Genomic DNA, 258,302 nt, shown 5'->3' with positions numbered 1-258,302 from the left:
TGATGTAAACAGCTGATGACTGTTAAAATAGACACCAAACCGGAAATTAACGTAGATGAGGCTTATTAATGCTTTAAAGAGAATGAAGTTCCATCTGTGTAATACATCATTACTCTAATATTTTGAAGATTAAAAATCTACTGTTATCAAAGCATGCTAACACAGAACTCCAAGAGCAACATTTGCAATTTTGTCACATCCACTCTCACTCAGTTTAATTTCCTCAACAAATACTGGCAACATAAAAATATGATTTGGATTGACATCTGACATTATTTCAAAGCTAGCTCTACATTTTATAAAGAAAATTGCTGCTGATAGCTATTCGACAACATCCAACTCTATTATAAAACTGAAGCTGCAAGCTATTTTTCTAGTCTACGTTTTAGCTAGAATGACAGGACATCCATACCGCCTCTTTAAGTAATTTTTCATTTTATCTATTCATTATTTTGAAACCCTGACAAAATATGGCCAAGTTAATTATACACCATCACTATTTTAACCCTCACCTCATGAGAAGCTGTCAAAGCCTACCTCGATGCAAGACGAATGAAAGCTCTATATGTCTGAACGGACAGGCATTCATCTCAAAGTAAAAACAAATGTTTACCAAGGACACAGATGTTTTATTTTTTCCCTGGAAAGGACGAGGCCCTGTCGGATGTTAAATAATTTTCATCTTTGCTCTAGCTTTCCAAGGTTAATCGTGGCGCTAAGTCCGTCCACCGTTGAGCCGACCCCATCAAGTTATTCTGCCCTGTGCTCGTGTGCGCCTTCCTGTTGTGATCTTATCTGGAAATGGCTCTATGCAGATGCATATATTGCGCACCCCGCCAGAAGCTCAACAAACAAACACACACTGAGGGGAAAAAAGCAAAGCAAGAAGCAATCTGGACTGAAGGGCAAACAAATGCCTAATATAGCCTTTCACAAGCTTCAAAAACATGCAAGGGAATCTACAATGTATTCTTGTACAAGAGAAAAAAGTACTTTATTCTTATTCAGTATGTTAATGTATTCCTGAAATCACATTGTTCTCGGCTATGCTCAGATTCCCAGTAATTTCTCTAAGGAGATTCATGGGTTGTGAGCTGTGATGTTCGATTGGGCCCATCGCCTATTCACTGTTCCATTTGTTTGAGCACCATTCTGTGAAGCCTAAAATAACAAAACCAAATAAAAGCCCTCAAAGACAATAAATCCATGTCTTTTCATTTTAAACATGTATATTAATATTCAGGCATGGCTTGCTGTGGGGTACTTTTGAACACCGTCACAGGATCATAAGCTGGCTTTTCTGGATACTCAATACAGCAGATAATCAGATCTTTCAGTATTTTTCTGTTTTTTATATATATATTTGATTTAACCGAAGATTCAACAACAACAACAAAACATTATTCACCTACATGTCATTCTGAAATCATTGGAAAACAGTTTTGAAGAATATTCACACATTCACACATTCACACAACAACAGTACCCTGTTAATCATCTGAGTCAGAAATAATAGAAAAACGCCACAACACACAACTTTTCAACATAAGTCTTAAAGGGGTCATCGGATTTAAGTTGATATGATTCTTTAGGGTCTTAATGAAAAGTCTCTAATTTACTTTGATTAAAAATTCTCAATGGTTTTGTAAAACAACACCCTTTTTACCTTGTCAAAATGAGCTCAGCAAAAATCATCTCATTCTAAGGGGTTGTTCCTTTAAATGCAAATGAGCTCTGCTCACCCCGCCCTTCTCTTCTCTCTGTGGAATGACGATCTTTTTTACTTTAGCCGCATTTAGCAGCGTTTTGCCACTAAACTTCCTAACTACCACATTATAAGGAAAGGCTTATACTCACTTCTGCTGTAAGTGAAGCTGGATCATGAATGATTTACGCGAACATAGATGGATATATGTAGATCGGGAGGCGCATTCCATTCACAAACAAATGTAATCTACTGCATCTCAGATGTCGGGAGTAAATGACGACCACTATGTTCATTATTACATCCAGTAACACAACACCTCATTCGGAGATATTCTTTCTAACTTACATCCCTGCTTCGGCATCGAAACAAGAAAAGTTACTGGACTGTGACAGCTGGTCTGAGGTAAGAGCTCATGTCAATCAACCATCGTGGGAGCGGCCTCTGTCAGTGTGACGGCACACTGAGAACGGCTCGATTTAAAAAAGGGGATATTATTTTTTACAGATTAATTAAAAACGACTGCATGGATTGTTATCATTATGGGGTAGATTTGTACATACACTGCCAACACACATTAATGTTCAAACAACATGAAAAAGTGAACTTAACATCCAATGACCCCTTTAAGTCATTCAATAGCTTCATGTGACAAACAGATAAAAAAATGCTATTGTACAATGCTATTGTATGATTTAGTATAGTGCATGATTCATGAGATTCACATTTTTAACCTTGTCAGACAATGAATAGTTGTACAGAAAACTACTTCATGAAGGTTATTAAATTCTCCTTTTGTGTGAAATGACATGAGAGTGAGTTAATGACAGAAGTTTCATTTTTGGTTTTAACAAAACGACCCCAACGAAATATACTCTTCACTGCTGTGTTTTTACATATGGTAAATTGTATGCAAGATCACAGCACAGATCACAGACACAATTGCTCTTTCATCAGTCTGAGATGATGAAACGTTTTATCATTTGTCCTCATAGGAAACAATGAGAAAAATAGCAAGAGCTCACAGGCATGGGCTGCTGTTGACTGTGCATGTTTGATTGTTTCTTCTCAAGGACGGACAGAAAGCCTTGCTGCTATAAATATGCAATACTTCCTTAGGCTGGAGAGATACAGAGAGAGGAGAGAGAGCTTTTTGATATTCATGGACATTCAAGTCCTCTTGAAGGATATGCATCTGTGCAGGAATCAAAATGATCCACTCAACGAGGTAAAATTATACCCCTCACATGCCATTTGGCTTCCTCAAATTACTGAGAGAAACATACCTCCACTCATGCTAAAAGGCTGGGCAGGGACATATAATTGCAGAAGTAGAGGCTTTCCAGACAAGTGTTTATCTTAGTATTTGTCAAACAGTTGGTGATTTCAGGCCAAAACTTGAAATTCAGGGGGCAGAATGTGAAGCATCTTTTAAAAACGCCCCGAAATCATTTGACGAGAACAGGAATAGCTAAAAGACTTGATTCATCACAAACATGAACCATCATTTGCTACTTGCTAGTCAGATGCAGAGGGAGAAACTTTCTAATTCTAGGCACCACTTTTTGGAAACAAACAATCTGCAGACTGCAAATGTTAAATGCATATATATTTCCACTAAAACAGGGGTTCCTTTGTCAGCCAAACCTCTCATATGTAATATATTATTTGAGATTCTAAGTTAATAATTTAACTGTTAACATTAACGTTTAATATTTTTTATAACAACACAACAGGGTGGGAAATTAACATGGGCTTGTTGCAAAAAATGCCCCATAAATTCAAGACAAAGGGGCAAAAAAATGCCCCTGCACAATTGATGCATAACAGCTCTCACGATTAAAATGAAATGTGAAAATGATTCGTTCACACTGCATTGCTTTTGCAGCAGGGACTCATATGCAACTATTCCAGAAGGTTCAAGTGCTCACTGATGTTTCAGAAAGAAAAAAAAACACGCATTAAGAGCCAGAGGGTGAAAACTTTTAGAATTTGAAGATCAGGGTAAATTCAACTTATTTTGTCCTCTGGGAAACATGTAACTATTTTCTGTAGCCTCTGAAGGGCAATACTAAACGAAAAAATATGATATTTAGGCAAAATAAGAAAAATGTACACATCACCATTCTGTTCAAAAGTTTTCACCCCCCGGATCTTAATGCATGGTTTTTCCCTCTGGAGCATCAGTAAGCGTTTGAACCTTCTGTAATAGTTGCACGAGTCCCTCAGCTGTCCTCAGTGTGAAAAGATGGATCTCAAAATCATACAGTCGTTGGAAAAGTTCAAATACACAAAAACCCTGGAAAACCAAAGAATTTGTGGGACCTGAAAGACTTTTCTGAAGAACAGTGGGAAGTTTAACTGTTCAGGACAAACAAGGAACTCATGAACAACTATCATTAAACAAAACAAAACCAGGTAAGAACACAGTATTAAGAATCAAGGGGGTGTAAACTTTTGAACTGAAAACTATTCTTTTCTCTTGTGGACTATATGTAAACATCTTTTATGTGAAATATCTTATTCAGGTCTTTACTAAATAAACAATAAAATGCATTTTGTATGATCCCTCTTATTGCGGTAAAATAGTTAACATTTTGCAAATTCTGAAAGGGGGGTGTTAACTTTTGACCTCAACTGTACAGTACTTGCTTGATTCAGTCGTACCTTTTAATATGATAATCACACTAACTTATATCGCAATTTTAGTTGTATTTTGATCAATTGTGCACGACTGACGATTAATTTCTGTATTTTAATTTTACTTTCAATTTAATTAATTACTAGTTTTTCAACTCATGAAACCCTGTTTGGGAAATGTCATTCTGAAATCATTGGAACACAGTTTTGAAGAATATTCACACATTCACACAACAACAAAACACAACTTTTCAACATAAGTCCTAAGTTGTACAATAGCTTCATGTGACAAACAGATAAAAAATGCTATTGTACAATGCTATTGTATGATTTAGTATAGTGCGTAATTCATACGATTCACATTTTTAACCTTGTCAGACAATGAATCGTTGTACAGAAAATTACTTCATGAAGGTTATTAAATTCTCCTTTTGAGTGAAATGACATGAGAGCTAATGATGACAGAAGTGTCATTATTGGTTTTAACAAAACAACCCCAACGAAATTGATCATATGCTCTTCACTGCTGTGTTTTTACATATGGTAAATTGTATGCAAGATCACAGCATCTGCAGCAGACACAATTGCTCTTTCATCAGTCATGAACCCCTGTTTGGGAAACCTGATCAGTTTATACTAACAGAAACTTATCCACAAACCTCAGATGCTGATTTCATGGGGTGTTTATGCTATTAATTAGATCACTGCTAACCCTGATTTTACTTTTCATTACTTTAAATTACTTACAAATATATTTTCAGTTTGAAAAGACAGATGGAGAAAGAAAGAAAAGGATAGACAGAAAGAGACCGTTTGGCTTTGATTCAAGTTCGTAGAGGCGACCAAACCATATCTCAAGACAAGTAATTACATTATCTTTGTAAATGTTGCATTTTTCATTTGGCAGCGAGAATAATTTATTCCCACAGTAGGTCACCGTTTTTTTTTTTTTTTGTTTTTTTTTTTCCTTCTTCTTTTAGGAAAATTTGCTAAAATGATACATGAGCTTTCTTTGGTGTAATCTTCTTAATGTTTCCTTTCCTCTGCCTTTTTTTCCCCAAGTCGGAGAAACCATCTCCATTAAATTCCACTGACATTTCGGACATCAATCATCTGCAGCAGGGACTTGTTTACCATCAGTGTGAATGAATGGCTGGGTTTCAGAGAGATGAACATTGTCTAGACCAAAGCGGGGCACTGGAGGAAGAAAAAAAAAAAAAAAAAAAAAAGAGGCCAAATGAACACATCTGTTCATACAGCGCTCATTGTGTCCAATTATTCAGCCACTGCGGTTCTTTAGAAATATGGGTAGAAAAGAACCGAATCTCTCCTCCATACATATTTTTTGCACACCGCATTTTTTTTTTTTTTTTTAGATTAATTAGTATTTGCTCTCTTCCTTCCTCCCGAATCCTCTGCCAAGGGAGGATTAATTAGTTTTATGTTTTATAATGTTACAGCACTGTCAAAACTAAATCCATGTGTGGTTCTACACAACAATAATCAATCTACAGGTTGGAAACCAACTCACCCGTCTAAACCCAACGTAATCCATTATAAACCGATTGTGAAGATGACTATTCACCAAAAGATTCTTAGTGACTAACGAACACTAATGTTCACGCAAAACCAATGATAATGTCATTCACTCATGGATCGAGAAGAGCTTTACAGTTCCTGTTAACTGACAGCAAAACACCTGAAAAGAAACAGCGAGCAGGCCGACAAATGACTCCTCTTTAATAGGATTTCATCAATGATCATTTTCCCCCCGACAGCATAATGCCAAAACAATTTCCGAAGTGAGGGAAACGGTAATGGAGAACATGTTTGAGTATTAAAAACAGATACAGATAGTCAAACAGGAAAACAACATGTTAATCTGATGTCTTTCTTTCTACAAGCCTCGCTCAATGTGTTTCTTTTCCTCCTGCGCTGTTCTTATTTCTCTAACTCAATTCCCAATGACGAAATCGAATTAAAAGCCATTCAGCTCGTCAAAAGATGGATTTTGGCTCTCTGTTTCTTTCCAAGTGCAAAATAACAAAATCAAACAAATGTTTTGATGGATGATTCAGACATCTTGGTGATGTGGAGGGCAGGGAATTGTGGGTAGCATTATACATGCACACCGTTTGGGAATTATTACCTTATTTTCCTGCTGCACTGCAGATGCAGACTACTGTGGGACTTAATTTCACTCACATCATAAAATCCGATTTTAATGCAGCATGGGATTAAAACAGCTCATCAATTCACTTCTCATTCCTCGAGACCTGTGGTAGATATGGCCAGAGGGCAAATCTGGAGCCAATTTGGGTCTCACCTGCATGATCAGCATATTACGAAGAGAACGTGCAACCACTTTCTGTCATGTGTATATAATATATATATATATATATATATATATAAATAATACTACACAGCACACCTGTTAAACTAGTTGGATTATTCAGGTTTACCATAAGAACAAATGTCTATGTACACACACACGCACACACGCACACAAATAGTATATGCATGTTTGAGCATTATACATGCCCACACACTCCACTATTCAAAAGTTTGATGTTTTTTTAATGTATAAGTCTCTTATGCCCAGCAAAGGTACATTGATCTAATCAAAAATACAGTAAAAACAGGAACATTGTGAAATATTTTAAATAACAGTTTTCTAATTTAAAATGTATGTTATTCCTGTGTTGGCAAAGCTGAATTTTCAGCAGCCATTTTTCCAAGTCTTCAGTGTCACATGATACTGCAGAAAGTATTCTAATATGCTGATTTAGTGCTTAAGAAACTTCTTGAAAAGAGTTATACTGGTTAAAATATTTGAGGAAAGAGTGAAAAGAATCTAAATAAAAATATAAATTCTTAAATTCTTTAAAAAAATAAAGAAATAAAGGTAAGGACCTCAAACTTTTGAACGTTGGTGTATACAAAAAAAACATTATATATATTATATAATTTATAATCAGGGCCCGGTGATTTCCGCAATTTGGAAAATGCAGACAGAATCACGGAATTCAGTCATAAAAAAAATGAAATGTACCGTATAATGCAAAATGTTGCTTAATTTCCAATTTTTGGACGAATAAATCAAAAGTAGGTCAATACATTTAAATCAAAATGCAATATGGACTAGTGTCTGTGAATAATAAGCTGCAAAAATGCTATATAAACATGAATCATTCATGTTCTGTGCATCTCTGTGTGAACAAACATGTTGAACACACATATTGAAGCGCACTGACACTCGTGGTGTTTTGCGCTTCAATATGTACATGAATACATGAACAATCTCTAGAACTGCTCTAAGAGTCACTTTATGGGCATTTTACTATTACTATCTTTTGAGAAAAACTATTGTCATATCATATAAGAAACTAAAGGTCTTCACAGCAACCCATCAAAATAAAAGTTTGGTTTAACTTGAAGAAACTGTGACAGAAATATATTGCTTAATGTAATGATAGTACTACTACTAAAAATAAAATTATTATTAAAACAATATTTTAAAGGAATTTAGTTATACAGTATTTCTCGGAGGTGGGGGGGGGATAGGCAAGATGTGGGATGAATAAAATAATAATGAATGAAAAAATAATAAATACATTTTTATAATTAATTAATTAATTAGAAATGCTTTTGATAATTTAAATTTATTTAAAATGGAATCCAGAAAATGCATGGAAAACACAGAATTTGGGGAAAAAAATTAAAACTGTAATTTTTGATTAAACATTTAATAAACTGCTGTTAAATTATGTGTCAGAGTTTCATGATTTCAAATATTTAGACATGCTTTTTGAATAATAGTCTTTAATTTAATCATTAAAACAGTTTAAATGGAAAAAACAGAATTCAGAAAAATGTAATTGGAAGAAACAGAATTTGGGGGGGGTGATTTCAAATGGCCCTATATTATGTTTTTGTTTTTGTTTTTTTTTAGCATTTTTTAAGTTTATTTGTAAGTCTATAAGTCTATATTTTTTAAGTTTATAAGTCAAAAAAATTATATTGTACATATAGTGTGTTTTACACAAGGGTTGACAGACAGTTTTGTTCACACTCCCCCCCTCCCCCCCTTAAAAAGGAATTTATGGTTCCTCAAAATCCATTTATCTTGACCATGAAAAATAAGCGCAAAACAAATGGAAAAGTGCATCAAGAAACAATGTAGCGCACGTATCTGTCCTCCTTTCTTATGCACACCAATGGAAGACAAAGGAAAGCTAGTGAACATTTCAAAGTAAAACATATTGTGTTCTATTTCCTTTATTTGGCGAGATGATTTCTAGATGGAGGTCGGATAAGAAGGTTGTGCAGCCTCTCGTCTGAAAACAAAGCCAGTGTACATCTGAATGGATGAGCGGCGATGGGCGCTCGAGCAGAGCGTAATAGGACGCATATGAATTATCAGGCTTTGGTCATCACATTATTATTTTGTCTCATTGCAATGTATTAGTTACGTGATGAGTCTGAAAAGAAGAAAAGAACGGCAGCAAACACTTGTGTGGGGTAATCAGCGTCAAAATAATATAAAAATACAATTCCAGAGTATGTGTTCTGGCTTCTGAGAACAAGCATAGGCTCGTAATGACTTTGGTGAAAAGATGTCTCAAGGCATAGGACATTGTGTCTGTGATAGCCTCACATACTCCCCCAGCCACTTCCCAACCTTAGCAATTTCCAAAGGCAACTTTGTGTAATATGCTGCTGGAAATCGACAAGTTGAACTTACAGCGCAGAGCACACAACCCAAATATCTTGCGGTGACATATAGAGATGTGGCCCTGAGGCTATGGACTCTTTAATAAGGCTAGTAGGTGCAGACGAGTTCCCCAAGGCAGCGAGCTGTGTGGCAGTTTTCATAATTCGCTGGCCTTGCCATCCATCTTAAAGCATGTTTGTCAGAGATCGTAAAGAAATTAATGAATCCGATTCAGAAAGCTCTTAACAATTCTGGTTCAATGTAATATTTAAAGGGGTCATCAGATGCAAAATTCACTTTTACATGGTATTTGAACATAAATGCATGTTGCCAATGTGTGTACACAACCACCCTATAATGATCACCCAGTAATTTTTTAAAATCTCTATAAATAATATCCGCTTTTTCAAATCAAGCCATTCTCTGATTTTTGGCTGTGTGACGTCACACACACCAAGGCCGCTCCCACGACAGTTGATTGACATGGCCGTCTAACCTTAGACCGCCCCTTAGTGAGCTGTCAACACTCCGCCATTGATTTGATGCCGGAGCAGGGACGTAGACAAGAATGTCTCCTAAGCAATTGAGGCGTTCTGATGTTCGATGTAATGAACGTAGCAGTCGTCATTTACTCCTGACATTTGAGCTGCTGAAGATGCAGAGGATTACTTTGGAAGGGAGGGAATGCACCTCCCGATCTACCTAAATGCGTCTATGTTTGCGCGAATCCTTCATGATCCAGCTTCACCTACAGCTGAAGTAATAATAAGGGTTTTTTATGCATCTCAGCAAATAGCCTTTCTTAATAATGTGCTAGTTAGCAAGTTTTGCAGCTAAATTTGGCTAAACATAGTAAACAGAATGACTTGTCACCCCACAGAAGAGAGCGGCGGGGTGAGCAGAGCTCATTAGCATTTAAAGGGACATGCAACAAAACAGGTTGATTTTGACTAGGTAAAAAGGTTGTTGTTTTACACTACCATTGAGAAATTTTAACCAAAGTATGTTATAGACTTTTCATTAAGACCCTAAAGAATCACATCAACTTGTGGAAAACGGGCATCCGATGACCCCTTTAAGCATTAGCTAACTAACAATGAGCAATTTTTAATTTCAATTATTGTTCATTAGTACACTACTTTCCAAATGTTTTAATAATTAATTCTCATTTTTAATCAGCAAGTATGCATTCAACTAATTAAAAGTGACAGTGAAGACATTTATAATGTTACTAACTTAAAAAAAAAAAAAAACTACTGCTAAAAAGTCAGCTTTGTCACAGGAATAAATTACATTTTAAAATACATTAAAACTAAAAACAGTTATTTTAAATTGTATTAATATTTCACAATATTACTGTTGTTTGTTTTTGAACAAATAAGTGCAGCTGTACTAAGCATAAGTAAAATATAAAAATTACAAAACTTACCAACACCAAACGTTTGACCAGTAGTGTATGATTCAAGAAGTTAATGTTAACAAATGGAACCTTACAGCGAAGTATTTATATGGCTTAATGTAATGTAATTGATTATCTCTTACTGAAATATGCAGTAGAAAACTACATGAAAGATTTATTTTATTTCAAAAATCCATATAGTTTTATACATATTTTGGACAACAGGGGGCGCCATTATTTTTGATAAAGTAAAATGGTTGCATTTGTTGAGCTACTGTTGCTATTTTTACCGCTACACAACTCAGAATAGACAACTCAAAAAATAAAATATTGATACGATAACCACAGCTACTGAAGAGCCTACAGGTGGAGATAGATGTAAGAATATGCTTTAAAAAAATGCCGTTCCATTGATTCTCCTCACAGTCTAAACGCCCCCAGATATCGAGTGAAATCGATATAAACATCGGCATGTTTACATCCTGCCAGAATGGCATCTCTCGTCTAGCGTTTCTTGTCTCTGCCGTTTATAAGCTCTTTCACTAGCTGTGGTCTACTAAAGGCCTCAAAGGCATCTGTGCTAAAGGATAGAACAAAGACGCAGGCATCTTTATTTTATTTGTCCACAGGCATCTTCCCATTCTTTTCTCCTCTTCTTATCGCTAGGAAAAGCAGTCAGTACTTACATTGCTTCTCTTGTTGCCCTTTGGCTAAAAGTTACAACCAAACGTCGCACAATGTGGCAACTTATCAACAATTTATTTTCCGAGTTGTGTATACAGAGTTGTGTTGCGGTAAAATAGCAAAAGGTAGTGGCAGTAGCTAACCAAGTGCAACCATTTCACGTCGTTAAAATAATGGCGCCCCCTATAGTCCGAAATGTGTATAAAATTATGTGGATTTTTTAAACAACCTAAATCTTTAATGGGTTTTCTACTACATATTTCAGTAAGAGAAGCCTACAAGTCTTAATACCCAGGGATCCCATTTAAAAAAAAAAGTTGTAACATGTTTCATTTCTTTTGTTTTTATAAAACAGCCTACCATCACAATGTGTATTACACATTGTCACTATCAGTCGGCAACTACACGCGCCTCAGGCATAACGAAATGAATGACTTGCGGCTCTACAACTCCAAATGATTCTCGACACAAAAGGCTCCTAAGAGTCTTTACTCTGGAATCTGGCTTCACTGGGTGTGCTGTGTATTTCTAATTCACTAACAAAAATAAAAAAAGAACACCCTATTGACCTTACTATTAGTACACTAAAACAACCTGTTGGACAACAGGGCCTAGAGAGGTAGAAGTGACATGCAACAGGTATGCACGCGAATGTGTGTATCCACAGTTGCTAATGCGGTTAGGGGTTGAGGGAACTCAAACGTGAGCTGGTCACCGTCTCTGTACTGTCTCTGCCTGTCAGGACTGTTGACACTTTAATCACCTGTCGTCTGTGCAGCAGGTTTGGCCACGTCAAGAAGAAAGACAGGCTGACAAGACCGTGGCGGATGCCGAGAGCAGGCTTTTGGAAAGCTTCTCTGCGTCAGTGACAAAATGACGCCAGGCACGTTGACGTCCAGGACAGGGCCTTCATGTCAGCTGTCAAGCCACTCTCATCTCACCTTCCTTTGGGTTTGCGCATGACCTTGATACCTTCAGCGTCTCCTAAAAGCTCCCACAAACATCAGAGCACAATTAGAAGCAGCTCTTGTGAAGATGTGCCAACTCTTGCTAAGATCTTAAAGGAAACCGACACGTGGCAATACGCTATAATCATTGATTTACGGTTGAGCGGTGTCATCTCCGAAAGATGACAGCCATTTCCGCGCTTGTATTCCGACCAAGGCGCATTTTATAGTCGTGCGTGGAACTGAAATGATGGGAGAGATGGATTCTGACACCGTTGCCTTCAGGCTACAATGCTCAAATTAACCTCACCCGAACCCCTCTGCTCTGAGACGAACCTTCAAGCTTTCGAAAGCAATGAAAAATGACAAAAATCGCACTTCAAGTTTAAAGCGCGCTCATTCCAGTTATCAGTACTGTATCAGAAACTTGCCTCTAGCGACACTTTTGGTAGCTTTTTGTGTGAGCGTTGAGAAAAAAAAAAAAAAACATACGCAATTTAGCGTTCAAACATAATAAAAGTGGCAGGGATGATTCCAGGTGGATCCGTGCCTTCCGGTGTAGCTCCTGACCCACTGTGTGACCTTCGCCAAATTGGCCTTGATCCATTTTAAGTCAATTTGCTCCAGCTATAAGGACTAATGCTGCAATAGACACTGGCTCGTAACACAGGGCTATTTAGTTATTTCCCTCCCGTCCCGCCTTTAAAGAGATAAAAAAGAATTCAATTTGCGCGTGGCCCTGGCGGCTATCCCCGACTGTGTTTGCAAAGTTAATGCAGGAAGCGCTCTCCCCAGGGTCAGTGAGAGGAATATGGCACTCGCTGGAAAAACAGAGGGGGAACAATGGCTTTGAAGATGGCCGTAGAGCTCTGGGGACTAAAGCAAATGGAAAAATAAAATTAAACTATAACATCCTTTCTTCCATGCTCTGCGTCCAGCAGTCCCAGTCTCTGTCCTCTCTCTTTTCTTCCCCTCAAGTAACCTGCCAACAATCTTTCCTCAAGAAACATTCCAAGTACATAAATGAATAAATTCAGGGAGAGCGGGTTAAGATGTGTCGCTAAGCTGAGTCACATCCTTTATCTATATAATGCGACCATATAAAGCTGTACAACGGAAAATGAAAGCCATTTTTCATAAAAAAAGCTGTGTGATAAAATAATATATATATATATAAGGGCTGGGTTTTGACACTAATTTCATAATTCTATTAAGTTCTGATTCACAAGCTTGCGATTCAATTCAATATAGATTATTTTGGATACATATCAGGTACAGTACATGCCAAATTTTCTCTAGGAAAAAAAAAAAAACCCGGTCACACTTTATTTTAAGGTCCAATTCCCACTATTTACAAACCATTAACTATGACTTTTGCCTCAATAAACTCCTAATTTGCTGCTTATTAATAGTTAGTACAGTAGTTAAGTTTAGGCATTGGGTAGGATTAGGAATGTAGAATATGGTCATGCAGAATATTTGCTTTATAAGTACTAATAAACAGCCAATATGCTAGTAATATGCATGCTAATAATTAACTAGTTAGTGTGAATTGGTTCCTATACTAAAGTGTCACCAAAATCTCTTAACTAATGCTGTAAAATATACATGAGTGTCAGATGGTACTACAGTAATATTGAAGGCTAAAAAAATAAACTGATTTGTACACAAACATTTAAATGACACTCAGTGAAGGTTTTTTTTTTTTTTTTTTTTTTTTAAATGTGGCCCTGGACCACAAAACCAGTCATAAGTAGCATGGGTATATTTGTAGCAATAACCAAAAATACATTGTATGAGTCAAAATTATTGATTTTTCACCAAAAATCATTAGGATATTAAGTAAAGATGATGTTCCATGAAGATATTTTGTAAATTTACTACCGTAAATATACCAAAACTAAATTTTTGATTAGTAATATGCATTGCTAAGAACTTAATTTGGACAACTTTAAAGGCGATTTTCTCAATATTTAGATTTTTTTGCACTGTCAGATTGCAGATTTTTAAAATTCTAAATGTTGTATCTCAGCCAAATATTGTCCTATCCTAACAAACCATACATCAATGGAAAGCGTATTTATTCAGTATTCATATGATATATACATTTAATTTTTTTTTTTTTAAATGACCCTTATGACTGGCTTTGTGGTCCAGAATCACAAATATAAACACTTAAATTGGGGCCGTTAATAAAAACCTGACGAATTTATTTAAACTTAACTGAAACAGTGCCAAAACTGGATTTATTGTTTTAAATGGTTAGTTCGCCCAAAAATAAAAATTAGTCCATTATTTACTTATATTCAAGGCATCCTAGGTGTATATGACTTACTTCTTTCAGGCAAATGCTATCAGAGTTATATTAAAAATTGTTCTGGCTCTTTCCAGCTTTATAATGCAATGGGCGAGTGTTTCTCTTCATCAGTCCAAAACAAGTCCAATAAAGCACATCCATCCATAAAAAGTGCCTCACACGGCTCCAATAAAGGCCTCCTGTAGAGAATTGATGCGTTTTTGTAAGAAAAATATCCATATTTAAAACATAATAATCAGTTTAATCTTGTTTGCTCTAACAGTTGTACACAGAAGCAGCTCTGGGTGGATGACGTATGACGTTGCTCAGAAGTGACAAACACAGACGTGCAGTGGAGAGATTAAAACAAAACAACGGTCATGAATTAGAAGAACAATACAAGGGTTTGTAAAGAAATATGTTGGAGGATTTCGATATAAGCCAAGAGGAGATTTGCTATTTTTTATTTGCTATTTTTATCCAAGTCAGGAAACTTTGCTTCCTTTGCTCCTGTAAACAAACTCACAGGCACATGTACATGCAGACATCCTGCGTCAGCCACCCAGAGCAGTTTTTGTGTACAACAGTAAGCACAAGCTAGATTAAAGTGATTATTACGCTTTCAATATGGATATTAAAAAAAAAAAAAAAAACGCATTGATTCACTATAGGAGGCCTTTATTCATTCCCCAGAGCCGTGTGAGGCACTTTTTATTGTGGATGATACACTTTATTGGACTTGTTTTGGACTGATGAAGAGAAACAGCCAGCGTTGCCAAGTCCGCGGTTTTCCCATGGTTTTCTTCTTTTAAGCTGTTGCCGCAAATTCTTTTTGAGGTCCGCGGCTCGAAGTGACCCCAATAACATCATATTTATTCCCTGAAATACAAATTTAACAGGGGAACCATGGAAAAAATTAAAAATTTTATCCCCCTGAACATGATTTTTAATGGGATACCCCTCTCGAAATGCAATTGGGCTAGTTTTGAGTAGCAATTGGGCAGGTTTTGTTGTGAAAACCTGGCAATTCTGATTGCATTCGTCTGAAAGAAGGAAGTCATATACACCTAGGATGCATTGAGGGTGAGTAAATAATAGGTTAATTTTCATTTTTGGGTGAACTAACCATTAAATACTTTAACAAAATGGACAGAATTTGACTTATGAGACTTGGTTTCATATAACACTAAGGTTTTTTTTGCAATTTATTGTATGGGAGGTGCTACAACATTCCTTTTATTAACCAGAAACAGGCTAGACCAATCAAATCTTGGAATTCAAAAATTTTTATTGGTTTGTAAAAATAAGAATCGATTAAAACCGAGAGATCAATATTTTTACCCAGCCCTAATATGCGTGTATATAGTGAAAGCAGAACTAAATATCATGGTTGTGAAATTGCAGGTGTATATATGTATTTTATTCCCAGCATAAATATGTAAATATGAAGTAAAAATTTCTTCAACTTCTGTGAGAAAAATTCTTAATTATTTTTACATAATATTGTATATACTACAGTTCAAAAGTTTGTGGTTAAAGATTTATTGCTTTTGAAAGAAGTCTCTTATTACCACCAATGCAGCATTAATTTGTTCAAAATAGAGTAAAACAGTAATTTAAACTAATTTGATTAAACTAATAAAACAGTATTTATAACAGGGTTTTTTTGTAACACTGTAAAAGTCTTTAGTCACTTTTAATTAGTTTAATGCATCCTTGCTAAATCAAAAAAAAACTTCCCCAAACCTTTGAATATAGTGTATATACTGTATGTAAGATAATGTGTATATAAAAGTGCAAACACACACATTTTCTCTGATCCAAAATAGTGGTAGTATTATATAATTTTGACTATAACGCCTAGTCAATATGTACCTTGTTGCCTTTTTGATACTCAATCCTTCACCTCTTCAGCGCAAGACTCATTTTAGTCCCATCTGCCACAGTCACCGGAGAGGGAAGCATGCCGTTATATTGATGCACTGATTGCACAGTCTCTCGTCTCTAGATTGCTCTCAGCGTCTATCCGTCTAAGAGTTTGAACCCTGTTATGCGACCACACACGCAGAGGGGGGCTCGACATTAGCAAATGGCCCTCATTCTTAAATTAACAGCCACCAGCCTCCTGCTAAGTGCCTACCTACAGTATCACCAATCTTTCCTCAAGACTCCGTGTCCATACAGATGCAGGCAGAACGGGGGAAAGCAAAGGGAGGGAGCGGAAACGATAGAGAGGAGCCGGCGCAGGTGAAGGAGTGAGTGAGAGAGCGATAACAAGCTATTTATCTGAAAGCTGTCTCCTGCCTTCACCTCAGTTTAAAGTAAACAGGTTTCCATTAATGGCTCTGTCACACAAATGCACTGATAGAACATTGTTGGGAAAATGATGGCTATCACAATAATCACCATCCAATTCACACAGGCTTTTAGCGTTCAAAAACTCACACAGTAAATTGACTATTACCAAATTTCTGTGAAATGATCCACTAGATGCATGAAGAAAATGCATGATGTGAGAGAAATGATTATCTCTGTAATGGTTATTGCATCTACGTTATGCTATCTCACATTATTACTAAAAAACAACAAACAAAAATGGATGGAAATGCAAGCTGTTAAAGTACACCATGCTTCATTTGTACTTTATGGCTTGTTTTAAGGGTTTTGATGTTACCATGTGGTTTGCACATCCGATTTGAAGCCCGGCGGTAAGGACGCAGAGAAAAGAGATAAAACCTGTGATGAAAAACCATTTTAGCTATTTACTTTGCTTCCTGTCATCAGAACATTAAGCACCAGCCTGCATTTTTTCCCCTCACGCTGCATTTCCAATGGAAATTGAATGACAGGCCACTGTTTATATTTCTATTTGATGCTTCAGTTAACTGTAGATTTTGATCAAGCGCACTTTTGAAGCTTGAAGGATAAAAAGGTGAGCGTTTGAGGAATGGTGCATTACGATAAAGCAACTGTCCCAGTGTCACATAAAAATACCATTTAACGTGTGCGTCAATGCGTTCGCAATTATATGAAAAGAAATAAGGAATAAGAATGACATTCTGACATTGCGAGTTCCGTGATGCTTCAAAGGGACAAATTATTCATCCGCTGTGTTTCTTTTCCCCATTGTGCCAATCAAATGTTATATTGCCATTCAGAACTGCAGACTCTTTCACTCACTCAAAGTGTCATGAATAAAGTCATGGATGTATATAACACTTGTTAACGCCTTTTATATTGCACCAATTGTTAAGTTTCAAACTAGTGTGAAAAAGCAAGGATTTTGGAAAAGAGGAAAACCTAAAATGTGATAATGAAATAGGCAAGATGGATGTATATCAACCATTTTGCATTTCATTCCACTATTTACTTGGAATGCACTGTGAGTGTGGGAACAGAGAACAGCTGTAGGCAAAATATGACACTTCTACTGTAGTCTTCACTAGTAGGAAGCATAAAGCATATGTAATAACATTATCTGATATAGAAGGCTTACTAAACAGACACTTAATGTGTCAACTGTATCAGACTAAAACTGAAAATGAAATGATCTGACAAACAAACAGCCAACTGTGTCTTGTTTGATTTAAACATGTCACAATTCCATTGTAGATCACAATGTCTAATGTAACCCTTGTCCAAAAGCTAAATGTTATGATTCTTTAATAGAGGTGGTGTGAAACATCTGGGCTGGTATAATCTGAAGGGTTGCAGGTTCAAAGGCCAGACAGGTTGATCCATGAATCTACCACTACAGTGCCCTTGAGCAAGACACTTAACCCAGTTTGTTCCAAGGGGATTTTCTGTCATAAGGGTACTGTAGTTCTGGCAGAATGACAAATTTCATATCACAGTATGAGTAATGGTACATATCAACAATATAAACAGCCTTTGTTGTTGTTGCTTTTTCCCAAAATACTTTTTACTTTATCTCCAATGATAGCTAAAGTGATTGAAATTGGTATGTTTTACTATTTTTTTTTTTTTTTACATATATTTGTAACCCTTGACCACAAAACCAGTCATAAGTAGCATGGGTATATTTGCAGCAATAGCCAACAATACATTGTATGGGTCAAAATTATGCCAAACATCATTAGGATATTAAGTAAAGATCATGTTCCATGAAGATACTTCGTAAATTTTCTACCGTAAATATATTAAAACATATTTTTTTAATTAGTAATATGCATTGCTAAGAACTTCATTTGGACAACTTTAAGGCAATTTTCTCAATATTTAGATTTTTTTGCACTCTCAGATTCCAGATTTTCACATAGTTGTATCTTGGCCAAATATTGTCCTATTCTAACAAACCATACATTAATGGGAAGCTTATTTATTCAGCTTTCACGTGATTAATAAATCTTAATTGAGAAAAAAAAAAATAATAAAAATACACTTTTGACTGGTTTTGTGGTCCAAGGTCACATTTTATTCCATTATTATTTGAAACTTGGGTGCAAATTATTAAAAGACTATTATTAAAAAGTCATTCATCAAAAAATAAATAAATCATAACAGAATAAGTCTAATACGTGACCCTGAAACACAAAACCAGTCTTAAGTAGCACGGGTATATTTGTAGCAAAAAAAAAAAAAAAAAAAAAAAAAAAAAAATACATTGTTTGGGTCAAAATTATAGATTTTTCTTTTATGCCAAATGTATATATTTTGTAAATTTCCTACCGTAAATATATTAAAGCTATTAAATTTTCTTTTCGTAGTTAGTTCACCCAAAAATGATAATTCTGTCATAAAGTTCTGATTCAAAAATATCAGAGGAGCCACATGGAAATTCCTTGAAACTGAAAACAGCATATATATATCATTTTGAATGCAAAACATCAGTTAAGTGCAAATAAATTTAGTCAGAACATCATCATAAATGCTTCAATATGATGTAGTTGTCTTCACAGGCTGCTTAGCACTATAATAAATGGTTAGATAATCTGAAAACAATTCATAATGGGTTAAGTGGTGACTATCTATGCCCACCCAAAGCACAGCACTTTGTAGGTAATGAGCTGCTTCAGATGTTTTAAATGGGCATTTGACCCAGCTAGGAGAGCGAACCGAATGGCTCTGTTTATCTCGGCGTGCGTGTGTCCTTTGTCTAAGTGCTGATGCGAACGTTGATTGCGGCACGGGCCACATAATTAATGGTCCCGGCAGCCAAGGTCAAGGGAAGGTGCGAGCGGCGTAGGACAAATATCTTCTGGAGAGGCAGGGTCAAGCGGAGATAAACACATTCACAGATCAGCTCCAGTCCAGTTGCAGGGAGCTGCCAAAACAGATTGGGATCCAAACGAGATCGTGGCGAGGAGGAGGGGGGGGGGTGTTGAAACACGGACCACACCATAATGATGTCCTGCTCTGTTTGCTAAGTACTTTCCCTGACAGAGCAAAGAGTCCCGGGCAGAGACAAATGAACAGCGGTCTCTCCGCTTGGGCTTCGTTCACGAGCCGCTGAGGAGCGGATCTGAATTCTCGCAGGGGAGGAAGTAACTGTCACTCTGCCATAAATATTAATATTAATTAATTTCCCCTTCCCGTCAGGGCCAAAGGCTAGGATAGATTTATAGCAGGCGGAGGCTTTTCAAGTGGTCATATGTTACGCTATCAGAACAGGAATCGGAGGGGGGAAAATACACGCCAGCCGACACAATCCATATTTATAAGACAACCTTCCTTCCCTCGGCCGTCCCTTGGAGAGCCAGACGTGTGGAAAGACTACAAATTTAAGAACACATTATCAAAAAGCCGCGAAATCACAAAGGATGATGAACCAGCACAAACATGGAAAATGCAGAGAGAAAGATGACAAAGGAAGTATATTAATGCACGCTCACACCGCACTCTCACAAATTCATGTGGAAACACAATCTCTGTCTCGCTGTCTGTTTCTTTTATATGCATACGCACACGTACATGTGTACTAAAGGCCCGAAGCATCATCCTTGGCCTGGCTCTGCCCTGTTTTGCCTCTCTAGTTAATGACTAGCTGGATTTGTGCTTTTAAAAGGATCTTGTATGCAATATTCAGCATGCTGGCCAGGTTTTATTCAGGGTATCTACACTTGGGCACCCAGACCTTCATCAAACTTTCAAAGGCATTCCACTTTCTTCTGCACACCTTACATAGAGTAACATAAAATACACACACATACACAAAAGTCCAAATCACAACATATGAAAATGCATGTTACACAAACTTGCTTCAAAATAAGCAATCTTCAACAAAGTTCAATAATTACAATAAAACAGCACGTAATACTTTGTTTTACAGTTTTTTGTTTATTTATATATATATATATATATATATATATATATATATATATTTACATACATACATATATATATATATACATACATATACATATATATATATATATATATATATATGTATGTATATATATATGTATGTATGTGTATATATATATATATATATATATATATATATATACACATACATACATATATATATACATACATACATACATACATACATATATATATATATATATATATATATATATATATATATATATATACACATACATACATATACACACACATACACACATACATACATATACACACATACACTACCGTTCAAAAGTTTGGGGTCAGTACATTTTTGTTGTTACTTTTCTTTCTTTTTTTTTTTTTTTTTTTAAGAAATTAATACTTTTATTCACCAAGGATGTATTGAGTTAATAATTAAAAGTTTATTAAAAGTTAATAATAAATAATTTACATTGTTATAAAATATTTATATTTTGAATAAACACTGTACTTTTTAAACTAAAAAACCAACATTGATCATTCTAATAATAAATCCGCATATTAGAATGATTTCTGAAGGATCATGTGACACTTAAGACTGGAGTAACAGCTGATAAAAATTCAGCTTTTCATCACAGGAATAAATTCTATTTTAAAGTATGTTAAAATAAAAAACATTATTTTATATTGTAAAAACATTTTGCAATATTACTGTTTTTTTTCTATATTTTTAATCAAATAAATGCAGCCTTGATGAGCATAAGAGACTTCTTTAAAGACTATTACAAGTCTTACTGACCCCAAACTTTTGAACGGTAGTGTATATGTATGTATGTATGTATGTACTTGTTTTTGCTACATTGTGGGGACCAAATGTCCCCACAAGGATAGTAAAACCTGAAATTTTTGATATTGTGATTTGTGACATTTTCACAATGTCAAAAATTTCAGGTTAGGTTTAGGGTTTCTAAATGAAAATTGTTCCACCACCAATTTATTTTCAGTAAAGATTGATGTTGATGAATTAAACTTGATCTACAACTTTGAAGATCAAACACTGAAGCAAAAATAAACAAATCAAATAAACATAATTAATTCATACATCTATCAATCTTCACTGAAAATAAATTGGTGGTGGAACAATTTTTATTTAGAAACCTCAATTTAATTTCAGTAATTTCAATGAAACAGCAAGTAACATTAAATACATACTTTGCAATTTTATTTTTATTGAAATAGAAAGACTAAAAAGTATTTTGTAAAACATATTCCAATAATCCTTGTTTTATTTAAAATTTCAAAATTATTTTACAGCGTTTATCTATCTATCCATCTATCTATCTATCGATCTATCTATCTATCTATCTATCTATACAAAACAAAAAAGTGAAAATGTCAAAACTACAGCCACCAGTATCTAACCTAAATCCATAATTCATCATAAACAAAACCCTATCCATATCCAAACCCAAGAGCCTTCTGATAGCAATGATGGAATGAGTTGTCGTCCTCCCGCTCGTTTTGTCCCCAGCAGGGGCGACGTTTCCGCTGGGCTGCTTGTACCACTGGCAGGGCTCATTTTCAGGGACATTGTTTGCATCATGGGGTCATTTAACTGTAACTGTCACCTGCAGGTAGAACCCTCTCGTCCTCTCGTTCTCTCGTTCTGCATCCCCCTCCCTCTCCATCTATCTATTTGTCTCTCCCTCTCTTTGATCCATCCCTCGATCCCTCTGTCCTGAAGCTGTCACCATGCAGAATGTGTGCCTGGCCTGGAGAGGGATGGCTGCTGCCAAGCACAGGGCACCGGCTGCAGGAGCGGCTCCATAAATAGCCCCGGTCCAGCCTGTGACATTACCTGCCTACGACAAGATAATCATGATGAATCGCTCCAGAGCAAACTGCACACCAAGGAACAAAGAGCAGCATCAACACAACCCAATTGTGATTCTCTTTTATCCTCAGCCTTTTTTTTCCCTTTTTTCTTCTTCTGTCTTTACATCAAGAGAAAAGGCGTAAAACAGTGACTAAGAGAGAGAGACAAATGCTCTGTTCCAAAACCTAGTGAGATGCCTAAGGAGGCAGCGTTTAAGACAGCGTAGGCACGCTTCCGAAGCAAAGGCTGTTCTAAAACATAGGTACTTAATTATACTGCCTCATTTTAGCCTAAGGCAACAACACATTTAGCTTTCACAGAAATGGCAATCTCAAAATTGCACTGTGATGAGAACAGTAAATCCAAGATGGCGGACAAGACAAGGAAACCCTGGATATATATACCAGGGGCATTTCCTCTGAGGAGGCAAGGGAGCCTCCTGAACAAATTCAATGAGGAAAAAAAAAAAATGAACAGTACAAAAACAAAGCAATGCAAATATTACAAAATATGACTTAAAGTGTATAAATAACTTGTTTTTCTACAGAAACATTGTTCAAATGCAACACCAGCAGGTAAAGTTACAGCGGGAGTTTTAACAGACTTCCCAAAGCAAATAAGGGAAAGTCATGTGAGAGGAGGCAACGCCTCCACTGCGATATGATTGGATACGACCAGTCATAAATGGCTGTGACTGGTCATAGGATAAATCCCGCCTGTTATGTTTGTGTGTTCCGCATTCGCAAATCAGTCTGAATGAACAATATAATGGCGTTAATGGGAAGACTAATAAAAAAGTAAGTAAACAACTCGCACACTTAGATATAACCACTTTGTCAAGTCAAAAAATCTACATTTACATTTAATTAAAAAAAATTAAAACTGAAAAATAATAAAATAAAATAAAATAAAATAAAATAAAATAAAATAAAATAAAATAAAATAAAATAAAATAAAATAAAATAAAATAAAATAAAATAAAATAAAATAAAATAAAAAATAAAATTATTAGCTGTAAAGCATTCCCTGTCACTTCTCCATGTTTTCCATATGGATATAGCGAAAATATTGTTCGCCAAAAAAAAAAAAAATGTTTTAAATAGTATATATGTTGCCTTGAAGTAAGTAGATGAAAAATTATGATAACTGAAGCATTTTAAAATAAAATAAAATAACAAAATAAATAAAATAAAATAAAGATTAAGTGAGAAATTGACCAAAATTATTAGCTGTAAATCATTCCCCGTCACTTCTACGTTTTCCGTAGATATAGTGAAAATATAGTTTAGAAAAATAACTATAAAACTTTAATAATTAGATTATAATTGATAATTATTTACTTAAATATTTTATTATTTTAATAACAATTTATTAAAAAAAAAATTATTGGTTACTAAAACTTTTAAAAATAATATAAAGCTAACATTAATCAATTTGAAATGAATTAAAACAGTAAATTTATAAACTGAAAAGTAAGTAAATTGAAATTAGATGAAGATTAACTGTAACTGCCTTGAGTTATTATTTTGGAATAAATGCTTAAAAACACTAAACTGATGTGATTCATACTTGGCTTTAATAAACAGGTAAACACACTGTTAATGTAAAAATACAATACAGATTTTTACTCTGGTACTGTAATGTTTATTTAAAGAAAATGTCCCCTACATCCCCTACATACATATATTTTCAACTGGATATAAAATATTCAAGTATATTTTATTGTAATAATAACATTAAATTATTTGTACCTAAAATGTTTAAAAAGATTAAAATAGATCATAATACATAGAGTAGATGAAAACCTTATAAATATACAAAAAAGACGAAAAGAAAATGTGGCCTTGACAGGTGAATTAAATAAGATGAAATTAGATTAATTAAAATAGTTATAAATAAAACTGAAATAAATGTGTTAAATCTAATAATACTACTTTTGAATTAAAATGCACTTTAACACTTTAAATATTAAAAAAGTGCATTAAGAATTTTAATAAATACTGGACATACTAAAATAACACTGTTGCCTAGGTTGACTCACAAGACAGCTCATTAATTTTCGGAACCGGGAAGAAAAACAAAAACAAAAAAAGGAGGTATTGTGTGAGTAGCAGGAGAGAAATGTGCAAAGCGAACGGGTCATGGATGTGGTATTCCGGGTTCTTGGAGGGGATGGGGTCAGTCTAGACTCGGAGGAGTTGGCAGGATGTTGGCAGGCGCTGACGGATGTGCGCTCTGACTGATAACACTGCGGTAAACTCATTTCTGCCTGCATCCCTGGACAAACACACAAAAACACAAACACATCCACAGCTAGCGGCCAGCCTCGGAGAATTCACCGGTGCTCCGTTTAAACGGGCCATTTCAAGCCTCGCCTGTGGGTGTGATTTACATCAATGAATGTTTCTGATCAATAAACGCTTCCTTCAATAAACAGTTTGTGACTAATTACCAATGAAGTCACCACAGCCTCCAATTAAACGGACAGATCAATACAGTAGAATTGAAATGTACTGTACAAAAAGAACCAAAAGGATAATCAGGTAAGAGACAAAGAGCTTTAAAATCCCATTTAACCAGAGACAATGACACAACAGGGCCGCACAATTAATTGTTTAAAAAAAATGAGATAATGATTACAGCCGCTGCAGGTAACTAATAATGAAAATGTTGACTATAGCATTTAATTGAGGTCTCATCCATAACAGCATGTAACTTAAGCAGTCTTATCACAAATGAGTTTTACATTTTACTTGTTTTCGGACACAACACATAAGCTTTAGAATTAAAGCAAAAAGTGTGAGTTATGATTCTTATAATCATGCAACTCTATAACAATCAAATCAGAATCACAGTGTTTTATGTAACCACCTTGTCATTTTGTGATTATGACATTGTGTTTATCTTTAAGCATGACAGGACAGTCACAGACTCAATTAACCAATCTCACTAGTGTTATGTCAGACTGCCTGACTACAGAACAGTGTTTTACAGAGGGATCTGGTCGTATTTTATGAAGTGGATGACGTCCTTTTATCAAGAGGCGATGGAAGGCAGTAAATTCTGATGCAGCGCTGCATAAGTGCAGTTGTGCCTCTGAGGGGAAAGCACTTGACTTAAAATCTGGTAAAAGTACACTTACGATTGACACGCCAGCACTGTGGATTATAGGTGAAGAACAAGACAATGGGTAGGAGGAATATAGTCAGTTGTGTTTGTCTAAAAGGCCAACTTACTCAGAAAGGTCAACATGTCAAAAACAGGCTTTTGTACCATTCCTGCATGACTGATTGATAAGAGATTCCAGCAAGAGAAATGTTCTGGTTTGTTCTAGTTTCACTGATCTGAGATGAGCAGCTGCTAATGCAATGCTTTAGGGATAGTTCACCCAAAAATGAAAGTTCTGTCATTTACTCACCCTTAATTATTCAAAACCCATTTAACTTTCATTCTTCTGTGGATCACATATGGAGATGGTTAGCAGAACTGTTCTTTGTCATACGATGAAAGTAAGTGGCGACAAGCACTGTAAGACTCAAAAATGATATATAAAAGGCACATTTTTTTTCTAATGCAGATTTTTAGCTGAAAACAATTCCCTCTGTCACTAGATATGCTCCATATATACTGAAAATACTGTGTACCAAAAAGCTATAAAACTTTAATAATTAGATATAAAATAATTAGTTATAAAATTATAATTAATATAAAATTATTTTTAGAAAAATGTATATACTGAAAATGCAGCTAAATTAAATGAGTTGAAAATAACTACAAGCTTTAAATAAAATAAATTATAAATATATATAATATTATATAACTATAAAACTTTAACAATTACTTATTTAGGTAAATATTTCATTATTGTAAAAATAGCTAATAATAATTAGTAATATAATTAATATTAAATTATTTGTTACTAAAACTGAAATAGTTCAAAGCTGATAAATGAAAGCTGAAACAGATCAAAACATAAATTAGTAAATTTATAAACTAAAAATTTGGCCTTGACAGCTAAATTAAATAAGCTGAAAGTAGATGAACTAAAATTATTATAACTAAACTAAACTAAACTACAGATATAGTGAAAATACTGTTTACAAAAATAACTATAAAACTTTACTTAGATAAAATATAAAATTAAATGTATATAAAATAAAAATATAAAATAAAATTTATATAAAATTATTTGTTACTAAAACTTTAAATAATAATAATAATAATAATAATAATAATAATAATAATAATAATAATATAAAGCTGAAATTGATCAAAACATAAATAGTAAATTTATAAACTTTAACTGTTGCCTTGACAGCTAAATTAAGTAAATTGAAATTATATGATATTAGATTTAAAAAAATAAATAAATAAATAAATAAAAAAATTCTAAAAAATAAAAATGTGTTAAAGCCAAACAGAAATATTTTTTTTAATAAATAAAAATAAAATATTACTTTAACTAAATTTAATATAAAAAAAACTCTAAAACTAACATTTACTGCCCCTCAATTATTCAAAAGCCATTTGACTTTCAAAAATGTTACATTTTATTTATTTATTTATTTTTTTTAAAGAAATCTCTTTTGTTTGTCAAGGCTGCACCTATCTGGTCAAAAATACAATAAAACCAGTATATTATTGTAAAATATTACTACAATTTAAAATAACTTTTCTATCTTAACATGTATACTGCAAAATGCACTGTATACTGCAGGGGTCACCAAACTTGTTCCTGGAAGGCCGGTGTCCTGCAGAGTTTACCTCCAACTTTCCTCGACACCTGCCTGGAAGTTTCAAGTATGCCTAGTAAGACCTTGATTAGCTGGTTTAGGTGTGTTTGATTTGGGTTAAAGCTAAACTCTGCAGGGACACCGACCCCTGGTATACTGAATATACATAAACACAAATGAGATTTTCAGTAAATAACGACACAAATAAAACTAATTTCCTCACACATATTGGGTGGCTTCATAATACTTAAATATAACAAAGGAGTCATACAGACTTCTTTTATGCTGCTTCTTATTTGTCCTTTTTGAAGTTTATTGTTTTAAATTGTATCCATTTGCACTGTATGGAAAAGATCCACCTGGAAAATCTGCCAAATTTGCATTCCACAATAAAAGCTATCAAACAGGTTTGCGGCAACATGAATAATTAATGACAATTTTCATGTGTGGATGAACTACCACTTAAAAGTTCATTAAAAGCAGCAGTGGGCTTTGCAACAGAGAGCTGAGCTCTAGCATCAGTACAGAGAGATACGCACAAATCAATACGTGTTGCTTATACTGGCCCCCCCTGTTGGGCCAATCTTTTCTTATAGTACAAAAGTCGATGTCTCGGGGTCGACCGCCGGGCTGCAGCCGTGGGCCATTACTGCTTGCGGTGCTCCGGGTCCATCATCCTCTAGATGCCCAGAGGGAGAGCGCAATATAAACAGATGGAGATTTAGGAACCATCAGGTCTCATTTTCTAGGAAGCCCTTTTGGCAATTCTTCAAAACAGTTATGAAATAAAATACACAAGACCACACACACACACACATACACACACAAGGGTAATGACATTTTAGAAAGCATCTGTTATCCGTTAAAAAAAAAAAGCCATGGTGCACTAACAAGGGCAGTGGGGCTGCAACATATTCCGGTGTAAGACAGAGACCAGTTCGTGTCCAATTACGTCTAAACACCGGACCGCTACTGAATCCCGCCGTGCGGCCATTATGATGCACACTTTTCCTTTGTAGACAGATAATTGGAGTAATAAGTGACAGTGGCTAACAGTTTAAAAGCACCTGGGATGTCTGTGAATTGTAAGGCAACTGATCACCTCTTTCTTCACGACTGTTAAAAAAAAAAGGGATGGGGAGAGAGAGGAGCCTGAAGATTTACTGTCTTATGAGAAAAAGCGACGGGATGCGTGAAAGCATTATAGGAAGTTATGAAATATCCAGTGACTGTTATTCAAACATTGCACCCCAAATCAAAGCAGTATATTCTAGTCCATGACATAATTGTGTCCGTGCAGCTTCAGCGAGGTACATCGCTCACCGTTTTATACACTACCTGTGAATGATGAGCTCCACTGACACATCATCACCACCCCAGCCTATCAACGCAGCATATGAGAATTTATAACTTAATAAGTGTAAGTATTAAAGAATAAGTAGGCTGTTTTCACACACACATTTCTTTTCATGCTTAAGTGAGGAATGCAGGAACAAATTGGTTGGGAGCTTTACAAACTTACTGTGGCCTAAGCTCGTAAACAACACTGAGCAAAACATTTATATTGTGTTATGCGATGTTATGCTTTAAAATTAGGTTATTTTGTACCTTAGTGGCTTGTAAACAAAGGTGTAAAACAAGTTAAACCTGGTAATTTTATACAAAGCTGGTACATATTGCACATTTATTTTTAATTTGGTTGGTTGTGTCTGCATTCAGCCTACGTGATCTGCTGCCGGACAGTGGCATTAATAAATCGGAGGTGTTTGAGGACATTAAGACATGCGGGAAATTTGTTAGATGAGAGTAATTGTCAGTTTATTATTGACAACGCGAGCGTCTAATATTAGGAAACAAACAATGAAGCGGGCCAGTGAATGCCTGAGGTTTAGGGGGAATTGGCAGCGGTGACATTTCAAAGAATATGAATCATCCTCAGGCAGGGTGATAACAAAAAATGGATGCGCTTCTGAAAGGCGTCTGAGCGTTGGTTGAACAGGAACATTGCATTCCACTGAGTTTCTGTCTCACTCCATTATTAAAGTCTATTGTTTATTGATTCCAAGATCTGAAACTTTTACTGAATCCAATTTTGCTGGGATTTTTTCATAGATCTGTGACTTTTTTGTGATTTATTGTAACTGTGATTCCACAAAAGCAGCTAAAGTAACTGCCAAGTCGGAAACGCACAAAACCTGTGAATTCATTATTTCAGGATGCCTACATGTTTTGATCAATCAGCTTCTATGACTTCCACAGTCATTTTTCCTGGGTAATTTCAATAAAAATGCAAAAAGCTTATTTCTAAACTATGTCATTAGACTAAAACTGCCATCCAAGAACATAAAAAAAGTGATCTAATTATAAAATTATTTATTAAAATTCTTTTTAAAAAATTCAGCTGTGGGTTTTTGGATTTTTGTAATAAATCATTGCATAATTCACATTTTATATATTTAAAACATTTTTAATATAACATAACATTTTTAAATGATTTTCAGACTGAATTTTCAGCAGCCATTACTCCAGTCTTCAGTGTCATTCTAATATGCTGATTTGGTGGTCAAAAAACAATGTCACCACTAAAAATAATTCTATAGTTCTTCTTAATATTTTCCCATTCTTTTATGAACAAAAAGTGTGTGTGTGTGTACTTGTTTTTGCTACATTGTGGGGACCCCACAAGGATAGTAAAACCTGAAATTTTTGACATTGTGGGGACCGGCTTGAGGTCCCCATGGGTACAAAAGCTTATAAATCATACAGAATGAGAAAGTAAAAATGCAGAAAGTTTTCTGTAAGGGTTAGGTTTAGGGGTAGGGTTAGGGTAAGGGGATAGAAAAAACAGTGTGGAGAGTATAAAAACCATTGCACCTATGGAGAGTCCCCACAAAGATAATAAACCAGACGTGTGTGTGTGTGTGTGTGTGTGTGTGTGTGTACACCTGGTATTTATCACATTATGCACACAAAGAGTGAGGGAGTAAGTGAATGAGTGAGTGAGAGATTTTTAAAATTATATTTAAAATATAATATACTATCTAACACATCATAACGCAACTTAACAATGCAACATAACGCAATGCAACAACGCAGTGTAACGCAAGCAGTGCAACGCAACGTAGCATACCGTAACGTAACAAAACAACATAACGCAACGTAACGCAATGCAGCGTAACAACTCAACGTAAAGTAACAACATAACACAACACAACACTGCAACATAACGCAACGTAACGTAACGCAATGCAGCGTAACAACTCAACGTAACGTAACAACATAACACAACACAACACTGCAACATAACGCAACGTAACGTAACGCAATGCAGCGTAACAACTCAACGTAACGTAACAACATAACACAACACAACACTGCAACATAACGCAACGTAACAATGCAATGTAACATAACGCAACGCAAAGTAACATAACATAACACAGCGCAGCATGACGTAACAACGCAACGTAACATACCACAACGTAACATATCGCAACGTAACAATGCAATGCAGCATAATGTAACATTACGCAACGTAACATAGCTCAACATAGTGCAACATTTTTTTTCCTTCCTTAAATATGGGAACTCTTGGGAGTGCATGCGAGTAGGGATGTGCCCAAACCCGAATACAGTGTTTGGAAAGAAATGACGTTTACTACAGAACCACTAAAGAGAATAAATATGACATGGAAGGAAAAAATATATTTCAATGCTTTCTCTCGCAATCATATCGTTGGGGAATTTTAATGTATATAAACTGCTGGCATGAGGGAGCCACTATTAATATGTGGGACATTGAAATCACTTTTGAATGCATGCTCGCTTTTTACTTTTACTTTTGAAAATCACGAGCACACATACTCTGTTTATACTATGAAGTGGCAGTACTTACATTTTACAAGATTAGATGTTTGTCAGTGGTGCTTAGGATCTACAAATCATTCACCATCATCCTATCAGTCATCTCTCCTTACTCTTTTTAAGTGGTAAGTGAAATTTTATGTACTATAACAGGCTACTGCTAGCAAGCAGCTAACCATGTCCCTTTAGTGGCTCTGTAGAATACATTATTCGTTTTCCATGCCTTTCCGAATACAGGCACATCCCTACATGTGAGTGATTCAGTGCCCAAACAGCAGGGGAGATGCCCATACAGTCTTTCCATGTAATATTGTGGGGGAGAAATATGACCAATTCTGCATTCCTGCCCGGAAAGGTAAGGGGAGGGATCTAGCACTTGGAATTTGTGATGAAAGGAGGGAGCATTGCTCGCTCTCTCTCTCCCTCCCTCTCTCGTCCACTCTCTCTGCTTGTATGCCACCGGAGTGCTGCTGGCTCTGACTGGCATCAGCTCAAGGTCATTGAGCGCATCTGAAAGAGCGGGCTGCAGACAGGACTCGGCCTGGGCTAAAGCTGGCATGCTAAATGACTAGAGATTCAGAGCTATGCGCCGTGAGCCGTGCATCTCGCTTACTTGCAGACGGGCTCAGCTGAGGCCACTGCTGCGAGCTATCAGTCTTGAGATTCCCCCTGAAGAGGATGGATATTGATATTTCAAATTCTCCTCTGTGTTGTCAGCAGCCTTGCATTAAGAGTTATCTCTGACAACAGTGAGGGCACAGCACAACAGACGCAGGGTGCTAAGAGCCACAACTAAAAGAGGAGAGACCACTGCAGTCTCTTAATAGTGTGAGTTAGAGAGAGAGAGATAGAAGAATGAAGAAAAAAAAAAAAAGTACCAAAATATATCTCTGTGCATGGGTAGCTTTTGAATATGGTAAATAGCATTGACTTAAACCTTTGATTATAATCCCATCTTTAAATAATTTCTCATTCATATTCATCAGACTTGGTTTAAAAGAAATTATTGGAATGGGCACTGATCTAATGCCAAATTAAAAAAAAAGAAAAAATAAATAAAAAAAATAATCAAATTTATCATTGTCAGTCCTATAAAAAAATAAATAAATATAGAATATAGAATCTTTTTAGTAAGCTTTAGTCATTTATATTTACACCATTTATATTGGCCAAAAGTTTGGAATAAAAATACTACATAAATATAAGTCTCTTATGCTCACAAAGTAAACGATCTTGTATATTGTAATAGCATTTCACAATATTACAGTACATTTAATCAAACAAAAATAAACTTACTTTAAAAAACAAAACGTATAACATATCATAACATAATATATTCAGTACTATGTCTCATCAGACCATGGTATTGCCATCCAGTATTATAACTATACCTTGGTAGCACTACAGTACTTGTTAGTAGAGTAAGAAACAGAGTTTTAGAAAACAGAAGAGGCAGAGAGAGAAGAGGGAGACAGAATAAAATAGGATGGTGCATAGAATGTGGTCTGGCTGTCAGCACTTGTTTTGAGCCTTGCTCAGATTTGTATTTGGACTGGGTCCTTTTCTGCCAAAGGAAGTGCTTATCATCCTCTGTTCTGAAAAAAACAGTCCTCAAGCGCCGAGTGCCGGCTTTGAAAGTCTGTCTGAATAGCTACCTGACAGGAGGCTGAGAAAATGCATGCACCAAACTTGCAACAAAACTCAGGAACCTCATGTTCTTTGACCGTTGATAACATTTGGACAGGATGTTTTGCTGCCGGTGGTGGCAAAATCTTGGCCATGACAACCAAAACTCTCCAGAAACTTTGACAACATTTGTTACCTGCAGTGGATTTCAAATTTTCATATATTAAGAGGCTATATTGCATTTTCTTTCATCAGTATACTGCGGTTCTCAGTTATTCTTCACTGAGCTATGAACTTTGCCTTAGACCACATTTTTCAACCAGAAAAATCCTCCAAATACACTGTTTTCAAAAAGCTTTTTGTCCACACAGAAAGTTGTAAAAATAATCTGTGGTTCACAGTGGTCAAGAGCAAGACTTTCAAAACAGGATTTGTTTGACATTTTGAATTTGCAGTTATGCCATTTCATGGTGATAAATCAGTATCATCATCTGTATCTGTATCACGTTTTTTTTTTTTTTTTTTTTTTAGGATTATGGCGGTTTGATGGTTTTACGTTTTTCCCTGACTGTGCCTTTATATCAAGGGTGCCCAAACTCGGTCCTGGAGAGTCTGTGTCCTGCAGAGTTTAGCTCCAACCCCAATTAGACACACCTGAACTAGCTAATCAAGTTCTTACTAGGCATGCTAGAAACTTCCAGGCAGGTGTGTCAGGGCAAGCTGGAGCTAAACTCTGCAGGACACCGGCCCTCCAGGGCCGAGTTTGGACACCCCTGCTTTATATTAATCAGAATGCATGAAACAGTTGCAGAACCACTGCAAAATCCAAATAAAAATGCTGCATATAGCATTAGTAGTTTTTAATGTAAATTAGATTGTAAAATTTCAAAATTGAAAGCAAAAACAGAATGTTCTGACCATAGCTTTGTGATATTATGCTACATAAAAAACATTTCTGAATGAAACGAAAACATCAGACGGGATGAGTGATAACACAAATTACTGGAACAGCAGCAATATAATTTCCTTGGCTACTGCTGTAAACAAAGCAGCACAGCACTTTTAAATACTACATTAATATGCATTATACAGAGGTAAGATGAAAGAAAATACCATCAAAACTCTTCTGAAAACAGTCAGTTCCCCTCAGAGACACATTTATATAAACCCCTCACCGCCAGTTCAGTCCCTGATAGCACACGTACATCACAGAGACGTCTATTTGATGTCTGCATTTACATCTGGAAGACATATTTTTTTTTAGAGCGTTTGTTCATCTGCAAAACGTCTATAGGATGTTTCCTATCACGAGTCAAATAGACGTCTATTTGAGAACGTCCTATAGATGTATTGCAGATGAGCAAACAGTCTTTAAAAAAAAAAAAAAAAAAAAAAAAAAAACATCTTCCAGATGTAAATACAGATGTCAAATAGACATCTCCGTGATGTATGTGTATCATCAGGGATCAGGGATACTTAAAGCACCGTAAACTGTGAGCTAGATCTGCCTGCTACAGTATTTTCTCCTCTTTACGCTCGTCTTCAGCATCTCTGGCCTCTGTTAACGGCTGTTAACGTCCTATAGATGTATTGCAGATGAGCAAACAATCTAAAAAAATACGTCTTGCAGATGTAAATGCAGACGTCAAATAGACGTCTCAGATGTATGTGTGCTATCAGGGATCAGGGATATTTCAAGCACTGTAAACTGTGAGCTAGATCTGCCTGCTACAGTATTTTCTCCTCTTTACGTTCCTCTTCAGCATCTCTGGCCTCTGTTAACGGCTGTTTACAGTTGATTTATTTGACCAGTAAAAGAAATAGTTGTGTGCTGTTAATGGTTCTACAAGTTCTCTAACATTTAGTCAGAACTGTAAGATCTCCTCTCAATTAATGAAGCTCTGTAGGTTGCTTAGGCACTTGTACCAGGACTAAAGAACGTTTTAGAAAGTTTTTGTTTTTGGTGATGGAAAACAAAGCGTAAACCTAAAATCTGTGCATTTTCAAACAAAAATGTCCTAGTGTGGACGTGGACTGAGATGCTGAGGAAATCTCTTCTGAAAAGAGGAGATGTGAGATTATCGAAGTGGTTTTCCTCAGGCGAAGCTACAGACTTAAGTGAAAGTCTTGGTTTGGTCTCCATTTTATCTCTTGCTGTCTGGAAGAAATAACTGTAATACCTTGGAAGAGCTGCACAAGCGCACACACAGTCCTCAAACAAAACTTGCCTCAGCAGAGCAGCTGTCAGTGAAGCATGTCTCAAACCGGCGTTTATCCGCCGTTCTGAAATCCAGAGTAGCGGTTTTTAAAAGTGATGTGAGCAGGGCAGCCAGACAAACAGCAAAAATAAACACACACAAATTGAGCTGACCCTGCAGAATTCTCTTTTTCGCTGATAGGGGGTAAAAATAATGCTAGCAAAAATGGAACAAACGAAATGTCAATGAGACCACTAAATTTTTTCCTCAGATGCCTCGCCCACTCAGTTTCATCTGTTTGTGCGATGGATGTTGGTAAAAATGAAGCCGAATGCAAATGATCTGATGCAATCAATTACTCATCCCATGTAAAACAACCGCAAAAATCATTTATTAGAGACGAAGTTGCTCTTCCATGGGGGGGATGCTCTCTTGGTGCAGGAAAGATGCACTGCCGTGGCGAGGCGAGGAGGAGAGGCATACGGTTGGAAAGGCAGGGGGTAAGACAGCGAGATATGGCAACAGGACGACTAAGGAGAAGGAAGTCGACTTCGCAACCCAGCGTGTGGTTGAGGGGGCGTGGGGCTTCGATGGCATTGTGGTTACGCTTGAGTGCGGCCCACAGCAGGAAATGCTCGCTGGAGAGCCCAGCAAGACATCAAAACAGACTGAAGTATGCTGGAGAGGACGCCCAAACGCTACTGTCGCAGAGAGATAACACGGACATATGCATACACCAACCGAGTCACTCTCTTTCAGACAAAACAAACACACATCAGTCAGTCTGAGAGATTTCTTTTGCAAGTCACAATTTTAAAAACCTAGAGGAAAAGGTTTTTGCTCAGAAGTTGCTGTCATTTGCCGTTTTAGATGCTCTTTCATTAAATTCCTTAGAAGCAATACAGACAAAAGCAAATAACACATATTGCTTCTCAAAAGCAAGAGTACGCTCTTAAAAAGAAAGGTTATTTATTGGCATCAATGGTTCTACAAAGAACCTTGAACATCCATGGAACCTTCAAATGCAGATAAGGTTCCTTATAGTCGAAAACGTTTTAAAATGTTCTTGAAAATGGTTCTTTTAAGAACTTTCACTGAAAGGTTCTTTGGGGAACCAAAAATGGTTCTTCTGTGGCATCACTGCAAAAACACCCTTTTGGAACCTTTATTTTTTAAAAGCGTATGGAGCTTTATGAGGATAGCGTGAGTCAGATAATTTGCTTTGGGATGAATTTGATGAGAACTGCTTGCATTCCTATTGAAATATGAACTTTTGATTGCCTAATTTAGCATCTTTATAAATTTCACTACACTTTGAGATCACTTTTGAAACTCTAAATGAGACACATGAGGTCATGGGATCTAATTTTCAGGAAAAAGGCTGAAAAACACTTGAACAAAATTGGACAATTTTGTTGAAAATCTCAGCATTTTCAAAAATGAGACATTAAAGATATCTGGGAAAATGTTACTTCTGTGTGCCACGAATACACCAGAGATGAACTGTGAAAATAGGTCAGATAGTTCCTGTTCTCCAGAACCAGGCTGAATTAGGAAAAGGAGGAAGAGAGGAGGGTGAAATGACCAGAGATAGAAAGTAACATGATAAAGCAAAAGAGAGTAAGAGAGAGAGAGAAAGTTTTGGACAGAACAGGAAAGTAAGTAAGACAGAAGTAAAGAAGAAAAGAAAAGGAGTGAAAAAACAAAAGGAAACAAGAAAGAGAAGGTGAAAGATAAGAAGAGAACGTCAAGAAAATACGCAAGACGAGAAGATGCAAAAAGAGATGCAAGAAGAGAAGATGCGAGAAGGTGCTAAAAGAGAAAAGGTGCAAGAAGATGCGAGAAGAGAAGGGGTGCAACATTGTGTGAGAAGAGATGTAAAAATATTACAAAAAACCAAAAAAAAAAAAAGATGTGAAAAGTAAGAGATGCAAGAAGATGTGAGAAGAAGCAAGAAGATAAGGAGAATATACAAGAAAAGACAAGGACAACAGGATGCAAACAGAAAGAGACGACATGAGACAAAAGACATGAAAATGAGAAGATGTGAAGAGAATGAGACAATAACAGTAAAGCAGAGACTAGATGAGACTTGTTTTTGGACACCATCACAATGGTAATAACATAGGTTTTACCAGGTATATTAAACGATAATCAAACAGTACCAAAGTATCCTGATATCACTTTCTGATACCATCACTTCACCATAGTACCACCACAACAACACTTATTCGAAAGTAGAAGAGAGGAGAGGAGGAGACTGGACTGCCTCACTTGCATTCATCTGGGAGCCTCGAGCGCACTGGCACAGGTGTTCAGACAGGGACAATTCAGCTCCAAACATGAGTAATGAGCACTCAGGGGGAGTGTGTGCAGGTACACAACACACACACACAAGCGCTGAGACGGCAACACACATTTGTGTTGTTTTCATACTTCTGTTCTCTTGGTGCGGTGCTGGCAAGAGTCACTGCAGATCCCTGCAGGTTCACCCTGAGCAAAAGCAGCCCTTGTATATTTACCAAAACAGCAAGACTGAGTCAGAATCAGTCAGATTAGAAAGGCAAAAACATTTCTAAAACTTTCATGAAACCGCTAGTAACCACGGCCTTGTTCCAAGGTTGTCCTGCCCAGCTCTTTTTTAGTGTAAATGGCAAAAAAGATGAACAAGACGAGCAGGCCAACACAAAAACATTGCGGTTCCGTAGACAGCGGTGAGGAAATAAAGGGCACCTGCGATTGTCTGTGTGATTCGAAAGAGAAAGGCGAGGCGACAGATTGCTCCCAAATCCAATTAGGCCTGTGCTCCTTTTCCCCGCGAGCCTAGCGCACAGCGCTCTCGCTGAGAGGGTAGAGAGAAGGCGGAGGAAAGGGGGTTTTGGAGAGATAATGACTCAGACTGGAGAAAGACAGGAGGAGTTAGAGAGAGGCTCTGTGTCAGCAACGAAAACCTTCACGCCTAGCAGCCCTGAAAACCCTCTTCAACGCCTGCAAGAGGAGCAGCTGGCTTCAAGTTCGGTCAGCACAAAAGCCGGGATCAGTCTGGCTTTTAAACAGACAAAGTGAGAGCTAGAAGGAGCAAAGCACAAGTCAGGCACCTATCAAAGCCCTTCACAACATATCTGCGATAGCTAAGGTAGAGCATGTTTGGATACAGATGGTCATGCAACAGCTAAGCGGGTGCAATTGACGTGAACGGGAAAGCTAATGCTAATGGATATTCTGCAAATACTAAGATCACATTAAGCGTTGGCTCTCCAATAGATAACAAAGAGTTACAAATTATTGGTGCACTTTTTGATGGCTAATGTTATAGCATTCTGATGGCAATTATTTCTCAAAGATAAAGAAATGGTTAAAACATGACTAAAAATGAAGTTGACACTGTAACCAACAGTGCACTGACCTAACTGTGTGCACTGGGGATAATATTTTCTCAAATCGAGTGCTTCTGGTGGCACTGGTGTTTGCAGTGCTTTCAAAATAAAAGTCCTTTCAAAATTTATTAGCCAATGCCTCTATATATATAAAAAAATAAATAAAAAAAATAAATAGCAGCCGATATAATCGGCATATCAGTCGACAACTAGTTTACATCTGGGTTGCAATGTTTTCTAATCCTGTCTTCTCCCCATTTTTTTTTCTCTCCACATTTGCCCTGTCCCTGCTGAAGAATCCAACATAAACCAGCATGGATTCCAAGCTGGTCCAGGCTGATTTATGCCGATTAGTGCTGATCTAGGCTGGTTTATGCTGGTATATTGCTGGTATAGTACTAGTCAAGGCTGGTCTATGCTAGTAAAGTGCTGGTTACTGCTGGTATAGTGCTGGTCCAGGCTGGTTTATGCTGGTATAGTGCTTTTCCAGGCTGGTTTATGCTGGTATAGTGCTGGTCCAGGCTAGTTTATGCTGGTATAGTGCTGGTATAGTGCTGGTCCAAGCTAGTTTATGCTGGTATAGGGCTGGTATATTGCTGGTCTAGGCTGGTTTATGCTGGTTTATGCTGGTATAGTGCTGATTTTACGGTGTAAATATGTAACCAGCAACATGTGTTTTTCTTTATTAAATAATTCATTAAAATTAATTTGGAAAATTGTCTTGGTTTTTAACTACAAACACAAACCAATTTTAAAAGAAACATGATATGCAACACACACACACACATACACATGTTTTTGTGAATTGTGGGGACTTTCCATAGACTTCTATAGATTTTTTACTGACCAAACGATATTGTCTATCCCCTAACCCAACCCTAACCCTAAACCTAGCCCTCACAGAAAACATGTTTGCATCGTTACACTTTCAGATAAACATCATTTACTATTTTTAATCATTTTTTAACATTGTGGGGACCGCAAAAATTTCAGGTTTTACTATCCTTGTGGGGACATTTGGTCAACACTCAACAATGTTCCGGCCAGAGCAATGTGTTTTTGTTGTTGCTCACTCTTTATTTATTTTATTGTATTATTTTTGTTTCTTTATCCTGGCTGAAGCAGTTTGTTTGTTGTTTCAATTTATATGAATATTCAGCCTGTTCTAGTTTAAATGGAAATATATTATTGTTAATAAGCGGAGTCTGAGAGTTTTATTTATTTGATAGTTTATTTCACATTTCTTGTTTGTAAAGGCTAAATACAAATAAAATGTGAACCTTATTTTTTTTGTCCTGTTTTTATTTAAAAAAAAAAAAATTATATAATTTTAATAGGAGGAGCCTGGAGGTATTATAGACTTTGCAAATTCAGTTTGCAGACATTTTTAGGTACAGACATCCATTGTGTGTGTCCTCGGCAGTTTTTTCCTGAGGCTTTTTAATATTATCCGTATCGATATCGGAATTATATCGTATCGACCGAAATTAAGAAATATATCGTGATATAAATTTTTGCCATATCGTCCAGCCCTACAACCCATGCTGGGATCCAGCAAACCAGCAACCAGCATCCCATGCTGGAATCCATCAACCAGCATCCCATGCTGGGATTCAGCAAACCAGCAACCAGCATCCCATGCTGGAATCCAGCAAACCAGCAACCAGCATCCCATGCTGGGATCCAGCAAACCAGCAACCAGCATCCCATGCTGAAATCCATCAACCAGCATCCCATGCTGGGATTCAGCAAACCAGCAACCAGCATCCCATGCTGGAATCCAGCAAACCAGCAACCAGCATCCCATGCTGGAATCCAGCAAACCAGCAACCAGCATCTCATGCTGGGATCCAGCAAACCAGCAACCAGCATCCCATGCTGAAATCCATCAACCAGCATCCCATGCTGGGATTCAGCAAACCAGCAACCAGCATCCCATGCTGGAATCCAGCAAACCAGCAAACCAGCAACCAGCATCCCATGCTGGAATCCAGCAACCAGCATCCCATGCTGGGATCCAGCAAACCAGCATGTTGGACTTTTCAGCAGAGGCATTGTTAAATAAAAGTGTATTGTTTATTTGATCTTATTTGTTTACATGCGCAACTCACACTCCAAAGTTATTTGCTCATGCCTCGTTGAGTCGTAAACAGAATACTGTTGCTCATTAAATTTCTTTAATGTCCCAGCATGAATATTAATGTCTATCTGTCTTCTCAGTGCAGATAGGTAATAAGTCCAAATAAGTCCAAATAAATGGTCAGTGTCTCGCTTCAACACAGTGTGAAAAACCCCTGTAAGGTTAGCAATAACTCAAGCCTGGCATCTGTGAGGGGTCCAGAGGATTCATGGAGCCCCTCTCCATATTTCACTAACAGATCATTGGCTTCTGTTAGGATGTCATTCTGAGTGACTTACAACCCTTTGGCCAAGCCCTGGGCTTCACTCAAATGGTTTAGATCCTTCCCCCCTCTCAATTTTATTCCTCGTGTTCAACAAGGACACTGAGAATTTGTTGGTGTGGTCAGAAAAGCAGTGATAGATAGATTCTATTTCAGAGAACTAGTAATCAGCAATGTTTGAGTCTCTTTTGGAATGGTTCTGTAAAAGAATCTGTTTAAAAGACTCATTCGTTCTTAAATCAGGCAACACTGTTCACAAAATGATCATTTTAGGGCACAACCTGTTTAGACTTGAACTCAATACGAAGATGTGTTTTCCTACCATTATTTTGCAGCACACTGCTTTCACTGTCATCTCATTCAAAACTTTATTTCTTCTGCCATGGCACTGGTGATTCAGCAGCGTAGAAAAGCAGTGCAGCAAACACTGTGTGTGTGTGTGTATATATATATATATATATATATATATATTCCCATCCCCATGACAAAGGAATCATTCATTGTAGCGGTTTCTCCCTTGCCTATTTGCATCAAACAGCACAAGCCATTTATCACTCACAGCATCATACACTAGCCAGTCTCTCGGTCTTGCTCTGTCATCAGTAAAATGTCACATCTCACAAAAACATCAAAAACTATTTCGCTTTTGATCATAATTTCATTGAGTTACAAAGTAAAACCGGTTAGAAAACATTCTTAAGCAGTTGATTTGCTCACACTGATGTCAGATAAGACAAACATTCTCTCATTGAAAATTAAATCAAAAGGTTTATTCAATAACTAAAAACAACCATCCAGCTGAACAGTAACTTGTCTTATTTACTTCTCAAATAAGACTTTAACAAGTCAATTTTACTTGCATTTGGCACTTATTTTAAACGTTGTCTGAGATCTTTCTACAAATTCCCTTATTACTCAAAAACTGCCACACAGTAAATACATCAAAACACACTCACACACAAAAGAAAAAGAACAAAGAGCATGATGGTGAAAGGGAATGAGGCTGAGGTTGTTAGTGGAAGTTCTAAGGCCAGGTGACTGATAGAGCCATTTTCGTCTCAGATGCTGAGAATCTTCCCAATTTTTCCCTTTTATCTTCTCCATCCCCATCTTCCTCTTTTTCCTTCCATCTTACGAAGGAGAGCATATTTTAACGGACATACTTAAAGCGAATCAAGTGCATCACTGCAGGCGAAAAGGAAAGATAATGCCTTTGACTGCAGGACGCACCATGAAAATTAATAACTGCTTTCATGAGGACAAGCTTCCACTTCCTCTGTTCTCGCAGGGCGGCACGTCCGCCACCGAAGTGGGACGGCTCGCAGCCAGCCTCCGACTCCACAGGAAATCAAGCACTGAGGAAAGAGACGTATCATCGACAACCTACAAACACACCCCAAAAACACCCATTCGCTCTCTGCTTGTGCCTTTGTAGCATTTCCATTCCTGCAGCGGTGGCGAGAGGCCCGTGGCATGCACTATTGATTTCAGCTTCAGTCAGCACAGTCATATGACAGGCGCCACACGTATGAAAACGTTCAGACGGATAGTGGCTGTCTCTTTTTCATCTCTCTTTGTGCCAGTGTGCACTCTCTCTCTCAAACAACTCACACTCATCTATTGAAACACAGAGAGATGTCGCACCTGCATTAATATTTTACGCTGATGTGTGCAGATCCTGGCTGTAATTAAAACTACCCAGCAAAGTGAATTCACATTATCTCTGTTTGAGTCCCAACAGTCACCGCGTGTGTGTTTGCGCAAGCGAGAGAAAAGATCAGGAGCCGCGCGCCCCGACGCTGCGCTTTTCCACCTGGGAGGAAGGAGGGGGCGGTACCGCAGCTGCTCCTATCTAAAACAAACACCTGCAGTTTGACAGCCTGGGTGTCTTCTGCACCCGTGGAACATTAACATCCTCCTAACTCATTTATGAGCCAAAGATAAAACTCCAAGCCTTCTCGGAGCATCCAAACAACACAAAGGGCAGCACCTGCGTCTTGCATTCCCTCAGCGTGTTACAAGAATATCCACCAACCGCTCAATTAAAATAGGCTCTGCTTGTATCAGATCGGCACGGCGTTCGATCCTACCGAGGACGAGCGGCGGGGATCAAATGCCCACGAGTTACGCAAGAATTAGTCTGCAAGGTACAAATGGCTGTTTTTCCTTCCACTGACAGCTGGAAGAAATAGAAAAGGCAATATCTGTAAAAGCATCAAATTTAGCCATATCCTCCACTGCGGCATAACCATGCAAACAGTGACATAAGTTCTAAGAAAAAGCTTTGGAGGAAAGTGGAGAGCTGCAGTTTCATGGAATTGTTCCAGGTTTAGCAATAGCAACTGAGCATGGGGACCATGTGTTTAAATAGTTATACACTACCAGTCAAAAGTTTTTTGATGTTTTTTTTTTTAAGAATTCTCTTCTGCTCTCCAAGCCTGCATTTACTTAATCCAAAAAATACAGCAAAAGTTGAAATATTTCTATCATTTAAAATAACTGCTTTCTATTTGAATACATTTTAAAATGTAATTTATATGTAATTTATTTACTTGTGATCAAAGGTAAATTTTTAGCATCTTTACTCCAGTCTTCAGTGTCACATGATCCTTCAGAAATAATTCTATGCTGATTAGCTGTTCAAGAAACATTTGTTACTATTATTATCATCATCATCATCATCATCATCATTAGAATTATCATTATCATTATTATTATTATTATTGTCACCATCATCATCATTATTATTATTATCATTTTTATTATTATCATTATTATTATTATTATTATTATTATTATTATAATTATAATCACCATCATCATCATCAATAATTTAAACAGTTGAGTACATTTTTTTAGGTTTATTTAATGAATAGAAAGGTTTATTTTTTGAGGGGCAGGGAATTAAAGAAATTAACACTTATTTAGCATGGATGCTTTAAATTGATCAAAAGTGATGATACAGACATTTATGATGTTACAAAAGCCTTCTATTTCAGATAAATGCTGTCTATTTAAAGAAAAAATCTACTCAGCTGTTTTCAACATATTATCATTATTATTATTAATATTAATATTAATAATAGCAATAATAATAAATGCCTTTTAGCCGCAAATTTAGAATATTAGAATGATTTCTGAAAGATCATGTGACTGAAGTAATGATGCTAAAAATTCAGCTTTGGAAAAAAAAAAAAAAAAAAAAATCAGAAATAAATTACATTTTAAAATATATTAAATAGAAAACAGCTATTTTAAATAGCAAAATTTGTACTTGCACTTGGCACTTATTTTAAACGCTGTCTGAGATCTTTCTACAAATTCCCTTATTACTCCTACAAAAACTGCCACACTGTAAATACAACAAAACACACACAAAAGAAACGGAACAAAGAGCATGATGGTGAAAGGGAATGAGGCAAATTTAGAATATTAGAATGTTTTCTGAAAGATCATGTGACTGGAGTAATGATGCTAAAAATTCAGCTTTGAAAAAAAATATATAAATCACAGAAATAAATTACATTTTAAAATATATTAAACAGAAAACAGCTATTTTAAATAGCAAAAATATTTCTTCATTTTACAGTTTTTGCTGTGCTTTAGATCAAATAAATGCAAGCTTGCTTGAGCAAAACAGACTTCTTTAAAAACATTAAAACCTTTTGACTGGTAGTGTAAACATTGTGCAAAGGTTCGGACAAGAATTACAGAGCGACTATGATGTAAATGTACTTCAAATGGTTTATAAGTTGCATTTTTTATGGGGCTTGACCACAGACCTAAACTCCACGGTACACCGTCAAAGAGAAAAACACTACTTGGTATGCTAAAAGTCACATTTAGTTTGGTAAGGTGCCTCTCTGTAATAATAGTAAAAATCTAAAATCTGTTTAGTCATTTTCGTGCAGCCCAGTCCAACAATCATCTGAGCCAATTTTTGTAAGAATTGGACAAAAGTAGGAACAGCAGTTGGGGGGGGGGACTATTATATTCCTAGTCAGCCAATAAACAGAAAAAAAAGAATTTTGTTTATAGACAAAATGGTTGAAAAGTTACAAAAAGAAGAAGAATTATGAAAAATTAAACTATTAAATTGTGGCATGTTTGGTTAGGCTTAGATATCAATTGAATAGATCATTCCAGCTGTAGAGTTATGAGGGTGGACAACTTTGTCTCTCAAGGTCCACTGTCCTGCAGAGCTTTGCTCTAACCCTAATCAAACACACCTGGAAAATCAAACCAAAACCTTTTAGAATTACAGACAGGTGTGTTTGATTAGAACTGGAGCTAAACTCTGCAGGACAGAGCTGCCTACCTCTGTTTCCAATCAATGCTTGTTCCCTAAAAACACAATGGCGTAAAAAAAAATAAAAGAAGCTTGCCACAAACATGTCTGCTGCAAGTATCAGACCAGATTCTCCAAGACTCATCTAAGCGTAGCCTTGCTGATCTAGACCTTCGCAGTGTGGTCTTGGTAGTTCTCTGGGTTCTATTAAAGCTACTGATTGGCTCTCTCTTTCGGCCATCCTGTCACCACAGAAGGTCATAGAGAGTATTTCCACATATCAAGCCGGGAAGATGAGATGTACGCTGCTTCTTTCCAAGACGTAGAGCGAACTGCCAGCAGCTTGCGGCGTGATCCAATCATCGCAGGTCATCAGACAATGTCTTTACTCCAAGTTGTACAAATGGGAAGCTGACTGGGACGAGGTTTAGAGTCCACTTCAATGAAACATGGAGTATGGCATTGCCCTACAACGGCAAAAGGTCAGAGCAGCATATACTGGGGAGATGCTGCCCTTAAAAAGGTGCTATAGTAAGGTGTACCTAAAGGAGGACAGGAATGAGTTATGTTTGCTGCTTCCATGCGGTTAGCTTCTTTTCAGCACAGCGAGTTCAGTGCAGCACAAAAGCCGAGGTCAGTGAGTGACAGTGCTGCAAGGCCTAGACAATAAGTCTTGTTTAATAATAACATGGCATGGATGTTTCAGAGACTTCTCTGGGTTTTCAAAAGAATGTTTGGAAAGATGCAGGACGGGATTCCAACACGATGCTTTTTGACTACGCTACATTCAATCTCTCGGCCAGAGAGGCGGGTTCTGTCTCTCGGTCTACTTGAAGTAATCCATCTTGTAGCGCGCCATTGTAAACACAGTGATTACATCCATTCGCTCGCATTCACTTCTAAAGAAAGACATGCATCATACAAAGGAACAGTCACGATCCATCGCTCGGTAACATACGGCAATGCATACGCCTACACACGCTCGTACCCAATCACCATGAGCTCCCTGTTCACCCAATAGCCAGTTGTCAGCTCACCGGCACCCAGCGCAGGCAATTAGAAGGAAAGCTGGAGGACAACGTCCCAGAATCCCTCTCTCTCTAGAGCTGGAGCAATTTAATTGAGACTGAATCTCAGGGACTAGCCCACTTCTCGCAGACGGTCAGCAAACATGAACAGGGTCCCAAAGCTCCAGCACCAGCCTCACAACACCAAGCAATCAGCCGCACTGAAGTGAAAATACACTATTTGTGGGCGGAAGCGTGCAAGTGCAACTATGACTTTGCATGTATAAGTTAAACTGATACTTTACACTGCTATCATTTACTCTGCCGTTCCAAACCTGCTTAAATTTGTCTTCCGTGGAACACAAAAGAAGATACTAAAGGCTGTTTTGGCCCTAAATATAGACACTGGGGCATTTTTCAAAAAATCTACTTTTGTGTTCCACAAAAGAAAGACAGTTCTGTATGTTTGGAATGACATTAGGAAGCAAATTAAGACAAAATCTTAATTTTGGGGGGGTTACCTATTCACTTGAAAGGATAGTTCACCCAAAAATGAAAATTCTGTCATTAATTACTCACCCTCATGTCGTTGCATGCAAATTAAGATATTTTTGATGAAATTCAAGAGTTTTCTGACCTTAGACAGCAACACAACTACCACGTTCAAGGCCCAGAAACGTAGTAAGAACCAGTGATGGGAAAAACAGCGTTATAAATAAATGGCGTTACTAACGACATTACTTTTTTCAGTAAAGAGTAATCAAACAAATTACTGTTTCCCCCATTACCATTACTGACAATAAAATGTGGTGTTACTATAATTGAGCTCACTGAAGCGGTTTTTATTTGGGTAGGCTCTCTTTCAGCCATAGGACCTGCAAAGCTGCACATTGTGTTGCGTTGCATTGCGTTGCATTCTTCTTCTGAGGTAAATTCTGGCTTATTCCTCTCAGCGCATCTCTCAGCGAAAAGCAGCCATGATTAACTTGAATTTTCACATTTGTTTATGGAGGTGATGTGGGTGTTGACCTCCATGTCCGTGCGTCTCACGTGGATGTTTAAAATTTGAAAAGCGTAGCCACTCGTGGGCGTGATTACATTCAGAAGGGAAAAACCGGAGCTCACGTTGGTATCATACGGATTACTTTATCAGAGAATATTTGTTTTCGACGTTTTCATCATTTAAAAGTATGCAATTTTCAAGCTTTCTACACATATTTCTCATGTTTATGAGGCAGGTATTTGCTGAGAGTCAGGTTGTTTTATTTACACATTTATTTACCCTGTTTATTTTCTTTACAAAAGCACGTTGTTTTGTTGATATTATGACTATACACAAATAAAAGTAGACATTGCCGTTTCAAATGATATAACATGATATTTAGCCCCTAGAAGGTGTCTCTCACATTGTCCCACAGCAACATTAAAATAGTGTAGATCAGTGTAATGTTTTATTCATTTAACATATTTAATATTGAGGGCATCCAAGTTATTTGGCATATTTGAACAATTTTTAAAGCAGTAACACAATAGTTACATTCCCTGGTAATTAGCTACTTTTATATTGATGTAACTCAGTTACTTTTTGTGAGAAGTAACTAGTAACTATAACTAATTACTTTTTTAAAGTAACATGGCTAACACTGGTGAGGACATCGTTAAAATTGTCCATGTGACATTAGTGGTTCAACCGTGATGTTATAAAGCTACGAGAATACTTTTTGTGCGCAAAGACGATTTCTTCTGTTCCAGGTCATTCTCACCACCATGTGTTAAGGTACTCCAGTGAATGGCAGCGGAGACTGACACGGAAGAGAAGAAATCATTGAATAAAGTCATTATTACTATGCTTACATTACTATGTTTATGGGCCTTGAATGTGGGTTGCCATCTACGGAGGGTCAGAAAGCGCTTGGATTTGTCTTAAAGATGAACGAAGGTCTTACAGGTTTGGAACAACAGGGTGAGTAATTAATAACAGAATTTTCATTTTTGGGAGAGCTCTCTCTTTAATGTCTTCATACTTGTTCAGAACTTCATGATTCAGAAATGCATCCAAGCAGAACTACAGCTGTGCGGGTGTGTGCGCACGACGAAGAGCATCCAGTGTTATTCCTGTGCAGATTGGCCAGAGCTGACCCCTGGGAGAGACTGGTGCCATCTGACCAGCTGGTGAGAGAGCGCCACTGACAGGGCCCATCTTACCTCCAAATGCAGCTCTTTCCCGTCGTCCCCTCCCTTTCTTTTTCCCTCATCCCTCCCTGCCGCTCATCACACCGACGCTAATGATGCATGCTGGGTAATTAACGTTTAAATTAAGTTGAGCATTTGCATGGCATTCTGGCTTGAAGATTGGCATGCTCCTTGAGAAGCCAGATCGAGACAAAAAAAGAAAGCTGGATCTCGCAAAACAAAAGACTAAGACAGATCTAACAGTTGTGGTCCACTTAGCGAAGTGTTTTTAATGTTCCGCTTTTGCTCCCGAACAACAGCAGTGATGCAAAAAATAAAAAAAAAAACAAAATGCCTTTGCTTTTCCCCAAGCTTGATGTTCTTAGGTCACAGCACGAAATCCTAAGTTATGCATCTATTCCAGATCAGCAACCCAATTTATTTAGCTCTGGGATAACGCTGTGCTTTCTCTGAAAAGGCCAGCATAAATCTCAGCCTGCTTTTACAGACCTACCCTTATTTGTCACTGCTGTCTTTCGGCTTTATCCTTTTCTTGTGTACTCCAGCATGCTCAAGCCAAACTCTGAATCTCTTTTTTCCTTTCTAAGACTCTGAGTTTTAGAAATACTCTCCGATTCTCAGACACAATAGCACACAGCCTTGCCAGATATCAAAACAAGCTGATTGTTAATAAAACCGGTCAAGCTCTACATGTTGCGAAATCCATCTGGTAACGCAGTGCACTAACTACGCCAAGGTCGTTGTTTCAGTTCACAAACACAGCAGTAATGACAATTCATATCCTGTGAAGACGCAAACATACAAGTAAAGACAGTACAAGCAACCTTGTGTGTGGATTGAGATTCACAAAACATGAATAGTGTAATTCAACTCATTCTATGATGTATTGACACTGACAATGTAATATGGTGATGTGATTACGTCTAAAATAAACTGTTTTGCACTCAGAGATAAGCCAGACTGCTAGTGAACTCAATGCTACAACAGCATTCTGATGTAATTTTGATGAAATCCCTCTTTTTTTGGAGCGGCAGAGTTTTGAAGGCAATCTGCCAGACATATCACAAGGTTTGGAAGCTTTTCAAATGTCATATCATACATACGAAAGTGTTGAGTCATAATGTGGACGGCTTAGATGTAATGATTGGTTTATATTTGCGATTCCGCCTCATATTTCTATTCTATTCCTTCTCTTTGAATGCCGTGCTCACCTTGCGCAGCTCTTCATGCATAAAGCGGTTTAATTTTCAGCTCGTTTTTCCACTGCGTTCAAAATTTTATGGAGCGCTCGAATCCAGAAAATTGATATGCAAATATTCAAGGTTCCGATTCCCTGATTCGCCAATCCGTTACACTGAAAGAGCCCAATCTCAAGCAAGGAGTTACTTCTAAGGAAAGTAAATCAGGGCACGCAGGTAGGCCTACTGACAGATATTCCACTTGTGCGCTGACGAATAATTGAACTGTTCCATATTCATCACTGCCCCAGAGACACAATTAGATCTCTTATCTCAATGTTTGTGTTCCTACAAACACATTAGCAGCTTTTTCCATGAGAGCGATGGAAAAATCCACTGTTTTACGCTCTTGAAGTGTTAAGGACTACGCAGCCACTGAACACCTCATTGAGCCTTATGGAAAAGATTAAGAAGAAATGCAGCTACTACGAGCATTGTAAATTAAACCAATCAAGCAGATAGATCACTAGAAATGTACCATAGAGGTCAATGAAATATTGATGAGGGGAAATGGCTATACTGATGCTCATGCTGCTTGGGAAAATCACAGGCTCTTTTATTGGTTAGTGATTTAGCAAAGCATCACTATTATTGCTATTATCTTTTAGTCATCCAGAACTAAAGCACATAACTCACTGTGCTACTGTTTGTGCTACAGCTGTGAATGATAGCTTACTGAGGAGAGGTGATCTATGACTTTTATTAAAGATTGGATATACTATGGACGCCTGGCTGGTGACAAAACATCCGAAAAAAAATTGAAAAGGGGTCAGAGGGTTCATATCAAAATGTCAGAGAAACTTGAGAGAGACTCGGACCAGCAAGAAATCATTCAGACACACCCTAGCAACCCGTCAAAACACCTTAGTAACCAAATAGCAACAAAATCTCTTCTTGGGCTCCTAAAACACCTGCCAATTCTTTATACCTGTGAAACCACACAGCTGCAAGTTAAGAAAATCAAATGTAAAAATGACTAGTATAACAATAATCACTACTTAAATGGACGCAACACACTCGTGATTTCATTCAGGTGTCCTAAAAGGGTCACCATGCACGTTTAACTCATTTTAATTGAAAACCAAAACCAAGTTATCAGCTCTTAATGGATGAATGTGTACTTGATAAGGGAAGATTCATTGCCAACCTGCAATGACACTCTCAGCCTTTCATTGCCAGTCTGCATGATCCAATCTGACTGTAATTTATCACATATCATCTAAAGCATTCCACTTGTGCACTAACAAATAACTGAGCTGCTCCATATTCATCACTGCCCCAGAGACACAATTAGATCTCTTATCTCAATGTTTGTGCTCCCAAAACACATTAACAGCTTTTTTTTTCCATGGGAGCAATGGAAAATATAATGCTTTATGCTCTTGAAGTCTCAAGCACAATGCAGTGATTGAACAGAACTGATTAGATCAGTAGAAATGCGCCTTAAAGGTCAATGAAATATTAATGAAGGAAAACAGCTATATTATGGCTATATGATTCGCAGTCTGTATAGTTCCTCTAGTAATTAAAACCTCTCGATTTGTTCAAAAGATGTTGAAGTGTTCTAAATAAAAGATCATCATTAATAAAACGGGGGGGAAGACAGACAAACTTGGACTCCGTAAGGGCATACGCGTTGCCAACCTGATTTAAGACACTCTCAGCATGTGGATTCTACAAACTGATAGTAATTGATCACACAGGATCTGAGACGCCGATCTAACTGACTGACCGCTCCAGGCGTTTCTTTTCATGCGATGACATTCCAAGTTGTCCGATCTGCCTTACCTTTCCCAGCCAGGATGACGCACTGCCCGGAGAGCACCAGGAAAAGCATCGCTGTTATCACGCACATCTTCATGATGAACCCAACACTTCGACCAGAACGCGATGACCTAATTCTTCCTCTGTTAATCTAAAAAAGCACCACTCTCTGGCTTTATCTGTCCTTGAACGACGGTGAACTGAAGTCTCGCTAGTGAACTCCCAGCAGCGCGAGACGCGGTCCGAGCGCACGAGGTAACGCGGTCTGTGTGTCTGCGCGTTGCGCGAGTTAAACCCCCAGGATCAGGCTGCTACGTCACTCCCAGAGCAATTAATCTTGACCTATGATAAGGCATTTGTTCACGCCCTGTCGAAATACTATTCTGGTACATTTTTATTTGATATTTTCACGTTTTAAACGTGATATTGGAAATTGTTTTGCATTCGTGTTATTGAACTATTCTTTTTATTTTCTCAGACTGGGGAAGCGCAGTATAAACACACAGTGTGATTTTGTACAAACATCCTTCTCATTTATTATTGATATTATCATTATCTTAATCCAATGACAACTCTTCTCCCAAGGTGGGCAGCTGCTGTCCTGTGTCTTCGAGGCACATTAAAAATTAATAACAATAACAAAAACAACAGTGCTGGGAATTTTTCTTTATGGTTCATAATCATGTTTACATTTCATTGGCTATGATAAAATGATGATGAAATTATCGAAAGCAGTTGTAAATCCTAGAATGCAAAAAAATTTTCATATACAGTAAAAAATAAAAATCATAAAAAATACAATTCACCGCATAATATACATCATGACGTCTAGGCGATTCAAATACCCTGGACCACAAAACCAGTCAAAAGGGTCAATTTTTTAACTAATCAAAAATTAAGATTTAAAATATATTTATGGTGAAAATGTACACAATATCTTTATGGAACATGATCTTTACTAAATATTTTAATGATTTTTGGCCTTAAAGAAAAATCGATAATTTTGATCCATACAATACATTTTTTGGACCCCTGCTACTGATGTCTGGTTTTATGGTACAGGGTCACATATTTTATTAAACTTTTTAACTGTATGTGACCTTATCATATACAATGAAAAAATATAATACATGTAACATTTTACTGTAAATGTTATTTTTTTCCAATAGAACTCACAGTAAAATATGAGTCATGTAATAATTGTTAAAAAAAAAAAAAAAAAATTCTCCCAGTCCCTCTGTCACATTTTCATTTTATATTCTTTTATTATTGTACATAATAGTGCTTTTTTTAATATATTATTTTTATGTTTAATCAGTGTTCATTGCATTGTTTTAGTGTCCTGATTGTGTTTTATAACCTGTGGTTATCAGTATTTTTTATAATATACAAAAGCAAATTGAAGTATTTCTAGTATTTTGGTGAAACGTGAAGACTAGGTAACTTGACAGACAACAGCATACTGGAGATCAAAGGCTGCAAACCAAAGTTGTAAAATTCTCACGCTGTTTGTTCACGCTTAGAATTTAACAGAATTTCTTATGATTATGTTGCGTTTGGAAAAAGTCACACTGATTTGAAATGCACTTTTTTGAGCTGCGGTAATCCATTTTCAGTAAGACCATTTTCAATCCACATTAATTTCCTTTTTTTCATGGTTGTCCCTGAAAATTACCTCTCCGTTTCCTCCCACGCATTAACCATGTGTGTACTAAATCCTGACTTTCCTGTAAAAGCTGCCGTTTTACATGCAGAGTTTATTCTGGGGATCAAACATTTTTATTTCTGATGGTGGCTCATGCCCTACCTAAGATTTCCCTTCAGGTAAAGTGGGATTTGTCAGCTGAGTTAAAAAAAAAAAAAAAAGTGTGGACTGCAGACATCCCATGTGCCCAGGTTGACTAGGAAAGCTTTTAATGAGCGTTCAGCCATGAACTGAAGGTCTTCTCATTTCCGCCTACTCATGAGAGCACTACCTAGGTTCAATTGAAGATATCAAAACACTGTAAATAACACCTTCCTGGTAGTTAAAGTTCTAAATCTGTTGTAGAATGCATTATGTAAATATGGCAAGTTAAGATAATGAAATCATTTAGTAGGAGGTAAATTATAAATGCATGTAAAAGTCAGACTTTAACATGCAGCTTCATAACAATGGAAAAAGAAAACTTTCAGAAATCCATTTAAAATTCTAACCCACTACCCATTCTTTCGTTCATTTTATTTCCTATTTTTTCTTAGTTAAATGTCAATTTCCCAGAAGCCCGGGGGGAATTTCTGATAATCGTTTTAGTTGCTTGAAAAAAAAATGAGGTGGTTTAAAATGCCATATTATTTCCCCAGTCTTCCTGAAACCTAATTTACCTGCACAGCTGATAGATTGGAAAAACCATTTGCGCTCATTCATTCCGATCGTTTGACTTGTTGCATTTCAGGGGATGCATTCTGTTGAGTAAATTTGCTCTAGGTGAAAGCTTCTTCACTCTTTTATCAGCGCATCTGCAAGTCTAAACATCCAACGCAGAGCAGACATGAGAGAAAAGAGCTGAGTTCTCTGTGAGAGGAACCTGCTCGTGCTGATGCCTGAAGCAGGTTAGCTGCCAGTGTATTATGGATGATGTATACAGTCTTACTGAGGTTTTGCAGAGATCCAAGCTTTCGGTTTGCGATCTTTAATTACTCCACTGGCAGGATCTTAATGCATCAACAGAAACAATAACACTGTATGGTCACTTTGTGGTACTGTTCTGTTCAAAGCTTTGTTTTCAGAGCGATAAGTCCTGCGCCAATGAGAAGACATGGCGATTATGCCTTTAATAGCTTTTTTGGCTTTACAAAATTGGAGACAGCAATGATATAAGAGAAAACTTGAACTTTTAGCTACAATGAACTAAATGTGGAAACTACTCGACTTAAGTGAAAATTATGTGGTTTCTCAATTCTTAAGTCTTATTATTTGCCTGTATGTTCAGACTATCAAACATGCCAACTGGAAAGTTTTACTCTTTCTGTTGATCATTATAAGATATAGCCTATTTACACAGCAGTTCAAAATACAAAAGTGAGGGGTAACGTACAGAAGACACAATACTGCCATTTACCTTGTCTCTTTTTGCGTTGTCAATGTAAACAGTTTAAATCGAAGCCTAGGTAGAATGAACGCGTTTCTCTTTAAATAACTGTGCTTCATTCCTGAATGTAGGAAGGAATGAATGAATGTGTTGAATGATTGAATGACTCACCCCTGAGTTTTATTCCTTAATGAAATCGTGTTTTTTTAATGAATCATTTGGCTGAATGAATCAATGATTCACTCACAGACAAAATCGCGTGTCATCTTCTGGCAGAAAGGGTCACTGAAAAATTCCCATCACCTACAGAGACTGACAATCTATTTCGAAAAATGTAATTTTAGTATTATTTATATTCTACGATTAGTATTTATAGATATTTTGAAAAAGCTTTTGTTTGTATATTTTCATATGTTGTATGTGTTTTTGTCATTTCCATGAGTTTTCCTTCCTTCCTTCCTCCCTTTCTTTTTATAAGTATTATTATTATTATTATTTAATTTCTGTTTTAGCACAAGTAATTTTTGTACTTCACTTTAAAGGAGTAGTTCACTTTCAGAACAAAAATTTACAAATAATGTACTCACCCCGTTGTCATCCAAGATGTTCGTGTCTTTCTTTCTTTTGTCGTAAAGAAATTATGTTTTTTGAGGAAACCATTTCAGGAATTATCTCCATATAGTGGAGGTATAACTTATGGTGCCCGCGAGTTTGAACTTCCAAAATGCAGTTTCAGTGTAGCTTCTAAGGGCTCTAAATGATCTCAGCAGAGGAATAAGGGTCTTATCTAGCGAAACAATTGGTTGTTTTCTAAAATAAATAAATAAATAAATAAATGTTTATATACTTTTTAACCTCAAATGTTAATCTTGTCTAGCTCTGCGTGTACTCTGTGCATTCTGGCTCAATACAGTTAGGGTATGTTGAAAAACTCCCATCTCATTTTCTCCTCCAACTTCAGAATCATCCTACATTGCTGCAGAAGTACCGACGCAGTGTTTACAAAGTAAACGTGCAAAGAAGGTCAAACGCTCTTTACGAAAAAGGTAAAACAGTGATGTAGGATGATTTTATTAAAGTAAGTAGGAGAAAATGGGATGGGAGTTGTTCAACCTACCCTAACTGTCTTGAACGGGAATGCATGGAGTACACATGTGCATGGCTTTTGTTTTTTTTGTTTGTTTGTTTTTTTTTTTTTTTTTTTTTTTTTTTTTTAAATGACCGGTCGTTTCGCTAGACAAGACACTTCTTTCTCGGTCAGGATCGTTTAGAGCCTTTTGAAGCTGCGTTGAAACGACATTTTGGAAGTTCAAACTCACGGACGCCATAGAAGTCCACTATATGGAGATAATTCCAAAAATGTTTTTCTCCAAAAACGTAATTTCTGTACGAATGAAGAAATAAATACTTTAACATCTTGGATGACAATGGCGTGAGTACATTATCTGTACATTTTTGTTCTGGAAGTGAACTACTTCTTTAAACCTGTTTATTTCAGTTAATTGCCAGTGCAGCATTTCCCTTTTTCGTTTCGTTATAAGTTTTAATTTAAGTTTACGTTTTAGTTAACAATAACAACACTTGCCTGGAAAACACAAACACAGAGAAGCATATACTGAAAAGTCAAAGTGCACTTGAACACTGCTTGGCTAATGAGAGGAAAAGACTTGAACTAATTGTTGTATAAAAATCTAAATATATGTGCATACATTTACATCAACATTTCATGTCACTTGACACAAAGGTTAATACCTGTTTTCAATAATACTAATTAATCTTTGTGTCTCATTACCCACATCTTTTTTCATTCTCGCAATATTCTACAGACATCGCTGTAATATGTCTTAGCTGTGTCTTTAGCTATTATGGAGCTCTCTAAATAATTAATTCCAATTCTATTTAAAATCTTATGAGAGCAATCTGTTCAAATGAAGTCTGAAACTCCTTTGTAGGAATCACTCTTTTAGGATCCACCTTTGAGGTGATGCATCATCCACAGATATTACATTTTTTATTTGCTTTATGTGTTTTTCACTGCCTCGGTTAGACTCTGAATCCATCATTTGCTCTTGAAGTCAATCTTTTCAGCACCTTGGAGAGTTCTCAGTATCTGTGGCAGTACTACCTGCCTCCCAAGAGGGGTCACCCTAGAGTCATTTGCGTTTAATTACTGCCTAGAACCTGCTTAGGATCACCTTGCCAAGGAACGAGTGAGTCAGTAACAGAAAAGAGACATTCTTCTTTGAATGGCAGTCATACGCTCTTAAGAACAATGCTGCTAAATTAGAGTTCTTCGGCTTGTAACAAACGCAAAACCTTTTTGGCGTTAAATAGAACCCTTTTTATAAAGTTCCAAAAGGAATCATACTTTAAAAGTGTTTAAATACAACACAGCCAGTGATGTCACAATGACAAGCATTCTAAATATTCACACTTTCTCAAGCTCAGTGAGTCTGTTTCTGCAGAATGGACAGTGTTGGGAAGGTTACTTTGGAAATGTAATAGGTTACAGATTACAAGTTACTTGATTTAAAATGTAATAAGTAGTGTAACTGTTCAATTACTTTATTAAAATAATGTAACATTACTTTTAATTACTTTTTGATTACTTTTCTTTATTTCTAATATTTTCAACTGTTAATCATTTTGAAACATTTAAACCAGGCAGAGTTAACCTTACAGTAGCACTCAACACTGATTACTGTCAGACTTTCAAAATCCTTTAGCACTTGAATTAAGATTATAAGTAAGGGATAACATACATCTTTATTTTGCGATAACAACTGGCTGAATGTACATTATCCCACTTATTACACAGCTGCTTGATAGATTATTTAGATGTTTCGTGTCAGAATTATTAGACACGAAACACTGATCTGTTGAAATATTTGAACGCAAAGCTTCCATGAAGAAATCAGTTGCTAGCAAACGGCAAGTTCAAACTAGACATTTTAGGGATACAGTACAGTCAGACCAGTTTTCTTACACAACATTTCACCACATAAATAATTAAGTAGTAGTACTAGTTTGTTAGTTATCTTATAATCCATTACAATGTACAAAGCAGCTGCTAAATCCACAATACCAGGATGACAGAATTAAGAAATTGTACACATAATATTGAATTAAGCTTTAATATTTTACTAGCTAACCAAACGCAAAGCTTCCGCCAAAAAATGATCAAGCGTATAGCACTGACCTAAGTTGCCCCGAAGAAGTCTGAGCTGTGTAATAATTTAATTTAAAGCACAGCCACCACAAATTCAGACTTTTTTTTTGCTTATATTTTTGGGCTTTTTATGTCTTTTATTGGGATACGACAGTTGAGAGATGACAGAAAAGAGCTGGGAGGAGAGAGGGGAGCGGGATCGGCAAAGGACTTCGAGACAGGAATCGAACTCGGGTCACCGTGAGCGCAGCTGGGCTATATTTCATAACAAGATCATAACATAAATAACATCATAACAAGAAATAGTTTAATAGCTATGATACTGGGTTTGAAATCAAATGTTTGCATAGTTATGACAGAAAACACTAGCATCCAACAATGCTATGGAAAAAACAATCTTAAAAAATAAAGTTTATGCATAAACCCAAATAGGAAATAAAACAGTTATTGAATAAGCATGTGTCCTATTCTGTGTCCTAAACTCCTGAAACATTGGTGTCTCATTTTAGAGCAGTCAATACAATCTAAAAGAAGTCAGTTAAAAGTGGGGGTGGGTGTGTAAAAAAATTAAGATGTAATCCCCTTTGTAATCACTGGCATTTTTCAAAAGTAACTGTAATTTAATTACATATTTTTTCTCGGTAACTGTAACTAATTACAATTACATTTATTTTGCAATTAAATTACGTAATTCCGTTACATGTAACTAGTTACTCCCCAACACTGAGAATGGAAAGGTTTACACTTTTTATGATCTGACAAACAAACTGTGTAACAAACGCAAAACCTTTTTGGCATTAAATAGAACCCTTTTTATAAAGTTCCAAAAGGAATCATACTTACAAAGTGTTTAAATACAACAGCCAGTGATGTCACAATGACAAGCATTCTAAATATTCACCCTTTCTCAAGCTCAGTGAGTCTGTTTCTGCAGAATGGAAAGGTTTACACTTTTTATGATCTGACAAACAAACTATGTAAAGGCCACTGATTTATGCTTTTAATTTAGTGTTTAATATTGTATTTTAAGGTAGACAGGCCTATATCTCCATCTGTAGGCATAGGCCTTGATGCAATGTGCAGACTCAAAGAGAATAGATGACACCATCAAGGCCAAACATATTCCATATGTTGTCTGATACCAGGGATGTATAAGACTTGCGCAAAAGAGCGCATATCGCTTTGCTCATCACCTCTGTGTGATGTAATACAAAGAATATGACTCCATTAGTGTGGCACAACATTAGTCACATTAGCCAGAGCAGGCTCAGAGTATGGATCTTTACAGCCCATTTCCCCTTTAGTAGCTATAATTAGGGTAGTTTTTGTGCAAAGTGCCTTTTTGAAGGGCAACAGAAAGTCTCCTTGAAGGGTGATTAGAAAAAGCTTTTTCTCTCTCCCGCAGGTTAGATATTTATGTTAAAAAGGTCATACATAATGCATGAAGGACTAAGAAAGGAAAAGAGAAAGGTGGACCATATATATCCATATCCATAGCCTCTGTATAAAGTAACGGTTTCAATAGAGCCATTATCAATGTCTTTTGCGCTCCATTAGAGTCCGTGATGTACAGAATCGCAGTTCCACATGAATATAATTCACTTCATATTAGGTCTTTAAAGGGATAATAGAGTGCTTTTAAGATCGCCTTGCGTTCAGAATTGTGCCCGCTGAGAACTTTCATCATCCTCAGGACTTGCTCCATCAGATAAAAGGCCGACCTTTCAAATCATTTGACTTTGAACGAGTCGTTGTCATTAAAGGTACAGTTAGAGTGATCGAGGTCGGTCGTTTTGATTCAATTCAATGTGGAACCAATGCTCTCTTCTTATAAAATGTATTGATCTTTTCTGTTTTCGCCACTAGTGGCCGCTGTCGTGCAAAAAGCTGGGAACTGTGTTTTCTATCTCAATGTTCTGGGGGACGTTAATAGTGTAACATAGGGCTAACGATATAGCATGTAGCATTTTCATAAACTTGGAGGAGATCTTTGGATAAGGTAAATACATGCAGTTTAAACATTTTGTTTAATACCACATTTGTCAGATAATACCATCTACCGAAGTCGTAACCTTAATAAATACGTTCAAACCTGTGTCGTAATTGTCATAATCCAAAACTAGTATTGAGTAATTGGGTTTACTGGCAGCTGTCAAACTCACTAATTTACTTTAGTAAATTTGTTACTCTTAGTATTAAAACGTTACTAATTTTTGACATGGTACTTGAAATATCATGTGAATATCGTGTATATGAATATCTTCCAGTATCATAATATATTTCAAAGTATCTGATATTAATAATGTGCATTGCTTGTACCATACAGTGTGTGCCATTAGTTTTCATTTTATCTTTTCACTCACTGGACCAACTTCTGTAGATTTTTTCTTATCATGTGTTTTAGTTTGGTCAGACTGTATATGATGTTCATGCCTTATTCATCTTTTATTCTTAAACACACATACCTGTCTGTGCTCATCTTTGCACCTGCACAGTTGTTATTATTAGGAATGTACACAATATGTATAATGCATCCATCCATCTATCTGTTTACATATTTTAATAAATAATAAGTGTATGTTTAGACAGTGTTATTTTGTCAACAAATGTGCCTTGTCCGATGTGTAACTTGCTCTTGTTCCACTGTATACTTTGGCTTGATTTTGCAAACAGATTAGTCCAGTGCCAAATTTATTTATTTATTACATCTAAGAGTATTTTACATTTAGATCAGTTAAAGCTTTTTCAGTGTGCAATAAGGGATTTCTCAGGCACTAACAAGATAGTAGAATATAATTGTTGTTGTACTGTAAAAATCATTAATAGACATTACGTGGTTCTGTATACACATCTATTAGCCTAATAAGATTAATTCCAGTCACATTTAAACATGAATTCAAGGTTAATGTGTGCAGGATCTACACGCTAATGACCTACAGTTTTAGCAATAAATAATTCACAGGCTTTCCAATGCAGGACAGAGCAAAATCCAGTTCAGGCATGCTACTTTATCTTATTTGGTATTAAATTATATTGTACTGTATGTATATCTCTCATTAATCCCACCTGTGGACATTATAAATTGTCTTGAATTTGCATGAATTACAGAAATTGTTCACAAATAGTATTCCCATTTCATAACAAAACATTTAGATTTGTGCTCATACTGCAAATATTACCTGCTTTGTGATTGAGAAATGTCTTTTTGTTTATTGTAGTGATATCCAGTATACTATGGTGTGAGGCACTGAAATGGCTGGCCGTATTCCTCTGGTTTTGCTGGCCTGTGGCTCCTTCAACCCCATTACCCATCAGCACATGCGGCTGTTTGAACTGGCCAGAGACCACATGCACCAGACGGGTTGGTGCCACCTGTTCATTTACTTGAAATTGGCCATCATCTGTTATCAGGCCAAAATTGGCGTCCTTTCTACCATCCCTCTGAGCATGTAGTTTTAAAGTGATTTCTGTTATGTAACTGCATTTTTGGTTTTTTTTTTTGTTTAATTTTAGGAGTATGTCTAAATCTATAACCTTATAAACCAGACAAAAAAAAAAAAAAAAAAAAAATATATATATATATATATATATATATACACACACATGTGTGTCTCAGTAAATTATAATGTCATGGAAAAGTTCATTTATTTCAGTATTTCAGCTCAAATTGTGAAACTCATGTATTAAATAAATTCAATGAATACAGACTGAAGTAGTTTAAGTCTTTGGTTCTTTTAATTTTGATGATTGTGGCTCACATTTAACAAAAACCCACCAATTCACTATCTCAACAAATTAAAATATGGTGACATGCCAATCAGCTAATCAACTCAAAACACCTGCAAAGGTTTCCTGAGCCTTCAAAATGGTCTCTCAGTTTGGTTCACTAGGCTACACAATTATGGGGAAGACTGCTGATCTGACAGTTGTCCAGAAAACAACTGTCACCCTTCACAAGGAGGGTAAGCCACAAACATTCATTGCCAAAGAAGCTGGCTGTTCACAGAGTGCTGTATCCAAGCATGTTAACAGAAAGTTGAGTGGAAGGAAAAAGTGTGGAAGAAAAAGATGCACAACCAACTGAGAGAACCACAGCCTTGAGAGGCTTGTCAAGCAAAATCGATTCGAGAATTTGGGTAATTTTCCAGCAGGGTTTGGCACCTGCCCACACTGCCAAAAGCACCAAAAGTTGGTTAAATGACCATGGTGTTGGTGTGCTTGACTGGCCAGCAAAATCACCAGACCTGAACCCCATAGAGAATCTATGGGGTATTGTCAAGAGGAAAATGAGAAACAAGAGACCAAAAAATGCAGATGAGCCACTGTCAAAGAAACCTGGGCTTCCATACCACCTCAGCAGTGCCACAGACTGATCACCTCCATTCCACGCCGAATTGAGGCAGTAATTAAAGCAAAAGGAGCCCCTACCAAGTATTGAGTACATATACAGTAAATGAACATACTTTCCAGAAGGCCAACAATTCACTAAAACTGTTTTTTTATTGGTTTTATGAAGTATTATAATTTGTTGAGAATTGGTGGGTTGAAATAAATGAACTTTTCCACGACATTCTAATTTATTGAGATGCACCTGTATATGTATGCATGTATATATATGTGTGTGTGTGTGTGTATAACCTTCAGATAAACTTTTTGTTGCTTTTGTGTTTTGTCGCTTTTCATAGACTTTTTCTACAAATATCATATTTGATACATAAGGCTTTTATAGCTCATATAGTATTATATTGGAGAATATGGAGCTCATACTCAAGGTAGAATAAAACCTGTGTTATTCAGAGGCACAAACTGAGCAAAAATATGTAATTTGGATGCTAATAATTTTGTTGCTAATTTGCTAATATTTATATGGCCAAAAAGTTAAGAGATTAAATTCTTATTTACACTTTGTAACACACTACTTATATAAAATGCATATAAAAATCATTTGTCATTTTGTAACTCGCAATAATATACTACCAGTCAAATGTTTTTGAACAGTAAGATTTGTAATGTTTTTTAAGAAGTCTCTTCTGCTCACCAAGCCTGCATTTATTTGATGAAAAGTACAGCAAAAGCAGTAAAATTTTGAAATATTTTTACCTTTTAAAATAACTGTTTTCTATTTAAATATATTTTAAAATGTAATTTATTCCTTTGATTTCAAATGTGATTATTCTTTTGTGGCCTATCTGAATTTTTTGCATCATTACTCCAGTCACATGATCCTTCAGAAATCATTCTAATATTCTGATTTCCAAATATTCCAAACTTTTGACTGGTAGTGTATGTTTTGTTAAAATGATGGAAATGCTTAGTTTTATGATCAGTCCTCTATAGTCATTATCGTGGAGGGCAAAACATGTAATGGAACTACACTTCCATAAGTTCATACCCAATCATTACCAGCAAAAAAATAAGGCTTTGTAGCTGCTGTAACACCATGTCTACACTGCAAGCAAGCATTTCAAGTTTTGCTGATTATAATTGGAACATTTAGTTGTGTTGCACCGCTAACTTGCAGTGTAGACGTGGTGTAACTGCGCCTCTTGAAAGACTCTGCATGGTGCTGGCACGCTGACATTTTTGCTTGTTTATTTACTGTACACAGTGTACTCAAGAATTGCTTGCAGAAATAGCATAACAAGTAGCCAAAATAGATTGCGTTTTAATATTAGCTCAAGAGTGCCTGGAGACTTGTTTGTGGTCTGTTGCCATTTTTATGAAAGATTAAAACTGACTTTTAAAAATGACTTTTACTGATAAATTCTGTTTTATAACATCTTGCATGCGCAGCTAAATGAAAAACTACAAAAACAATTGCAGTATGATGTGAATTCATTTCGACTATGCAAAATTACAGCATTATTTGGTGAAAACATTAAGCATTCAGCAACTCATTAGAGTCCGCCTGTGTATGCAAAGCTTGTGTTAATTTGTGTGCAGTGGCTTAGAAACTTTTCAGGGCTGTTGCTCTTAGAAAAGGAATCAATGTCTGTTCAACAATCCAACAGTTATTTACATTTCATTCATATGCTAGGTGCTTTAAAGGAATAGTTCACCCAAAAAAAATTGTAGTTACCCTCAGGCCATCCAATATATATTTTAAGATGTATTGTTTTTTCTTTATCAGAACAGATATGAAGAATTTTAGCATTTCATCACTTGCTCAGCAATGAATCCTCTGTAGTGAATGGGTGCCATCAGAATTATAGTTCACAATAATCCACAAATAATATACAAGACTCCAGTCCATCAATTAATGGCTTGTGAAGTGAAAAGCTGTGTGTTCATAAGGAAAACATCCATCATTAAGATGTTTAAGACTTAAAACTGTCGCTTCTGGCCAAACTACCATAATCCATAATGATGCTTCCTCCGCATGAAAAAGTTCATCCTCTGTTGTCTTCTCACATCAAAATCCAAAAACATATTTGTTTAAAACCGTTTTTCTTATATAGAGGACTCATAGTTTAGTTGAAAGTAATGTTTTGAAGTTAAAAATGCCTCGTTGGCCTTTCCTGATCCCACCCCACCTCTCTCTCTTTCCCACTCACAAAAAAAAGATTATATATAATTTTTGATTAGTAACATGCATTGGTAAGAACTTCATTTGGGCAACTTTAAAGGCAATTTTCTCAATATATATGTGACCCTGGACCACAAAACCAGTCTTAATTGAATTGAATTGAATTGAACTGAATTGAATTGAATTGAATTGAAATTGAATTGAATTAAGTCACTGGGCTATATTTGTAGCAATAGCCAAAAATACATTGTATGGGTCAAAATTATTGATTTTTCTTTTATGGCAAAAATCATTAGGATATTAAGTAAAGATCATGTTCCATTAAGATCTTTTGTAAAATTCTTACTGTAAATATATGAAAATTTAATTTTTGATTAGTAATATACATTAAGAACTTTATTTGGACAACTTTAAAGGCAATTTTCTCAATATTTTGATTTGTTTACACCCTCAGATTCCAGGTTTTCAAATAGTTGTATCTCGACCAAAATTGTCCTATCCTAACAAACCATACATCAATGGAAAGTTTATTTATTCAGCTTTCAGATGATGTATAAATCTCAGTTTTGAAAAATTGACCCTTATGACTGGTTTTGTGGCCCAGGGTAACAAATGTAAATTAATTGACTAAAGCTGTGTGCATTATTGTGACGTTTTATCAGTTGTTTTGACTCTCATTCTGACGGCACCCATTCACTCCAGAGGATCCATTGGTTAACAAGTGATGTGATGCCAAATTTCTCCTGTTTCTGATAAAGAAACAAGCTCATCTACATCTTAGATACCTGACAGTAAGCCAGTTTCAAGCAATTTTTAATTTATGTGTGAACTATTACTTTATTCCATTGCATTTATGGTATACATTTTGTCAGCTCATGCATATCCTAGCAATAGAATAGAATAGTTGTTGGCATTGCATTAGTGTTTGAGCTACAGAAACTGTTATTCGTTTCCCATTTGACTGATTTGACATCTACTTGACTCTTTTTGGGTCAGAAATGTTGTCTCTCTCCATTTTGCAGGTGTGTATCGTGTGGTGGCTGGCATTGTATCCCCTGTCGGTGATGATTATGGTAAACAGGGTCTTGTTGCTTCGAAACACCGACTTGCTATGGCAAGGCTGGCCCTGCAGAGCTCTGACTGGGTTTCTGTAGATGACTGGGAGAGCCAGCAGGCGGATTGGACAGAGACTGTGGTGACCATGAGGTGAATATAAAGAACAATTTTAGAAAAGTGTTCTATATTGGCTTCCTACCATGACTAATGCAAATCATTTATCCAGTCAAAAGTTTGACAAGGCAAGTAACTTTCTAGAGTCTTTTAACACAACTGGGACACTGGCTGTGAAGGAAACATTAACCGGTTTTGACAGATGGGGTGCTAAATGCTGATTACACCTCCATTATCCCAGAAACTGCACAGAAGTGCAGAGATAGAGTCATCTTTGATGATAGGAAAGTTGCCTTTTTTTCTTTACTTCAAAAGCACTGTTCAAATTTTAAACATACGGGTGGTATTAATATGAATGACAGTTTATGATACAGCAGTTACATCTGATGTTGGCTGATCCTTTTCTTTAACGACCTGAAGGTGCACATTAGGGCTTAAAGAGTGTTATAACTCACATATGAATGCCCAGAAGGCTCATTTATATTGTACAGTATATATAAGAACAAGATAAAAGAATGGCACACATTGGCAAAGAGTCTCAACAGTGTATAAGCATAAAATATAGATATTCAGTCTTTACTATAGGAATATTTAATGTTACAATTATATTTTACACGTTGCCTTTATATGTGAATTCACCTTGCATTACCCTCTATGAAGGACTTCACAAACTCACTGTCATCTTCGAAATATCAGAGCTGAACTAAAGCCAAAACTTTATAGGAGCCGAATCCTTAAATTCCCTGTGTATGAGATATCAAATAGCTAGGCGCTGACGTGACTCATTCCAGCCCTACTATCCATCATAACAGCCACAGTTTCCATTCTCCTCAGATCCTGCCACAGAAAATATGAAACACCCCGTCATCCTTTTTTAATATTTGGCTGCCAGTGGTATTCGTTTTGCAACCGTGCCAAATTCCTGTCCCCTTTTTTCGTAGTGACGGGCCATTCCTCCTCTTGAATCCCTCAAGAGATAGAAAAGTAACAAGAGACTGTTTAAGGACCCCTCAGAGCACTCAAATTTAGTTTTATGCCAACTACTAGCTATGCCCTTAGGTGGCTAATTAATACTCCAATGCCAGGGAGGAGGATGGGCTGCTCTTGCGCCAGGGGCCCGTGCCAGGGCTTTGTCTTTCTAGGTTCGTAATTTACTTCCTTGCAGAATTGGACGAAATCACGCAATTGATTATATGCCCTTGTTGTTGACCTATGTGATGAATTACCATGTTGAGTTTTTGCTATTTTTAAAGGACATAGTGCTATGCTGCATAAATAGAGGCTCTGCTAACAAAAAAATCTAGTCAGCAGCCTACATAGGCAGCAACAAGGTGCACTTCTGACACAAATGCTGTTTTTCAGCACACAGCATTGATAATAATCATTTTTCTTAAACAGCATCTATGTATCTAGAGGTCAAAAGTTTACATATACCTTTCAGAATCGGAAAAGTGGTAATTAATTTACCAAAATAGGAGGGATTATACAAAATGCGTGTTATTTTTTTTATTTAGTGCTGACATGAATCACATATTTCATGTAAAAGACGTTTACATATAGTCCACAAGAGAAAATAATAATTGAATTTATAAAAAATGACCCTGTTGAAAAGTTTACATACGCTTGAGTCTTAATACTGTGTTGTTACCTGAATAATCCACAGCTGTGTTCTTATTTCTTTCATGATAGCTGTACATGAGTTACTTCTTTGTCCTGAATAGTTAAACTGTCCGCTGTTCTTCAGAAAAATCCTTCACGTCTAACAAATTCTTTGGTTTTTCAGCTTTTTTTTGTGTATTTGAACACTTGACTATATGATTTTGACATCCATCTTTTCACAGTAAGGACAACTGAGGGACTCATATGCAAATATTGCAGAAGGTTCAAACACACATTGATGCAATTAATTATGCATTAAGAGCCAGAGGTGTAAACAGAATGAAGATTTTGCCTAAATATAATATTTCCTTTATTTAGTACTGCCCTTCAGAAGCTACAGAAGATACTTACATGTTTACCAGAAGACAAAAGAAGTGAAATTTACCCTGATCTTCAAATTCAGAAAGTTTTCACCCCCTGGTTCTTAATGCATTTTTTCCCTCTGAAGCATCAGTGAGCATTTGAACCTTCTGTAATAGTTGCATATGAGTGTGAAAAGATGGATCAAAATCATACAGTCTTTGTTGAAAAGGGTTCAAATACACAAAAATTCTGAAAAAACAGATTTTTCTGAAGAACAGTTTAACTGTGGATCATTCAGGTAACAACACAGTGTTAAGAATCAAGTGTATGTAAACTTTTGAACGGGGTCATTTTTATAAATTCAACTCTTATTTTCTCTTGTGGACTATATGTAAACATCTTTTATGTGAAATATCATATTCAGGCCAGTACTAAATAAAAATCCCTCTTATTTTGGTAAAATAATTAACATTTTGCAGATTCTGCAAGGTGTATGTAAACTTTTGAACTCAAAGTCAGGCCTATAAACATTCAAATATTCAAGGATTTCCTAAAGAGAAACCTAATGAAGTCCACATTTGTCTTGAGAAACTTTGCTTTTATTGTTAAAATTACTTTAAAAGGCAACAACAATTTTACATTCAGACTTTTTGGCTACCTCAGTTCAAATCTAATTCAAATTCTGAATGGTGCACAACCCACAATCAGCTGTGCCATGTGATGATGTCCTTATGTCAGATTGAGTTAGAACCTTTCGGACTGCGCAATCTAAAGTTTCATGAAAGAACTTTGGATTTATAGTAACTGTTGTTAAAGGAATAGTTCACCCAAAAATGAAAATTTTGTCATTAATTACTCAAGTCGTTCCAAACCCGTAAGACCTTCGTTCATCTTTGGAACACAAATTAAGATATTTTTGATGAAAGCCAAGAGCTTTCTAACCCTGCACAGACAGCAACACAACTACCATGTTCAAGGCTCAGAAAGATAGTATAGACATTAAAATAGTCCATGAGACATCAGTGGTTCAACCTTAATTTTTATGAAGCTACAAGTGTACTTTCTGTGCACAAAGAAAACAAAAATATCAACTTAATTCAACACTTACTTCTCTTCAGATACATATTTACTGTATATGCTAATGTAATTCATTGTAATGCAGTATGGCCATTCGTGCTCATCTGATGTGTTATTTTCTCCCTGCTTCACTTAACGCAGGTACCACTACAACCGCATTGCTGCTCAGTACCACAACAGCAAGAACCTGCCCACATCCTCTGGTAAGCTCTGCCCACCTCTCAATATGTCTTTATAAATAGGCACAGGCAGCTCTCATCACAATTCGTTTTCCTCTAAGCCTCCTCTCTGGCCCAGCAGAACCTTTTTTGTCTTTGCTAATCACTTTAGATAAGTCTGATGCATCTAAAACAGGCTGTTGTCTTCTCTATGGCCAGCACAAGCGCTGTTATGCCTCTTTTCAACAGTGCTTTTATTTGGGGTTGCTGTAGAGGAGCATGCTAATGAAGCCTAATACCCTCCACAGGATGACTGAGCTTAAGACAAGCGTGCTCGGACTGTTAATGAAGCTGAGATTAATAGCCAGGACAACTTTATAACAAGACAAGTGCCAAGAATGATAGAACACATGCACACAAATACCCTGTTATCTCAAAACCTTTTACTGGCTTGCTTTATTCAATGCAAACCCCTTGTTCTAATGCTGTTTTTTTGTGTGTCATTTCCTTTGCTTGATAGTGGACTGAAGCAAGGCTGATACCATGTTTTGAACAATTTTTTTTGAAAGCAGGAGGGTAGTAATGGTCTTTTATTTAAAGGAATTAAATAGGATTTAAGGACATGAAGAAAAAAAAAAGATAAATTTTATGAATTTTAGCTAATTGCAAATTATATTTTTATTTTAAAAGACCAGGATAACAATTTAAGTTTTACAACTTTTTGACTTTCTAATAACAAACATTTATGGCCCATGAGTGAAGATTACATAAAGAAACTCATATTCATCCTACTGTTAGAATGATTAATAAACACATCAGTCGGAATCAACTTAAAAGACGTTGAAAATCATTGACATTTTTACAGAAAGAGATCCTTGTAATTTTAGATTTCATGTTGAATTATCTCAGGGATTATTTTTTATTAAAGTGCTTTCATGCAAACCTCAGTTAGGCTATTGAAGAAACTGGTGCTTACTGAATTAAGCCATTTATGATTGTCTGGAAATATTACTGTTGAAATGTGCACAATGTTTTTGTTTACTGTGTTTTTCCATGAATGTATTAATGTATACGTTTCTTTAGATCTATGTTTAGACACATGGAGTAGAAATAAAGAGCTTTAGCGGGCCGACGAGGTTCATTTCTTGCCCCCTGCAATTCATGTCTGCTCAAACAAAAGCCAGCTCACAGACACATGCTATAGCGAAAGAATTAGTTAAAAGCATACTATTGATTCTTTCATATCCTGTAAATATCACTGCTGAGGTCGAGACCTTGCATTGCTGGCCATGAAATGATTTCTAATGAAGCACTGAGGAAAGAAAAATTGAGATTTTTGCAGATTTCAGGCAAGGGTTCAAGGAGTGTCAAGCATTTTGACTTTGAGCCACTGTAACATATTGAAAGACATGGGGAAATTCATTGTTTTTTGTTTGTATTCGCAACTGATACAGTAAAGGAAATATGTAAATCAGTTAACATTTCCACAGTGCAGTTTCCAGCATTGCAGGTTGATTCTGAGTTGCAGGTTTCGCTGGATGATGAAGGTCATCCTAATTTGGCATAATTTATTGGGACTGCACAGCATCACCGTTATCACTGTAGAAAAAAATTACACCTATGACGCTTAAACAATTTATAAATGTATTTGTATTATATAATAGAAAACAACAGGGGATTTATTTTAGAGAAATATATAGTATAACGGTTCAATGGTTTGGGATCAGTACGTTTTTTTATATATATAAGTTTTTCTTATATAATACATTTAAAAACAGTTACAGTCAAGCCAACATTTATTCAGACGCCTTCAACATTTCTCACAATATACAGTTTATTCTCTATAGTATAAAAAATGGTAATAAAATATGACAAACACTGTGTCAGAACAAATTAATAATGTCAGGTAACTTTGATAGAAAGGTATGTAATAAATTACAATCAACCAAAAATTCAGATGACTATCAGTATGACAATATTTACACAACTATCAATACTTTGTTGACCAATTACCAAGCAATGCTTAATTTTGTTCAGTCTTTGGTGTAAAAAGGTCACATTAGCAAAGAAAAAAACACTTAAGTAAGGTCAGGTCAAAGTGTCTGAATACTTTTTGGTCCCAAATTTATGTCAGTTTTACTGGTAGTTTACTGTATAAAGATTTTTTGGGGGTATAATATGTCACAGTTTACTTTATTTTGCTATCCTCACTTACATAAATGAACTATACTGCACAAAAATTATATTTGGTGACTGAATAATGTTTGGTTTGACTCTATTTTAAATTGTGAAACTGTTTCAAAATATTACTGTTTTCACTGTCATTTGGGGCCAGTTTACATACAAATTTAAAAAAAAAAATTCAAGACCAGTAAGATTTTCTACAATAATACTTTTTACAATAATAATTTTATGATACTTTTACAATCTTTTTGAAGCTTGACAGCCTGGTCATCATCACCTTTTATAATAAGAAAAAGCTGCCTGGACATTAAGTGTTAATTTAATATTAAATGTATTTATTATATTATACTTATTATTTATATATTACTAACTGAATTACCATTGTCATTGTTGAATGAAATTTGCAACATTAATACGTGTTATTTCACATTTTTCTTGACTATTATAGTATGTATTAATATTTAGAATTTTATTTTTATATTTTCAGTTTTAATGTTAGTTCATTTTTTAGTAATTTTGTAATTTTGTCATAACATTTTTACTTCTTGTTGTTGTTATTTTTTATTATTATTTTGTATTGCTTTAATTAATTTTTAGTTTTTATTTTAGTAATTTTAGTACTTCATCTTAAACTTATTTATTTCACTTAACTGCCCAGGCAACATAATTGCTGTTTAAGTTGTTCTAAAACTATTTTATTTTGTTTTATTTTATTTTATCATTTTATCTTTTTTCAGCTTTATTTTATTTCAGCTTTATTTCAGCTGTATTTTCAATTACCAAAAACGTTGACGTCTTGAAAGACATAAGGGGAAATAAATGATGACAGAATTTTTATTTTGAGATGAAATTTAAAGGCTGTGAATTTGCAATCACACTGCCATTGTTCAGAAGCACTTGGTTTTATTACAGACACATTTAGAAAGGTGCTGTAAGCTATTTTGTATGGATTGGGACTCTGAAAATATCTCTATTAGATATCACTGATTTCATCTTCTAAATTATAATATCCGTCTCTGTGACAGCCCTAGGCTCTTTACGCTGCCATCATTCAAGTTAAGCGCCATATTCAGCTTCATAAGCAGTTGTCAGTTTTCTACAGTTTCCTTTGACGACTTTGACAGTATTATGCTGACGTGCTGCTGCTCTCCTGCTCCATCTTTAATTACAACAGTTGAATGGTTCCAAAACACCTAACACTTACACCACCTTTAAAAGAATAGTTCACTAAGAAATAAAAATGAACTCACCCTCGGGCCATGCAAGATATACAGTAGATGAGTTTGTTTCATCATTGGAACAGATATGAAAAAAAGCAATACATGAGTTGCTCACCAATGGATCCTCTGCAGTGAATGGGTGCCGTCAGTATGAGAGTCCAAACAGCTGATAAAAACTATTACAGAAGGTTCAAATGCTCACTGATGCTTTAGGAGGAAACATGATCCATTAAGACCCAAGGGTGTAAACTTTGGAACAGAATGAAGATATGTATTAAAAAAAATGTAATATTTGTTTTCATTTGGTACTGCCCTTCAGAAGCTACAGATACTTACATGTTTCCTAGAAGACAAAATAAGTTTAATTTACCCTGGTCTTCAAAATCCAAAAGTTTTCACCCCCCGGCTTGCATTTTGTATGATCTCACTTATTGCATGCATTTTGTATGATCCCTCTTATTTTGTAAAATAATTAACATTTAGCAGATTCTGCAAGGTGTATGTAAATTTTTGACTTCAACTGTATATCTTGGATAACTATTTGTTTAATTCATTTAGATAAACAATAACATACAGTCAGTAATGCGATTGCTTTCTCACCTACAGATGCTCCTCAGCTGAAGCTGCTTTGTGGAGCAGATTTCATGGACACGTTTAAGGTTCCTGATCTGTGGAGGGACGATCACGTAGAAGAGGTGGTGGGCCGCTTCGGACTGGTCTGCGTGAGCCGAGGTAGCCTGCAGCCAGACCGGGCTATACATGAGTCTGACTTGTTGTCCAGGCACCAGCAGAACGTTTTCCTGGTTCGGGAGTGGGTCCACAATGAGATCAGTGCTACGGAAGTCCGACGAGCCCTACGGAGAGGCCAGAGTGTTAAATATCTCTTACCAGACTCGGTCATCGATTACATAAAAGAGCACAACCTTTATACACACAACAGCGAGACGAAGAACAAAGACGTTAAACTACGACCCCTTACCAAGCAGACGATACAAGATTGATGTAATCACAAGTAATAGCAAAATATGTGTCAAAAGATTACATTTTTCCTCATACTCTTCATTTTGAAGATGCGAAAGCAGCTTTAGAGGAGTTGCATATTTCATCTTGTGTAAAGTGAGCATTATCCATGACCATGGTTTCCTAGTGTAATGTGTGGACAGGGATTTAGGAATTTATCCTGTCTCTGCAGGAGTTAGATTTGCCAGATCACTGCATAGCTGTAGGTCTATGTTCGGCAGGTCTGGGATTTGTTGACTTTTGCTGAATGTCACAAGGAAGATAAATAACAGAGCCTTTACACTTTGGAGAGCAAACATTGCTTCTTCCATTTCCATTTGCACAGAAAGCGTCATTCATGTTGTCAGATCCCCAAAGACGTTTCATCAAGCTTTGTCGGTGGGGGGGAAAAAAGAGTTTTTGACAAAATAAAATAGAAGAATGTAGTTTGGAATATTTGAGGCGATGTCTATCTGAATCATTTCTTTTTCTGCGTACCACTGACTGTGAGTTTGGGCTCAAACCGGCTAGTTGCTTTAAGGGTGTTTTTTTCGCAGCGTTGAAGCCCTCCTGCTGACAGTCTTTGTGTGTGGAGTTTGGGTTTTTAAAAGAATGCCTTTATTCATGCTGTCTTGTAAGAAAAGCCAGAGGAATTAATTCAACACAACTAGTCCCACTCTTCTAGATGGCCGCTGCTTTGCACAGAAGGGCCATGTGTGTCGATTCAAAGCATCAGACACTTTAACTGGCAGATGAAAGGCATGACAATTCCATTCGGTCTTATATCAAGCACAAACCTGCTTTGCTTTTCTTTGAAGAACAGACAGATGCACAATAAAGGCTACAAGAATATAGAGTTCATCACCTGTAACAATGAAAGATTTCAAAAGAATGTATTTTATGTGAATTAATTGTTTTGAATTGAAATTGTTTTATTTGCTATTTTATTAATAAAAAATCAGCACGTGTCAGAGTATTTTCTATTATCCTCAATAGCATGTTGCAACATTATATGGGGTAAGTTGGCACATTTGGAGCTACCGTTAATCTTTTCAATGAAATCTAAACAGTGAAACTATGAAACTGCAAACATTGAGTAATAGATTACTTTAAATGTAAAACATTTAAAACACACTCGAGAACTCCAAACATTATAGCTACTGAGATGCAGCCATTTTGACAACTAGCCCCGGTCTATTTCCTACAGGGCTCGATCACAGAGTTCAGATGACGTAATTACATGGCGTGATATTGCATCCAAGTTTGCGATGATGGCTCGAAACTCTAGAGGCGGAGAAACTGTTTCCATAACAGAGAAGAATAAAGAATTCACAAGTAATCGGATTAAGATGCCCGTGTTAAATGAGGGTTTCTTTTAGATAAAAAGCATTTGTTCGCAGAGTAGCAATACTATCAGAACAAACTCACTCATCAGTGGAGTGTCTCAAAATGACCGCTGATTACAACGGCTACTGGAAAATGATCTCCAACGAGAACTTTGAAGAGTACCTGAAAGCTCTGGGTGAGTTTTGTGACTCATTTAAATTGTTAAGTTATTAAACTATCTAGTATTTCTCACTTACGGGTCACACAGGGGTCAAAACTTACCGAGGACGATAAACGTATTATTTTTAATAAAATAAATGTACAATATTTAAATATACTGTACTATGTTTTAATGTTTATTCTTTAAAATGATCTATTTTGAAGGGGTACTAAAAAATTATTTATTTGTATCTAAACTATTTTTTTATTAACATTCGCTCTTCTATAGTGTCATCCATAGATCATGATAATAACAGTCCATAAATATCGTATACTATTTGAACTGAACTGAGCTAGATGATGACATCATTGAATCCAATGAACTGCCTTTACCTGAAAAATTGAGTGTTTACTGTTGCCCTTTTGCATTACTGATGCACTATTTCCTATTTAATACTGTACAGCCGCTTTGTCACAATTCTGTATTGTTAAAAGCGGTATATAAATAACGATGACTTGACTTTGATTTGACTCTAAACGAATATTAGAAAACAACGAAGTTTAAAACAGAGCAAAGGTAAAAGATAAGTGCCATCTGCTGGGAGAAATATGTAATACAATGTATAACCACTAGACGCATATGTAACTGAGGCCAGTGGTAGGTGCTATGTAGGTAAACCCTGCTACACATATATCCAATATATAAAATATACTTTAAAATGTTCTTTATGGTCAGAACATGACAAACACTTCATGTTTTCTGAATTCTTCACACTATTTCCAGCCATTTTTCCTTAACAAAATAAATATCTTAATGGAAAAGTAATTTCTTAGTTTTAATGAGTAATATTGTTTCATATCAAGAAACAGGTTTGTGATACCTGATAATATTAATAATATAAAACTTTTGTCTCTTAGAAATACACATTTGATAGCTTGAGTTAGGATGCAGATGCAGATTTACACTACCGTTCAAAAGTTTGGGGTCAGTAAGACTTGTAATAGTCTTTAAAGAAGTCTCTTATGCTCATCAAGGCTGCATTTATTTGATTAAAAATATAGAAAAAAAAAACAGTAATATTGCAAAATGTTTTTACAATATAAAATAACGTTTTTTATTTTAACATACTTTAAAATAGAATTTATTCCTGTGATGAAAAGCTGAATTTTTATCAGCTGTTACTCCAGTCTTAAGTGTTACATGATCCTTCAGAAATCATTCTAATATGCGGATTTATTATTAGAATGATCAATGTTGGATAATATCAACAGTTGTGCTGCCAAATATTTTTTGGAACCTGTGATTTTTTTTTTTTTTTTTTTTTTTTTTCAGGATTCTTTCATGAATAACAAGTTTAAAAAGTACAGTGTTTATTCAAAATATAAATATTTTATAACAATGTAAATTATTTATTATTAACTTTTAATAAACCTTTAATTATTAACTTAATACATCCTTGGTGAATAAAAGTATTAATTTCTTAAAAAAAAAAAAAAAGAAACAATAAAAATGTACTGACCCCAAACTTTTGAACGGTAGTGTATGTTCATGATCAAAATCAGTAATATTTGTAAAAAATTGTAGCAACCTCATTTTTATATGGTGAAATTTAATTATTCTGATTGTTTGAGTTTGAGGGGGTTTTTTTATTAAACATTCGCTCTTCCATATGTCATCCACAGATCATGATAATAACAGTTAAAACCACAAATATAGCGTCTCACCATGGTAAAAATGTAATATGGTTCCTCGGTATTTGTATGAAAAACAGTAGTACATTTAGTATAAACGCATAAACGCTAAATCACAAAAAATACTGTAATTATATTCCGTTAGCCTACTCCTTCGATACATTTAATATGTCTACATTAATAATATAATAAAATTCAACACAAATATACCCACATTTCTGACACAATACCACTATTAGTGCTACTATCGTAAATCTATGGTACCTGTATCTGACTGTATTGTTGTGCCCAGTGGGCCTCATTTATAAAACGAATGTACGACAGAAAATTGGGCTTACGGTAGTTTCTACGCAAAACTTGGAATTTATCAGTATGGACGATCAAATCTCACATCAGGTCTAAACTCGTGCACGCAAGTGTTTGCGTTAGCATGAATTTTCGTGCAGCATAGAGAATTTCGGAGAATTGTATATATAGCCTACATCATAGATAATAGTTTTTTAATGCCTAAATATTTATTTATTTATTTATTTATTTTTGCATTTCAACAACATCATGGATAATAGTTTAGCAACCAAATGTTACATGGCAAAAAATGGAAACATTGGATGTCAATGAGAGATCGAGCCCAGTGCCGTTTAGTTTCGCTTTACTTATTCATTCATTTTAGCACGACGTTTGTATTCTGTTTTCAATAGCCAAATTTGTGTTTTACTTTATACTTTCATATAAAATTTTGTGGCTAACGTTACTAATTTTTCATTCTTGTTCTGTAATACCGTTAAATTTAAAGTTTTAGTGGATTAAGAAGGCTATAATGTTTATAAAACAATACATACTGTATAAATTAATGCTACTGTCTGCAAATATAAGGTTAAAGGGTGTTTTTAGAGTAAGATCAATTTCTCTTTCATGAGTTTACTTCCTCTTTTTGGCCGGGTTTCGTTTCTCCGTGTCCTATAGGGGCAAGGCTTAATCGGTGTGGGCGTGATATGTATATAACGATTGTTTTTAGCCGCCACATTTATCTCACCTACGATCATTCGTAGGACGGGATTGGCGGCATACGAATGTTTCATGAATCACACGTGAACTCTGTCATAAATTTGTGCGCACTGATTCGTGCTCGTTTCTACGTTCGATTGATAAATTAGGCCCAGTGTTTCTCCTGTTTGTCAGCGCTGTTTCATCTGGCTATAAAACGGGTCATTTGTGTTCTTCACTGAATTGAAGCGCTTCACACTTGCGCTTTAGTGACTGAAACTCATCATCAGCGACGCATCTGCTCTAGTAAGTTCGCGCCATGTGGCCGTTTGAACTTTGATCCGAGCGATACATGCTCAAAGTGGCGCTCTTTGACTTTAGCGCTCTTTTGTTCCGCCTTTGTCGCATAAACATTATATCTAACATTTATCAAACCTTCGTTATCGTTTATCGAGGAAATTCATATTGCGCAGTTATTATCGTTATCAATTTATCGCCCAGCCCTACTTTACCACCAATTAACTTTAGTTTGTCAAATTATTGCACCATTTCCTGCTTACGAAGTCCTTCTCTATATTATTTAGCAGCTTCCACACATTTTTTCTGTGATTTAGACAGTATAAATTAGCAAAACAACATATTCAGTAGTACATTAACCGTGCAGTCCATGCTGTTGTTTACATCTGAGTATCTCCAATATGGCCGTGCATCGGGGTAACTGACCAAATTGTGATGTAAGTGTAGACCCTTTATTATATTAATTATTAACACACTGTTTGTAGTTAACAAACAGTTTTACTGTTTACTGCACATTGCTATTCTTCTCGTTATTTCCCTAGCGGTTAATTAACAGGAAATCTCGCCTATAGGCTTAAGGGCAGAAAGGGCACAATATTTTGACAAACTAAAGTGCATGGTGCATGTCTCAACATGGTGTTAAAGTACCATTTTATTTTCACCTGTAACCATCACTGTACTATATTGCTGGAGTACTGTTTTAAAAGGATATCCTGGGAAATTCTCATTTTTACATGAGGCTATAATTTTCTTTTAGATGTAAATGTGGCTATTAGAAAGATTGCCACCCTGCTGAAGCCAGATAAAGACATCACTCAGAATGGCGATCACTTCATCATAAAGACTCTCAGCACCTTCAGGAACTACAACATGGACTTTGTGGTTGGTGAAGAGTTTGAGGAAGATCTGAGTGGAGTGGATGACAGGAAATGTATGGTGAGCAAACTTTCAAGACAAACACTTTGAGGCTTGAGAGCTTAAAAGCATAGTTTTTTTTTTTTTTTTAATCTTTTTATTATAAAGTACTACTCAAAAAGCTTTAATGCTATTTATTAAACCTTGCTTTATGGCTCAGTATGAACTTGCAGGATTACATGTTTGATTCTCCCTCAAATGTGAATGCTTTGCAAGGACATTAATAGTTTTCTTAAGATTCATTGAGAATTTTTAAGATTTTTCTTACCTTCAAGAGGCAAGTTTAAATAAATAGGATTGCATGGTTTATTATACTTATTTTCACAAGAAGTTTATAACATTCCAGGATCAGTCTGAGTCATGTGATTTTTGTAATAATTCTCTTATAGGGTTGCCATTTGTATAATTTCATCGCCCTTGAAAATCACTAACTGTGCATGTCATTTACAGTTCACAATCTCAACTAATGAGAAAAGGGGAAAGTGTGAAATGAGAGCAATAATTGACTCTTTAATCTAATAACAAGCGTTACTCTCTCCCCTTTCATTTTCCTCTTACTTTTCCTGTCATTTGGAGAAACTTCTTGTATCTAAGACCTGATTGCAGAGATACCGAGATAATCATCAGTTTTTTGCTTAACCCGTAAAGCCGCTTTTTCACTATCTCTGACAAACAACTGACCGGAAATCATTCGTTTACAACGGAGAGTAGTATGGAAGCTGCATACCGTTCTGATTAAATATGCAGATATATAATTATCAATTACAACTAGAGTTTCAGAAGTGTTGCAATATTTGATCTTTTGAAGTTAGATTGTATGTGACTTCTCAGTTGGATGTGATGTATTCTAATCAAAACTAGTATGAGATGAGATTTGCCAGTATTTTTGCACTAGAACTTATTTTTAAACACTAAAATACACTTTAAAATACACTGTGAAATGTCCAAGTGTGTCATTGGAGATATTGGAAAGGCAGCTTGTAGTCCAGCAGTCATACAAGGGTTTTTAATAATTATTGTTAAAATATATATTTTTTTAATTAGCTAATTATTATTATTATTATTTTTAATTATTATTATTATTGGTATTTTCAGTTTGGGGTGGGGTGGGGGGTGCCTGTGCTTTTGTCATTTTTATTCGTTTTTAATTTTTTAATATTACTAAATAGTATTTTTTTTTTTAGTTTAATGTTTTAGTTTAATTTCAGTTAGTTGCCAAGAAAACATTTCAAAATTTTGCCTGTGCTTTTGTCATTTTTATTAGTATTAGTCTCTTTATTATTAGTAATCTTTTTTTGTTGTTTTTAATCTAATAATAGGAATTCTGTTATGTGCTTTTTTTCATTTTTATTAGTTTTCATTTAATTTTTGTCCATTATTAGTAATCAATTTATGTTTATTGTTTTATTTTTCTAAATAGAAGTTTAATTTATTTTTTTATTTCAGTTTTAGTTTGTTTTCAGTTAGTTGTCAAGAAAACATTTTAAAATTTTAATTTAGTTTTCATTTTTAATTTCAGTTTGTGTTTTTAGGAATTCTGTTATGTGCTTTTGTCATTTTTGTTTATTTTTTTTTTTTTTTTTTTTCATTATTAGTAATCATTTTTTAAAAATATTTCTAAATAGAATTTTGTTTTTCTTCAGTTTTTGTTTTATTTTAGTTATTTGCCAATGCCACATAAAAAAAACTTTTATTCAGTTTAAATTTTCATCAAATATTTATAATTTGTTTAAGCTTTATTAAAAATATGTTTTATGTTTATATTTATACTTTAAGTTTATCATAACAACTCAGCAAAGTGTCAGTTATGTTGCAATAGATGTGTCTCCTCTCTAAAACTGTCCGTTGTTCAAGTTCACTGTCTGATATAATGCAAAAAAAGGCCTGTGAAGTTTTTTCTTGAGTTGCTATAAATAAGAACACTTGAAACGCAGTATTCAAGATGTTGTGACCCGGTTTGCCCTGAACAAAAATCACTCACCTCATTCAGTCCTAACAATGCCCAGCAATGTGTTTTTCATTCCTCCCACTCAAATCTGCCAGAGGAAGAAGCATTTTCAACATGCTTCTTTTTGTGCAGCATATAATTGCAGTGGAAACACATTTATTGCGGGTCAATTTTAATTTTCTTTTTGTGTCAATAAAGTATAGATGTGCTCTCCTCTTCCACTGCTCTTGTGAAATCTTTTCTGCTTCCCTCTTTCTTTGTAGTTCTATCTCAGCTCCATTTTTTCTGTATACAGTATATGTTAAAAATAAATCTCTGCTCTGCATTATAGACCACTATCACCTGGGATGGAGATAAACTGGTATGTGTGCAGAAAGGAGAGATTGAGGGGAGGGGCTGGACCCACTGGATTGAGAGAGATGAACTTCATCTGGTAGGCCAGTTCTCATGCATTTCATTTGTAATGTGGTACTCCCTACCAGGTATGATTGTTTTGCATAGAGCTGCTACATATCAAAAATAGCCTAAAGCGTATTCAATACGCCATCTGAAAAATTGTTTGGGCTAGGAGGTACACAGCAGATGGTGGGGTAGGGCTATTCTCAAATCACAAAACTTTCATCCCTGTGATGATATAGCTGACCTGTGATGATAACGCTGACAGATTGATTGCTTTAATACATTTGAACTTGGTTTAAATAATTCTAATGGGCGTCAAACACCATCATTACGATTTGATAGGATTTTTAAATGAAGTTGACTGGAATATGATGGGTGGAGGTAATAACAACAGATGTTAGGCTTCAGCTGCGCGTTTGATCATGCATAATAAACTGACTGCATTGCCGTAGCATTACCAAAGAACTGGACGTTGCTGACACCAGCTGGTTGAAAGTTATGTACATTCTAGTGTTGTGTTGAACAAGACCACTGTTAGAGAACATTTACCATGTTAACTCCTAAAGTGCTCCTATTATGCCACTTTAAAGGTTGCTAATATTGTTTTGAGTCTCCTAAAACAGGTTTACATGTATGCAAGGTCAAAAAAAACACTTTAGCTTTCTCCAAAAATAGATTTAATTTGACCTAATTTCGAAATGATTCGTCAACGACTTGTGTGAAGCAGTTCGAAGAATCAGTCTCTCTAAACCCCTCCTTTCCTTGAGCCCTCACTGCTGTGATTGGTCAGATGGTGCAGTCCTTTATGATTGGTCTACCGCATACAGCGCGTGTCGGAAAACGAAACGCCCATTGCCATAACTGAATGACAGCCCTGGAGACTTGTCAATACATAGAAAAGATGGCATTGATTTTACCTTACCAATTCGAGCTGGAGTCTGACTATGAAACGGCTTGAAGTGGCTGATCGACAAGTTAGCTTATGTAAGCGAACCGGGCACACCTCTATGTTGTAAACTTCAACATTGTATAATGCATTAAGCGGCTTTCACACTGAACACGGAAAGCAGTTCAGCTAACTTGAACTTTAAGCACGCCATTTTGGTCGACACAGAAACAAGCCGTCCTCACGCGGCGCAAGCAATTGAAATGAAAGCGTTTCATAGCGCAGCGCTTCCCGCTTTCAGTGTGAAAGCTGCTTCATGCGTCATCCTTTATCATTACTCCAACTAATGAGACAGACAGTCAAGCTGCATCAATCACAAATTTTTAGACTACAGTGGGCCCACAGCTGAACAACAGAACTACAGAAGCGTGAGTTAGCTGGTATTTTGAACGATCTCTAGAAAATACAATCTTTGTAGATTCATCTTTTGGAAGTGAATATAAAGCAAATTTAGTCTCACAGCATAGGATACAGCGTCTTCTCGATATGACATAAACCACATGGAAATTTTACTGTGTTTGTGGGCAGGCAAGTTGTGTGGGTGGACATTATGCAAATGTATTACTTTGTGACATATAGCCTTAACAGAATAAGATTCGAATTCCTGACGACTCGTTAAGGCGATTGTGAGCCGACTGTTTTTTTTTTTTGATAGACAATAATAATTTATCATGCACTGTCGACTTCACAACTTTACAGATAGTATATGTTCACATACAGCTACATGACACACTGCATGAAAGGTTATATTTGAAAAGGCATAACAGGAGCACTTTAAAAATGTACGTTCCTTATTGGCATTGATGGTTCCCTAAAGAAGCTTTTAGCTTTTTTTTAGCTCTAGGTTTTAGCTTTGTTTTTACCTGTTGTTTTCATACTTGCTGAAGGTAATGACTGAAAAGTAGTTTGACCAATAGCATGCAGGCATTGTACATAATCCACCAATCGTTGTGTGAGAAGGTGGAATCTACAAAGAACGGTCAAAACTAGGGCTGGGCGATATGGCAGAAAATTAAAATCTTGATTTTTTTTTTTTTTTTTTTTTTTTTACACTTTTTAACTAATCAACTTGAAAATGTAACTACAACTTGATTCAAGTAACTTTTTCTTTATTAGACCTCTAGTTAAAGAAAATTCTATTCCAAGTGCTCCACACATGAAGTTGTCAACATGATGTGAATGTTAAACAAATCGCTCATTAAGTATCTTTGTAGAAAAGATGCATGAACTACAACTACATCTTGTACAAACTTGTTTTAAATGTAATATATGTTAACAAATAATACGAGGAAAATGTCAAGGTCTCTGTTAGCACACATACATCACAGAGATGTCTATTTGACGTCTGCATTTACATCTGGAAGACTTATTTTTTAGAGTGTTTGCTCATCTGCAATAATTCTATTGGACGTTTCCTATCAGATGTCAAGTAGACGTCTATTAGATGTATTTAAGATGTTTATGATGTAGAATGTATGTAAAACTGACATCTTACAGACATCTGTCAGACGTTTGTACACAGCACATGCTTTCCAGATCAAATGATCTTTAACAGACATCTTACAGATGTACGTGTTCTATCTGGGGTGGTTTAAATTCAAAATGACATTAAATTATAACACCATTAGACTATTATTAACTATAAATGTTCTGTAAAAACAATGAACAGCAGCTTTCAGCCTGTCACCATGATGCAAACATGAATTATCAGACATAGAGCAGTAGTTCTTCACAGGTTCTTTATTCAATTGCGCTGCTTTTCCATTGTTTTTTCTATGTAAACATGGACGCGTATCTTGCACGCCTCATGAATGGCTTTCTAAAAACGTGGTGTTAAAAGAAGTTCACTTCACTCCACTTCACGACACATCTTTGTCAACACAAAAGTGCATTCTGTGTGAATGGCGCCTAGGGTTATAAGCGCATCACACGTGAGCGGTTGATAACGTGCGCCAACATGTGGTCGGATAATTCTTTTCTCTTTACTGTTATCATTGGCATATTTTCAAATTGTCTAATTCTAATGTTTGGTATTATTTCTATTCAAAATCGCGATTTCTTGATTTCTAAAAAATAAAATCGAGGCAAAACTATAAATTCGAATTAATCAATAAAATCAGAAAAATTTCCCAGCCCTATATAACACATAAGGACTGTAGAGAGAACATCAATAGTAAAACAAAGCCAAAAGCCAATTTAGAAATCCCAGTTAGGACGTGTCTGGGACAAAAAGGACTACCATAGAGTAAATGACGACAAATTTTTCATAACTATCCCTTTAAAGGGATACTCGTTATTGCTTCATTCATGTTCGGAACACAAATTAAGATTTTTTTGACGAAATCTGAGAGATTTCTGACCCTTTATGGCTATTTTAACATTGTCTTTACTACCTTTCTGGACCTTGAACTTGTAGATTAACGCTCTCAGATTTCATCAAAAATATCTTAATTTGTGTTCTGAAGATGAACAAAGGTTTTACAGGTTTGAAACGACATGAGGGTGAGTAATTAATGACAGAATTTACATGTTTGGGTGAACTGTCTCTTTAAGCATGTCTTCTTTGTATGCAGGAGCTGAGAGCCGCTGGGATTGTGAGTAAACAGGTCTTCAAAAAGTCTACCGACTAAACACCTGCAAGAGATCCAGGAAAATCCAACACTTTAAAGTACATAAACTCAAACCACATCTTCCTACACCTATCCGTCTGTGTGCACCTTCATCTCTGCTATTGTGAAAAGCAGACAAACACCATCTGTGATAGTCTGTCACAATCTATAAATGCTTGTTTGTTCCGATCCTCACAGAGGAACGTCTCAAGCGACTTTCCTTCATAGGTGCGATGTTTGTCATTTAGATGTTATTTACATTAGTAGTAGAGAACACTGGGATAAGCTGCTCTGTAAGTGAACCATCAAACAACAGGTGCGTCAGGATATTGTCTTGGACACAACGAGAAGATTCCTCGGATTGGGAGCTTCTGTGTACACAAAAGTAATTAGGCTCCAGAGAGGATGTGCAGAAGGAAAAATGATGTGACGAGTCTGAGTGCCGCCCAGCTGCTGTCGCTCTGATTGAAGAGCCTGTCAGTCTCTTGGGTTCTGAGCATGGCAGGGTTTTGCTTTCCTTCCCATCATGCCTCTGTGACTGTGCACACAAAAGAATACATAAATCAGTGAAATAAAGAGAAACGCATTGCGTTCTGCTGTTTATATGTGTCGTAATGTGTCTGTTTGAACGTTCTATCAACACACTAGTTTTATGAAGGCATACCAGCAGGAATGTAAATTAAATATTGCTGCCGTTTTTGTAAATACTTTGGAAAATTCAGGTTGGCATGTTCACTTTTCATTATTGCTGAGATATGCTTCAGCGCTTCTGAAGTATTACATGAATATTAAGAAGTGAACTAAGCAGCACCCATACACCCACTTAACAAGAGAACGAAAGGCACATAATTGGCAGTGTGTTGATAACCATAGAGCACCGTCTAGTAAAATCGGTGCAACCGTTCATTTTCCATATTTGGCCCAGAGTCTATCAACGGCTTCCTGCCAGGTGTTCCTTTCAGTGAAAAATGTCCTGCCCCACATTGGCAGCCCATTCACCGTCCACTTCCTATTTTCCATGCTAATGGCTCCAAATATATTTTTTTGGGTCTTCATTTACTCTAAGGAATAATTCAGCCAAAAATGAAAATTTGCTGAAACTTTACTCGCCCTCAGGCTGTCCAAGATGTAGATTACATCACTTGTTCACCAATGGGTCCTCTGCAGTGAATGGGTGCTGTTGTGGTACTCTCGTGAAAGCACATCCACAAGTGACAGTAGAGATGAAAATGTGGAATGAAGTCGTTATTTTTATTTTCTTTGTGCAAAAAAAAGTATTCTCGTGGCTTCGTAAAATTACAGTTGAACCACTGATGTTACATGGACTACTTTGTCAATCATCTTGGTACTTTTCTGGGCCTTGAATGTGGTAGTACACTTGCTGTCTATGGGAGGGTCAGAGGGTTTTAGGACTTCAAAAATATCTTAAATTATGTTCTGAAGATGAACAAAGGTCTTACGGGTTTGGAACAACATGAGGGTAATTAATAAAATTATCATTTTTGGGTGAACTACCCCTTTAACATTGTGTGAAGCAAAAAGCTGCAAAAATGCTTGTAAGAAACCAATGAATTATTAAGATATTAAGATTAAGAAGATATTAAGACTGCTACTTACTGCTAAAAATGCTAAAATGTCCTCTATCCATAATATAGCTTTCTCAATTGAACATTTGGTCTTGTCTGAATCAGCAGAGAAATATGCACAGAGCAAGCAGTACAAGCCAAAACTGTTCTAAACAAATATCTGGGTGGATTTTGATGTGAGAAGACAACTGAAAGAAGCATTATTATAGATTATTGACTCATATTTTGTCCAGAAGCGACGGTTTATAATTAATGATGAACATTATTGATGAACTTGAGTTATTTGGATTCCTTACAATGATTTTATCAGCTGTCTGGACTCTCATTCTGACAGCACCCATTCACTGCAGAGGATCCATTGGTAAGCAAGTGATGTAATGCTAAATTTCTACATTTTTCAGAATCTATTCTGATGAACAAACAAGCTCATATAAATCATGGATGGCCTGAGGGTGAGTACATTTTCAACAAATTTTCATTTTTTGGGGTGAACTATTCTTTTAACATAATGGTCTGTTTGTACTTGTGTATCTCTTCTGGACTAAAATGCACAAAAGTTGACCTGATCTTATGACGAAAAAGTACCTGTGGGAAATTTTTCACTAGATGCTAAATATGCACCAATAAATATCACTGCAGTTCCCAATAGAAACTGGTAAAACAGCAAGCACTTGTAATTATTTTCGTACCATTTTATGATTACAACTCCATATGTTTTTCGCTTTCCGAACATAACAAGCCAGCCAGCTCAGTAGCTCAGCCGGCATGGAAATGGACTTAGGATGTGGAATTCTTGGGTATGAATCCTGTGAAAAAACATGACTCATGATGAAAGATGTGAGATCGAAAAACAAGATAAAATGGCATGCTCGCGATTGCGTTTTTACGTCACATTCACTTTTGTTCATACTGTAAGGTAGGTTTAGGTGAAGTGTAGGTGTGTTTTAAAATGTCACGGAGCATTAGAGTTATAGCGCCACTCAACATACATTTCAAGTCAGAACTGAGGTGGCATGTACCATATGTATGTTCATCTGTTCCGGAGATAAAAAAATTGAATAATCTTTTAACGCACTTAGTGTTGCCAAGTCCACGGTTTACTGTAACTGTTGGCACGGGTTGTTTTTCATGTCTGCGGGTTGAAGCAACCCCAATAACATTATATTTAGCCCCTGGAACATGAAGTGTACCAGGGTAACCCCACCAAAAAAATGTATTTTACCCCCACAGAATGCGATTTTTACTGGGGGCCCCCCTCGAAATGCCATTGGGCTACATATGGGCTAGTTCTGAGTAGTGGGTTTTGTTGTGAAAACCTGGCAACACTGCACTCCATGGACATTTTACATTGAATATGTCACAAAACGTATATGGTGGTAGGTATTTCGCATCTTGCGAAAAAGTTCCCACAGGTACGTTTTCATCATGAGATCATGTTGCAAAATGAACATGTTTAGCAAAGGTGGACAAGGTCCAATCTGCAAGTACTGCATTTGAAGAAACATTTTATCTAGCTAAAAAAGCATAGAGGCCTAGGAATTTTAACAGACAAATAGCCTTAAAGAACAGTTCTGCAACAATAATGTTCACAGAAGCTTGTATTGTATTAATAACCTGCTCTTTGTTCAGCACACTTTGAACTTTTAAACCTGCGGCAGATCGTACAAGCAAAAAAATACATTTAATACGATTCTGCATTTATCAACACATCTGAATAAAATGTTCTATGCTTAGCTGTAATCCCTTGTACCTTCAGAGGAGATTAACCATTGCAAAACTCTTATTCTGAGGTCCAAATTCACTTGGATGTATAGTCATCTTCATGGGAGGGAGATGGAGTTTCTCTTTTAACAAGGACACTACTAAACCTGATGATGAACTTATCATTACTAATTGGATATGTGACTTGTAATGTGGGGCTTTATGCAGACATTCTGCTGCACTGAATCTCCTCAAATGTTCTCTGGTGTCAAAGAAACCTCACACTCTAATTCAAAACGCCAGCTGATTACAACAACTATTGGAAAATGATCTCAATTTAGAATTCTAATGAGTACCTGAAAGCTCTTGGTGAGTCAATTACCAGTTCAAAAAGCGGAGAATCTTCTGTAGGCTTAATTAACATTATCATCACGCTGCACTATAAAACCTTTGGAACATAATTACATTACTGAGTAGGGCTGCATAATCCTACTAATTATTAATTAAATTAAAGAGTAACAGACATTTTATCATTCTTATAATTAAATTTCACTCAGTTGATGTATATACACACATAGTGAATTTATATACATGTACATACAGTACATTGTTAAAAGTACTGCATATATGCATGCGAATATGTCATACTGTCTATTTGTTTTCAAACAGTCTCTGAAATGTAAACACAAAAGTAACACACTCTGAGTTAAGTAATCTTATTTTGCTTTTGGCTCTGGTTCCTGGCAGGAACAAATGTTGCTATTAGGAAAACTGCCATCAGCAGATGCAATAGCATCTCTGAGAATGGAGAATAGAGATCACTTCATCAATGAGACAGTCAGCATTGATGGCATGACATTGAATTGTGATTTGCCTAGAGTTTGAGGTGATGATGAAAGCATTTTTAGTACCTATTTCTTATTTATTTTCATTTAAATATATAGTAACTTTTATGTAAGATTCATTTCTTACTGTTGTTATGCTATGGCAATTAGTAGAGGCATCAAATCATACATTTATTAACCATATGAACAGCAGTAAAGGTGTACACTACCATTCTGTGTCTGCAGTGATATACTCTGCATAATTATAATGAAAATACTAATCATCATAATCACAGGCCTTAGGCTTCATCATTGTCAACATTATTGCACAGACAAGATTACCAAGACATGTTAAAAAGATAACAGCAGATGGTTGCTGTTATTTACTTTTGTATTGTTTATCACTTGTTGTAGGAGCAGAGCTTCTGGCATAATAGAAACAAGGTCTTTAAGAAATCCTATACATAGACGTTTATAATACCTGGTGAAAGCATTCTTATTCATCTCAATGGTATTAAAAATAATATTTTTATATATATCTAGATTAAAAAATATGCTGAACCGGGTCAAACCCGACCAAAATTTAGAACGTTTGACCTGTGGTACTACTGGATGTGTAACAGAACAATAAATTTAGACCTGCCTTCATTTCTTTAGCACAGCACCTGTTAAAGGAGCAGTTCAATTCTAGAACAAAAATTTACAGATAATATTCTCACCCCCTTGTCGTCCAAGATGTTCATGTCTTTTTTTTTTCGGTCGTAAAGAAATTATGTTTTTTGAGCAAAACATTTCAGGATATCTCTTCATATAGCTGACATATACGTCTGCAAGATGTCTGTTAAAGATCTCTTGATCTGGAAAGCATCTGCTGTGTACAAACGTCTGGCAGACATCTGTAAGATGTCTGTTTTACATACATTCTAAATCATATACATCTTAAAGACATCTAATAGACGTCTATTTGACATCTGATAGGAAACCAATAGACGTATTGCAGATGAGCAAACTGCGTCTTGCAGATGTCATGCAGATGTTTTGCAGATGTAAATCAGACGTCAGATAGACGTCTCCGAGATGTATGTGTGCTATCAGGGGTATAGTTTAAATGCCACTTTAAAAGGCTCTAAACAATCACAGCCTAGGAAGACAGGTCTTATCTAGCGAAACGATTGGTTATTTTCTAAAATAAATTACAATTTACATACTTTTTAACCTCAAATGCTCGTCTTGTCTAGGTCTGCGTGAACTCTGTGTTTTTTTCTTTTTGGTTCAATACAATTAGAGTATGTCGAAAAATTCCCATCTCATTTTCTCCTCCAACTTCAAAATCATCCTACATTGCTGTTTTACCTTTTTTTGTAAAGGGCGTTTGACGTTCTTTGCATGTTCACTTTGTATAAACTGGGTCGGTATTTCTGCAGCGATGTACACTGTAAAAAAACAAAAAACACAATTTGTTGAGTCAGCTTAAAATTCAAGTTCAGTCAACTCAAATAAGTTTAGTCAACTTTAAATGTTAAGTTGTACTAAGTAACAACTTAGATATTTGTGTTTGTTAAACGTAAAAGCTGGGTAAGTAACCCAGCTGCCTTAAAAATTTAAGTTGTCACTTAGCATAACTTAACATTTCAAGTTAAATAAACCTTTTTTGGAGTTGACTGAACTTAAAATTTTAAGGCAGCCAGGTAACAAATTTTAAGTTGACTCAACAATTGTTTTTTAACAGTGTAGGACGATTTTGAAGTTGGAGGAGAAAATAAGAAGGGAGTTTTTCCACATACCCTAACTATTTGAACTAGAAAAAAATGCAGAACAAGATAAGACAAGCATTTGAGGTATGTAATTTATTTGAGAAAATAACTGATCGTTTTATTAGATAAGAACAATCTTCCTCGGCTTGGATTGTTTAAAGCCTTGTAAAGCTGCATTTAAACTATATCCCTGATAGCACACGTACATCTCGGAGACACCTACTTGATGTCTGCATTTACATCTGCAAGATGGTTAAAAAGTAAATAAATTGCTATTTTTTTTACACTGTAAAATAAAAAAAGTGAAATGAAATGTTAAGTTTTACTACATTAAAAAGATATTTGAGTTGAGTAAACTTAAAATTTTAAGGCAGCATGAACACTTACTTTTTTAAACTGAAACAACTTTTTTTAAAGTTTTTTTTACAAGTTGTTTTTTACAGTGTAGAAAATAACCGATCATTTCACTAGATAAGACCCTTCTTTCTCGGCTGGGATCGTTTAGAGCCCTTTTGAAGCTGCATTTAAACTGCATTTTGGAAGTTCAAACTCGCAGGCACCATAGAAGTCCACTATATGGAGAGAAATCCAGAAATGTTTTCCTCAGAAAACATAATTTCTTTACGACTGAAGAAAGAAAGACGTGAACATCTCAGATGACAAGGGGGTGAGTACATTATCTGTAAATTTTTGTTCTGGAAGTGAACTACTTTAAACTAGGTCTGTTCATCTATAGAATGAAAAGATAAACTGAAAACATCATATAAATATGGTAAAGAAACTGTTAAAAAATGACACAGCATATGCATATGACTATTAGTTGCAGAATATTTTGAATCTAGAATCTACCCTACCTAGAGGAAGGCAATTTAAAAAGTAAAAAAGTAGGTGCGTGTAAAAAGAAAACTGGGTTAGGTGTATCTGACTCCTTATATGAAAAGCAAGGAGAGCACAGACAAGAAGAAAAATGATGAATGTAGTCTGGCTCCAGCAGCTCTTATAAACAAGCTTGATGGAAAGGATGTTGGACCCTGTGTATTCTCCCATGTGTTCTACAAATGTGCCAACAAAACGAAAATGAAAGAAAAAAAACATGAAATAAAGAAAGATGGAATGAGCCTGTGTAGTGGTGGTTTTCTGTTGTAAATAGTCAAAGTCATAAACATTCAATTCCACCAAGTCTGTTTCTATAGGTCAACACTATCTCATATACAGTGGAGATCAAAGTTAGAAAACAATCTATAAATTATTGATTTTATTTCTGAATTATTGTTAATATTCATCACTCAAAATTTCAAGGCATATTAGCTGTAGGTATACCACTGTTCTACTAATATGTTTGACAAAATATCCAAGGCATTTCAACAAAAACCTTATTTTGTGAAAAACAGTTATCAAAATTCAAAAACGGTAACCACTGTAGCACAAAAGAAGATTACAACAAAATATTTGGAGGGCTACAGCTGTCAGAAATTACTAGGAAGTGAAAAGGCCCTTGCTTTGAATGACTTTAGCACATCTGCGGTCATAGGACATCACTAGTTTAACAGATTGCACTGATGTGATCTTGGTCCACTCTTCTTCTAGTCTCTTTCATAGTTTCTTAGCTAGAACTTTGTTGCCAAGGATTTTCCAGAGATTTTCAATTGGGTTTAGATCAGGACTCTGGCCAAGCAGTTTAATTATTTCAGTGTTCTTAGCTTCAAGGAACTGCTTTACCGGTTTTACAGTGCGACTGGGGCATTGTCTCCCATGAAAATTGCAGACTGATTGCAGGGAAAGAACTGCATGTTGCTGGAAGGAGGTTCTGATAATCATTTGCATTCACTTTGCCATGTATCTGTATAAGAGGCCCAAATCCTGCTGCAAAAAACATCCCCCAAACCATGACACTTCCACCTTTTACTGCCTTATTTATGTGCTTGGACTTCAGTATTTTCTCGGTTTGACGCCACACAAAATGTTTCCCATCAGACCCAAATAAACTTTCATCACTTTGTGATTAACCTTAAATTAACTCTTATCACTAACATGAACTTTGGACTAGTTCTCCTCTCTCCACATAACATAAGCTCACTCAGCAAAGGTGAGCACAGACATTTGATTCTTCTCCTAATGAGAGTCTTGGTCACTGAGAGTGCATATTCAGTCCAATTTCTCTTAAACATGCCAAGACAGATCCCTACCCTGTTCGGCACTGAACTGGCAAGCAATTCCAGCTGAAGTGTTGAACCCATCTGCATTATCCTGTCTTCTCGTGCATTTGTCTTATGTGGACGACCAGCTTTGTTGGGTGACTTGAATGAATCAGTGGCACCGTAAAACTTCCATATTCGAGAAATTACAGATTTGGAATGACTGATTTCTCTTGCAATGGCTGAACAGGTTATCGGGACATCGTGACCTTAAAGTGGCCTGCCATCTTGCAGTCTCAGTGAAAACTGGAGAAATGCTACCAGTTAAATAGGGTTTGTCATATAATTAAGGAAATTAGCACCATAACATAATAAAATGTCTATCCAAACTTGTATTTCTGCATTAAAACAGATGATATGCAAGTCACTTGTGTTACATTAGTGGCCTTCTGGGGGCTTTTTAAAACCTGAATCTGATATCTGCAGTTTAAATCCTCTTTATCTCCTATAAATTTCTTATCAGTTAGGCCTGTAGCTTTTGAGGATATGAAGTCAAAGAGAATTCTTTATTATAGCTCTCCATGCTTCCAACCGTATGTTTCAGTTTCAAACTGGATGATAAATAAAGCCTACAAATGATTTAATTGAGATTAATTAGTCAAGATGGTATGTGTGCCAAAGTAAAGGTCATGTGAGCAGAAAGCATTTTCTACTCCAAAAACATTAGGCTTAAAAAACGAAGATAGATTTCAGCTGTTTTGTGGTTGAATCACAAATTAATGTCACCCTTTTCAAGATGCGCTGAGAATTTCTGACTTCTAATTTACATGTCAACTGAGAAATGTCTTTTCAGTTCGTTTAATCTAAAAGTTTATGTAGCAGAACGGTGCAAATCCATGTGAATAATGTAACGACTGTCCCCTATAATAAATCCATATGTTCCGATTTCTTGTGCTTTGAGGGTTGGTTATATGCACGGGATTTTGTGCATTGTGGGAATGTTTTTCCCAATATGGTTGTACTGAGCAGCACATGTGTGGCGGTAATGAAGCTGATCCGATTAATATGGCGGTAAATAAAATGCACTGCTGATAGCCAGAGAGCTGCACGACAGAAGCAGGATGGCGATCAGGCATCAGGTCTCCTCTAGAAAGTAACCATGGTTTTAGTATATGTTATAGTAACCATGGTTTTTTGGTTGTATTTGTAGTAAAACAATGGTTAATTTTCATAAGGGTAATTGCACGGGACTATTCTCGCTTTATTTATAAAACGCATGGTTCCGATGTTTATCGCCACTAGATTTGTTTACTGATTCGTTCTTGGTTGAATCTTGAATGAACCGAATCATTCACTCACCTGATTCTTTACAATTACAGAGTCGCCTGAGTCTATATAAAATGTAATTTTTTTTGGAAAATAATTGATCGTTTCGCTAGATAAGACCCTGGGATCGTTTAGAGCCATTTGAAGCTGCATTTAAACTGCATTTTGGAAGTTCATATTTGGGGGCACCATAGAAGTCCATTACATGGAGAGAAATCCTGAAATGTTTTCCTCAAAAAACATAATTTCTTTACGACTGAAGAAAGAAAGACCTGAACATCTTGGATGACAAGGGGTGAGTAAATTATCTGTAAATTTTTGTTCTGGAAGTGAACTACTCCTTTAACTCTATACTGATTTATACAGATCTGTCAAAATGAGCTGCTTATAATTTTCTCTTTTTTTTACTGGACATACTATCAGGAAAATTGCTGTTTTGTTAAAAACTAACAAAGCTATCACCCAAAATAGAGATCGCTTTATTATCAAGACTGTCAGCACATTCAAGAACTATGACAAGACTTTGTGGTTGGTGAAGAGTTTGAGATAGACTTAGGTCCAGTAGATGGTAGGTGTGCCAACATTTTCCCTTCACGCAAAAAGTATCCCTGATAGCAAAGTGTTTTCTCATCTGCAGTACGTCTATTGGATGTTTCCTTTCAGATGTCAAATAGACTTCTATGAGATGTATTTAAAATGTTTCTGATTTAAAATGTACGTAAAACATTCCAGAAAGATTCCAGATCAAGAGTTCTTTAAGACTTACATACATGTGCTATCTGGGATAATTGCTGAGTATAATTGTATAATTGTAAACTGATGCAGTGTTTGCTGTTTTCAGTCTTCAGCCTAGACATGGCTCAAACAACTTCTGCTTCCTCATTTAATTTCTGTTCACATGAATGACTTATTTTATTGTAATCCCCTCCTATGTACATGGAATTCAGATAACTACAGAAAGCCATTTAAAACCACAATGTCTGAAGAGTGAGTGAAAACACCAATGTTTTATCTTTGTTTTAGTAATTCAGGTGTTCAGTTTTGATAGCTGTTGTTAGTAAAAAAGGTAAATGCTTACTGGTTCAGTCTCATAAAAATATTTATAAGGCATGCATTCATTTATCTGATTAAAACATGAGCTGAACAAATTATGTCACAGAAATCTTATCTAAGCTGCCAACTCAAGCTGTATACTGTAGAGATAGGAGATTAAACTACTACTAGTAACTACCCTACATAAAATCTTCTCATTTAAATAACAATTTAATAATAATTTCTTAGTTAAAATAACAAGTGTTAAATTCCATGCTTTGCTTATTTAAACAGGGCTTAGTGAATTCATATAAAGTTGCTATGTTTTTCATTCTTGCATCCTTTTTTTGCATTAATCTTACAGACCTGGCATAGGCAAGGCAAGCTTGTGTGTGTTCAGAAAGGAGAGATTTAATGCAGGGGTTGGACCCACTAGATTGAAGGAGATGAACTTCATTTGCTATTTACACTTTACATCTTTTCATACACACACTACTTTGCCCTCATTCAGCGATTACTTTGTTTTTGGAAACCGTGAGTTAGTGTAAAACATATGGTAACTGATGATACAAATGACACGTGATCACCAATGTGAATTAGGGGCTCATTGTGCAGGGGACGCCAGGACATCATTATCATTAAAGCTATTGTGCTCATTTGAAACGTTAACAGATGTTCGACCACATCTGTGTGATGTTACGCTTAATTACTCCAGGTAACCCCTTTGACAAAAGAGTGTCTAAGGTGTGTTGAAGAATCTATATTTAGGCACACACCGCCACCTGCTGATGAGAAGTGCAGTTTATAGAGACAAAAAGGAAGGTGGGTGTTTTGAAAAAGACATGGGTGTCTAATGCAAAAGGTATTGATTTAGATGACCCCTGACCTATAGGATTTGATTTGGTTTTATAAGTAAGTCCTGTATATTTTTCTATGCTAGAATTGTGGACAAGCAGGTTTTCAAGAAGTCTTAAGCCAGTGTTGTATAGTCGTGCCCCCTACTGGAAAAGACTAGAAACAACCACCATAGATGGAGCTATGTTTCCATTCATCCTGCTGTCATCAGTCTGTTTGCATTGACGTGCCTATCTAAACTCCTCATCAGACATGTTATTCCAAATCTCAGGAATTTGTTTAGTTAATATTACAGACACCCATTAAATTCATGTTTTTGTGAGATTGGTATGTTTTAGCCTCCCAACCAAGAGCTTTACTGCTGTCTAAAAATAACCACTTTAACATCTGAGGGTCTTTCTGGCTGAAGGAGAGAAGACGGGGTCTTGACCCTGCAGTAAATCGAGCTCTTTTATTCTTCCCAGAAGCAGGAAGAGAATAAATAGGAGGGAAGATGATATGATGAGAGTCTATACAACTGCACTGCTGCATTTCTTATAGATGATGCTGACAGCCAGAAAATGTGTGGCTGAAATTGTGCTGTTGAAATCACAATTGATGGAATGAAAACCGACAAGAATTGTGCCGATGTTTGTGTTCTTTCATCTAATGCAGAGGTTGTTTGCATTTGAACAAACATGTTTTCCCATTTTATTTTCCTTGACAAAGTTTTTTTTAGCATACATTGTTTACACAAGGAATGAAAAAGACATATTAACTACACTTAAAAATGTCTATTTAACACAACAGTTACTGTTTTTAATAGGCAGAAATGTTCACTTTTCTTCACAGGTAGAGTATTTGTGGTTCAAGGCACATCAGTCGAGAACTTGTTTCTTAAAAACTTGTTTACACACCACTCCACAGACTCGCATTTCCTGCAAAATAAATAAAAATTCAGATTTTAACACAGATTTTATTTTAGCTAGCATACATGTATTTTTAAATACTTTAAAAAAGCCAGCTAAATGTACAGTTGTCCTCCTTTTTTAAAAAATACTACTTATATTAAATTTATACTACTGTTTATTCACAACATTAATGTTTTTGCTGTACATTTGATTAAATTCATTTTAGACAGTTTGTAACAGTCATTTATACAGTTTAGCAGCTATTATGCACAAGTGTTTGAACACAGAATGTTAAGTAATAAATGAAGTATTCCAGGTAGTTGTATAATGAAGTCACTAAATGGATTTCTGTGTATACACCTTTTAAATACACTTGTTATTGTAATGCGTGACTGCTGCGGTAATGATGTTATCTCATTAATTACACTCTTGACTACACTAACAACGAAAAGCAGCGAAGTGTGAACTTTCATAATACAACAGAGCGTGCCCTCATGAACCGCGTCCTTATACAAACTTACCACATGCAGTTCATCCCCTTTCACCCACTGGGTCCAGCCCCTTCCTTCTTTTTCTCCTTTCTGTACACACACCAGTTTGTCTCCCTCCCAGTTTACCGTGGTCTACAAAACAAGGACAAATACACGCTGATGAGAAAGATGAAGCTGGTACTGACTGACAATAAATAGAGAATGTTTTACTCACCCCCATGTCGTCTAGTACGTTCATGTCTTACTTTCTTCAGCTGAAAAGAAATGAAGGTTTTTGAGGAAAACATTCCAGGATTGTTCTCCATATAGTGGACCTCAATGGGAGCCAACGGGTTGAAGGTCCAAACTGCAGTTTCCGTGCAGCTTCAAAAGGCTCTACACGAACCCAGTGGAGGAATAAGGGTCTTATCTAGTGAAACGATTGGTCATTTTCTTAAAAAAAAAAATACAAATTTATCTGGTTTTTAACCACAAATGCTCATCTTGCACTAGCGCATCTGCAACTTCACCCATTGCGTAATCACATTGAAAAGGGTTTAAAAAAAGGGTGAGGCAAACAACTCCATCTCATTTTCTCCTCCAACTTCAAAATTGTCCAACATCATTGTTTTACCCTTTTTTATAAAGAGGGTTTGACTTTCTTTGCATGCTCACTCTGTAAACACTACACTGTAAAAAACAATTTGTTGAGTCAAAGTAAAATAATTTGTAACCTGGCTGCCTTAAAATTTTAAGTTCATTCAACTCAAAAAAAGTTTATTCAACTTGATATTTGAGTTGAATCAACTTCAAATTTTAAGGCAGCTGGGTTACTTACCCACTTGTTAAGTTTAGCAAACACAAATATCTAAGTTGTTACTTAGTACAACTTAACATTTCAAGTTGAATAAGCTTATTTTAGTTGACTGAACTTAAAATTTTAAGGCAGCAGGGTTTCACTGGATAAGACTCTTATTCTTTGGTTGGGATCGTGTAGAGCTTTTTGAAGCTGCATTGAAACTGCAATTTAGACCTTCAACCCATTGACTCCCATTGAAGTCCACTATATGAAGAAAAATCCTGGAATGTTTTTCTCAAAAACATTAATTGCTTTTCAACTAAAAAAAAGAAAGACATAAACATCTCAAATGACATGGGAGTAAGTAAATGATCAGTAATTTTTTAATCTGGAAATGAACTAATCCTTTAATTTGAATGTGGAAGGCTGTGCGGTGTCAGTCACTTCCAGGTATTTTAGCTGTACAATATTAGTATTATTAGTATTTATTATGGTTTGTAGGCCAAATTATTATGGTTTGTAGCAACTGTTTTCTGCACATTGTTATTCTTGTTATTAACCTTTATTTATCTAGTTGTCTCGCGCATTTACAGGACATAGCTTACTTCCACATTGAAAAAAGAAGTACGACTATTTTTTGACAACATTTGACTCCAATAAAGGTCTTACTACTGAACACAAACACTGTACTAACATTACTACACTGAAATAAAAATAGTGTATGATTTACTTTGAATCAATTTTCAATACATTTCACAAATAATTACAAAAAAATGCATTGAATTAAACACAACATTTTGAAGTAGATAAACTGAAATATTATTTTCTTGTTAAACAAACTCCAATTTTGACCCTGGACCACAAAACCAGTCATAAGGGTACATTTCTTGATGAATTTGGCTGAGATACAATTTCAAAATCTGGAATCTGAGGCTGCAAAAAAATCAAAATACTGAGAAAATTGTCCAGATTAAGTTCTTACCAATGCATATTACTAATCAAAAGTTTTGATATATTTACGGTAGGAAATTTACAAAATATCTTCATGGAACATGATCTTTACTTAATATCCTAATGATTTTTGTCATAAAAGAAAAATCAATTTTGACCCATACAATATGTATTGCTACAAATATACCCCTGCTACTTACAACTGGTTTTGAGGCCTAGGGTCACAATTATCTTTAACAACTTAAAATATAATATATACTATATAAAATAATATTTTACATATATACAAGTTGACCTAAAGTGCCCGAGCACCAGGTGTTTGCGGCATTAGCCCAAAACCCTCATGGATTTAAGATTCAATAGGTCATTGTATGTAAATCTCAATCTAATCCTATTTACTGACTCATCCACCACAGTAACCTCAGAAAGCAGTTCAGATTTTTTTCCATTTACAAGCATTTCTGATCTTACTTCTTTATAATGTTGCACTTTAAGCTGTACCTTTATAAATAAGGAGGTCACTTACCTTACACTTCCTATCATCTACACCGCCCAAATCCTCCTCAAACTCTTTTCCAACATCAAACTCCATTTGGTAGTTCCTAAAGGTGGTGAGAGTCTTGATATTAAAATGATCACCATTCTGAACAATCTCCTTATCAAAGATGAGATAGCTGGCAATTTTTCTGATGACAATATTCACATCTGTAAGTTGAATACATATAAAATTGGTCAACCGTAGATGTATATGGTACCAATTTTCTTCACATAATAAAATCAGGTCTGCCAAGGGTACTAAAACATCTCTTGAGTACAAAATACAGACATGTATTTCTCTTACTCTAACTGTTTCCAGCAGAATATATTCTGTTACATACCTTGTTCAGCACAGAAACTTAATTTCACAGGTGTATAATGAATGAATAAATCGAAAATGAAATATCAGCCTACCTAGTGCTTCCATGTATTCATCAAAGTTTTCATTACTTGTCATTTTCCAGAATCCATTCATGTCTACGGGAGACATATTTGCTTCTTTTTTCCGTTTGTCCCCTGCACTGATATTTCAACATCAAGGTGCAGCGTGGCGTCTCAAATCACACGGTATGTTGTAATCTTAAAGCCAATTAGGGCCTTTGGATTATCTCAAAGAGCATTTACACATGTGGTGGAACTTCTGCTGTGGATTTCTCTCTCTCTCTTTGTACAGGAGCTCCCTCTTCAGGAGTGAATTGCAATGCATGATGCAGCTCATGAACTCATGTCAGTCAATGCATGTCAACAGACAGATGTGTCAGTTTGTAATTGTTTTGATTCCCAGCCTGTCAGCAGCACAACAGTCAGTCAAAGCAACAGTCACTATGCTGTCAAACAGGCTTCCGTTTATGCCTACAGACTCCAGAGAGAGAGAGAGAGCGAGAGAGAGAATTGTTCACTACACAAACAGGAGGTGAAGTCATGTCAGTAATGAGGCCAGTCTTGAGACGTCTTCCTGACTATGAATTACTCTGAAGTGTTTACAGTGAAATGTGGAATAAAAGATACACAACTGTCATGATGATGTTTACTTTTCAGATCATGGCCTATTTTATCTTCCACAAACCACAAGAGAGTGCCTTTGCCAAGCAAACCTGTCTTGTTGTATCTACACTACCATCTTGAATTCAAAGTGTGGGTTTTTTCAAAGTCTCTTATGCTCACCAGTGCTGCATTTATTTGATTTAAAATACAGTAAATAATAGTACAATTTAAAATGACTGTAACTTTATCATTTATAATACATTTTCAAATGTAATTTATTTTATTTTCAGTGTCACATGATGCTTCAGAAATCATTTTAATATGCTGATCTGGTGCTCAAGAAATATTATTACCAACAGTTTAATATTTAATGTGCTTAATATTTTTGTAAAACTGTGATACATATTTTTTCAGGGTTCTTCAACGTTCTGTGATTTTCAGTCTTTTTAATATGTCCTTGCTCAATAAGAGTATTAATGTCTTTCAAAACAAAGTATTTCAAATGGTAGTGTATTCGGAAAAATATTCAAGGAATAAATCATCCAAAAATAAAAACTCATTTCATTCTGTGTCATTTTTTAATGGAAGGACCCCCTCCCCCCTTGTGGGCACGGATCTACCTCCTGATCCTGTGATTAAAATAAAGAAAAGTATGCCGTTTGCTAAGTACTAATACCGAAATATTCTTTCTCTGTACTCTCATACTCGTCCTACTTTCTTACTGGCCTGTTTTATGGCACACTGGAAGGAACATTTAAGATAAAGTCTGACTCATAAATTTACGCAAAGTGCTGGAACAGTGGTGACAGAATAAAGTGTAGCCTTTGGGCATTCTGATCTTCTGAACATCAAACGCTGGAAATGGTCCTTGTTCTTGACATATTTCTTTGCTACTTATCTTGTCTTCAATGCTTAACAATAGAGTCCAAATACAGAATTTCTCTGATCACGGGAATGAAGATCAAATACAATGACGTTGTATAACCTCCCACCCGTTCGCCCCCTTTTCTGGCAGCAGCATCTCAGTGGGTGATAGATTTATAATATTGTTTATGCACTGTGCCAATTATCACTTCGAAACTGACTGTTTTCAAAGTCATAATGAACTGAGATGAGCAATAATTTATAGGTACTAATTAAGTGGTAATTCACTTTTTTAAAACTTTTTTAATAAGAAGAAATGTTTCTTGACCTCCAAAACAAAATTATTTCTGAGGGATCATGAAACACTGAAGACTGAATTAATGGCTGCTGAAATTTCAGCTTCGCCATCACAGGAATAAATCACACTTCAGGAGAGTTGAATCACACATGGTTTAAAGGGGTCCTATTATGCTCCTTTTCAAAGTCTTGATTTTGTTTTGGGGGTGTACTAGAACATGCTCTCATGCATGGTGGTTCGAAAAACGCATTATTTTTCAGATAATTCACATTATTACAATACCTTTCTCCCAGCCTGTCACAAATAGCTTGATTAGTTCCGGGTTTAATGAAGGCCAGCCTTCCGAAAAAAGGAAATGTGTTATGATTGGTTAGCTATCCCAATACGTTGCGACTGGCAAACACCTTAAGGTGCGTTCACGCCATATCGGAATTTCCGTAATTACGAGATTCCAACTTGTAAAAAGCGTTCACGTCCTCGTAGAACTCGTAATTACAACTTGTGAACTGGGAGTATTCTGAGAGCTACGAATTGTACCACATGACCGCTGAACGCAGCATTAGACAGTGTTTCAGTACTGCCACGCCCATTGTCAAAGCAGTTAGTGCAAGCTAGATTAATAGTGAATTTTACGTTTTAAATATGGATATTTTTCTTACAAAAATGCATTGATTCGCTACAGGAGAGTCCTGGGAGCCGTGTGAGGCACTTTTTTATTATGAATGGATGCTCTTTATTAGACTTTATTAGACTCCAATTGCATTCGTCTGGAAGAAGGAACTCATATACACCTAGGATGCATGGAGGGTGAGTAAATAATACACTACGGTAGTGTTGAGTCCCATCCTCAGCCTGCAAAATCGTAAATACATGATATTATCATGTTAATTTATTTAATTATTTTACATACTTAGTTTCATTTCCCAAAACCAGATCCAGCATAAGGGTAAAAGCAGCCTAACATTATCAAAAAAAACATCACTGTTTAGCCTAGACTATTCTAGTGCAAGTTTATGTATTTTAAAAAAAACACTCGTGTTATAAGTGAAGCTATCTACACTGTATGATGAATAAATCTCTTACCACACACTGCACACGTCTGCGACGGGTTACGGCTTCGACGCGGCAACCGGAGTAGATCACGGTTTCGGCATGTGTTTCGACCCCCTGTACTGCACACGTCTGCGATGCGTTACTGCTCTGAAGTGGCCACTCTAGTCAATGCTTGAGTTTACACCAGCCGCGTTGCGGCTCATTGAAGCGGCTCTCCGCACTGCATCGCTAAAGTTTGGCTAAGCCCCCACCTAGGCCCTACACACCCCCCAACAATTCGAATTTCCATAGGCAGAATTTAATTTAATGATATTCTAATGGACCATGTTGTGACATCATTGCATGCAGAAAACAAACACTGTAGTCCAAATGAGCCGTTCATTGTAGTTCTTGGAAAGAGATTTTCTAAAAATGAAATATCTCCCTTCGGAGTGGACTTTGAGATTTGTAACTTTGTATATCTTTTTTATGCCCAAAGATAGACACCACACTGACTAAAGTTCAAAAAGTGAAAAAGCATAATAGCACCCCTTTAAACATTTCCACACATGCTAGCATAAAACTTACATTATTTACTAGTTATCAACTCTATATAGAGAAAAAAAAGTGCCAAAATGCAAAAAATCTTTCTAAGATACCTCTAAACATTTATTTAACCATAGCATAAGTAAATTTCTGGCTGAAGTAAGTTTTTCATCTCAGTTTTAGGGTTAAAAATGAGCCAAAAGGCCAGAAATCTGCAATTATTTTAATCCCCAACCTGTTATTTAGTGGTTTAGATATTTCTTAAATGCTTACTAGCTGCTAACTAGCAGAAGACACCAACCAGTTTTAAATTCCAGTTGTGCAGATGGGGAAGGTTGTAAAATGCGTTACAGTGTGCCCCGCTATTATTACATTTAATGTATATTCTATGACATTAGAAATGTAATTTACATTTCAATATCTAGACCCGATGTGGATTTACGCAAACTGAGAAATTAGAAAGTAAAAAGTGTTGTGCCCAGCTCTCCCGCGAATAGCGATTGTAACTTACGCCTTACGTTTACGTAGCGAGCTGAGCGTTTTCCATTCATTTCTATGGAAGCTGAGCTTAAACGCTTGCGCAATGCGTGTACGCTCAACTTCCATAGGAATGAATGGAAAACGCTCGCGCCGCTCAGCTCGCTAAACTGTAGTGGAAACACGCCGTAAATGGTTTGATCAAGGCTTAGGTAATGACGTAATCACGTAACTGCGTCAGTAGACTCAAGTTGTGTTTTCACGGCGCTTGTCTGCGTTTCGGCTGCACAGGTGTTCACACTCATTAACAGTTACAGATTAACTGTACATCAGTATTTTTTGTTTGTTTGTTTTTGGCAACATGAACAACAACGACCGTTCGCAATGCAGCAAACAAATCTGAGTAACTTAGATGAGTAGAGCTCCGCCTCATTCAAACGAACAGCTACAAGATATGATGACCAGTGGCAGTGCAGATAGTATAAAACAGTTATTAACTTATACCACGGCAGCATCAGAACACCTAAAACATGGCATTGGGAAAAGTATTACCAACGTTATCACTGCGAAATCCTATTTATTGAAGAACATGTTTTAATACAGATACTTATACTGCAAAGATCGTGCTGATAGGGTTAAGAGTGCATTTTACATCGGGTTCAGAATAACAAATTCTCCTAACAAAACGTTTTCTTTTAAATATCACGATGTGCACAGGGAATATTAAACTCAAGACTAAAGTGAGCCAATTATCCAGAACATTTTATTAAGGCAACTGGCAAGAACAGGCAAAAACAGAACATAAGGAAAGAACCTTCAGAGTGTCTACTGTGGTTATTACACCTGATCCTTTGTACAGTGTAAGTGCTTGTGAATGTATTGATCTGGTCTCTTTTTTAGTAGGTGAAGGTGGTCTCTTTTCTCCCAATAGGTCACAGATCTCGCTTATCATTACTCTGCCCTTTCTCCTCATTGTGAATAAACAGTTAGTAAGTATAAAAGCTTTGGTGCACCTCTTCACTTGACCTGACAACGCTTCTGAGGTCCAGAGCTCAACGCACAACCATGCCTGTGGATTTCACTGGAAAATGGGAGCTGGAGTCAAGCAAAAACCTTGAAGATTACCTTAAAGCACTGGGTAAGCCTAATCAGTTGTCTGTCATCAGAGTCAACGAGTTTTGGCATAATTCGGATTATGCAGATAGATTGATATTAGGCAATATTATGCAGATTATATCATGAAAATATTTACTTTCTTAGACATTGACTTTGCCATCCGCAAGATTGCAGCCCACCTCACTCCAGTAAAGACCTTTATCCAGGATGGGGACAACTTTGTGATTAAGACACAGAGCGCCTTCAAGAGCTATGAGCTGATCTTCACTATTGGAGTTGAGAAGGAAGAATTTACTAAGGGATTTGACAACAGGATGCTAAAGGTGAATTATATATATATATATATATATATATATATATATATATATATTTATAACTGTGATCCAAATGACATAATGTTTTTTAACTTGTAGTTACCCCAGTGTTGGCCTCTTGGCCATGATCCCAGTCAGTTTGTTCAGTGATGAACCTACAGTAAAACAAACAGAGCACAGGCTCAACTTTTGCCCAGAGGACAAAAGACAAATTATTTATTATTTTTTTGAGGCCATCTGGGTACTGCTTTATTTTACATAAACAGTGCTATTTGTCAATTACAAGAGTACAATACAGCTAATGTAGCTAATATTTTTATTTTGGTATTTAATGACCAAAAAACTGTTTATTAAATAAATAACAAATGGTAAAAATAGTTTGAAATAATAAAAAAACAGACCAGTTATTAAGGTTATTGAGTTATTATTATTACTATTATTATTATTATTATTTATTAATAAATATATTTTTACACAGACTCTGGTGACCTGGGAAGGGGACAAATTGGTAGCCATCCAGAAAGGTGAGAAACAAAACCGGGGATGGAAACACTGGATAGAAGATGACAAACTTTATCTGGTGAGCATTCAATCAATCTCTGCATCATAATAATAAATTGATTAATGTTAGAATAAACATGATTGCTGATTGCTTACATATATATATATATATATATATAATGATAAATGTATTCCAGTTAATTAATTTTTTTCACACATTTTTCGCAATTCTGCAATTTCTGCTTTGCTGTGTACTCACAATAGATCCATTTTGACCTCATGATCATTTCATTTGCAGGAGCTGACATGTGAGGACGCTGTGTGCCTGCAAGTGTACAAAAGAAAAGACTGATTTTTCATGTTGTTCTATAGAAAAATCAAGCTGTGTATTAACCCAAGATACAGGTTACCACTGTTTTTTTTTTTTTTTTTTTTTTTTTGCCTTCTGTCTAAATAAAGATAATGAGATGTCATGGCTCATCATTTCTTGTGAATTTGTTTTCTCTCTACCTTGCTCACACAACACACATTTTTTAAAATACATATTAACTGATGATATACAGAGTTATAAACAGTTAATTTTACCATAATGAGCTACAAATTGTTTTACATACTGGAGGACTATTAAAGATCCACTCGATTCTATAACCATCAAACAATTTAAGAAGTAACATATCTAAAGTAGTCAAACTATATTTGCTAATTAACTTCATTATATTATTATCTAACTACTATTTTAATAATCATATTAAATGGTTGAAGAACAAACTGTGGAAAACAAGCAATTGTGTAACTATACGTTTGACTCAAGGCTATTCTTAGTAAGACTGTAACAGGTTCCTGGTATGACGACTCGCTCTCCTGTTACGTTTTAAAATGAGCCTATGTTTGAAACATTTATCTATTAAACTTTTAATATCATAATCCGATGAGAATTTTCAGCCGGCACATTTTAGCACTGTATTTTTGGCGTGTTATTTATTCGTCTTGCACTGAAGGTGTCATTTTTGGCTTTACATTAAAGGGTTAAACTCAAACTCACTGAAAGGCAAACGCCTACCTCAAAAGCCGAGTTTAACCGAAATTACCCGAAACACTCCGAAGCCGTCCGAGTGTCACGTCAACGCTTCCGACGTCAAGCGCACGGGCTTTGAGGAAGTTCCACGTCACATTTGTCTGCCGTGCACAAAACTGTAGCCGAAAGAACACATCAGACTCTCGGTGGATGATATAAAATACTACAGGTGAAGGAGACCAAAACCAGCAAACACAAACATGGTAAGTGAGACATTAGTATCTATGTTATGGGCAGTATTGCAGCTGGTTCGCAGATATAGTGGAAAAATACGCTTTGAGTAACGTTAGCTTTCGCTGTTAGCCTCGAAGGCCCTTAGAATGGCCACATAGACAACTCTATCATTCAGTCAGTCTGTGAATTATTTATTCATATTCACTCTTTTTTATGGTAATAATTGCATTCAAAGCCATTTACCGTTACAAATATTATACATTAACTGTTCACAAATGTTATGTATGATGATATCTTGTGTTCTTGCTAACAGCTGATGATATGAATGTGACTTTAACATTAAGTTAAGTACACATTAATAAATAAACAGAAATGTAGAAATGTGCTGCTGTATAAAATTCTGTTCCGTAACATGGTATTTCCTGATATTATCTGCAAGAGGCTTGATTTGTAGTGCTTTTATTGCTTATTAACTGTACGTTACTGTAAAGGCTAGCTGCTGTTACTTTATCAGACTATTAACTGGGTGACAAATAGCAAATGTGTTGTGGGGAATAAATTTTCAAGGTTTAATAAAATGTCACTGCTTTCTGTTCTTGACATAGTAAGCAATTGTGCTTTTCGTATAGATGATTGATGTTACTACTGTATGCAGCTGCTAAATAAATATCCTCTTTAATATCAACTTGTGTGTACTAGTAATAGTGATTTTGATTCTTCTTTTCTAGCCTCTGAGGCTGGACATCAAGCGCAAACTCACGGCTCGATCTGACCGTGTCAAAAGCGTAGACCTTCATCCATCCGAGCCATGGATGTTGGCCAGTCTGTACAATGGCAGTGTCTGTGTGTGGAACCATGAAACACAGGTGACTAGAAGACCTTATGTTTTTCAGCATATGCAATACATTCCCATCTGATCTTTACATTTAACATTAGGGATACAGCAGGGTGTGTTGCATGTTTGCCTAATAATGTGTAATATTGATCTTTCATAGACTCTGGTTAAGACTTTTGAAGTCTGTGACCTTCCAGTAAGAGCCGCCAAGTTTGTTGCCAGGAAAAACTGGGTCATTACTGGTGCTGTAAGTATATACACAAGTAATAATAATATGCACTATTATATAATAGCTTAATACTGTCCTTGAAATAGTGTAATAATAGATAACAGTTAAATATGTAATAATAGATAATATGGAACTTTTAATAAATTTCCTCCCTTTTGTTTGTAGGATGACATGCAAATTCGGGTTTTCAACTATAATACGCTAGAGAGAGTACATATGTTTGAGGCCCATTCAGATTACATTCGCTGCATCGCTGTTCATCCCACCCAGCCCTACATCCTCACAAGCAGTGGTATGTACAGATTAAATTTGCATTAAGTATTTCTATTGCATATGTACATATGCATATATTGATATATATATACTACCAGTTAAACTTTTTTGAACAGGAAGATTTTTAATGTTTGTAATGTTTTTCTCTTCTGCCCACCAAGCCTGCATTTATTTGATCCAGAGTACAGTAAAATTTTGAAACATTTTTACTATTTAAAATAACTGTTTTCTATTTGAGTATATTTTAATTTAATTTATTCCTGTGATTTTAAAGCTGAATTTTTAGTGCCTTACTCCAGTCACATGTTCCTTCAGAAACCATTATAATATTCTGATTTTCTGCTTAAAAATCATTTATTATTATTGTTGAAAACAGCTGAGTAGATTTTTTTCTTTTAGGTTTTGTTGATGAATAGAAAGTTCAAAAGAACAGAATTGATCTAAAATATAAATGTTTTTGTAACATAAATGTTTTTATAATCAATTTTGATCCATTTAAATCATCCTTGCTAAATAAAGTTTTTAAATGGTTTATTTTCTAATGTTACAAAAGTTTTTATTTCAGATAAATGCTGAACTTTGGATCTTTCTATTCATCAAAGAATCCTGAAAAAATGTACTAAACTTTAAATATTGATAATAATAATAAAAATGTTTCTTGAACAACAAATCAACATATTAGAATGATTTTTGAAGGATCATGTGACTGGAGTAATGATGCTGAAAATTTAGCTTTGATCACAGGAATAAATTACATTTTAAAATGTATTCAAATAGAAACCAGTTATTTTAAATTGTAAAAATATTTCACAATATTACTGCTTTTGCTGTATTTTGGATCAAATAAATGCAGGCTTGGTGAGCAGAAGAGGCGTCTTTAAAAAACATTAAAAAACCTTCCTGTTCAAAAACTTTTGACTGGTATTTCAAAATGTTCATGTTTTTGATTAAATAAATGCAACCTTGATGTGCATAGGAAACTTATTTTAAAAAACATTTTTAAAAAATCATACCAACTCCAAACATTTAAACTGTAATGTATATATGTACAATTTGTTTGTTTAACACTCAATGGATCTGTGTATGTTTAGACGACATGTTGATAAAGCTCTGGGACTGGGAGAAGAAATGGTCCTGCAGTCAGGTGTTTGAGGGCCACACACACTACGTCATGCAGATTGTCATCAACCCTAAAGACAACAACCAGTTTGCGAGTGCATCGCTGGACAGAACCATCAAGGTATGATTGAACATCCATAGAACAAGTTTGACTCTGACTTGTGACATTTTACCTATAATTTCTTTTGTTTTGTTTTAGGTTTGGCAGCTGGGCTCTTCCTCTCCCAACTTCACTCTGGAGGGCCATGATAAGGGGGTGAACTGCATTGATTATTACAGTGGAGGAGATAAACCTTACCTCATATCTGGAGCTGATGACAGACTGGTCAAGATTTGGGACTATCAGGTATGAATGGTATTGATAATACTGATATGCTTAATACAGCAAGTAACTCTTGGCTATTTGTTTATTTACTTATGTTCTGTGTACCTCTCTCTCTTCAGAATAAGACATGTGTGCAGACACTCGAGGGTCATGCACAGAATGTGTCCTGTGTAAACTTCCACCCAGAGCTGCCAATCATCATCACTGGATCTGAGGACGGTAAGTTGTGGCACATCTTCATTATAATTTTATAGTTCTTTTACATAATTTCTTATGCAAATGTAACTCTCTTTGTTTTGTTATTCAGGCACGGTTCGGATCTGGCACTCCAGCACTTATCGTCTAGAGAGCACCCTGAACTATGGTATGGAGCGGGTGTGGTGTGTGTCTGGCTTGCGCGGCTCCAACAACGTGGCATTGGGTTATGACGAAGGCAGCATCATTATTAAGGTACTAAAAATAATTCTAAAGTAACACCATGCTGTTTCCTGCCAGTGGTGTGACATATTGGCTAAAACTCTGGACTGGTAATTGGAAAGTTCAGTCCCTGCAACAAGAGACCCATCATGTTGCTCCAGGGCCAGACTGCCGGCAGGGGGTCGGCAGAGGATAGATAATGTTACAGAAGATTTATATTTCAAATAAATGCTGAACTTTTTATTGTAAGAATCCTGAAAAAAACACTGTTTCCACAAAAATAACAGTAGAATATATAGATAATTAACATGACATTTCTGTCTGCTTAAATGATCATTAACAAATTATCTGAAGAGCTTTATAAAGTGTTATATGTGACCGTGGACCACAAAACCAGTCATAAGGGCCAAATTTTTGAATTGGAGATTTATACATTATCTAAGATTATATAAGATGAATCCATACACTTTCCATTGATATATGGTTTGTAATAATAGGACAATGTCTGGCTTAGATACAACTATTTGAATCTGGAATCTAACAGTGCAAAAAAAAAATCAAAATATTGAGATATATTGGCTTTAAAGTAGTCTAAATGTAGTTCTTAGCAATGAAAAAAAAATCTAATAAAAAATTAAGTTTTGATATATTTACAGTAGGAAATTTACAAAATATCTTCATGGAACATGATCTTTATTTAATATCCTAATGATCTTTGACATAATAGAAAAATCAATAATTTTGACCCTTACAATGTATTGTTGGCTATTGCTACAAATATACTGGTGCTACTTATAACTGGTTTTGTGGTCCAGGGTCACATATTATACCTGTGAAGAGTTCTCTGTAAGTTAACAGCTTTGTGTTTGTGATTTAGCTCGGTCGTGAGGAGCCAGCCATGTCAATGGACACCAACGGAAAAATCATTTGGGCCAAGCATTCTGAGATTCAGCAGGCTAACCTCAAAGCCATGGGTGATGCTGAGATCAAGGATGGCGAGAGGCTTCCACTGGCGGTGAAAGACATGGGCAGCTGTGAGATCTACCCTCAAACCATCCAACACAATCCTAATGGAAGGTAAGACCATCATATCTATTCTTTAATATTTGCCTGATCCGTGCTGCCATTGAATGCAAATATAATTTTACAATTGCAGTATAGTTAACATTCCTTATCATCCAGAGATTCTGTACCCTTAATCTTGTTTAGGTTTGTGGTGGTGTGTGGAGATGGAGAGTACATCATCTATACCGCCATGGCTCTGAGAAATAAGAGCTTTGGATCTGCACAGGAGTTTGTCTGGGCCCATGATTCATCTGAGTAAGTACTCTCCAAGCATATAGAAGATAGATTTAGGAGATAACTGTCAAAAAGACTTAATACTGATGTTACTTATTTTAATTTAAGGTACGCGATCCGGGAAAGCAGCAGTGTGGTGAAGATCTTTAAAAATTTTAAAGAGAAGAAATCTTTTAAGCCAGACTTTGGAGCAGAAGGTAAAGTGTTTTGCTTAATGGGCAGCAGTAATCGTTACATTTAAATGGCTGGTTAGAATTCATTAGTATTTCGCAGCATGCTTTCAGGGTTCGTCTGAAACCCTCCACCTCCCCAGCTCCACCTGTTTAGAGCTGCTACAGATTATTATATAAGCTACTTACATAAATACTCTCAGCACCATATTGCATACATATTGACAGTAGCAAGTTCCTGCACTTTTTTTGCAGCAGCAATAATCTACAACAACAGCAATAACCATCAGCAGCAGTGTAGCAGATCTATTCAGCCAAGATGAAATACATTGACATTGTCATATCCATTACCATGCTGAAATCTTCCAAATTTCTCATGACAGAAATGCTATTATTTTATAGTTTTTGTAAACATGGTTATGTGTTTGCAGGCATCTATGGTGGTTTCTTGCTGGGTGTCCGATCAGTGAACGGTTTGGCTTTCTATGACTGGGATAACACAGAGCTGATTCGCCGCATTGAGATCCAGCCCAAACATGTGAGTCATCTGCTTCAGTCCTTCATTATTCTTTTCTGCATGATTGGGGCCGTTTTTAGTCTGCCTGGACCAATTGCATCTTGCATCTGTTTTCAGATTTTCTGGTCAGACTCCGGTGAGCTGGTGTGCATTGCCACAGAGGAGTCTTTCTTCATCCTGCGCTATCTGTCAGAGAAGGTGGCTGCATCACAGGAGTCAAATGAAGGGGTTACTGAAGATGGTATTGAAGATGCTTTTGAGGTAGGTGTACATCTGGTCATGTTTCAGAGAAAGAGCAAGTTTATTATTTTTTTTAATTCCCTTTGCATCTTGCCTTTTGTATTTGTTTTTAAGTTCACAGAGACCGACACGGCAGAAAGCGCATCATGTTTGCTTTCATTATTTTACAAAAGCACAATGTTTTGTTGTTATTGTGACTGCACACAAATAAACATGGAGTTTTTACAGAATCGAAAGATGTGTTACTCTTATCTGTATGACCAAGAATGACGAAGCAAGTGGCCGCATTATTTGCTACTATTCAGGTTCCACACTCCACACAGACACTTAAATAGCACACATTTTTCTACATTAACATTAGATTGAGCAACCAAGTAAAATTGCTACTACTTACATATTTCAGATGATAAGCCATATTTGAGGTTGATGAACGATAGGCGAGCATTAGGATGTCTTGCCAAATCACATAGACCAGCCGTGAATATTCTGTTCATCACAGACTGTATGACTTTGCCACTTTGTGTGGATTTTTACGTAATTTTTACTTATTTTTCTGCGACTAATAAAATGACCAAGTTGACCAAGCCTCTTCTTGGGGGGGCAGCCCTAGTAAATAGTCACTTTTGATTTAATATTGATTTTAAAGATTTGAAACACATGGTCTGAGCTCCTGATGGCGTGTGTTTGTGTGTACAGGTCCTGGGAGAGATTCAAGAAGTGGTGAAGACTGGTCTGTGGGTGGGAGACTGTTTCATTTACACCAGCTCGGTCAACAGACTCAACTACTTTGTTGGAGGAGAGATTGTCACCATTGCTCACCTAGACAGGTACAGCCAAAGTTCCCTGTATCTGAAATATATTTTTAACGTTTTATGTTTTGGGATGTATTAGTCACACTCATTACCGCTACAGAGTGTTTTTTATGTTGTCATTTTCTGTTTTTGAATCTATTATGCCCAAAATACAGTCAAATTAAAGCACAGTGAAAATTGTAATATTGTGAAAGATTATTACAATTTAAAATAACTATTTTATTTGTAACATATTTTACTGTTTAAAGCAGAATTTTCAGTAGCTGTTAGTTTTTATTGTCAAGTGATTCTTTAGAAATCATTCTAATATGCTGATTTGCAGCTTAAGAAACATCTTTTATTATTGTCAGCGTTGAAAAGAGCTGTGCAGCTAAATATGCTTTTGGATTTTTTGATATAGAAAATTCAAGGAACAGTATTTATTAGAATCTTTTAAATGTTAAATCTTTTGTAAAATTATAAATTTCTTTGTCACTTTATCAATTAAATGTAGCTAAATAATTTCTTTTTAAAAACTTGAACTAGCCACAAACTTTTGAACGTTAGCATAAATAAACACAGAAAACTTTATTTTCATTTAGTCTAACTGTGACTTATTTTCTTTAGAACCATGTACCTTCTTGGATACATTCCTAAAGACGACCGTCTTTACCTGGGTGATAAGGAGCTGAACATAGTAAGTTACTCTCTTCTGGTGTCTGTCTTGGAGTACCAGACAGCAGTCATGCGCAGAGACTTTGGCATGGCAGACAAAGTGCTGCCCACTATCCCGAAAGAACAGAGGACCAGAGTTGCCCACTTCCTGGAAAAACAGGTAAGACTTTCTAAGACTTTAAATAAAAAACAGCAGCCAAGACTAACCCATATATAAAATAAAAACGATATTCTTTATATATTCTGTGATATCTAAAAAAATCTTTGTTTGTGTGTCTGCAGGGTTTCAAGCAGCAGGCTCTGGCTGTATCCACTGATCCAGAGCACCGGTTCGAGTTGGCGCTACAGTTAGGAGAGCTGAAAATTGCTTATCAGCTAGCAGTAGAAGCTGAGGTTTGTAATTATACATCTGTGATATAGCTCCCCTGGTGGTGGCCAGGCTCAGTTGCTTACTACTTATTGTTACATTTATTAAAATAAAAAATGTTTTCTTAGATAAAAGTTATGTTTAAGATTTTGCATGTAAGCTAATATAATGAAGGTGTCTAATGTTTACTGTTTTCTTCTATAGTCGGAGCAGAAGTGGAAGCAGTTGGCAGAGTTGGCTATCAGTAAGTGCCAGTTTGGGTTGGCACAGGAGTGCCTCCATCATGCCCAGGACTATGGAGGGCTGCTGCTGCTGGCCACTGCATCTGGCAATGCCTCCATGGTTGCCAAGCTTGCAGAGGGGGCAGAGCGTGATGGCAAAAACAACGTTGCCTTCATGACCTACTTCCTGCAGGGAAAGTAAGTATCACAGGAGAAAAAAAACCTTCGTCAGCTAAAATACAAATAGGAATGTGTTGACTACAGATGTTTTACCTCTGTAGATTCTCATTTTATAGTTTGTTAGTAATTCCAACACTGCTGGAGGAAGTTTCAGTCCCAGATTGTTGTTTTGTTTTTGTTTTTTTATGTAGTAGTTTCTTTAGCTGACTTTTATTGTTTACTTGCCAGACTGGACAACTGTTTGGAGCTCCTGATCAAGACAAATCGTCTACCAGAAGCAGCCTTTCTTGCCCGCACATATCTGCCAAGCCAAGTATCTAGGTCTGTATTCACATTCTCACAGCAATTAAGAAATTCTTGCAGTAAAGTATTAGTATATTTTAGAAAGGCATGAAACGTACTATTAAAAGAAACAGTATGAATAAAATACAGTATGCCATCTTTTTGTTCAACGTATATTAAGAGAAATCTTCAATTTCCAGTATGACATGTCTGCATACCTGAAATGAGTCTTATTTGGAAAAAAATTTTTTTTACCTTTACAGTTCTGTAACTTGTGTGTTTGTTTACAGGGTGGTGAAGCTTTGGAGAGAGAGCTTGTCTAAAGTGAATCAGAAAGCGGCAGAGTCTCTGGCGGATCCGACAGAGTATGAGAACTTGTTCCCAGGCCTGAGAGAGGCCTTTGTGGCAGAGCATTACCTGAGAGAGACCTGCCTTGGCCAAACCAGACCTGCCACTGACTACCCACTGGTCACGGTAAGAAAACTGTGGAAGCCTGTTTCAGCCACTGAATTTAAAAAAAAAAAAAAGTTGTGACCTTTTTCTCTCACAATTCTGACAGAATTGCATCATACAAAATTGAAATTCTGAACCTCACAATTGCAAGTTACAAAGTCAGAACTGCAAGATGTAAACTCAGAATAAACTTATAAGACTTGTAAACTTATAACTCAGAATAAAATTATGAGAAAATATCTTGTTTTCTCAGAATTTGACTTTATAACTCGCAATTGCAAGTTTTTATCTCACAATTCTGAGGGGAAAAAAAGTCAGAATTATGTCACAATATCCGACTATTTCCTCAGAATGGCATGATACAAACTCGCACTTCTCTTTTTCCTCAGAATTGTGAGACATAAACTCCATGGAAAAAGACTATATCTTGCAGTTCTGACTTTATAACTCACAATTGAGTTTGTATCTCAGTTCGGAGAAAAAAGTCAGAATTGTAGTGGAAATGGGCTTCTCCCCCTAAATCTTTACTTAATAGTATTAAAATATGATTTATGTGCTATAATAATGCCTAATTAATTTTGAATTATGTTTATTTTATGTGCTGTCATTTTTGTTAGTTTAGCGTTATTTTGCATTTTTTCTTTATTTTGGTAATTGTAGTACTTTTTTTTTTTTTTTTTTTTTTTTCATCCAATTTTTATATTTTTTTAGCTTTATTTCAATTATCAAAAACAAATTTTGATAATTTTACTTTTAATTGACAATAACAAATTTTACAAATTATTTTCTCGCTAACCTTTGCAAGTCCAATCAAAACTAGCAAATATTGCCAGATTCCACCCACAGGGGAACGCTGTATTGTAAAAACATTACAATAATGCTTGTAATGCTTGATCAGGAGTTTGACAGCTGATGATCACTGTTTTTTTTTCTTTTCTCTCATTTGTTTTTCTGCAGCCCAATGAAGAAAGGAACGTGTTAGAAGAGGCTAGTGGTTATGAACCCAAAGGAATTATTCCCACTCCCACGCAGGTGTGTTTTTAAACAAACACTTGTTTTGTTGATGGCATAATACCAGAGCAAAAGTGTGGTCTAAAGAGCTCATATTTGTGTCCCTGGACCACAAAACCAATCTTAAGTAGCATGGGTATATTTGTAGCAATAGCCAACAATGGGTCAAAATTATCCATTTTTCTTTTATGCCAAAAATCATTGGAATATTGAAGATCATGTACTGTTTAGATATTTTGTAAATTTCCTACTGTAAATATATCAAAACTTAATTTTTGACTAGTAATATGCATTGCTAAGAAAATAATTTGGACAACTTGGCGATTCTCTCAATATTTGTTCCAAATTTTCCAGATTTTCAAAAAGTTGTATCTTGACCAAATATTGTCCTATTTTAACAGACTATACATCACTGGAAAGCTTATTTATTCAGCTTTTAGAAATAAAAGTTTATTTTAAGCAGGTGAAGGATGCAGAGGAGGCCCCAGAGGATGTGGATGTTTTGGCCTCGGTGACGGCAGCCATCTCTGCTCCAGTAGTTGCAGCAGTGCCTACTATGAGTCATGCAGAATCCCTGCCTGCTCAGAAGGTTGAGGAGAAGAAAGAGCCCCCCAAGGTGACAGCAGCAGATCAGAAGGTATTTGATCAAAATACACTGTAAATAAATCCATTTTAACATCAGACTTGATGTAACCTCACTTTCTGATTTATTTTAAGGTTCTCGATGAACTGGAAGATGATTTGGATAACATGGAACTTGATGACATTGACACCACAGACGTCAATCTGGATGATGACTTCTTAGACGACTAAACCTTCAGAACTAAAGCATTGAGTTTATTTAAGCGACCAAACCTTTTTTTTTGTTTTCTTTTTTTTTTTTTTATTTGTTCCTGTTAGACCTGCAGAGCTGAAGTCTAGGATGAACTGAGCTGAATATAAATATGTCTTTTAAGGCGTACCACCAATGGAAAGACGAGGAGAAATGTGCATTATTGATGGGGAATTTTTTTGTACTTCATTCTGGACCTTCAATTTACATTTTACTTGTACATCAAGGTATACGTTGATTCTTGTGTGTTCAACCATGATAAATCATGGTGCCATTATTCATAATAAAGAAAACTACTCTACTACAATGATTTGTCCTGTCATAATATTGTTTGGTTTTATATCACAATTCTGAGAAAAAGATTCTAAATTGCAAGTTTATATCACACAAATCGGAGGGGGGAAAAAGCCTAAATTTGCGAGTTTATATCAAGCAATTCTGAGAAAAAGTCTAAATTGCGAATTAATATCTTGCAATTCTGAGAAAAAAAAAATTATAAATTGCGAGATTATATCACAATTCTGAGGAGGAAAAAAGTCTAAATTGCAAGTTTATATCTTGCAATTCTGAGGGGAAAAAAGTCTAAATTGCATCTTTATATCACGCAATTCTGAGGAAAAAGTCTAAACTGCAACTATATCTTGCAATTCTCAGGGGAAAAAAAGTCTAAATTGCATCTTTATATCGCAATTATGAGAAAAAATGTCTAAATTATGAGTTTCTATCACAATTCTGAGGGGAAAAGTAAATTGCGAGTTTATATCTGAGAAAAGTCAAAACGTCTAAATTGCGAGTATATCACGCAATTCTGAGGGGTAAAAAATGTCTTAATTGCGATTTTATATCTCGCAATTCTGAGGAAAAAGTAAATTGCGAGTTTATACAACAATTCTGAGAAAAGTCTAAATTGCGAGTTTATATCAATTCTAAGAAAAAAAAAAACGTCTAAATTGCCAGCTTATATCTTGCAATTCTCAGAAAAATTGCGAATTTATGTCTCAAACTGTGAGAAAAAAAATCTAAATTGAGACTTTTTATCATGCAATTCTGAGGAAAACACATCTAAATTGCGAGCTTATATCTTGCAATTCTGAGAAAAAAAAAACATCTAAATTATGAGTATATCAGGCAATTCTGAGGGGAAAAAAGGTCTAAATTGCGACTTTATATCTTGAAATTCTGAGGAAAAAAGTAAATTGCGAGTTTATATAACAAATCTGTGAAAAGTCTAAATTGTGAGTTTATATCAATTCTGAGGGGAAAAAAGTCTAAATTGCGAGTTTATATCTTGCAATTCTGAAAAAAAAAGTAAATTGCGAGTTTATATCACAATTCTGAGAAAAGTCTACATTGCGAGTTTATATCACTTCTGAGAAAAAGTCTCTAAATTGCGAGTTTATATCTCGCAATCGTGAGAAAAAAAATCTAAATTGTGACTTTATATCACGCAATTCTGAGGAAAAAATGTCTAAATTGCAAGTTTATGTGTTACAATTCTGAGAAAAAACGTCTAAATTGCGATTTTATATCACGCAATTCAAAGATATCTTAATTTGTGTTCCGTAGATGAACAAACGTCTTGTGGGTTTGGAACGACATGAGGGTGAGTAATTAATGACAGAATTTTCATTTTTGGGTGAACCTTTAAGTAAAATGACCAAATACAGTTAACTTTTTACACCATGTTGGTTGGGTAAACCTGAGCTTAAAAAATCAATAGTATGAAAATATAAATAAATATTAATATAAAACCATCATTAAACACATCTGTACAAGTTTTAGCGAACATCTTCATCTTAAAATATTCTCCCTGAAAAGCAAACACCTGTTAATGCAATCCTATAGATTTCCATATGGGTCAACTAGTAATTTCACATGTAAAATTTAGTTAATATGAAATCTCACTGCATATTAAGTAACCTTTGTTTTTAATCTGGAACAATGGGATTTTTCTCCTCAGCTAACATGATTTAAGAATACTGTGAAATTACTTAAATTATATTTGAAAACCATGCTGCATTATATAGTACAAAGACTGCCCATACAGCACCAGTGTACCTGTTTTACCTTTGATTTTACAAAGCCAAAGACCCATCAATGTTTTCCCTCAGTTCTTATCTACAGTGTGTTGATAAAATCAGTACATGCTGCTGCTGCTATTCTGGCACAGTTTGATGGGGTTTCAAAGCATTTCGAGTTTTACTGCAGATGAAAGAATCTGCCAGCATCGTTATGATCTGTAGTACTGTTTTCTCTGCAGTCCCTGGTGAAAAAAACAGCATATGCTGGTAGCTATGTTTTAATGCTGGGATGCTGGTTAGGTATGTTTTGGTGCTGGTTTAAACTGGTCCTTTGCTGGTTTATGCTGGTCATGTTGCTGGTCAAGGACCAGCATAAACCAGCAAAGGACCAGCATAGACCAGCATAGCATAGAAATATTTTGAGAAAAAGGTCAAAATTACAAGAATGCAGTGGAAATGTTTTGATAAAATCAAAATTATGAGAAAGTCAAAATATTATGAATAGTCAAGATATTTTATTATTCTCGTAGTTTCGACTTTTCAAAATATTTCAACGTTATTATTGTATTGCTATGACTATTCTTGTAATTTTGACTTTATTCTCAAAATATTTCTACTTTATTCTCGTAATGTTACTTTTTTTTCTCAAAATGTTTTGACTTTATTTTCGTAATTTTGACTTTATTCTTAAAATAGTTAACTTTATTCTCAATATTTCAACTTTATTCTCATAATTTTGACTTCATTTTCCAAATATTGACTTAATTCTCAAAATATTTCTACTTTATTCTCGTAATGTTACATTTTTTTTACTTTATTTTCATAATTTTGACTTTATTCTCAAAATAGTTAACTTTATTCTCACAATTTTGACTTTATTCTCAGTATTTCGACTTTATTCTCATAATTTTGATTTTATTCTTAAAATATTTGAACTTCATTCTCGTAATTTTGAATTTATTTCTTAAAATATTTCAACTGTATTTTTATTTTATTTTTCTATGCTGGTTCTTCCATAGATGATGTTTACTAGAATGTTTTTTTTTTTTTGCTGCTAGTTTGTTTACCAGAATGTTCAGAGATTGTTTATTGGATAGCATCCCGTCCATTAGATGGCGCTAGTGCTCCTAATTAATTATTATTTTCAGTTTAACTCCTTGAGTAGGCAAGAGAAGAAAAACTCAGCTGTTCCATGGGTTCCTTTGGGATTAGTTTGGTGACAGAGCTATCATTTGTGTCACATTTTACCAACTTACAAAACAAGTAGTTGATAAAACACGTGTTAATGTGTAAAACATCATGTAATCTTTCAGCCTGACAATATGGCTACCACCTTTCCCTTTCCTGACACAGATTCTGTCTGCTATCTTTGCACTTCCTCTTTAAAAGACTCTGTTGTTCTAAGATGTTGCCACAGCTTGTGTAAAAACTGTCTACAAAGCTACTGGGAGCTCAACAAGTCCCTGGAGTGTCCTGTTTGTTTGAGGGAGACACACTGTTCTGTTCTTCTACATCATTTAAGTATTTCTTGCTTCGCCTCAGAGGGTGAATCCTCTCAAGACAGCAACTTCAAACCACTCTGTGAAGGGAATGCAGAAAGTAAAATGGTAAGTGAGCTGTATTGCACTTCACTAAAGAGTGAAATGTAAGTGACTAAGGGATCTGCTCTGATGCAGGTATAGATTTTATGGTTTGTCTTATGAAAACAGCAAAGAGAGAACAAAACTTTTTGAAACTGATTCTTCTGATTCAAGATGTGTTATTATCTTGGTGTTTTAGGGAATACATAGTAGTAGTGAAAGAGTATTTTAGCTAGTAGATGAAATAAATGAATATTCTGTCATTAATTACCCTCATGTTGTCAAAAGTTGAATAATGTCAAAAACAAAAAGTATTCTGGTAGCTTCAAAACATTAAGGTTGAACCACTGATGTCACATGGACTATTTTATCAATGCCCTTGCTACCTTTCTGGGCCTCGAATGTGGTAGTTGCATTGCTGTCTATACGGGGTCAAAGCTTTTGGATTTCATCAAAAATATCTTAATTTGTGTTCTGAAGATGCACGAAGGTCTTACGGGTTTGGAAGACCATGAGGGTGAGTAATTAATGACAGAATTTTCATTTTTGGGTGAACTATCCCTTTAAGTATACAAAGTCAAATTAGGGTACTTTCTAGATTACAAGATTAAAGTTGTAATATTTGAGGAAAAAAAATCAAAATTACGAGCATGGTCGTTGCAATACAAGAATAAAGTCGAAATATTTTGAGAAAAAGGTCAAAATTACAAGAATGAAGTAGAAATGTTTTGATAAAAAATCAAAACTATGAGAAAATCAAAATATTATGAATAGTCAAGATATTTTATTATTCTCATAATTTTGACTTTATTCTCAAAATATTTCTAGCTTATTCTTGTAATGTTACATTTTTTTTCTCAAAATATTTTGACTTTATCAAAATACTATTTTGCCATCTCAAAATGTTTTCTTTATTTTGTAATTTTGGCTATTCTCACAATTTTGACTTTATTCTCAATATTTCGACTTCATTCTCGTAATTTTGAATTTATTTCTTAAAATATTTTGACTTTTTCATAATTTTGACCTTCCTCAAAAGGTTTTGACTATTATTGTAATTTTGACTTTATTCTCAAAATAGTTTGATTTTATTCTCTTAATTTAACTCAAAATATTTTGACTATTCTTACATTACTACAACTGTTCTCATAATTTTGACTTAAATCTCAAAATATTTGAACTTAATTCTTGTAATCTTGACTTTATTCTTAAAATATTTTGATGTTATTCTCATAATTTTGACTTTATTCTCAAAATATTTGAACTTCATTCTTGTAATCTTGACTTTATTCTTAAAATATTTTGATGTTATTCTCATAATTTTGACTTTATTCTCAAAAGAATTCAACTTTATGGTAAATGATGTCACATGATGCTTTTTTTTTTGTTGCTGAAGTTAGGGCTGAACAGCCTGTTAGATCAGGGATCTGGAGGGCCAGTGTCCTACAGAGTGTAGCTCCAACCCTAAATGCATTGCATTTAGAGCCTGTAATGCATTTTTATTACTATCACTCACCTCCCATGCTGAGCTGATGTAATGCACACTTTGAACAATAAAAGTCACTTTGGATGACAGCATTTGCCAAATGCATAAATGTCTATGCTAACACCAACAGCAGTCAGTAGAGAAGGACTTATCTGCGGTAATGAGCACTATTGCCAGCATCAAGAAAGAAGAGGACATCAGTACCATTGTCCAGATGTTGATGGAGGTCAAATATGAACCTGTTGAAAACAACATATCAGCAAATATAGAAAACCTTATATTCGGACATACAATGGAGGGCATTGCCTCTGTGAAGGTAAGATGTCAAATGCATCTGCATATGTCTTTCTAACAGATAACGCCTAATCTAAACATGTTCTTTTTTTTTTTTTTTTAGAGCGAGCAGTCCAATGAAACCAGGTGAGTGTCTTGTCTGCTCATCAAAATGCAAAGATCAAAGATCTGTCTAGCTTGTCTTGTTAGTACATGAAAGCTCAGAAATAGGAAATGTGAAATCAACAGTCAGCCTCTAAATCTCTTCTTGCTTAGTCACTGAGTCAGCTTCCTTTGCTTCTCCAAAAAGCCTTTGATTTATACATGATTTACTGCTTCCAGGGATGAGGAAGCAGATACAGATGTGATACTACATGACAGTATTTCTGCACCCAGTTCCATTTTAAAGGATCCCAATGAATCTACAGAGAATCCTCATCTACCACCTACGACTACTTGTAAATCATTAAGGTCCAACCTTTGTCCAAAATGCGGCAAGAGTTTCAAAAGAAAGTCCGACCTCAGAGTTCATGAGAAGGTGCACTCATTAAAGAAACCACACCGGTGCTCCACTTGTGGAAAGAGTTATGCTAGTAAACATGAGCTCTCCATGCACATGCGGCTACACACCGGCGAGAAGCTGTTGGACTGTTCTTACTGCAAGAAGAAGTTCGTCAGAGAGAGTGGACTGAAGTCCCACTTGAGAAGCCACACAGGGGAGAAGCCGTTCTCTTGCTCGCAATGTGGGAAAAGCTTCGCTCGAAGAAGTACCCTAAGTACTCACTTGAGGTTGCATGTAGGCACCCTGCCCCACCAGTGCAATTACTGCGGGAAGCTTTTCAACACTGCTGCGGCTATGAGAGTCCACAGGGCAACCCATACCGGAGAAAGACCCTTTCCGTGCCCGCAGTGTGACAAAAAGTTCATCAATAAGTTTCACTTGGAAGTTCACCTGCGTAGTCACGCAGGGAACAGGCCATTCAGCTGTTCCGTGTGTGGGAAGAGTTTCTTGCGGAAGCAAGAACTCAACACTCATCAAACCATTCACCAAGACAACCGTCCTTTTCATTGCACCGACTGCGAGAGCAGCTTTAAAAGGTTGAGCCACCTCACATCACACATGAAGATCCATTCCTCCGACACTCCTTTCAAATGCACATACTGCAGCAGATCCTTCAAGCATCCCAACAGCCTCAAACTGCACAAGCGTCTTCACACTGGAGAGAAACCCTACACTTGTGAACACTGCGGGAAAAGGTTCCCCTCTTCAGGAGATCGAACTAGACACCTAGCTGTACACTCCGAGGTTAAATCCTACAAGTGCCCGAAATGTGACAGAAGCTTTCGCTTCAGGAACAGTATGAGGTCCCACATGGTCACACACACCGGAGAAAGACCTTTCCATTGCAAAAAGTGTGGCAACAGCTTTAAGAGAATCGCAAATCTCAAAGCACACGAGGTGGTGCACACCGAAGAAAGATGCTACAGCTGTTCTCAATGCGGTTTGGCCTTCAAGTCGTCCTCTACTCTCAGGAGCCACCTGATAATCCATTCCAGCAAGACTCTGTTAGATTGCACCATCTGTGGCAAAACCTTCACTCGTCAAGACACCTTCAAAAGGCATCAAGACCTTCACGCCAGAATCAAAGTCCACAAGTGCTCAGAGTGTGGAAAATGCCTGAGTTCAGCAAGCTGCCTGAAGCTGCACATGCAGGGTCATTCCGGGAAGAAGAAAATGTATAACTGCATTGAATGCGAAAAGAGTTTCAGTTCCACATCCTACCTCTTGAAGCACCGGCAGATTGCGCACACCGACGAGAAGCCATATACATGCTTAGAGTGTGGGGAGAGCTTTAATACAGATGGGAAACTGGTCACTCACCAACTACAGCATTCTGGACAGATGGATCACGTTTGCTCCCACTGTGGGAAGAAGTTTGCACGGAAAGAGACACTAAGACGACATGAGAAGATGCACTCTGAGAAGAGGCCTTACCAGTGCTCAGAGTGTGGGAAAGGATTCACGAGGAGCGATCATCTAAAACAACATCAGAAAACACACGACAAGAGAAATTAGAAATAATGTTTTCATTTTTAGTTTTCCTTCAGCATTATATGTTAGCGAAAGGAGTTGCTACTATTGATGTAGCCTGGTAAGATACACAGAACAGAAGAAAATATACAACTGCGATGAATGCGAAAAGAGCTTCAGTTCCACATCCTGCCTCTTGAAGCACCGGCAGATTGCAGAAAAGAGGCCGCTGGTCGACGTCTAGGAAAGGTCACAAGGAGCGACAATCGAAAACCGCATCAGAGAATACACGACAAGAGAATTTAGATGGAAGTAATGTTTTCATTTTGAGTTTTATTCAAAAAGGAGTCTCTAAATTGATGTAGCCTATTAATATGCACAGCACAGAAGAAAATGTACAACTGCGATGAATGTGAAAAGAGTTTAAGTTTCACATCCTACCTCTTGAAGCACTGGCAAATTGGTGGGAAGAAGTTTGCATGGAAAGAGAGACTAAGATGACATAAGAAGATGCACTCTGAGAAGAGGCCTTATCGCTGCTCGACATGTGGGAAAGCATTCACAAGGAGCAGTAATCGAAAACCACATCAGAGAATACACGACAAGAGAAATTAAATGGAAGTAATGTTTTCATTTTGAGTTATCTTGAATTATCTTACTTTTGTCCAGGCATTTGAGTAATGAGACTGAGGATTGAAGACTGAGGAATATTGCCCCCTTCTGAGTTCATTTGAATGGCACTTTATACTAGTTATCACTCCACCAGATGGCAGTCTATGCTTTGAGACAGAATTGAATGAATTGTGGACCTTAAAGGTACCTGAAAACTCAATGCTGCAGAACCTTCTCTAAAATCATGAAAAATAAAAGCATTTAAATGTAAGATAAAAGATAAGAGAGAAATATTATTGTGCTTTTTTGTTTTGTTAAAGTGTCTCACTGAAAGAATATTATGGATGTTGTGTTCTGTCATTAAAGACATTTATGAACTCAGGTGATGTGTTTCTTTTATTAACACTTGTATATTTCAAAAATGATAGTCCGCTTTTGTTTGGGGTTGCCACTTTCACCTTTCAAAATAAGTCTGATACATACATAATGGCAGTTAAATATGTAACAGTCCACAAGTATCAAAATGAAATTGGATTCTGATGCAAATGGTATATGTTAACCAGAGGCAAGAACCTGCACTGACAAATGACATGTACTACCATTTATCTGAAGCTGTGGGTAAAATAATGCCATGAATCAAAAGGAGAAATCATATGGACTTACATTAGGTCAATGTGTCAAATTGGAATTTGATTGGACATTTCTGGCCTTTCTACTTAATGCAGAAGATCAAAGAGCAAACTGCACAACACCAGTTCTAGACTGCACATTTTGTGCTGTAAGCATTTAAAGAGGTCACTTGATATACAATACTGCAGCACAGGTAGCAAAGAAATGTCTAAAAAGGTACTGCGCTATAAATAGTCTGAAATTATATATTTTCATGATAATGATAGTCTTCACGCTTGTGAGTTCATCACCCAGGCATTTGCTCTTTACATTTTGTGTCCATTTCTCAATATTTCTTAGATTTTTTTTTAACCAATCAGGTGTTTGTATGCGCATTCCCATTTGTTTGTGTGGACGTTTGCAGACTCCAGCTATTTCATTCCCAGTCGAACAAATAAACATAGTAAGAAATTCTAAGTCTGGTCAGGGGAGAGTCACACTCTGTCTCCCTGACAACAGTCGCTAGGCAACTAACATTTGTCATCCCTTTTCTTTCTTACCTCATGTCCCGTTTCCAACCATCTGCCTTTAGAGTGAAGCCATCAAACCCTTTCAAATACAAATATAGTTCCTCACCTCGAGGAGCGTCACTGCCGGTTCGCTCGCAAGAATCTAGACCTCATCGCAATCGCAGGAACAAACCTCAAACACATACCAGGGTATCATAACAAATTGTCTTTATTCTCTCATTTTCAAAGACAGAGTGGATAACATTCATCAATAATGAGAAACAAGTGAATGGTGCTGCCATGTTTGACCTCGGAACGTTTCCAGAACGTCGTGTTTTCATTTGTTGTTGCATAAGCCTGTGTGGCCAGCCCCCACAGAAATGCTTGGTCCTATGGCATATTCAGTGGATTTCATGAGATCATGTGTTGATGGGTCTAAAATGTGAGTAGGTGAAAATACAGAACAAAACCTGACCGTCTCTGTGGGCTCTGTGTCTCCTCTTATGGCTCGAAATACGCTCACACGGTATCATCCTAAACACTCATAAAATTACAGCCATATCACCAAATGGATGTAATTTGTGGTAACCCTCGCAATAAGGTTACAGTGATTTTACAGAACGTTATTGTTAAACGAACATATTTCTAACTACCTCTAAAATCAGAGGGAAATAATGGGTTGATAAGAATGATGTTCAAACTCTGTCAAATGACTTGCATCAGTGTTGTGCAATGTACTGAACTCTATGGAGTGAAGCATCAATGATTGCAAGGTTCACACAATTTCAGCTTTGACCTCATTAGCTGACATTTCAAAAAAAAAAAGAGTCAAACTTAAGTGTATGCTTTTGAAGGCATTTTGAATAGCTGATAATATATATTTTTTCCAATTATTTTTACCTGTTTTTTTCCATTGCCATCCCAAGATCTCACTTATAGATCTAGTTTGAGTTCAAGAAGCGTAACGTAGACAGTAGTGTTTTGCAAGACGACGTTCAACAAGTTTTCAAAGCAGCTGGCAGGACATTCTGTTCTAAGGTCAAATGTAGGTCCGTATGATTTCCGCAATGCGGAAAACACGAATGGAATCGTAGAATCCAGTTATAAAAATGGAATTTACTGTATAACGTGGAATGTCATGGAATTTGCCGAATTTTGGATGGATACATCAAAAGTAGGTCAGTACACTTGAATCCATAAGCGATATGGAATAATGTCTGTGAATATTAAGCTGCAAAATTACTGTTTAAATATGATGCGTTTTTGTTTAATTCAAACCTGTGCATACTGAAATGTGCGTGTCGCTTGCTGTATTTTCAGACTCTGCCGCCTCAATATACAAGTACATGAACAGATGAACAATTTCTAGAACTACAGACCAATTTTGGTGTTTGGAAACAGTGCTGATATTTTTTGTGGGCGGAGCCTTTCTGGTGGCAGAAAATGACTGTTTTCAAGTGTTAGTGTATGGAAACCATGGATTAAAAGAATAAAAAATATAAATCTGAGTTTATATTTTAAAATTCTGACTTTATTCTCACAATTCTGATAAGAAAAATAAACTCGTCACTCTCTTTTGAGTTTATATCCCACACTTCTGGCTTTTTTCCCCCTCAGAACGAACAAACTCGCTATTGCTGAGGTAAGTTATAAAGTTTGAAATACAAGCTATACTTGCATTTGCAAGAAAAAAAGTCCGAATTGTGAGATAAAATAGGTAAATGTAAAATGTTATAGGTTTAAATAGTATTTCATGCTATTATGTAGACATATTGTTTAATTCAAATTTATGCTTTAAAATGAAAGAAATCATAGCAGGTTTTATCCATAAGTCCGTTTAAATGTCTGCGATTAGTTTCAAATGGCATTTTTGACAACAGTATTCTATAAAAATGATTTGCATTTCGATTCTGACATCCAAAGGCACAATACATTTTGTCTTTTTCTGTGGATTTTTCCCATTTCACTCTACTTGTTACCAATGTTTTTCTGCCACCACAATGCGCGCAGCTGCTATGATGTCTACTGTGATGTCTACTGTAAATTGGTCTATAGTTACTTAAGCATTTTACAGATTCTTATTAGAAAAACTATCATCATATCATGTACAAACAGAAAATAAAGGTCTTCACAGCAACCCACCAAAACAAATGTTTGGTTTAACTTTAAGAAATTGTGACAAATATTATTTAGTACTATATAGTACTACTACTACTACTACTAAAATTATTACTAAAACATTATTTTTAAAGGAATATTTACCAGAAACATTATTTACCAGAATTTATTTAACAGAAAAATGTAAATACACAACACAGTACTTATGGAAAAAAATAAAATAAAAAATATTAATTAATTAGAAATGCTTTTGATTATTAATATTTAATGAAACCATTAAAATGGAATCTAGAAAATTTACAGAAAACAGAATTTGTTAAAAAAAACAACAAAAAAAACAAACAAAAAAAAACAAACGTAATAGGGCTTTAAAAATATTATTTTTGTTAAACCTTTTATACATTGTTGTTTAAAATTTAATTCAACCAAACAGAGTCTAGAAAAATGAAAATGGGGAAAAAATGAATTTAGAAAAAAAAAAAAGTGAGTTTGGGGAGTTTGGGGGCCCTACAAATGTTTTCAATGTGTTTTATCCACTTTCTTGCTACCGTGTGACACTGTACACTGTGTGTGATGCTTTCTGCAACACTTATTATGTCAAAGAGGTCTATGACGCAAGTTTGAAGCCCTGATGCAAGTCATATATGGTCTTAACTGTAATACATTCTTTGAAATGAACAAAATTCCTATCAACCAATCATCCATGTCCTATTTGGTGAGCCTCATGATAAAGACAATATGAGAAAAAGACATTACATGCTTTAAGACTACATGACAAAGTGGGCCCTTCTCAATATTGCTTGTCCTAACATCCGTTCCTTTTTGGTGACAATTCATTTAGGAAAGTGAAGTAAGAGGAAATTTAAAGGTTTAAGCAGTTTTAACCTGAACCCAGGGTTTTATGGCGTTGACTGAAAGTGCCTATTCAATCTCTGAGACTTGCATTTAGCTACTGCGTGTAGCTAAATACCAAATACTATTTATTACAATCGACCCGTATAAAGGAATATGAGAGTCAGTCGGTTTATTCTCTTGTCAGACAGAATCGAGTGTAAAGATGGCTTGCTTTCATAATAGAGTGAGGTGTCAAATTAGTTCAATGGTAATTTGACACAACCGAGTTATTCTCTAGCGTTTGCCCTGTCTGACTCGAGGGACATTATCAAAGCTCTCTCTACAGACCAATCTGCTTTCCCTGCCAACACTGATTACCTAATATTGCCTGCTTTCTTATTTTATGCTCATTAAATAACAGGTCTGTGCATTACTCCCACTACATTGGAGTTTAATTACGAGTGCACGTAATTAAGAGCTTAAATTGATGTTAATATCAGAAGAACAACAACATTTTGCTGTTACATTGCAAAATGTCCCATTACATCTTAAAACAATCAATTAACGTGATTTTGCTCTGAGTGGGCCTCCCTACGGTTAAGACTTCATTATAGGTGAATATCTGAGTATGTACTTTAGGCCTGATTGACTGAAGTCATTAATGTGCGTCAAAGATTACATTTCACTAATAATTGTTTGAGGGAGAAACTCATCAGTACCTAATCACAAACATTGCTTATGTTTAAATATTTTCTTCCTGTTCTTAAAAATTATGACAAGCCAATTAATTCCAACCACAACCAGGAGTATGTGTTTTCTAAAGGATGTTAAACCAGCTGTATGCCGCTTTTTCAAATCGTTCATCACGCTACGGAAACCGCATATGCAAACTATTTTAGCAAGTGCTAATTCCGCTTGTAAACAAAGCCCTTGAAGGTACAATTCGCAATTACCACAACTGGCCGGCTGTTTATAGTAAGACAATAAAAAATAACTTGTGAATATCATTACCACTCCTCCGCAGTTCTGTGCTGATTCAGCCGCATATGTTGCACGATGCTTTGTGATTAGTCTAAAAGCATATTTCTTAGGTGCCATATGCCTCTGCATTAACAGAGCGCATTAGTAAACATCCCCACTCAGGGGTCAACACATCCATAGTTTGGATGAGGTTAGCCAATAAACCTTATGTGTATAATGGGAATTCATAAGTTCAGTTCACATTGTGATTAACATCTTGTCCTAACCAGATGTGGTGGCATAAAGCAATAATTTGTCAGTTGCTTGGTTTTAATTTCTGTGCTGTAATGGCAAATAGCCCAGGCCATAATGATATCTCATTTCATAAAAATGTGTATAAAACATTAAATATCTTCTCAGTGGCTTTGATATTTTGATAAAAAGCACAAGTTAGCTAAGTTACAAAGCACCAATGAGCGCTTTTGAGGAGGAACTAGTCACTGGATCTGCAAAGGTTTTCCAGGTTGGTGGCATCAAATAAAACGGCTTTGTTCTTCACAACCGACCTTGAGAATGTTTTTACACAGCATCTGTTATTTTTTATATTATTTTCCTGTTATTTTCTGTTTTTACACTGCAGTCTAATATTGTAGTAGAATCTATTTCAGACAAGTTTTCCCCTAAAAGGTGTGAAAAATCAAATGTATTTAGTTGCTTTACATGAAGTTAGATTTTCTTTTTTTTTTAGACTTTCCAGGCTACCCAAGACTACAGTATGTCTGGGTTAAGACAGTGTTTTCCCAGAGCTGTAACCACCATTGACATTACTCCTATTAGTAGTTGGCCAACAGGGCTGCACGATGTATTAAAATAATTGCTCTAAACTGTATTATGATGTTGGTATTATTAAATCGCAGGACTTCGATTTCTGTGTTTCAGAGTGAAGCATGACAGTGCTTATAAAGAAATAAATTTCTTTATTTTGTCATATAACAGCAAAAATGAAATAACTTAGGGCTTGTTTACACCTGGTCACTTCATGCATTTTCTCTGATCGGATATCAATCTGATTTTTTTACACCTGACCAAATAAATGTTTCCGCAAAATGAATATATATCCAAACTACAATTCCCACGCCAATATGCAAATTTAAGTTCGCATCAACGAAAGCAACAGATATGTGCTGCATTTTATTCATCATAAGCTAATTTCAAGACCAGAACTTGAAAGTTAAGTTAGCCACACTACCTTTAATGAAGATGACTGTGAGCATCTGCGACTCACTTTCAGTTTCATTTTTCAGTTTGCGCATCGGTTTGCTAAAGAGACATTAAGCTACTCATCTGCAGAATTTCGTGTTGCATCAGCACTGTCATATCTGACTACACGCTCTCACGTTTATTATTTTAACATTTTGGGAGAAGTAAAATTTACATATGCGGTTACAACAACCTGTTGCATTTACACTTGTCCAGTTTCAATTGGAATGCGTTCCAAACCACCTCCTGAAATGGTTTGTGCAATTGGATTTAAATCAATCTCAAAAGCTTTTTGAAGGGCATTTACACCTGGTCTTGAAAACGGATAAATTGATAAATTGACCAGGTATAAACAGACCCGTAATATTGTGCAGCCCTGTCAACCAATAGGGTTTCTCAATGATTCCTTCACTTTAAATCTCTTCATATGGTTCCCCTAAACCTGAAAATATGCTGTCGTTGTGCAGGTAGAGTGAGAAAAGCTAAAACGCTAAATCCATGCATTAACTAAAGCATCTTATTCTGTGCTGGCGGGCTTTTTTTTTTTACGACAGGACTTTTACTACTGTTCTGCATCCGTGCTGTGTCAGCATGCTTCTACTAAAGGAGCTACTCTATTACTAACAGCCTGCCAGAGCCAGCATGATGCGCTCATTATACTGAGATCCAGTGCTATATTTATGTCGGTCTGTCTGTTTATAGGCCTTTCAGAACCTTAAAGGTCATGTTCTGTCAGGATAGTTTATACACTGCTAGATTTCGCTGCACCACTGTCACGTTCAATGACGGAGAGACTGGTATAAACAACTAATTTCACACATACTAGTTTAGGTAATATCTCCGGAGAATTATCTCCTCTGTGAAGTGGTGCGGAAACACTGTCTCTTATCTCCTCACCTGTCAATCTTACATGCAGTTCTGCAATCTCTCCTCTAGCCTCCTTTAACACCTCCTCTCCTTTTCTCTCTCGGTCACTTTCGGTTACATTAGAGCACTGAGGTCATGACAAGAACGTGATTTCTGCCTGAGCATCCTGCTTCCTCTGTGTCTGCTGAGGTCTCTGTCTCTGGCGCCCTCCCTGTCCCTGTCTCGGCCCCCGAGGTGGGAGCGCGGAACGAGCCCTGACAGAAAGCGCTTGGCCCTGCTGGTCAAGCTCTCTCGGCGGGCCGCCGTAGGAGACCCCTCTGTCCAGCCGGGGCCTAGGTTGTGGCCTCGGGCTGCTCTCACAGCCGCTTCCAACAGGTCATTAGTGCGGTGGTCCAGAGAAACGGAGAGCTCCATATACAGGCAGCCAAACATCATTGCGCTGGAGTGCGCCTCTGAGAAAGAGACAGAGAGAGGTTGAGTGATACAGACGCAGATGGAGTTTGACAATCTCATGTCATATCAACACAGATTAGCGTTAGATAACTGAATCAATTGAGTGGGACTTAATGGAGCACGGAGGGGCCGTAGGAAAGAAGAAATAAAGGCTAAATGCTTGCTGTATGTGTGGGTGTGTTTGTTCGGAGGTGTGTGGACAGGATTGAATTAGATCACTTTAGATGTCGACTAGACGGCACAATTGTGGATGAGTGACATGACCTGAATGAAGAAACAAACAGATGAGGAGGAGGAGACTGAGAAACCTGAAAAACAGACATTTATCATGCCAATCCAGAGATTACATGTAGTTTCATAAGGGTTGTATCATGAAAAATCAACAATCCATAAGTTTTGGCACTCTTTTCGCCTTTATTATGATAGGACAGATCATACAGAACAGGAAGCGAAGTGGGAAAGAGAGAAAGGGGTGGGATCGGGAAAGGTCCCCAAGCAGGGATTCGAACTTAGGACGCCCGTAGCACAACGCAATATATTTATTAATATTTAGAATTTTTCTTATTTTTCAGATATTTTTATTACACAAATGCATTGCTTAGCTTCAGAAGGCCTTTATTAACTCTCCGGAGCAGTGTGGAGTACTTTTTATTATGGATGGACGCACTTTATTTTGATTCAAAATCTCAACAGCCATTGACTTCCATTGTAAGGCTTAGAAGAGAGGACATTTTTTTAATATAACTCCATTGTATTTGCCTGAAAGAAGAAAGTCATATGCACCTAGGATGGCTTGAGGGCTAGTAAATCACGTGGTAATTTTCATTTTTGGGTGCACTATCCCTTTAAATCTATTTTATTTCAGCAACGAAAACAATAATAATAGCTTGAGTTTTAATAACAATAACAACATTGAAACAAGGCAGGTTGTTCAGAAATCTGTCAGCACAACAATGAAAACATTCACACTTGACCACCCACATTTACACGTCAACTACGCCTATTCAGTGTTCAGTAACTTGGCCTGGCCTGAGAAAGTAAAGTAATGATGAAGTTGGATAAATAAAACAATAACAACGCTAATTTTCAGTATTCTACCAGAATGTAACTAATGACAAGCCCACCAAACATTGTACTGATCCTGGCATCATATCCCTCTGAAAGATCACAGCTATAGAAATATGTGGCTGATGTTTATTTTTACCTTGATCCATGATCATTTCAATTCAACCTTAACAGTTTGTGTGACACATTTCAGCACGGATTGTTCTGTGAATCTGTCACAGGCTTTGCAAAGAGGCTGTTACTGTAGGATGGAGCATTGGCAACTTGATTGGATCCAACAGCAAGCCCACTACATAAGCAAGCGTTATCACTCGTTTGCAATGAGGTTTCATAACAGAGGTCATTCAAAGGGGACATCGGAGGCAACATTCACTTTTACATGGTGTTTGGATATTAATGTGTTTTAGCAGTGTGTGAACACAACCACCCTACAGTTATAAAAATCCATTCACTTCTATTTTTTAATCCCTAAAAAACCTACATGGTCTCAATTATCAAGACGTTTTAATTTTCTGAGTAGTATGGCATCATGTTGCTCCAGCCCCGCCCACGACTACTGATGGACTGTACCGTATTAGCACATTATCAGCCAGTTGTATGCTGGCCGCCCTTTTCTCCACGCTCGAGCAGCTGTAGCAACATCATCTTGTAAGCAATGCAGATGTTTTGTAGTTGGATGTAAAAGTAAAAATAAAAGTCTTAATTTTCTCACAACATCAGAGCCACTGAGGATGCAGTGGATTAGTTGTGTTTTTGATGGAGGGGCGGAGTTAACAGTAGCTCATTATCATTTAAAGAGGCGTGCACCGAAACAGCTTGCTGTGAACAGGACTGTTTTTGACGAGGTAAGGTGTTATGTTTTATGTGACCATTGGAGAATAGTAACCAAATTATGTTGCAGACATTTCATAAACAACCTAAAGAATCATACCAAATCATGGAAATTAGCATCCGATGTCCCCTGTAGATCCAGTATAGTTGTTGATACCCCATTAACATAACAATTTAATTGTGATAGACTCAATAGGAATACATAATCGTTCAAAAGTTTGGGTTTAGTAATATTTTTTTTAAAAGAAATGAATACTTTTATTCGGCAAAAATGTATTAAATCGATCAAAAGAAACAGGGAAAAAAACAATGGTACAAAAGATTTCTACTTCAAATAAGTGCTGTTCTTTTGAATGTTCTATTCATCTATTTATCAAACAATCCTGAAAAAGGAAAAAAAGAAAGAAAAAAACAATCAGCTATAAAAGAGCTATAGAATAGAATATCAGCTATAGAATAGATATGATAAAATGCAGCACTGAAGAGCATAAGATTTTTTTCAAAACACACACGTACAGTTTAAGTCAAAAGTTTACATGCACCTAAACAATGCATTAAGAGTGGTGGGTGAAAACTTTTGAACAGAATGAAGATGTGTACATTTTCCTTATTTTGCCTAAATATTTTTATTTTTTTCCATTTAGTACTGCCCTGCAGAAGCTACAGGACATACGTACATGTTTCCCAGAAGACAAAATAAGTTAAATTTACCCTGATCTTCAAATTAAAAAAAGTTTTCACCCCCCCAGCTCTTAATGCATTGTGTTTCCTTCTGAAGCATCAGTGAGTATTTGAACCTTTTGTAATAGTTGGATACAAGTCCCTCAGTTGTCCTCAATGTGAAAAAATGGATCTCAAAATCATACACTAATTGTTGGAAAGGGTTCAAATACACAAAAATGCTGAAAAGCCAAATAATTTTTGGGACCTGAAGGATTTTTCTGAAGAACAGCAGGCAGTTTAACTGTTTAGGACAAACAAGGGACTCATGAAAACTCACTACAAAAAAAAAAAAAAAAAAAAAAAAAAAAAAAAAAAAGATGTGGCTCATTCAGGTAACAGCACAATATTAAGAATCAAGTCTATGTAAACTTTTGAACAGTCATTTTTATAAATTCAACTATTATTCTCTTATGTAGACTATGTAAATGTCTTTTGTGTGAAATATCTTATTCAGGTCATAATAATAATATACTACATAAAAAAATAACATGCATTTTGTATGATCCCTCTTATTTTAGTAAAAATAATTAACATTTTGCAAATTCTGCAAGGTGTATGTATATGCCAACGTTGCTTAGGATAAAATGCAATGAAAAAAAATGATGGAGGGACACAGGTTAAATTGTTCCGGAGAGGGTTGAGGTGGGGAAAAATAAATGATAAAATAAATAAATGGACCCTGTTATCTTTTACAAAAATGAAGGGGAACCTATTCGTTCTGGCACAGCAGACAGGAGATTTATCACATGTGTGTAGCATTACAGTCCTTCAGAGTTGTAAATTCTGTTTATGGCTATAGACTCATCTTCTCCAGCAGAAGGTTGGGCATCTCTGCTGCGATGATTTAATCTGTATGACCTTACAACATGTACGCATCCGATGTCTGTATGCCTGTTTAAATACGGCTTGAATGTCAGCATTAAATGGCTGACTCGCAAATACACAATGTAAATTAAACCCATTTACATGCAGCTGAGTACATAGTGAGTGTGCGTTTCTGTGTTCGTATCGGAGATAGGAAGATGGATGCAGACAGAAAAAGAATCTAAACATTTCCGTATCGATGACCACACTGGCTGCAGCACCCAGGGGAATAAATATGCTGAGTACAGATGTGTCCGCATAACTGTCCTCTGAGCTTCCTACAAGGTCCTTTTCTCCCTGCCACACCCATCTTATGTGTTTGCCAGTGCTTGAATACTTAGGGTTGAAGGCTTCAAGCTGAAAGACTTAGGGTTGAATGACAACCCCCTAAAGCCTACATGTATTAAACTTTGGAGTATAGCTCATCCCACACAGTTTGTGCTGCTGACACGCATGATTCATTCAAATTGTGCAGCTAGATGAGAAGAGTGCTATCAAAGTCTCTTTAGAGACACTCCGTAGCCATCTCAGTAACATTCGCAGAAAGCTATTTTTAAGTTTTGCATGAATAGCAATAGACCATCCTCTCTAAAAACTGAACACAACAGCATCTTAAAGGATTAGTTCACTTCCAGAATATAAATGTCCTGATAATTTACTCGTCCAAGATGTTCATGTCTTTCTTTCTTCAGTCAAAAAAAAAAAGAAGGTTTTTGAGGAAAACATTCCAGGATTTTTCTCCATATAGTGGACTTAAATGGGGATCAGTGGGTTGAAAGTCCAAATTGCAGTTTCAATGCAGCTTCAAAAGGCTCTACACAATCCCAGTTTAGAAATAAGGATCTTATATATAAATCCGTTTAAAAAAAAAAGAAAAGAAAATTGATATACTTTAACCACAAATGCTCATCTTGCACTAGCTCGACCTCACGCATTACGTAGTAACGTTGGAAAGATCACGTCTGACCCTGTGTTTACAAAGCGAACATGCAAAGAAAATCAAACACGCTTTACAAAAAAAAAAACGACAATGTCAGATGATTTTAAAGTTGGAGGAGAAAATGAGATGGAGTTTTTCGCCATACACTCTTAAAAATAAAGGTTCTTTATTGGCATTGATGGTTCCATGAAGAACCTTGAACATCCATGTAACCTTTCAAATGCAGAAAAGTTTCTTTATAGACCATTTCGTTAGATGTAAACAACACTGGTCCAGAAGCACTTCCTGTTTTTTTGTTTTTTATTTTTTTATTTTTATTTCACATATACAAATACATCTTAAAGGTGCTAATGTAACATTTTCATCCAGTCAAATGTTATGTTGGTTATATTTTTTTGTGATGTTTGTGTAAAGTTAAAAAAAAAGAAACAAAGTGTATCAGGACCAGTAGGTTACATCTAGCGAAATGATCTATAGTCAAAAAAGGTTCTTTAGATTTTTTAAATGTTCTTCAAAATGGTTCTTTTAAGAACTGTTCAATGAAAGGTTCTTCTATGGCATCACTGCAAAAACACCCTTTTGGAACCTTTATTTTTAAGAGTGTACCCTATCTTTTTGAAGTGATGTACACAGACAAAGAACTAAGCATGTGTGGTTAGTCCACCTTTCCAACGTGATTACTTAATGAATATTAATTTTTTTTTTCGAAAATGACTGATTGTTTCACTAGATACGACCCTTATTCCTCTGCAGAAATCATGTAGAGCCCTTTGAACTGGCACTGAAACTGCTATTTGGACCTTTAACCCATTGGTCCCCATTGAAGTCCACTATATGGAGAAAAATCCTGGAATGTTTTCCTCAAAAAACGCATTTTCTTTTCAACTGAAGAAAGAAAGACATGAGCATCTTGGATGACATGGGGGCGAGTAAATAATCAGGAAAATTTTTTATTCTGGAAGTGGACTAATCCTTTAAACATTGGATTTAAAGGTTAATTTAATGTTAGATTTGCCATTTCTTTGTCATGTTGTTGTTTGTATTTATGGCGAATGAGCAGCAAAGTGAAAGAAACAGAAGAACGCAGCTTATACTGGATGTAATTTTCTAAAAGAACAGAGCACCTCTGATGTCGTTCTTCCCGTGGAACCGTCCTGTTATCAGCTCTAATACATAAAAGTGCCTGCACACCATTTTCTTAATGATTACAACACACTAAGCTTCTCAGTCCTCCTTCCTTATCCTCCTTATCACAGCCCTGCAAACACATGGCACAGGGGGTTCACTTCACCACGCAGGAGAAGGAGAGAATTAGAGAAAGAAAGGTGTGAGGGAGACAATATGAGTGCATGTACCAGCATTGGCATACGTATACAAAAACACACACACACACACATACATAAAGATAGTAACACCAGCACAATGTGGGTGAGAGATAATACAGAGCAAACATTAAAAAAAATGTCCCAAACATGCCAAGCATGACAAACAGATGAGAAGAAAAGAGGCGAGAGGGGAAGAGACAGAGAGCGAGATGCAAGCATGACTGGAAGCAGCCAGAAGCATTATGCCAATTTACACTGAGAGGACACGTGCCCCTACAGAGATTTTGAGCCATGTACATTTAAAATGCAACTTTTATATACAGTTTTAATACTGCATATTTAACTGAATTGTGTTAACCCTAACTCAAATTCTGCAAACAATCATATATAAGTGTATAAATACATATCATTTTAAATTATAATCAACCACCCTCCCATGTGAAATTTTAAAAAAGATAAAAAAATACATTTTTTTAAAATGCTAACCTGAGTTGAACTAAATTCTGCCCTCCTGAGAAAACACCAGCAAAGCTAATCTATATTCCATATCAGCCCTAAATGGACAATGTGCCTACTTTACAAACATTCATCTCCTACCAGCACCTGTTCCTGCTGATAAGCTGAGTGATTTTTCTTGCCAGGAATCCATGAAGCCCCTTATATAAATACAGCCAGATGGAGATAGAAGCATTTAGACAAAAGCTGAGTCATAGCAGCAAGGTTAATATAGATGACTCATAAGTGTGAGAGACAGAGGTGGACCACAGGGAGCCTTGTGTGGACAAAATACCTGTTGAATTATATGATCTGCACTATAAATGACTGTGTTAAAAATGCTCATACAATTTATTATTATTTCGCACAATTTTCCGCTTATTTTCGAAGCGCTTAAAAGGATAGTTCGCCCAAACATGAACATTTCCCCAAAATTTACATCCTACATGTATCTGACTTGATTTCAGAGGAATACAATCGAAGTTATATTAAAAACAGTCCTGGCTCTTACAAGCTTTATAATGGCAGTGAATGGGGGTTAAAATTTTGAAGCAAAAGGAACTGAATGCATTCATCATAAAAAGTACTCCACACAGCTCCGGGGAGATAATAAAGGCCTTCTGAGTCGAGTGGAATCGATGCATTTGTGTAGGGCTGCCCCCTAATAGTCGACTAACCGTTAGGACATCTAAACACTGACCTATCATTCATATATGGCTTTTCATCTGAAAGATGTAAGTAGTAGCAACTTCACATTGCTGCTCAATCTAATGTTAACCTAGAAAATGTGCGCTATTCAAGCGTTTGTGCTGAGTGTGGAAGCTGAATAGTAGTGTGCTTCCTGCATGACAGATGGATGTGCCAGTGCGGTCAATTGCTCTTAAAATACGCCGTCATTTTTGGTCATATAGATAAAAGAAATACATCTTTTGAATTTGTAAAGACTATACGTTTATTTGTGTGCACTCACAAAATCAACGAAACGTTGCGCTTTTGTAAAATAATGCAAGCGGGATGTGCTTTCTGCCGTCTGTGAACTTGAGCACATACTTTCCTTACAGACATGAAAAAAAAAAAATCTCTAGAGAGTGAAATGTCTACTTTTAAATAAACCAATTCAGATAGAAAACAAATATTCTCAGATTATGTAATCAGTATGTGGAGATGACGAGTCAGTGTCGACGACTTCATCAAGAAAACACTAGTTTATCAATAAATTATTAAAACATTGATGCAGTCTCCTTGCTGTTTTTCCCTGATACATTCATAATTATTTTAGTTGCTGGTGCACTTGTACAGTAGTGTATCCTGAATTACCTTCTATGATTTCTATCATCTCCAGTTCCAACTGGTCCTTTCCCTTACATCTAGTGGTATAATGAATTACAATTGGTCTTCGTGTTCTATTTATACTGCACATTACTATCACATTACTGTTACTTTCAGTCTATCTCTATTTGTTTTTACAAGGTTTTATGTACTATAAGCGTTATTCTTCCATTTGACCCTATTCTTTTAATTCCCATTAATCTCTGCCAGCTATGCAACAAATCAAGTTGAATTATGGGATTTGTGGCTCAAGGACACAGATTAAAAACAGGCCTACCCTCTGTGCTGATCTCACGGGAGCGCACAAGGTCACTCTTGTTGCCCACTAGGATGATGGGGGTGTGCGGCAGCGTCTCCCTCAACAGTAGGCGGAGCTGAGCGATCCGGTGGAAGCTACGCCTGTCCGTCAACGAGAACACAAGGATGCACACCTCACACTGCAGAGTAGACAGCTCCTGTCAATCAAATCAAATCCAAACACAGACACACCAATTACAGCATAACTCAACCATGAAGATTCAGTGCTTCATATACATGTTATTTATAGAGCATTAGATGATGGTAGAGGGTTTTCACAACGTCATCAATCGGCGCTCGAAACAGCGCTCATACTTTGCTGATTATTGCTGCTGAAAATAGTCAATTATTGTCATGTTTTGGGCTATACTAAACAGTCAGACTGGGAAAAATATTTGTACTAATATAGACTGCTAAAACTTATAACAAATCTAGGAGAAGAGTGCAAATTAACTGTCTGAGGAACAAAAGGCATTTGTGGTTGGTCAAAGTGAGCCAGGATTTCTAGGTCAACAATCTTGACAACATACAAGTTTGTTCTTATTTCCAGTCAGGTAGGTGAAATATTAGGCTAATATCTTAATTAATACTGCTCATACGTATCTTTACCTGTTATCTTTAGTTTGTCAAAATATTGCACCCTTACCTGATTACTAGGTCCTTCTCTATATGATTTAGCAGCTTTCACATGTTTTTTCAGCAGTTTAGACAGCATAAATTAGCAATACAAGGTACTCAGTAGTACATTAATCATGCAATCCATGCTGTTGTTTACATCTGAGTATCTCCAATTTGGCCTTGTATCTGGGTAACTGACCAAACCATGACACACGTGCAAACCCTCTATTTGTCGTCGGTACAGTAGGTCAGTAAAAGCCTGTTCACACCAAGGATAAACTATAATAGTAATGATAAAGAAAGTTTTGAAATCATTCTAATTAATGTTTCACAAAAACCCACCCCACTTTGTTACTGTTGCCATTTCTAAAAAGCCTCACATAGACAATGTTCTCACGAAGTGAAAAATACATTGTGGAGCAAAGAGGAAACTGACAATGCACCGACAGATAAAACAGAGCTGGTTACTTCAGGACTCAAATTTAGTAATTTTTAAAGAAATTCAAATTGTGGCTCTTTAATGTGTCATGACAGGCCGCTGTGGCGCCCTCAAATCAAGTGGCACGTGAACCAATAATCGCTTCCTTTTTACTAGTTATAGCACAAAATAAACATGAAACACAAGAAGGTTGCTTGTTTCAACTGCGGAAAGACGTCAATACACACAGTTTTTCAAATTCAAGTCCACTGACGTTAACCTACTCTTCTGTCTGGTTTGTTTATCAGACAAAAATGAAAGATTCTGCGTTATGATTGGTCAGATTGCCTGTCAGTCAAATTCCCTAAATAGGAAAGCCCACACCACGATGATTTTCAGAACGATTTTCTCTGGTTGATAAATAATCAAAACATTGACAGCTGATCAAAATCCACTCAACTGTAAGGAGCTCAAGCATTTAAAGCGGCAGACAACAAATGCAGCCTGCATAAACACAACAATGTATTATCATTACAGCTTTATAGTTATGGCTCTTGGTATGAATAGGCCTTAAGAGGAGGACAGTTTTCGCTTGAGTGCAGTTCAGGAGTGTTCATGTCCATGTCCATGAAAAAGAGGATTAGCGGGATTTAAGGAGGATAACCTCAAATCTACGATGGCTTTGTTGTTGTTCCATCTCACAGTTTTGCCACCGCAGAGCTCAGGTGTGTTCAAAACGACAGCAGATGCCTCATTCAAGCGTTTACCCCCCGAGAATGTCGCAGCACATCACCACAAACACTTTACAGCGGCAAAGTACAGCCACACCGGGGTCGGGCTTTCTCTGGGTGACAGCTATGACAGGGCGGCTGTCACTCCATCTGTAATGAACTGAGAGAAGAAAAGAAAATGCTTCCGTCCCCTATGGACCGCTTCCTATTTCATCTCCTAAACAGAAAGAGGAATGGATAAATAGATGGAAAGCCTGTGTCCTACATCCCTAACTCCCCAAAGGCGAATTCCAGCCCTCTGGAGAGCTGCCTAAAAAATTCACATTGCAGCCGAGCCAATTGCACTCGGCCCCGGAGCGTGAGATTCACACAGCTACAGAAACGCAGAGTTTCTCTGGAGGGGAAAGAGTCTAGTGGGGCGGAAGCGTGAGGGGAGAGGGGGGCTCGGCCACCTGCTGCAACCCCGCACAGGAAGGGCACGGGGAGGAGGTCGTCTCCTTCGAGGAGAGGACACGTATCTTGATGAGCGGTGAAGACAGCACGACACGGTCGATAGTGCTCCTTGTGATGGAAGGGCTCTCTTGGGCCGGACAGGCAAAGTAAAAGGTCTTTCCATCAGAGAAACAAGACGAAAGCGTACAGCGGTGTATCTAAATAACAACATCGAGCTCTTCCGCTGCAGCACAGGCCCATCTGTCACTGTCTGCCCTTTCGTGGCCGGATATACACACAAAATCATAGCTTTTAATAGCTCTTGAGTATACACAGGCAGGTACGCATGTGAAAATTTATAACCTGCAGTGATAATGCAACACACACCCATATCTACACTGCTCTTTAGCGCACACAAACTGAGCGATTATGGTCACGAAACACACACGTACACACAAATCCCTGCCGTGCTGTCAGCAAATATGCCTGCCAGCTTTTTTTGTCCTCGTGCAGATTTAGATTATTAAATCCAGCACTCAATAAATGCTGAAATGGTCTATATGTCATTACATATTTACCCTGTAACAGCAGGTTAATAAAATGATGCTCACTAATCCAGCTAAATGTTCAACCACACGGCGTGGCGCTTTTTGTATAAACACATTTACTGTTATGAACTCCTTGTATGTGTCAGGAAGATTCATTTTGTGTTGCAAAATGACTTAATTAAAAGGAGCGAAATAAAGCAATAAGCCATGAAGCCATGGTTTACAGTGAATTTTTAACAGCTAAGGGCGTTGTTAGGCACGACGTGAAGCTGTTATAAATTCACTGTAACCCACAGCTTCATGGGGCTTATTGCTTATAAAACAGTTATAAAACGGTTACTCCATATACATTGTTTTATTTTGTGAAACCTTACTGAGCAAATAAAGTGTAATGATATTAATACAAAAGCGGTTGCAGAGCAACACACAGATGTAAGCAAAGGTGTATGTTTGTAGAGTAATTTACAACAGCTTCAACGTGGCTCAACCAATCAAAATCAAGGACCAGGACTATCTGTTTTATAATATAATTCTAAACACCAGGATCTCACACCGAGGAGACTGTTTGAACTGATCTTGTTTAAAGCTGTAGTGTGTAATTTTCATGCAAAGTCTCACTTTAATATGCTAAGAGCATTATAAGTAAACAATCTGTAGATTGAATTTCCATTAGAGTCTAAACACTGCGGTGATATCAGTATTGCTCTGTTAGAGGTAATGGCAACATTAAGTGCCTTTAAGTGATTTCGGTCGGAGTAAAATGGACTTTCAAAACAAGATTTCTTATTTCTTTCTTCTTCAGTGCTAATTTAACATAATGAACATGCACATTCGCTGTCATTGATGCTTTATTTGTATATTTCTTCATTCTTATGCTTTCACAAAGAATGGTGGAAAATAAATATACTAAGATCGCACAAGTCTTTCTTTATATACACCAGCAAAAGCAACAGTGTTATCGCTATCTCGCTATTTTTTTATCATCCGTACATAAATTATGTACAAACTAAATGGTTCCAGATCAATATTAATTATACATCACAACTTATCATAATCAATAACAATTAATCTTTTACATGATACTCAGAAAGCATTCGCCAGACGCTTTTATCCTAAGTGACATTGCATTTGAGGTATATATTTGATTAGCCGATGCATGAACCCATGATCTGGTTGTTGCTAGGACCATACTCTACTGCTTGAGCGACAGAAACACGAGCTGAAGTAATGAGTTTGCCGATAGCAATTAAGAGTGTTCACGTGTGCTCAACTTAAGACATATGATCGTTCCGACATGACTGGAACTCACCAATAGAGCGGTTTAGTTATGACGTCAATCATGTCTCAGGTGTGCCTAGAATGTGTCTGTGAAGTTTCAGCTCAAAATACCCCACAGATCATTTATTATATAATTTTGAAAATGCCTATTTTGAGTGGATGCAGAAACACACTGTTTCCGTGCATGTCTCTTTTAATGCAAATGAGCTGCTGCTCTCCACACCCTTTTCCAGAATAGGGCTGTTTTTACAGCTCGTACTTCAGCAGTGTTGCCAGGTCTGTGGTTTTCCCATGGAATTGGGCTACTTTAACACTGTCTGTATAATATGTGGAAAACATACCACAACCGCATGGAGCAGGGAAAGCTCTGGAGTGAACTCGTCTCAGTTTTCAACATACCGGGTGAGTGCATAAAGCTGCTAGCAGGCTAATTAACATTTGTAAACATTAGCTGGTGAAATGACGACCTGTTGCGTAAGATCATGTGAGGCGCTCCTTCAGTCATGATAATCCTAATAATATCTTGTAGTGTGTGATACGCCACAATTTTCAAATCTTTGTTTAAGATTTAAGGGAAGATAATCTGCGAAGATTCTCCTTATGTGTGCGCTGCAACCAGATTTCATAATCGGTTAGGATTTTAAAAATCCTGTAGTGTGAGCCCAGCTTAAGTGACCCCAATAATGTCATATTTAGCCAGTGTTGGAGAAAGTTACTTTTAAAAGTAATGCATTCATTTTGAGGAATACTGAATCTGTTTTTGTGCGTGAGATGAATTAATGCATGTTCACATTTATTCTAAAGCTAACATCTTACTCCTGATTTCTCTCAACATGAGGACAGGAGAGCTTTTAATCAATAAATTGGGGGAAAAGTAACTGGCGGTACTTATTTGAAAAAAGTAACTTAGATATTTTCTTGTCAATTAAAAAGTAATGCGTTACTTTACTAGTTACTTGGAAACAGTAATAATATTACGTAACTTGCGTTACTTGTAATGCGTTACCCCCAACACTGTATTTAGCCCCTGAAATACAAATTTACCAAGGGAACCCTGACAAAAAAATGTGTATTTTATACCCCAGAACGCGATTTTTAATTGAAAAATCGAAACGCGATTGGACTAATTTTGAGCAGCAATTGGGCGAGTTTTGTTGTGAAAACCTGGCAACCCTGTACTTCAGATACTCCCAAAAAACATCTGCTTGGTTTTGATCATGCATTTTAAACCATATTAGTTTGAAACTCTGATATAGGGTTTTCCGAGCACAAACATCTGAAGTGAAAGCACAGAAAGCAGCTGTCACACAGCATGTGAATACTAAACGTTAAAGTTATCTTTTATGTCTTATTGCACTTAAACTGTCAAATACACACAAGTTTATGTTAAAAACACACATGAGTTTAAAAAAACAGTGAAGGTAAACAGCTGGGAAAGAAACTGCATGTTTAAATTACATGTGTGGCAACAGTACATACAGTAAATAAATCAATGAATCCACTGCCCTCTTGTCTCTGAGGCTGGGACTCTATATAGTGTTCTGTGCTCATCTGAGCAGCCAGTGACAGAACAGTTATCATGCTTTGCTCGATCTTTCACCATGGCATTAGAATTGGTACACCGTTGTCGCTTGCGAAAACAATGGCGGTGCTGTGGGTGAAAATGTGCAGATTAAGGGGCGGTAATATTATTATAAGAAGACTCTTTTTGCATCACAGGTAGAGTGAAATATAAGCAGCATGCTTGCAGAGAATGGTTTACTCCCCATAAGATTTACTGGGTTGTTCTTTTTCACATTTTTTGGGTTAGTAGATGCACAAGGGACTCGATTATGAAAAAGTCACAGGATGCTAAAAAGTTGCATAAGGACTGAAATGGTTATTTGATTTATCAAGCATGTAAAGTCACATCTTTGTATAGGAATAGTCCTTATTTAGCAAAATATGTTCAACAAAAAACTTTGGTTTAAAAGGTTTTTGTTTATGGTATGACTGTGTGTCATTTATGTTGTATAACAAAGCATTGTAAGTATCCCTAATGTAATGACCTAATTTTTTCTCATAAAACCTAAACTGCTAAAAACCCAAACGAAAATTCCAGAGGGAACTCGTGGCTCACAAGCTGTACAGCTCTACTAAAGATGAACAATCATTTGGAAATCTTTTTTGTTTTTTCACAATTCCCTTTTGTGCCACTAGTGGTACAGAAATTATCCGCTCCAGTTTTAAGATGAAATTGTTTTTCTCCATTCTGTTGTGGTTAAGCCTTTGGTTTAGAATAAAATGAGTTCGTAGGAGGTCATGAAGCAGATTAGAACATGGTCAAAACATGGCATTAAAATATCCTTCCAATCATCTCTCACCATAAACTCATTCCCAAGAACTGTGTCCCTGCTATGCTGGGTCATTTAACACAAACATACCTTCTTCCGGCCACATTTGGCACAGGAAGACAAATTACATAGAAATCAGGCCAGATCCTAGTCAGTGAGTCAATACAAAGGAAACAAAACAAAACCCCCATTTCATCAGTGTTACGGTCTTTTTTCACCTTAGACACATCTTTGAAACAAGATAAACTTGCTTGAGAAAAGAAAGTACATGAAATAAATAAAATAATAAATATTTTAAATTCATATTTTTGTGTGTGTGTGAACTTGTTTTTATATCCTTGTGGGGACCTAAACCTGAATACACACAGACTCATGGGGACTAGTGTCACTGTGGGGACCTAAATTGAGGTCCCCATGGGTACAAAAGCTTATAAATCATACAGAATGAGTTTTTTTGAGAAAGTAAAAATGCAGAAAGTTTTCTGTAAGGGTTAGGTTTAGGGGTAGGGTTAGGGTAAGGGGATAGAAAATACAGTGTGGAGAGTATAAAAACCATTGCACCTATGGAGAGTCCCCACAAGGATAATAAACAGACATGTGTGTGTGTGTATATATTAATAGAAATATCAAATGGATATTAAAATTAAAATAATTAAAATATGAAATAATGTTATATTATTAAACATGCATATAAAATATAAAAAATAAAGTAAATATTACATATTACAATATTCATATTATAACCATATAAAAACATAAAATTAAAATAAATGTTATATAATTAAATATTACATTTATTAACATTAATTGTTGTTGTTTATTTATATATTTATTTCTACTTAATTACATACTACTAATAATATTAATAGTTTTAAATGTATACAAAAAAAATATACAAATAATGAAATAAAATATGACATATTACTATATCTTATAATGTTAATAAACTATAAAAGTATATATACAAACAAAAATAGGATAACTATATAATTAAATAGGGTGACCACCTTACCACCAGCAATAGATCTGTTGTGGGGCATAGATTTTGCGGGACAATGTGGGACACGTGTGAGATAGATACATAATTTTAACATTTATATTATATTATATAATATAAATATCATTTAATCACATTAATTGTTGTTGTTTATTTACATATTTATTTCTATTTAATTATATAATAACAATATTAAATATATACTATATATATATATATATATATATATATACATACATACATACATACATACATACATACATACACATACATACACACACACACACACACACACACACACACACACACACACACATATATATATATATATATATATATATATAAATTTTAATATTTTTAGATTATATATTTCTGCTTAATTATATGCTAATATTAATAATTATTAATAATAACAATACTAACACATACATATAAAATATAAAACTAATGAAATATACAAATAAATACATATATATTATTTTACAAAAATTAAATATTACACTTTATAACATTAATTGGTGTCTACTGTATATATACACACACTCAAAAATAAATATAATTAAATATTAAAAATAATAAAATATTTGAATATTTACATACTACTATATAATTAAATATTACATTCAATAACATTAATTGTCGTTTATCTATATATTTATTTCTGTTTAATTAACAACAACAACAAAAACAACAATAATAATAATAATAATAATAAAATAATAATAAATTATATACTGCCAAAATCCAAAAACAATAATAATTTTTGAAGTTAATAAGACAAAGTATTAATGGATATGAGGAAGAGGGGTGCATAAGAGGACTAATTTGTTGCTCCGTAGGGGGGAGAGGTCGAGTCTGATAATTGGATGTTGAGACATAACCGTGTGCCGAATGTGTGCCTGTGCACTAGAATGAGGTCCACACCCCTACAGACAGTCACCACACACCATCTGTCCACACATCCCCTCCTCCCAAACATGCACGTTTGGCCCGAGAGCCCACACACAGACACACACCATCCCATCTAAAAGTGCTTTCTCAGCCGCTGAACAAGCCAATTCTGCTGCTATAAACATAATACACACATACCTCCACAGAAATAAAAGCCCGCTTACTCTGCCAAGCGCACAGACATCAAAGAATAAACATCTCCCTAATGAACGTTACACAAAGCTCACAGTCAATAACGACACTAGGGCTGAGCTGTGGCACACTGTACTTAAGCATAAGGCTCCCAGCAGTACTCTACACACTCTGTCTGAGTGAGATAAACAGACGTATACTTCACACATTTACCAAAAAAACCCTCCAAACTGCCTTGTCGGTTTTCACACACAATGGCCCCTACCCAGTAAACAAAACCCACATGAGCCGCTTAACTTCATCAATATTTCACCTCAAAGTAATCTATTAATTATAGCCAAGCTGAATAGCCCCGGCTCATTACATGCCAGACATAGACAACAAGAACTGGTAGCATCTTGTGCCATGTTCATGGCTGGCTAGAGCTAGGGCTGGTCTGGGCTATGTTTAGAACGGAAAACTAGTTCACACTGCACAATACATCTGCTTGCTATTTTCATAAAATAGGTACAGGTAAGCATTTCAATGTAGAATGTGACATGCTAACATTACCTTGTTATGTTGCATGTTTTATTTTTAAATGAATGTTAAAGTTTTCCACCACTGAAGAAAAAAAAAATGGTAATTGTGATTTTTTTTTTCCCCCTCGCAATTTGTGAGTTTACATCTCACAATTATGACTCTATTTCTCAGAACTGTGAGATATAATCTCGCAAATCTGACTCTTTTCTCAGAACTACGCCATATAAACTCACAATTGCGAGTTATAAAGTTAGAATTGCGGGATATAAACTCACAAATCAGACTTTTTTTCTCAGAATTGCATGATACAAACTTGCAATTGCAAGTTATAAAGTGAGAAATTGCCTAATTGCCTGATATAAACTCGCAATTGTGAGGTATAAAAATCAAAACTGCAAGATATAAAGTCGCAAATCTGACATTTTTCTGAGAATTATGTGATATAAACTTGCAATTGCAAGGTATAAAAATACTGTGAGATATAAACTTGTAAATCTGACTTTTTTTCTCCTAAATTGCATGATATACACTCGCAATTGCACAATATAAAATCCCAAATCGGACTTTTTTTTCTCAGAAATGTGAGATATAAACTTGCAATTGCGAGTTATAGTCAGAATTGTGAGATATAAACTCGAAAATCTGACTTTTTTTTCTCCAAATTGGCTGATATAAACTAGAAATTGCGAGGTATAAAATCAGAATTGCGAGATTTAAACTTACAAATCTTACTTTTTTCCTCAGAATTTAGTGATATTAACTGCAATTGTGAAATATAGACTTGAAAATCTGACTTTTCTCAACTGCGAGAAAAAAGTTAGAATTGTGAGAATAAAACTCGCATTTATATCTCTCAATTCTGACTTTATAACTTGCAATTGCGAATTTATATCTCACAGTTCTGAGAAAAAAAAGGCAGAATTGTGAGATAAAAAGTTGCACTACCATTTTTTTTTTTATTTTGTAGTCAGTGGTGGAAACGGACTTCCATATTAAAGAGTAAGTTCACCCACATATGACATTTCTGTTATCATTTATTCATTTACTCACCCTCAAGCTGTTCCAAAACACAGATGTGAAGCAGAACGATAACCTCAGTCAGCAAACATTTTCATTATATGGGAAAAAATGTTATGAATGAACATCTTGTTGCGCACATCTTTTAACATATTATTTGTCTCACATAAAAAAAGCCATACAGGTTTGGAACAAAATGAGGATGAGTAGAAGACTTTAAAAAATACTTTTTATTACATATAACATGGAACTATTTATATAACTATACTATATTTAAAATATACAAAATAGGTCAGACCTTCGTTCATCTTTGGAACACAAATTAAGGTATTTTTGATGAAATCCGAGAGCTTTCTGACCCTGCATAGACAGAAATGCAAAAAGTTAATTTGTGTTCTAAAGGTGAACAAAGGTCTTAGAGGTTTGGAACGACATGAGGGGAAGTAATTATTTACAGAATTTTCATTTTTGGGTGAACTATCTCTTTAAGCAGTGCTCTATTCTAAACATATCCTAACAACTCCATGCTGGAACTAACAGACACTGGAACACGGAAAAGGGAGTAGCGACGTGTGACGTAATTTCCAATCCCAGCCAACGGCAGAGAAAGCATGACGGAATACGTCCTTGTATGCGTAAGGATGTGGCTGACCATGCGTTGGCTATTTTAGGAAAGAGAATGACTTATTAAAGCCATTCTTCCCCCCGCTGTCACAAGCACTTCAAGTCTAACTGTGCTAAGCGACGCAGTCTAGACTCGGGGCACTGTGCGTGATTGTACGTTTGTGAGCATGTGCGTGTTTGCATGTGAATGAATGCCTGTGCATAATCCAGGCTCTAATTGGGCTGATGTGTCAGGTGTAGATTGGATGAACTTGGCGAATCTGCTATAGAACCAAAATAGACCTGCATCCTCTGCAGCTACTACTGATGCAGCACTGTATGAGAATGAGTTCATTCACTGTCTCTCTCCAATTCTCCATGGTTCAGTGAACAAAGTAAGTTGACAGTGAGGCTGCAGTCCACAGAGCAGACTGTAAACTTACTGCAACGTCTTCACCGCATTCGGATATGCTGACCTTGTTTCATAAGGGAAATTGCTGACCTTCACTAAATCACCTAAGACTTGTACCATCAATTAGTAATGCTTATATTTTGTCTTAAAGACAAACAAGGGAGAAATACTTATAGAGCGTTTTATATTTTATTAAGGACAAGGACAATACTGCAATTTTATTTTTAAACGCATTGTGATTCAAACCACAATTTGATAAACATTTAACATTTCATTTTGCTGCTTTCTGGATCAAAGCAAACCACAAACGGCACTGAATTATTAAATAAGCAGCTGAGTGTGCGAAACCAACGGGGTAAGCAATAACTCAATTTGGAGCAATGCTTCATGCATTTGAGTCATGTTTTCCCTGAATTCTGCTGCCAACAGATAGAGTTACTCTTAAGCAAACCGCATCTCCTGAGATGAGTTAAGTTTGCTTTTAGAGGACCGTTTGTTTGCGTGTTCGCATGCAAGCCAAAATATTTTCAAAGCTCTTGGAGAACGCTGAACAATGCAAGTGCAAATACAGCCACAAATACCTGGAGTGTGTGTAGCAGATCAGTGTCTTCTACATTTTTGTACTCCAATACCCTTTTCAGAAAGCCTTACACAACTTAAAAATGCCTTTTATTTCATAATATACTAGAGATCATTTTACTTTATCAGTAATAATGACCTTTTATTAAATAAAAATAATTGATACCGTAGGTGAAGTGCTTCAGCTTCACTTGAGCTTATTGTCTGTCACAAGATTTGACAGTTCAGGGACAATTCAGAAAAAAGTATTCTTTGTGAAAAATCTTTTTGTTTTTTACTGAAAACATATTTATAAATAAAGACGTGAAGTCATTTGGGGGGTTTGACAGAACTGAATCATCATTAAGGGTTAACAAGCCTAAAATATCTGCTGTAAACAAACCCAAAAATGATGAATTTAGTATTTTTTTTTTTATTGAAAGATATTAGGGATGCCCTGTGGAAGCCACTGAATAAAGAATAAAAAATAAAAAAAAAATGTTATTTTGACTTTTTAAATTGCATAATTCTGACTTTTTTTCTCAGAATTGTATAATACAAACTTTATAAAGTTATAAAGTCAGAATTGTGAGATATAAACTCAATATAACAAGATATTGATTCGCAATTCTGACTTTTTTTTCCAGTCAGAATTCTAGTGTCAGAATTCAAAGTCAGAATTGCAAGATATAAACTCATAAATCAGACTTTTTTCTCAGAATTGCGCTATATAAACGTACAATTGCGAGTTATAGTCTGAATTGCGAGATATAAACTCACAATTCTGACTTAACTACCAACTGCGTGTTTACAAAGTCAGAATTGTACAATTTTGAGAAAAAGTCAATAAGATATAAACTTGCAATTCTGAGAAAAATTCAGAACTGAGTTTATAACTCACAATTCTGACTTTATTTCTCAGAATTGCACGTTCATATCTCACAGTTCAGAGAAAAAAAAAGTTAGAATTGCTAGATATAAACTCACAAATCTGACTTTTTTACTCAGAATTGCATGATATAAACGTACAATATAAATATATATAAATCAGAATTGCAAAATAACTACTCACAATTAAGGTCCAATTTTGAGGGAAAAAAAGCATGTTTATATCTCACAATTCTAACTTAACTCCCAACTGAGTGTTAAAAAGTCAAAATTGCACAAGTCAATCGCAAGATATAAACTTGCAATTATGAGAAAAATTCAGAATTGTGGGTTTACATCTCGCAATTCTGACTTTATTTCTCAGAACTGCAAGTTTTTAATCTTGGAATTGCAGTTGGAATTGCCAAAAACTCTGAATTGTGAGATAAAAAGTCGCAATTACCTTTTTTTTATTTTTATTTAATGGTGGAAATGGGCTTCCATACAATACCAATACAATACATTGGAATCAAAAGTGACTAAATGCTGTACTTTTGAACTTTCTATTCATCAAAGCATCCCCCCCCCCCCCCCCAAAAAAAAGGTTTTTACAAAAATATTAAGTATCACAAACACTGATGATAATAAAAATGTTTCTTAGGCGACACATCAGCATTACAATAATTTCTGAAGGATCATGTGACACCGAAGACTTAAGTAATGATGCTGAAAATTCAGCTTTGCTATCAGAGGAATAAATTACATTTTAAAATCTATTACATTTTTATAATTTAAAATATATATTTGAGATATTTTATTATATTTTAACACTTATTAAAATAAACCCAAAATTTAAACTGTAATACTGTTTCACACTATTACAGTTTTACTGTATTTTGATCAAATAAACGCAGCCTTGGTGAGAATAAAAGACGTCTTTCAAAGAAATGTTAAAAATCCAGTAGTGTACATGTCATATTCTTTCTTTCAAAATGAACTGAATGTACTAGAGCATTAACTAAAAAAAAAATCTTGCTATTGCTACTTTAATTTTCTGACAACCTTCACTCTATTATAGTCTAGAATTTCTGTGAACAGGTTTTAACAAAGGAAACCATTAAAATCTTTCCAAGCACCACCTGCTACATATAATCCTGGACGGGATTCACTGTAGACTACAGACAAAAACAGAACACCACTAATTCATTTTGAAGTATGCCCTGCATTGCAGACAATATTTTTCTTTAATTAAATCCCAGCCTGTTGTGGTTTATTGTGCAAAGAAATATCAATTTTGACTGAATCAATTGTGCTGCTCTAACCACTACTTAAATAAATCTTAAATAACTACAATACTGACAGACTTCTACTGGACATTCATCAAGCTTCAATCCACGAGCTACAGACTGCAATCAGTGAACCATGAAGCTATAAGGGCAGCGCTGAATCTCTGCATCTGTAAAATTAAAATTAATCACTGCATAGTTTATCCGGGCTCCTTTTGTTTGCTGTAACCACCGGTAACCATGGCAACCCGGGGAACGTGCCAGGCGGGTATAGAATGCAACGCAGTGGGTGAGGTCAGAGGTCACGTGATGCGTTGTGCCACTGAGAAAGAGAGCCGGATGGTTAGAAAGAAAGAGGGATGCTTTCAAAAGAGAAAAATAGATGGAGAAAGAAAAATGATGGAATGGGGGGAGTCTGGAGATCTTCCAGCCAGTGCTTTCTCTCTCTCTCCATCTCTGCCCTGGAATTAATCCAAAACTTGCAGTCATTCTGTGATAGCAGCATCACTATTGACATTCATGCTTGCAACAAACAGCATCTGATTTAGGAGAGATCTGATGACACATAAACATCATTTGGAAAGGGAACAGACCGGTCAAAGTCAATCAGTTTCACTCAGGGATTTAAATAAATATGAATATCCAACATGGCTACATGGCTACCTTTCGGTATATGTATATATGATATGATATCACATAACATTCACAGGTGTTTGAATAATTTCTAGTCAGCTGTGACACAGAAAAGACACTCTGTGATTCATACGAAAATCACAAGCATGTGCTTATGATATCACTGTGATAGATCTGTGTGTTCCAGGCGAAATGATCATCAAATTTCAGAGTATAAACAGAGCTCTGAGTGGATGATACACCCACACTACATGCTTTGGACTGTCATACGAGCGGGTGTGAGGAAAATACATGCATCGCTCATAAAATCAAACAACATGAGAGGCTTTCAAACCGGTACTGTTCCCTAGTGAATGTCCCTTTTATGTAAGTGAAGGTCAGATGGCTTGTACCTTCTTGTATCTTTGGGAAAAGAGGAAAAGGTGATTGATAAGTGAAGAGACATGTGAGGTCAGAACAAGTAGAGAGGCATCAATCCCAGATGAAGATGAATGTAAATTATTCAATCTCACAGATGCTTCAGATGAGATGACACCATCCAGGGTCAGCAAAGACGAAAGTCTAATATTTTTAACCAAATTAGAAAGTACTAACCAATATACACTACATGATAAAAAGAATGATTTTTGGGGTCTGACCTTTTCAGAAAATCCCTAAAGCCATGTTATAGTGGAAAGCCTTCCAAGATGAGTGGATGAGAAGGTTTGGGGTTTGTAAGATTTTTAAAAAAAATTTTTTAAAGTCTCTCCTGCTCACCAAGACTCAGTTTATTTAATCAAAAATACAGTAAAAATAGTAATATTGTGAAATATTATTACAATTTGGAATAACTGTTTTCTATTTTAAATGTTTAAAAATGCAGTTTATTTCTGAGATGGCAAAGCCAAATTTGCAGCAGCCATTACTCTAGTCTTTAGTGTAACATGATCCTTTAAAAACCCATTCTAGTAGTGCTGTTTAATGTTTTTGTGGAAACCATGATACTTTTTTTAAGATTCTTAAATAGAAAGTGCAATAGAACAGCATTTAATAGAAACAGTTTTTTTTTATAACAATCCAACACTCTAAAAGTCTTTACTGTCACTTTTAATGCATCTTTGCTGAATAAAAATATTAAATTAGTAGTTCACATCTAGAATAAAAGTTTCATAATAATTTGCTCACCCCTATGTCATCAAAGATGTTCATGTCTTTCTTTCTTTCGTCAAAAAATAAATAAAGGGTTTTGAGGAAAACACTCCAGGATTTTTCTCCATATAGTGGATTTCAATGAGACCCAATTGGCTGAAGGTTCAAATTGCAGTTTCAATGCAGCTTCAAAAGGGCTCTAGCAAAATGGGCTGGGATTGTTTAGAGCCCTTTGAAGCTGCATTTAAACTACATTTTGGAGGTTCAAAATCAGGGGCACAATTGAAGTCAATTATATGAAGAAAAATCCTGAAATGTTTTCCTCAAAAGCCATAATTTCTTTACGACAGAAGACAGAAAGACATGAACATCTTGGATGACAAGGGGGTGAGTAAATTATTTGTGAATTGTTGTTCTGGAAGTGGACTTCTCCTTTAATAGCATGAAAAATTACAGTCCCTGCAAGGCATTAATGCAAATGCAGTAATCGTGACTGAAAAGCGTAATGATACACGCCACAGTGTATTGATCCATTAGATCATTTTAGATTACTCTGAAATAAGTGGCTTTTAAAATGGAAACGCAGAGGTCATAATTCACTCTGAAAAAACAAGGAAACCAGGACCTGGTTGAATTATAGAGGGTACACATAAAACGCTTGTAAAAGGATCTTTAAACCCGGCAGTTACACTCAGCAGAAATGGAACAAATTACGGGAAACTGAAAACAATTTGCCCTAAAGTAAAAGGAAACAGAAATGACAAACAACAGAGACAAACCTTAGCTGGAAGGTCAAGAGCAGATTTCGCTCATCTTTCTCTGCATCTCCTCTTTGCTGTGTTAACCTCTCTATCCTTCCCCTCTCTTTTTCTTAACAACTCTCATACGGTGAGTGCTTCTGCACAATTAATAGAACTTCACATCGAACACCTACATTTATGCAACGGTTTATGTAAATGTAGCAGTTCAGTTCAATTTATTCCAGTTACACTGTACAGTAAGGCTCATTAGTTAAAGTTACATTATTTTTATTAACTAACATTAACAAAGATTAATAGTGTAATAAATGTATTCATTGTTCATTCATGTTAATACATTGACTAATGTCAATAAATGACACCTTATTGTAAAGTGTTACCATTATTCCTTTAAAATGTGTGGGATATTACAGATATAATTCACCCCAAAATTTTGTAATAATGTGCTGAATTTTATGTCATTCCAAAACTTTTGTTTTAATTTTGTTTTTTCTACAGTGGAATGGAAACCAAAATGGTTTACTAACATTTTTCAAAACTACTTCTTTTGCATTCTGCAGAAAAAGAGAAAGGCTTACAGGTTTGGATCGACGATGAATTGAATTTTTGGAAAAACTCCTTTTAAGTGTTTTGTAATAAAATATTTAATCAGCCCGAAAGCCTTAAATTTAACTAAGGGATTGTCTCAAACAGTTCCTAGTGTTTAATTTTCCAAACACTGCAGTGAAGACATTGTAACAGAAGATTTGCATTTCCTGAAGTAAATACCAGCACTCACAAGGTTGCAAAAAAAATTATTGTACGGTAAGCTTTTTTGAAAAATGAAATGTCTCTGTCACTTTGCTGTTGTCATGACAATAAATATATATCTTGTTTTCTGTTGGGTGAACACAAGAATCAACAGCAACACATGCTGTGGTATACATACTGAAGGCAAGACCAATCACAATTTAATATGCGTATATTATGATGACATCATCACTACTGATTACATTGTGAATGCTGAACATTCTATCAATGTAAATCATTAGGGAAAATACTGTAATCTTAAATTTATAAGACGTAAAAAACATACACATGGATGAAATCATCTTAAAAATAATCATAAATTGGAGTATGTAAGCTGTTCTGGCTTAATTGCACAAGTTTAACTCAGAATATTTAAGGAACAATAATGCACTTCCACACTGCAAGCCCTGTAACAAATTCTAAAGGCCACTGAATAAAATGCAAAACAAAGAATCTAAAACAAGCAAACCTCAGTATGCTTTTATGCATTTGTTATAGTATCTGACTCACCTGTTTCCAATTGTCATATACTAAAATTGTGCTGTCCTCATCATCCACGGTCACTCGCCGCTGGTAACCCTCATCTACAACACACACAAAAACATTCTTTTAAAAACCGACACTCAAGCATAAAATGAAATTACTGGTGTTCAATTAGCATCTAATTTTATTCCTGCTGTTGAGCTGAAACTGGCAATTTCACAGGATCAAACGTATAATAACGTATCTGTGAGAAGAATACAAAAGAAGTTTTGAAAGGTAAGTTCAGAATTGGACTCGAGACAGTTGCGTAACAATTTATCCAGTGCGGAATCGATGCACAAGGACACTCAACTCAGGTAGGAGAAGAAAAAACCTGTCTGTGTGTCTGATTGGCTCTTTATCCCCTAGTAAATGACATGCTCTGTTTGTGCAGAAAGTGTCTGTGCAGAGGCAGTACTCCGCTGGTTCTCTCCCACCTCATTAAGACACAAGATGATGAAAGACCTGAAATAAGATGGATGCCTTCACGGCACCCACTCCGTTTTTTTTCCAATCAAATCCTGAGAGCCTTACACTAGTGATCTCAGGTGTCTGTGAGGTGATAAGTGTGTTTCATCCAAAGCAAATCTAAAAATAGTACAGTCCTTGGCATCCTGATGCTTGATGCTGAACATAAGAAGGGTGTACAAATATAATCTTTACCGGTTGCTTGGGTTTCAGAGTCTACAGAGAGTGATCTGTCTGAAAGTCCAGCAAGGCAAAGCGCCAGAGAGGATTTGCCCACTCCATTTTGGCCTAGAAGTACTATCCGAAGGGGTCCGTGGTACTTTTGCTGCGGCGGTTTCGGGGAAGGAGAATCTTGGATATTGCTGACGCTGATTTGCGGAGTCGCAGGCTCGTCGAGCCCCGGCGTCCAATCGTAATCCTCGGACACAGCTTCCTCTCGCCTCAGCTGATGCTTGATTGGCAGGGGGGTGCTGCCCCTGCGAAGCGGGGGCGCAGCTGATAAAGTTAAGCCATAACCCTGTGAAAACCAGAAACAAGTACAAACATACATCAGATGATATCAGAAGCAAAGACGTTCATCTGAACATCAAGAACAATGACAGTTCTTATGACATTGGGGCAGGATCATGATCCTCTGGGACTTTAAAGTGGGTCAAAACACTGAGCAGTGCATCCATTCACATAAACAAGCATCACTTGCTTTAAGGACTGGCATAAATATCCCAACAGACCAAAAATATGAGGAACGTAATGAGTTTCCTCAGGCTCAAGGCTGTTGAGGGCTTTGTCCATCTATCTCCATCAAGAAAAATCTCCAAGAGAGCTCTTAAAGTGTTTACTGTGTTTGCTCGCAAGGGCAACCGGCATCAATATTAATACGGCAATTAATCTAGCCGCAGCGCTGCAGGTGTGCTAGGGACCATGTTCGCCTGATCCGGTGTCAGACATGCAAGACACACATAGACAGCCAATTATACTAATTGAAAGGAGGTAATTAATTAATCATAGACTTTATTGTGGGACAGACAGTGAGACAATAGGATGTAGTAGTATGATGCTTGGGGTGAGGCCAGTTCTTAACAGTTACTTTAAATAATAAATAAAATCAGATTTTTAATCATGAATATTACAGTAGTATGCAAATCACTTAGCTTATAAATAGTTCCTCGAGTGTAATAAGAGGGCTTATTAAGTTACAGTGATTATAATGATCAACATAGTTATTTTTATCATCAAAAGGACACTAAACTAATAAACCCAGGATTGTCTCAGCACAGGAATGTTTTCAAACACAATCACTCCTCCAGAAACAAAGTCATTACAAAGGCTGCAGAAGAAGAGAGGGTGTGTTCACACCGGCGTACATCCCAAACCTGTGAAGGACCCTACAACCCCCCCACACACACAGCCTAAACACATAGACACACAGGAAAGCGATTATCTTACCTGGTCCGACATCGTTCTTCAGTTCATCTGCTCTCAGTGAGACACTCCGCCGTCCATGTCATGTCACTGAGCGTCAAACACTGCACAAGCGTCGGTGGGGATTGTTACATTACACTCGACTCATATGCCATCACATGGCTGTAGTCTGAAAAAAGAAACGCTCCCAATGTGACTCTAACGCAAAAAGGCTCCTTTTTCTCACGCTGACTTAAGAGTAAACATTTAATCGCTTCTCTGCGAACGGCTGCGCTGTGTGACTCACGTATTACTGTACACCTGTGAGTCCCTTTAAGTCCCTATAATAGTGGCTTTTCATATGAGAGCGTGTAGCCCCGCCCCGCCCCGTAGACACGCCTCCTCCTCATTCCAGACGTTACCTGAATGCTACCAATCTCTATGGATCTCTCTCTCTTCTCTCTTTCTCTCTCAGTTTCAGGTGACTGTATTTGCAAAAATGTTTTATATTCTATTTATCGATATGTTTAACGTTTACATTCTATTTAGCCATAATTCTGCTCTGCAAATTCCATTTATTAAACCCATGTGTTTGTTTGTGGTTGTTGGTTGGCATGTTAATTTTGATATTTTTCTTAAAAAGCATTTTAGTCTTTTGTAAGTTTCATTTATTTTATTATTTTTTTTAAATTAGCTAACATGGCCTATGCCGGGAGTTGTGTATAGATCAGTTTTGGTCAGTTACCTGAATGTGCAACCAGCGATACTCGGATGTAAACAACAGCATGGATTGCGAGGTTTATGTACTACTGAATACTTTGTTATGCTAATTTATGCTGTCTAAACCATGGAAAAAATGTGTGGAAGCTGCTAAATCATATAGAGAAGGATTTAGTAAGCAGGAAATGATGCAATATTTTGACACACTTAAGTTAACATGTTGTAAAGATACATATGAGCAGTATTATATAGGATTTTAGCCTAATATTTCAACTACCTGACCGGAAATGATGAGAACAAACACAAATGTTTTCAAGATTCTTGCCATGGAAATCCTAGTTCAGTTTGCCTTTGTTCCTCATTTTTTTGCACTCTCTCCTTGATTTGTTATAAATTTTGACAGTCTATAGTACTCCAAATGGTTTTCCCAGGCTCTGACTGATTAGTACAGCCCAAAACATGACATTTGTTCAGTTCAGTGGCATTGTTTATGTTCAGTACCGTCAATTTACAAAACAAAGAATCCAAAACAGCCAAACCTCACCATGCTTTTATGCATTTGTGAGAGTATCTGAGCATCAGCAAACACTGGTCCCAGATAGCACACATACGTCTGCAAGATGTCTGTTAAAGATCACTTAATCTGGAAAGAATCTACAGTGTACAAACAGACGTTTGACAGACGTCTGTAAGATGTCAGTTTTACATACATTCTAAATCATAAACATCTTAAAAACATCTAATAGACGTCTATTTGGCATCTGATATGAAACGTCCTATAGACGTACTGCAGATGAGCAAACAATCTAAAAAATACGTCTTTCAGATGTAAATGCAGACGTCAAATAGATGTCTCTGTGATGTATATGCTATCAGGGGGGTGATACTTGGATGTAAACAACAGGATGGATTGCTCAGTTAATGTACTACTGAATACTTTGTTCTGCTAATTTACGCTGTCTAAACTATGGAAAAAATGTGTGGAAGCTGCTAAATCATATAGAGAAGGACTTAGTAAGCAGGAAATGATGCAATATTTTGACACACTTAAGTTAACATGTTGTAAAGATACATATGAGCAGTATTAATTAAGATATTAGCCTAATATTTCACCTACCTGACCGGAAATGATGAGAACAAACACAAATGTTTTCAAGATTCTTGCCATGGAAATCCTAGTTCAGTTTGCCTTTGTTCCTCATTTTTTTGCACTCTCTCCTTGATTTGTTAAAAAATTTTGACAGTCTATAGTACTCCAAATGGTTTTCCCAGGCTCTGACTGATTAGTACAGCCCAAAACATGACATTTGTTCAGTTCAGTGGCATTGTTTATGTTCAGTACCGTCAATATACAAAACAAAGAATCCAAAACAGCCAAACCTCACCATGCTTTTATGCATTTGTGAGAGTATCTGAGCATCAGCAAACACTGGTCCCAGATAGCACACATACGTCTGCAAGATGTCTGTTAAAGATCACTTAATCTGGAAAGAATCTACAGTGTACAAACAGACGTTTGACAGACGTCTGTAAGATGTCAGTTTTACATACATTCTAAATCTTAAAAACATCTAATAGACGTATATTTGACATCTGATAGGAAACGTCCTATAGACGTACTGCAGATGAGCAAACAATCTAAAAAATACGTCTTTCAGATGTAAATGCAGACGTCAAATAGACGTCTCCCTGATGTATATGCTATCAGGGGGGTGATACTTGGATGTAAACAACAGGATGGACTGCACGGTTAATGTACTACTGAATAGGTTGTTTTGCTAATTTATGCTGTCTAAACCACAGAAAAAATGTGTGGAGGCTGCTAAATCATACAGAGGAGGACTTAGAAAGCTGGAAATTACACAATATTTTGACAAACTAAAGTTAATAGGTGGTAAAGATACAATCAAAAAGTATTAATTAAGATACTAGGCTAATATTTCACCTACCTGGCTGGAAATTATATAAACAAACATGAATGTTGTCAGGATTCTTGCTCTGGAAATCCTGGTTCAGTTTGGCCAACCACAAACGCCTTTTGTTCCTTTGTTTTTTGCACTCTTCTCCTTGATTTGTTATAACTTTTGGCAGTCTATAATACTCTAAATGTTTTTCCCAGTCTAACCAATTAGTACACCCCAAACATCACAATAACTGACCATTTTTCAGCAGCAATAATCAGCAAAATATGCAAGTTTCATTCGGTTCAGTGGCATTATTTACGTTCAGTGCCGCCAATATGGCCGATTGATGACGCGTCGTGAAAACACTCTATATGTTGCTGTACCGCCTCTTTTGTGAGTGAACAGCTGCAGATCATTTACAAACAAGAGGCATTTGACTTCACTGTGTAGAGTAAAACCAAGTGCTGTAGGCTGTTCTCTCTCTCTTACATATTGTGGACAAGTATTCATAAGCTTTGTCCTTCATAAGTACTTTGTTTGAATCACAGCTCTCCACCTCTCTACCTTTCCCAGACACATAAAGAGTATCCTTCGAGATATTTTTTTCTCCAGTAACCCTGACGTTTTCAAGCACTGCATGAATTATTGAGTGGTCATTAAGCTTTATTGCAGTCACATCAAGCATCGTTTATGTCACAGGTGGAGGCAAAAATGTTTCCTCACAGGCTTTTTAATAATGTCTGCCAAGACCAGTTTATCTTGTCTGTCTCTCTGATCTAAGTTTAAATGAACTATTATTAGGGTCCAAGAAGTGAAGTAGATTGGAAGCAGTCTGACTAGTCATCTGGTGGTCTCCCAGTCAAACACTTAAGTGCCCCATCAGCTCAAAAAAACATTTTCTTCTTCCCACATTCATAGTTGATTGAACATTGTGTTTTCAGTGATTTGCCTTCCTACAAATCTCCTCACTATTGTCTCAGATGTTCAGACCAAGCCTTACAAAGCATATTGAAGTCGTTTTCGTTTTCATTATGTGTATTGATCATACAGTTATAGAATCAGATTAATATACCTACGCTTTAGCGGGCTAAAGTCATGTGTCTGGTGTCTTGATACCTTGAGCCCATTGATACAAATGTTTTTTTTTTTTTTAAAGGCAGCCATAATCCTGTCCACCATTTTGAACTGTAATGTATATTGCTGTGTCTTACCAAGACTTTGGTGTATTGCAACAAAGCTTGGTAGGCATCACTGGCATCATGCCCAGAGGGTACCTGAGCAGTTTGAGGATAGCGCCACCTTGTGGTCAAAGAAATTAAAAGATGACGTATATAATTGATCATTTGGCCTAAAGTGATTTCTTTGGCCTGGTCTTATTCCTTAAATTATGCGAAGTCCACTGAGATCCCACTTTAGAGTCTCAGCCTACTTGTCTGACATCTACATAATGATGTTTTTGCTGTTCCTCCTAATTTGTGCATATCTTTGCTACATTTGGCTAGAGGTGATCTTCATTCATCATCTTCAACATTGTTATAAATTGGCCTAAAATCATGCTTCTGTATAGTACTACAGATTCCTTCTGGCTTGCAGAATATGATAGTGTCTCATGTTTCCCATCTGCCAATTGGATTTTGATGAAAACTGTTCTCCTTTCACAAATGTTGTCTAAATCTCTCCAAATTTGGCTCAGAGGATCTTCAGACCACACCGGACATCACATTCATTTTGTGCTTTCAGAATGATCTGGCTGTTGCAGCAACAGAATTTGCTTAATTTAAGAATGAACCAGTTGATCAGTAATCTAAATATAAGGATTTTTTAAAGAATTGTTATTTTTTATAGTCATTTAACACATTTTTATTTTATGCTTTTACTCATCACATCTGCAATTGCTTTGTAAATACATATGTAATGTTATATGTCAGCAAAGATGATTAAATACATATATGGCATGTATACTTAAAAACCATGATGCAAATAAGCCTGCTGTTACCATTCTTGGAAAGCAGAGGATCGTATTTTAGCTACATGTGACAGATTGCATGTCACATTGCCAGCTCCGTGCAGCTCCACAGCAGTCTTCTGATCACATAGAGCAAGATCGCCTCAGTCCATGGTGGTCTAGGGCATCACATGATGACAAAGAGGGTCGAGAGGGACAAGTGGAGCATGCTGAGCTCATGTCGCAGATGAGCTTGTTAATCTGCAGTGTTAATTGCATCTCATCAGACCTCGGCGGCTCTGTGTGAGTCTGAAAGGAGTTTGATGTGAGCGTTGACAACTCTAATTATTCAGTAAACCCCCCAAAATATGACTGTTATAATTACAGTAGATAACGAGTGAGTTTAAGTGGGTACGTCTTGCGAGCGCGGTGAATGGGGATGCTGTCAGCGTAATTGTGAGACAGCTCACCCCCATTCTCATCGCCATTCTCGTCAGCCTGTCTGCACTTTAACGGCGACCTCTTTGAACCGTTGTTAGCTCATTGAGATCTGTAGGGACATTGCATCAGATTAGCCAAAAAGATTTAAACAGTCACTTGCGTGGATGGTGTTTTGCTGGTTTTTGTAGGAGAGATTACAACAAAACAAACCAATTTTCCAGTCAGCTTTAAAACCCATGTAAACAAACCAATTCTTTGTAAAATAACAGGCATTGGCAGAAACCTAGCCTCTTTTGATCTTTTTTACAGATTTGTCCCTCTACCCGTCCCAGGGGTGATTTCTAACCTGGTTGTTATTTTATAAAATGGCCAGCCTTGAATGCAGATTAAATGTCCCTGTGAAGTCAACACCACAATGTCCTAATATATACTGACGATGAGAAAATTACTAGCTTACTATGAGAGCCACTCTTTAATGCATTTCAAAACCAGACACGAAAAAGAAGGGTACAGATTTGTTGTTCCGGAGAGAGGAATGATTGACAGAGAAGGGCTAGAACAGATTTTGTTATATCTATGGACCTGGAAGTAAATTTTTGCCAAGTTAAAAACAGACACCTATATTAGAGGTTATAAAACATACCATGGTATCACCCTATTTTTTTTGGAAATGACATCATGGTAATACCAGATAACACACATACATCCAAGATGTCTATTAAAGATCACTTGACCTGGAAAGCATCTGCTATGTACAAACATCTGACAGACGTGTGTCAGTTTTAGTCATAAACTTCTTAAAGACATCTAATAGACATTTATATGACATCTGATAGGAAACGTCCTATAGATGTATTGCAGATGAGCAAACAATCTAAAAAATACATCTTGGAGATGTAAATGCAGACATAAGACGTCTCCGTGATGTACGTGTGCTATCAGGGATAGGTCACTTAAACTGGAAAGCATCTGCTGTGTACAAACATCTGACAGACGTCTGTAAGATGTCAGTTTTACATACAATCTACAACATTAACATCTTAAAGACATCTAATAGACATCTTTTTGACATCTGATAGGAAACACCCTACAGTCGTATCCCTGATAGCACACATACATCACGGAGACGTCTATTTGACATCTGCATTTATGTCTGGAAGACATACTTTTTAGACTCTTTGCTCATCTGCAATACGTCTATAGGACGTTTCCTATCAGATGTCAAATAGATGTCTGGCAGATGTCTCTAAGATGTCAGATTTACATACATTCTAAATCAAAAACATCCTAAAGACATCTGCTAGATGTCTATTTGACATCTAAAAGGAAACGTGCTACAGACGTATTGCAGATTAGCAAACAATCTAAAAAATAAGTCTAGCAGATGTAAATCCAGACATCAAATAGATGTCTCCGAGAAGTACCTGTGCTATCAGGGGTGATGTTATCATATGGTAATACTATCGTACCTTGAACGCATGTTGAATACTGACATGAAAGAGAAATTGTTGAATAAAGTCGTTATTTTTGTATTCTCGTAGTTCATAACATCATGGTTGAACCACTGCCTTGAATGTGGTAGTTACGTTGCTGTCTATGCAGGGTCAGAAAACTTGATTTTATCAAAAATATCTTAATTTGTGTTCCGTAGATGAATGAAAGTCTTACGGATTTAAAATGACAGTGAGTAATGACAGAATTTTCATTTTTGGGTGAACTGTCCCTTTACGTTTTAGTAATTTTGTTATGTGCTTTTGTTTTTATTTATTTTTTTAGTTTTGTAATAGATCTATTTAGCTTTAATTTGTTTTTATTTATTATTATAAATAATAGTTTAGTTTCAACGGCAACAACACTAGCTAATACTATGATTTTAGGACATATACCATGTCACATAATGTGGTTCTGAGATATGTACCATGCTAACACTATAGTTTTGTTTTATCAAATTACCATGGTATTAGCATCTGTTATCTGTAAACTGTAGCAGACACTCTGCCTGTATTTTTTTGAAAATGAAAAACTTGATTCTTTTTCAACTCTGTATCATGTATCCTTTTCTTTTATCCCTCCTCTCAGTTTAGATCAGGCAAAAGAGATGAACTGATTAGGAGGGAGGAGCACGGGGAATGGAAAATCAAGGAGAAAAATTGCAGGATCAATTCAGATCCACATTTTATTACACTGGCTACAATATTAGCAGAGAATGAAAAAAAAAAATGTTGTGAAGTAGGATGACTCATCCGCAGGTGACACAGTTCTGAGAGCTGCTGAGTTCTCTCAGCCGTGCCTCTGTCATTAATGGGAAATATTTATATAGTTTTCCCATTTCCGAAATCACAGTGCATTGCATTTCACATAAGGCTGACAATGACTGTCAGAAAACTCGTTACAGCACATATCGATGATTCATAACAGCAATGATCAGCGAGCGAGACTCAAATGCACTACATTTAGCCTTTATAGACAATCTATCTGATATACAGTACCAGCCCACACAAATCTAATCTATTACTCACTGCACAAGCAATCAGAAACAAGCGAATTAAAAATGAACACATATGCCGTCGAGAACACGCTAATGTGTGCGAGTGTGACCGAGCTGGTGATAAAAATCTGCCGTGATACGTTTTTAGTGTGAGCGAGAGATTTTGAGAGAGGGAAAGAGAGCAGCTGGCGTGCTGGAACATTGTAAAATGTGATGCTGAGCCATAAATGCAGAGGTCCATGGTCTTATGTTTCTGTTCGTCTCTGTAGTGTTACTAAGCAACTCACAATCTCAGCCAGCATGAGAGGGATGAGGATGCTCTGGCAGAAAATACCTGTCATTGTGTGTGTGGCGTGTGTGCTTTGTGCCTGCGTGTGGGTGTGCTTTGCCGTGAAGCAGGTATGTGCTGTACCTTACCGCGTGTTCTCACTGTGGGTGCGTTGCTGCTAGTATGTGCTGAGGAACGTGTTGAGACCCAGGCTGTGAGTGGGGTTGTGTGGGAGCGTGTTTTGGCACTACGTGCTGTAGGAGGGTAGCAGCTCTCCAGTGTTGGTGCATGATGGGTAGCAGCCCTCTCAGTTGCCTCAGGGCTGGCTTAGAAAGCAGGAAGTAGAGTGGCGGGTTCCAGCAAGGTGCCAGACAAATCAGAAGAATGGCAGACAGCGAGGTCACCTCCCACAGCAGAGATACCTCCGTACTTGACGCCGGCGACGGGGCGATGGAGCTGGAGGCGGGGCTTGCAGGCGAGCTGACGGAATTGAGCGATGGCGATAAAACATTGACGAACTCCAGCACGTAATAAGGCAGCCAGCTGATGGCGAACACCAGCGTGGAGCCGATGAGAAGGGCCGTGGCTTTTTTATTGCGGTGGTCTGCGGCTAGAGTGCCCCGGCAGCGGTACAGGTGTGTGATGATGAGCCCACAATGCAGGGCGATGCACAGTAGAGGAGCCACGTAATACACCAGAAATGCAGGAACGAGGAAGCCCAGCCAGTGACCGCGGCCCACCGACCACGTGCAGCCACTGTCAAATTGGATGTATGTGACTTTAGGTAGGGCCATGGCGATGGAAACCAGCCAGATAACAGCAACGGTGCCAGCTCTGTGGGACAAACAGAGAGACAGATACAGAGAATTCAGTATATTTATATTTATATTCCTGATGGCATTACCACAATGCTTTGATATAGTGGCACTGTGAATTACAATACAAAAATGTACTACTGTCGTATTTTAAAGGTGTAACACCATGGTAGTCATAATTAATACATTAGATTATATTAGATTAATATATATGCAAGATTTTTTTCTTTTTCTCAACATGAATTTTAATTCCATGCCCTAATGAAAAATGTATGCAAAATACATTTATTTTGTGCTAAGTATACTACAAATACATTTACTATTTATGCACTTCATGAAAATACCTTCCAATTGTACTTTTAGTAAACTAAACTGGTATACATAAAGTCTGCTAAATTGGAACAACTAATTTTGTACTTAATGCACTTTAATTGTGCAGAAGTAGTGCTGAAGTCCAACTAAATTTGATTGTGCTAAAGTAGAACAATTGCAAGTATACTTTAGGTACACATTAAATATCTTACATTCAAGACAGATATTATTCAAAGATTATACAATCTTCATCAATAGTGACATTTTAGGCTTAATATTAAGAAATGTGCATTGTGTGCAAGTAGTACTTGAAAATAAAGTTGAATTATAATTTTGTATATCAAGTATCAAGTGATATGTCAGTAAATATGTTAATAGATTTAACTATACATAGTATAAAATAAATATATTTTAAATATGTTCTTTACTAGGGTGGTACATTTCAAAGTATCATTATAATCCGATAAATACACTCACTGTAAGTTACCATGGTACAGCCATAAGAGTTTATGCTGGTAGGTATGTTTTGATGTTGGTTTAAGCTGGTCCTTTGCTGGTTTATGCTGGTCCTTAACCAGCAACATGACCAGCATAAACCAGCAAAGGACCAGCTTAAACCGTCAAAACATACCTACCAGCATATGCTGTTTTTTTCACCAGGGTTGTCATTATACCATAGTAAAATCATTGTGATGTTAAAAGTCATGGCAATACACGTTTTTATATTACTGTATAACTGTTTGTTTTACATGGCGGTATAGTAAACCCTTTGAAATATGGCGGAGGTACCGCAATCCTTCTCAAAAAGTAATGTGATTTAAATAAATATGATTTTCATTTCATAACGATTATGTTTTTACTCAGTCTCAGCTTCTTGGGCCGTTTATTTTTTTCAGCGGAAGCGCGTTCTCCTGCTTTAATTTCTTACTCAGCGGTTGCAAAATAAGTAGTTATTTACAAAAATAAGTCATATTTACCTGAGTTTTCAGCTCGAATTGAATGCGAGAAGAAAATAAAGTTCTTACACTTCGAAATAACTATAAAAACATGTTTCTTCTACAGCGACCTGGGCATTTCGATCCATGAACAAATTACTCTTACGAGTCGATACTTTTAGTGAATCAAAAACAGCGTATGTAAAGACTCTTAAGACAAATGATTCTTACGAGCAGGTCCTTTTAATGAATCGTTTATGATATCCGAAATGATATCATTTGAATCGAGTGTGATGAATCCTTCACTGAATAAACTTGTTAAATCAATCACGGCTGCGTTTCACAAAAGCGTCATAAACTACTTAGATTGCAGAAACCATCCCTGGTGAAAAAAACAGCATATGCTGGTAGGTATGTTTTGATGCTGGAACGCTGGTTAGGTAGGTTTTGATGCTGGTTTAAGCTGGTCCTTTGCTGGTTTATGCTGGTCCTTAGCTGGTTTAAGCTGGTCCTTTGCTGGTTTTTGCTGGTCATGTTGCTGGTCAAGGACCAGCATAAACCAGCATCAAAACCTACCTAACCAGCATTCCAGCATCAAAACATACCTACCAGCATATGCTGTTTTTTTCACCAGGGATTAGCACCAGTGGTCTTTATCTATTTACGATGCTTTTGGGAAATGCAGCCCACCGTGATTAGTGAATCAACATCAAGTTATATTTGATGGAATATTTTGAAGAAGTAGACCGATATAGAGAATTGAACTGAGATATAGTGAATCTGAAAATCTGTAAGTTTGATCAATACCATATTATTGTACCATGCTATGTATTTCAAGGTACTTTAAAAAATAGTTTTTTTCATCACTGTAGCATGACACTTCATAGTTTTTATCTAAAGAAAAACATAACAGATATAAAAAGTTTACCCATTTCTTTCACAAATATAATGTTTTCTCTTTTTTACAAATGCTTTTCTTTTGCTCCTTCAGATACTCACACCTGCGCAGGGGTGGCGGGAGGCCGTGTCGAGGGAGCCACTATTCGATAACGCAGCACAGAGAGGGCAGCCAGACTGAAGATGTCCACTCCAGCGGTCAGGGAAGTCATGAAGCTCAACAACACACAAACACCTCCTCCCAGCTGCCAGTTCTGAGAGCTAGCGCTCAGTAGCACGCAGGGCAGGGTGAGTAAAGCACACAGATCGGCAAAACTCAGGTTTAACAGAAGGACCGAACTGGGCTTTGAACGGCGCCGTGGGTTACGCATCAGCACCAACCACATGAGCAAATGACCTCCGACCCCTACCAGCAATGAGAGAATGCTGACCAGAGGCAGCACCAGAGAAAAGGAGATGGTGGTGTTGGTGGACACCGTGTTGAAGAGCAGGTTTACAATGGCAGGCATGATGGCTTGTGTAGAAATCAGCTGATATCTGGGAAAGAAGAGAAAAGAATACAATGGATGGAGATAAATATATATACAGTTGAGGTCAAAAGTTTACATACACCTTGCATAATCTGCAAAATGTTCAGAATTTTAACCAAAATAAGAGGGATCATACAAAATGCATGTTATTTTTTATTTAGTACTAACCTGAATAAGATTTTTCACATAAAAAAGACGTTACATATAGTCCACAAGAGAAAATAATAGTTTAATTTACAAAAATGACCCCGTTCAATAGTTTACACACCCTTGATTCTTAATACTGTGCTGTTACCTGACTTTTTTGTTTAGTGATAGTTGTTCATGAGTCCCTTGTTTGTCCTGAACAGTTAAACTGCCTGCTGTTCTTCAGATCCCACAATTTCTTTGGTTTTTCAGCATTTTTGTTTATTTAAACCCTTTCCAAAAATTACTGTATGATTTTGAGATCCATCTTTTCACACTCAGGACAACTGAGGGACTCATATGCAACTATTACAGAAGGTTTAAACACTCACTGATGCTTCAGAAGGAAACATGATGCATTGAGAGCCGGGGTGTAAACTTTTGAACAGAATGAAGATGTGTACATTTTTCTTATTTTGCTTAAATATCATATTTTTTTATTTAGTACTGACCTTCAGAAGCTACAGAAAATACTTGCATGTTTCCCAGAAGACAAAATAAGTTAAATTTACCCTGATCTTCAAATTCAAAAAGTGTAAATGCAAATCAGCCAAATCAGCCTCACAGATCACACATCTAAGTAAAAACAATGAGGGAAACTTTGCAATAATACACTTAGCAGTTACCTTAACTTACACTTTTCAATAAAAAACCATCTCACAGAACATGGAGCAATGGGAAGACAAGATAACCAGCCCAATAAAATGTGCAAACAAGCAAAATACATCCATTAAATATCTGATATACATCCTAGCACAGACATTTGCAATTACACTGACCAATTACTCACTGAGGCAGTGACAGGAACATATTCCAAGCACAATTTAAAGCCCATGTTTCAACCTCCCTAACAGAACATCCATACAGCTATTAAACCTTGATGAACTTACAGAGATCATTAAGAAACCTTCTAGTTTAGCACTACGTGATAAAAAAAAAAATCTATTCTTCAGCAATGATAAAGATCAGCTAAAATGAGTAAAAACTGTATTTCATATCCTGACAGTGGAATATGAGTCTTATAATAAATACTTATCTGATTCCAACCCTGTAACTGTACTGCAATTCTTTAGAAATGTAAGTGAAATTCTGTTAGCTCTACTCTATTATATTCTATTCGATGTAGCATTTGGTATAGACAGGTAGACACATATGTACACATACATATAGATAGATAGATAGATAGATAGACAGATAGACAGATAGATAGATAGATAGATAGATAGATAGATAGATAGATAAATCTAAATTTAATTGTCCAAAGTCCTTGTCAAGAAGTCAGAAAACAAGCTACAAAGGGCTGACAAAGCTGTAGGAGAAGAAACATAACACACAGCACTGAACACTGGAGAGAAAGAAAAAGTTACTTGATCAGGCATCAGTCTGGCAGTCTGTGGGCTCACTTCTGCTCATCTGCTCTGAGGCACAGCATCCCCTAATGCAGCCACCCCCTTGATACACACAGTCCAGCCCTCCACACACACACACACACACACACACACACACACGAGAGAGAATAGAAAAGGGGGATCCACCTGTGTCCACATCTGACTCACTTTATTCATCCTCACACACACACACCTGAAATTCTAATCGGCCTCATTAGTATATAACAACATTCATGTGCTGTTAAGGAGACTTTCAACGGAAAGAAACCAATTACGAGGCAGCGCTGAAAGGGCTGAGAGAGTGAAACAGGGAGCTAATTTACATCTATAAATACTTCATGATGCTCCTTGGCCTCCTTCTAACACCAAAACGCCACACACACAAACACAAAAAATGAAGAGTATGAACACACTCTCCTACACACTCTGACAGACTCATAATTACGAAGTGAAACTGAGCAAATGTGTAATAAGTCAGTAAAGTTTCGTGACTAGTTGGGAAAGTTTTTAGGCATAAGATACATGAATTGTTTACCTCTTTCTTGTCTAATAAACTTAAATCAGCTTGTAAAAGCTGACTACTGTAGGAATCTTCCGGTGTTTACTGGTTTCTTGTGATTGCAGCCATCTGCTTTGGTTACTCACTTTTTTCACTGTTCAACTTGAAGCACTTGAGTGTGTGTCAGAGTGTGTGAAAGTTACGAGAAAGAATTTGTGATTTTTAACTAGGGTTGTTGATTTGCACTTACAGTACACAACAGTACCATGGTATTATAATGTTTGACTTGACATGCTACTCTTTTGAATACTCTGGAGTAACATGCTAGCTATATTTAACATGCTATCTGTTAGGTGACCAGGTTTCTAAAATGAAAAATAGGAACATTTTCTAGCACAGTGGTCAAAATATCACTGAAATCTCACTTGTGATTATCTGACCATCAGCGAAACAGCTTAGGAATAGTCATGTAATGTGATTTACCTCAGAAAAGACAGCAATAATGAGCTTTGCAGCCCGCTTTTAACCAATAGTGTGTTTTCAGAACATCAAACGGCCATATTGGCAGCACTGAACGTAAACAATGCCACTGAACCGAACAGAACTCGCATATTTTGCTGATTATTGCTGCTGAAAATGGTCAATTATTGTCATGTTTTAAGCTGTACTAATCGGTCAGACCGGGAAAAATATTTTGAGTCCTATAGACTGCCAAAAATTATAACAAATCAAGAAGCCCTGGTGAAAAAACAGCATATGCTGGTTAGGTATGTTTTGATGCTGGGATGCTGGTTAGTTATGTTTTGATGCTGGTTTAAGCTGGTCCTTTGCTGGTTTATGCTGGTCCTTGACCAGCAACATGACCAGCATAAACCAGCAAAGGACCAGCATAAACCAGCTTAAACCAGCATCCAAACATACCTAACCAGCATCCCAGCATCAAAACATACCTACCAGCATATGCTGGTTTTTTCACCAGGGAGAAGAGTGCAAAAATCCGTTTGAGGAACAAAAGGTGTTTGTGGTTGGCCAAACTAAACTTTAGACTTTAATTTATCAAAATATCCTTCTCTATATGATTTAGCAGCTTCCACATGTTTTTTTCCATGGTTTAAACAGCATAAATTAGCAGAACAACGGATTCAGTAGTACATTAACTGTCCAATCCATGCTGTTGTTTACATCCGAGTCTCTCCAAAATGGTCGTGCATCCACGCAACTGACCAAATCATAAGTACAAACCCTCTTTTGGCCATTATTTGTTTAGTCCATCTGAAACCGAACTTTTAAAGTTCACATGAACTCGCTTACCACCACAGTACTTTTCGTAAAGAATGGCATCCAGATGAGCGTGTTGTGTAATGCTTTAATGAATGTGATTAACAGATAATAAATGTGTATATTTGGTCTGCACACAGCCCTTTGTTCCCTAAGTGAGTCCTATCATTTATGCAGCTGCCTTTAACGTCATGTCACTTCATTTACAGCCTCCCCCACTGCTGGTGTGAGTGTGTGTGTGGGGGTGTAGGTGTGTGTTTGTATTAGAAAGGCCATTAATGAAATGATTTATGTATATTCTTACAATCTCCTGTGTCTTTTGCGTGATTGTGTGAACGTGTGTGTTTTGCTAATGCATGTTAGACATAATCATGTAATGACTTATAATTGTCGCTCTTATATTTTAAACAAGACAAATTGCTCCTTTGAGCTGTGATGTTTTTTTCCCATAGCAATCTAAACAGGTGTGAATATGAGTTTGTGTGATGGTGTGACAGAAGTTTGGAGCATGTCATAAACAGATGTTGTGCTTTGGTTTATATATTTTTTTGGAAATGTAATATTGAGAGGGTTTTTTCCTGATATGCATGGTCTGTTACTGTATTACACCACCATTTTCATGCAGCATCTAGATAACAAAGCATCAGTCTCTAACAATTGATCTGGCCTTTTGTAAATGTAGTATTTTCTCTGTACCTAGAACCAATCCATATACCAATGCAACAATACAATATGCAATCATGAGTCTTTTCATATGGAAAAACAGCTTGTTAAGGTTCCTATGACTGCCTATTATTAATAAAATCACAGATCAGATCTCAATTATTTCTCCTACACAGCAAATTGATACTTCTGCATGAGTTCCTGCTACACAGAATTTTTATTAACAAAAAGATCTTTGAAATCTCATGTGCTTCAGAGACTCAAACAATGTCTCAAACTGTGCTTGGATAAATGACCGTCTGCAGCACATGTATATCTGCAAGATGTCTGTTAAAGATCACTTGATCTGCAAAGCATCTGTTGTGTACAAACATCTGACAGATGTCTGTAAGATGTCAGTTTTACATAAATTCTAAATCATAAACATCTTGAAGACATCTAATAGACATCTATTTGACATCTGATAGGACATGTCCTATAGATGTATTGCAGATGAGCAAACACTCTAAAAAAATATGTCTTCCAGACGTCAAATAGACGTCTCCGTGATGTATGTGTGCTATTAGGGACTGATATCTAAATATGAACTCAAACATTTCTCAACAATTTCTTCAAAGGGCTAACCCAGATAGCATATGTATATACATATTTGCATATTTGACATCTGATAGGAAATGTCCTATAGACATATTGCAGATGAGCAAACACTCTAAAAAAAAAAAATACATCTTCCAGATGTAAATGCTGACGTCAACTAGACGTCTTTGTTATGTATGTGTTCTGCTTACTGTATGTCAACAATTGTCTAATTTGCTTGTTTTTCTTAAGAAATTTTAGACAAAAAGTTGATACCCTGATAGAACATGTACATCTCGGAGACATCTATTGGACTTCGGCATTTACATCTGGAAGACGTATTTTTTAGATTGTTTGCTCATCTGCAATACGTCTATAGGATGTTTCCTATCAGATGTCAAATAGACATCTATTAGATGTCTTTAACATGTTTATGAGTTAGAATGTATGTAACACTGACATCTTACAGACGTCTGTCAGATGTTTGTACACAGCAGATGCTTTCTAGATCAGGTGATCTTTAACAGACATCCTGCAGCCGTACGTGTGATATCTGGGAAGTGAGAACTGTATTAAGTCCCCTGTTAATGAGGAAGCCACCTCTGAGCTATTAAAAAAGGATGCTTTGGGTGGATTGAAAGTTTGGTTGTGTTGCTAATGCCATTTTCATTTGAAACAGTCAAACAAGTCTTGAAATATCCATACTAGGCCTAAATGTCAAGATACTGACAGATTGGTCGTACATTATCCAATTCAATACACATCTACAAGTAAATGCAGATGAAATAATATCTCAGTTGAAATTATTTGATAATGTGAGGCCAGAGAGTGAAAAATATTAAGAAGCACATTGAGAATGGTTGCCAGGAACAGTGGTCTAATATACAATTTGGAGCTCATTATATTAAAATATTTGCCTATAGAATGCAACAGCTGACCAGTCCGAATCAAATTTTCCAGAGAGAATAAAATATTCATAATTGCAACTGATCGTGATTTCCAACTTGAAAGTTACCTTCAAAGAGGTAATTTAGTGGAATAAAAAGCCTGATGCTGTGGAATAAATAGACTATTCTCTTTAGAGAGAGATTCTCACAGACATTTAAGCAGCAGTCACAAGCAATAAATTTCTTTATCTCTGTTTGAAAATTGCTGTTCCGTAGCAAGGAGATGTTTGCTTGGCTTTGGGCCTCTACTGCCCTCCTGTGTCATTAAAAGGCAATAAGAGACACGTTATGAGAAGCAGCATCTGGTATCCACTTCTGTTTACTTTCCTTGACGGAAAAACGGCTTTGAAATGCCAAACGACACAACTGTGTTAGTAATTAATCCATATACTGTATAATATTTTTCATAAATTCACTTTATTTAGGGATTTTAGCTAGTTTACGTGTTTCAGACCCTAGTGAAAAAACCAGCATATGCTGGTTGGTATGTTTTGATGCTGGTTTAAGCTGGTCCTTTGCTGGTTTTTGCTGGTCATTTGCTGGTCACGGACCAGCATGAACCAGAAAAGGACCAGCATAAACCAGCAAAGGACCAGCTTAAACCAGCATCAAAACCTACCTAACCAGCATTCCAGCATATACCAAAACGCACCATAGTTTTACTATGTAAAGTTACTATGTTAATGTTAATACCATATGTTATTTCTGAAGATTCGTGACATGACGACAAACAAATCGCATTAAATACAATAAATTTGTATTAATACTTAACAATATTTACTGTTTGAAAAACCATAAGAGGCGTTTCAAAAACATTATCACAAATATAACAACTATCCCAGATAGCACACGTACGTCAGTAAGATGTCTGTTAAAGATCACTTGATCTGGAAAGCATTTGCTGTGTACAAACATCTGACAGACGTCTTTCAGATGTAAGTTTTACGTACACTCTAAATCATAAACATCTTAAAGACATCTAATATCCGCCTATTTGATATCTGATAGGAAACATCCTATAGACGTATTGCAGACAAGCAAACAATCTAAAAAATACGTCTTGCAGATATAAATGCAGACATCAAATAGACGTCTCCGAGATGTACATGTGCTATCAGGGATAGTGTTTAATATATACCTTGTAACACCATGATATTCTTTGAAGTAGGCTACTCTGGCTAGTATTATGCAAATCTAATAGTATTACCATGGTGTTTTTGACACATTACCCTGTTAGTACAATGTTTTTGGACTTACTATCTTGGAGTATTATGTAGTAATATAGGGCATATAACAAAATGGCATTGTGCTACTCTTTGTCTAGTAAAGGCTATTCACTGATTTAAAAATAAGAGAACAACAGCAAATGTAATATTCAGTTTTTATTCATTCAATCACATTTAGTAGAAAATAAAGCTCATTTAGGGCCAGCAAACTCTTAAACATTTATCCAGTTGCATAAACAATGCCTGATTAAGACAACAGTAATACTGCTAATGATATTGATCGAGTAGACAGGAAATGATAAGAATAAGTTAGTCGCACACTACAAAACTTCACGTGGGTAATGTCGGACATGGGACGGGGGGGGATACATCCACCGAACCGAACGAGAATTCAAGCGATGATTAGTGCAAATATTGGTTCTGTTTATATATTATACTTTACAAAATATCATTCTATGGTTTTAAAGTTTTAAAGATAAATAGCAAAAAGTTCCTTTATGTCAAAGATTGTCAAAAGACTCAGAGGGAGAGAGACGGAGAGAGAGTGAAACAAAGGAATCGTAGTTAAGTGCAGAAGAACAGTGGTTAAGTAAAAGCAGGAGGGGAGGCAAAACAACTCACTTGAGTAAGCAAGAATATGCTGAATATGTGTGTGTGAAATGACTGAGCCGAAAGCAAGAGTCTTTATGAATTCATCAAGGTGCAAATTCATCTGCTGATCATATCTCTCCCTCTCTCTCCTCTCAGCATCACAATGACCCTCTGTTTTCACAGAGCTTTGGCTCAAATGGTTGTCATGATGCTTCAGTGTTGCTTGGCTCCGAACTCTGATGACCTGCAGAGATAAACAGAGGAATAGAGAGAGAGAGAAAGAAGTGAATGATGGCCTACTTACATTACCCGTTTACTAATCTGGCTTTGTTAAAGGTCAGCTCAGAGCCATCTGTCTGTGGACACACAAACATGGACAGGTGCACGCTCGCTTGCTCGCACACTCACAATACATTCACATGTAATACGGGAAAGATTTCCTCTAATTACTGGAGCACTTTCCAGTCAGGCTATCCAATAAAACTGTTGGATGCTTCCAAGAAGCACATACACACGCACACACACAAAACAGCACAGTACCGGGGAAATCCAAGGATTTATTTCGTTTCGGAGGGAGTCTAGGTTTTTTCACGGGGGGTTTGCGATCTGAGGATCTCTCCAGATCACTGCGGGTATCCTGCTCCATCCCTAGGGGGTAAATACAGGGGGCGCACAGAGGGAGGGATGGGATCACACAAGTAAGGATGATTTGATGAAAGCATGCTAGAGCGGTAGATGGTGAATGTGGACACTCCTCCCATGCTTAAAAGGGATTCGAAGTGTGTACCTGTGTCACATGAGTTTGCTTTCCTGTTTCGATGGGGCTTCATGGGACCTACAGGGCTGCTTTTGATTTCATCACCTGAGCAAAAATAAACATTTGTTCTCTATATCGAGGTTAAGTCAGAAAAAAAAAAAAAAAAAAGGATTTTACGAAATGTACAAAATCAGTCAAAAGTTTTTGAACAATACGATTTTTAATCTTTTGTAAAGAAGTCTCTTCTGCTCACCTAGACTACATTTATTTGATCCAAAATACAGCAAAAACAGTAATATTTTGAAATATTTTTACTATTTAAAATAACTTTTATATTTGAATATATTTTAAAATGTAATTTATTCCTGTGATTTCAAAGCTGAATTTTTAGCATCATTACTCCAGTCACATGATCCTTCAGAAATCATTGTAATATTCTGATGTGCTGCTCAAAAACATTTATTATTATTATTACTATTATGTTGAAAACAGCAGAAGTGGATTTTTTTCAGGTTTCATTAATGAATAGAAAGTTCAGAAAAACTGTATTTATCTGAACATTATAAATGTATTTATTATCACTTTTCATTAATTTAAAGCATCCTTGCTAAATAAAAGTACTCATTTTCATAATTTCTTATCCAGAAAAACAAACAAACAAAATATATATTATACTAACTCCAAGCTTTTGAATGGTATAGTGTATAATGTTACAAAAGCATTTTCATTTAATCCTGAAAAAAAAAGTAAAAACTGTTTCAAATATTTATAATAATAATAATAATAGTAATAATGTTTCTTGAAAGGCAAACAAAAAAAAAAAAAACATATTAAAATGATTTCTGAAGAATCATGTGACACTGAATGAGAAGACTGAAGACTGGAGTATTGATGCTAAAAAATTTAGCTTTGACCACAGGAATAAATTACATTTTAAAATATATTAAAATAGAAAGCAGTTATTTTAAATACCAAAAATATTTCACAATATTACTGCTTTTGCTGTATTTTGGATCAAATAAATGCAGACTTGGTGAGCAGAAGAAAATTCTTTAAAAAAACATTAAAAATCTTACTGTTAAAAAACTTTTGACTGGTATTGTATTAATAAATCTATATATTTAAAGGGATAGTTCACCAAAACTTAAAATTCTGTCATTAATAACTCACCCCGCATGTTGTTTCAGACCCGTAAGGCCTTTGGAAAACAAATTAAGATATTTTTGATAAAATCTGAGCTTTCTGACCCTGCATAGACAGCGACGCAACTACCGCGTTTGAGACCCATAAAGGTAGTAAGGAAATCTTTAAAATAGTCCATGTGACATCACTGGTTCAACTTTAATTTTATGAAGCTACAAAAATACTTTTTGTGTAAAGAGAAAACAAAAACAATGACTTTATTCAACAATTTCTTCTCTTCCACGTCAGTCTACCTCAACGCATGTGCAGCAAAGGCTGACACGGAGAAGAAGAAATTGTTGAATAAAGTTATTTTTTTTAGCTTCATAAAATTATGTTTAGTTGCGCTGCTGTCTATGCAGGGTCAGAAAGTTCTCGGATTTCATCAAAAACATCTTAATTTGTGTTCCGAAGATGAGTGAAGGTCTTACAGGTCGGAAACGATATGAGGGTGAGTAATTATTGACAGAATCTTCATTTTGAAGTGAACTATCCCTTTAATATTATAATTAATATAGATTATACGGATTATATATATATTACCTTGAAGCAAAGCAGAATCTACTGAAGCAGAATGAAGCACTGGCTTAGCTGAGGTGGGCAGAGCAGCTGGTGGCTGATTCTCATTGGCCACGTCATGCGGCGAGGAGTCAATGGGAGACGTGTGAGGTGAATAATAACATGGCTGAAAAGAATTAGATAATCATAAGCTGTTTTAATGACATATCTTTGCTATGAGAAGACACTCCCGTTCACAATCACTAACATTTTAAGGCAAACACACAAAGATACTACAACCCAAACACCTTTTCAGGAATGGGTGGAGTCTGTCCTTCTGGTTTTTGGTCTTTTTGGTCTTCTCCACATCCCCTGTCATCTTTTTCCTCATCCTTCTCTCTCAGTTCTCCAGAATCTTCAGTAGATTTATCTAGGGACAGCAAAGAACAACCATGACAATTTCTGTTGATTTACTGTGAGAAATGCTTACTGAAAGCAGTTAACAAAAATAAATAAAAAATCCCTAAAACAAAAGCCAAAAGTCAACTAATGACAGAATATGCAGTACCAGAGCTCTCCTCCAGATGGCGTTGTCGTGTTTTGGCTAAGCTCGGCTTGGCACTCTGAGGCGGCGGCTCGGGTCTTTTTCTGGTTTCCAGCAGCTGAGGGTCCATCAAACTGTCCGGCTTTTTCTGGCTGTCTGACTGTGATTCCTGTCTTCCTGATTCTGACTGTCTGTCTATAGATGGCGTGTGCCCTTTAGCAATGATATCTGAGTGCCGGTCCATCTCATGCTCTCCGTATCCAATCTCTTCTGATGAGCCGAACACCTCACTATAATCAGGCGACTGCAGGGAACAGAGAGGCAGAGTGTGAGAGACTGTGGTAAACATGTCATTATGCTCATTAAATTCCGAATATAATTTGTTTTCGAATCGATCAAAAACAAATGATGCTAACATATTACTTACTAATGAAAACAATTCCTTCCCATGTTTGTTCTCAATATTACCTGCACCATTTTGTGAATGAATAAATAAATATCACATAGTCTGTGCAGCAGCGTTGGCCTAATTTCAATTTAAGAACTGGCACTGCTTCAGCTTGTGATGTAGAACCTGAACTGACGTGGAATCGCAACACAGAATGTTGAATTGGAATTAGAACGACAAGCAGAGGAATTTACTGGATTGTAACTGAACAGTCACACAAAAGTTCTCTGACTTGTCAGAAATAATACATCATTTTTACTACTTATGCCTTTAACCTGGTGCACCTTAAATTAGACAAATCTTTTTTAAAGAATTCTATATTGTCAAAATAACCACATCTGTGTCTATGCAAGGTCAGAGCTCTCGGATTTCATCAAAAATATCTTAATTGTGTGAAGATGAACGATGGTCTTCCGGGTTTGGAACGACATGAGGGCGAGTAATGACAGAGTTTTCATTTTTGAGTAAACTATCCTATTCAACTATTTCAAGAACTGAACTGGAATCTAAATTACATAATGTGGTGAACTTTACCTGTCTCTGTGAGAAGCAGGATGGGCTAATTCCCATCATTCCCGGTAGGGGTATACCCTGAACGGACCTTCCTGACAGCTGAGGGGTCCTCTGAACACCCGGCCCTACAAGCCTCCCATTGGTGCCCTCAGTGCCTAGTTCTAACCTCCCACGATCCTTCGGGTGTTGAATCAAGGAGTACACATTCTCAGTGGCAATACTGAAAGAGCATCAGATGAAAGGAAAATCAGATTAAAAGTTTGGTTTATGGTGTCTGACTTATAAGGTAATATGCTATAAAATTATTTAGTATATACACTACCATTCAAAATAATTTTTTAAAAGAAATTAATACTTTTAATCAGAAAAGACAAATTAAATTGATCAAAAGTGACAGTAAAGATATTTATATTACAAAAAATGTATAATTCCAAAAAATGCAGTTTTTTTTTAAACTTTCTATTCATCAAAGAGTCCTGTTTTTTACAGAAATATTAAGCATTTTTTTTACATTGATAATAATAAAAAGATTCTTGAGCATGAAATCAGCATATTAGAATGATTTCTGAAGGATCATGTGACACTGAAGACTGAAGTAATACAGTTGAAGTAAAAAGTTTAGGTACACCTTGTAGAATCTGCAAAATGTTCATTATTATAAAAGAGCGATCATACAGAATTCACGTTATTTTTTATTTAGTACTGATCTGAATAAGATAATTCAAATAAAATACATTTACATATAGTTCACAAGAGAAAGTAATAGCTGAATTTATAAAAATGATTCAAAAGTTTACATACACTTGATTCTTAATACTTTGTTGTTACCTGAATGATGTTTTTTTTTTGGTGAAAGTTGTTCATGAGTCCCTTGTTTGTCCTGAACCGTTAAACTGCCCACTGTTCTTCAGAAAAATCCTTCAGGTCCCACAAATTCTTCGTTTTTTTCAGCATTTTTGTGTATCTGAACCCTTTCCAACAAGGACAACTGAGGGACTCATATGCAACTATTACAGAAGGTTCAAACACTCAGTGATGCTTCAGAAGGAAACACGATGCATTAAGAGCCGGGGGTGTAAACCTTTGAACAGAATGAAGATCTGAACATTTTTCCTATTTTACCTAAATACCATATTTTTTTCATTTAGTACTGCCCTTCAGAAGCTACAGAAGATACTTACATGTTTCCCAGAAGACAAAATAAGTTAAATTTGCCCTGATCTTCAAATTCAAAAAGTTTCAAACTGTTAATGCATCGTGTTTCCTTCTGAAGCATCAGTGAGTGTTTGAACCTTATGTAATAGTTGCTGAAAAACCAAAGAATTTGTGGGACGTAAATGAACTTGTGAACAACTACCACTAAACAAAAACACAGCTGTGGATCATTCAGGTAACAACACAGTATTAAGAATCAAGCAGGTGTAAACTTTTGAGCAGGGTAATTTTTATAAATTCAACTATTATTTTCTCTTGTGTACTGTAGTAAATGTCTTTTATGTGAAATATCTTATTCAAGTCAGTACTGAATAAAAAAAATAACATGCATCTTGTATGATCCCTCTTATTTTGCTAAAACAATTAACATTTTGCAGATTCCGCTGATGAAAATTCAGCTTTGCCATCACAGGAATAAATTGTAATTTTATATTTTAAAATGTAATAACATTTTTTGAACGGTAGTGTACTATAAATGCTTATATATTCAAATACGTATGACTCACTTAGTGCGACATTCCTCCCCACAGGCCCCGCCCCTTCCTGTAGAGTCTGACTCCTGATATGATATGGTAGAGTTTCGGTTCTTTCTGAATCCAGAGAAGATTGACAGCACACTGCGTCTTTTCTTCCGCCTCAGAGCCTGAGCGTGATGGTGGGATGACAGCTGACTGCAGGACAGAAAGTCAGGGTGTCAGAGATAAGATAACATCCGCATTTTTAGCATGCCCATATGCCTTCAACCTTTAAAAAGTGAGCAAATATGACACCTTCATTGTTAGAGTTCATTACTACACAGAAGTGTTCAGTACTGAAGCACCTGTCTGGTAAAACTCTCTTGGTGTAGAAGTCAGGCAGTCCATCATCCAACAGAGATACTCCACCATTCTCCGAGCAGTGCTACAGGACGACAAGAGAAATAATGATGATGATGATGATGATGTGTGCTTTTGAGGACTGCGACTGGAGTAGATCATCTCTCTAAATTTGTGTTAGTGGATGCTGCTGTCATGGTACTGCTTCTTACCATCTGGGATTTGTTCATCTGTATTATGTCAGTGCATTAATTTGATCAACAGACATTACAAAGACACGGCTTGCAGGCACTTAGATTGATCAGAAGTGATTGAAAAGGAAAGAGCCTTTAATGTTGATGTTTTAATTCTGGAAACCCTGCAGAAAACATCTGGGCCTGTGTTCAGACTGATTTCTTTAAACAATCATGCTAACAAGAGAACGTGATTAAAATCACCCCCCTCCTTCTCTTGTTAACGGCTTGAATGGATGTCGATTAATCGACTTTTATTTAATATTTTATGTTTTTCTGAAGAATAAATCCTGTAGGATTTTTAAATCAGTTTTGCAGAATTCTCAAAGAAATATCACACTGCCATCAGTCCTGAAGCAAATCAGAGAAGTCACTGTTACTATGGAAACAAGAATCGTGGGAAAACACAGTGACTGCCCACTCTCATTAAAATAATAATTGGCCTCAATCAACTTATATATCTGCATATTTTTGACCCTGGATCACAAAACCAGTGGTAAGTAGCACAGGTATATTTGTAGCAATAGCCAACAATACATTGTGTGGGTCAAAATTCTTTTTTTTTTTTAATGCCAAAAATCATTAGGATGTTAAGTAAAGAGGATGTTCCACAAACATATTTTGTAAATTGCTTACCATAAATATATCAAAATTTAATTTTTGATTTGTAATATGCATTGCTAAGAACATCTGGACAACTTTATAGGCAATATTTAGATTCTTTTGCACCCTCAGATTCCAGATTTTCAAATATCTCAGCCAAATATTGTCCTATCCTAACAAACCATACATCAATGCAGTGTTAATTTCGTCGAAGAACATTTTTTCTGTAACTAAGACGAGATGTTGACCAGCTACATCTAATATCTGATGATAAAAACTATGACGCATCTTCGTTAACAAGACGAGACGGGACTAGAATGTTATTTGAGGACTATGGGACATTCAAAATACATCCTATGGACCCTTTTCACAAGCCTGTGATGACGCCTTTTAACGGTCATCATCAGCATAAATCCTTTAAAGTTTTTCATATTTTGATTTTTAAAATATGTATGTACATTTATAACTATACTTTGTATTACATCACCTTTTTATCAAGTTACAAAAAAACTAGTTTAGCTATGCGATAGGCTAAGTTAAATGTCTTGTCTTTCAAAATGTGCGTCCCTGTCATTGGATCATAAGGGACGTATCTAGTCTCAGTATGACAGCCGCAAACAGCCGGCTACCAAAACACGAACTTGCAATATGAAACAACGGCCTCAACACCCGAAGGGTTAGCGATAGGGTGACTAGACGTCTCGTTTTTCCGGGAGTCACAATTCGTGGTCTATTAACAAGTTAGTGAAGGCGGGACAGGCGGAATAGCGCTAATAGCGCTCTCTCTGGCGCACACTCCATTTCTTCAGTTTTCATACAGCGCATAATCAGTTCTCAGTTCTCAAATACACACACAGTAGTCCAAATGTCCATCCTGTTGAGTATCTCACCTAAATACAGTCGGTTATGGCTTAAGTGAACGTAAACAGGTGGGTGAAAACTGAATGTGTCAGTATTACATGCATGCCTTCCGTCGTAAAGGGACAGCATTCCTAATGAAACCCCTATGTGTCATTAATGTTAACCAAAAAAAGATGTTAAATAAATGTTAATTAAACCTACTGCATCTGAGAAAATGAATTTAATTTCTACCCAGAAATGAAAATTGTCAATTTATTCCAGTTTCAATTTATTAACATAATTTATTTCCAAATTCAATCCTTGATTCAAATTTCTCATAAGCTTAACTGATTTGGAATAAAGAGAGAAGAATTAATGACTATTTTTGTTTGTTGGTAACAATTTTTTAAACATTTTGGTTAAAAGTAATGACTAAAAGTAACAACTAAAAGTAGACAAAAATGTAATGACTTTTCGTGGACTAAAACTAGACTAAAACTATGAAAGACTCAAATGACTAAAATGACTAAAATGACTAAATCAAAAATGCCTGTCAAAATTAACACTGCATCAATGGAAAGCTTATTTATTTAACTTTCGGATGATGTACACATCTCAGTTTTAAATAATTGACCCTTATGACTGGTATTGAGGTCACATATATGGAATATATTTGAATAATAAACTTCCAATATATGGTATTGTATACTTACAGTTATATAGATATAATTATTTTTTAAAAATGCATGAATTACATTACCGATTCAATACTGTAAGATGAACAGAAATAGATTTGGCTACTTTTTAAAAAAGAAAACATGATTAAAAGTTTGTTTTTCTCTCTCTCTCTCTCTCTCTTTACGAATCCAGAAGTGCTTCGTTCCCTAGTCAAATGAATAACAGGAGCTACAAGAAGACTGCTGGGGATACAAGCGATTCAACGACAACATGATAAGGGATGCCTCTGGAGTCGCAAACCTAAACACGACTTTTTCTGCAGCTGATTTAATTATAGGTAAAATAAGAGACTTCAGTTTGATGAGATTGTGTTTTCCCACTATACACTAAGGCCCCAGTACAAGACTCGTTGCCAAGTGTATCTATTAAACTGAATTAAATATATGATGAATATGTGGTTAATATAAGACTTGAGGGCAATTACACAATATGAGGCAATCTTGAAATGGTTGAAGTGTATTAAAGAGATGCACCCAAAAATGAAAATTCTGTCATTAATTACTCACCCTCATGTCGTTCCAAACCTGTAAGACCTTTGTTCATCTTCGGAACTCTTGTGAATGGCAGCGGGAATGATACGGAAGTAAAGAAATGTTAAATAAAGTTGTTATTTTTGTTTTCTTTGCACACAAAAAGTATTCTCGTAGCTTTAGGGTTGAACCACTGATCTCACATGGACTATTTTAACGATGTCCTTACTACCTTTCTGGACCTTGAACGTGTCAGTTGCGTTGATGTCTATGCAGGGTCAGAGGGTCACATAAGGGTGAGTAATTAATGACAGAATTTTCATTTTTGGTTGAACTATCTCTTTAAGTCATTTTGTGACATTAACCTCATTTTTATTTACCTTATTTTAATAGTAAGAATGCTATATAAATCTAAAAATTAGTATTGGTGTGGTAATGCTGGCAATGGTACTTGTTCTTACTGCCTCAAAAGGAGCGTGTGCAGTCCTGTGTCTCCGTGGTGGACGTGGTCTGACGTGGGTCACGTGACGCAGAGGTGAACCCTGTGTGGGCAGTGTGGACAGACCTTCCCATGATGCTGAGCGTGAAAGGGGAGCAGATGTCTGAGGAGTGGACACTAAAGGTGAGGAGTTGGGATCTTCACCTAGACCTGGAGGAGAGTGAATCACATCAAATTAATTATAGGATATGCTGATTCATTAACTGAATTAATCACAAATAATCATACACAGTATATCTACTGAGAAATGATCAGCAAAAACATTATGGCAGATAGAAAAACGTAAAATAAATACCAGTCAAACATTTTTGAACAGTATGATTTTTTTAAAGTAAATCCAAGCAAAAACAGTAACATTTTGAAATATTTTTTACTATTTAAAATAACTTAACATTTAAATAACGATTTAATTTTTTAATGTAATTTATTCCTGTGGTCAAAGCTAAATTTTCAGCATCATTACTCCAGTTTTCTGTCACATGTTCCTTCAGAAATCTTTCAAATATGCTGATTTGCTGTTTAAGATTTATTATTATTATTATTACTATTATTATTATTATCAATAATTATACCGGTTGAGTACATTGTTTTTACACTATACCATAGTGTCAGTATAATTGTTTTTTTTGGGAAAGAAACTATAGAAATGTATGCTTTTATTTAGCAACTATTGATCAATTTGATCAATGATCAATGATCAAAAGTGATGATAAAGACATTTATAAAGTTACAATAGACTTCTATTTTAGATAAATGCTGTTCTTCTGAACTTTTTAAACATCAGAAACCTGAAAAAATTCTACACTGTTCAACATAATAATAATAATAATAATAATAATAATAATAATAATAATAATAATAATAAATGTTTTTGGAGCAGCAAATCAGAATATTAGAATGATTTCTAAAGGAAATATATTTAGAAATCAAAAACATAAAAGAGTTATTTTAAATAGTAAAAATATTTCAAAATTGTATTGTTTTTGCTGTTCTTTGGATCAAATAAATGCAGGTTTGGTAAGCAGAAAAGACTTCTTTAAAAAAAAAAAAAAAAAAAAAAAACTTATTTAGCAGTGCTATTTCTAAAGGCACAGTTTAACCAAAAAAGAAAATTTGTTGAAAATTTAAACATCCTCAAGTCATCCAAATTGTGAATAAATTAGTTTTTTCATTAGAACAGATAGAAAACATTAGAATTCCATCACTTGCCCACCAATATATCCTCTGTACTAGATGGGTGCCGTCAGAATTAGAGTCCGAACAGCTGATTAACATCACAGTCCATCATTAAGATGTTTTTAACCATTGTTTCCAGCTCAAATATGAGTCCTCTATCCCTAACATTACTTTCTCTTTGTGGGCTCATCTGAATCAGGGAAGAAATATGCACAAATCAAGCACTGTTTAGAAGCAAAAATAGTCCAAAACGGTTCTAAACAAACATGTCAGTGGATTTTGATGTGAGAGGACAACAGACGATGGACTTTTTCACTGGAGAAAGCATTATTATGGATTATGGACTATATTTTGGCTAGAAGCATCAGTTTCAAGCTAAAATTCCTTAATGGATAGAATGTTTTTATCAGTTGTTTGGACTCTTTGATGGCACCCATTTACTATGGAGGATCCATTGGTGAGCAAGTGAAGTAATGCTACATTTTTCCAAGTTTATTTTTATTTTATTTTTTTATCTTAGATGGCCTGAGGATAAGTACACTTCCATTAAATTATCATTTTTGAGTGAACTATTCTTCTATTCTTTTTTTTTTTTTTAAACTGTCATTAAGCACAATTAAGTGTATGCATTTCATTTTTAATTGTATTTTTATACTAATTTTTATACTAAACAGACCTAGCAAATGTTAAACAACTTTTATAAATTAAATTGAGCTAAAAACACCATATAAAAAATGAATGGGTTTAACTGAAAAATTCATTCGCAGTGTAAGTATACATGACTTGAAAGCACTGAATGAGTGTTCAACTAAAAAATGAATGATAGTCCTACGTGCGTGTGTGACTCACTGAGTCTGTTGGATACGGGACGAATGCGCCTGGTCCTGGAGCTGCGTTTCTTAATGGCGATTGTGTCCTATGTGCAGAGAGCGACAGAAGTGAGTGAGAACATCGCGAACTGAGCAGATGACAAGACCGCTGAGTTACAAGAGATGACAGATACTGTAAATACCACCAAACACGCAAATGAGTCAGTTGTGAGTGATTCACGTAACACACTCACTATGCTGATGCCAAAGTCATCCTCCACAACATCCAGTATATCAGCATGTCTGTGTGTGCGTCTGGCCGTTCCCCCGTCTTCCAGCCGTCTCATCTGAGAAACCTGCCGGAGCTGTGATGACGAACAGATGCGTGAGGAAGAGCGACGCTTGAGCACGTGTTCAGAATGAACAGACGAATGGAGAGAGAAATTGGTGTGTAGTACCAGGGTTTTGTGTGTGGCATAAAGCTCCTGTAGGATCTGGTCCACTATGGAGTTAGTGAGATACGAGACCACAGATAGCTTCACCTCCCTAAGAGTGAGAGAGATGGGAGATACAGAAAAAAAAAACATGTTACAGCATGTTAAAATCATGCTGGGAATTCCAACTGTGAATACAGTGGCTACAGAAAAGTAGGTCTGTCTTTATATCAAAGACTTCATGATTTTGATTGGCAGGTGCATCACACAGATCATTATTTTGGACAAAAACGTAGGCACAGCCAGGATACAACCATGCAAGGTGAATCAATATCAAGAAAGAATCTACATCAAAGGGTCTTTGAAAGGACAAAGCTCCAAAACAAAACAAAATAAAATAAAATAAAATAAAATAAAATAAAAAATATTGAATAATGCCCATTTATTCTAATTCTACTAATATAAGATTAATACTAAAAATACTACTGATACTATTATAATAAATACTAATACTAATACTAATAATATTTGAATAAGAATTTAATTGTAGTTAATTAACAAATTAATTAGTTAGTTGATTTGTGGTTGCAAACTTACTTATAGTTAGTAGAACGTTTATAGTAGAACGTTTGGACTATCAAAAAGTGAAGTGTAACCAAAGAAGGAAAAAATAAAATATAAAAGCCTTTAATGTGTTGTTTGTTCCCTTATTTTAAATTCTGCATTTATATATACAAATATGTAGATGTATTTTTTCCATGATAGCAAACTTGAAATATTAAGAGGTCTTTGAAGGACTAATCTGCAAATAAAAATAAAATAAAATAATAAATTGAATAATGTAAATTAATTCTACTAACCTTATAACCTAAGATTAATACTAATAAATAATAACATTTTAATGAGAGTTTGTTGAAATGTAGTTACAAATTAATTAGTTGACATGTGGTTGCAAATTTGTTTGTTACCTTATTTTAAATTCTGTATATATATATATATATATATAAATATGTAGACTTGAAGGACTGTGCTACAAATAAAAAAAAAATTAAAAAAAAATAATAAAAATTAATAATAAATTGAATAATGTCTAATACTAATGATCAATACTAATAATGCTACTAATAAAATAAAATAACTACCAATACTATAATACTATAATAAATACTAATACTAAAAATATTTTAATGGTAGTTTGTTAAATTGTACTTACAAATTAATTAGAGTTAGTCAACATTTGGTTTAAATTTACTTATAGTTAGTAAAACGTTTATAGTAGAACGTTTAGACTATCAAAAAGAGTAACCAAAAAGGGGAAATTAAAATATTAAGCATTTAATGTGTTATTTGTTACCTTATTATATATTCTGTATTTATAAATATAAATATGTAGACTTTTTATTTCCATGATAGCAACCTTGAATCAAAATTAAGTGGTCTTTGAAGGACTACGCTGCAAATAAAACAAATAAATAAAATACAATAAAATGTAATAATAATCAATAATAAATTATTATTAATTATTATTAATAATGTCAATTTATTCTACTAACCTCAACCTAAGATTAATACTTATAATTGTACTAAAAATAAAATAAAATAATTAGCAATACTATAATAAATAATAATACTAACACTAAAAATATTTTAATGAGAGTTTGTTAAATTGTGTTATACTTAGTAGAACCTTTATATTAAAATGTTTGGACTATCAAAAAGTGAAGAAAAAATAAAAGGAAAAAATTAATTTAATGTGTTGTTTGTTAAAGTTAAACTTAAAAGGAAAAATAATGATAAAAAATAAAATAAAGGCTTCAGCATGTTTGTTATACCTTTTTTACATACATGTACTTTTTTCTTTGATTGCATCCGTGATATTAACGCAAAATCAGTCCTGTGTTACAGACATTCCAGTCATAGGCTTAATCCAATTTCTTAAGTTTGCACAAATATACCAAAAAGGCAAGCTCCACCACAGATTACACTAAGCGTGCAAAACATTTTCAGAGATTTCTGTCATTATCCATTCAAGCAGACAGCTGTTTTGAAAGCTGCTGCCTGGAGGCATTATAAAGATGGCCGTCGACTGAACCGACTTCAAAAAAGGACTTTAGTATAATTCTCCAAGTATTAATTTCAGAAACATCAACAACTCAACAGCCTCCTTCCTTACTCCAGAGCTCTGTTGATATCCTGAGCTGCCCTCTCCATCAGAGCGGTGCGGATGGATGAACGAGGGATGGACACGCGCTCAGAGATGGAGGAGAGGGGAGGAGAGAGACACTCCGCTGCGGCACAAGAAAGAGGACACAGCTCCCGGCACAGAGACACCATGGAGTCCACAATGACCTGCGCAAATCCACCATCAATCACTCATCACATCTTTCAATTCCATCAGAACAAGACAGCAGATATAAATCAGGCTGAAGGATGAGAGGGAGAGAAACAGCACCTGTAGTTCTTTATCAGCTGCTTTGGCCAGTTCTCCAGCCAGAGAGTCCAGCCTCTGTCTCACCGGACCGTCCACTGACAGCACGTGGGCCAGTTCGCACAGCGAGGGGTACAGCTAGAGGACAGTGCAGACATAATTCACACACCAGTCATGATCTCTTACTCTCTCTCACGGACCGCGATGAAGGTTGCATCAGAGTCATGCAGGTGATTTGTCTTTAACTTTTAATGTTTGCTCATAAAAGCATAAGAGGTAGAAGTTGAACGTTTCCTAAATTAATAATCAGAAAACACATGAAATCAATAACTGAGTCACTCAAGTATCTGCATTTATGCCAGCATATAAATAACATCTGAATGAATATTACCATGCAGCCATCTGCAATGTATATTAAAAAACATATGTTAAGCAAATAACAACATTAAAGGATTGGTTCACTTCCAGAATAAAAATTCCCTGATAATTTACTCATCTCTATGCCATCCAAGATTTTCATGTCTTTCTTTCTTCAGTCAAAAAGAAATGAAGGTTTTTGAGGAAAACATTCCAGGATTTTTCGACATATAGTGGACTTCAACAGGTTGGAGGTCCAAACCTGCAGTTTCAGTGCAGCTTCAAAGGGCTCTAAACAATCGCAGCAGTGGAATATGAGTCTTATCTAGCCAAACGAATGGTTATTTTCTAAAAAAAAAAAAAAAAAAAAAAAAATTGATACTTTTTAACCACAAATGCTTGTAGTTTTTAACTTTTAAGTACAGAGACGAAGAACTAGCCATTCGTGACTTTTCCAACATGATTATGCATAAAGAGCTAGTGCAAGATGAACATTTGTAATTAAAAAATATATAAATTTGATTTTTTTTTTAGAAAATAACCAATCGCTATGCTAGACAAGACCTTTATTTCTCATGTGGGATTGTGTAGAGCCCTTTGAAGCTGCATTGAAACTGCAGTTTGGACCTTCAACCCGTTAGCTCCCACTGAAGTCCACTATATGGAGAAAAAACCTGGAATGTTTTCCTCAAAAACCTTAATTTCTTTTGACTGAAGAAAGAAAGACATGAACATCCTGGATGACATAGGGGTGAGTAAATTATGTGGATTTTTTTTTTCTGGAACTGAACTAATCCTTTAATGTGATTATAGACAAAATCCACAGCACTAAATCTACTAGCAATTGTGTACGATAATAGAATTAAAATTTTATACATACCTGACTTTATGATCTTAAAAATCTTTTGCTTTAAATGTTAAATGCTTAAATACTATAAATTAGATTTGTAATTGTAATTATAGTAGCACTTTACAATATAGTTTAATTTGTTAACATTAGTTAATGCAATGAGCAAAACATTCACAGCATTTATTAAACTAACAGTGTTACTGTAATATATTTAGAGTTTAACGTTTCAAGTTAAATTAACATTAGGGAACGTTTTATTAAACAACATGAATTAACAATGAACAATAGTATAATTTATAACTTAACATTTAACTCTGTTAAAGGAGAAGTCCACTTTCAGAACAAAAATTTACAGATAATGTACTCACCCCTTTGTCATCCAAGATGTTCATGTCTTTCTTTCTTCAGTTGTAAAGAAATTATGTTTATTTGAGGAAAACATTTCAGGATTTTTCTCCATATAATGGACTGATATGGTGCCCCGATTTTGAACTTTCAAAATGCAGTTTAAATGCAGCTTCAAATGATCCCAAATGGGGATGTAGACGATCCCAGCCGAGAAAGAAGGGTCTTATCTAGTGAAACGACTAGTTATTTTCATAAAAATTTATATACTTTTTAATGTCAAACGCTCGTCTTATCTTGCTCTGCCTGAACTGTTTTTTTCCAGTTCATGACAGTTAGGGTATGTCGAAAAACTCCCATCTCACGTTCTCCCTCAACTTCAAAATCGTCCTACAGTGTATCGCTGTTTTACCTTTTTTGTTAAGGGTGTTTGATCTTTGCATGTTCACTTTGCAAAGACTGTGTCAGTACTTCTGCAGCGATGTAGGATGATTTTGAAATGATTTTTGAAGTTGAGGGAGAAAATATGATTGGAGATTGGAGACCCTAACTGTCTTGAGCCAGAATACACAGAGTTCAGGCAGAGCAGGACAAGACAAGCGTTAAATTAAAAAGTATTTAAATTGTATTTTAATGAAAATAACCGATCGTTTCACTAGACAAGTTGTAAATGATCCCAATCTTCCTTGATTGGGATCATTTACAACCGCATTTGGGATCATTTGAAACAGCATTTAAACTGCATTTTGAAAGTTCAAACTCGGGGCACCATATCAGTCCATTATATGGAGAAAAATCCTGAAATGTTTCCCTCTAAAAACAATTTCTTTATGACTGAAGAAAGAAAGGCATGAACATCGTAGATGACAAAGGGGTGAATACATTATCTGTCAATTTTTGTTCTGGAAGTGAACTTCTCCTTTAATAAATCCTGTAAGAACAGTTCTAGAATCTCGTTAAAAAGTATTAACTGAATATCGGTGAAATATTATTACAATTTAAAATCACTGTTTTCTATTTTTAAAAGATTTTAAAATGTGATGATGAAAAAGCTGAATTTTGTGTTTAGTATCACACAATCCTTCAGAAATCATCATAATATGCTGATTTAGTGCTCAAGAAATACTTCCTATTGTTATCAAAATCAAAAACAGTTGTGCAACCAATATTTTTGTGGAAAGTGTGATATATTTTTTCTTTAGATTTTTTTTTGATCAATTTAAAGTTCAAAAGAACAGCATTGTTGTAACATTATAAATGTCTTTACTGTTATTTCTGATCCATTTAAAGGGTTGTGAACTAAGAAATCAAAATTCCCTTGATATTTTGACATATGAGTCATTGTATTATAATAACATCCTGTAACTCCAAACTTTTTGTTAGTCTAAAAACAGCTTATTTTGAAGCCAGTCTGCCAAAATGACAGGTTTTTATGTCACTCTATGATGTAATAGTGTGGGTAAACACAGCAAACGCCTGCTTCTACATCACTGCCTGTTTAGCCCCACCCACTGATTTGCGCATTTAGTGCAAATAACGAAAGGCAAACACAGGTCTATGCAAAAACCAAACGCTAAAGATGACCAGTGCAGTGCCAAGTTGTGGAAAAACAATATTTGAATCGCCTTCCTTTTAGGAAAGAGTGAATTAACTTTATTTGTAATGAATTTCCAGACCCTGTCAGTAAAACTTGGTCCTTTGTTCACTTCATTTTACCACAGATTTATTTACAAACAAGGCACAATTCGACGCAGGATGTTCGGAAAGATTGAAACGAAAAGACAATGCAGTAATGTCACACCACACAAATGTGAGTAACTGTTTTTATTATGTGGTCACTAATGCTTTGTCTGTTATTACAGATCATTTAATATTTCCTGAATATTTATGCATTTTAACCTAAATCACAGCAGCATCCAGAAGGATGCAGGCTGTCAAACATACACAACTGTTAGCCAATCATAGCAGTGCCCATTTATTTCCAAGTCTACAGTCTGCCATGCCTATTCAAACAGAGCGTTCTGATGAGGAAGGTCAAAACAGGACAGAAAATAGCCTGTTACTACTAAATTATGAGTTTTTTTTATGTAAAAATCTTGATGACATTATAAGTGGACCTTTAGTGAACAGTACAAAATAATAGAAATGGCAGTTCATGACCCCTTTAATGCGCCCTCTCTGAATAAAGGTATTCAGTTCTTTCAAAATATATTATTTTTGTGTTCTTTCTAATATGTGTGTTTTTTCATAAGTGTGATGACTGTACTACTCTGTGGAAAACAGTCCTAATAAAAAAAATAAAGCAGAGTGTTCGTGCAGACGCTTGACAGGTAAAACACAAACAAACTCACAGCTCGAGAGTTCCTGGCTTCCTTGAGGACCTGTCTGGCAGCCTGTAGCTCTTCCCCTTCACCTGTTCCTCTCAACACACACACCTGCTGTTGCACACGCACACACAGACGCTCCATCACCTGGGACAGCAGCAGGACAGAAAGAAAGAGACAGAGAGAGAGAAAGGGACAGACAGAGAAAGCGAGCATGCGAGAGCAACAGAGAGAGAGAGAGAGCGGAGAGAGGAGAGAGATATCTCTGTGTGAGTTTGATTCAACAATGCACAGTAAGATCAGTCGGAGTTTACATTAGCATGTGAAAGAGATGCTCTTTCACAAACTCAAATGTTTAAACACATGCATGTTTTTTAAAGGAGACTATGTCCATGAAGTTTCAGCCCAAAATACCCCACAGATCATTTATATTGTCCTTTTGAAATTGCCCATTTTGAATGGAAGTAGAAACATGCTGTTTTCACGCATGTCCCTTTAAATGCAAATAAGAATAGAGCCAGAATAGGGCTGTGCCTTTACAGCCCGTTAGTGTTGTCACGATACCAACATTTTGACTTCGATACGATACCTAACTAAAATATCACGATACTACTACTGAACCAATACTACGAAAAAAAAAGCTTAAAGGATAATGCCAAATCTTATATCATGACATATTTTTTGTTATTTTATCTTTGTTATTAATAATAAGAATCTAGATGCAAGTAACAAACTAAAGGACAACTACAATAAAACAAAGACACAAATTAAATAAAGAAGGCCCTATGAATTTTTTTCCTAAATTCTATTTTAATTTTTCTAAACTCTATTTTAATGGTTACATTAAAAAAATATTTATCAAAAAGCATGTCTAATTAATTGAAATCATGAAACCTGCACAATTTAACAGCAATTTATTCAAAGTTTAACAAAAATTACGTTTTTAAGGCTCTATGAAATACGTTTTATTATTTTTCTCAAATTCAGTTTTATCTGTGAATCTCTGTTTTCCATTAATTTTCTGGATTCTATTTTAATCATTTCATTACATTACATTTTAATCAAAAGGATGACTAACGAATTTATAAAGGATAATTAGAGTTGACAAAGAATTAATTTATTATATGCTATTTATTTCTTTTTATTTCAGAAATACTGTGTTGTGTATTTACAATTTTCTGGTAAATAAATTCTGGTAAATATTTTTTTTTTGGTAAATACTCCTTAAACATTACTTTAATAGTATTTTTATTATTAGTAGTAGTACTATCTTTACATAAAGTAATATATTAAAGGAACCGTATGTAGGATTGTGGCCAAAACTGGTACTGCAATCACTTTTAAAATACTGTAGAACGGCGTATCCCCTCCCCCTTCCCCCTGACTCGAGGTTGCCAGCTAAGCTGCAGGATTCCGCAGGAACGTAGGCTGCTACAAGGAGCTTCCAATGGCAAGTGACGAGTCCTACACAATACGTTTTTTTTTCTTCTGTTACTTATGTTTATGCTTCACGAGAGATGTTTTGCGAAGTAATTATGTGTCGCAAAAATTTACTAAAGGCGATTAGCCAAATATTTCGTAAAGATGTACTGTAATACCACATTTCAGTCGGAACAGAGATTGTTTTCATACCGTGCTAGTGGTGCGATATAAAGCTTTTTATGAACGCATTTAGCACGGGCGACCGTGGAAAATCCACTGTGTACAGAAGCACGGGGCTTTTAGCCTATACCAACAAAATTCTTCTCCGTTTTCAGCCGTCTCCATCTGTCAAAGGCATCTCCTATACAAATCCTTGTTTTATTTCGGACTTTGTCACGACGTACTTCGGATTCATAACGAGGTCTTTTAGGTTTCGTAACTTTATACATGTTTTATCCGACACCTTCGTAGCTGCAGCTGTAACTAGAGCAGAGCTGCCAACCCAGATAACGAAACTCTACTGACTTCGTGATTGGTAGATAGCTGGAGGGTGGCGCCTCAGACCAAAACACAACATGACAACATCAACATCAGTTGAGGGCTGCAACTTTCACTTTTAAATGACAATATCCTGGCCGGACCACTGTTGTCAGTGATATAAGTATTTGAAATGAACATGATTTCTTAATGTCTAGTGACATGTCAGGGCCATTTTATGATTAACTGAAATAAATTTCTTACATACGGTTCCTTTAATATATCTCTGACTGTCCAAGTTAAACGGAACTTTTATTTTTTAAGGGTTGCTGTGAAGGTTCTTCATTATATGACGATAGTTACCGCAAAAGAAATGGTAAAATGCTCATGAAGTGACTCTCACATGATGTTCATGTGTTCATATACTCATATATTGAGGCGGCAGAGGCAGAAAACACTGCGAGCGTCACGCGTATGTTTGTAGTAAACAAAACTGCGCGTCTGCGCCATTCACTAACACAGACACGCAGAAATACGGCTCTTATTAAAACGCAGTAAAATGCAGAATCGTACCGGTTTTAAAAGCAGGGTATCGCAATAATTTATAAGTGCCGGTATATCGTGCAACACTACAGCTCATAGCTTAGGTACTCAGCTAAAAAACATCTGTTTGGTTTTATCATGTCTGTCGAGCTAAAACCATTTGTTTTAAACCATTAAACTTCTGATAAAGGGTTTTCTGAGTACACACATCTGAAGCAAGAATGCTTTTTAGATTATACTGAAGCTCCTAGTTGCACTGAAATAACACACTAGAATGTTCAAGTGCTAATTGAGAATTAATTTAAATGGTATAATTATGCAATTCTGCTTTTACAAAAGACCCCAGAGTGCCATTTGACCCTGAAATATGTCTCTGACACTTTAGGGTTTTATTTGAGTCCATTATAAATCACATAATAAAGGAAATGCACAGAAATGAAACACTTGCAATTTAGCCACCAATTAAACTCAATTAATCTGAACTGACCCAAACTTTGACCCAGAGACCCCCATTATCAACATAACCAACAAGATCACACACTAGAAGTGTGAGTCAGTGAATCAGAATTGCAGTAGTGGTAGAAGACAATGTGGCGGTGGTCAGGAAGCGGCCTTTACCTGTTCTGCGGTACTAGTGACCAGGCCCTGATGCAACCGAAGCGCCTGTTTCTGAGAGAAACGCTGAGTCTGGTTATTCCTTAACAAAGCCCGCTGGATCTAAAAGGAACGCAGGAAAGACAGACAGACAGAGCGAGAGAGAGAATACTCATTAATGACAAAGAAAAGAACACTGATGCTCAGATAAGCCATGCAGTCATGTGGAAATGATTGTAATTATGCTGCAAATTAATGAAAGATAAATGTATTGTCTGCAGTGTCCCTCTCTCAGTGATGACCTTGTAAAAGTTTCACATCTCTGGGCTCATTAAACATATGCATAAACATTTGGGACTGTTAATCTCAAAATAGCCGGACACACAGAGCTATGGATATTTAAAGGGGTCATATCATAGAAAAACAGATTTAGCTTTTTCTTTTGAAACAAATAAGTCACATCTATTATGATATCCAAGGATGTAATCAGATATTCATGATTAGGACTGAATGTAAAAAAGAATAGCTTACTGAAAACTCACTGTATATTTAAAGGGGTGTGTCATTATGAAAAACATTTTGACTGCTAAATCATGTGACTGACCAATCAGAATCAAGCATTCCAGAGCACTGTCCACCCATATTTATATGTTAATGTCTATTTGGTTGGCACCAACAGCCTTGTGGGCAGCGTTCCAAAATACGACGCTGTTGCGCTACGGGTGTCACCAGTTTGAATCCCGACTCAAGAACCTTTCCAAATTCCGCCCCCCTCTCTCTCCTACTTCGCCTCCTGTCAACTCTGATCTGTCCTATCATAATGTGAAAATATCAAAAATAGATTTTTTAAAATAAAATTAATTCCTATTTGTTGTACAGTAACATGATCCACCTAGCCACAGTGAAGTAACTGAGAAATACAGCATTCAAAGAAATTAAATAAAAAAATCTGAAGGAAACAGCCCCCGTTTCAAAACGTCTGTTCTATGGAGATGGTAAACTGAAAATTGTATTTATAAAACTATATATATATATATATATAAACTATTTATTATAATCAACAAAATCATATAAATGTAGTAGGACAGGAAACCCGTAATTTAGTACTGACATGAATAAGATATGTCACATAAAAGACGTTTACATACAGTCCACCTGAATGATCCACAGCTGTTTTTTTTTAGTGAAAGTTGTTAATGAGTCCCTTTTTGTCCTGAACAGTTAAACTGCCTGCTGCTCTTCAGAAAAATCCTTCAGGTCCAACAAATTCTTAGATTTTTCAGCATTTGTGTATATTTGAATCTTTTCCACCAATGACTGTATGATTTTGAGATCCACCTTTTCACACTGAGGACAACTGAGAGACTCATATGCAACTATTACAAAAGGTTCAAACGCTCACTGATGCTCCACAAGGAAAAACCATGCATTAAGAGCCAGGGGTGAAAACTTCTGAATACATTTTTCTTATTTTGCCTAAATATCTTTTTTTTTCATTTAGCATTGCCCTTCAGAAGCTACAGAAGATACTTACATGTTTCCCAGAAGACAAAATATGTTAAATTTACCCTGATATTCAAGTTCAAAAAGTTTTCACCCCCCAGCTCTTAATGCATTGTGTATCCTACTAAAGCATCAGTAAGCGTATGTACCTTCTGTAACAGTTGCATATGAGTCCCTCAGTTGTCCTCAGTCTGAAAAGATGGATCTCAAAATCATACAGTCATTGTTGGAAAAGGTTTAAAGACATAAAAATGCTGTAATAACAAAGAATTTGTTGGACCCGAAGGATTTTTCTGAAGCACAGTGGGCAGTTTAACAATCACTACGGGAAAAAACATAATTCATGAGGATCATTCAGGTAACAACACAGTATTGAGAATCAAGTGCATGTTAACCTTTGAACGGGGTCATTTTTTATAAATTCAACTATTATTTTCTCTGGTGGACTGTATGTAAATGTTTTTTTTGTGTGAAATATCTTATTCAGGTCAGTCCTAAATAAAAAATAACATGCATTTTGTATCATCCTGCTTATTTAGGTAAACAATTAACATTTTGCAGATTCTACAAGGTGAATGTAAACTTCTGACCTCAACTGTAGCAATATATGCTATTAACACTGTGTAAATAGCAATAAATGCAATTTACACAAAGCTCAAATAGTTACACTATGTAAAAATAGTATTTTCTTTGCAATAATAGTAGTTGCAATGCTATTAATACTACTTAGTGCAAACAACTGTTAAAAAAAACTGCTGCGTGTTCTTTCGCAATGTTGTCTAACCCTACCACACATTGGTGGGCGGAGTTAGTGCAAATAGCCTCTGCCAACTAGGCAGGCTGTTTGCACTTAGTGAAAATAGACACTCCGTTTATTTAATGCATTATTTATTTATTTATGATTAATATTGTTATATACATATACACACTGCCAGTGAAATTTCTGGCAACTGTTTCTCTGTGTAGCATGCCCAGTATCACTCTGTGTAACAATCCCAGTGTTACAAAGAAGTGGCTGAAGTTTATGCCCTTATCATTTCAGTCTGACCTTAATAGTTTGTGTGTCATGTTTCAGCACAGATTGTTATGTGAACTTGTCACTTGTCATGTAGCACAGGTTTTGTAAAGAGGCTGTTATTTACGGGTTGGGCAGCGGCACTTATCTTGGACTCTACATCAAACACACAATCCATAAGCTGTTATTATTTCACCTAAAAGGTGGTCATTTAGAAACAGAGATCGTTTGTAGTTCTTCAAGGTATAGAAGCAAAAAAGCCTGCATATTTTTATAGGTAAAGGGTAACGTTGAAGGAAATTATGTTTATTTTTTGTGCAAAAAATCTTGATTCATTATATGTGGAATCGAATAAAATAAACATCATCTTTAAAATAAAAAAACAGCATTCTTACCTTGGTTAGTGCCTGTTCTGTCCTTTCCGGGGAGCTACGGTACGCCTGTGTGACATCACTGAGTGGTATAGGCATGTACTGCAGAGTGAAGTTACTGGGAAGAGAGAAGAAGACCATCAAGAAGCAGGATTAAAGTTTTCCTCAAACATCACAACACGAGAGAGAAGAATAAGCTCCAGGAAGCTGGAAGATGTTACACACCATCTATTTGCGTCTCAGAAATAAGTTGTTTTTCTTGCTTTCATTTTTTTTTTTACTTTTAACAGTGTACCATGTTTCTTTCAACACTTTTCAAAGCGATCTGTACTGAAGACAACATTCTCACAATGATTACAGTCCTCTGAATGCAAGTTCAAGTCTGCAAAAAAAGTTTCTATATTAAATAACATTTGTGTAGATCTCAAGGGAAAAAAGGTGTTTCCAGAACAATGCTCTAATTGTGCATCACAGGCAGGTCAGAGAGGTGATGAAAGACTGTGCAATCACAAACAGCTTCATGTAGGCATGGACTGAAGTTCTTATTTTTTCCCAGTAACAGCATGCTGTGAATAAGTTTTCAAAGAGATGAGTGAGTCAGTGCTCACATGGGTGAGTGTGCACTGAGGAGTGTGCATGATATGAATGTGAGAGGAAAGTGTGTGTCTCATACTGTTCTAGGGCTCGAGCCACATCTTGGAAACCCGTAGCACTCGTGTTATTCCGATCCCACGTCACACTCCTACAAGAAAGAAACAAACCATGACATCTTATATTACTAAACCACTATGCATTATTTATTGTTTATAAATGCAGCAAATGGAAATCTGTATGCATTTTGGACATTTATCTGCATTAATTTTGAGGGAAAATGTCAAAAATTGCTGAGGTTCAGTTTAGTTTAGTTTAGTTTTATTCCATAAAAGCTGATGAAAGTATTTATTTATATTTATACATTATTAATTTGACTTTTTTTAGTTTTTAAATCATTAATATCATTATTAGGTGCCTACTGTGTTCTGTTTTGTTATATGATGCACTAATGCTTAACCCTGAAAAACAAAATGAGCAAAAATAAATGTGTAAATGCATTAAAAAAATAAACATATCAATACATAAATAAATACATAAGTATACACTACCAGTCAAAAGTGTTTAAACAGTAAGATTTTTAATGTTTTTTTAAGAAGTATCTTCTGCTCACCAAGTCTGCATTTATTTGATCTGAAGTACAGCAAAAACAGTAAAATTTTGAAAATTTTGAGTTTTCTTAATTTAATATTTTTAAAAATGTAATTTATTCCCAAAGATAAATTTTTGGCGTCATTACTCCAGTCACATGATCCTTCAGAAATCATTCTAATATTCTGATTTGCTCATCAAAATATTTATTAATATTTATTTATTTGCTGCTCATAAACATTTATTAATATTATTATGTTGAAAACAGCTGAGTAGAATTTTTTCAGGTTTCTTTGATGAATAGAAAGTTCAGAAGAACAGCATTTATCTGAAATAGAAATCTTTTGTAACATTAAAAATGTCTTTATCATCACTTTTGATCAATTTAATGCATCCTTGCTAAATAAAAGTATTAATTTTTTATAATTTCCCTAATAAATAAATAAATTAATAAATTAATTAAATAATTAAAAATTATAGTGTCTCCAAGCTTTTGAATGGTATAGTGTATAATGTTACAAAAGATTTTAATTTCAGATAAATGTTGATCTTTGGATTTTTATATTCATCAAAGAATCCTGGAAAAACTTATTGATAATATTTTGAAAAATTATTGATAATAACAACATTAATAATAACAATAACAAATGTTTTATGAACAGCAAATCAGCATATTAGAATGAAATCTGAAGGATCATGTGACACTGAACACTGTAATTATGCTGAAAATTTAGCTTTGATCTCAGAAATAAATTACATTTTAAAATATATTTAAATAGAAAGCAGTTATTTTAAATAATAAAAATATTTCACATTATTACAGCTTTTGCTGTATTTTAGATCAAATAAATACAGGCTTGTTGAGCAGAAGAGAATTCTTTAAAAAACATTAAAATCTTTTGACTGGTAGTGTAAATGAATGAATGAATAAATGAATGAATGAATGAACAAATAAATAAATACAGATAAAAATGGTGCCAATATGAAAGGGACAAGGGTTTTTTCATGCATTTGCCTTTTTTTTAAAGCGCAAAACAAACAGTCAAATATTTTGTATTATTTAATAGACTGGTAGAATATAAAAAGACAATTCATAAAATCATATTTATGACACAAAAGTAAAGGGACATGTTTATCACATTTTAAAAAATTATCCATTAGCAAATTAGCTAAAACATTTAATTAAAAAAAAGGCAAAATGCACAGGATGTAGACCATCATAAATTATATGCGATCAGATTTTTGCAGAAATCTGCAAAGCTTTTATGAAAAAGGATATATCACTAGAAGATCTAAGGCCAAAATTTTCCAGCGCAAACCTTCTGTAAGATTTACCAGTGACAGGCAGTGAAAAATTAGTGATGAAAAACTGCATGGACATGGATTTTGCAACTGTCCTTACTTCATATGCATTTATAGGAGTTACCCGTTCAGACGCTAAATTTATGGGAGGAGAGTAATGAATATTGCACGTTGATTTACTAAGGTTCGCAGTTGGCAATTTACTTCTACTTGTGCAATTATTTAACACCCCCCAAAAAAGCATACCTTCGTCCATTTTGCACCTTTGTTGTTAGTAGATTACCCACACCTAATTATCATCAGCTCTGTTCGTTTGTGACCCTACACTAATTTGCACTGCACTTGGTAGGCTCCGTTGGTCATTATGGATATGATCTGGCTGCGTCTGTGTTGTTTAATTTGCACGTTGTCATTATATCACCCACAGCATTTTCCACTCCCATCTGTGCTTTTATTAGTTTGTGGTCTCATGCTAATTTGCCCTCTTTAGTAAATCTGGCCACTAGCCCTTGACATATAACAGTTGGCTTCTCGGTTAACAGGTACTATAATGTGCATTTTAGCACTGCTAGGATGCTGTACGGACCGATCAGCATCTTGAACAATCCTTTTTGTAATTCACATTACAGTACCTTAGCGTAGTGTTGATCTGCAGAGCTTTACTGAGCATCCTGGCTCCTGTATCATCGAGTCCATTCCCGCTCAAATCCACCTTCTTCAGGCAGGCGTTGCTGCCGAGGGCGTTCACGAGCACCGTGCCCCTCGAACGAAGCCTGGAGTCAGCCAGAGACAAGCTCTGCAGGGCCTGTCAGGAAAGAGGAGCAATGAGAGAGAGTGTGTGTATGTGTGTGTGTGAGTTTGCAATGTCTGTGATCTGTAAAAACAGTGCTTAATAATTGATCAAGCAAGGCGATATCTGCAGTGAGAGGACTCTGTGCCCTGAAGGAGAGAGATTAGAAAGAAAGGAGAGAGAGTGAAGGAAGGACGGATGAATCACTAGTGCTGTAATACACACAGCAGACTGTTAAAAAGCTTTTGTACTCTGTGTGTGTGTGTGAGTGTAAGGTGCATACAGGAAGCAAAGCGTTATGTCCATGTGTGTGTATGCGTGTGTGATTGTGAAACACTCACACACTCTTCCTCCTGCACCAGATGCACTAGTTTCTGCAGAACCTCGTCCAGAACCCTGCAAGCACAGGAAATAGCAGGACTATTACACACACACACACATATAAACTCCATCAACTCCAAGATTAATGACACTTCACACACCTCCCCTCAGTCCCTCCTCTGCCTCCCTGAGAGCCTCCTACTGTGTGCTCACATTCGGCTTGTGATTGCAGACGGTTTCATAGACTTTTCTAACCTGCTTACCTCAACTGCTTGTCTCAGAGTGGATATCTGTTGTATCTGTTAATCTGTGTACTGTACGTAAACTCTATCAACATCTACTCTATGTCATGCTGTTGATTATCACAGAACACTGTTTTAATAATCCCTCAATCCGTAAAAACAAACATTTGAAGATTGCAGTAATGCATTTACAATGGAAGCGTAAAAGGAAAGCAGGCAGCAGCATAAATAAGTGTTTGAAAATTAAAACTGAAAATGGTACAGCAGAAAATGACTGGCCTACAATGGAGATCGAAATTAGAGAACAATGTATAAACACTTGGTTTTTTCCTGAAATATTGTTAATCTTCATTGATCAAAATTTGAAGGAATGTTAGCTGTGGGTATACCACTGTTCTACTAACATGTTTAACAAAATAACCAAGGCATTTTAATAAAAACCTTCATTTTGTGGAAAACACAGTGATCACAATTAGAGAATAGAAACCACTGCAGCATGAAAGAAGATTACTACTACTAAACTACAATTTTGGAGGGCTACAGCTGTCAGAAATTAGTGGAAAGTGTAGAGGCCCTCGCTTTGAATGACTCCAGCATCTGCAACCACAGGATATCACAAGTTTCTCACACTGCAATGGTGTGATCTTGGTCTGCTCTCTTCCACGCTCTTCCATAGTTTGGTAGCTGTAGTGGGGTTTTCAGATTTTTAACTTTGTCGCCAACGATTTTCCAGAGATTTTTAATCAGTTTTAGATCAGGACTCTGGTACTGAACTGGCAAGCAATTCCAGCTGCGGTGTTGAACCAATTCCCCACTGAGAGACTTCTCATGCATTTGTCTTACACAGACAACCAGCCTTTTTGAGCCTTTTTGAATTAGTGTCATTGTAACAGTGTTAATTTCAACATTTTTCAGACGAAAACGAGATGATAACGAAACAAATTTTCGTTTTGAATGACAAAAACTATGATGAAAATCTATTGATATTTTTGTCAATTAATAAAAACGAGACGAAAATTTCATGGATGGACTACTGGTGAAGGGATTAATTCAGAACGAATCTGCTGCGTGTTTATGAGGTTAGATGCGTACATTGTTAAAAAAAAGAAAATGTCCCAAAAAGATGTTTCAACTTAAAATAATTTGTTACCCGCTGACTTAAAATTTTTAGTTTAGTCAACTTGAAATTTTAAGTTACTTAATGTTAACTGAAGTGATGACTGGAATATTTTTTTTTTTTAATTTCAAGTCAGCAGGGTAACAAATTAAGTTGTAACAACTTTTTTTTTTAAAGTGTATGAACTGTATCATAGCCTATTGATCTATCCGGGGGAGACATAAGCTAGCATACACTTGCACTCGCCTCATAAAATGTTCAAAAACGTCAGTATCTGGGAGTAAAAGAAGAGCAGGCATATGGATAAATTTGACAACGTAAATTCGAACTCAATTCGGTCCGGTTTTCGGAGACACACACCGAAGCAGCGCCTCTCACACAACACACGAGTACTCTTTTGCATCTCATGAACGGAGAAATAAACACAAAATGATGGGGAATTGTCAGTTTCGATGAGTATTCAAATAAGTACACTCGGTTACGTCTTAGGTGAAAGTAAACAGTTGGGAGAACATCGGACATGTATCTGTACATTGCATGCATTCGGTTTTAAAGGGAAAGCAGCCTAATTGCTATTGTCTGTGGCACTGATGTTAATCAAGCAACAAAGAAAGACAGAAAATCATTCACTGCTGTTGACTTTAGTAGCTAATAAAGATTAATCTAAATCTAATCTAATTATTTTGCTTGAAAGAATGAAGAATGTGGTAAACAAGTTGTTATAAAGAATGCATAATTATATAACCAATATAACCATTGGTGTTTCATTAAAAAGAAGACCATATTCTTGTTTAATTTTAATATAAAGGCATGTTGCGTCACAGCATTTAAATTATGTCTATGATGATAAAACCTTATACAATGAGTTTGGTAATTTTAGAGAAATGCTTAATAAATGCATTATTCTGTAAATAAACCCATTAGATTTTAGCTGACTAAATCTACTCTAGATTTAGTCGACTAAAATCCTGTGATATTTAGTAGACTGAAACTAGACTAAAACTAAAACAATTCAGAAATATGACTAAAACTAAATGGCAAAAGATTATGAATAAGACTGAATCAAAATTTGCTGTCAAACCAGCAATATTCGAGGAATCACAGATTTGGAATGACAAACTTCTTTTGCAGTGTCTGAAAGTGTCATCCCTTGGTGCAGGGTTTCAGTCACCTTAGAGCGGCCCACCATCTTGCAATCTCAGTGAAAATTGAATGAATGCTGCCACTTGAAATAGGGTTTGTCATTTAATTAAGAAAATAAGCAACAGGTGCCAGATTAACATCAATAATCTGTACTGTAAGTGTTCTCTAATTTTGATCGGAGTTCTCTTTCAAATATCATTTAAGTTTTTATACTGTGCTTCAGAATGCAATTAATATACGTTAGGATAACTTCAAATATAAGAAGTGACCTTTAAATTTAGGAAACTATAGGTTGTTCTCTACTTTTGATCTCCACTGTACATGTGTACTTCTGCACCTGGAATTTCTCTACTAAATGTGATTTTTCTGAAAATGATATTGTAATTATGTTGACTGATAGCTTCAACAGAAACACATACCATCGATTCATAACCTCAGAGCTCATTGTAGGTTTGCCTTGAAAGTTTTATATTGTTAAAAATCTATTTTCACCATCCTAGAAAACCTGTCCCTTTTCAAATGGACAATTTAGACCATTCAGACAGCTCAAATAATATTTTTACTATAGTGCTTTGACAAAGAGTTTCACATTTCCCGTTTGCCTGCAAGGCTTCCACTGCAAGTGCGCAACAGTAAACACATTTTTAGTTTTTTGGTAATCGACGGCATGCCTCAGATGCTGCTGATAGAGATTAAGATGTATTGAACCTTTAAGCAAGGCACTTATCTTCCAACTGCTTCAGGCAGCCTGGCCCTGCAGTCTAAATGCTTGTTTGTAAGTCACTTTGGAAGCACGCTTCTGCCAAACAAATAAATGTACACATATATCACTGTCTGTTCTGAGATGTTTGCCTCTCTCAGTCCGGGAACAAGTACCTGCCCTTGATGTTAAAGTTCTTGCCCAGCAGCAGGTGTTTGAGGGACGGGTGTCTGGAGAAGGCAGGAATGACACAGAGGAGATCAGCATCCAGCCCTGAAATGAACAGAGAAATGTACAGGCAGAGTCAATAGCGACTGAAGCAAATGCAACTGAGGGGAAAGAGACAGGCTGAAGGTCGCTGGGAGCAGACAAAAGCTTCCTTTCATTTATGCAGTTAGATGTCTCACCGTTGTCTGAGATGTCCAGTGTGCTGATGCAGGAGACTCTGGGGAACAGGTCCTGTATTATCCCTGCTCCAGCAGACCTGAGCTGAGAGGCAGACAAACGGAGAGAAGGAAAAAGAGACAGTGAACACTCCAAGCCTCTAACATGTATAATTTATGCTAGCACGCACTCATATTTTTCAAATAGCTCAACTGAATGAGCATGGAGCTAGCAACACCGAGGTCATAGGTTCAATTCTCAGGGAACTGATAAAAGAGACCTTAGTACATTTTATGCATTTTCATATTTAAAATATAAGTCACTACATTAATACAGCTCCTTACTAAGAACAATATCTCACAATTCTATTTTAATGATGTCTTTACTACCTTTCTGGACCTTGAACGTGGTAGTCGCATTGCTGTCTATGCAGGGTCAGAAAGCCTTGGATTTCATTGGAAATATCTCAATTTGTGTTCCATAGATGATCAAAGGTCTTACAAGTTTACAATGACATGAGGGTGAGTAATTAATGACAGAATTTTTAAATCAGTGTTGGAATAGTTTGAGGGATTTTGAAAATGGGGCTAGTTGTTACCTTTTACCATGGTGAATATCTCTCGATACATCTTTTTGAAGGTCAATTTTTTTTTCAGGCACATAAAATACATTATGGATAAAATTGTTTTGCTATTCCAAAATAGCCCTAGCATTTTCATCAAAAATAAAGCAGATCCTGAATGACTCATCCACGAAAAAATGCTCTTTTATCACATTTTACAGTGCACACTGGAGCAATTTTGGACAATTTTAGGCCTGTTAAGGATTTATTTTTTCCTTACCTTTACAAAAATAATATTGCAGCCAGAACTTTACAGTAGTTATATAAAGAAAAATATATCACTGAAAAAGTTATTAAAAAAAGCTCCTAAACAGTTACACTGTTGTTTTGAAGGATAAACTATGTGGGGTAAGTTGTCACAATGGAACCTGCTTGATTGTCAAATTCTTTTATCTAAAGCAAGTTAAGATTAATTTTAAAAGAGAAGTTCACTTCCAGAACAAAAGTTTACAGATATTTTACTCACCCCCTTGTCATCCAAGATGTTTGTGTCCTTCTTTCTTCAGTCGATAAGAAATTATGTTTCTTGAGTAAAAAAATTCAGGAATTATCTCCATATAATGGACTTCAATATTGCTCCCAAGTTTGATCTTTCAAAATGCAGTTTAAATGCAGCTTCAAATGGCTCTAAACGATACCAGACAAAAAAGAACGGACTTATCTAGCAAAACAGTTGGTCATTTTCAAAACAAATGGACAATTTCTATACTTTTCAATCTCAAACACTCGTTTTGTCTAAGTCTGCGTGAACTTTTTTTCCGGTTCAATACAGTCATTGCAAATGACCGATCATTTCACTGGATAAAACCCTCTTCATCAGCTGGAATCATTTAGAGCCATTTGAAGCTGCATTTAAACTGCATTTTGAAAGTTCAAACTTGGGGGCACCATTAAGGTCCACTATATGAGAACATACTTTCCTGAAATGTTTTCCTCAAGAAACAATTTCTTATCGACTGAAGAAAGAAAGATGTGAACATCTTGGATGACAAGGGGGTGAGTAAATTATCTGTACATTTTTGTTCTGGAAGTGAACTTCTCCTTAAAGATACACATTTATTTATTTATTTGTTTATTTTAATTAAAAAGTTTATTAGACAAAATTAAAACACTGTATGAAACAGCATGTGAAAAGTAACACGCCAAAAAAAAAATCTACATTTAAAATTGTAATTAATAAATATATAAACCCCTGAGAAAGTAAGCATTTGTGTAAATTGACTTTTGACTAAAGCTGCTAAGATACTGTACTGTACTTCTATATGTAATTATTTTCAAATCCACAGTACAGAGATTTGAGGAAAGCAGCTGCTGTAATAGTTTATTTGATATTTGAGAACGAATAAAATGATTTTGTGAGGTCAAAATAAGGCAAAGCAGGCCTCACAGAGATAAACACACATTGCACTCTCAAAAGAAACCTTGAAAGGTTTTCTCTGTGACTAATTCTGTAGCCGAGATCTCTGTACACACAGTAGAGTGACCACAGACTGAAGGATTGAGGCTAGAGCCAACAGAGAGAAAGACAGGCATTTATAGAGCTCAAGCCAGATTTAGGTGCACAATTGGGGGGATGGAGTACCTCACAGCCGCTGATGTCCAGGTGTAGGTCGGTGATGTGAGGATTGGACGAAAGCCCAAGGAACAGAGCCCTGTGGAAGTGACATGAAACAAACACAGGCACGTCGTCATTACTGACAGCATTACATGCCTCATTGAAGGGACTTAGCATTCTATTATATGCTTCCATGGCTGATCTCCATAATAAATCAAATCAGAAAAGGTCTATATGGACACCGTCAAAGCGTTACGCAGGTCTTAAAGGATTAAGGGGAAAAGAGCTTAGAGATTAGTTCGACTCCTCTGGTGTGGGCCGGTGCTGTTGACAGAAGAGAGCTAAAATCAGGTGTTCAGCTGGGTGTGACAGCCCGTCTTGCGCTCGGGAGCCGGGAGGAGGTATGACCCTGTTTGAAATGCTTCGTTTGAAAACATTCTGGCTTTCCCAAAATAGCAGCTGCCGCGTGAACATCTTGATTCTGACCTCAGTTAGGGGCACAGAGCTCTAAAACTAGAAATGAATCCCCAGAGAGCTCTTCTAGTAGGCTTTTCACACATGAAACCGTTAATCATTTAATGAATACACCCAGACAGAAAAATTATTTGCAATTTGTGTTTCCTTTGTAGTGCATAATAGTTTTCTTTAATGGACCAGATGACGTCCATTAATAGTAATCAGTGCTGTAATGGCACAAAAGATTTCAAGTAAATGCTGTTATTTTTAAACTTTCTATCATCAAAGAATCCTGAAAAAAATGGCATGGCAGCACAACTGTTTTTAACATTGATAATAATAAAAACGGGCCGTTTAGCTGAGCATGTTTTCCAAAAACGATTACTTAAATATTACACTTTTTGGGGGAATGTGGTTGATTCTGTTCAGCAAACGCTTCAGATCTATATTACATTAAAAAATATGCTTGCCTTTAAAAATTTACAAAAATGACTCCACATGTTCAGATTGATTTCACTGCGGCCTACATGCTGAGATGAAAACTGTGTATTTTTGAAAACTGCAGTGATAACTAATGATTTTTGTGTTTGAAGAGATAGCTCACCCAAAAGTGAAACTTCTGTCAACATCTACATTCAGAAGATAATTTGTTTTATGCTTTTTTTGTTTATATGTTTTTTCTTTGACTGAACAATCTCTTGAACATACAGCAACTGAATCTTAGAAATTAAAGAGTTAGTTCACCCAAAAATGAAAATTCTGTCATTAATTATTCACCCTTCCAAAGTTCCAAATCCGTAAGACCTTCGTTGATTTTCGGATATTTTTGATGAAATCCAAGAGCTTTTTGACCCTGCATAGACAGCAACACAACTACCATGTTCAAGGCTCAGAAAGGTAGTAAGGACATCGATAAAATAGTCCATGTGACATCAGTGGTTCACCTTAATTTTCTGAAGCTACAAGAATACTTTTTGTGCAAGAAAACGAAAATAACAGTTTCATTTAACAATTTCTTCTCTTCCCTGTCCTTCTTCGACACGTTCACGAGAGCATTATGACACAGGAGGCAGCGTTCCGACATATAATTCTGATGAATAAAGTCATTCCCTTTCAGTCGGTTACTTTCAAAGTCACGTCGCAACTAACCGATGAATTAGGATCATAATTCATTGGTTCGTTCCGATGTGAGATCTCTATTCACTCCTTTAGGGAATGAAGGTTACATACGTAACTAAGACATTCCCTTTCAGTCGCCCACGTTCGACACCACATCGAAATGAACCGACGAACTGAAATCCCAGTTCGCTGATTCGTTCCGATGTGAATTAGGGAACGAGGGTTACATATGTTACATACGTAACTGAGACGCTTCCTTTCAGACGGTCACGTTCGACCAAACCAACGAATTCAGATCCCAATTTGTTGATTCGTTCTGACGTGACGTCTACATTCCCTTCTTCAGGGAACGAGGGTTACATACGTAATCAAGATGTTCCCTTTCAGTCGGTCACATCTGATGTCACACTGGAGCGAACCATCGAATTGCAATCCCAATTCGTCTGTTCATTCCGACGTGCCGTCTCCTTTCCCTCCTTTAGGGACTGAGGGCTACATACATAACTGAGACGTTCCCTTTCAGCGGTCTCATTCGACATCATGTCAGAATGATCCAACGAACTGGGACCCCAATTTGTCAGTTCGTTCCGGCATGATGTCTCTGTTCCCTCCTTCAGGGAATGAGTGTTACATACGTAACTGAGATTAGGATTCCAATTCGTTGGTTTGTTCCGATGTGATGTCTTCGTTCTCTCCTTCAGGAAATGAGGATTACATACGCAACTGAGACATTCCCTTTCAGTCGGTCACATCTGACGTCGCGTTGGAAAGAACCAACGAATTGGAATCCCAATTCGTCTGTTCATTCCAACGTGACATCTCCTTTCCCTCCTTTAGGGAACAAGGGTTACATACGTAACCAAGACGTTTCCCTTTCAGTCGTTCACGTTTGACGTCACTTCGGAATGAACCAACGGATGAATTCATTGATTCGTTCCGACATGACATCTTCGTTCCCTCCTTCAGGGAAAGAGGATTACATATGTAACCAAGACGTTATCTTAATTTGTGTTCCAAAGATGAACAAAGGTCTTACGGGTTTGGAATGACATAAGGCTGAGTAATTAATTACAGAATTTTCATTTTTGGGTGAACTACCCCTTTAATCGGTTCAGTTTAGTACAGGACAGCATGACTCTTAATGTGCTCTACCAAATCCTGGACTAACGTAACCTGGGTTATCATGTCATCTATCTGAAAACAGCTTAAACCAGCCTAATGTGGATAGCTTGTCTCCTAGAATGTGAAAAGCTGGTTTGTTGGATTTACTGTAGAGAGGTTTTAAGCACTTGTGAATTACTCAGAGTAGGAGAGCAGCTGGCTAACCACCTAAGCATCAGCTAGGTCGTGCTGGGAAACCAACTAAGCCAGATTAAACTGGCTAAGCCAGGGTTAAGTGCAGCACAAAAAGCAGCGACCAGGCTCACCTCAGAACGTCGGGAGGCATCTTCATAGACGCCAGACTGATGTGAGTGAGGCTGAATGCTGAACTGAAGAACTGACGGAACGAAGGAAGTGTCTCTCTCACTTTCCTAAAAGCATGACAGAAAAGAAGGGGAGACTTTTATCCATAACACATCATACCACACTTCACAAAGCCCTGAGCAATACGGCAGAACAAGGGCTCAAAAGAATACCCTCTGGCTTATTAGAAAAGAAGTCGTTTGTATCTGTATTACGTGCTAAACATTTTAACAACGTTCAACGCGCTGTCATTGGACCAAGCAAACAATTATTTGGGGGGACAGAATGAGATGGGGAAAAAGAGAGAGAGACAGTTAGTGAGGGATACTGGGGACTAAAAACATGACAGTCCATGATAACATTTTTGTGTTTGACAGTGACATTATCATTTAAGAAGGAGAGAGACAGGGAAGAATGTGCGGTGTAAATGTGTTAACAAGAGCAGAGAGTGTTAAGGGAACATTCCCATTTAATATTCATGAGCTCTCTGTCTTATCAGCTCAAAAACAGATTTACATTGCTGCCTTCACATGGCACTGGCGTAACCAGATTTACTCACACACACATGCCTACACACCTCGCACAGAGGTGCCCATGTGTGCAGTGGTTCTGTGTTTGGGTGTACATGTTTCTGAGCGCTTGCGCTCCCAAGTGTGGGAGTTTAGGTGGGAGTTTGTGAAAGGATGAAATTAGCACTAGGAAAAAGAGGCCATGCTCACTATAGTATACTAACATACTACTCTATAATATTGATGCAGTATATACTATGCATACTGAGAACAACATGCAATGACTGACTAGATTTATCAAAATTAGAAGGCCCAGAGTGATAACTATAAGGAGAATTATAACTATAAATATAAATAAATAATACAGCAAAAAACAGGAACTGTTCTTGTGATATTAACTATATCAGATGATATAAATATAAAAGACATATAAAAGTCATATAAAAGTTTCATACATTTTTGTATGAAAGCCCATTTCCACCAATGAATACGAAACTATTTAAAGGTAACTGCAACTTTTTATCTCACAATTCTGACTTTTTAATTCACAATTGCGAGTTTACATCTGGCAATTCTGACTTTCTCAGAATTGTGATATAAATTCGCAGTTAAAAGTTATAGTCAGAACTGTGAGATATAAATTCATAATTCTGAGAAATTAAGTCAAAACTGCAAGATATAAACTTGCAACTCGCAGTTGTGAGTTATAAAGGCAGAACTGTGAGACAAACTTATAATTCTAAGAAACAAACTCACAATTATGATAAAGTCGCAATTCTGAGCAAAACTCAGAAATGCAAGTTTGTATCTCGCAATTGACTTTTTTTCCTTAAAATTGCGAGTTTTTTACTGCATCAGAATTGTGAGATATAAACTTGCAATTCTGAGAACATATCTGTTTTTCCCCTAAAAATTGGACTTTATAACTCGCAATTGCAAGTTTATACCTCTATTATCAGAAAAAAAGTCAGAATTGTGAGAAAAAGTCAGAATTACAAAATATAAACTTGCATATGTAACAAAAAAGTTTTATCTCACAATTGTGATTTTATTTCTCTCAATTATGAGTTTATATCAAGCAATTCTGAGTAAAAAAGTCAAAACTGTGAGTTTATATCACGCAATTCTCACTTTATCACAATTGTGAGTTTATATCATGCAATTCTGACTTTATAACTCACAATCACAAGTTTGTATCTCACAGTTCTTAGAATTGTGAAATAAATGTGAGAAAAATGATACCTTGAACCTTGAATTGGGGAAATTCTAAATGTTTTTAACAGACTAAATCACACAGTGAAAGCATGAACTCTAAATGTTTAATGTAAGTGTGCAGTCTCTTGGTGTGTTTTTACAATGTTTATCTCTTTTTTTAAACTCAACATTTGACTGTCAAATGTGAATACATGAATTTTTACTCAAAACTGAATTTATAAAATAAAATGAGGTCATGTGACAATGCAGTGTACTGCGTAAGTCGTTCTGTAACACTAATTATTTTCAACAAATATTACATAAACAATATTGCACTGCAAGTAAGCTAGTACGCCAATCCCAACACAGCCAAAATGCAAGACTATTTCAATCTTCAGACACACAATCATCTTCAACTTATCCCTCTGCAAATTCAAACCCAATTAAGAACAAACACATTCGCAGGAGTAGCAAAGGATGAAGAAACCTTCCAATTTGAACAATAAGTTCAGCTAAAATTAGCCTCATTTTTCAGAGAGTTTCTCATAATGCCGTTAACGTGCCGAGAGGGGAGATGGAATTGCTGTTTGGGTTCAGAGGGAGTAAGACAGGAAGATGGATCATTGTATTTCTGTATCTCCTCAGCCTAAAGCTTCTTCTGGCATGCAGGCACATGCACACTTCCTTGCAATATCACAGACTTCTGTTGTAAAGCTAATTATAACTACTAAATTATTGTTGGAATAAAAAACATTGTTTACTTAATTTGCAAGCTGTTTTTCCAAATGTTTTAATCAGTTCGCTTTTGGAAACAATTCTGTTATACAGAAACATGTTTTCCTCTAATGCTGTTATAGTAGCTGTATTATCATCTGTGTAGCATGCAGGTCCATCGGCTCTATCTGATCATTCATGTCCCAGTTTAACTCATATTGTATCTCTGCAGGCACTCTTCCCTGCTGGAAAACCCATTTAAAACCAGCCTCTGATGGTAGCTGAATCCAGCTGGTAAGCCGATCATTTATGGTTACTAACAAGTCCAAGCTGGTCTAGATAGATGGTTGATCAGAAAAAGCATGAGTAGATCTGATGTTGATCTGTTAGCAAGTCTAAGCTGGTTAGAGCTTTGGCAAACCAGCTATCTTGTTCTGCACAGTGTTATTATAGTATCACTGAGATATTATTATAGTTTTTATTAATATTAAAAAAAAAATTATATATATATATATATATATTTATTTTTTTCTGTTTTTATTTTAATTTAGGTAATTTAATTAATTTTGTTGTGTGTTTATCATTTTTATTAGTTTTTGTTTTTTTCTTTAATATTTTGCATAGTTAGTTGTTTTTTATTTCAGTTTTAGTTATTTAAGTTAAAGTTAAACTAAATGAAAATTAGAAATATTGACAACATACTAAAATAAAATTAGTTTAATGTTTCTGATTTTTTATTTTATTTCATTTTTTCAAGTGACAAAAATGTTTTTATAGTTTTTAGGTTTAGTTAACTAAACTAAACTCAAATAATATATAAATAAAATAAAACAATAAAACACAATATAGTTTCTTGTGAACCAAAACATTAGCAAATAGTTTTTTCTTGATTTATTTTTGATTTATTAAGAAATTATTAGCATTTTCCATAGGAAGTCTAAACTTAATAACAAGACAAACAGTATTATCTGAAAATAATATATTCAGAAATAAACCTGCAACTCATGTAATGTCTTGTTTTAATAATAGTTTGATTTTTTTACTGAAAAACAAGATAAAATATTGATTTTTTTTTGTTCAAAAACCATGGGCCCCTTAAACTGGTATAGATTCATTTTTACATACAGTAGTACTTTCCAGCAGGATTGTACTTTTTACCCTTAAACTCATTTAAAAGCAGTAGAAAAGTGCTTCCTGAGGAACTGACTGAGATGAGTCAAACTGTTTCGTGATGATGTGCGTGGTTGAAGGAGGCAAGTTTAGCTCACCTGTGAGGCTGACTCAGACGTGACAGATTATCATGCGAGAGCTCGTGGGAGGCAGTTTAGCTCACCTGTGAGAGAAGGAGTTTTTGGACAGGTTCAAGTAGGAGAGATCGGCACAGCAGCCCCGCAGCAGTGCTCCAAATAACTGTGAGGAAATGGAAAGAGGATGTAGAAAACACAGAGAGGAAAAAATAGAGAGTGAGGGAAGGAGAGTGGCAGAAAAAGAATGAAGAACATTAGTATAATTCTGCAATTTAGGACCATTAAATGTGACAGAAATATCAATAGGAAATCAGAGACAAATCGTTGTCTCGCATTCCCGGGTGCAATGACATAAATCATGGCGGGTAAAAAGCAGTTTGGCAATAACAAATTCAGAAAGATGTGACACGCTGTCAACTCACAGAGTCTACGGTACAGTCAGTGCCTGACAGGTCCAAATGCACCAGGCAGTTCGGCTGTGCCAGGAACAGGTACAGATTCTACAATGAGGAAGTACTGAGGCTGTTAATAGCAGTGTGTATGTGTGGATCGTGTTATTTTCAGCATCCGTATGCTGGACCTCACAAAGACAGTAAAAACTCCCCAAAACTTTGTGAGAAGCTACCTCATGGTCCCAATACTATTATCATACTCATCTAAAATATATGTATGCCAGGGGGTGAAAAGATTTGGGTAAATTCAACTTAGTTTGTAAGCATCTTCTGTAGCTTCTGAAGGGCAGTACTAAATGAAAAAAATATGATATTTAGGCAAAATAAGAAAAATGTACACATCTCCATTCTGTTCAAAAGTTTTCACCCCCGACTCCTAATGCATCATGTTTCCTTCTGAAGCATCAATGAGCTTTCGAACCTTCTGTAGTAGTTGCAAATGAGTCCCTCTGTTGTCCTTAGTATGAAAAGATGGATCTCAAAATCATACAGTCATTATTGGAAAAGGTTCAAATATACAAAAATGCTGAAAAACCAAAGACTTTGTGGGACCTGAAGGATTTTTCTAAAGAACAGCAGGAAGTTTAACTGTTCAGGACAAACAAGGGACTCATGAACAACTATCATTAAACAAAAAAAAAAACAAACAAACAAAAAAAAACAGCTGTGGATCATTCAGGTAACAACACAGTATTAAGAATCAAGCGTTTGTAAACTTTTGAACAGGGTCATTTTTATAAATTATTTTCTTGTGGACTATATGTAAACATATTTTATGTGAAATATCTTTTTTTAGGTCAGTACTAAATAAAAAATATCCTGCATTTCTAATTTATGAGTAGTTTGTAACTAGCTGAGACATAACTAGATTGATTATACTAGAAGTGAGATAAACAAGTTCTAACCGTTGCGTCTTCTCCAGACAGAATCCCTGGGTTCTTACTCAGGTCCAGATGAAGAAGAGAGTTGGAGTAGTCATCACTGGAGCACAGGGCCTGAGAAAGAGACGTGACACCTGGGAAGAAAGACAAAGAATCGCTGAATCACACAGGAAATCACACAGCTTCTATTTTGCATGTTTTAAATAAAACACATTTTTTCCATTACAAATTAACGCTGCATAGTGACTTGAGTGATAGTGGAGAAAAATCAGAATGTCTTTGATATTTGCAGCACATGGTATGTTGTCCTTTCGCGTTCATGACCTGCACAAGTTTGTTTAAAACCTCACAATGACTTGAGCATCATAAAGCATGTAATCTTGAGCATTAATGCAGGTTAAAATCTGATTGTTTGTGCAAAGGAGTTTGATCAACGTCACAAAATACACTTTTTGTAAAAAAAAAAAAACAATGTAAACAAAATATTTTCATTGTATTTCCGGGTTTAAATTAGATTTGGAATCCCAGATTTTCAATGTGGCCTCAGACTTTTGGACTCTAAACCACTAAACCACAACAACATACACACGATGCTCTGTAAGCAGAGTGGATTTTCATTTTGTTTCTAAATACATGAAGAAAATGCTAGTGATTGCCTTTTGGAGCATGAGACAAAAAGAGAGCTCAACTAGCTCAGTTAGGTGGAAGCTTGCCAGTGAACTCAGCCAGTACGCTTTCTCACCAGGGAGTAAGAAAAACATCCCATTGCGCTCTCTAAAAGGAGGAATTTACTCATCAAAATGTTAACCGCTGCAACCTTTCATGATCCAGTATTCGTCGGTTTTGCTTTTATGGTAGCTGTAGTTCATTTTTTGATGTGTAAATTCTGTTTTTACTGCTGATAGAATGCTGATTTTACTTCAAAGTTCACTATAAATCCCAACCGGATGTGGCAGATGCCAAAATGAAACATCTCGATTTGAAATGAGTTGTATTCTCTGATGGCACGAGTTCATCTAAGTTCTGTATTCAAAGTTAAAACTTCTGCAATGAAGTTGTCACAAATCAGACTAAAAACAAAGATTAACGATGGGCGCTGTTTCGCGTGGATGTTGATTCATGGAGCGTGTTAGAAGGCTATCCATCTATCCACTCGGTTTAGAACTGTATTGATTGAAAGAGAAAACCAGAGATTTAGCAGACCCTGGAAGCAGCCAAGGATGCTGGTAATTGAGTCTGGGCTCTTCGAGAGAAGACTGGCTCTTTGGTCATGACTCTGAAGCTTTAAAGTCAGATGCAACTAATCCATCGATAATCTTGCTGATTTAAGAAAGAACAGGTAGCTGATTCTAGATCAGTGGAGTGAGAATCATTATTTTATAGCCTGAAATGTTTTACAGGGATTGTGTAACAGGGTAAGCTAGATGGATCTGCTATGGCCTGCTTGTGTGGTAGACTGCAGTTTGACAAATTATAGTTTTTTTTTCTTCTTTTTTTTTTTGCATTAAGTCCAGGGGCATGAAATTAACGGAGAAAAATTACAAATAATGTTCATATTTTAGTTTAGTTATTCTGAGCACACAAACACAACCTTTGTGATAGAGCCCTCAATAAAAATATAATAATAGTAATAAGTATAATAATTAATAATCACTATAAAAAATACAAAACTATATACATGTTTTAGGTTTATATTACATATGCATCATTTGTTTAATATTAATGTTTTATTTTTTTGTACTGTTTGTTTTTATTATATAGCAATATTTGATTTAATATATATATATATATATATATTTTTATATTATTTATATATATATATATTTTTTTTATATTATATATATATATATATATATTAATATTTGTTTAGTATTACGTCTACAACTTATGTGCATTATATATTTTATATACATTTGTTTAATTGTAGCTACAATATTCATTGTTATATAATAACTAAACGTAAAAATATTTTAACAGTAACTTAAAACAATAATATTTTAAGTTATTCTGAGCACACAAACACAATTTTTGAGATTCTTTGAATTTGAGTCCTCAATAAAAATATAATAATGTTAATAAGTATAATATTAAGCATAAAAATACAAAACTATGTGTATGTAGTTTTAGACTTATGTTATATATGAATATTTGTTTAATATTAATGTTTGTTTATACAGTTTGCTTTTACTATATATATATTTTTTAATATTCTGTTATTACTTTATATAAAGCAAATTAACATTAATATTTGTTTTCATAATTTATATTACTTTATATATAACATGAAATTTATATTTGTTTAATATTACATATACATATAATTTTATATGTGTATTATATATTATATATGAATTTGTTTAACTGTAACTACAAAAATTCTTTGTTAAATTGTCATATATTAATATAATTAATTAAATATTTAAAATCTAAACATTGCTAGAATGGTAGTTTATATTTTAACAGATTATCATGAGCACACAAGATAGAGCTCTCAATAAATATATATATTTAACAAATATAATAATATAAATAAATATAAAAATTAATAGTATAAAAGTATAAAAAATACAAAACTATGTGTGTATATAGCTTTAGATTTTTGATATATGTGAATACTTAATATTAATATTTTATATTATTTATAACAAATGAACATTAATATTTGTTCTAATTATGTGGAATACTTTATATATATATATTTGACTGAGATACAACTATTTCAGTATATGGAATCTGAGGGTGCAAAAAAATCAAAACACTGAGAAAATCACCAATAGAGTTGTCCAAATTAAGCTCCTAAAAATGCATATTACTAATCAAAAATTAAGTTTCGATATATTTACGGTAGGGATTTTACAAAATATCTTAATGGAACATGATCTTTACTTAATTTCCTAATGATTTTTGGCACAAAAGAAAAATCAATAATTTTGACCCATACAATGTATTTTTGGCTATTGCTACAAATATACCCCAGCGACTTAAGACTGGTTTTGTGGACCAGCGTCACATATTGTTATAAATTCATATAATTAAATAAAAGTAAATATTTAAAACATTAGTGTATATTTTTAACAACACTATTCTGAGCACACAAAACTCACAGTGTTTGAGCCCTCCATAAAACATAATAAACATTAATAAATACATTTATTTATTATAAATGTAATTATACTCTTTTTAATACATACATATTTTAATTTATATATAAATAATTCATATATAAAATATTTATATGTAATTTATATATAAATTAAATATTTAAAATGAAGCTATGCCATGTACCAGCAAGGAACAAGCTAATTGGACACATGATCTCACATGAACTTCACAGGCTTCTATGTGAATGGTAATTATGGGATAGTTGTTATAGACATAACCAGCAGAGGGCGCTAAACCTCTAGGGACACATAGCTTCTGCACACACCCTTTGAAGAGAGCGACGTCTTGGAGAGGTTAAGTAGACGCAAGCCTTTACTGAGCCGACACACCTGCTGGATAAGGTTAGACACCCCTGTAAGGAAATATACATTTACAAACACGTTAGATCAGTCACTGACCAATTTACACACAGTATATTATCATGCACCTCCAGGCAAACACTGACATTGTTGTACAGTAGTTGCGTTCACACATGCACACTTGTGATGTGATCTGATAGGAAATGACATGTGTCAGGCATGATGGCAGTCTGACACTGATGCATATAGAGGACGTACAAGTGCTTGCGAAGCTGCTCTGACACAAGCTACTGACAAAAAGCAGCTATTTATACTATAGCTGCTCAAAAGGGGAAGTGTGAATGTATAAATGTATAAATAAATAAGACAGCCATCATGGACTATACTGGGCAACTTGAATGTGTTTTTATTGTCATGTTATTAAGACATGTAGTTAAGCTGGTAGTGTTACTATTACCTGCTCCCCTAAATATTGTACAGTACAAAATTACACACACATTAGAAAAAGCCTAGCATGCACACACCCAAAAGAACCCATTTTTAAATCAGCAACAGATACAACACAATAAGTCAGCAAAGCAGAGACAAGAAGGAACAAAAAACACCCACTCAGAGACAGAAATAGCAGATGCACATGCTGATACAGAAAGTGTAAAAACAGACAAAGGCAGGTAAACAGACAGAGAGAGAGAGAGAAAGAGAGAGAGAGAGAGGTATAGTAGAAAAAGAAAGACTTTGATGCATGTACCTTGGTTGTCCAGTGTATTGTGGGCCAAGTTAATGGAGTGTATGACTGATGCTGGGTTTTCTGACAGGGCAGTGGCCATTTTCTGTGGGAAATCTCTAAATGACAGAAAGAAAGTGAGTAGAAACGGAACCGCAATACAAAGTACTGCACTCTGGGACACAGATGAAATACGGAGGCAAAGATGTGGCAGGGGAATACGACTGGGAACGGCATAAAGGGAAAAATGACAGTGACAGAACAAGAAACGAACTTTTAGATGAAGAGAGAGAGAGTAAAGTGGTCAGAGTGATGAATAACAGAAAGAGAGCAATAGAAAGATTTATAACTCACGCTTTAAGGCCCACGTTTTCCAGCGTGAGCTCCTCCAGACTGCTGGATTTACTGACTGTGTGCAGAATCTGTTCTACGACCTCTGAACTCTGGATGTGAGAAAGAACGAGTGAGAAAAAGAGAAAAGCGCTAGATTCAATTCTTTAGGAAGATTTGTCATAATCTCATGCATACTGACACAGATTTCAGACAGGAACAACTATTTTTACATATACACTACTTAATCAAAATTACAGTAAAAACAGTACTACTGTGAAATGTTATTACGATTTCATTTTAAAATGTTTAAAAATCCTTTTATTAACGGCAAAATTGCGTTTTCAGCAACCATTACTCCAGTGTCACATGATCCTTCAGAAATCATTCTAATATGCTGATTTGGTGCTCAGCTGTAATGACTCATTTTTAGGGATGTAACGATATTATCAATATTGTGGTATCGCGATAGCAAATCGGTCTCGATATTATTGTGGTCACATGATGATATGAAAACGATAGGTCTTTCAGGCAAAAAGTACGGACCTTTTTCCTGAGTAAACGATGAGCGTCGCCATTACGAATTCTAACTTCCGATTGGATGCTCTTCTGTTCCGGTCTCCATAGGAACCCATTCAAATAGCGCCCATCTGTTTTTAATGTAGATAACGTCGGCAGCTTTGTGTCATCTGACTTACACACTCATTAATCTTTGAGGAGCGAGGCAGTGACAAATGACGGTCACTGCGACATTGCAAAGTGAAAAAGTTGTGTTTTTGGTACGCAATGGCCAACAGTTATTATTACAGCATTTCACTAGATTTGTACTGGGGCGCCTTTTTGTAAGCCTGTTTTCACTAAAGCTCACGCTTAAACTAGCCCAAATGCGTTTCAAGGGTGGTCCCCTAGTAAAAATCGCGTTCCGGGCGGTAAAATACAAGTTTTTTGGAGTGGTTCCCCTGGTACAGGTCGCATTCCAGGGGCTAAATATAAAGTTATTGGGGTCGCTTTAACCCGTGGACATGAAAAACAACCCGTGGCAACAATGTTAAAGTAGCCCAATTTTGCGTGAAAACCGCAGACTTGGCAACACTGCTAAAGCTGCTGCAGCTTTCATCAAAATAAAAGCTCTACTGATGTTTCCGTCAAAATAAAAGCTTAAAAGTATGAATTGCTGACAGTGAGCGGTTTAAATGGGTAACGTTACTGCAGTCCAAATTTAAAATATCTTTCTCAAGTGTAGAAATTAGGAAAAATTAGTACTCTAATTTCCCTACTGTAGTGTAAAGCAAAAATAATATACCTATGAAATATTTATTTTGCAGTGCAATTGTTTTACAATATATGGCTATTATTACCATTGTTGTTTTTGTTATTATTATTATATTCTAATTTGTTTGGCTTCCTAAAACACCAGTGTGAATGTAATTTAGACTGAGACAGTATATTACAAATTTCTGACTAAAGTTTTCTTAGTTAACAACATGGGTTGGAGCTCTTAATATTTAAGTGCATAGAAGAATTTAAAGGAGAAGTCCACTTACAGAGCAACAATTTACAAATAAATTACTCACCCCCTTGTCATCCAAGATGTGAACGTGCATCCCAGAGCTTTTAGAGCCTTTTGAAGCTGCATTTAAACTGCATTTTGGAATTTCCAAAATGGGGTACCATTGAAGTCCTTTATATGGAGAAAAATCCTGAAATCCTTAAATGCTTTCCTGTTAAACCTTCATTTCTTTACGACTGAAGACAGAAAGACGTGAACATCTTGGATGACAAGGGGGTGAGTAAATTATTTGTAAATTGTTGTTCTGGAAGTGGACTTTAACTCCTTTAACTTTAAAATGTGCGAAATTTTATTTATTTATTTATTTTTAAATATCGCAATAAATATTGAATTGTGGACTTCATATCGCAATATTATTGTATCGTGAGATTTTGTTATTGTTACATCCCTACTTATTATTGGTGCTCAGTTATTAATAATGATTCATAATATTATCAATGTTGAAATATTTGCTGTTCAATATTTTTGTGCAAACTCATACATTCAAAAGAACAGCATTTATTTGAAACAGTTTTTTTTCTAACATTCTAAATGTCTTTACTCTCACTTTTGATCAATTCAATGTATCCTTGATGAATAAAAGTATTAATTCATCCTGTTTTTTTGTTTTTGTTTTTTTTAAAATCCAAATTTTGGGATGTTAGTGTATCATGGTTTCTGAAAATAAATGAATAACCACAAAACACTGATAATAACGAGAGATGTTTCTTGACAACATGTAATAATATTTCACAATATTGAAGTTTTTGCTGTATTATTCATCAAATAAAAGCAGCCTTGGTGAGCATAAGAGACTCCTTTTAAAAACAATCATTATTATTCCAAACTTTTTACTGGTAATGTACTACAGTACTGAATGAATATCCATATTCATTAACCAAAGTATTAAAGTGGTACGATCATTCACTACCAGTCAAAAGTTTTTCTGCTCACCAAGCCTGCATTTATTTGATCCAAAGTACAACAAAAACAGTAGCATTTTGAAATATTTTTACTGTTTAAAATAACTGTTTTCTATTTGAATATATGTTAAAATGTACTGAAATGAATGTGTAGACATTAATACTTTTATTTAGCAAAGATGCTTTAAATAATGTTACAAAAGATTTCTATTTCAGATAAATGCTGTTCTATTCTAACTTTCTATTCATCAAAGAAATCTGAAAAAATTCTGCTCAGCTGTTTTCAACATAATAATAATACTAAATGTTTTTTGAGCAGCATTTGAGGATTATGTGTGGTAAAAATACAGCCTTGAAATCACAGGAATAAATCCCATTTTAAAATACAATCAAATAGAAAACATTATTTTTAAAATATTTCAAAATTGTACTGTTTTTGCTGTACTTTGGATCAAATGCAGGCTTGGTGAGCAGAAGAGACTTCTTTAAAAACATCAAAAATCTTACAGTTCAAAAACTTTTGACTGGTAGTGTATAACCATCAAAATATTTTCCAAAACAGCATGTAGATACAGCCTTGGTAATACACAGTACTACGTACAGTCCTATTTTGCAAGGGAAACAAACAAAAACAGAAAAACAAAACAGAACTCTGACACAGAGGAGATTGAGAAGGTCATAAAAAGATATTTACAATGCGCAAGTCTTTGCAATAAAGTTTGGTGAACCATGAGTTATACGCCATGGCCGCCACAATCACCGCAAGGTCCCTGTGACAAAAAGAGACAAAGGAGAGAAAAATCAAAACAAATCCTCTCACTGAAGTGCTGCAGTAACCAGAGGCGTTCTCACTTTTCTCATGCAAGCCCTCATAAGTTTGCAAGCTTTCCTCAAGACTAAAATAGAGATGTTATTATTCAAGAAAAATGATAGATTCAGCAATAAATGCTTCCCGAGAGGAAAGCCAGGAGAGGAAGGGAAGGGGACAGTGTGGATCGATGGGAAAACTGATGCCAGGTCAGTGAATTACTCAGTGCAATGTGTCTATGATACAGCTTTTAACGTTGGCCCTGAGCCTAAAACCTTTTTACCTATAGCCAAAGTGGGCCTTACTGCACTCAGATGGAGAACAGATGAAAAGAAGGAGAGGGAAAGAAATGCAAAAGGGTTCCTCCTGTGGGGTACGGTTGATGGCTGTGTTCTCATTTGCAGCTTCGTCATTTCTCTGTTTGGATGCTATAGTGAGGCTGTAGGCAGTGTGTACTCAGCTGTTCTCTCCTTCTAAATGAGAGTTTCTCTGCCTCACCCGCTCATCTTTCTCCATCTAGATGTTCTAATGGAACAAGCGCTTAAAAATCAATGACATAACATCCTCAAGACAGATGCAGCAGCTAGACAGTAGTCTAAGTGTGCCCATTGGTGAAACAGTGAAAAACAAAAGAACATCAGTTCAACTGCTGTGCAGTATCAAGGCTTATTTGTTGATTTACTGTCTAAGATGTTCTTCTTTTGCAAATACTTGATGTTTAACTCAAAAGGCAATACAACCTTTCCTTTATAGAATCATCCCAGTGACCACACTCACATGAATCATCTTCTCATCATCTTCTCCTCTGTTGAAAAATCCAACTGAAGATGGCATATGGAATATGGCTGCTGGTATCTATCATTAGCTAATCCAAGATGGTCATTAGCTGGCACAAGCAGGTAGAATATCCTGGAACCGCAACCAACAAATCAGCTACCAGCTGGTAATGCCAGTTTAATGTGGTCACGCTGGTTTTTGGTACATTGTAGTTGGTGTACCAGCAAAACCTGCTACAGTACAGGTCATAAGTTTGCATCCCCCTTTCAGAATCATTAAAAATTTTACTTTACCAAAATAAAAGGGATCATACAAAATACATGTTATTGTTTATTTAGTACTCCACAAGAGAAAATACTAGCTAAATTCATAAAAATTACCCAGTTCAAAAGTTTACATCCCCTTAATTCTTAATACTTTGCTCTTTCTTTTTTGTTTGTTTGTTTAGTGATAGTTGTTCATGAGTCCCTTGTTTGTCCTGAACAGTTAAACTTCCTGCTGTTCTTCACAAAAATCCTTCAGGTCCCACAAATTCTTTGGTTTTCCAACATTTTTGTGTATTTAAACCCTTTCCAACAATGACTGTACGATTTTGAGATCCATCTTTTCACATTCAGGACAACTGAGGGACTCATATGCAACTATTACAGAAGGTTCAAACGCTTACTGATGCTTCAGAAAAAAAAAAACGATGCATTAAAAGCCAGGGGTGAAAACTTTTGAACAGAATGAAGATGTGTACATTTTTCTTATTTTTCGTGGATATCATATTTTTTCATTTAGTACTGCCCTTCAGAAGCCACAGAAGATACTTAAATGTTTCCCAGAAGACAAAATAAGTTTAATTTATCATGATCTTTAAATTTTTGATCTCATGATCTTTTAAAAGTTTTCACCCCCAGGATCTTAATGCATTGTGTTTCTTTCTGGAGCATCACTGAGTGTTTGAACCTTCTATAATAGTTGCATATGAGTCCCTCATTTGTGTGCAAAGATGGATCTCAAAATCATAGTCAGTGTTGGAAAGGGTTCAAATACACAAAAATGCTGAAAAAACAAAGAATTTGTGGGACCTGAAGGATTTTTCTGAAGAGCTGTGGGCAGTTTAACTGTTCAGGACAAACAAGGGACTCATGAACAACTATAAACTGATGTTAAATTGTTTACGTTTTATGATTTTAATTAATCAGACATGCTTTTTGATTAAAAAAAAATAATAATTTAACCATTAAAAAGGAGTCAAGAAAAATTAAAACGGAACAAAATGGAATCCAGAAAAATTTAAACAGAAAAAAATCAAATGTTTTTGATGTAGATGTTTTTGATTGGATAACACACAAGGACCACAGTCAGATTCTTTTGACCATTTACAGAGACAATATGACACTTATTTTAATAATATCTGACAGGAAGTAGGGACATTCAAGGGACAAACAAGGGACTCATGAACAACCATCACTTAAACACACACACACACACACACACACACACACACACACAGCTGTGGATCATTCAGGGAACAAAACAGGATTAAGAATCAAGTGTATGTAAACTTTTGAACAGGGTCATTTTTATAAGTTCAACTATTATTTTCTCTTGTGGCTATATGTAAACATCTTTTATGTGAAATATCTTATTCAGGTCAGTACTAAATAGAAAATAACATGCATTTTGTATCATCTCTTATTCTGGTAAAATAATTAACATTTTGCAGATTCTGCAAGGTCTATGTAAACTTTAACTGTCTCTCTCTATATATATATTCTAAAGAGAAGGGCACAATGTACTGTATTAATCTGTATGAATTTATAAATATATAAATAATGTTTACATGATGCATTCGAATTGTAGGAAAATTCCAATCAGATGAATATAAATGTGGTCAATGATGGAACTCCAAAGCCTTTGCTAAATTACACAGATCGTTTGAAAGACACTCAATAAAACCACTCAAAACTGTATATCTGAAATGACAAGCACTTTGTCTTGTCAGGCAAAAGCTCTTTTCAAAATTCAAAAATGATCTTTAAGTGGCCGCACTCCCATTAGAGTTTTATCATGTGACTGCTGAAAAAAAAAAAAATCCTTTTTCTGCAGATAACCGGAACTGCCCTTGAGCAAAGTGCTCAATGAACCATATCATTTCTCAGAGTCAGAGTATAAATTTTAAGTGCATTTCCTTTTTTATGTGTTAAAGGCAGCAGGGTCGTGTAGATGAGCATGCAGAGCTGACGTCAATTTTCACAGGTCATATATATACATGTAATCCTGTTTCAACAGGAAGAGAGTTGAGAACCAGCCTTCAGACTTCAAACACGGACCAACATCAGCAGAAAATACAGAATCTGATCTGGAATCAGTTAAGGAACCCGACACCCATTGGACGGATGTAAAAAGACACAGCATGACTCAAACCGGGCAGGAAGTCAGCAGGGACGCCACAGGAAAGAGGCGAAATGCATTATTACTGTGGCATTTGAGCACACATTTCAAAGCAGTGGCTCACATCAGATTGCCTGTGTCAGTTATCATTGAAATCCCTGTAAATATGAAGCAATTAACGAAGCAAAGAGTTATGATTAGATTAATCCATCCAAAATGAAGAAGCATTTAAACCACCAATCTGTGGGATGTAGAGATAGCTATGGAAGTGAAGGCTAGCAATTAGAGGTTGCAGATACAGAACATGAATATTAAGATGTGATGTAAATTTGTGTCTACCCGCTTTCCAGGTGACTGAAGTCCAACAGGTTAAACTCTCTGTTGTCCTGTGAATGATAGATGGTATCCACATCCTGAAAGAGCAAAAGAGAGAGAAAGACAGAGAGAGACTCAAAAAGAGGACGAAAATATATTTAGAGTGCAATAAAAGTAGTGACACTTGCAGAAAATGGCCTCTTCTCTTGCTGAAGATATTTTTGTGATCAATAGGAAGCTCTTACCCACTGTACTTCCTCTTTACAGGTAATGCCATTGTAATCGCACAGAGCTGCATATGTCTCAGAAAAGCCCCCTGAAATGAAAGAAAGAGAGAGAGAGATAATGTGCCTAACAATGAAAAACTGTCCTACCTACGTTCATACACATAAAGGTTTTTCAATGATTTTTAAAGCACTTAAAGAACTCTCTTCTTCAAGATGTATTTTTCTTGTACAGTTCAGTGTCCTTGAGTTAGCTAAACCCTTTTTTCATATTTTTAAAGGGGTCATTGGATTCCCATTTTCCACAAGTTGATATGATTCTTTAGGGTCTTTCTCAATGGTAATGTAAATAACACCTTTTTTAACTTGCAAAAAACAGCTCTGCAAAAATCATCCTGTTCTGGTCGAGGTTGCTTTGAATGTTAATGAGCTCTGCTCGCCCCGGCCCTCTCTTCTCTCTGTGGAGTGACGAGCCTGTTTACTTCAGCCACATTTAACTTGCTAACTAGCACGTTATTAGGAAAGGCGAAAAGATTCATAAAAAAAAACCTTACACTCACTTCTAAGTAAGTGAAGCTGGATCAAAAACGATTTGCGCGAACATAGATATATGTAGATCTGGAGGCGCATTCCATTCACAAACAAACGTAATCTACTGCATCTTTAGCGGCTCAGATGTCGGGAGTAAATGGCGACTACTATGCTCATAATCACATCCAGCAACACAACACCTCAATCGGAGATATTCTTGTCTAACTTAAATCCCTGCTCTGGCATCAAAACAATGAAGGTCGAAATGTTGAGGGGTCTGACTGGTCTGAGGTAAGACGCTCATGTCAATCAACTATGGTGGGAGCGGCCTCTGTGGGTGTTACACCACAACGACAGGAATCTGCGAATGGCTCGATTTGAAAAAGGGTAGATATTATTTTTACACATTAATTAAAAACCACTGCATGGAATTTTTATCATTATAGGGTATATGTGTACATACACTGCCAACACACATTAATGTTCAAACAAAATGTAAAAGTGAACTTTGCATCCGATGACCCCTTTAATGTGACATTATAAGTTGATTTCTGGATTCTTTGAAATACTAATAAATAAACTCCCAAAAATTAAAATTTCCTGACAATTTGGTCACCCTCAGGCCATCCAAGAGTTTGTTTCTTCATCTGAACTAATTTGGAGCAATTTAACATTACATCACTTGCTCACCAATCGATCCTTTTACAATGAATGGGTGCCGTCAGAATGTCCAAACAGCCGACAAAAACATAACAATAATCCACAAATGTTCAACACGACTCTGGTCCATCAATTAACATCCTGTTAAGTGAAAAGTTGTGTGTTTGTAATAACAAATCCATCAGAAAGGGCGTTTCAACGTCTGGCCAAAATTCCAGTCCATAATCCATACTTCCACCAGTGAAAAAGTTCATCCACTATTGTCTTCTCACATCAAAACCCACCAAGATATTTGTTTAGAATGGTTTTGGACCATGTATGAGGATTTTTTCATTAAACTTAACTGATAAACAGCAGTACTGTCAAATATGTCGGTGAATTATTTTTCTTTGAACAGCTGTAGGACCCTATGATATCCGCAATGCAGAAAACGTGGACAGAATCGTGGAATCTAGTCATAAAAATGGAATTTACAGTATAATGCGGAATATCACGGAATTTGTCAAAATTTGGATGAATTAATCAAAAGTAGGTCATTACAAATATTAAGCCACAAAACAACTATTTAAATATGAATTCTGCGTGTCTCTGTGTTAATAAATGGCGCAGACACGCTGTTTTGATTACTTCTCGTACTGAAGCAAGCGTGATACTTGCGGTGATATTAGCGTCTGCCGTCTCGACATAAATACATGAACAACATCTCCAGAACAGATTCTTTTGACCATTTACAGCAGGGCTCACCAGACCCGGTCCTGGAGGGCCGGTGTCCCTGCAGAGTTTAGCTCCAACCCCAATCAAACACACCTGAACCAGCTGATCAAGGTCTTACTAGGTATACTTGAAACTTCCAGGCAGGTGTGTTAAGAAAAGCTGAGGTAAACTCTGCAGGACACCGGCCCTCCAGGAAGTTTGGTGACCCCTGATTTACAGAGACAATATGGCACCTATTTTAATAATACCTGCCAGGAATTCATGAGTCGTCTTCCAAAAACAAAAACAGGTTTAAAGTGTTTTCCTATGGCATGAAGACTGCAAAACAAGACTGTTTAGTTTTTGATCTTTAAGCATATGACAAGTCAATCTCAAGGACTACGGTGTATTAACACACTGCATCTTTACCTGTCACCATATGAAGGGCATTTGTAATTTGCATAGTCTTTCTTATACTCACTATCACTGGCTGGTATTATGATTTTATTTTACTTTTATCATTCTTCCTTGATCTTTTGTATTATTCTTTTTGTTGTTTTCTTAATTTATGTATTTGGCACAGTGTTTTTATTGTGTCCTTCACTGTCTGCAACTGCTGTGGCAAAACAAATATTGTTATATAACTTGTCATGAATAGCAAAGCGCACCAAACCAAGTTGACGGCATAAATTAAGTGTGTGCATTCAAAACATCTATAAGTCGACAGCAGTGGTGTGAGGGGACCAAAAGAGATTACAGAGATTAATATCTGGTGCATGATAAAAATATGTATGAGACTGTGTGGATGCATGAACTATATATACTATATTCCTCTCACCACATGCCCTTTGCGTCTCCACCGAACTCTCAGAGCTTGGAGAAAATTTCCGATTTCCGTCAGTAACATCTCCATCTGCGTGAAAGATGGAGGGGCTGAAAAAGAAGAGGGAGGGGAGAGAGGGGGATTCACAATGCATCAGAATCTCAGTTATTCTGACCCAGCATGTGAACACCTGGCCAAAGAGCTGAAACAGGAAAGAGAGCGAGAGAGTTGAACACAGAGACAGAAAAAGAACGCTATTATGCATTGCACTAATCTCCTCCTGTCTGAATATGAGAAAATCTCTCAATTAACTGCTCAGCAGTACCTCACACCCCTGCTGCTCTAGCAGATACCGACTTCTATAGGCAGCATTATGGATTCTCCAAAAAACTACATTAGCACTATGAGATACGGTGCAAAGGCGACAAAAATCAGATTTGCATCTCTGTTCAGATGGCGTGAGCAAATATAGACTGCAACAGGGCTATGCCTCAGATGTCATATTTGCTGACCGCCCAAAGCATATTACACATCTCAATCTGGCGAGCTTTAATCAGAATGGCTGTTTTTATACAGTTTACGAAAATAAAGGCACATAGGTTTCTTTTTTTTAGTCCACCTGTGAACAAAGATTTGCTTTAATGGAAAAAATAAAATATTATAATATAATATAATATAATATAACTAGGGCTGTCAGTTTAAAGTGTTAACTTAATTAATTAGTTATAAAAAATAACACGATTAAAATATTTTAACGCAGTTAACGCACTAGCCCTGCCCCCAGACCTGTTGACTGTTGACAAATATGATGCAGGGCAACAACTTCATAAATGCAGTTATGTCCTATAATTTAAGATATTGGTGCAAAAAATATTTATATATGTCACACAATATCCCTCGGGCAGCAATGTGACATCAGTGCTGATTTTGTCCTGATTTATCATGATCTTAAATGTGATTTTATACAACAGTTCAGTAAATTAGAAGCTGATACAAGTTTAATAAATGATAAATGTTTGTGTAATAAATTACATTGTATTAAATAAAATATTTCTTTCTAAAGCTACAATTACTAATGTAATATAATGTCTACTTGATACATTCTTAACTGACACAAAAATAGCTTTAAATAATCTTTTGTGGGTATTTACACAGTCAAATTTATTTTGCAATTAATTAGATTAATTAATCAAAACATCATGTAATTAATTAGATTAAAAATTTAATTGACTGACAGCCCTAAATATAATATAATATAATATAATATAATATAATATAATATAATATAATATAATATAATATAATATAATATAATATAATATAATATACTTATCTACTTATTAAAAACTGCCACATAATTACTTCAGTAATTCTTTCAACAGCAGTCTAATACTGTCGTTAGTGGTGGGCGATATGACCAAAATTATATATCATGGTAAGAGTAATTTTATTTCACAGTAGTGATATATGTTACTGTGTATTTACATATATGTTTTTGTGTTAAATAAGTTCTTTATGATATTAAAACGTTTGATTCCATAGATATTTCATAATTCTTGTCACCAGTGTCAATATCACAAAAAACTAACACTAGCCTAAATTTAAAAAAAGTCAGTGATTAAATAAGAATAATAAACTAATTACAAGCAATATGACCAAAAACTACAGTAGTACAAATAAATAAGGAATGCTACACACACTATTGTATAAAGTAATCAAATGTATAAAATCACTGCATATTTTTCAGCGTAAATTAAATACATATTTACTTCTCATTAAGTTACAAACATAATTTAGTCATGAGCAGTGAGAAATTTTCACTTTTGTTGCTTGATTATTAGAATGACAGACAGCAGGAATATTAGACTGCTGTCACTTTAAGAGCTGCTCAGATCTAATATACTGTTACATGTTTTTTTTTTTCTCAGCTGTTTGCTTTCACTTAAGACCTAAATTAATGTGTTCATGAGGATACTTGCAAAGATCACACATACAAGTGTGTGTATTTAACCGCTCAAGGCCTATAAAGCAGCAAAAATATCTTAAAATACACCCGTGAGCACCATCTTCATGTACGCGTGTCTCAGAATATAACGAAATGAGTTCTCTTTGCTGCTGATTGCATTTCAGTGACTTAAAGGAGAAGTCCACTTCCAAAACAAAGATTCATATATAATGTACTCACCCCTTTGTCATCCAAGATGTTCATGTCTTTCTTTCTTCAGCCATAAAGAAATTATGTTTTTTTGAGGGTAACATTTCTGCATTTTTCTCCATATAATGGACTGCTATGGTGCCCCGATTTTGAACTTTCAAAATGCAAGTTTAAATGCGGCTTCAAACGATCCCAAGTGCAGTTGTAAACTGTATATAGCGAAACGATCGGTTATTTTCATTAGAAAAATACAATTTAAACACTTTTTAATGTCAAACACTCGTCTTGTCTTGCTCTCCCTGAACTCTGTGTATTCTGGTTCAAGAAAGTTAGGGTATGTCGAAAAACTCCAATCGTATTTTCTCCCTCAACTTCAAAAATCATTTCAAAATCATCCTACATAACTGCAGAACCACCGGCCCAGTCTTTGTAAAGTGAACATGCAAAGAAGATCAAACACCCTTAACACAAAAGGTAAAACAGCAATATAAGATGATTTTGAAGTTGGGGGAGAAAATACGATCAGAGTTTTTCGACATACCCTAACTGTCTTGAGCCAGAATTCACAGAGTTCAGGGAGAGCAAGACAAGACAAGCGTTTGACATTAAAAAGAATATATATTGTATTATTTTTATGAAAATAACTGATAAGACCCTTGGTCCTCGGTTGGGATCGTTTACAACCACATTTGGGATCATTTGAAGTTCAAAATCGGGGGCACCATACTAGTCCATGAAGAAAAATCCTGAAATGTTTCCCTCAAAAAACATAATTTCTTTACGGCTGAAGAAAGACAGACATGAACATCTTGAATGACAAGGGGTGAGTATATTATCTGTCAATTTTTGTTCTGGAAGTGGACTTCTCCTTTAAAATCACTTGTTTTTAAACCACAATCCTTCAAAAATGCATGCAAATTATATTTTTGGTGACCACATCGCACAGCAACGTCTCGTGAGCAAGTAACTGCATTAGAGACGACAGTCCAAAATATCTACCAGTTGACAAATTTTCACCATTAATCATATATACTATATCGCCAACCCTTACTTGTGATATAATCTGTTTTATACTGTTTTATAAGCTGTTATATAACTTAACTTCAACTTTATGCCCTTAAATGTGACACATACACCAAGCAGACTGTGATTGGCTGCTTTTTGTGTCAGTCAGACAGTTTAATCCTGTCTGAGTGGGTGGTTCTTCACCAGAATAAGCTGCAACGTGGACTGTTCAGTCAAAGTCTGGCCATGCGGGACCACAGTAAACCTATGGGATTCTTGGGACACTTACGTGTAGATGGAGTTGTTGAAGATCCGAGAGAGAGCAAAGTTGATGTGGCTAATCAGCTGATCCAGGTGGTCATTAGACTGCAGCCTCAGGGAATATGTGGACTTGTCTGTTTCTATGACAACCTGTGAAGGAAAGAACACGCTTTAGTGAAGCAAAACGACGGCGAGAGCAATTGAAAGAAAAAAATTGGCCACAAAAGCTAAAACACTGGAGCCCTGTAAACGCTTTTCCTACTTGATTATCCGGGTGGGTGTTCATTGCTCGAATCTCCAGGAAGTTGAACGTTTGTTCCACCTGAGGTGAAAATGAGCATCTTGCTACATAAGTCATGCTAAACTAGATTACCGCAGTGCTTTGAGATGGAGCAGACAGGTGGTGCGTAATTGCCTACCGTACCTTGGTTGGTATCTTGGGGGCCATGAGGTACAGCCGCCATGTTGCCAGAACCTAAGAGACAAAAGAGAGGATGAAAGCTCATAAATAAAGTGCAAGATTAAGTGAAAATGCAAGACGATGTTTGAAGAAATTATGGTTTAGGATTCTCTGGAGAACAGCCTTTTCAACTGAATCTAAAAGGACAGCGGATATTATATAAGTCATGAAGCAGTTACTGAGGAACTTTAATTTAGACTTTAATTTAACTTTTAACTTTTAATTTAGACTTAGAATTTTGTCTTCTGAACTCTTTATTCTTTATTACAGCACAAATGTAATTTCATCATGTAAAGCCTTTTTATTATATAAAGCCATTTTATTATATAAAGACGATTTTGTTGGAGGCTGCAGGAGAAAATGAGATGGCAGTACCTTAACTGTACTGACCCGGATTACACAGAGTTCGCATGCACATCGTAGACATAGACAAGACGAGCATTTGAGGCTTAAAAGTATATCAATTATACAATAAAAAAAATAAATAACCAATCGTTTCGCTAGATAAGACCCTTCTTCCACGGCTGGGATCGTTTAGAGCCCTTCGAAGCTACATTTAAATTGCATTTTGGATGTTTAAACTCACGAGCACCATAAAAGTCCACTAAACGGAAAAAAAACCTGAAATGTTTTTCTCAAGAAACATAATGTCTTTATGACTGGAGAAAGAAAGACACAAACATCTTGGATGACAAGGTGGGTGAGTAAATTATCTGTAAATTTTGGTTCTGGAAGTGAACTTCTCCTTTAATGCAGAGTAAATTCAGAGCAACAAAACTATAGCAGCAACAAATCTGTGTTGGCTGAATATATAGCAGCTTCTACAGTTAAATAACTTAAACACTCTTTTTGATGTGTCCTTTTTTAAGGCAATGTAGTTAAAAATAGTTTTTAAATTTAAATTTCATAAGATTTCAAAATATTTAATGCATTATTATTTAATTGTATTTGATATACGTTATACTTAAGTACATTAAAAGCACAAAAAATTGTTATAATAGTCATTTTATAATCAATCCAAAAGTAAGACGTGAAAACTAGCAAGTTCAAATGGTAACTGAGGTAATGAGTGATCTTCTGCTGCCATCTACTTGAGATAATAGTCATTTCATGTCATTTTCATCTTAAAAGCCTTTGTTTTCCATTAGGATTTTTGGCAATTTTTTAAAGTCATCTTCATAAACAAAAAGTGAATCTTTAGCGACCCGGGAAGTCATTTACTAGCCCCTCCCTCCTTCATTTTTTTAAGTTTAGCATCAGCTTTCTTAGTATTCCTCAATCTATTCATTGTAAACTAAAAAATAAAAGAATATATATATATATATATATATATATATATATATATATATAAAAAGAATGTCTGTTTTCTGATTGATTCTTTGTCAAAAGTGTACAGGGTCGCTAGAGACCCAAGGTAATAGTGTAAGTATATTTTTTTGTGCGCAAAAATATGTAAATATCTGATGACTAAATACATGCAATTCACCTTTAGTCCTCTAAGGCGGCACTGTTTGATAGGCAATAATGACATGATGTTTCACTCGTAATTATCGCAGCCATAAAACAAAAGAATATCATCAGGAAAAATTTGGTTTGAATGGGTTTACTGCTAAGCATGTATGCAATAAAATATAAATCTTACTGTGACAGTGGATATGGTGAAAAAGCTGCCAGCGATTAAAATAATGGTTTTGAAGTCAATGAAAACGACAGTTTTGCGAATATGGTTGAGATGGCGAATGTGAGCCAGATGCTGGATGTACTGTGGAAGTGCGCTCTGACAATGACGGTGATGGTAAAATCATCTGCTCAGATTGAACCCTTCTAATTTTCAAAAGGTAACGAAATATGCTTATTTATTCTTCTGTCTATATCTAAAATATTAAGAGAGTTTTTGAGGAAATCATTGAAGGACTTTTCTCCATATAGTGGAGTTCAATGGTGCTCAATGGTTTGAAGGTTAAAAATGCAGATTCAGTGCAGCTTCAAATGAGTTTTTCTGGAAGGAGAGTAATCCTTTAACTGTTAGATTTTATCATGTATATCATATATCGGCTGCCTGATCTCTAAATATCGACATCGGTTGGAGAAAAACCCATATCAGTCAACTTCTATTGCTCACTATCTTTCTGGGCCTCGAACGTGGCAGTTGCATTGCTGTCTATGCAGGGTTAGAAAGCTCTCGGATTTCATCAAATCTTAATTCGTGTTCCGAAGATGGATGAAGGTCTTACGGATTTGGAACAGCGTAAGAGTAAGTAATTAATGACAGAATTTTCATTTTAGGGTGTACTGTCCCTTTAAGAAAATTTACAAAGCAATTTAATAATGATTCAATGCCATAACAAAATTATGGAGAAACCGTGTACACTGGGTGCTTCGACGGGTGCTGTTGTTTATGGATTTCACATGTGTGCTGAAGTGAGGCGAACAGCGTTACAGACAGATGAGTAGGCGCAGAGAGGAAGGAATAAGGATTTGTGTGATGTCTGAGGATTACAGGAACATAAAAAGAAGGATTGTACTATATTCTGAGAGCGAGTGTGTATGTGCGTGTGAAATAGCATGATCAGGTCTGGAGAAACCTTGTAATTTCATTCATAATTGAAATTCGTCATTAGCTTACTTCATTTAGGCCTTTGTCACACCCCTCACATCAATCTCTCCCTTTTTAACGATCTAAACCAGCAGATTTCAACCAAAGGGGCTGAGGCCCACTAGAGGCCGCAGGATGATTTAAAATTACTTTAGCAGACAGTACTGTAGACCACTGAGTCAAAAAAGCTGAGAACTACTGATCTAAATAACCAGTAACATACTTGTCTCAAGATGTTCTTTGTCTGATCTACTATATATATATATTCTCAAATTCTCTCTTCAAAAAATTCCCTTTTCCTCTGATTCAATGCTGCCCCCACAACCTAGGCCCCCTGTTTGCTTCATCCTCCTTCACTCATCTATTCCTTTTCTGCCCTGTCGCTTTCGATTCTTCAAGGCCTCCCTCCAATGTATTACTAATGGCACCCCACCAAGAGCAAGAAACAGAAAGACGGAGATCCCAGATTTCTCCTTAATAAAGACTTCGCATAGGCTTTGATGGCGGGTATTTGTATAGGCTTGGATTTTGTGTAAAGAAAGTTCTTAAAGCTTTGTCAGAGTTAACAGTGACACAGCCATCATCGCAAGATGACATTTTAGAGAGTATACCCCACCTCAAAACTCAATAACAGGTCAGGAAAACTTAGTTATATAAATACGCTACTTCTGCAGAGACAGAAAGTCAGTTTGGGAACCCAAAAGCGTTGTCTACTCATCAAAGGCTTTACTATCAAAGGAAGCAGACACAAAAGATGGGCACGTAAACAGCCACATTAATTATTAAAGCCCGCTGGGGTGTTTGGACTTGACCGAGTTTGCATGGATGGATGGAAGAGGGGGGACCCCCAATTAAGGAATGGATCAGCATACATCAAAGACTACCTAACACATTGCATGGGTGGGGACCGAGGCTGATCGCATGGTAATGAATGCAGCAGTTAAGCTACGACGCGCATTACTCACCCTGCTGTCGAGCGCGGACAGAATAAGGCATCCAGCATATAATGATATCAACATTAGTATTCATTATTGGATCCGAGCCCTGTTGAGCAAGCGTTTTTGTGAGGAAAACTGCAGAAGATGGGGCCAAGCCAGGTCTGGTTTGTCTGCAACAACGTCCTCGTAGTAGGGGGTCAAAGGTCAGGCGGTTTGACTACGGCGGCCACCCACCGCATCCACTCGTTAAGGTGCGAAAAAACACTTTCATCCTGTGATCGCTGGAAGGATGTGGAAGGTAGACGGGGCGACTTTCACAGACCATTCGAGCCTGAGGAGATCAGACTGGTTCAACACTTGCCCTAAAAATCATCCAGCACCTCTCAGTGCTGACTTCAAAGAATGAGAGATATGAGGATGTGTGTGTGTGTGTGTGAGGGAGGCGAGGTTTGTGTGTGCAGAAGGGAGAGGGTTTATATTAATCATACGATGTCAGGAATCTGGCTTGACACTTCAAACACGACCCATAATTCAAAGGGTGTTGGGGACACGTCAGCGCTGTGCCCAGGAGACTCGAAAAGAGCAGCAGATTGCTCTAAACATGCCCCTGTACACCTCTTCTCAGACACATCGTGCCGACTTGCTTGCACGCAGGTATCATTGCTTAAGACGGACCCATTTCGGCTGTCAGCCTTTGTAGGTGAAAGGAAGAGCAGGGATCTACTCCCGCGGCAGGTCCGCGTCTTAACTGTACTGAACTTAAGACGCGAAGAGATGAGAGGAATAAAGAGTGAGAAAGGAGGATAGGAGGCAGGACGGATCAGGGCTGAAATGCCGTGTGCTCCAGATTCACTGGTGATTAAAAGTCTTGGAATCAAAGCGGCTCTGTAACTAAAGCCCAGAGTGAGAGAACAAGAGAGGAAATAAAAGAGAGATAGAAAGACAAAGACGGAGAGGAGGGGCTAAAAGCTTAAGACTGGACGAGGTATGTTACTTATGTAGTCATCTGCATTGCGATCCTGTTCTTACTGAGTATTTTTAGTTGAAGGGTTAGTCCACTTATTCAGTTATCATTTATTCACTCTGCTGTTGTTATAAAGCCATTTACCATACTTTCTTTTGTGGAAGAACAAAAGGAGAGGTAATAAAAATGTCCTGTTTGTGCTCGTCCTTATAATGGAGTGAATAGTGACCAACAAGCTCAAAAAAACCCAAAACAAAACAAAACAAAAAAGTCCCGCGTGACACATGCTGTATATTTTAACAGTCAGAGTAAACTGCTGTGCTAATAGAGTTTCATGAACGCATAGTCGTGCACAGAAGACCAACAGCCAAGGTCAGGATTTTTGTTAAATAATGCATTGTATTTCAGTTGGTTTTTCACTAAACCCTGTGGTATACCTTTTTTAAAAACTCAATGCTGCTCACTATTCACTGCCATCATATGGATGACAAGATTTTTTTGTCATCTGAAAAAGAAAAAGGGTATACAGTATTGGAACAACAACAGAGTGAGTAAATAATTAATTAATTTTTGTTTCATTTTCAAGACTTTATACAAGTGTAATTTGTTTTAAGAATAGCAGATCTAAAAAGGTTAAAAACAGAGAGTAAATTTGTCCTATATTAAGGATTTTTAAAAAAAAATCAAATTTTTTTCCCAAGATACATTTACTTGAGAAGCTAACTTGTGTAAGATAATAAGACTTAACATAAATTGGTTCATTTAAATAAATATTCATATTTTCCCCATATATTCAGTGGGGGATCAATTTATTATTTTTTTTTAACAAAATGACCAATCATTTTGCTAGATAAGACCCTTATTACTCAGCTGGGGTTGTGTAGACATTTTTTAACCTGTACTGAAACTGCAGTTTGGACCTTCTATATATATATATACACACACACTTTTTAACCACAAATGCTCTTCTTGCACTAGCTATGCGATCACGACTTCACGTGTAGTTGTGTAGTCATTTTGGAAATGTCACACATAGAAAGTCAAATGGCCTTAACAAAAAAGAGAAAAAAAATGTTGGTACACAGTACACAGATAAAGAACTAACCACACTTGACTTATCCAATGTGATTACGCAATGCATGAAGTCATAGATGCACATCGTAGAGATAGTGCAAGACGAGCATTTGTGGTTAAGAAGTATTTTAAATTTGTATATTTTTTTTACAAAATGACCGATTGTTTCATAAGATAAGACCTTTATTTCTCGGCTGGGATCATGTAGAGCCCTTTGAAGCACTGAAACTGCAATTTGGATCTCCATTTAAGTCCAATATATGGTGAAAAATCCTGGAATGTTTTCCTTAAAAACCTTAATTTATTGCCAACTGAAGAAAAAGGTCATGAACATCTTGTATGACATGGGGGTGAGTAAATTATCAGGAATTTTCTTTTAACTTTTCCTTAACTTTCAACTAATCCTTTAACCTTTAAATAGTTTAATTTTATTACCAATAGTCTTCTTGTGTTAAACCCTAAATGAATTTTCTTATAAAAGGAAGTTCTATTATATAAACTGATTCTGGTCAAGATTAATCCTCATACAAAATAGATTCTACAACTTTTAAACTACTACATCAACATTTCTTTCCATGGGGTGAAGGAACGAATTCTAACAGCTAGTTTGCATCCCATCTGATTTTGTTCCTCCCATGTTTCCTATACAAGAAGACTCTAATATTTATCAAACTGATTCTGTTTAAGATTCATCCACATCCACAGAATCAACTACTTTTAAGCCACTACAAAAACATCTTTTACCATGGGGTTGGGGAACGGATTTCTGTAGTGGGATTTATGTATGTATTTATTTTGCTATTATTTATTCATTTATTTACAGCAGTACAAAACTAAATATGGATTAAAGACAAAATTGACGTAGAAGTTTTGCTTGCTACAGTACAAGAATCTATATGCCTGAATTTCAAGGCAACATTCAGAATTCAAGTCAAATGTTTCAATATATAAAACAGTACTGCCCTTTGCCCTCTCTTCAGAGTGCTCACTTCAAGTGCTATCTTTCAGTGTATGGTATAATCATGCACACTTTTGAATAGAATCCACTCAATTGTGTTTTTCAAGTATGTTTATCTGTTTAAAAGAGCATTTTAAGTATTTCAAAAAATGCTCTCAGCTTTAGGTCATACTCTGCAGATAAACACAATCCAAAATAGATACTTATCTCACCACATCTACTTTATAGATAAACACAATCCAAAACAGATACTTGTCTCACCACATCTACTCTATGTATCTCACACCATCTCTCTTCCTCTTCGAATGTTGATCGGTTTGTCTCTTCCAGCACATCCATCCAGACTTCAGCGCAATCCCCCTTAGTCACTGCCTCTCAACATCTTCACAGGTTATCTGTGCACCGCAAGCTTCTCCTTAAGCACCTCATATCACATTACTCGTCTTTACCCTGCCACTACTATCATAATAGAGCAGTTGTGCAACTCTAAGATACTTCTTAGACTAGAGAAAGCTCATTACCCTGAGCATTACACCCATAATCCTTGTTAGTTTTTAATGTTTAAAGATCTAATGTGAACTGATCAGCACACTAAAGGGTTATTCTGGGTAAATACAAACTAAGGTACTATGCCAACATCAGCTGTAAACAATATATTGACAGTTATGCAGTTATAATAGAGGTCTGTGGGACAACAAAACAACAGCTGCCAGATAGACTTCCACTGTACAGTATGTGCACTTCTGTAATGATGTTTCTATGTCAGAACACTGACTGCTGTGTCAGCAGCACCTCTTGCATGCATAGTGGTACCCTTGTGAACATGCAGCAAAGACTGAATACAGAAAAGTATTTTCGTTGCTTCATACAATTACGGTTGAAGCACTGATGTCACATGGACTATTTTAACGATGTTCTTACTACCTGTTTGGTCCTTGAACATTGTAGTTGCATTGCCGTAATCTATGCAGGGTCAGAAGACTCTCGGATTTCATCAAAAATATCTTAGTTCATCAAAGATGAACAAAAATCTTACGGGTTTGGAACGACATGAGGGCAAGTAATTAATGACAGAATTGTCATTTTTGGGTGAACCTTCCCTTTTACAAGTTTACAAATCATATTCACATGAATTTTATTTGTAAGATTTTATGTAAAGTATTCTATTATTGTTTGAAGTCAAAAAGTATATTTTACAACAGTTTGTAATACCATGTTTAAAAAAAAATGTGCCATTTTAAAAACATTTTGCAACTGTTTCTGCAGAGTGACAAATGCATTTAGTCAAGTACTTATTCCATAAAGTGTAATTAAAATGGGGACATAAAAGGGAACATATAATAATTATAAAAAGATTGATTGTGATTTAAGAATCGATTTTGGTTCATTAAAATGAGAATCTATTAGAATCGAGAAATCTTTTTTTTTTTTTTTTTACCCAGCCCGACACTGCGCTGTCGTCCTGTAGGTTCATGATTAAAAATAAAAATGTGAACAAAAATAAAAGCAATTAAATGTTTTATTCTAATTAAAATATGAAAATTATAATGACAGGTAATAATAGATTATGACAGAATTTTTTACGACTGTCCATCAAAATGTCCATAATGTTTAAATTAGTGTAAAACAAGTAATTTCCTGTTGCCAGCTGGTGGCGCTATGATTAGAACAGAATACTGGCCTTTAGATGTGTTCAGGCAGGACTCTTATTGAATGTGTGAAGTTCAGGGCAGATCGAACATGCTGAGCTACAACACCTTCTACTCCCATGGCAAAACATCAAACTTCGTCAGGCCACCACGGACATGCCCTTTAACGAAACCTCAAGATCTTCACAATATAGGCCTTTAGAGTAGACTGACCAAATATAATATTGATGTCATTAAATCTCTATGAGGAGTTCATTAGAGCATAAAACATGCCGTTTCCTGTTGCAAGCAGGTGGTGCTATGACTACAACTGAATATGGTCATGAGCATGTGTTCAGGAATCTTATCAAACATTTGAATTTTGGTGCAGATCGGACATTGTATGCCTGCATTATAACAACTTCCTTTTTCCATGGCGAAAAATCTAAGTTTGTCAGGCTGCCACAGACACGCCCCTAAACGAAAACTCAAGATCTTCGCAATTTAATGCTGCAAAGGGCTTTAGATTACACTGACCAAATTTGGTGTTAATCTGTTTAAATCTCAAGGTGGAGTCGTTTAAATACAACACCTGAAAATTACAAAAACTTGCTAAGAAATTTAAAAATAACAGACTTCCTACTGAGTTTCAGACTTCGTACCCAGGGATTTTTTTGTAGGTATTGGTGTGTTACATGTGTCTACCGAATTTCGTACATGTATGTGACACATAGCTCGAAAGGCACTTCATTGAAATTTTATAGGTGGCACTATCAAGCCATTTTGCCACATCCACTTCTAAAACCCATATCATATTTGGCTTGTGCAAAGTTTAGTGAGTTTTCAAGCATGTTTAGGCCCTCAAAAATGTGATTTATTTTGGAGAAGAAGAAGAATCTGATCAATTTCAATAAGGTCTTCACACCACCAGTGCTCAGGCCCTAATAAATGAAATTATATTATATAAGAATTAAAAATGTTGTGAGAAATACCCAAATAAAATCACTGCATCTGAACTTAAGCATGCCACTAAGCCAGTCATTTCAGCTAGGAACTGTTTTGCATGAGTACGGTCCAGCAGACAGGGTGGTGGTGCGGCCAGCCTCGATCGGAGGAAGTCTTCGCGTCACTCACTGTGGCGATCACAGCCTTTAATTGGCCTATTATTCCACAGGAGAGGAAAAACTGAAGCGACAGACCGAGATAAATAATTGAAGGGGAAGAAAAGGCGACATTTGGGGCTTCAAAACAAGCTATCTCTGCCGCCCGCCCCCCTCGCAAGTTTTCTCTCTCCATTGCCCCCTCTCGTGAGCCTCTCCTTGGTGTGCTCTTGTTCACCAAGCCCAGCTTTTATCCCATTCCTTCTTCCAACATCACACTATCGTTCTCTGCTGTGGGTCCGCAAAATATATACAGCATGTGTGTGCACATAACACTGTGTGATCTCTAAGTGAACGTGTACGAGAAAAAGTGTGTTTGAGCGATATTTTTTTGTGCCGTGCCCCAAGGCTTGAGCTGATGTCTTGCTGAGTGCTCTACACAGCTGTATCGGGGCCAGAGATGTGTGTGTGTGTGTATGGATGTGCAGATGAGGGTGTGTTTGTAAGCTGGTACAGTTGGCATACCATCACACACACACACACAAAGCCCTCGGGGTAAAGGAGCAGCGAGTGACAGACCACAAGTAAATATCTCTACACAGGATGTGTGTGTGTGTCTAAGTATGTTTTTGTGTACCCGCAAGCTCTCATGTCGGACCTACATTTAAATTTGCTTTGGTCTTTGGGCACAATTTCTAACCATCCACAATCATAAGCACATTAAAGTACTGAAAATACACTCTTGACATCAATCTGACAGAACAGAGAAGCGAGCCTGGGTAAAGCATATAATGTGAAGAACAGAACAATGACAGAAAAAGAAAAAAGAGCTGTCTAAGGCACACCAGAGAGGGGGAAGGGTGAAGAAGATGCTAATATAAATGGACAGAGTCAGAAAGAAAAAGAGAAACAAAGGCAAACTGGCAGGAGGGGTGAGGTTAAAGGGATAGTTCACCCAAAAATGGAAATTCAGTCATCATTTACTTGTATTGTTGTCTACATTCACTTTTAATGAATGGAAAAGAGCAGCAGGAACATTCTGCTAAACTTTTCCCTCTGTGTTCCATGGAAAAGGGAAGTCAAAAAGGTTTCAAAACGATATGTGGCTAAGTACTGACTGAACTTTCTTTTTAAAGGGCCAGAGTTGCTTTGAAACACGCAGCGTTATTCCATGTGTTGACATATTTTCAACTGAAACTTGAAGAAAGGGGCGGGGCATATCAAGCAGCCCCTTGTTTAAATAGCCAATAGCGTTTTGTTTATTTCACAGCTTGGACCAAAGCTGTTGAGCTTGGTAAAGCCCATTTGACAGTGGATGATAGCCACAGTCTTATCCTTATTGTCTGATATGTTTTATGGTCTGCGCCAACTCTTACATGATCCGCTCTGTGCTGTCGTGTTTCTGGAACGGAGCAGACTGTGCGCGCTACAACGCTTCGTGTGAAACAGCATTTCACTGGACAGAAAGTTTGATGAGAAGCTAAAGTGTAGGGTGATGTCATCAAAATCGTTTATCCATATTGGCGGAAGTGAGAGACTGTAAGTTTTAAATGCTTAATCTTGTAAATGCGAATTTTGTCATTGTTTTGGAGCACACTAGATTATAGATAACCTTAAGGCGAATATGCTCATACTAAAAGACATTAAACTTTCATTTTGGTTTTATGGGGTCTTTAAATACACTGTAAAAAATGATTTTTTTGATGATAAAGTTTCCCTGCTGTCACTAATTTTATCACTTAAAACTCATCTTTGATAATGAAAATGACATACTTGAACATTTTCACTTATTTCACTTGATGATAATTTCTTCATGCCTTAAAATGGCTTGAATATGACTGTACACCCTTACCTCGCTGAGTATATGCGGAACCATGAACGTGCAAATTATTCCCCGCCTTCACTCAATCACACTAGCTCAGACTATGTGCTTTATTCTCAATTGGTTAAAGGATTAGTTCACTTCTAGAACAAAATTTAAAGATAATTTACCCCCTTGTCACCCAAGATGCTCATGTCTTTCTTTCTTCAGTTGTAAAGAAATTATTTTTTTTGAAGAAAACATCCATGCACTGGTCTTCTTTGGTGCCCGCGAGTTTAAACATCCAAAATGCATTTTAAATGCAGATTCAATAGGCTCTAAATGATCCCAGCCAGGGAAGAAGGGACTATTTTCTATTTTACTATTTTGCAATTTTTATACTTTTTAACTTCAAATGTTCATCTTGTCTAGCTCTGTGATGTGCATGCGTACCACTCCGGTTCAATACAGTTTAGGGTATCTCATTTTCTCCTCCGACTTCAAAATTGTTCCTACATCGCTGTTTTACCTTTTGTAAAGGGTGTTTGACCTTCTTTGCACATTCACTTCGTAAACACTGGGTCAGTACTTCTGCAGCAATGTAGGACAATTTTGAAGTTGGAGGAGAACCGGAGTGCACAGAGTTTGCATGCACATCACAGAGCTAGACAAGATAAGCATTTGAAGTATATACATTTTTCTATACATTTTTTTAGAAAATAGACCCTTCTTCTCTGGCTGGGATCATTTAGGGCCCTTTGAAGCTGCGTTTAAACTGCATTTTGGAAGTTCAAACTCGCGGGCACCATAGAAGTCCACTATATGGAGAAAATTCCTGAAATGCTTTCCTCAAAAAACATAATTTCTTTACAGCTGAAGAAAGAAAGACATGAACATCTTGGATGACAAGGGGGTGAGTAAATGTTCTGTACATTTTTATTCTGGAAGTGAACTAATCCTTTAATAGACAGATTTTCGTGTTGATGACGTTTTTGTGGGCGGAGCCTACCTGGTGGCAGAAAATGACAATTTTTTTGAGTAGTCAAAATTCTGACTTTGTTCACAATTCTGTTAAGAAAAATCCACTCGTCATTCTCTCTCGGCTCAGAATTAGAAGTTTATATTCCACACTTCTGATTTTTTTCCTCAGAATAGACAAACTTATTTGCTGAGTTAAATCGAATTCTAAAGTCTGAACTAAGAGCTTGCATTTGCAAGAAAAACATTCAGAATTGTGAGATAAAACAGGTAAATGTTATGTTATGTAATAGTAAATGTAATATGTAATAGTAATAGTAATAGTAAATAGTATTTCATGCTAAAAAAGTAGGGCTAATACAATGTCCCCTATGAACTGCGTATGTGAATATTATGTACACCTATTGTTTAAATCAAATCTATGCTTTAAAAGTAGAGTAATCATAGCATAGTCTGTCCATTGAACATCTGCATTTAGCTTCAAATGGCGTTTTTGAAGACAGTATTCTATAAAAACGATTTGCATTCCGATTCTGACTTCCAAAGGCACAAAAATAATTTTTTCCTTTTTATTCCATTGATTTTACCAGTTCCCCTCCACTTGTTACCAGCGTTTTTCTTCCACCACAATGTGCGCACAGCTGCAAGTGACGTAACTGTGATGTCTACTCCAAATTGGTTTATAGAAGCAATAAACACTTCACAAAGGCAAATGGTATTATTGGTTCAAATTAGCCATGTATTTTGAAACAGAAACTGGATCCGAAGAAGAAGAAGTTGACGAAAGCAATGTATCAGAATAGTATGCGTTTTATTGATCGCTCTCTGTGTCGTCCAACACATAACGTTAAGTGATATCTTTAGCCTTCGGCATGACTAAGTTATCACACATCTAATACCATGTTGCTAATGTTGCACAAGCCATGCTCCTGTTTGCCATCTCAGAGAGTTACCTTCTGAAAATCAGCAACTCTGGGTAGAAATGCTTTGCTAATGATATGAAAAATCCCATCCTGCAAGCTGACAAGATTGGTGGCTTATTTGTGACAGTAGGAAACAGGGTTGGTTTCCAACCACATTTTTAGAGACTGTCTTTCATACACTGCAGTTTTAAGGAGAACATGCTGAGCAGTGGTGTTAACCAGCGAATTTGCATATGGTTTGTCTGGAAGCATATTAAAACACCAGATAGACAAGAAACTGTGTTAAAAAATTGATTTTCACCACAGGGGGTATTTAATAAAATAAAATAAAAGATAAGTGGAATACATTGTACAAGAAAATGCTGTTTGAGTTTTTCTACTTCACAGTTAATTCACTGCGTTCGTTTCTTTGTAATTATTTGTGAAATTTAGAAATAAAAAAAAAAGAGTCAAAATTGTTTCTATACCAAGCGTGGAAAGGAAGATCTCTCACGGTTTGTGTCAACATCAGTCCATTGACACTCAGCAGGAAATGAGTTTGATTCCTCACCTCGGTCATCTCCTTTACTGTGTGTGTGTGCGTGTTTGAAAGCGATCTGGATGATTAATTTAGCTTTTGTGGCTCCAAACCCTGGCATTTCAAGTCTCCAGCTGCTTTCAATGGTCTTGAAGTGACTATCACACACACACACATACACACTCACTGGCATTCGTATGCCACCTCTACTCTCACCATCCTCCATCTCGCACACACTCCCTATAGAGTCGGTCAGTCGGTGCCTCAGACTCACCGAGACTCAGTGGCCGCAGTAATGCTCACAGCTCAGCAGGGGTCCGGCCTCCAACGATTTCTGTTTGTGTGTGCGGACCATCACACGTACATTGCTTTTATCATTGATTCCATTGCCCATTCTCCAAATGGACTTGGCAAAAACAACCCAACCAGCAGGCAGTAAACACTGCACACACCATTACAGAGGAGGAAAGGTTAAAGTCTTAGGCTCATTGTTTTTGTTACTACTGCGTAATAGAAGCACAAAATAAAGGCACAGAGTGGATGCACACGTTTACCCGATGCGGATAGGATTTTAAAGGACTACTTCACTTAAAAAATGAAAATTTGGACATTATTTTAAAACTCACCCTCATGTCGTTTTAAACCTGTTTTTCTTTTTTCTTTTTAGTGGAACACTGTTTCAGAATAGGGACTGAAGCTTTTAGGCTTCAGTAAACACCAGGCTGCTTCAGTTAAGAGCTGAATGGTCTGAATGAGTCATTCTCGAATCTGACTAATTCAGTTCTTGAGTTCAGCATGCTGACTCCATGATCCATTTTTACATTTTTTTATAAACTGCCTTGCATTTCAGTCTGTTTATGACTTCAGGAGATGTAAGAAATATCTCCGTGGTTCTTTTATGGTGCTTTTGAATTCTTTTTTTAGGCCTGACTGAATCAGTTCTATTTTATTGAAGTTATAAGGAAAATTAACACCCATAAATATTGTCTGATATCAAGAGTGACCTTGCCAAATATGATACCTGGTAAATATAAAAATGTGTACATAAAATGTGTATATGTACGGTAGTAATATCTGATGATCATTTTTGTATGGTATTACATGCAACTTTACTAAAACGACATATATATACAAAAATATGTTTGTATATGTTTTTGTAATACATTTTTGAAATGCATATAAAATATTTTTTTAAATACACACTTTTATAACATTAACATATTGACGGGTTTTAGGACAGATATATATACGGAGCCCACACGACAATTTACTAATTCATTCATTTTAAGTAAATCGTGCACACGAAATAATAATTCTCGCCCTCGTCTTAAGTAAATCATGCACTTTATATAATAATTTGTTCTACAACCTGTCCACATTCTCATAAACCGATGTAGATGCCTCTCACTTATAATGAGTCCATGCATCGCTGCAAGACTCTTAAGAATATGTGCATAACTCATTCACAACTCAAAATAAACCTCAGTTAAATCATCTCTGTTTATAACATAGCAGCAACAGGTTTACAAATTATTATTTCATGCACACACTTTACTTAAAACAAGGGCACAAATTATTATATAGAGGGCACAATTTACTTAAAATGAGGGAATTAATTATTATAGCGAGAATTAGTACGCACGATTTACTAATTTGTTCCCTTGTTTTAGTAAATCGTGTGCACGATTTACAAATTCATTCCATTGTTTTAATGAATTGCGCACACAATTTACTAATTTGTTCCCTTGTTTTGTTAAATTGTGTACAATTTATTAATTTGTTTCCTCGTTTTACTAAATCGCATGCACGATTAGTAATTCGTTCCCAGGTTTAATCAACTGTGCACACAATTTATTCATCTGTTCCCTTGTTTTACCGAATCATGCGCACGATTTACTAATTTATTCCCTCATTTTACTAAATCGTGCACATGATTTACTAATTCGTTCACTTGTTTTACGAAATTGTGCGCATGATTTACTAATTCGTTCACTTGTTTTACGAAATTGTGCGCATGATTTACTAATTTGTTTCCTTGTTTTACTAAATTGTGCACAATTTACTAATTCGTTCACTTGTTTTACTAAATTGTGTGCATGATTTACAAATTCATTCCCTTGTTTTAATGAACTGTGCACAGAATTTACTAATTTGTTCCCTTGTGTTGCTAAATTGTGTACGATTTACTAATTTGTTCTCTCGTTTTACTAAATCACATACACGATTTACTAAATCGCTCCGTAGTTTTACTAAATCGTATCCACAATTTACTAAATCACGCCTTTGTTTTACTAAATTGTGCGTACAATTTACTAATTCGTTCACTTGTTTTACTAAATTGTGTGCATGATTTACTAATTTGTTCCCTCGTTTTACTAAATCATATGCACAATTTACTAAATCGCTTCCTTGTTTTACTAACTTGTGCGCACGATTTACTAATTCATTCCCTCATTTTACTAAATCATATGCACAATTTACTAAATCGCTCCTGTTTTACTAAATTGTGCGCACAATTTACTAATTCGTTCCCTTATTTTACTAAACTGTGTGCATGATTTACTAATTCGTTCCCTCTTTTTACTAAATTGTATGAATAATTTACTAAATTGCTCCCTTGTTTTACTAAATTGTGCACACAATTGACGAATTCGTTCCATTGTTTTACTAAATTGTATGCATGATTTACTAATTTGCTCCCTCGTATAGCTAAGTCATATGCACAATTTACTAAATCGCTGCCTTGTTTTACTAAATCATGCACACGTTTTGCTAATTCGTTCCCTTGTTTTACTAAATCATGCACATGATTTACTAATTTGTTCCCTCGTTTTACTAAATCCTATGCATTATTTACTTATTCTTTCCCTCACTTTAAGTAAATTGCAATAATAATTTGTTCAGGGCTGGATGCATCCCTATATATATATAGTGGAAGACAAGTGGTCCCATATGCAAAATACATTTTTGGACATGTGTCATGCATATATATATATATATAAATATATATGCATGACACATGTCCAAAAATGTATTTTGCATATGGGACCACTTGTCTTCCACTGAAGAATAAAAGTTGAAAATTTGGAACGACGTGATGGTAAATGATAACACAGTTTTAATTTGCGTAAACTGTACCTTTGAGGACATATGGATAGTGAAGTTAAATGTACTGCCTTACCAGAATCCGATCTTCTGATTTGCCATTCTTGTTCTCTACTTTGATAGCTCTCACCAACTTGATTGATGTCTTGTCGATAACTCGTCTGATGCTCTCTGCAAAATAGAAAGGCGATGCATTAACGGCCAGAGAAGCACTCTATCTATCTCAGACATATTTTCACTCAACACAGGGTTAGAAAATGACTTCTTTACACCCATATGCTTTATTTTTACACCTTGTCCACTTGTGTAGGAGGTCTTTCTGCATGCATACTGTACATAACAGCACAAAAAAAAAGACTCAAGATGTTCTTCAAAGCAGAAAATAAATGAAAAAAGTCATACTTTTTATCTGGCTTCGCACTTATATGACACCTGTGATCTAATTCCCAGAATACGCATTTTACACTTTTACCAGGAGGAAAGACTCAGAGAAGGAAGAGATAGGCAGAGAAAGCAGAAGAAGGAATAACAAAGAAAAGAGAGAGGGAGCAAGGGAAGGATCAGAGCAAGACAAACAGTTAATGCAGTCGCAATCAACTTTAATCTGTGTAAGACCCAATCACGGGATCCTAGGCTTTCTGACTGACACTAAGAACAGCAAAGGGCCAAACTAGAGCACATGTTTCCATTACAGCGAGTCACGGGGGGATAAATAAATGGGTAAATGGGGTAGGGATATGTAAATGTGCATGAAGAAAGAGCAAAAGATGAAAAAAAAACAAAAAAACAAATGGAATAAGTGATGGAGAGAGATTTACAGTAGATCAGATGAAAGAAGTGGTGACTGAGAGAGGGAGAGACCTCACGTTTCTGACTTTGCTTCCCTTTTTATTAGGGAAATCCAAAGGCTGCTATTTTCTAGCAGCAGAACGTCTTCAATCACTGTCCTTCATATTGTGGTAGGTGATCTGTTATTCCCCCATTTCTAAACCTTTGCGAACTATTATTGTCACATCTAGTCATGTTTTTCACGTTTAATTAATGTTACTATTTTAATGTTTCATTTTTGTTAAACGATCTTATCATTAATTTTGTTTACTTTAGCTTATTCCATGCTGTTCCTAAATGACAGATTCTGAAAAATAGATTCTCATTTATCTTGTAATGACTTAAATGTATATTTGTCCTACACTACGCCAGTTTCATGTTTCTCACATCACTCTCTATAGTCCTTTTTCCACATATAATCCAATAATTTCATCTGAAATCAATAATCCACATCCATTTATATATTTATTTTGCAGGTAGCCATGAAATCAGCTTTGTGTTGAGGTCCGGATCACTTTTGTTGTGGGTTTATTTTACAATGATGACCAACTGACTGCATTATCCCATTTTATTATCTTATTTGTTAATACTTGTTTATTCTATTTAACACATCAAGAATTTTAGATTAAAAATTAATATAGCATAAATTCAGGCATATTAATATAGAGGTGACTGCTGTCAAATTGTATATTTTAAGTGTTGTGACTTTCACCATTTTTTGATGATTTTCTAGTTTTTCCAAAAGGAAAAATTGTATGCCATTCTATATGAGCTATTAGAATAGATTACTGCAAAAGTACTGATAATGATACAGATGGTACAATGGAAGGCCACACGATGACTCACAATTCATCAAAATTCGCCTCTCCAGTGACCAGTAATAGAATGAACAGCGTCACCCACACAAACATCATCACAAGCACCGCAAATGACAGAATAATGCAATAAACATGAACTAAATAACTTAAAATGCACACTCCAATGTAATTTACATAACTGATAACAAAAATGTTTTTAATAAATTCAAACAATTTCCCACAAATAAATATGGGAATGCCACTTTCCCCATAAATTATAAGTTGATTGTACTATAAACGTAAATATTTTCCCCAGAATCATCATCAGGGAAAGACAAACAGGAACACTGTCTATTAAGGGGGCTTATTAATGTCCCCTGATATACCTTACTGGCCCCAATAATTTCTTCCTGTGCCCTGTAAATTAAAATGACAACCCTGATATTATCATATATGTGACCCTGGACCACAAAACCAGTCATAAGGGTCAGTTATTTGAAACTGAGAATTATACATCATCTGAAAGTTGAATAAATAAGTTTTCCATTGATGGTTTGTTAGGATGGGACAATACTTGCCCGAGATATTTGAAAATCTGAGGTTGCTAAAAATCAAAATATTGAGAAAAATTGCCTTTAAAGTTGTCCAAATGAAGTTCTTAGCAATCAAAAAAATAAGTTTTGATATATTTACAGTAGAAAATTTACTAAATCACTTTATGGAACATAATTTACCTAATATCCTAATGATTTTTGGCATAAAAGAAAAAATTATAATTTTGACCCATACAGTGTATTTTTGGTTATTGCTACAAATATACCCACGCTACTTAAGACTGGTTTTGTGGTTTAGGGTCACGTGTCTTGCCTTGTTAAATATTCAAGATGACTGTGAATTTTAAGGCAATTTAAAAAAAAATAAAAATAAAAAAATAAAATAAAAAAACTACAGTAAGATAATGTGTTGTCTCACAAAACCAGTCATAAAGGTCTTTTTTTTTATTTGTTTGTTTTTTTTAATTGAGATTTATACATCAGCTGAAAGCTGAATAAATAAGATTTCAAATGATGTATGGCTTGTTAGGACTGGACCAAGATACAACTATTTGAAAATCTGGAATCTGAGGGTGCAAAAAAAATCTAAATATTGACCAACTTAAGTTCTTAGCATTGCATACTACTTATCAAAAATTAAGTTTTGATATATTTACGGTAAGAAATGTACAAAATATCTTAATGGAACATGATCTTTATTTAATATCCTAATGTTTTCTGGCATAAAAGAAAAATCCATCATTTTGACCCATACATTTTGTTGGCTATTACTACAAATATACCTTTGCTACTTAAGACACTTAAGGTTTTGTGGTCCAGGGTCACATATGTGTGTGTGCATGCATTTGTGTGTCTGATAACCAATTAACAAGTTATCTTTTTTAGCATTGCATTCTTCCTCCCAGTGCACTAAATGGAAATTGAAAAAGAGACTGTGAGCGCCTGGAAGCAGGACAGTAAATACTGGGTTAGTAATAGGGATTAATTACCAAAGGAAGATAATAATGTGTGAAGGTAATTAACAGTGAGAGCGCTCCAAATGTCAAACTGCTAGTGTGTGTTCAGTGTGTCATTGTATGTGTCAGTAAGTGTGAGGACGCATCACCGTGCGCAAAGATGACGGCCTCTATGATGTGTGTGTGTTTTCAATCAGCCCTAAAGACACACATGATGAATGTGACTGAAGTGTATCAAGCTCTCCGCGAACTTGCGTCAGCAGCGATACGCAAATGTGTAAAGAACTGAAAGTAACTCATATCAGAGACACATCAAAGGGAGAACAGCATCATGCGCACACACGCGCGCGCAACTACCTACACACTGCAGGCAAACGCAACAGACACTAACGCACTTACAGGAAAGCAACTGATCGATTTGCACAAATTTAGTCTTTTGAAGATGGACACGAAGTGACCGTCATTAAGGCGACCGTAAGCACACACGCTCACAAGCTAAATGAATGATTCTACCCTTAATCACATCCAATCTGTATGAGAAATCATTACATTTTCACAAATCTGCCACCTTATCAAACATTCAGCGCTGTGAGGATTGCAAACCACTAAAACACAAAGCACCGGCCGCGAGCAGGGACGCGCTTAACAAATCCCACGGTGCGCGTGTCGAGTGTCGAATGTCGGATAGGAAGAGGAAAAAAAAGAGCGATTGGATTTAATCACCTGTCATTTCCCGACTCACGGTGAGAAAAGCAGTCGCGACGGTGTCTTTGGATGCCATGACGTCCAGCGCCCTCTCCTCTCTTGCTTTTCTTATCAAGCAGGAGAAGCTATAATGCTCGCTCTCCCTCAGCCAATGCCTATAAACATATCATACTGAAGAGAGAGCCAGCGAGGGGAGGAGGAGGAGGGCATGAGAGAGGAGTTCACACACAAGTGTGCATATATCTATGTAAAGCGATGAATTAATATTGCAAACGCAAGGATTGTGCCTGCATGAGAACATGACTCGAGTCCTTTCATCTTTTTGACACTTATTAATAATACATGGACGTGCATGACACACACAGATAGATAGATAGATAG

The 258,302-nt window shown here is 36.0% G+C and overlaps 10 protein-coding genes across 11 annotated transcripts in view; 5 read left to right on the top strand and 5 right to left on the bottom strand.

Annotated features, from left to right (window-relative positions):
* clstn2a (calsyntenin 2a) overlaps window positions 1-51,529 on the bottom strand; it is a 254,565-nt gene extending 203,036 nt beyond the window's left edge. The window contains exon 1 of the mRNA XM_051092502.1: window positions 51,264-51,529. Within this exon, the coding sequence (XP_050948459.1) occupies window positions 51,264-51,336 (73 nt within the window). The 5' untranslated portion in view covers window positions 51,337-51,529. The remainder of the gene's footprint in view (window positions 1-51,263) is intronic.
* Window positions 51,530-59,371: 7,842 nt separating this feature from the next.
* nmnat3 (nicotinamide nucleotide adenylyltransferase 3) lies at window positions 59,372-73,743 on the top strand. Its single transcript, XM_051131234.1, has 5 exons — window positions 59,372-59,478; window positions 60,698-60,840; window positions 65,028-65,211; window positions 68,356-68,417; window positions 72,383-73,743. The coding sequence occupies exons 2-5, from the start codon at window positions 60,732-60,734 to the stop codon at window positions 72,775-72,777; spliced, it is 750 nt and encodes a 249-aa protein (XP_050987191.1). The 5' UTR covers window positions 59,372-59,478; window positions 60,698-60,731; the 3' UTR covers window positions 72,778-73,743.
* Window positions 73,744-74,015: 272 nt separating this feature from the next.
* rbp1.1 (retinol binding protein 1, cellular, tandem duplicate 1) lies at window positions 74,016-84,651 on the top strand. The gene is made up of 4 exons (XM_051131258.1): window positions 74,016-74,297; window positions 77,991-78,169; window positions 80,428-80,529; window positions 84,015-84,651. Exons 1-4 carry the CDS (start codon window positions 74,225-74,227, stop codon window positions 84,069-84,071), a joined length of 411 nt encoding a protein of 136 aa, XP_050987215.1. The 5' UTR covers window positions 74,016-74,224; the 3' UTR covers window positions 84,072-84,651.
* Window positions 84,652-96,057: 11,406 nt separating this feature from the next.
* On the bottom strand, window positions 96,058-99,455 carry rbp1.2 (retinol binding protein 1, cellular, tandem duplicate 2). Its single transcript, XM_051131246.1, has 4 exons — window positions 99,325-99,455; window positions 98,900-99,078; window positions 96,675-96,776; window positions 96,058-96,180 (listed from the first exon to the last, which is right to left on the bottom strand). The coding sequence occupies exons 1-4, from the start codon at window positions 99,398-99,400 to the stop codon at window positions 96,121-96,123; spliced, it is 417 nt and encodes a 138-aa protein (XP_050987203.1). The 5' UTR covers window positions 99,401-99,455; the 3' UTR covers window positions 96,058-96,120.
* A 4,626-nt stretch (window positions 99,456-104,081) lies between these two features.
* rbp2b (retinol binding protein 2b, cellular) lies at window positions 104,082-105,522 on the top strand. The gene is made up of 4 exons (XM_051131267.1): window positions 104,082-104,249; window positions 104,372-104,550; window positions 105,020-105,121; window positions 105,341-105,522. Exons 1-4 carry the CDS (start codon window positions 104,177-104,179, stop codon window positions 105,392-105,394), a joined length of 408 nt encoding a protein of 135 aa, XP_050987224.1. The 5' UTR covers window positions 104,082-104,176; the 3' UTR covers window positions 105,395-105,522.
* A 645-nt stretch (window positions 105,523-106,167) lies between these two features.
* On the top strand, window positions 106,168-116,834 carry copb2 (COPI coat complex subunit beta 2). Of its 2 annotated transcripts, none has more exons than XM_051138474.1 (22): window positions 106,168-106,320; window positions 107,020-107,157; window positions 107,287-107,373; window positions 107,521-107,647; window positions 108,720-108,868; window positions 108,947-109,093; window positions 109,192-109,291; window positions 109,380-109,522; window positions 110,367-110,566; window positions 110,699-110,809; window positions 110,897-110,985; window positions 111,390-111,496; window positions 111,593-111,736; window positions 112,412-112,542; window positions 113,134-113,341; window positions 113,464-113,574; window positions 113,753-113,967; window positions 114,178-114,270; window positions 114,522-114,705; window positions 115,642-115,716; window positions 116,159-116,332; window positions 116,413-116,834. In XM_051138474.1, the coding sequence occupies exons 1-22, from the start codon at window positions 106,318-106,320 to the stop codon at window positions 116,506-116,508; spliced, it is 2,832 nt and encodes a 943-aa protein (XP_050994431.1). In that variant the 5' UTR covers window positions 106,168-106,317; the 3' UTR covers window positions 116,509-116,834. The 2 variants fall into 2 exon arrangements, with proteins under 2 accessions (XP_050994431.1, XP_050994423.1); XM_051138466.1 differs by having other exon boundaries at window positions 116,156-116,332.
* A 2,861-nt stretch (window positions 116,835-119,695) lies between these two features.
* Window positions 119,696-125,759, top strand: si:ch211-119o8.6 (uncharacterized protein LOC556659 homolog). The gene is made up of 4 exons (XM_051135549.1): window positions 119,696-120,155; window positions 121,745-121,930; window positions 122,012-122,034; window positions 122,230-125,759. The coding sequence occupies exons 1-4, from the start codon at window positions 119,871-119,873 to the stop codon at window positions 123,962-123,964; spliced, it is 2,229 nt and encodes a 742-aa protein (XP_050991506.1). The 5' UTR covers window positions 119,696-119,870; the 3' UTR covers window positions 123,965-125,759.
* A 2,765-nt stretch (window positions 125,760-128,524) lies between these two features.
* Window positions 128,525-159,757, bottom strand: rem2 (RAS (RAD and GEM)-like GTP binding 2). Its single transcript, XM_051135558.1, has 5 exons — window positions 159,458-159,757; window positions 158,207-158,528; window positions 157,532-157,605; window positions 139,991-140,168; window positions 128,525-132,140 (listed from the first exon to the last, which is right to left on the bottom strand). Exons 1-5 carry the CDS (start codon window positions 159,467-159,469, stop codon window positions 131,803-131,805), a joined length of 924 nt encoding a protein of 307 aa, XP_050991515.1. The 5' UTR covers window positions 159,470-159,757; the 3' UTR covers window positions 128,525-131,802.
* A 6,823-nt stretch (window positions 159,758-166,580) lies between these two features.
* si:ch211-119o8.4 (somatostatin receptor type 3) lies at window positions 166,581-172,389 on the bottom strand. The gene is made up of 3 exons (XM_051122599.1): window positions 172,221-172,389; window positions 170,240-170,674; window positions 166,581-168,012 (listed from the first exon to the last, which is right to left on the bottom strand). Exons 2-3 carry the CDS (start codon window positions 170,644-170,646, stop codon window positions 167,337-167,339), a joined length of 1,083 nt encoding a protein of 360 aa, XP_050978556.1. The 5' UTR covers window positions 170,647-170,674; window positions 172,221-172,389; the 3' UTR covers window positions 166,581-167,336.
* A 5,184-nt stretch (window positions 172,390-177,573) lies between these two features.
* Window positions 177,574-258,092, bottom strand: carmil3 (capping protein regulator and myosin 1 linker 3). The gene is made up of 40 exons (XM_051136702.1): window positions 257,940-258,092; window positions 254,158-254,252; window positions 237,464-237,514; window positions 237,302-237,361; window positions 237,068-237,189; window positions 233,634-233,728; window positions 230,933-231,003; window positions 230,712-230,785; window positions 227,100-227,175; window positions 223,958-224,046; window positions 223,628-223,722; window positions 222,846-222,932; window positions 219,443-219,552; window positions 218,508-218,585; window positions 218,172-218,248; window positions 214,385-214,489; window positions 211,410-211,479; window positions 209,229-209,310; window positions 208,998-209,094; window positions 205,640-205,694; window positions 205,141-205,313; window positions 202,698-202,766; window positions 202,049-202,142; window positions 199,160-199,258; window positions 196,127-196,246; window positions 192,248-192,361; window positions 191,969-192,144; window positions 189,820-189,907; window positions 189,616-189,726; window positions 189,402-189,468; window positions 187,339-187,526; window positions 183,999-184,078; window positions 183,685-183,849; window positions 181,985-182,183; window positions 181,027-181,306; window positions 180,767-180,888; window positions 180,504-180,645; window positions 178,809-178,883; window positions 178,562-178,669; window positions 177,574-178,265 (listed from the first exon to the last, which is right to left on the bottom strand). Exons 1-40 carry the CDS (start codon window positions 257,995-257,997, stop codon window positions 178,225-178,227), a joined length of 4,158 nt encoding a protein of 1,385 aa, XP_050992659.1. The 5' UTR covers window positions 257,998-258,092; the 3' UTR covers window positions 177,574-178,224.
* Between the last annotated feature and the right edge of the window lie 210 nt (window positions 258,093-258,302).

This window comes from Labeo rohita, chromosome 2 (assembly GCF_022985175.1).
Source record: "Labeo rohita strain BAU-BD-2019 chromosome 2, IGBB_LRoh.1.0, whole genome shotgun sequence".
NCBI lineage: Eukaryota > Metazoa > Chordata > Actinopteri > Cypriniformes > Cyprinidae > Labeo > Labeo rohita.
Note: the sequence above shows the minus strand (reverse complement) of the source record. Positions and strands in the feature narration are given on the sequence as shown.

Bases quoted from the DNA above. Each gene is read 5' to 3' on its own strand.
- nmnat3 (XM_051131234.1), top strand. From the start codon at position 60,732: ATGGCTGGCCGTATTCCTCTGGTTTTGCTGGCCTGTGGCTCCTTCAAC. The intron at 60,841-65,027 runs GTTGGTGCCACC...TCCATTTTGCAG, and splicing joins AGACCACATGCACCAGACGG to GTGTGTATCGTGTGGTGGCT. The intron at 68,418-72,382 runs GTAAGCTCTGCC...TCTCACCTACAG, and splicing joins GAACCTGCCCACATCCTCTG to ATGCTCCTCAGCTGAAGCTG.
- rbp1.1 (XM_051131258.1), top strand. From the start codon at position 74,225: ATGACCGCTGATTACAACGGCTACTGGAAAATGATCTCCAACGAGAAC. The intron at 74,298-77,990 runs GTGAGTTTTGTG...ATTTTCTTTTAG, and splicing joins AGAGTACCTGAAAGCTCTGG to ATGTAAATGTGGCTATTAGA. The intron at 78,170-80,427 runs GTGAGCAAACTT...TCTGCATTATAG, and splicing joins TGGATGACAGGAAATGTATG to ACCACTATCACCTGGGATGG.
- rbp1.2 (XM_051131246.1), bottom strand. From the start codon at position 99,400: ATGTCTCCCGTAGACATGAATGGATTCTGGAAAATGACAAGTAATGAA. The intron at 99,079-99,324 runs GTAGGCTGATAT...TTCAACTTACAG, and splicing joins TGAATACATGGAAGCACTAG to ATGTGAATATTGTCATCAGA. The intron at 96,181-96,674 runs GTAAGTTTGTAT...TTTATTTTGCAG, and splicing joins AAGGGGATGAACTGCATGTG to GAAATGCGAGTCTGTGGAGT.
- rbp2b (XM_051131267.1), top strand. From the start codon at position 104,177: ATGCCTGTGGATTTCACTGGAAAATGGGAGCTGGAGTCAAGCAAAAAC. The intron at 104,250-104,371 runs GTAAGCCTAATC...TTACTTTCTTAG, and splicing joins AGATTACCTTAAAGCACTGG to ACATTGACTTTGCCATCCGC. The intron at 104,551-105,019 runs GTGAATTATATA...ATTTTTACACAG, and splicing joins TTGACAACAGGATGCTAAAG to ACTCTGGTGACCTGGGAAGG.
- copb2 (XM_051138466.1), top strand. The intron at 109,094-109,191 runs GTATGAATGGTA...CTCTCTCTTCAG, and splicing joins TCAAGATTTGGGACTATCAG to AATAAGACATGTGTGCAGAC. The intron at 109,523-110,366 runs GTACTAAAAATA...TTTGTGATTTAG, and splicing joins AAGGCAGCATCATTATTAAG to CTCGGTCGTGAGGAGCCAGC.
- si:ch211-119o8.6 (XM_051135549.1), top strand. From the start codon at position 119,871: ATGGCTACCACCTTTCCCTTTCCTGACACAGATTCTGTCTGCTATCTT. The intron at 120,156-121,744 runs GTAAGTGAGCTG...TAACACCAACAG, and splicing joins GGAATGCAGAAAGTAAAATG to CAGTCAGTAGAGAAGGACTT. The intron at 121,931-122,011 runs GTAAGATGTCAA...TTTTTTTTTTAG, and splicing joins AGGGCATTGCCTCTGTGAAG to AGCGAGCAGTCCAATGAAAC.
- rem2 (XM_051135558.1), bottom strand. The intron at 140,169-157,531 runs GTGAGTCAGATA...TTTGATTGACAG, and splicing joins TATATGACAATTGGAAACAG to GAGCTGTCTACTCTGCAGTG. The intron at 132,141-139,990 runs GTAGGCCTGTTT...TCTCTTTCTCAG, and splicing joins CCGTGAGATCAGCACAGAGG to AGGCGCACTCCAGCGCAATG.
- si:ch211-119o8.4 (XM_051122599.1), bottom strand. From the start codon at position 170,646: ATGCCTGCCATTGTAAACCTGCTCTTCAACACGGTGTCCACCAACACC. The intron at 168,013-170,239 runs GTGAGTATCTGA...TTTGTCCCACAG, and splicing joins CCCGCCACCCCTGCGCAGGT to AGCTGGCACCGTTGCTGTTA.
- carmil3 (XM_051136702.1), bottom strand. From the start codon at position 257,997: ATGGCATCCAAAGACACCGTCGCGACTGCTTTTCTCACCGTGAGTCGG. The intron at 218,586-219,442 runs GTTAGAACTTGT...TCCTCATTGTAG, and splicing joins TGTCTGGAGAAGACGCAACG to AATCTGTACCTGTTCCTGGC. The intron at 192,145-192,247 runs GTGCTGTTTCTC...GGATTTGCGCAG, and splicing joins CAGCTGATAAAGAACTACAG to GTCATTGTGGACTCCATGGT.